Raw genomic sequence first — 288,358 nt, forward strand, 5'->3', positions numbered from 1 at the left:
ATCCACAATGTTGTATGCTTTTTGTATATCTATTTTCATAAACGTTCCTGCTCTTTTGTTCCTAAGTGTTGAATGAATTGTCTCTTGGATGGTTAGAATATCATTAAGGATAGATCTTCTTAGAACAAAACCAATTTTTTCTTTAGAGATAATCTTCGAAAGAAGGGGTTTAAGTCTATTTGCTAAAATTTTAGCTAATATTTTATAAATGGTATTACATAAAGCAATAGGCCTAAAATCCCTAGGGTTGATAGGGTCCTCTTTCTTGGGAATCAAAGTAAGGAAGATGTGATTGATTTATGACAATAATGATCCATCATTTCTTGAGGCTTCGATAGCTTTCCATAGGTCCACACCCATTATGTCCCAACATTTTTGATAGAAGAAAGATTGAAAACCATCTGGGCCTAGATACTTATTAGGGTGCGGATTAAAAATTGCCCATCTGACTTCTTCGAGTGAGATAGGTTTGTTTAGTTGTTTTTTGTCATCTTCAGTGACTAATCTGGGAATGACATCCAACATTCTTGATTGGGCTAACTTATTAGAGGAATCATAATTATTGAACATACTGTAGACGTGGTTAACTAAAATTTTAGAGATTTTCATCCCCTTTTTAATGATTTCTAGATTGAGTTCCTTCAGTCTCTCCTCGACTTCTAGCCTTTCTTTGAAAATGTTATTAAACTGTTCTTTATTCCATTTTAGAATGTTTTCTTTTAGCATCTTCATTTTTTGAGAGAAAGATGTACATTTTAGACCCTTTGAAGGTGTCTTGCTTCCACCACTCTTTTATTTGTTCTAGGAAATTTGAGTTTAGAAACCACTTTTTTTTGTATTTGAATGGATTTCTCATTGGTTTGGATGGCTCGGATAAAACCATTCTGACTGGATAATGATCAGATTTGGCAATAGGCATAATGGAAGAATGAAAGTTGGTGTTGCTTGCACTTAAATCACCTCTTAATAAGAATCTATCCAGTTTCTCTGCTATATAACATAAATCTTTTCTTTTATTGTTCCATGTGAGTTCCCATTATTAATTGGGATGTCGATCAAGTTATTAATGTCATACCATTGTTTGAAGACTTTTGATGCTTGGGAGATACGGTGAGTGCCTCCTATTTTTTCCTTAATGTGTAGGATGGTATTAAAGTCGCCTCCCAAAAGGATTAAATCATCCTTGTGACTCTTTAAAAAGGATTTGAGGTCATCACACAAACTTTTCTTATCTGTATTGTGTGTTGGACCATAAATATTTATCAAAATAGACTGAAGATTGGATTTAATGCTTTTGAATCTATAGCTTACCCAGTTATTATTGGATATTAAGAGTTCTAGACTAACTTTCCTGGGGTTCCAAATGATACCCAATGCTCCAGATGCCCCTCTAGATTCCTATAGTGTTATATTCCAGCTACCTATTCTATTTACTAAATTAATTCCTTCTTCCTTGTTTAACTTAGTTTCTTGTATTAATATGATTTCAGATTCAAATGATTTTAGGTTTTGTTTTAGTAGTCTTTTTTTGTTAGGGATATTTAAGCCCCTAGCATTCCATGTGGTGATCTTCATTTTCCTTGCAAAGGACCTTCCCCTTCCCTATGTTGAAGAGTTAACTAATTTTTTGCTATTCTTAGGCTAACCCATCTACTTCTCTAAGTTCCCTGAGGGATTTTCTTCCTCTTTTAGATTTCACCTTACCATAATTAGGGGATTTGATTCATTCCTGATTCATTATTATGCCCAATTGATTTAGGTTTTCTTGTGCACCTATTGCAATCTTGGTTAGCTTATTTTCCTCACCATCCTTTTCTTCACCTTCTACCTCTTGTAGTATATACTCTACTAATCTATACTGCTCCTTAGTGGCTCTGACCTCTTCCTCAAGTAACCTCGTGTCCTCTGAAAATTTGTTTGACTCGTTTCCCTCTTCAAAAGATAAAATATCTCTTTTAAGATCTTTATAAGTGTAATTTTATCCTCCTAACTATAATACTTGTTGCATGAGTTCTTTCTTCGAATTACTACTCTTGCCTATATTTTTGAAGTCAAGGACTCTAATTAATTCCTCTGATAACATATCTAGATTTTCCTTTTCATCTTCATTCAATACCTCTACCTCTATGTCTTCTTTCTCCTCCATATCCCTATTCAAAAAATCTCAAAAAACCTATATTGGGATATCTCTTGTCTTGATATCTTCAATGAAGCTCTCATTTGGTCTATGTTCTGGAGATTTTTTCCTAGTGGCTGCCAGAACTTGGTGAAAAGGCTCGGAGTCTTTTGGTCAGGCATTTTTTTGACCATTGTTGGTTCTTCAAACTACTACTTCGGTGCCATCATTTTGACTTATGTGTGATTAACCTTCTCCATTTCTTCTATCTTACTGAGCAGATTAACAGTAACCCTAGTTTCCTTAGAACTAATTTTAGATTTTGTTGTGTTATGTGCTTCGATTAACTCTGTTGTTCCCTTGCCCTTCTTAAATTTATTTTCTTTCCTCTTGGATTTTTTTCTGCAAACTATAATTCTCTACCTTCTGGTGTTGACCTCATCCTATAAATGTTCATTTATTACTTTGTTGGGGGTTGTGTTGGTCTACATATTTGGTTTGGGGGGTTTCTCCGCTCTAGGATTATTGTCTTCACTTTCCATCAAATCTATTATTCTTATTAAGTTTTTTATCTTGCTTGTAGAAGGGGCTTTATCCATACTTGTAACTAGGAGATTTCCTTTACTATTCTCCTGTGCTGATTTTTTCCTTCTAAACCTCATTGCTTGAGGCTAGTAGGCTATTGTTTATGGTTGAGTTAGACTTTTTTGCTTTTTCTGTTGTACAAAAATTGATGCTTTTTCCTTAGAACTATTCTTGAGGACCATTAAGCCATTTTCCTCAAATGTACATTCCTTTTGTTTCAATCTTTGATTCTGAATTTTGATCATAAGGAAGGATGCATTAAGATCTATTGTATCTTGCAAAATTTTGAAAGAGATTTTTCATTCATCATCTAACCTAACAATTTTTGAAATTATGCCTTCGCACCTCTGGAAGATTAATTTGTAGATCAATTTGTTTGTAATAAATTTGAGAGGTTTAAGATTCATATTATTTTCCTTACATTTAATTAGGAGCTTAATATTATCACAACATTCAAAAGATGCATCTATTCCAATCAGATCCCCCATTGAGCATCCTATCTTCTTTAAGATGCCTATCTGATTTAGTTCTGGAGGTATAGGGTTAATGGAGAACCAGGTTGGAAAGGAAATTTAAATTTTATTCCTTGCAATATGGTGACCATTCAAAAAACTCAATTGCATAACCTTTAAAAAAAAATAGTCAAGAGCAAATAAAAAATCTCTTTTCATAGACTCTTTACTGCAATGAATATAAAGTAATTATTCATATGGTGAGAAATACTTAGCTATGAACCACAAAAATATTTGAGCCAATTAATAAGGTAATGCAATTCAGCTATTGGCCCATTCCAAAAATAAAATATACCAACTTTTAGACATTCTTTCCAGCAACTTTCACTATCTTGGTTGCTAATAATGAGGACTTTGTCTTCAGATTTAGATGCGGAATGGCTGAGAGATGGGGTGGGCAGGGCTACAAAAGAGGGAGAGATAGGGTACGAAGATCTATGATGGGGGGAATATAGGATCTTAGAGAAGATGGAGCTAGGGTAGAACTATAAATGAAGACATTCTTAAATTGCCTATGTTGTGAGTTGGAAGGGGTTATAGAGGGTTCAAAAGCAAAATTTGTCTGATGGACAAAAAAAGGGTTGTGATTGGATCCTACATATTTGGTTAGGTTGAAGAAAAAAAATTATTATCTAAGCTAATGATGGAGTGAATAAGAGGGTGCGCTCTACCAAATTGTTGTTGAGCTAGAAAATTAGAACAACCACTATGGATGTTAGCTAGAGCTAAAGTCTTGAATCTTCCCATGCTATTGCTTAGATTTATTTTCACATCATCCCCCTTTTTTGAGAATACTTCTCGAGTGTCGTGTACCTCTGGATCTTGCCAACCATCTAGAATGGAAAATGAGTTTAAAGTATTGATTGCGAAATTTGGAAGCTTATCGACATGATGTCCTGAGGTAGGCTTGCTATTGTGGCTAGAGATTTTGGTTGATCTAGTTACTAGTAGGGAGCCTATATTGACCATTGAGTTCCTTAATTTCTTAGAGTAAGTTTTCTTGGGGATTTGCTAAAGATTTGAATTTGTATTAAATTTCTTCACATACTTTGCTTTTTTGCTTGTCCTTCTACTCACCATTTTTTAATGTAAAATCTAATATTATATAACACCACATCTTGTTGAGAGCGTTATTGTTAGATATCAAATGTTTTGCTCTCTTTTTTTCCATTTTTTCCCTTCCATGGATAGCCTAGTAGCCTTTTCAATGACTTCCTCATTTATCTCGAAGCTAATACCCTACATTGTAACCCTTCTCTCAGCCCATGAAGAAACAAATTATTTGGAGACAATTTCATCATGTCCACAAATCATATAGTCCATGAAGGGAAGGATTCCTCCTGCCTTACAAACAAAGATCACCTTTGAACTATTCCTAAAGGTGTCATCAATTTTCTTAGGCTCAACACACAACATGGTTTGACCCATGGTAGAAAAATGAAGAAACAATTGAATGTTTCTATAGATGAAAATGGAAGGTTCAAAATTTTAAAAGCTCAAAATTGCCTTTTGATGGTTATCGTAATCTCCAATTTTTTTGTAATAATGAACGTTGGGAAAATACCACCTCATAATGTGCCCCATCTATTTGTACACATATCAAATTTAAAAATTAAGCTCATTTTTGGTATGAGCCCCATTTTCTTTACTAATTCTTACCTTTGGAATGATGACATAATTATTACTTTCATAATTCCAACAATGCTCATGCCTTGTCATAATTGATCCAATATAAAATCAATAGAAGCTCATTGCAATTAACTCTCTAGGTCATCATTAAATCAACCTATGTGACACCATAAATTGTAGTCATAATTAAAATGATAGGGAAATTATTGCCATAGTTATCATTACTGTTACTCAAGCTCTCATTAAACATATCATTGGCGTCCTACATGGTTAAAAATTTTGGCATTGTATTCTTCCTATAAAAATTCTTTGAGCCTTGGTTGTAAGCACTATAGGCAAGAAGCTCTGCTATTTCACCAAGGGTCAAAGTAAATAATTCTCAATTAAGAACCATGATAGAGAGTCACCATGTGGGCAATTGAACTTTGGTTGTAGGCACTATAGGAAAGAAGCCCCACCATTTCACCAAAGGGACAAGCCCATCTTCGTCTTTGTTCTATAAGTAGCACCATTTGAGATACAGAGCTTTCATGATCCCTTGCCTAGGAATTATGTTACCAATTTCATGATCCCTTGCATAGTGGAGTAGACCATTTAGGTTCCACATGGTCAAGTGGTAGTGGTCCTATTACCATTGAGATTCTTATTGACTTATATCAATGTTGATGTTATTTTAATAGTTGTAATCCTTGTTGATTATTCTAGTTGGAGATTTGTGCTTATCTTTAGGTTTTTTTTCTTTTATCATGTATCCTATATCATTTGAGTTCCTTATGGGGCATGATATTGTATTTGTACTTAGTTATTACTACATAGCCTACAAATTATACAATGGATGTTATGTCATTGATATTTCTCTATGTAATCAGTTGTATTTATGTAATTAATTTATGAGGTGATGTACCAATGTTAATTCATGGTTCAGAGAGATTGTAGTTATGATTAATGTAATAAATAAAATTAGCACATGTGATTTATGTTAAGGAACCCTTGAGAAATGTGATCAATGTTGTATTTCAATTATGCGTATGTGATGTGTTTTCAATTGTATATGTTCCACATTATTTTTTATTGATGTTTTTATTAGGAAAACATGTTTTGAAGGGACGTTGAAACCCAGATACAAAAAAAAATGCAAAGCTAGGTAGCCTTCAAAAAAAATTGAATGATATGCAATAAGTTCTACAAAAAAAAAGAACATGACATAGACACAACAAGATACATAAAAAAGGGGGATCCTGATATCTCATCACACACACCCCCCCCCCCCCAACACACACACACACACACACACACACACACACATAGGCTGGTGGTCAAAAGGAATAATCTCTTGATAACCTAACCACCCAAAAAAGATAGAAAGAAAATAGAATTAAGATTTCCCCTTAGCCCTTGGCTTGTGGGAAAAATGAGAAGATTTGGATGGATACTTCTTTGAATGTTTTCCTTTTACCATAATCCAACCTTCCTCAATCGTGATAGCCACATAATTCTAGACCAATGAATTAGTAGAGTTGATAACATCAACAAACCCAACACCATTAACGACATGGCCAATAGTTTCATAATCAAATACACTAGATCTAGGATAAGTCCATCAGCTTTAGATCTTCCCTTAGAAGCCACCAAACTGTTACACTATGATTTTCCAGCAATAAAAGACTCTCCACGCACACATTGGGCAGAGGCATCAACATTGATCCAATCAACATCAACCACTATAGTAATTCCAAGGTCTACACAACCATCCATAGGAAGGACAACAACTCCAACATCCTTCTAAGACTAGCTACCCTCCCATGATTAGGAGAAGGGAAAACCTCTCCTTCCTAACAATTAGTAATAGCCTCAATGAGAACTTCCACCATAGAATACTACCCCTTAGACACCAAATAATGTTACAAAAAAACACCCTTCCACCATGAGGAGGGTTTCTTAGATTTAACCTTGTTTGCTTCACACTTTGTCACAACATACCCATTTTCGAAGAAAATCTTACATCTGAATAGAAGACCTTCATAATCTAAAGACTGAATCCAATATCTAATAGAACTATGTAGTTTGATCTATGTCGAAAGGCCTTTGGACAACATCAATATCCACAAGAATCCGAGCATTGGTAGAATGCAAAGTATCAAATGATTCTGAGTCCACGATTAAAAAATCACCTAAACCCTCACCTACTTCCTCAAGAATAGAAGTATGCCAGAGATGAAAAGGGAGGTTAGGAAGTACCTATAAAAGCATTTTGTAGAGAGATTCAACATTGAGATTGAATTTTTTATGCCAAGGTTTGATCATCAGAGGATAGTGATTTTTCCATGTGAAAAAATGGTCACATAGAAAGGTTTTCTTATCCTCTACTGCATCAAAGCTAGCAACAAAGAAACCTTTCACCATAGGAAATATATGAACAACATTTGTTAGATATGGCTCCTAGTGCTTGATAATCCAAGCACAAAGCTCCTTAAGAAAGGCCACAAGCCCATGAAATGATAGATAATAACATCCTCCTTAAGGGCCACAACCCTTTGCTCAATCTTTGAAACTGTATCTTCATTTAAACTAATTGCAATAGATTGATAGTTCAAGAAGGCATTAGAGACAAGCTTTTTGCTAGCCCTTAAACCCCCACATTTGGAAAACTAGACATAAGAGGGCCCATTCAAAACCCTCAAACCCCACACCACATCCTATTTCCACACCACAACTTCTTTTAGAATTGCTTCATCAACAACATGACAAGATAATGGAGATCTGATGTGAATCCCTCCCGATTGAATTACTTTAGACCTAATAACCTAAGGAGAAAACCCCCTTCCATAGTAAAAGGAGATACCAAATCCTTGGAACTCATAGATAGAGGCTCAACCCCACCATATCAACCTGTAACAACAATCACACATCCAGAAACCTCCATTGTTGACATAGGAAACAATAAGGTTGAGGGTTGAGAATGCGTATGCCAATGATTTCAAATTCACCATTAGTGGTTGTCACTTTTGTTGCATAAGAAAAGGGTAGTGCAATTAGAATTGATTTCTCCTATTTTGCATTGATATTGTATAAATTTTAAGAAAAAAAGTTATTTAGTAAACATTATAATATATTAGGTTGATTTATCTTAGGTTCCCTAGTGGAGCATTGCACAACATGACTCCACAACAATTTTTCCCTCTTTTTTTACAATTTTTATTTGTATTATTTTTGTGTGCAAATTATTATTAAATTAATCAAAATTCCAAGTTTTCTATTAAAAAATAAGGAATAAAATACATATTCATGGAGCCATAAGCTCTGCCAATATCTCCTAAAATTGTTGATTAGTCATTGCTAGCCAAAGTAAGCTAAGCAATGAAACGAGAATGTGTCCTAAGTCTTATACAAAATATTCTATAATTTCAAACATCACACAATTTAATTGAAACTTCTTTACACCACATTGCACAATTAGTTTTTCCCACCTCTACTACTCTTCCTAGTGATTTACATGTTTCTATTTTTAGTTAATTCATTTTTCCTTTCTTTGCATCAAATAAAGGTTTTGGTACTTGCATTTTTAGTATTCTACAATTGTTAATGTCTCCCTAGTGGATGCCTCTAATGTATGCAATGAAGAAATAAAGGAGGCTCATGTTTATTGTAAGTGCCAAACAAAATCTTAAAAATAGGGTAACACTTACTTTTTCTTTTCCTTTTAAGTAAGAAAGTTCTATATATAACGCCCACTTTTTATTTGTGCTAACATTCATTATAATTTAAAATTGAATTATATTGAACAAAATATATTTTGAGTTTGTATATACTAACTTTTTTTTTGAAATAAAGGGGTAAAAACTTTATTAAATATCAAAAAGCACTAATATAAAGAGATCAAGGACCTAAGGTCCCGAGAAGAAACAAAAGCACAACCCCATATAGAGATAAACCAGCCAACACCATCATTTGACATCATTCTCAACCCTATCCTCATCAAGAATGCTCCTTAAGCCAAAACAAAGCTATTGAGGAACCAACTCCCATTCCTCAATTCTCCATCCCTCAGCATGCTCAGAAGCCCATTTTGCCAAACAATTAGCTGCCCTATTCCACTCCCTTGGAATACGGGCAAAAGTCACCATTTCCATCAAAGAACTAATTTGTAAAATTTGTTGCACAATCCTAGCCAATTGCCAATTAACATCAACCACTTTCTTTTCAATAAGTAGGTTGATCAAAACTTTGGAATCAGATTCACAAACTATTTTTCTCTATCCTAAGCATGGGCTTTCTTAAGAGCAACATTAATAGCCAACCCTTCCACCAAGTTAATGGTTTGAATCCCATCATAGATTGAAAAGATAAAAATCACTGAGCCCATAGCATCTCTACCAATCCTGCCAATACCAGCTGGACCCGCATTGCCCCATGAAGATCCATCAGTATTGATCTTCAAGACCCAAGAGGGAAGCTGCCATTTACCAACCTTGTCAATTTTTTGCTTCTCACAATGCCTTCTCTTAGCCCTAGTTAAGGCCAAAGAAGACCCCAAAGTCTCCAATCTCTCCACCAACTCTGCATCTCTTTTTCCCAAAGGTAATTCTACTTCACACTTAGCCTGCATTGTCTCTTGAATCATGCCCAATAACCTTTGCCAAATTTTTTGCACTAGCCTCTGCTCTCCATGAAAAATCCTTTGATTGTGCTCCATCCATATCTGCCATAATAAGAAGATAGGCCCCACAAACCACACCTCCTGTAGAAAAGCGGCCATATAAGGGGGTTGACCCATCCCCTACCAAAACTCAATCAAGGAGGAAGCATGGACACAAGGAGCTATCCAAACTCCCCACCAAAAATGCCAAAGTTGTAGGGCGAAAGAGCAATGAAAGAACAAATAGGAAGATTCTTCCTCATTAGCCCCACACATAACACAAATAGAAGGGCCGTGGAATCCTCTCTTCTAAATATTATCCCAAGTCAAACACTTATTCCAAGCCAACATCCAAATAAAATAGTTACATTTTGGCCAAGATGGCTTGTTCCAAACTTCTTCCACCATTGCACTTCAGGCAAAGCCATCTTATGAGACATCAATTTGTTGTACCCAAAGGCAACCATGTAAGTCCACTTAGAATTGGGAGAGCAGGAAAGTACATTGTCCTCCCGAAGAGTACAACACCTTCTATTGGAGAGGATATTTTGTAGCACAACACACTCCTCCTATAAATCAACAACCAACCATTCATATGGGGACTTCCATTTAGCCATTTCCATTTGACCACAGGGAAAAAGGATTTAAAATCACTCACCCATGACCAACCAGCTTCCATAAACCACTATCAAAGAAGCACTAGGTTAGGAAACTGAGAAATGATTGCGAGATATCCATCCCAAGAGTCCGACCAAAATTGGGCCTCTGCCCCACTCTTGCAAATCCAAAATAATCCATCCTTAATAAACTTAGCCCTCTTCTTTAGAGTATCCCAAATCACAGATCCCTTCCCCCCAAGTTGATACCTGGAAATATCGAGATGAGGAATCCTCAAGAGATACTTCTAAGAAAGAACCATCGCCTAGCTCTTATCCTACTCATTACACCACCGCCAGTAAAGTTTAGCAACCAATACCTCTCCTATCAAAGCCGACTACCTCAAGCCTAGTCCCTCGTAGTGTTTTAGACCGCATAGCACTTCTCATCTAACCAAAATCCATTTGGAGGTCTGCAAGCAACCCACCCATAAAAATTGGCATATCATAGAATCTAGATCCTTAAGAAAGCCCATAGGAGCAACTTAGAGCATGCATCTATAAATGGGCAAAGCCTGCACAACTGACTTAATCACCTAGACACGACCAAAAAAGGATAACTAATGGTGAGTCTAATGATTAACTTTCACTGGAAATTTGTCCAAAATAACCTGCCAAGACTCTCGAGGAAGCCTACTCATCAAGATGGGAATGCCAAGATACTTCAATGGAAGATTCCCAATCTGAAATCTCAAAGTGTGAGAAATCCTTTGTTGAATATAGCTTGGAGTATTGAAGAAGTAGATGGAAGATTTTCCCTCATTAATCTGTTGTCCTGAGGTAGCCAGGTACACATCCAAGACCCTATGAAGATTAGATGCCTCCCTCATTGTAGCCATCCCCATTAAAGTAGTATCATTTACAAATTGCAAGTGAATCTGCAGGGGTAAGGCTCCACCCCACCTCCAGCCTTGAATAAAACTAGACTCCACATTCTGTTTAATCCATCTCCCCAAGCCTTCTACCAAAAGAATAAGCAAATAAGAGGAGAGAGGATCTGCCTGATGAAGCCCCCTTGAAGCCCCAAAAAGCTCAGAATGGCTCCCATTAATAAGCACCAAGAAAGAGACTAAAGTAACACAACTCCAAACCCATTGAATCCAATCTTTCGCAAAGCCAAAGGTACTAAGAACCCACCGCAGGAAAGACCACCTTACTTTGTCATATGCCTTGACCTTATCCAATTTGATAAACATCGCTTTTTCTTTTGATCTGGCTATAGAATGGATGACCTCAGTTGCAATAACAATCCCATCCAAAATTTGCCTACCCACAACAAAACCACTTTGCTCCTTGGATATCAAATCAGCAAGCCCCTTCTTCAACCTGTTTACAATAAGTTTGGAAATAATTTTTTATATAACATTGCATAAAGAGATGGGCCAAAATTGGCTCAACCTATCAGCCCCCTCATTCTTGGGGATAAGAGCAAGAAAAGTAGCATTTAGAGCCCTTAACATCTGCTATTGTGTTGAGACTCATGAACCATAGCTAGGAGATCAAATTTAATGATATCCCAAAACTCTTGAAAAAAATCAATTGGGAAACCATCAAGACCTGGTGCCTTCCCTTTCTTCATATTAAAAACAATCCCTTCAAGCCCCTCAAGTGAGATATCCCTCATGAGCCACTGATTCATATCTTTGGTCATAAGAGAGGGGATACATGAAAGAACTTGTGCTTCCTCAAGAGACCCCCTTTGTGAGTCCTCTCTAAAGAGAGATTCAAAGTATTGTACTACCTCCCTAAACATTCTTGGAAAGGAAGAAAGATGTTCTCCCTTATCATTCACAAACCTTGAGATAGAGTTACCATGTCTCCTGGCTTTCACATAGTTGAAGAAAAAAGCTATATTTTTGTCCCCTTCCTGAAGCCACTCAATTTTTTCCTTCTATTTCCAAAACATTTCCTCTCATATTTCCCATTCTTCAAGCAATTTCATAGCTCGAGCCTTCTCCTAAAGAAATTTATCTATTACCCCCTCCTCTCTTATCCTTCTTGTGATATCATCCAAATCTGCCTGGGCCCCTGCCTTTTCAAGGAAAACATTCTCATAGTGCAAACAATTCCATCATTTGAGCTCAAATTTAACATATTGAAGAAGCTTAGCAAAAATATGCATTGAAGTGTCATAGGCTGGTCTACCTTTCTTCCACCAATCGGAGACCAAATCATTCAAAGATGAGTCCCGAAGCCACATAAGTTGGAACCTAAAGGAAGGCTTCCAAAGCACCCAAGTTGACTCTGTAGAAAGTTTAATATGACAATGGTCTGATCCTCTCCAATCCAAGATCTTAGAGCAAGATGACCACATCCCTCCAATCCAATAATAAGAAATCAAGAACCGATCTAACCTTTCTGCAATACAAAACTCTCCACTCTGACGATTGTTCCAGGTGAACTATCCATTGCTAGGTTTAATATCCACAAGGTTCAAGGTATTGATATTGTCTTGAAGCAATAATGCAAAAGTCTCCAATCTTCTAGTAACACCTCGCTTCTCAGCCAGCTTACAAATAGCATTAAAATCTCTAGCCAAGATCCAAGGATGAAAGGGCAACATGCTACAAATCATTCTGATGTGGGACCACAAAACTTGTTTACCCTAGAAATTAGTAGGAGCATAAATATTGGAAAATAATATGATGTCCCTTGTCTCTAGGCTAGTAGCAATCATGGACAGAGAGGATTTAGAGGAAATCCACTAAAGAGGCTGGATTTTTTGTGTTGTAATATTCAAATAGGAAGAATGCTTTTGAGGGGGGGGTGAATCAAAAGTATTGCACTTTAACCATTAAAACTTTTAACTGAAAGCAAATTGCATGCATGTAAACATATCAAACAACCATTAAAAACAAACATGTACTACCACATAACACTTGAGATTTTGGTAACCTAGAAACCCTTCAGGAATAAGAAGGTAAAACTGGGGTGGGGATGATACCCACAAAATTACTGCAGCAATAATGTTTGACCACTGCTGCTGGTCTGCCCTGTTAAAGGCTTGACACTATGTCAATAGTGACCTGGTTAAAGGATTTAAAAATACTTTACATGAAGTGTTACCCTGTTAAAGGATTTAATCACCTGTTTAAAGGATCTACAAAATAGTTGTTAAGCTAACCTATCAACATAGGATTTCCTTTCTAATACAATTGCTAGAGAGTATTAGGTATAATAAACTTGATAGCTTACAATCCTTGATTGCTGAATTTAGGCACTTGATCTGCTTTCTTTGATCTTGATTCTATGAAATCTAATATCTGTCTGTATTCCTTGCTGAGTTCTGATCCACTGAATATCTATTTGCTGCTCTTTTCCTCTAAGTCTTTTTACTCTGAACTCTGAACTCCACTATAGTTTTTCCTTACACTTCTCCATCCATCTCTCATACAATGAGATTTCATCTTCCTTATAAAGACATTCGAAGACTTAGGGTTAGATATGGATCTACGATCCATATTGAATCTTTGTTTCCCACTCATTTTTTGCACTTTTATTATTGGTTACATGCCTTCTCCATTTTTCTTATTGTCTGCATGTAGATTGCATAGGAAATAAAAAAGATTTGATCTTATCTATTTGATCCTTTGAGATTCATCATATGTCAGCCATAAAAATGATCTACCTATGAGTTTGTGCCTTTTCAAACTCATATACGCATTCTTTGTTACTCAGCACTTATTGATTCTTGATGCTCGGCACATATAAGAAATTGGCTTACTCACACTAGTTCATTTGAGGTCATTTTTCGACCAAAAATTTTGACCATCAATTAATAACGTTTTGATTGGTCGGATTGTAGAAGGAAAATTTTCAATTTTAAAAAATCTACACCCGTGTTGGTCAAAATTTTGACCAACACGGGCTTAACTTTAACATGCAAATTTGTTTTCAATTTCATTGACGTTGAGCGCGCGAAGTAGGGTCGACCCATGCCAGTGTTGCTTGCTTTCCCCCTGCTTGCTCGTCATCTAGAACACTAGACTCCATCTCTCACATCCGCTCTGAATCTAGCACTTTCTACACTTAAACTGGTATTTATCTCATACATTTTTTATGTTTTCATATGTTTGGTTGATTATTTTGATTCTTCCAGTGGTTTGAGTTGTCTCACGTTTAGGCGTTTACACTAAATATGGCATGCTCTTCTTTCATGAGGTTTATTGAAAACCTAAAGCCTTCCATCGACAATTCCATTGGTGTAATGTCATTAGACTGAATTACATTGCACATTTTACTGCCACAAAATGCCATTTGCGTCCCCTACTTTTGTCAATCTCGCACCATACTACCCATTTATAGAGGGTCATTTAAAGGAGACGCTTCACATTTTTCTTTCAACACACAAACCCCTTGAAGATTGCTCCACAGATGTCCAATGCTTGTAGAACTACATTGGACATAACACCTTTTTTACAAGGCAAAAATGTCCTCCCATTTCCTCACTCATAGGCAATTTTCCTTTGGTGTGTATCCTAGTCATAGGTTGTTGAGTGTTCTACCTTGCCTAAATTTGGTCCTTTTTTGGGGCTTCTTCCTCTTGGATCTAAGACACCTTTGGGGCATATCTTTGAAAGGGTTTTTGAAAGGTTAGCAATTTTTGTGTTAGAAATGTGTAGAAGGAAGTTCCCTTGGAGCTTATCTTTTGATGCCCTAATTTGGCTTTTCATGATCCTTGCCTTGGTGTTTGAAGTACTCCCCCCCTAAGTGCATTGTCCAAAATTGTAGTTGAAAAGAGGGTTTCCCTTGAAACCCTCTTTAACATTGGCCCAATAACAGGTCGCACATTAGAAGTACCCTTGTTAGTTTCGATTTGACACCCTTTATTCAAAACTAGACATTAGATCATTAGGTTCTAGGATCTCATTCTACCACTTACTCTTTTTCTCACAGTTGGTATTAAAGAAATGATTTTTGCATACCCAAGCCATTATTATAATGTTTATCAAGTGATTATCTTTTGGGGGAATATTTTCCTCTTTAATCCTACTCCAACATGAATTACCTGACAACATATTATGGATTTCAATATCAAAGCTTCAAGTTTCCTTAATCCTCATTAAGTAACTTGTGAATGAGTAATTAGAACCTCAAGGCTTGGACACAAGTAATAATTCAATTTGGGTTTTACTGAGATTGTGTTGGCTTTGTATACTAATAAAATATTATCTTGTAGGAAAAGATAGAGTCGAGAGGATAGCTTCCTCATCATCCACACCAACAGAAACCTGACACAAGTATCATCAAACCCATGGGAAAGAAGAGAAAATTTGATCAAAGAGTTTGAAAAGGTAGTGCTAACAATGAAATATATGAAGGATGATGTGCTCCAAGTGTTGAAGATAGAGAACTTGGTTTGGTTTCTAATGGACATAGACACCAAAGAATGCAACTTAAGAGGAAATCAAGGAAGATGTACATAGAGGAAATGTTTCTCAATAGGAATACTATACCAACCTTCTTAGTCTAGGATAGTTTAGAAATGCTTCTTTCCTACATCCATTCACTGTCCAAAAATCAGCAACACCTTGGACAATAATTACTCACTAGCTACATGATTTTGTTCCCTACCAGACAATACTATCATTGTTGCCTTTGATTCTATCAACACAACCATAGTCTTCTGGACTCCTAGAAGAAAGTACATGACTTTGAACAATAAGGTCTTTACCCTTAGGGAGTATCAATCCATGGAGCATGAATGAAAGCGATAAGTGAACACATAGTGGATAATCCTCCTCACCCACTATCTCTAGGAAAAAAAGTCATATTACCCATCCAAGGGATCATCATTATTTTATGTCGCATATTTATGGAATTAAATGTGAAAGAATATTCCCCAAGGATGTATTATCTAATCTCAACATTATTGAACCTACTACCTTTTTTGACTAGGCACAAATGATCTTTGAAAATATTGGTTGACAACTAAAAGAGTTGTAGCAGACTCACAATTTTTATATGACATCTTAAGTAGTTTGGATGATAGATTTGTGTTGACAATATGAAGCATTGGAGACTAAAGACCACATGAGGGCTCCATTTTGAAATATGTTTTGCAATATTTTGCAAGGCTAATGGTACATTCCTATATAACACAATAATATTCCTACAAGGGGACCCCATATTTTGATTATCCAAGAAGGAGAAAACCTTTATCAAGCCATGGGGGATGTGGTTCATAAAGAGTTGGTGACACACCTATATCCATGTGTATGGGTTCTAATGACATCCCTATCTACTACCTCAACATTATAGTGATCAAATCATCATGCTCGAGTTCTACAAGTAAATCCTGGATGTACATAATGTATTTTCCATAGAAAAGGTAAAAGTTGTGGGGTTCTCATTATCATGTAGAGGATACAAGTGCACTTTGGCAACTGCTAAAGATGCAAGTGCCAAATTGGAAATCCTTAAACTAATAAAGTTCTACTTGTTGATGCCCAATTTTGACACCAAGAGGTAAGTTAAACAAGACATTTACCACTAGCTATGGTGGTCACCTCCCTTGCCTTGAGGATTTATAAGCAAATTTTCAAGATGACTTTGATGCATTCTTATGGAGGCATTGCCAAATTAGAACAGAAAACATGAAGTTGTTTAGGTTGAGGACTTTCTCAAAGAAATGCATCGATGACACACTGATCTTGGGTTCACACTTCAATAAAAATAAAATGGGAAGTATTCTTCTAAAGCCTTTTGATTGGAACACCCCAAACTTTTATGACATTAAAGTGATCAACAAGCCAATGATTGATAATAGCTTATAATGCTCAACTAGTGGCAACACCATTCAGCATGTCAACAGATTTAAACTTTGGCAACTATTTCTTATTTCTTATTTCTCCTTATTTTAGAAAGTGGTGATCTGCACATATAGCAAGATATGTAATCAGTAGCTTCAACACTGACTTGAAACAATGGTTTCCTTTGACTGAGCAACTTTTAGATTGCTTGATGGTTGCCTCCTTTCAACACCATCCTTAACAGAGTATCCATAACTGTAAGCAATTTTAGACAAAGTGACATCCACCAATATCACCAAAACCATCAGCTCTGATACCATGCTGGAAAGCAAGGCACAAAGGAGAAACTTTGTAAAAGAGCTATGAGATTGCATTACTAATTCATCCAATATATAGAAATATATAATAAATGTGAAGTGTAATATTGGTCAAAGTTTGATGCAGCATTCATGGTGGATGGTAAAGTGAATGGCTGTGTAGTTGACTAAATTGGGTGTTGAGGGACTATTTACCGACCATTTTGTTAGTATCAAATGATTAAGTTACATTGTCTAACATGGAGGATATGATAGTTAGGAAAGTCTTATTGTGCTTCATAGTATTCAAGCACTAGTATTGTTTTGTTTTTACCTTGTTTGCATGTCACCTTCTAGTATTGAAAACTAGGAGCTACAAGGTGGCTAGTTTTACCGTGTTGACAACATTTTCAATAGTGTGGAAGATACATGGTTCAGTATTGCAGGAAAGTTCTATATTGTTTGAATGGTGGATATGATATAATTTCTTACCAAATCATCAAAGGTCAAAGTGTAAAGTTTATATAGAGGTAGAGGAGTCATGACATTGCCAGAAGAGACACTAGTCAAAGAAGTAAGAAATTTAGATAATTACTATTTATTAGTTCTTGAGAACTATTGCCAAGGCTATATGGTTAAACAGTTATTAATCTTTTTCCTTTTAGCCAATAGAATTGTTCTTTTTTCATGGATAAATTTTGTTTGCTATGTTCATTATGGAAAACTTACATATTTCTTACCTCAACCATGGACAAATTTATTTTTTCCCTCTTTGATTAGTGTTGCAGAGGGTTGGTAGATGTGTTTTCAAAATACCAATACAAGAGAAGGTATGTTTCTTGAGGGGCTATCCTTAAACATCACACACTAAGGGAAGAATTAAGTTTGTCAAAAAAAAGTACCTTTGACTATTTAACACTTCTGGTCTACGAATTAGGCTTAGTATGTGATGTTTAAGTTATTCCTTCTTAAAATACTTGTCAGTATTTTGCAGGAGTTGTGGTGCAGAATGGAAAAAAAAATTAAAAGTAAAGTAGATGGCAGACTACAGGCTGGACAAAGCTATATTGAGATGATCTCTACATTCTCTAATTTAGAATATTTAAAGATAGGTGTTTTGCTGGTGAAGAGCATGTGGGAGTGTATAACAGAAACAATAGTCCATAGTAGTATGAGGTGTATAAGAAATTTAAGAAATTTAGGTCTCAACTGCTGTAGATTGAGCATTTGGAGCTGAAATTTTTTGACTATTGTGAGACAAGGAACTGGATAAAACTAGACGAATTTTGTGCAAGGATTTTCCTGAATGTCTTCATATTATTCTTCATTTTCAAGTCTACCTCGTAGCAGTAAAGAGCGGCTTAGCTTTCAGAAAGTTTGGCTTGGAAGGGGGATTGTGAATCGTAAGTCTTTAAAATTTTGCAAGAAACTCATATTCAGCACAACCTTATTCTAAGAGACCAAAAAAATTTGATGCTTTCTGAGAGACTGTTAAAATGAATTGTCGATACATCCACATTTGGATGAAAATCTGTGAGAGAAGGCACAACCACAGTTATTGGGAAAAAAAAATTCTATCAGTTACTTTGGTCTATGTCCATACCTTCTGTCTACACACCTCTATATCCATATTAGAGTTCTTTAAAATGGTTGTGTCGGTATCTAACATTGTACCCGTAGGACTATATCCATGTCAATGCAAAATTGGTGTTTTCTCTTTCCTTTCATTAGTGTTTTCTTTTATAGATGAAATTATACTATATAAATAATATTAATAACTAATAGATCTTTATTCTTGAACTAGATTTCTCTAGGGCAACTCTTCAGTTAAACAAAATTACAGTAATGACAATGCTTATAATTAATGCTATAGATAATATAGTAGATTATAATTTATTGGTCTTGGAGGGATTTCATTTGCTTCTACTAAATATAGAATGGAATGATTGCATTGATGAAAATCATTTTGAGTAGATTCATATTAGTTGTTATGATTCTGTAAGTTTGATAGTTTATGCAAAAGAAATCAGTTTATTGAATTAAATTTAAGATTTTCAATTTTTTAAATTAAAAAAATTGTGTTATTTTAAATTTTCAGTTGAAACATTGGGATTTACATTTTTCGCACTTGCCTATCTCAGTCCTCGGGCGTCTATTAAAAAATAATCAATGGCATGAACTTTTCTTTAGGAGATTCTGGCATATATGATTACTATTGCAATCTTGTACTTTAATGTGGCTCATACTGTTTATAGGCAGAACAATTTTAATTGTTTTTTGGTAATTCTATTTGTTGTTTTGCAGAATTCTATATACTTAACACAATAGTTGTATTTTTTCAATCAATCTCAATCAAAACTAACATGCATAGTAGTTTTTCCATCAATAACAATCCAAAGTAGCAAGCACAGTGGGATAGAAAAATGCTTCATCTACTGTGTCCCAGGCTTTGCAAATCCTCAATTCTGGTGCCATTGATTTCGAAAAAAACTATTACATTAGTTCTTTTCTCCTCAAGAATTTCATTGTTTCATAGTACATAGCCACTCTTATACTACCAATGGTCTCAAGATTTATTCAGGGATGTCTTCTTTCTTCTTCCAAATTTCCATTTTCTCTTTAGACTTTATCTTTTTAGTCCAGTAAATGACCCCATTCTGAGGTTTGTCCATATGTCTATAAGCATATTAAATTTTGCAGAGGCCATAATATGTTACAATTGGCATTGTAGATGGCAGACAAAGGTATCATCGATACTGATGCAAGAATGTACATAAAAACTTAGTTTATGTTAGTAAATTGTGCACCAATAAAATAATAGACTTTTGAGCACCAGATGATATATTTTAACAGTCCACATGCCTTGCTATGTTTTCAAAATTTTCATGCCTTGAAGATGTGGACAATGCTTAGAAAATAGGGAATTTAGTGATCTCTTCATGTCTCTTGCAGTTGTTTTCATATCCTATGTTCTCATTGTTCCATCAAAAAAGGATAATAAATATTTGCACTATGTAAGTGCCATGAGAGGAGAGAAAAAAAAAAGTCTTTCATGCATAGGATTTTTCATAATTTATGTGGTTGTCAATTTTGAGTTCTTTGTATTTCTGGGATATCTCTTCACATTTTTTTTTAATTAGTCAAAATAATATTTTCCATTATTGATTGTAGGGGATGAATTGAATAAGGTAGACAAAGTGATCACTTATTTGGGCCTGGTAATTGTCCACCTCTACTACCCACCTTGTTCTGATTTTCTTCTAACATACTATGCACGCATCAAATATTGTTCATTTTTTCATATATTTTCTACATTAGTCTACACTGTTTTACTAGAGCTAAATGAAGCTAAGCTATAGATCTTAGATGTTAAAAATATTATTAAAAGAAAGCTCCTTGATGTTGGATCCCCTTTTCAACCATTAGTTAAGGAATATGATCTACCAATCCCCTTTTCCTTGAAAACTTGACAGCCACAGTGCTAAAGAAAAATTGTACTTGAAACTTTTGTATCAAATATCAATTTCTGAACAACAATTTAAAATTATGAATAACTGATACACTATTAGACATTTATATATGTATGCATTTTCAAGGTGCAAAATAATATTGCACCACAAGTTATTTGAGTTAGTGTTGTTTAAAAGGCTATCATGATTAATCATATTGTTCCTTCTAGTCTCACATATCCTAATGGCTATATTAGGTTTCTCTCATGATTAATATAATTATAATTCCTAGTCTAATCTATTATTTCCACTATATCAATCTTCCAATGCAATTTTCCTCGGCAGGAACTGTGATGGCACTAGTACATTAGGCCCCCATTTTTGAACTATATCTAAAAGTGTACAAAAAATTCTCGAGCAATCTAGGAAAACAATATCAGCTTTAAAGGAAGATTACAAATAGGAAAAATTTGCAATTAAAGAAAGAGAATACATAATATCAAACCATAAGAAAGCAGGTTTGTATGCATCTAGTGTTATTTAGTAGATGTAGTTTACAGGATATTCTTAGATGAGACTTACATTTGGGATGTTGTATGGTGAGCAAAAACACTCTGACTGAGTAGGCCTGCACACCTCTCTCTGATTTGGAGAGATTTGTTAAAGACATTGAAGGGTTATTTGCTAAAATAGGTATGTTGACCCAGGCCTTTTGAAAGATTCAAAATATTTTATGACATTGCAATGCATAGATTGTTAGCTGGACATTTTTGTTCTGATTGTGTCAATTTATAGAAATGGAAATCAATATAGGGAATGGATTTGAAATTCTATACCCTATAAAGTAGTAGTTCAGTGTGTAAGTAATAGTTAATAGAATAGTTTTATAAAAGATAAATAAAATTTGTAGTGTGTGCTTGATATTATCGCATGTCTGTAACTCAAATTGTTGTCAATATAAGAGGGAGAATTCCTTTCAAAATTTGTAAGAGTTCAAAATGCATCCAACTTAGTATTAGTAACAATCTTGACTTATGTCCTGTCACATACGTTTCTACTACTCAGTCCCTTGTTCCAACCCTAAAAGTTTAGATGGATAGTTGTACTGATGATGAACATTTATTGCCCCTAATTTTATTTTATAAGAAAAATTGGGTAGCAAATGGTAGTTAAGTTAGTCATGATGATCACAATGCATGAATATGGAGTTGATTATTTAAGTCACATGGGTGTGAGTTCTTAGTGTCTTCATGGGAACTCAGCTCACCAGTTGTGAGGCTCCGTTGTTATCTTTATTGTGTAATCATTACAAAACCTTCTGATAGAGACAATAAATGTATCTTTAGTTCACTTTTATAACTCTTTTTGATAACCCTACAAATGGAGCAATTTACTCACCTATAACCAGTTTGGACCAAAGAGTAACTTAGAATGAATACAAAAATAAGGACATTGGTCAAAGATGCCTTGATTGGTAGTTAAGTTGTGCATATGTAACTCAGTTGTCATGGTATCTTTCTGCCCATTATATTATGTAGGTGTAGATGGAGCCTTGGAAAATTCTCTTTTTAGTATTTCCCCATTTCGCCTTAAGGGTAGTATTACTTGATCTTTCATCAACATTATCTTTCTTTCCTCCATCTATATCATATTGAATTTTCCCTCATCTGGTAGATAGAGATTAGAGAGAAAATAAGACCTAAATCTATTTCTCTCCTACATAAGTTACCAAGCATTAATGGTCTTAATCAAAGAACAATGAAAGCAAACAAACTCTTCATCAATATATCTCTTACTTTCAAATACTTCCAAATGGTTAAGGACGTAAGGAAGATCAATTTTACTCCATGAAACCCACATTTGCAATGAGAATTATTGTAGGCTAAACATAAACAATTAATCTCAGGTTTTACCAGTACCTGACATTTCATATTTAGGCAATGCTTAATTTTAAGCCAAACTATCGATAGCCAAAGGATTTAATATGATCTGGGATATACTACATTGTAATTGTCACATGGATTTCCAATGAGACAAAATGTTGTTTTGAGGCTTGATCTTGGGCCGTATGAGAGGCCAATGATGCAGCCTTGGAGATTGTTTTTTCGCGCAACAAGAGACAGGGACAATGAAACACAACTTGTAGAGATCCAAAACTTCCCAATATCTCTTGGAAAAACTCTTATTTGTCATGGACTGTTCATGGATTAGGCTCTTGCTACCTTAGTTTATGTTGATAAAAACTAAAGAGAGGCTATCAAAGTGAAGTATAAATGTTAACATCTTGAGCATGAATTCTTATATTGCAGACCCCTTAATATTTTGCAGACTTGGCAATTTGAGAGCCCTATGTCAATAATGTAACACCTTTCAATAAGCATGCTTGAATTGGGTAATCCAAAATTTAACATCTTGATCATGAATTCTTATGTTGCAGACTCCTATATATTTTTGTAGACTTGGCAATTTGAGAGCCCTATGTCGATAATATAATGCCTTTCAATAAGCGTGCTTGAATTGGGCAACCCAAAATTTAATGGTAGATATTGGGTATTTTATGGTGAGCTGAATCAATTCTTGAAGTTTCAAAAATGGGTCCTCTCCAAATTTGCCACTTTTCATACAGAGCAGTTTCTGTAACAATGCTTGGATTGGGAAAATGAAGGCATTACTTATCCATCCAGTCTTTATCAATGCCCCCCACTTCTTAACAATATCTTTATCTTTTTACACACATACACATCTCCGTGCATAAGAATTTAGAAGGAATCCCTCAGAAGGAACTGAACTTATGATACAACTTTGAAGAACTTTGATTGTGTACTTGAAGGTGAATGCATTAAAATCTTAGAAACAACTGAGTTTTAGCAATGAAAAGATAACAAAATCCATGAATGGTGAAGCTTGGGAATCTTATACAAGCAGAAAACTCCACAAATATCCTACACCACTCTAAGAGTGCGACATTTTTTTGGATGGGTGTTGTATCTCAGTCTAATAAAAGGTTCGGCTATCTCTACACACCCTTCTCCCATCTATCCTTACTGACATGTATCTTAGCAATGTTATGCTATTGTCTTCTATGTTTTAGGGCTTGATATGATTGCCAGCATATATGCTCCCTAGAAGATGAGAATGTTGTTGATTTTAGGGGATCAAGGGAGAATTTTGAGATGCCAGACCAAACAATTCTTTACTCTATATTTGAGAAGCTTATTTATTAAATATGTATCTTTTTGAACCATTCAAAACTTCAAAGCCACATCATATATGTGGATTGAGATGATTATAGGGATTTGTATCCCTCAATTGCCCTAGAAAATATCTAACATCAATCTTTTGACTGGATTTCAAAAAGGTTTCAATTTCTAGTTCACTGAATGACCTCTGACCATTTTCCAACAAATCCTTTTGCATAAGAAGCTTGAAAATAAAATTGTAATGGGGTATAATAGTTGCAAATCTTAATAAAAAACTAGAGCCATATTATTTAACTACAATTCACATTACATTTTATTCTATTGAAGTTTCATATACCCATTTGATGAGGATTTTTGTGGATATAGTTTTAAAAATATTTTCTATTTGTTTGTTAGTAGGGTGTCAAATGAAAAATGGAAATAGAATACCTTTGACTCAGTATCTTAGCAGAAAATCAATGAATAGATGGTTGTTTCCCAAGGATCAAGGTTTTATGTCTAATATAATTGAATACTTCTTAGATAATTATTATTTAATCTGTGTCAGTGAATTATAAAACTACTATTTTATTTGCCATGCTTAGGAATTGATCGGCTTCTCTATGTTCCATCAAAGTGCTTGGAATATCAAATGTACTTGATAGTTGTAAGATTATGCTCCTTGCTGAAATTAGTTTTGTTGTCAGATGATGAGCGACTCCACATTCTTTCACCTGGAAGAACTACCAGTGAAACAGATGTTGCCAAAGCATTATTAAGAAAGATTGCTTCTGCAAAAGGAAGAGTTATTACTACATAATTTGCCTCAAATATTCATCGTCTTGGTAGTGTGAAAGCAGTAGCTAAGCTCACTCACAAGAAACTGGTAGGAATATAATTTTTAGTCTCTATTTTATCATGTGCCACCACACATGACTTTGTATAAATACATCAGGTGGCATCAGAGCATCAGAAAGGTCTGATTGGGAGTTGATAAGTTGCACATTTCACCATCTAGGAATTTTTGTTTAGGTTTCAACTTTTATTTTTAATGTTATCTGCATATAAGTTTTTGGCATTCATGCAAGGCATATGACTGTAACTTCAAAACTCATTTTACTTCGACACTGGTACACTGGTTCCTTCATTATATTTATGACTACAACTCAGTTATCTTTCAACATATTGATATCTTCAATTTTCTAGATTATATTTTGAGTTGTTGGAGATTTCTATAACTCAATGGTTAGATCTTCTAGTTAAGGAGAATTGTAACCAACAATCGCTTTGAATGGAGTCATCTAAATTGATTAATGGTGTATTGTTTTAAAATTATTAATCATCACTCTGGGATTTGTCCACATTTTTTGTTCATCTTCTGATTATATTCCTCAATAGGCTTTCAAGCCTCTATCCACTACTTCCAAGCCTCTATTCACGACTTTGTTTTTTTTCCCACATCCCATGGTGTTTCTAATATTGGAATGGCAGGAAATGTGGGAACGTATCCTTGGTGACCGTAGAGGGCAAGAGGCCTTTTTTGTGTGGAACAACAGGGAAAAAAATTTGATATCTTACTATTCCCATTACACTATGCATTTCAAGTGCCAAGCTTTGTCTTTACTAAGGCCATTGAACGGTTAACAATCTCTTTGATGTTTCTTGCATTTTCTTTGTACATTCGTGCACTATCTCCATGATTCCATGTTTGGTCCTTAGCCTCTTTGCAATAACCACATGATCGATGATTGCCAAATAGTGCCAACATACTATGTGGAAAGGCCCTTTCTAGATCATATTTCAATGCAACAATTTATCAAAAGATGGCACTTTAATCTTAGGCTCACGAATTTTTGAGATTTACCCATCTTTTGAGCTCACATGTTCTTGATTGAAGATTGCATTAATATGTATCAATCTTTTAGTCATCTTCATTAGTTGATGCATTAATCAGATTAGTCATTGCTATCAGGATTAGTCATGGCATGCTGTTGTTAGCACCTAAGTAACTTTCAGCTTGTGACATCTCTTTGAGGCATTTTGCAAATAACTAAGATACATTGTCTATAAATCCACATTTTGCAAACATCTAGGCCTTCTAGAAATTATAGGATCATTTTAGTTACATTTGAAAACATTAATCAACAATTTCCATATGTGCAGATATAAACATTAACTACAACATGTCCAATTTATTTGCAACTATATTTTCATGTGAAGAAAGACCACGCCTGACAATATGAACCCAGAACAAAATAATGAGACAATGGCTGCATTGTGCGCTCAGTTTCGAAGAAAACCTACTAAATGTTATTGTCCTTGCAAAAAGTGTAAGGGCTTAAAGAATCGAAGAATTCTAATCACAATAGCCCAGAGTCATTATAGGCAATATGGTCATGTTGAAGGGGGCCACGATTTTTGTCCATTGTTGAATGTGGATTTCCTACTAGAGGAACATGGAGGTGTGAATATCCAAGCTGAGGATAACACTCCCATGGAAGAAGATGATAATGTGCTAGAGGACATGATTGAAGAAGATGGTATTGGGGTAGGTGATGAAGAGGCTCACAATGATGGTACTGGCGAATCTGATAATAATGATGAAGATGGTCTTGATATACCTTTACTTGAGAAGGCACACGAGCCCTTATATGAAGGCTCCCAAAAAACTCTATTGTCTACTATAGTGTTGTTGGTGAACTTAAAGGTTATGAATAGTATATCCAATGTAGCAATGTCATGTATGCTAATGTATGTCATTTTTGTCATCTTCAATGTTAGCATACAATTACTATTCATTATATTAACAATGCATATTTGTTGTTGTGGACATTTCTTGCTAGTATCCCATTTGATCTTTATCCATTGCAAACGTCTTTGCTAACAATAAACTATTCTTCAGCTCATGATGAAGTGCGGAATCCTCCTTCAGTTGGCAGTCCACTATTGTCTGCTACATTTTCGACAACAAGGACCATGCAAACATCATCGTCTATGCCCAGTAGAATTGGTAAAACCTTGTTTTTCTATATATTGTAATGTCTTTCTACAAGTTGATGAACAACGAAGTAGCATATCAGTGCTTAAATGATGTCTACAGAAGCCTACATACACACAAACACATGCATACACACACCACACATACATACATACATACATACATACATACATACATACATACATACATACATACATACATACATACATACATACATACATATATATATATATATATATATATATACCCACACATAGAGAGACATGGACATAGGCAGGAGGGTAGACCAACAGAGAGCAGTACCAAAATTGTCATTTAATTGTTATGATGTTTCAATTGATAGACCAACAGAGAGCAATATTATTGAAGTTGATCCATTTCCTGGAGCAGTTCATGTCATTAGTACTGGTTCGTATGAAGGGATATTGTTGTTGAATAAGAAAACTATGTTTCCATTAAAAGAATGAAAGCTTCCAAGTGCTTTAAAATTGATATTATTTAAAGTGTAAATTTAGTTTACTTTTACATTACTCATTTTGGACTGATAAATCCTTTATGTTTTTGTAGGTAATAATGCTTTCTTTGAACATCTTTTTCATATAACATTGAGACTATTTGGACCCACCATACGTAAAAGGTACGTAGTTTCATATCATTGCTACATAAATTTTCTTTTCTTCTATTTATTGTAATATATTAAAGTTATTGATCTAACAATCTATTCATTTTTAAAAAGGTGGAATTTACAAGCTGTGGAATTAAAAAATCAGCTGATTGTATCTATTGAGGAGAAATTTGGGAAAAACATTTTTGACACTGGCCCACTTCTAAAAATAGCAGCAAAGCATATAAAGACTATGAGGATCAATATAGAGGGGCTCTTAAGGATAACCCAAAGTACGATCATCCTCCTATTATTCCACCGATGGAGTGGAATGAAATAATAGAAGATGCAAAGGAGAAAAGGCTATGTGAAGATAGAGATAATGAAGCAACATAGGGCAAAAAGAGGTATGTCATTATAGTATTAAGTACATTTTAATCATGCACTAATTATTGATATTTGTAAATATATAATCTAAGATGTTTGAAATTGTTCATAGATTGCAGGACACATCCGTGGCTACAAAAGCGAGAGTAGAAAAGGTTGGCCAACACAAACTTGGCTCTGGTGGCTATATGAATCTACAGTCTCGACTTGTAAGTAGAGCAATGAATTTTATTTTATTTTAAATATAATGTTGCAAACAGTTTTGTTTAATGAAACCATACATGGAAAATTGACGTTATCAAGCAAAAAACACGTGGCACAGATTTCAATGTGGAGGTCACAGATGAAACTAGAAAAATTGCCTTGAAGGAAGGCTATAAAGTTGTGGTTGCACACCTACATGAAGAATTTGTAAGCCTTGCCCAAGAATCTAGTGCACCAAATGATATCTCACAGGTAAATTGGTCAGATGAAAAGTAAATGAAATTAAATAGTTGAGAAGATTCTTTTTTGGTATTAGTTTTAAACGTAAATTGACTACATAACAATGTGCATAACATTTTATTGCAACCTTCATATCCTACCACAGAACCTGCTCGTGACGAAGGCCATGATGTGCATTATAGTGGTGGAGGTATTAATTTTCTATTAGAAATTAATTATGCAATTATGAATACAATTTAACATCTTCAATTGGAATTTGACGTGTATCCTTTTTTTGAATATTTTAGAGCATGTTGAACATTATGCTGTAGGAGTGGACCATGTTCCAAGTGTTCAACATGTTGACACGGTGGCAAATCAAAATGTTGATGTACATGATGTGGCATTGTCAGGTAAGAAAAATGCATTTTATGTCGTACTTGTACTTAATTACAAACTTGTAACAATTAGAAAAAGAAAAAGAGTATGCCAATTTATCCCATTCACTTGTTCTTGCAACAGAGCCCCCTTTGGTGCAGCAACCTCTTGCTCCTCCAAAGAGAAGGAGTCATCGTAATTTGACATTACACATGCCAGAAGAGGAGAATGAAGCAAATATGGATGCTCCTATGAGCGCTTTTCTTAAGAGAGCTCAGAAAAACAAAAAAAAGAAATGATGTTTTTAAAATCTTCTTTGATAAACCTTGTTGGATAATGAAAGAACTTTGTTTTAAGTAATTATGTATGAATGATGCGTATTAATACAAATTTTTATTTTATGTTAATGAATATTGTTATGTGTTAATGAAGTTTTGATTAGTATTGTGTATTAATGAATTTTATATCATATTAATGAATGTTATGTGATTGTATTGATTGAATGTTATAGTTCATAAATGGATGAATGAATGAATGAAGTATGTAATTAGATGATAATGGGTACTTTAGATTGATGTTAGGGGGAGGGGGGTAAGGCCAGATGAGCTTCCACCTTCACGTGGTTGGCCTTGTTAAGTAGAGAATATTATAGTATTCTTGAAACCAAGTGAAGCTCAAACTAACATAAAATGGACAATTTGCATGTCGTAGGTCTAAAATGACACAGCCAATTTTCTTGTTCATTGTGGTGTTAACAAAAATAGTGAGAAGTGATTACAAGGGTTTGTTCAGAATTTATTGTGATGGGAAGAGTAATGGGTTGATTCTATTTTTGTCCACACGATCATTACATCCTAATTTGCTCTATGCATTGGCATTTTCTTTTCTAGTCTTCTTCATCACATTAAATCTTTAGTTATATTTGTTTTCAAGTGAGATTCTATACTCATTTATTATTCTCTTTCAATTCCTAACCTTATCCCATTTTTATTCACTTTCAATTCTAAATAGGTTCAATAAGCCTCCTAAAGTGGTTATGGGTTGTTAAAACTTCTAAATAGACCATCCTTTGTTTTGGCATTGTTTTATCTCTTTTCTGATGCCTATTCATTTAGTTTCAGTGAAAATGGTTGAGCCAATACTGATAATGATTTGAGCCAAGAGCAAATTCTCCGTGTTTTTCTTTTGTAAAAATAAAGATAGTGCAACATAATCTAAAGTCATTATGCCCTAAATATTACAGAGCGCTGAAGCATTTGCATGAGCACTACGATCCATCTAACATTCACTGTGATTTGAAATCATCAAATGTTCTCCTTGATGCAAACTACAATGCCAAAGTAAGTAAATTTGATTGTAAGGGAATGCTCATCAGGGCAGAGTCCAAACTAAAAAACCTTGTACTTGATTGTTGAATATGTTAAAGAAGAAACAAATGCTAGGTAATTTATAGACTAGAACTGACCTAAATTGTTTGATGTATTTTTTAAATGTTGAGATGCATATACTAATGAATTTTTTGTTGTTGCAGGCCAAGCCACAGCTGACAGACAGGTCAAAGCTTCCAACTATTGTGGATCCTGTGATTAAAGAGTTGTTGAACTTGAAACATCTTCAGCAAGTAAGTTGCATGCAAAATATTTCTTTTGAAGGGAATTGACATTATTTTAAAAAATACATTCAGTTTATACAATTTTACTCGTGTTTTGGTGGATAAAAATTTAACGTTCTTCCACATTTCTTGCCCATTTTATTGCATATCTGAAATAAGACATAATCTTGCCATTTTCCAATAGCTAAACGTCTTTATCTATGATTGGAATTTGGCATAAAATGTATTTTTAAGGTTAGATTGTCAGCTAGTTCTGGTTGATTACCATTTGAAAATTAGAGGTGCTAATCCTTTCATTGAAGAGAAAATTTATAGTGCACTACATATCATCACACTTACCCAAAAAAGTTGAGCCAAACTCTGAAAGTCCCATTGAATCTATAGAAGGAAGAGAATAAATTGATTATCTAGATTGAAAGTCATTGTCCAGTTCATAATCTTAGCAAGAAGAACATCATAAGCGCTTGTGAACCAAGTATTTATGATGAAGCAAGAAGGAAAGAAAAATGAAAAAATGTGTTGAGTCGAGAGATAGACATTGGAAAGAAAGCCATTGATTATAAAAAGTATTAAGATCAAGTTTAAAAATAATGTTTTAATTGACAAGCACAAAGCAAGATTAGTAGCTAAAGAGCAACAAATTGAAGATTGAGGAATCTTTGCTCTAGTTGCAAAGATAATTATGATTAGAATGTTGACAGCGCTTGTTTCCAATCATAGTTGGAATATCCACCAAATAGATATGAAGTACATTCCTAAATGAAGATCTAAAAACCCAATTTTGTTAGAAAAGAAAAGGAACACATGTTATGTCACTTGAAAAGACACTATATGATTTGAAACGAACTCCGCGACATTAGTATTCAAAACCAAATAAGTACTTTCCCCAAAAGGAAATTGATTTTTTTAAGACCCAATTTATACATCAAGAAGTCTAATTGCGTGTTATTGTTCCTTCAAAATATTGGTCGTAGGGTATTGGTTTATTAACCATTGTAATTGCTTTTAAACTAATAAAATATGTTGTTTCTGGGCCTTTTTGACTTTTTTTGTACTGTACAGGCTCCTGAAGGTTGTACAATGGTTGTTTTGCATTGAAAAGTTGGAGGTTGAATTTTATGAAGTTTTGGCATTGGTTTCAAGGAGAGATCTGATTTCATTTGCAAGTTATATATTTTTCTTCCTTGCTGCCTGTGAAACCCTCAAAATAAGGGTTTTGGCCAAAGGAATGGCCCTAGTTTGAATACCCACCATTGGATTTTTCTCCAATTTGGTATGGAGAAAACTAGGGCATTGTATTATCAAATGTCAAAAGCTTGGAGGCAGGAGATTGCAGCAAGCATTTTTAAGAGCAAGCCCTAGGTCTAATAAGACCCATGTATTAGACCTTTTTTTTGCAATTTGATTAGTTAGAGTGATAAAAGGAACTTGGGACTTGGTGTGAAGGCAAGGCATCTTAAATTTGACCAAGAGGACACACTGAAGTTGAATAATTGATCCATGCACCCATATTTTTAACCTTTTCATTGTAGACCAAGCCTAAAGTTGCTAATTAGGCATGTGTGCAAGATTAAGGTTAGGGTATCCTAGAGTGGAGTTAGGTTTTGAAACTTTGGAGTCTTTTGGCACTTTGAAAAGGGTGTTTGAATTTGTCTTTTTTTTTCCTGGTCCTTTGTAAATATTTTGAGTTATTGGTGGAAAACAGTGCTAAGAAACCTAAGTGCTTGTTTGGTTGGTTGCAGCAGTTTGCTTGGTAAGTGGTTGGCAGGGTTTCCAACCTTTATTACACCTTGTTTTGGTCATATAGGAGTTGTTCCAAACTATCCTTGGTGCTTGGGAGTCCTAGAGGATCCAATTGCATTCTTTTTTGTGTGTATGGTATAAGAGTCAAGTGCTGCAATTTACCTTATGACTGCTAACAACAGGTCTGCCATATACCTGATTTGTTTTGGGTGTGTTGATGTTTGTTTGGGTTCCCTTGGATATTAGGAAGGTTGGGGTTGCTTGATCACCTTCTGCCAAGGTTGGTGCATGATGCTTGGGTTGTATAAGTGAGAAGAAGAAGAGTTGCAACATTTGATGAAGTGACCACTAGTCTTTCGTTTGCTAAAACTATCAATTGCAACATTGCTTAGGTTCAATAGGGGAGACATTATGGGGGGTTGTAGGGGGTTTGGAGTAGAAGGTATTCAACATGGGCTAGTGAGCGAAGGGGGATTAATAGAAGGGTTTAGGGAAGGGTCCCTCATGGGGCTTTGGTTTTCCTTATAGGAAGAGTCATCTGATTCACTCTTAACAAAATTTTTGCTTTCACTTTCCACAATGTCTCCTCTTTTTTAGCCAAGTCTTCGATATCTTTTTTACCCCTTTCCTTAGCCAACCTACTCAAGCAACATGTTTGTTTTTGTTGAGTGTCCTCATCACTATCATAGTCAAGGTCAAGGACCATTTTCTTGGCTTTCTTGTCCAAGCATGTTTCTTGGGCTTACAAGGCCTCACTTCAATTTTTAGCGCTTGAGGTATCCAGGATATAGCAGTCACTAGAAGAAACACAACTCACATTGGGAGTAGCTATAGAGTTTTAAATTTTAGACTCTAAAGGGCAATACATTGAGGGAGAAAGTTTAGGTTTTTGGTCGGTGATGGAGAGAGCATTGATGGTTAGAGGGGGACATAGGGCACAATAAAGCTCATAAAGTTTGAACATAGGCTCTTGATGGAGGATAACTAGTTTTTTCCTTGGACCTTGGCTTCAACAACATCAGACACAATGCTCTCAAAGAATAGAGAATAGGGAATTGGTTAGGAAGGACTCGTTCAAATTTTTAGTGCGCCACGTGAGCGAAAGAGCCAAATAGCCAATGCTAATATAATATGAGCTCAGTAATTTTGTAGTTTATCATTATGTTACTATAAACATCTTCTTCTAGAATTATGGGTTTGTTGAGTCTACAAATAATGGAGAAGGCTCATCAAACCATTGGTATAGAGTATCTAGCACAAATGGTAAGGAGATGAACATAGAAATCATCTTTGAAGATCGATTTAACAATCTAATACAGTCATTAATTAATCTTCCAAATCAGTGTTAACACTATCATCAGCTACAACATAGTAAAACATTGTCCATTCAGTAGGAATTTAAGGCAGAATACTACAGAGATATCAAAACCATACATTCTATAGGGGCCAAAGAATATAGAATGACAGTCATGGGGCATTTATTTACATCAGATATTAATATTAGAATAGAGAGTTGAGTATTATGAACTCTAAGCATTATTTATAGATAACAAACAGTTACAAGAAGAATCATTATATCATTCTTTAACAAAGAAAACCTATACTTGAAAAAAAAAAAGGTAATAATATCTACTCACATTGGAAACACCAATTGTGGATTACCTATATTTTAGAAAAAGTGATTTAATCAAACAAGATGATTTAAAGAGGATAAATATAAGGATATTAATTATATCAAGAGAAGCATATAGAGAAGTGAATCCCAAATAGCATATAACTAGGATAAGGAACATTATAGGATTATATCTACCATGTACACCTGCAAACCATATGTTGAATATAGAATTATAATGTCAAGTCAAGGAAGTGAACGTAAGGAGTTTAAGACCATATTGTATCTTACAATTGAGAAATCTGTCAATGTCATCTTGTATACTCAATATCAAGAATCAAATTTCATAGCAAGAATAGTGAAGTCTTTGAACAATAACATTGTTGGTTAATAATTAAGGTTAAAGGTTGAGTTATACAAATACTTAAAAGATATTATTTTGTAAGTGAAGTCATTGACTAGAAAGGAGTATTTTATAATTAATCTTAAGGAGCATTTTATTGCAATTCCACCTCATCTGCATAGTATAAAGATTAAAATTCAGAGCTAAAAGATTACTCACAATAAAAAGCTATATAGTAGTCCCACCCAAATCTATTGTAGAGCACCAATTAAAAAGGTGAGGTCACATGCATATGGTGAAACCATCATGAGTAGTACATAGAACAAGGTTATGAGTGTAAGTCCAACTCTACCAACCCATGGAAACACAATCCTAATCAACATCCATCTTGAATGAGTAATCCATGATAACATTTATATTAAAAAATATGACTTCAAGGAGGCAAGGCCCCATCATGTTAGGTTTAAGATATCCTTATCTATAAAGTTTAAATATCACAATCACCAATATTGGCAACACCCTGCTCCTACCTTATGAGGTTTTTGGTAGTCTTGGGAACAAGATTGATTGCCCTCCAACAATTCAAGCTGATAGACAATAGACCAACAACAACCATAGAATCTACCAGTGAATTCCCCTTCTTATAGGCATTTTTTTACTTTCTCCGTATCAAAATTATAATGAAGGTTAAGGATGTCATTGAGGATAGCATTCACATTTCACCCTACCCTAGAACAACCTTTAACCACATCAATAATGATTTTAGAGTCCTCCTCAATTTCCAATTTTGTGGATCCCAACTCAAGGGAAAATTTCAACCCCCACAAGAGGGCCATACCCTCCACTTTGTTGACAGTATGGTCCTTGAAAGGACCGACATACACATCTGTAAGGCAACTCCTGCCATTGTAGATTAAGCCTCCTACAACCTCTTTACCAATACTCACCTCACCTTCAAAGTTAAGTTTGTCCCACAAGAGGTTCATGGGATCCATTTAGTTGCCTTTCTAGTGAGGATTTTAGAATTATCATGTCTTCTAAACCCTTTATCAATTTTCCAAATCTTAGTAATGTGAAGGTTAGCAACCTCAAGGGGGTACTTGGGGGTTGGGGCTCTTCCAATGGGAAATGAAAGGGTTCTCGATTACGAACATGGTTCCAAGGAAAAATAAAATAAGAGGAGATAGTTTAGTATACCTAAATATCCTATTATTATGCTCCTTCTAGATGTTCCAACATAAATTGGGGGTAGGGGGGTGTTGTTGTCAAAGAAGTTGGAGAAAAGGGTGCTAGGAGGGGAAATATTAGCCATTAGTAAATTGTTGTATTTTCTCACTGAACAACCTAGGGAGGTTGAGATTGTTGAGGATGAGTTATTAAATAAAAATGGAGCATTCACAGTGCAAAAAGAGGTAGTTGATCCTTTTCTCTTCCTTCAAACAAAGGTTGCAACTATTGGTTAGACTAACCAAACATTTGGCAAGGTTGCCTAGCGTAAGATATTTACCATGCAACACAATCCACTAGAATAAATTCACTTTGTGGATGGGTTAGATTTCCCACACTTTTTTCCTATAGGTAGTGTCTGTAGCAACCTTAAGAAAAGAATTGTAAGTCAAATCGATAGTGAACTCATCATTCTGCATGAGGAACCATAGGATTCTATTAATTGGGTTTGTGACTTAAAGCAGCAGCATCAAACCTCAGTAAGGTCCTTCTTGTAAGGTGAGTCAAGCCTTGTATAACCTTGTGGAGGTTGTAGAAGATTGGGCCGTGATTTTAGTTGCTTTGTTGTTCCAAGGTGCAGAAGTTTGTTGGGTTAATGGTTAATTGCAGATTTTATTTTGGTCGTAGGGTATTGGTCAGAGTATTCACAACTTCCCATATGGCTAGGTGAAGAAGAAACAATAAGAAAATTGATAAATCATCAAAAGTTTTCTATTGACAAATCAAAATGTACCGATCCACATGTAAAGGCAAATGCATTGTTGTAAGCTCACTTTTCAAGGCATGTCATAGCTGGCAACCTAACACTAGATCAGTGAGCTTCTTTTTGCTAACCAGCTTCTTCAAGCTATGGTGGATGTTATTTCTAGTAATGGTTGGTTCAATCCAGCTCTTGTAGCAATAGAATTGAGCCAAATGGTTACACAAGGTCTTTGGGACCGTGATTTTTTTCTGTTACAACTTCCACATTTCACTAAGGAACTTGCTAAGAAGTGCCATGAAAATCCAGGGAAAAACATTGAAACTATTTTTGATTTAGTTGAGATGGAGGATGATGAAAGGTGTGAATTGTTACAAATGATAGATTCACAACTGTTAGACATTGCTTGTTTTTGTAATCACTTCCCAAACATTGATTTGGCATATGACATAGTTGACAGTGATGATGTGAGGGCTAGAGAGAATGTAATAGTGTAGGTCACTCTAGAAAGAGATCTTGAAGGTAGACATGAGTTGGGTCCAATTGATGCACCAAGGTATCCCAAAGCAAAGGAAGAAGTATGGTTGCTAGTAATTGGGGATTTAGAAAGCAATCAACTATTGGCCATTAAGAGGGTATTGCTCCAAAGGAAGACTAAAGTCAAGCTTGGGTTTACTACACCTTCAGAGCTTGGAGAGAAGACATATACACTATATTTCATGTGTGATTGATAGCTTGGGTGTGATCAAGAGTACACTTTCACAGTCAATGTGAATAAAGCAGAAGATGAAGAAAATGCAAAGGAATGAATGTTATTTACCGAGTACCACAGTTGTATAAATTTTTCATGAAGTTGATATGGTCAATATATGATGATGGAGAAAGATTGTGTGGCAAAACTCTGCAACTCAAATATACGGGCTCACAGAATAAGTTTCATCTAGTAACTTGAATGCTTTTACCATGGGTTTTAGTGATACATGATTTCAGTTAAAAATTCGTTAATAAACAGCTCTTGCCATTGGCTTCACCAATCTATGATTTCAATACAAAAAATCATTACTAATGCTAATATTAAGATCAATTGCGACATGCTTGCATTTAATGCAACCCATTAATTGGGAATCAAGACTTTAGCAAACTAGCTAAGTGTGCTTGTGGTTACTATGTTGAGCTTGTAATAACTTAAATAGTTAATACTGTTTTCACAACGTAGAAGTATCTGGAACCCCCCCCTCAATGACTAATTTTTTTTCATGTTCCTCTTTGTGAAAATACTTGAACCTAGAAAGGACCTTGTCCAAATTTACTAAGTCCCTTATAGAAGGATAGACATTGAAAATTGAAAGAAAACCTTTAAATTCTATTGGAAAATTCTCCTAATAATCATCATATGGGACGGATGGAATGCAAGAAACTCAGTAATGGAATGAAAGAATATTAGTAATATCAAGACAATTTGATATTTAATTAGTTAGTTTAATTAATTTCTTAGGCAAAATATATGAGGAACAAAGACATTGCATTAGTGTAGACTATAGTAAATGACTTGGACACTTAGATATCGGGAAATTTGTACTTGTTTCAAATTGAAACATTTAAGTCCCATTGAATTCTCAAGCATTACTGGAAGAAGTAAAGTAGAAAAAGATTAAGATATTTGAAGCTTGATAAGTAGGAGATATTTTACACAAGAAGTCAAATTGTGATCTTACTATTAGGATTCAGTTGTGTGTTTTTGAGGTAAACAAGCATATTATGATTTAGTAGGCAGGTTTATATTAGAATTACAGTTTATAAAATATCTTAATATCATATGTTTGTACTCCAAAGTTGAGTCCCAAACATCTTTGTTGGTATTTGTGCTTTTGAAGTTTTCTTTTGTCTACATTTTGCGTCGTATTAGTTGGTTTTCTAAATAAAGATTGGTTCCCATATTTAACTTTATTCTCACCTGAGAACTCACTAGTGTTATTCCAAGGAGTTTCAGGTAGGAATTGTAACAAAGCAAGCATGTGTTGAATCAATTTTATCAGTTTCTATGGAGTTTTATACTGATATGAATTATAACGTTCATGAGAATCCAAAATGTTTGTAGTTTTTTAAACTAAATTTCTGTAAAATGTGCTCCAAAAAAGTACTTTCGAGGATGAAAGTGATGATGATATAGATTTGGATGAACAATTTGGTACTTCAAGCGCTACACCAAAAGTGCCAGAAGAAAATGTCAGTGATGATGAGATTGTTGAATCAGACATTGAACTTGACAATGAAGGAGTTTTTGAACCAGACAATGACCCCCCACAGAAAGTAAGGCTTCGATTGATAATATTTTCTATTGAAAACTAAAATATGTATGTCATAGTACATTCTGAGTCTGAGTTAGTATTGGTTTTGGAGCTTCTACATGATTGATTTTGTTAACATCAACTCCTTAATTAACATATTTAGTTACTGATAGATGGGAAATCCCTCTTTTGAAGTAATTGAAGAGCAATGAGATTCTACCCAAGCAGCCAAGGGCAAAGCAATGGAGGCAATGTCGAAAGGTATAACTCTTTGCTAATAGAATCCGTAGAGTGGCTGTCATATATTATTTCTGGAAGGGTATCACATAGATTGCCTTTTGCATTTGTTCTAATCTCAGAGTTTCTCAAGTGATTTGGAAGAGGCTATAAACCATCTTACAGATCATTGGTGATTGTGTCACTTCTTATAGGATCATTGATTGCCAAGGAGGTCTCCCCAACACAAAATCCTCAACTGACTTTGCACTTGGCCCTGACTGCAACATTCTTTGCTGGGATTTTTCAAGCAAGCATGGGCATTTTCAGGTTGATGATTTACATGTCTAATAATGCAATATTGTCACTATGCAAGCCTCTCAATATCTATCCTTCATAGGATTCTTCTTTTATAGAGAGGATACATGTGACTGCACATAATTAAGTGGGAGGCTTGCACTAAAAACTCGTGTAATTCAATGGTTTTAACAAGTCCCATATTTCTATTTTTAGTTATGTAATTATGCTTATAATTTGGGATGGCATGAGAAACTCATACTAATTTATATAACTATTTAAAGTTCATGGACAACACCAGCATCTTTTTCAGTGGAGCCAAACAGCTGGGTTTTGGTCACTAATAGTATGTGTCACATCATTTATGATTCTACTATAGGTTGGGATTCATTATAGACTTTCTATCACATGCAACTATTGTGGATTTCATGTCTGGAGCAGCCACTGTTGTTTCTCTCCAATAGCTAAAAGGCATTCTTGGTCTTCAACATTTTACTACAGAGATAGACATAGCGTCTACCATGAGATCAGTATGGGGACAAACTCACAAGGTATGTTTATATGCAATGAATTAGCAACCTTGTGATTTGAATACATCTGGAGTAAAGAATTCGTTCTTGAATAAAGTATATTGCCAACTTATTGTTATTGTCTTCTTGTAATTGTATCAATGTGCAGTGGAGGTGGGAGACCATAGTGCTTGGAATATGCTTTCTCTCTTTTCTACTCATCACTCGTCAAATTGTCAGTATTATAAAATAACATAACTGGCATGTTGCTAAGAGCCTGCCCAAAATTACAAATGCAAAGTGAATTGGTTTTTTATTGCCTCTTTTATTAGAGTAGATTTAGCAGTGGGGTGTAGAGCACATGGAGAGCTTGCCTACTTATTTAGAGTTTTGTTTCTCATCCTTTCTTGAATATCATATCAAAGAAAATACAAAGAGCTCGCACAAGTTTGTATGATTCTCTTTGTAATTTTGGCAGATAGAAAACTATTATGGCTTGAGACTATGTTCAACATAATTTACAACCTCAATAAGAGTTGGAATCCCAATTTTATACATATGTGGCATTGGTTGTAGTAACAATAATGTCACTACATCATCTAGATATATTCAACAAATCAATATGCATATCCTACAATATTGGCTTGCCATTAGACGACATTTCATGGAGGCAATCAATAAAATAGTTCAAACGCCTTACCTATGATTCCACATTTTGCATGCATGTCTACTAGGGCACTTGCAACTTAAAAAAATATATTCTCTCAATTTATCTATTTTGTGCATATCCAGCAACCATGACTTTTGATGACCACATTACGTTTAGGCATCCTGTCAAACAGTTCACATGACTTATCTATGCTTCCATTTTGCAAGCATGTCTCCCAAGGAAAATGCTACTACTTCATCTACACCATCTGACAAAATCCTTTATGCTTTAATGGATGCCTATAGCTTATCCCAAAACTCTCATTCAACAATTATGAGATGATCAATCAAGAGGAAACAATTGAGAGCTTAGAGTGACACAATTTTTAGATGATCATATGAAATGAAATGGGATGCGAGTAGAAAGAAACTAGAAAGACATTGTGTATAGTTGAAGGCATGAAATGGATGGTTTTGGAGCATTCAACACAGATACTCAGCATTCAGTACATATCATCATTCAAGATCAAATGGGTGTGTGGGATTATACGCGCAGTGAATAATAAAGGAGGGAATTGAACCCTCCCTGAGGCTCATACTTGTTGAGGTCCACTTCAACAATGGCCCTTCTTGTCAAATTGTTGTCTAAAACTTTTCTAATGAGATAATGTGTTATGAGCTCTTCATCAGTGCGATGGAACGTGAATCCAGGATATCATGACTGTAAGTAAAGTTAAGAGCCTCTATTATTGAACTCTCTTCCCTATTACCCATATGAATATGGGTAATAGGGAAGAGAGTTCAATAATAGAGGCTCTTAACTTTACTGTAATATGGGTAATAGGTAAGAGAGTTCAATAATAGAGGCTCTTAACTTTACTTACAGTCATGATATGGGTGATGCACAACTGCCTCCTGGATTCACGTTCCATCCCACTGATGAAGAGCTCATAACACATTAATATGGGTAATAGGGAAGAGAGTTCAATAATAGAGGCTCTTAACTTTACTTACAGTCATGATATGGGTGATGCACAACTACCTCCTGGATTCACGTTCCATCCCATTGATGAAGAGCTCATAAAACATTATCTCATTAGAAAGGTTTTAGACAACAATTTGACAAGAAGGGCCATTGTTGAAGTGGACCTCAACAAGTGTAGGCCTAACTATTTTTGATCAATCATTGGTCAAAATTTCGACCAATGCTTGGCAATTTTCTACCAAGCATTGGTCGACATTTCAACCAATGCCTGGCTGTTTTTGACAATCATTGGTCAAAATTTTGACCAATGCTTGACAATTTTCTACCAAGCATTGGTTGACATTTCGACCAATGCTTGCCTATTTTTGACCAATCATTGGTTGAACTTTCGACCAATACTTAGCAGTTTTCGACCAAGAATTGGTTGAAATTTTGACCAATGATTGGTAGAATTTTTGCCGGCATGGTTCAAAGGTTTCGACCAACCAATAGGTTGGTCAAAATTTTGACCAAAAAATTACCGACCGATGGGTTGGTCGAACTTGGTCGAGATTTGGTCAAAAATTGGGTCAAAATTTTGACCATTAATGGTAAAAAAAAGACCTATAATGTACTAGTGTCGGCTGCTATAGTGATTCTATCCTGCTCAACATCATCTATGACTCGGCACCTAAATATTATTCGGCACTTGTATCATGCTCGGCACCTGAAGTCACTCGGCACTTGATCTTCACTCAGCACCTGAAGGCTGCTTGGTACTTGAAGATCACTTGACATCTGTTGGATTTTTTGACTCGGCATACATAGTGTACTCGGCTTCAATGTAGACAATGGTTAAATGTGTTGGCACTCAAATGTCAAAACCATTCTGAGACTAACATTTTTGAGGATTCCATAAACAAGCCAAACCCCCAAAAGCAACATGAGCTCCAATGCATTGACATTCCCCACTTCTCCACAACCTAGGCTTCAGACCTTGCATACTCTCCACAAATAACTTAGTTTCCTGCAAAAAGAGAACATTAGGACCTTGTCTTTTGACTAACTCATGAACCACTTTTTGTCTAGGGCTGCTCTTCAAGCCCTGCATATTCCATGACAGAACAATCATTTCAAGGGAAATGAAAAAATAGAATCCAGAGGCTTAACTACCCTCAACTCCACCAAATTTTCACTAGCTAATTTAATCTTTTCCACATCCTTTTTTCGGCCAGATTGAACAAGTTTCTATGCTCCACCCTTCTTGATATCTTTTTGCAGAATGCCTAATTTGAGAGGAGGCTTAATCTTCACTGCAAAACTTGAACCAATGTGTTGCCCAGTAGCTGGAGAATCCATACCTGCTGTTGTAACAATGGCCAAGGGTTCCTGCACCTTTGAAGACCCCTTTTGCTGATCAACATCCAATTGCTGACACTCATCCCCTAGGGGATCCATAGTAGAATCAATGACAGGATCCTCTTGAGCTAAGTCCACAAGCCCATAATCCAAATTGATCAAACTTGGGTTCACCTCCTGTTGGCTAAGCTCATCCAAAACCTCAAACTTGTTAAAGGTATCATCCTGCCTTTCTTTAAAAGACCTCTTTTGACCCCTGTTTTGATTTCGAGCCTTGACTAGAACAAAACCCTCAGAAGCACTTGCCTCATTGGGAGATATGCTCTTCCCTTTATTTGTCTTAGGAGGATTACTCACAGATTATGATAGATAGGATTCCTGAGGTTTATTCCTTGGGCATCTTTGCTGTAAATGATTATATTCTCGACAAAGGCGACAATGAAAAGGAAAGAGTTTCATAGTCCAATTGTTGAACCCAAGAATAAGAACCTACACACATCTCTATTACATCTGGTAAAGGTCTACTTAGATCAATTTCAACACAAATGCGAGCAAAAGTCATTACCTTTTTTCCCAAGGTCTACGATGAAGTCTCTACAAGATTTCCAAGCATTGAGGCCAAAAGATGCAACACATCCTCTCAACAATATTCCACTGGGAACCTCAGTAAACGAACCCATACTGGGACACGACTAGGTAGCTCCTCTACGGGGTTGAAGCTAACATGCCATGGCTTGATAAACAACCCAACCTTATTGTGGAAATAAGGACCTCCCTCAAACACCCTATTACGATTAGCAATACAACTAAAAGTAACCACGAAATAACTGTTTGCCAACAACATTATCTCCATTTCCCCTTCTGGCTCTCAAGTCCTCCGAGCCCAAACCTCCAAGAGTTGCAAGGAAACCCTCATCCCTAAAAACTTATAGTATAGGGAATGATGCAAATAATATTCAACGTCATCTGTAATCATTTCATCTAGGACCACCAATTTTGGTCTCTCCTTGCACCTCTCGAGACATCCATTGGTCTTTGTAATCCTTGAGCCATTAGATAACCCCAAATCGATAGTCTTAGAGTTTAGAGCAAACAAATTGTTGTCAAAAGTCTTCATCCCTTGATTTGAAAACTTAGGGCCTAAAACTGCTTGAAAATCCATGTGAGGGCTCCTCATAGCTATCTCCCCCTTAGCATCAACCATTTGCAAGAACCATAGAATGGGAAAGGGAGACCCCCCCACCCCCACCCTTAATCCAATCCCTTCCAACTTCAAACCTACACCTTCACTCCCCCGTCCTCCATAACAGAGAACAAACTAGGGTTGTGGGTTATCAAATCCCCAACAACACCATCCACTACCCACGCACAACATAGGTCAGCAAGTATGCACAAAGTGTTCTCCACACACAACAAAAAAACTCCTCCTTCGGAGCATGACCCAGTCCATGACTTGGCAGGAAGAGCCTCCCCAATCTGCAACCCTTCAAACACTAATCTCCCACCGTTGCAGCAATCAAAAGAAGCAAAAACAGAGCTAGGGCACAGGTGCTCTATCTCCTGATGCAAGCCAAACGCCTGAGAGCCCCAATCGCAGCCAAAATCCCCACTAACATTTTCAATCTCTTTGTATATACTAACTCAAGTTTAAATTGTTTTTGTTATTGTTTAAATAATAATTGAATAATAAAAATAAATGTTGAATTAGAAAATATAATATATCAAATAAAAATGAAATATAAAACCATAATTAATTACAAGTTCGTTATATTTTATTTTATGTTAAGTATAATATTTAATAATCATAATTATTGATTATAATCTTCTTGGATATTTATATTTATGTTATAATAACTTAAAATTTTAAAATAATAATTAATAATTTGACATTTATTATCTATATAAACAATATTACATACGATATTAATTGAAATTCCTATTTTCAATTATAATAGGATTATAATTACAATTATAATTACACTCCATAAATATCCTCTTTTTGTTATCTCGCTAGAACTGCTACTTAATGTGTTAGTTGGCTATTTCTAGCTGATTGTTGGACTTTGATCTAGGTGGTTGAGGCTTGCCTCCTCCCCTCTTTTGATACTGTAGCTCTTTTTTGTTCTCTCGATTATTTAATTAAAAAAAAATTAAACCTTACTATTTAATTGTATAAATTAATGAAGATTTAAAATTTCATAGTTAATTTTTTTTGTCAAAAAAACTATTGCTATAATAATTGTCATTATTATAATAACTTTTTTTTTTTCTATTACATTGATTGCTCTCTTTCACTCTAATGATGGATCATGGAGTGTGAGTCGAAAATGTTGATGCTAAAAATAAACACACAATCAAATCCAATTTTTTTTTATGGTATTTGTGTTAAGTTTGTATTTATTGTAATTATATTTATTTTTTAATTTTAATTTATCTAAGAAAAAAAATTTCAACTTCAACCTAAATTAAAAATTTGAGATATAGAAAGGGACTTACTCTTCATCACTCATTTCAAACTGATAATTAAATGGTAACTGTGTTAACTTTACTTAAGTATTTATGCTTATGGTAACATCTCTCACCCCCTCTCTCTATCTATCAACATATCACTTCCTACTCATTGTTTTCCTTTTTCCATCTCTATTGACCCTCCTCTCTCTCCTATCTCTCCTCTCTCAACCCTCTATATTTCATAAGTTATTTCTATTTTCTTCTGCCTCTCTCCCTCCTCCCCATCACTCTCTCTCTCTCCCCCTCTCTCCATATTTCTTCTTCAGTCAACCTATCTTTCTCTATCTAGTTATCTCTAAACATCACTCTTTACAACTATAGCTCTTTCTATTTATTTTTCTAATCAATCTCTATGTACTCTTCTATCCTCTCTTTATCTCTCTCCTCCTCTCTATCTTTATCTTTGCTTAACCCATATCTACATCCATCTCTATTTATTTCTCTTTCACCATCTCTACCCTCTTTCTTTTGTCCATCCCTTCTCTTTCTATCTTTATCTTTACTTCCTTCTTTACACCTTCAAAAATATAATATATATACATTGATAATAGATCTTTATTATCTTCATGATATGATTAAATTTTCATAATTGAATTTACATTTGATTTGAAATTATTTATATTTTACATAAAAAATAATTCTGAATGACTTATTAATTGATGTTATATATTACACAAATTTATGTAAAACATAGACTAATTTTTTTCCTCGTTAGCCTCCATTTTGCTAATTATTATAGACATAAAAGAACCGACATTGGCATAGAAAAAAACAAATCCTCCGGCTCTCGGCACTTCTAGGACCAAACAGAAGTCGCTGCTGACTAATTGATAACTTGAGCGGCCACCTAATTAATTAAAAAATCAGAAGCTTACTTTAGACCGTTTCTTATGAGATTCCGAGCCGATTATGTTTTGGAGGGCATGCCAAACTCATGGGGTCGACGATTCCGAAGGTGAAATCAAAGGTAACTCGGGGTTTATTGTCTCAAAAAGCATCATTCCATTCAAATGCTTCACATACGTGGTATGTATGCGGCAGAACTCAGAACACAACAGCGTCTCGAATGGAAACTGTTCAGTTTAAAGGACAGATTGATTGCTTCGGAGACGACTGCATGTCAAAAACATGATTTTGAATCTCGAGTTTTGACTTGCAAGCTTCCATGGAATATTTAATTTGAAAATATCAATGTTGACCTTGAATTGGTTTAGTGAAAATCTGCATTGCGCAGGCTTGATCGAATTGTGCGTATTACATTTGCATTCCAAAAACGATGGAATGACCGAGGAGCTCCACAAATTAGAAGGTCGTACTCTCGATTTTGTATCGGTGCATTGGGTATTGAAGAATGATCATTCATGTGTATTGCATATGCATTGAAACGTAAGAAGGAATGGCGGAAAATGCTGAGAAGTCGCAGAGCATCCCTTGAATTGTATATGATGTGGGTGTTAAATAGTGATTAATTTCATTGTAATTCATTTATTTTGAATTGGTCTACTATGGATTGGCGGAAGGAGTTAAAAAAGTAGACGCGCATACCCCGAATTTTGTATCGTTTTCGTCTGTTGGAAGGGTGATCAACTTGCGTTTATTGCATTTGCGTTGAATCGGAATGCAATATGCAGTTGATGGAATTGGAATACAGAAAGCAGTTGAGAAATTAGAAGGGCCGCCCTGAATTGTGGTGACATGGCGTGGGGATTGGGGAGCTGGAAAAGGCCAGCTGATAGCTTTAGGCTGACACTGGGATATGGATATGCGGATGAAAAATCCTATCTTTCGGCCTTGTCATCATCAGATCCAACAAGTGAATGCAAATTCAAGATAGAGCTGGACTGGTCCGCTGCAGATGAGGAAGAGCAGGTGGCACTGAAGCTGCAGTCTCAGCTGATGGTTACCCTTCCCCCTCCGCAGGATCAAGTGCAGGTGGAAATGAGCGAGGACAACGAGAATTTGAAAGTGGCATTGAAAGTGGTGAAGAAAAGGGAGGTACTGAGAGTGGCCAGCCTGTCCAAAACTTTGGGATCAGGGCAGCAGAGTGACGGGGTTGGGGTCATCATAAGGATGCTCCGCTCCGCCGCTTCCATGGCAGAGGAGCTCTTAGGTTACACCAACCACTGGAAGACAATCACATTGCTCAATTTGTCTGCCTGTGCTTTGACGGTCAGTCACTTCCTTCTACCTTATTCACTTTTGCGCTAAAATGTTAGGCGCTAGTGCCCGCATTCAATTTTTACAGTAACACTTAAATAATTGTAAAGTTAAACTGAATGTGATAGTCCAAGGGACATCATATCCAGTCTTTGTAGCTTTCTGCATTGGTCAGCTTTCGCTATTTATTTTGATGATGAACTCATGAGTTTTCTCAACCTTCTCCTCATTGAATGAATCTTTTGATGAAGAATTTGCTGTTAACTACCTACATAACTTGCCTAAATGTTATTGCAAGTTTCATGCTCTAAAACAAAGTATTTCTTTGACTCAACTATTCAGCTATGAAAAACATACGCACCCTTTCTTCCATTTCTCATTTGGCTTTGTCCATCTAATTTTTCACACAAAGATGATATGAGCTAGTTTTCAATTAGGCTATGAACATCTTTCCTCTTCAATTCATATCTGCCTCAATGTAGACCTTTAGTGATGATCATATGCGGAGCTGAATTTTTTAAGTTAATGTTCCCTCTTTTTCCTTAAAACCTTTTCCCACATAGATTTGTGAAATTTACTCATAGATCTGTCTTTATTTCTTTGGTAGTATTTGGACATACATGCAAGTTGATGCTTCATTTATTCATCTGTTTGACGTTTTGTTTCTTCTAAATTATTTTTCTTTCATTCAAAACTTCTTCAGTTATAATCTTAGGATATTTATCTGCCTCCATTTATTCAATGTTTATCAAATATCCTAAAAAACTAGCCATGGGAATTTCCACAATAGGGAAGGTAACTGTTTCTACTAGAAGAACCTCATAAGGAACTGTGTAATAACCCCAACAGGTTATAACTTTTTCAAACACCAAAAATCTTTATACTTCAGTTGTTTGACATTTCGTCAAACACTTTGCAAGCAAGCTCTGATACCACTGTAATAACCCTCCTCAAATCTGCTCTCAAAGATGCTGATTGAAGGCTCAAAGAATTTTGTCAAACAATTCACATGTAAGAGACATATGACTGATATAGTATTTCAGCTTGCTTTAAATGACTTTTTTCCAATTTCTATCAATGAGAATCTAGTGATAGAAGATTACAATGAACTACACAATGACCTAACATGAGTGTGCTCCTAATTTTGACAATATTCAGTGCATATATTATGATCTAAGCATGAGAAAAGAACACCTACAGCCAACTGGCATTTTTGCAAACAGTTGGTATGCAAACTATCTAGCTGATAAATAATGAGATTGAATTGCTTAAATGACACCAGCAACTATTATCTTTTTGATTGCAATCAAATTTCTAATACAATGCTCATGAAATATGGCCAAGACTTTGGCATTTACATGGATTACCAAAATGACAATGCTGGTATAATGCACACTTACAGCTGAAACTTATAATACCTTAAAAAAAACAATACTAACAAGGGAACCTGGTTGTAGATGGCTGTAATAATTTTTCTTCAATGCTGCCCCTTCTGCTTTACTTTTTCAAACTGCTTTTTCGGCCTGCTTTTTCGGTTCCGCTTTTTCCGCTTGCTTTTTCGATTCCACTTTTTCCGCTTGCTTTTTCAGTTCCGCTTTTTCCGCTTGCTTTTTCGATTCCGCTTTTTCTGCCTGCTTTTTCGGTTCCGCTTTTTCAGACTGCTTTTTCGGATTGCTACCTTGTTGAATCTCAAGACCATATCTTTCAATGACATCAAGATTTTCAGCTTAAAGGGATTTCGTCCTTCAAACTATTGAGACATAACCTCTAGAAAATTATCCAATTTCTTTGATATTTCCAACCATACTTAAAAGAAGCTCTTCCATTTATTTTATGGTGTTCTCACAAGAGCTCCATCCTTCGTTTTCTCAATATGGGATAAAACATAACTCCTTTTATGTAACTTATGTCTCCAATGTGTTATAAAATAAAGGGGACTCTTTTAATTTAAATATTTCCCACAAGCTATAGTCTATGCATTAATAAAGTTAAATATTTAAATTTAACTTTATAAAATAACTTTATCAATGCATAACAAATCTTATCAATGATAAACAAGTCTTCTTGTCAATTTTAAACAATTACCATCGACATACCGTTGCCACTGGATGTCCGCCCATGTCCAAGATGACTTACTATAAATAGTAAGTACGCCCAAAATTGCCTGAAAACCCCTCAGAAGGACCTGCAACTGAAACTATATAGGCCAAATGGCCTCTAAGCCCCTTTAATGTCCTGGTTAGCCTATGGGACTGTGGGGAAATAGGCTAACGACAACATCATGCTATGAATGCTAAAAAAGGGGACATTACAGTCTGCCCTTCCCAAAATTGCTTGTCCCCAAGCAATGGCTGAACAACAACCCAATCAATCCACCTGGATCCCAAATGTAGTCATGAACTATATTGCTATCAGTCAACATAGGCTCCTGCAACAACCTCTGAAAATTAACCAAGAGGAATCCATAATCAAACTGGTGAATACAACTCACCCAAACTCCAAAGTTAGGAACCCATGAGAAACAAGCTCTTGAAATATCAGAACCCAAGTAGAGTAGATAACCCAAACTACCAACATAGTAAATACCATCAACGCATCCCACTGGCCTATGCGGAATGTACAATACAACTCTGCAACAACGGTGAATACTTCCGCATGAAACTGCACCAAATATAGAGAATCCACACACTGCACACCTACTGCAATCAACACAACTTTATAAATCACCGGCCACTGTCTCATAACTATAACTCCCATGCATCGCTGATGGCAAATAGTCATCACATGATAAATAGCAAGAACTAGAACCCAAACCAAATCTGATGGCCATCAAGTCCTTAACACCTGGATCCAATGCAAACTGATGAACATACCTTGTAGTATAATGCTGGTAAAAAGAACAAATCCCAGTCAAGGACTCATCCTGCAGTCGTGATACGACCAACTGTGACTGATCATCAGCTAAGTTAGAGGATGATATAGCCAAGGGCACATAATCAACAACAACATCACTAGTCTCTGTGCCCCCCAAGTCGAACATACCACAATGCTCAGCTGCAACGCCCAACTCAGCTGAACCTACCTCCAGTGGAAACAAACCAAATATGCCAATACTAGTGTCATGGACAGATATATCCTCATCTCCACTACCTCTATCAACCTCGATCATGGACATCCTCAGATCACCAGACACCACGGTCTGTGATTGTACAAAATCTGGTAAAGATTGAAGTCGTTCTAACTCCATGGTCACCTCAGCTAAATGAAATTGTGACTCCTTGAAAGCCAACTGTGTACTCTTAAGAAACTTAGAAGTCACCTCGAGCTGCTGAGTAAGCTCACTCACCTCATCTTCCTTGACCAATAATGCGTCACATGCTGTACTGCCCCACTCCATAAGATAATCTCTATCGGCTGCCAACTGCATATAATTCTGTCTCAAAATCCGAATAGCCTCCCATAAGGAGTGGATCTTTGTCAAGGAAAGATAACTGCCTCCTTGCTCATCACTAGTAGGAGAATCCCATCCATAAATTGCTAACAATTGACAAGCAGCATCGAAATGCTCGCAAGCGATAGAAATGTCTCGCTTGCCAACTCTCAGCTGACTAGACACATGATTATGCTGACTGGTCGAAATCCTATACTCTATCCCTGGTACACTGTCCAAAGGAGTAACCTCAGAATAGCTATCATCTGTAATACTTAGATCCTGGGACTCTTCTATAAACTCTGTCATATCTGAGAGATCATCAACCCATTCCAACAAGAATGGTCGACTGGATATATGAACAATGCCCAACACAGGTGTGAAAAAACTAATTCCAACATCAAACAAGCTGCTGGCATGGATGAGAACTACATCTGGCAAACTACTAATCAAGTCCATGATGGTGCAACAGATACTACTACCAAGGAATGATAGATATCTCCGGTCAAAATGATCCCAAGTACTAAGATAAGGATCCCAACATCTAATCCATGAACGGAAACCAGCTGGCAATTCAAGTAAACTTCTCACGTGAGTAATGTGAACAATACCAACTGACTTCACGCACTTGTCTACAATCTTTGAATCTGGAGTGTGAATGCTAGACATACTCATATCATCATCAACATGAGACCCGACTATAAAAGAAAACTGAGTCTCTACTATACGCGCTAACTCCCGAACTGAACTCACCTCAAGACAAATTCCGTCCACGTGTCTCTCAGAATCCTGGAGAGCCAACTGAGTACACACCAAGGAATTCCGTGTATCCTCCAGCTCATGAAAAAACCGGTCAACCTCCTTCTCCTCCTTCTTCACTGCATCTAAATAGATCCTTGCAAGATTAAGGATATGATTGCGATCTGAAAGTAGGTGTATGTAACTTAACTTCATTGCCTCCATGTCTTCCTTGATTTGTTGTAAGTCGTCACAAGAAGAACTTATTGTGACTCCTTTCTGTCTCTCCTGCAATTGAATCATCCAAATGTGATTCTCAATCAATCCATGTATCCTGTCATGATGAGATAAAGTCGTGACAATATTCTTGTCCCTTGTCTTCAGTTGGCTTGCCAAACCAAGTAAAGAGCTACTAGCCTCTATCTCATGTGAAGAAGCATCCAACTGTGCCTGATACTCATTTTCTGCAAAGTCCTGAATGCTCACTTTGTGATCAACAGTACTATCCTAAAAAATGACAGTATCCTCAACTGCTGTAACTTCATCCAGCCCAACCGTACTGGAATCACTATCTGTGTCAATTGCACAATCCGATGTGCCTGTGATATCACCTTCTGGCTCAACCTGCACAACGTCTGTAACCCCTTCTACTTGTGAAGATGATGCAGATAAATCATTACCTGAAGATGTGCTAATGTCTCCTTGTATTGAATCAGCATGTCTGTTAAACTCCTTATACAAGTTTCTGGCTAATGTCTCCCTGTATTGAATCAGCATGTCTGTTAAACTCCTTATACAAGTTTCTGCCTGTCATAGGGAAGGTACGATCCTTAGGCCTATCAAAACGTTCAATCAGTCTCTCCTTAAACTCCACATATGAGGTAATGTGTGCATGACCCATAGTGACCATACCATGATGCCACCACTCGTGTGCTAACCCATCCAGGTGAATTGCTGCATACTTAATAGCTTCTTCCTCAGGCATAGGGTTCGTTTGAAAGTATGTGTCAAGCCTTTGAACCCAAGCTCTTGCTGTAGACTTCCCCGAGCCATCATAATATGGTAACTGAAGTTTCCCTACTTTCTTCCGTAGCTCATAGCTCTGGTTCCTGTCATGTCCACGTGGCATATGCTTCATCCGCACATCTATATACTCCCTAAAGGTAATTGCAGCAGTAAAGTCTGGACCTCTGGCTTCCCAATCTCTCCTCAGTTGGTCCTGTATATCAGTGATCTGGGGCTCTGGTACGGGCTGCTTTGGAGCTCTAGGAGGAAATGTGAGAATAATGGGCGTCGAACTCACTGTCCTAGTTTGCTGGGGTGCATGACCGAAATTGTTCCCAACTTGTTCGCTTCCATTATGTGTCCCATCCTGATTATTACCACTCTAGTTATTACCATTCTGATTATTTTCTCCACCCACATTAGCATTCAACCCCAGTCAACAGCTCACCATGAACAAGTGATACAACCCACTGTAATAACCCCAACAGGGTATAACTTCTTCAAACACCAAAAATCTTTATACTTCAGTTGTTTGACATTTCGTCAAACACTTTGCAAGCAAGCACTGATACCACTGTAATAACCCTCCTCAAATCTGCTCTCAAAGATGCTGATTGAAGGCTCAAAGAATTTTGTCAAACAATTCACATGCAAGAGACATATGACTGATATAGTATTTCAGCTTGCTTTAAATGACTTTTTTCCAATTTCTATCAATGAGAATCTAGTGATAGAAGATTACAGTGAACTACACAATGACCTAACATGAGTGTGCTCCTAATTTTGACAATATTCAGTGCATATATTATAATCTAAGCATGAGAAAAGAACACCTACAGCCAACTGGCATTTTTGCAAACAGTTGGTATGCAAACTATCTAGCTGATAAATAATGAGATTGAATTGCTTAAATGACACCAGCAGCTATTATCTTTTTGATTGCAATCAAATTTCTAATACAATGCTCATGAAATATGGCCAAAACTTTGGCATTTACATGGATTACCAAAATGACAATGCTGGTATAATGCACACTTACAGCTGAAACTTATAATACACTAAAAAAAACAATACTAACAAGGGAACCTGGTTGTAGATGGCTGTAATAATTTTTCTTCAATGCTGCCCCTTCTGCTTTACTTTTTCGAACTGCTTTTTTGGTTCCGCTTTTTACGCTTGCTTTTTCGATTCCGTTTTTTCCGCCTGCTTTTTCAGTTTCGCTTGCTTTTTCGGTTCCGCTTTTTCGTACTGCTTTTTCGTTTCTGCTTTTTCGGATTGCTATCTTGTTGAATCTCAAGACCATATCTTTCAATGGTGTCAAAATTTTCAGCTTGAAGGGATTTCGTCCTTCAAACTATTGAGACATAACCTCCAGAAAATTCTCCAATTTCTTTGATATTTCCAACCATACTTAAAAGAAGCTCTTTCATTTCTTTTATGGTGTTCTCACAAGAGCTCCATCCTTCGTTTTCTCAATGTGGGATAAAACATAACTCCCTTTATGTAACTTATGTCTCCAATGTGTTATAAAATAAAGGGGACTCTTTTAATTTAAATATTTTCCACAAGCTATAGTCTATGCATTAATAAAGTTAAATATTTAAATTTAACTTTATAAAATAGCTTTATCATGCATAACAAATCTTATCAACGATAAACAAGTGCTGCTAGCTCACAACTCACACCCATAAAGAACTATTAGAATTACTAATGGCCTGAATAGAATCTGATTAGTTTTGAATCCCATAGCTGAGCTCATCTTCTGTATTCTAATGGAAAAAGTGCTTTTCAACCTCCCCAAGTTTCTTCCTTTGGCAAGATTCCCAACTAAGTTTTCTGTTGAAATACATTTCAAGCTATTTTGATTTTGTTACTTTGTTAAGATAATTATCGTCTCTTTGCAGAAGCGCACTAAGACATTTAAGTACTCTTGCAAGACTCGAGTACCTTGAAACCAAAATGAGATTATCAATGTACAGAATAAGTCTCACAAAATACTCTCCCAAAATAACATATAACTGTTCTTCTAGTTTGCTGGTATATAAGCTAATTTGGGTAGGGGATAGTGGGCATGTGTGTCACTCCAATGTCATTCCTTAAGCTTTTTGAAAGGCTTGCTTGAGTTTTTTTTTTTTCTGATCCACCTCACAAAATCTATATATATTGTTACTCTATATTGCTTTGATATGCTAAGCCACTTCATTTGTGCTCCATAACTTATTCCTAAGAACCATGTTAAAAGCTTTCTTGAATTCCACAAAATAACAAGAAGCCACGTCTTTGTCATAACTTACTTTTTCAATGGTATGCCTCAAAGTAATGCCATGATCTATTGTTGAGTGTTTTGATTTGAAACTTATTTGTCATGTTGACTTATCTTTTTCTTCTATCCACTTATTGATTCTATGCTCAACCATACTTCCAAATAGCTTTGAGGGATTGATCATGATGGTCCAACACTTAGAAGGATTGTTTACTTCTCCATTTTTAAAGAGAAACACTACAAGACTAGTTCTCCAATCTTTTGGAAGCTTAAGTTGAATGAAATTGTGGAGTATTTTCTTAATGCAAGGAGCAAGGTTTTTTATTCCCCTTTCCGAGTATTTAGCCCATCTATGTCTAAACCCTTGCCTATGCCCACTTGCTTATCACCTTCCTTAACCTTTTGCAAAGTGAATAATTTTGTTGTGTTAATTGTGGGAGGCAGCTCTTCCTCTGACTCCTATTCATACAGTTGCTTTGCATGTTCTACCCAATGGGTAACTATGGTATTCTTTCTTTGCTTTATCCTTTGTTGAAGCACCTTTCAAAATAATCTTCCCTAGATATTTTAATTCCAGTCTCCTTCTGTTCATGAACTCTCCTTTGTTTCCCATTTACTATCAGCTTATACAATTTTTTGATTATCTCTTCTTTGCCTAGCTCCTTTAGAGATCTTCTTGCAGCCTTGCACTCTTCATCATATCAACCATTGTTGGAAAACCACTTGCTCTCTTCTTCCCATTTTTTGCTTGTTTACATCTTTCAATGTTTCCTCGATTATGTTTTTTACCCATGGCTTTTGAAACTTTGTTTTTTTGTTCCTTTTTTCTTGTGGATTTTCTTTGCTTTAATGCTTCCTTAAACATACAGCAATTCTCTTGTTTATCAAAGTTTACTTTCTTGCCCACTAATATTTTATATTATCATTACTTAGATATTGATAGAAGTTTAACAATTGTCTTGAAGATTAATTGAATGATTGATTTATGTTGATAAGATATGTACTCTGTAATGCTCAATGTTAAACATTTTGTTGATCATTGAATAGAATTGGGTTTTTCTATTTCATTGATGAATTCATACATTTTTTGGTTTGACACATTTATATTTCTATAATGGACTTTCTTGGTGATCATGCTGATTTTTCTTCTTGTAGTGTTTTTTGATCTTTATAGTGTGGTTTAGCATTGAATGGGTTTAGGAGGATACACAATGAGGATATTTGTTGTCACCTCATGTGTTTGCTTCCCATCATCTTTCTATGGGGATGTGTCCTACCCGTGAAATTCTAGCGTTTTGGGCACAGGGATGTCTCCAAGATGTGGGTGCGTGGGAGGACATCTTGCCACCATTTCTCCACCTTTGCCAAAGCCTTGGGGACACCATTGAGACGATGGGACATGCTAGATGTCTCTGAGACGTCTTGGGGAAGTTTGGATGCCCTTTGACCATCTTAGGGAAGCCCAAAAGAACCCTAGTCATGCAAATAGTTGATAAAATCATGAATTGCTTCTGATAACATAGCCTAGTGCTGAATCCTAGTTGCAAGTGGGCCCTAGTAATGCCTATTAAACTCTATTGAATACTTCAAATCATAGAAGTGAAAATTGTTTTGGGAAAAAATTGGCAAATCAAAAGAGTAAGATTTTTTGAAAAAATTGGGAAAAGATCTCGTGCAGTGAAATCAGATGTTAAATGCCCAAAAATGATAATTTTTGATACCAGTTTGCATTTGTAGCATTGTTTCAGCATCTAAAAAAGCAATAACAAAGTCATTTTTGAAGCTCATTTCTTATTTGGGGGAGGATTTGGTCATCTTTCTAGGTCAGGGGTAGGAGGATTTATAGAAATATAACATTTCAGCATAAGTTACTTATACTTTAAGTTATATTTTTATAAATACTGCCAAGATGTTTGAGATAAGTTTCAGCTTCGTAAGAGTTAAAATGCAGATTCCAAATTTTGGGGGTTTTCAAAAAATTCTAGGCTTAACCAAATTTCAGGATTCAACATGCCTTTAGCAATGTTATTCCATCTATCTTGGCTATTTGAGATCAAATCAAATTTGGAACAAGAATTTCTAATGATTTTTAACTCATTTTCTCACAAATCACTTGGTTTCAATTTTATATTCTCAAGTCCTAATAGACTTAGCTCAACAATCTACTCACACCCAAGACAAGCATTACTTTCCAATAGGCCAAAATTGCTCAAACTCACTCTCGGACTATTTTTCTATGATGTATTTACTTTTAGTTTTATAGAAGCTATTTACTACGATGTATTTACTTCTAGTTTTATAGAAACTAACTACAATGCTGTATTTATTTCTAGTTTTATAGAAACTGTTTACTATTTGGCTTCCTGCTATCATCATTCCGCTTGAGAATGCAATTTTGTACCCACCTTCCACTTATATATATATATATATATATATAAAATCTGCTTGTTTCTTTTGTGTTCTCATTAATTAACTCATTAGATGCATCCTCTCGTTGAATTTTGCAAAAATATGTATTTTTAATTAAATTTAAGGCATTCTTAAGGTTCGCGAGTTTTTCCCTAATTTTATTAAAAACTGGCCGAATTTTTCCCTAGTTTTTTTTGGGCTTGGCGAGTTTTTGCCGAGTTAGAGTTTTCCATCTATGCTAAGTACAAAGTTCCCAAAAATCAAAAGTAGGCAATGGCATGCTAGGGGGTAGGAGGCTCGCTGATGCTTCTCCTCGAGAAGTCCCCGACTTAAGCCCTTCAACAAATGCCTCTTCCAAGAGTTGAAGATATACACACTTGACAACAACACCATCATCATCATCAACATATTCAAAAACATCATCATCACTTTGAGGCGTAGTGATCCACTTAGACTCTAGTCATCCTCAATACTTGTTATTTTCCATGTAGAAATTATTCTTTGCCTATAAATTCAAAGCATAATGAAAACATGTTATATTGAATGCAAGATAGTAAAACTCCTACCATGAACTTTCAACTTCAGTTTTAGGTTGTGGTGGACAAACACCAAGTCATTCATCGGTTTTTGTGTTAGATGGTTGCGTTTCTTGGAATGTATGTGTTCAAAGAAACTCCAATTACACTCATAGGTAGATGAGCTGCATGGATGGGTCAAAATGCGTATTGTCATCCACTGAAGATTTTTGAATTCGTGACCAAAACATTCCCACCATTGTGCTGAAAAATAGATCACGGGGAGATGATACCATGTAAGAATATCTTCAAATTTTAACAAATTTGTTAATCAGGTCAACCAAAAGAAATGGACTATCAAAAGTTCATACATAGGGGTTTACCTGGTTGGAAGGACGTTTTGCCTTCCTTGGCGGCCCTAGAAGAGAGAAACCCATTTCCCCTTTTATACATTTGCAGCTTTGACATATTGTCTTTCAATTTCTATGTGTTTTGAAACATTTTTTCCATGCACATGAACAAGCCTTGTGTGATCTCAGCATCAATATTTGTGAACTTTGTGTTGTAGAACAATGAGGGATTCAAAAAGTATCCTCCAACATGTAGAGGAGAGTGCATCTGTCTATCCCATCTCCCGTCAATTATGCCCCATAATGGTTGATAGCTCGTCCTATCATTTTCCAACCTAGACTTCATCACCTCCTTGGCCCTATCCATGGCCTTATATGAATATCCCAATTGGGGATCTATCCCCATCCACATATCCTAAGACTTTATAAGAGGCTTTGAGAATTCTACCACCTACTCAATTGCGTCCCAAAAGTAGGGAGTATTGTACTTTGTCACTCTTGTGCCATTTGTTCTATTTGAGAAGTCTAATTCCATCCACTCAGCTGAAATGAACATGTGTCTCAAGATCATTTTTGTTAAACTAGAGTTAGTAGTGCAAGGAAGTGTGTTGCATACCTTGTCAACCTTGGTCGAACCAACTCCTTGCCACTTGTGAATTGGCACATCAAACTCAAAATCCTCATGCGATTGTAGATAAATTTGGTAACTATGCGAGTCTTTTGAAATGCCTCCTTAACCCATGCAATTTTTCTAATGTCCTCAAGGGTTAGATAAAGGCAATGTGCTGCATATGGGGTAAAAAGACATAGAGGGGTATTTGTCTGTTAGAAGTTTCCCAACAACAACACAAGTAGCAACAATGTCTATAATAAATTGAACCACATTCTCTAGCCCTACATCTATGACTGTTGAGTCATACATCTCGAACAACTTCAGCTGCAATTTTCATTGCATGTGATGCATCCACAACTTTTATAAATATAGTGCCTTTATTAGAATGAATGAGGAAGTTGGTAAGGGATTGAGTCCTCTTGTCTTTCCATCCATCTGACATAATGGTGCACACTATACTAGCCCACTTTAACCAATGCTCGTCAAAACATGTTGAACATCTTTTATTGCATCATTGAACATGCCAACCCTCATCATATCATAAGATGGGGCCTTAAACCAATGCCCTGCTATTGCAATAACATCCATCATAGCTTGCCAAATGGAGATCTACAAGCACAAAATGCCAAGGTAGAGGAGAAATAAAAATTTGAAATCCCCTTCAGTGCCTATTCATAAATAACTTTCTTCCATCTTGTACTCTCCAAAGTGGTTTGTGATCCTGGCATAGTACAAGGTGCGAAGAAATCATTGATGTTCCCTCCACTTGTGCTTGGGCCACTTGCCATAGTAGATGTTCTCTCACTAATCTCAAATTCCTTGAAACCCTTTTCCTTGTCATCTTTTTCATTCAATTGATTCCTCCTAATGCCTGTTGAACAAGAACCTAATTCAATCCTGGTTCTTGCTTTTTTTGCCTTGTTCTTAGCAATCCCATCAAGAGACCTTTTGGCCTGGTATCTAACATCTACAAAGCAATCCTTGCATATTGTAGTGTTATTTCCCTTTTCTTACGATAAATGCCATTTGAAGCGGTAAAGTCCACCACTGACAATATTCAAACACCAATTGCATTTAACCTTTGTTGTGTTATCAACGATCAATATACAATGTGTTCGTGCATTTAATCAAAAAACTAGAAGAACAAAACAACCATCTAATCACACAACCATGACATAACTATCTAGTTCTTTACTCAATCATCATCACATAACTGCAAATAATAGGTATACACTAATTTTGAAAAGAATTTTTTTTTTCTCGTCTGACTGGTTTTAACTCTTAAGCCATTTGAGGATTAACCAAATCTGAGCAAATATTAGGATGAACCAAATCTGAGCAAGAAAGCGTACTAGTATCTAAAATTTTTGAACTTAAATGGTGCTGGTCACATCAATTCCAGCTAGCAACAGGTAAGCATAATCATGCTTGTTTACAAGCCATTTTGACATAAATTGCATTTTTTATAACAGAGAGACAACCAAAATGCATAAATATGGGATAATCTATCATGCAATATGACATTTTACAGTCATATGCTACACATTAAAAAAACATAGTTTATGTCATTTGTGACAACTCTGTAAAAGCACATTTTATGCGATAAACAAATGCTTAGAGTCTTAGACGAATCTTCTGACAAATGGTCGACGCTTAGGCAAATGCTTGGAGTTTGAGACAAATTCTTTAAATGCTTAGACGATTGACGAAATGGTTAAATGCGTGGTGCTAAATAGGAAAAACAAACAATTATTTTCCCGCTGTTTAGGTTTTTTTGGCCCCAATGATAAGACACGAGGAATTGCTGAGTAATCTTGATTTTTATACATTTTTTTCGATTATAAGGTTAGATAAATCATTGACTTATGTTAACCGATTTTAGCTGATTAATTGGGGAAAATTTTGGCAAACACTTGGACTCCCGATTAATCTTGATTATTCCTGAATAATCACAGATTTTCGCTCCAGTGCTTCAAATCCCTCATTTGTACTCATTTCAATAGCTAGGTTGAAGTGAAACAAAAGAGTGAGTGAAAGAGTGAAAGGTTGTCTTGAAGTGCTGTAAATGCAAGAGGGGTGAGGAGCAAGAAGAAGAGGAAAGACAAGCATTGCACACCAAGGTGGAAGGATTTTCCAAGCACAAGCTAAAATTCTATGAAATCATTTTGATTTTTTTATTAATTTTGTTTCCAAAATTTAAGTGTATTCATAATTTCATAGACAAGAATGCAAGTGCATATTTAATGATACATTAGAGTGTTCAATATTCGATATTGGTAGTGTCATGCTCCCATTTTAGGATAGAATTTTAATAATAGTTAAATAAGATAATACTATGAAATAAATAATGATAATAAAATCATATATTACAAATTATTTTAATATATCAAAAATAAGAAATAGTAATCAAATATTGTTACAATATATAAAAATAAATAATAATATAATCTTTAATCAATAAATTCAGATTTTAAAAATAAACATAATTAAATAATAATAAAAATGACGATGGATGAATAAATAAATAAAATTGACCACAAGAGATAATTTTGTAGAAAGTAAATAAATAATATAATATAAAATCATACAAGTTTGTTAATCTAATGAAAATTAAAGAGATGTAAAAAAAGATGTGACTCCTTCAAAATAAGATATAAAAGAGGAGGAATAGATAGGAGTAAAAGAAGGAAGAAGAGTAAAAGAGAGGAGTCAAAGAAGGATTAATAGAAGAAAGGAATGCGAAGAAAATAAGGAAGTGAATTTTTCAAAAGGAAACAATGATGAAAGGATGTGATTTTTTAAAGGGTTCTGACTTTTCACATGGAATGTAATTATGAAAGGCCGTGACTTTTTGAATGGATTATGACTATGAAGGAGAATATAATGGGTTACCTTAAAAAGTAAGGGAAGGAATAAATAAAAAATCTTATACGATTCTAATATGTATTATATTTATATGATATACATATGAATATTGACCATATATTGATAGAATAATTGTTGTTGTAGTAATATCATTTACAATAATGAGATGGTAATATCAACTATAGTAGAAAAATTAGAAATATGTATCTACATTTCAATCCTCCTACTATTTGGCTAAGAAGGGAAGACTAAATTGTAGCCAAGGAGGGGCTTGTGTAAATTGCAAGCAATGGATCTTTGTCCCAAGATAAGGTAGGCCCAACCTTTTGTAGGCCTTTTCGATACAAACTTGGACCTGTGAACTTTGAGGGAATCCATTGACAGTGGTTTCCAGACAACTTGGTTAACACCCACTACTTTCGTCATGAGCTAGTAAGGTTGGACATAAGAATTAAATATAACTTTAGAAGTATGGTGTTACGAAGGAGGGGCTACTATAGATCTAGTCTAATGGATCATATCTCAATAGAGGGTAGAGGTTAGCGATCTGTAAGCCTTCAGGATGTAGACTTGGACCTGCAAACTTTGAGGGAGTCCATAGCTAGTGTCTAGGCAACTTGGATAGCGTCTATACCATCCATCCATAAACTAAATAATAATTTTATCGGGTAATTGGAATTTTATTATGGACATATTCTTAAGACTTATATACATTATGATTAACTAAATAATCATCAATCATGACCGACCCAAAAAGGGGACATAACATATTGTCATCAAGATTCAAAATTGAATCAAGTTTGTCAAACTACATTGCAACTTTTGTGTATGCTTTGCTTTTGTGCTTCATGCCACTTGAAGTAATAAGAACTCTAGTGAAATTCTTGTGTGGACAAAGTTTAAATACAATGCTTTTTCTGTATCCTTTGCTTCTATGTTTCATATGACTTCAATTTGTTAAGTAACATGGATCATGTCTGCAAATGTAATCATATTGCCATTGTTATTGATATATTTCAAATGTAGACTTGGATCTCATATAAGTAAAAGAGAAGGAGACATGTCTCTTGAAGATACATGTCTCCAAGGTTTAAACATCATTAGTTAGTATAAAATAATATAACCATATGTATAATATATAATAATGTAATATATATTATATATATATATTATCATCAATAATGAAACTCATGATCATATCAATCTGACTGTAACTACAAACTTAACACTCCCTCTTAGGAAGGATTGATACAGAACATATTATGTTCTTGAGTATATGAAGAGATATCATCTCAGTATAATTTTCCTAGAATGGCATATATAAGGATGTCAACATAAGTGCATCAACACAGACACATATTATATATGGAATTTGCTACGATTCATAATGAGACTAAATTTATCAACACTTTTTCTTTTAGCAAGGAGGGAAATTAAGCAATTACTATAACTTTAATATAAGTTTAAGTACCACCTTAAGTGTGGTCTATACTAGATTTAAGTTATGGTGTCCGACAAAATCTGGCCCGAAGAACCATGATAAGTTGGTTGTCAAGGTGTTCGGCAAAATCCGGCCCGAAGAACCAAGATAACACTTGCTCCAACACATTAAGTGTGAGGAGATAGGTCTATTATTGATAAGATCATCACCTTGCAATAGTGACCTTATGTTTGTTATCATAGCTTCTGGCACACTGGGACAACAACTTAATTTAGTTTGTTATGATAATAGGTCCAATTATTGATAAGATTGTCACCTTTCAATAACTTTCCTCTAAATGTATACATCAGTTAAAGATTGTCATCTTTCATGACATAATTATAACAGCATCATGTAGAGTAACTCGCATGATATGCATCATGAACCAAGTTAGAGGGTGGAACAAAGGGTTTTCACCTCATACTTCTCTCTCATAGAGAAGAGTGCATTAGAAAGGATTTCTCTTATAAATTCTCCTCAGAGAGAAAAATATCAGCCACAAAGGATTGCATCTCAAAATTTCTCCCTCTGAACATCGATCCTAGGAAGTTAGGTCCTCTAGTTACTTCCTCAAAAACTCTCTTCACCCAAGGATGCCTATCAAACTCACTCTGAATATGATATCAATTTTTAGATTTTCTAGTGATAAGTTCCCCATAATATACATAGGAGTAGGCCCATCAAAATCATGTAGTCACACACATGTATTTCTAGACTCCCTCTGAGTATCAATCTTCTAAGCTCCTGCATTTCTTTAGAAGAAGTGTCATGCTCCCTCTTAATGTAGAATAATCTCATAATCTCAACTATCAAAGATGTTTGCTTCAAGACCCTCTTTTTATCCATCTTGATCATCAAGGTCTCTGGAGCTACTATCATTAGATTGAGTCTACACAATATTAGGTAGCATATGTAAAGTACCAACTTCCTTTTCTTGTAAGAACATCTTCAAACATAAAGGAAAAGATCAAGGCAAATAACCTTTATAGTATGTATAGAAATTACAAATAAGAGAGAGATAAATGTCAAAAATAAGAATACTTATCTGCACATGAAGATTCAAAAATTGTCTTTTTAAATTGTTTGAGAATGGAACATCTCCCCTCTAAATAAGGTTCAAGTAGGAATGGAACGTTGACTATTATTCCACCCACAATGTAAAATTTCCACTCATTCTTATATTGTTGAACAATTTTGTTTCAAATATGACAACTCCTTGCTACGTTCCAACTTGCTCTTTTCGTCCATTTTAGCTTAATAGTATAAGCGGACACAAACTCGTCCACAATACGCCAATATCTTGATTGAATATGATTGTGCCACGCGAATGACTCTACAACTCATATGTCAAGTTTCATTTATCATTTATCGTAGATGGTGCAATCCGTCACCACTTTCTTATGATGTACACAAGGGGTAGGCCCATTAAAATCACATAGTTGCATGGATTACAATCCTCTTGATAGTTACAATTTATTGATCACTAAAAATTCCATCACAACATCGTTTACTCCCTTTGAATCAATATGATCGAGATAACGGAAGGTTGATGAAACCATATCCTCTATCTGCTCCCTCTCTTTTAAGATTGCAGCTAATGAAATGTAAAATGTTCAACTCCCTCTTAATCTCAATCTCCCTCTTCCTGTAATAACATTCTTGGAGGAAAAGATCAAGGCACGTAGTTCTTATAGTATGTATTGGAAAAATAAGAGAGACTTAGATTATATTCAATATAAGATATTTCCAACAAAATGTAGATAATTAGAAACTAATGTGATACTTTATTACTTTTAGAATGATCCCTACTATTCCAATATAGTAAATATCTAATTAATTTTATACATGCATATATTACATCTTCTATATGCATAACATAATCTATATTTCCATCATATTATTTTCTTATATGATCAATATCTCTATTTATAGTCCATTAATTTTTATAAGAGATTATTTAGAAAATGTATATACTTTATAATCACCATATATATATATATATATATATATATATATATATATATAATCCTTTTAAAATTATGTATGAACCTTTACATCTCTATATATAAATGAACATAAGTTCATAAAACTGAAATAGCTTTTGAATTATTAATAAAGTGAAGAAAGGTTCTATCTGTATAAATTACCTTTTAGCTATGTGTGGTGTCTAATAATCTTCCACCCTTATCACATGTCCCAAAGGCTGATTGTATGAAGAGATGACTCAGTCTCATCTTCGCGAATGTTTCCTTGTCATTAGTGGAATACACTACTAATTGTTTGTCCCTTATAGAGAATAAATTCATTTGGAGTGGTTGAGATGCCACACAGGTGGGAGACAGTTGTGCTAGGGTTTATAAAATTTGATTGCGTATAGCCTCATAGAACTGGTGATAACCCATCATGTAGACCATTTCCATGGAAGTTATAACACCTCCCGCTACAAGATTTATCATTTCCAGCACACTGAATACTGTGGACCCTGCGTGATACTCATTCATTGGTGCCAAAAGCTAATCACCCATTTAATTTCAGAAGCCACAGTCTCTATTTGAACCATGTTAAATTTTACGATGGCTGCAACTGCTTTCCACAGTACTAGTATGTCTTTACACCTTGTACCTTCAATACTAATGGGTCGAGAACTTGAACGATATATCTTTGAGCAACATTGTATTGTTGCCTTGCTTTATCTCATGGCAGGCCATCCGTAGGGCTTCTAAGTCCACACTTTCATTTCTACATCTGTATGCTATTAACATCAACCTCATCATCTTTCTTATCTAAAAAATCTCAAAGTTTGTAGGAGCTAGACATTTTATCACGACTGAACCTGTGTCTCACATCTGCTATGTATTTCCATAGATATGCAATGAGCACACTTGTGGTTAATACAACCTGTGTTACTGACCACGATAATTTTTATCAACAATTGTTCTGATAGGCCACAATGATATTATCATCACCAAGTCAAGAGTAAGTTGTGATCTCTGATAAGTCTCTGATATTTGTGACTAGCATGTGATTTCCTATAGGACCCCACAATCTTAAAATTAAGAAAAAATCTATACAAATATGCTCATGATGTATCAATGTTGCCTCACACTTGGTTAAATGATTATGTCAAATGGTGATCACTGAGAATCATGATGCCTTAGGGTTGCATATCACAAATGGTGCCACTGTATGCCTTAGAGGTTGATTAGAAGTTCACTGAATGCATAACAAATTCTTGGCTCTGTGAGGAAACGAAATAGAATCTGAAGCAATTCCCCTCATTCTACCTCCATATTGGTCCATTATTGCATTTCCCAAGGACAGATCTTGAAATATCTTAAATATTCTGGTGAGGCTTTAGACAAAATGGGGTTCTCACATAGTTGGACTTTGCATAGAAGCATATGTTATTCAAATCATATGATGCCTTACGCTCCTTGTCGCAGCACTCATATCCAGATGTTGAGTTGTCAAGTCAACACTGACTGTAAAAGATTTGTATCTCCTTAATATTATCTGTAATGCTAGCTTTGGGATGATATTCAACTCAATGTTTTATATGTTTTCGAGACATTGACCATGGTTTTGTGATGAATATATATTTCTTTTTCTGCAAAGCATTTGTAAATACTGATCACTTAGTATTTTGGCACTATCTGCAAATATTATTACAGAATCTTAAATCACAGCTCTAATCCCAACCAACATAATCTATGCGAATGACCTTCTTTCCTTGAGGCTATGGTTGCAAAGATCGCATTAAAATTAAGATTAAAGCAGGGATAGAGATGAAGACCAAATAGTAGATAGACACCATTCAGGATCGCCCTTCAACATCTTTATTAAAATCTACTTCCCAAACTTTGCTCTGATATAGTTTAACAGACCTGTCAATCACTTGGATTTTCTTTATCCTCCTCCTTCTGCCACACACTTCATGCATATATGAAGCCTTCTTTTCCATCATCTAATCTTCCTTCCAAATTATTAGTCTCTAATTTTCTTACATTTGCAACCAGGCTCAGGAACCATGTTAAGTAACATGGATTGTGTCTGCAAATGTAATTATATTGCCATTGTTATTGATATGTTTTAAATGCAGATTTGGATCTCATATAAGTAAGAGAGGAGACATGTCTCTTTAAGATACATGTCTCCAAGGTTTAAACATCATTAGTTAGTATAAAATAATATAATTAACCATATATATATATTATCATCAATAATGAAACTCATGATCATATCAATCTGACTGTAACTACAAACTTAACAAAATTAAGAAAATTTAAAAAGAAAGTCTTTGTGTCTTAATACTTCGCATTATGTTGCAACTTGGATGCATAGTTTAAATTTTAATTTTAGAATTATAAACTTATGAATTTATATTGTTTATTGTAGTGTCTTAATGAGTTCTAATGACATGTGCGAAGATGAGATTGAGAACAGTGTGTAAAGTGCCAATTTTTGTGCCCTTGAATTTTTCGGTAGCATGACTAGTAGTAATGCTCTTTTCCTTCATATATGAGGAAAAGGTGTGTAAGCATGCACATTTCTGGGAGACCAAAAATCCTGAAATACAAGGTTGAGATATATAAGCTATGGGGTGTTGATGAAGCCAACACTACTGCACTTATATTTGCCTCGTCTCACAAGCCATAGGGTCATTAGGGTCAGCAATGCTGTTCTTCTTCTACTTTATAGAGGCAAGCTGCACATATGCCATGTTCTTCTTTAGGGGCACATGCATTAGAGGCTAGGGGATACTCAAGTTGACAAGTTCATATTGCTAGCCCAATAGCTTAATTATTCTATGTGCAATTAAAGGATGATATAAATGATGTCATTGACAAATTCTTCTTTGGCAATGACATTCCATTCCATGTGGCTTAATCTCTTTATTATAAGGAGATGAGGGCAATGGTAGCAAAGGGAGGACCATCATAAGGGGAGACAAAATTGAGGACCAAAATCTTGGATACAAACTCGTCCAAGATAAATCTGTTAATGGAGAAAATGAAGGAATGTTGGGTGCAAAGCATATGCAATGTAGTCATGGTGGGTGGACAAACATTAGGTTCATATTGCTAGCCCAATAGCTTAATGATTCTTAGCAAGGGGAGGACCATCATACGTGCCACTAGGGGAGACAAAATTGAGGATCAAAATCTTGGATAAGAACTTGTTCAAGATAAATGTGTTAATATAGAAAATGAAGGAATGTTGGGTGCAAACTGGATGCAATATAGTCATGTTGAGTGGACAAACATTACACACTGTTCACTCCTCAATATCATGGTTACATGCACAAAGTGCCAATAGTTTCTTGACCAATTTGATTGTCTGAGGCATTATTCACTCACCTATATCATGCTTACATGTACAAAGGGCCGAGATTTTCTTAAGGCATTTGATTGTTCAAGGCATAGAAAAGATGCTATTTTTTTCAGTTTAAGATCTTCTGTGATGTTATTGAGGAGTTTTTGCCACAAGCTGTGGTCCAAGTTATGACAAATGCAATCCATGTGTGTAAAGATGCAAGGAAATTGATTAAGGCAACTCATAGACATATTTGGTAGACTCGTTGTTTTGTGCATGCCATAAAGAATGAACAAGGACATGGGAAAGTTTGATTGGATCAAAGCAATGGTCAATGGCACTTGAGATGTGAAATTGTTCATCTATAACCACCACACTTCACACACCCTTTAGGAGCTTCTGTAAGGAGTTCTTGAAATCGTTCATCTATAACCACCACATTTCATTCTTTTGGAGAGACATTGCAATTAATGGTTACGTCAACATAATATAATTGGTTGTTCGAGTCTAGGACAATGAAGGTGAAGAGGGTGAAAGATGTAGTGAAGAGTCATTGTTTTTGGGGAGATGCAAAATATAATTTTCATCATTCCTCTAGTTTTCAAGTTCATTAGATATGGATGGAGATGTGATGCACCCAACCTCGAGGAGGTGTACAAGTGCATTGATAATATGCTTGAACAAATGAGGGTGTTAGACGACCTCGCATTAGCATTCTACCATGAACACATTCAACTAATTATTTATTGAAGATTGGAGAAGCCGAACACTCCCTTGCACTTAGCTTACATATGCAATGATCCCCAATTGGTACAAGAAAAGGCTTGGTTTAGTTACACCCTTTTAGGATGCTGAGGGAGGTAGAGGCCATCATCATTTGTATTGAATTGATAAAATTTACCACTCCTAGGGGCTATTCTAAGGGGACCAAGATGGATATGACAGCTATGGCATGAGAAGACCCGACTTTTTGGTGGAATTTCCATGGACTGATTTCTTTGATTACTACTCTAGCCATTTGATTGCTATCTCAGGTTTCTAGTCCTTTAGCTTCTAAGAGGAAGTGTTCTATTTATATCTTCTTCCACTCTCTTAAGAGGAAAAAGCTTACCTCTAGGAGGGTAGAGAAGCTAGTGGTTGTACATAGTGCTTTGCATTTTGTTGTCCTCAAGAAACATGTACAAAGAGAGTCCAACAACATGGTCGGATGTAAAGTTAGAGTAGCCAACATGAAGTGATGATGGTGCCATAGCTACATAGGCAAGACTGGTTGGTATTTGTTTGGTGGAGCTTGACCATGTGTCCACTTCCAACAGTTCTAGTGGTGAGGAGTTCAGGGATGATTAGAGACATCACTTGGCTGCATTTTAGTTTTGATTAAGGGTCAAACATGTTTTGAAGGGGCACTCAAAATGGTTTTGTTATTTACTATTTAGACTTCACTCAATTTTGTTATTTTGACACCAATGTACTCATTTTAATCATCATTATGAAATATGAATGTAACTTTTGATTTCAACATCTTCATCGTTCAAACTTCAAAGTTAATGGTTAAGTAATATAGTATAAGACTTAAGTAGTATATTAGTATTTAAGCATTTTAGTTTTTACTATTTTTGACCAAGTTTCATTTGTAAATTCAACATTATAATGTTTTTACATCTTTTTATTACCATTTTTGCAAGTACTATATATAAGTGCCGCCCCCCCCCATTTTTTCAACTCTGTGGAATTATGCTTCCCATTTATCTTGTTTTTTGACTTTCTGGGATTTTTTTCAGAGGATTGAGGAAAGTTTGGGAACGATAACACTTGCCATCATCCCATTTACTTTCTTTGCAAAATCTTAAAATTGAAGTTTGAATGTTTAAAAGAAAAATCTTAAAGTTGTTTCTGGAGCATAAAGAAGACTTCACAAGTTCACACACAATGAAACTAGCAATATACATAGCAGAATCTCAAGCAAAAACAAGGAAACTTGGAATCAAAGTCATGAAAATTTAAGTTATTTGCTCAAACTGTGTAATGGACTTAAGTTTTAGAAGCTGGGTCTGCTAGTGAAAATGACACCTAGTTGCATAAATACGTATTTCTTAACTAAGAGAAATAGAGACATTCATCCTTTTCTAGAGAATGCCATTCACAAAAGTTAAGATTAATAAAATTTCATTACAGTTCTCTATGCGTTTTGATAATGAATGAATTAATGTTGCAGTTTAGGTTTGAGCAATTTAGATTATTGTTCCCAGTCACTCTTGGGATCTGGAATGGGAACAAAGTAAAGGATTCAGCAAAAGATTTATTGCACATTTGAACACTCTTCTTTGGAATGTAGAAAGAACTCATTTTTATTTATTAACATTTGGAATATTAAACGATTCCGAGAATATAATGTTATATGTCTATTTCCTTCTGAGATAATATTCCTTTTGTCACCCAAAGGCTGCCAATGTACTGCATACTTTGATTATGTGATGGGCCTGATGGTTGATTCACATGATTTTCACAAGTTCACACACAATGAAACTAGCAATATACATAGCAGAATCTCAAGCAAAAACAAGGAAACTTGGAATCAAAGTCATGAAAATGTAAGTTATTTGCTCAAACTGTGTAATGGACTTAAGTTTTAGAAGCTGGGTCTGCTAGTGAAAATGACACCTAGTTGCATAAATACGTATTTCTTAACTAAGAGAAATAGAGACATTCATCCTTTTCTAGAGAATGCCATTCACAAAAGTTAAGATTAATAAAATTTCATTACAGTTCTCTATGCGTTTTGATAATGAATGAATTAATGTTGCAGTTTAAGTTTGAGCAATTTAGATTATTGTTCCCAGTCACTCTTGGGATCTGGAATGGGAACAAAGTAAAGGATTCAGCAAAAGATTTATTGCACATTTGAACACCCTTCTTTGGAATGTAGAAAGAACTCATTGTTATTTACTAACATTTGGAATATTAAACGATTCCGAGAATATAATGTTATATGTCTATTTCCTTCTGAGATAATATTCCTTTTGTCACCCAAAGGCTGCCGATGTACTGCATACTTTGATTATGTGATGGGCCTGATGGTTGATTCACATGATTTGGCTCATAAGTTGTGCATCAGTTCTACAAAAGATGTGTATATCAAGGCTACTACATTGACAAGATAATTAAAGGACTTCGGCTTATATTTACAATACATTTCCTTGGATTTTAAAATACAAATCTCTTTCAAAATTCATAATAGCAGGTGCTTTCTACAGAGCTAAATCTCATCACTTTTTCCTCTGGTCTAATCAGTGGCGAGGGTGACAGAAACTTTTGTGCTTTTAAATTTTACAAAATGTGAGTAACTACGCTTGAAATCTACTTGTCCTTATTTATATTTTTATACCAGTCTGGTCCTTGATTAAAATATAATACATAATAAAGTGATCAGTGTAAAAGGCCTTTATTGTGTTTTCTACACACAACTTGTGGTCTTTGAATATGAAAAGCTTATAAATCTTTGTGTATCCATGAATACAATATACACCCATTATTTTCCATTTGTGGTTCCATAAAGCCTATTATCTCTTTGTAGGAGCTTTACTAGGCAACCTTGTATAAAACCAATAAGCATGATTTCTCTCTTAGGTTAATGTCAATGTTATTTGTTTGGTATCTCAAATGCCTTTTTGCTTTGTAATGCTGAAGCAGTCCCGATCACCATAATTGTGCTTATATATCATTATCCTGTCCTGTGGTTGTATCCTTGAAAATTCATGCTGTATTTGCTTGTAATGTCCCCTTTTTAATTCCTTTGGTTTCAAGCACACTTAACATAAACTTGCAGAATTGATTATTTATTGGAATCTCAGATTTTTAACTTATTGATTCAATAATTATTGTCAAAACTAAATTTATTGAATTGCTTTGGATATCAGAAATTGGCCTCGATTTATATCATCTGTTGTTTTCTATAGTATTATCAAGTTTCTTCAAGTCTACAGGAGTTTTAATGCCTTCGGTAAATACTTTCTTAATCTGCCCAAGTCAGGTTTCGTCCACAAATTCAGCACAGAAAATAAAAGGGTTTTTTGTCCTTAAATTACTGTCATGAGGAGTTTCGTCCTCAAGCTAAATGAAGTGCAGTTCCATGCTCAAAAGGAGTAATAATCAGATGATAAAAGATGTATTTATATCCTTCCCCCTTATTGTTTGGTGCCTCTCATATATCTTTTTTCTTTCAATAGTCATGATTCATGATTGTTCATGTGCCCCTTGACCTTTAATAAAATTAGAATTCGATTTTATATTTTGATAATCTAATTTATTATTATTACAGTCCCATTTCAAAAAGGGGACGCTACATTGTTTCATACAACAGTGTCAACAGTTTTATCTGAAGGGGTTTTCTTTAAAGCTAAAATGAATGGCTCTTCTTGCAATAGCAGAAATAAATATATTGTTGTTTATGTTGTCTAGGTTCAATTGAAGATGTATTATTTCTGTTTCAGTTTGTCTTTAAATAAATTGTGTTTAGTCTGTACAGTCCATTGACCAAGTTGGTATTGAGATAGTTTTTGAACCACTTATTGGAAAAATGTAAAACCCAACATACATACAGAATGAGAAGTATTGCCTCTGGAACTGTAACTGCAAGCCAAGGTTATCACATCTTGCTTGAATACATCCTTTATAGAATCAGTTAACTTTAGCTCTTTTATTGAATCAATTACAGGTTCTGCCAGTGGAGCTGATACGGTTACCATATCTTGAGAGGCTACATCTAGACAACAACAAATTATCACTTTTGCCCCCAGAACTTGGAGAGCTTAAATGTCTGAAAGTGCTTAGAGTGGATCATAATATGCTAGTCTCTGTTCCTGGTATGTAGTCTTGCATCATGTACTATTACTAAAGAAATCTTATTTGTTGTAATTATTCTATTGATGAGACTGTAGACTTAATTCACTAGTGTGACCTAAACCAGAGTAGTTTATAATGCATGGAAGCAAAAATCCTCTTGGAAAAAAATTGGCAAAGCACAGATACAAGATGAATATGTAAATTGGGGGAGGATAATTCTCACCCTTCACATCATGAAAATATTCAACACCATCTAGCATGTCTTCCCAAGAGATTGGGTTACTATCTTAACAATATCTCTCTTAAAAAATGGGGTTGTTAATAATTCTTCCAGTTATTAGACTATCGTAATCAATTCTTTGCTTGCAAAGTTGTTTGGCAGTGTGGTTGATCACACAATTAGAAATTGGTTGAGGAAAAGGAAAGGATAGCAATTGGGCAAGCAGACTTTAGACCATGCATTCAATGATTGATCACAAAATTATTTTGTGGTATATCATTGAAAATGTTTGGAATGTGAAAGAGGAACCTTTTTGCTATTTCATTAATATCAAGAAGGCTTTTAACATAGTCCCTAGACATAAGCTATTGTGTAGAATGAAAGATCTTGGTATCCTATTACATTTTAGAGTGGTGGTTGTAATGTTCCCTTTTGAGAAGTAGCTGGTAATGACCCATATTGCTTATTTAATTCTCGTAGGCTAATTTTGGGTAGTAGATAAATTAATTAACTAAATAAACTTGTCTTAATGTTGGGGTTTGCTGGAGACATGTGAACAACTCCTCAAATAGCAATAGTGTGAATAGAAGATTCACCCAACAAAAAGTGAACAACAGACTTGCCTAGGGTTTTGGTAAGCTGATTTTGCCTTGTGAGCTGTCCATGCAACTAGTTTTCTCTACTTGCAATGAGTAATGCCTCTTGGACAGATTGAGATCCTGCTTGCTACAGATGGTAGAATCCTTCTTGTTTATTGTTGATTGTGTTGCTTTATGGCTTGAGGGAATCTGGTATTCTTGTGCTTTCCAAAGAATGGCAGCCAACCTGATAAATTGAAACCCTTTCTAAATTAGTAATAATAGAACTCAAATAGCAAAATGCAATTAAGAAGGAAAACCTACTGCAGTTTTTGTCCCAGTTAGCACACTCAGAAATTTCTTCCCAAAATCTCATTAATTTCTCTTTATAATTTCGCCCAGACAGCTGAACCATGAATATACCTATTTGATTTGATCTCGGCGATCAAAAAGAAAATCCAAGTTGACTCTAATGAAATATCATAATTATTAATTTAATATTAGATTAATTTGGCCCCCAAAAGTGAGTCTAGGTTGGCCAAAATTTAAAAAAATATTATATTTATATTTATATTTGTTAGTGCTTAAAAGCATTTTTTGAGATTGCTTAGCTGACCTAGCTAGGGCAAGGACATGACAATCCCTGTCTTCATTTTGATTGTCCTCAAGCAGTAATAAGTCCAAAATGACGGACCAGTTCATGCCAAAGATGCTCATTGATCCTGAGTGTTGCCTTCGTGATTTCATGAATAAACTATCCTCTTTAGCAGTAGTACTTACCAACCCTAGCTTCCTTTTGGTTCTTGCTACCCTAATTACCACATCATCATATGCATAAAAGCTTCAGTATCATGGACCAATACTCCTCTCATGTCTTTGATTTGAAGCTCACTTGAGAGTTTACAATTGTTGATCATGATACTCTATGCTGTGCCATTCTGAAAGTGGTGTAAAACTGACTGTATGAGTGCAGATAGGTGATTTCCTCACTCACAGTTAACTCTAATATTAACCTTTGACATCCTTACTAATGATGGGACATACATACTCCACGTTCTCTTCATGTGGCAGCTCCAACTTATCTTGCTAGATCAGTTTTTCTCGTTTGCACGTCAACTGCTTGGGGTCAATACCATCAACTGAAGTATTTAGTCAGCTCTCATTTGACTTTACATAATGTTAAAAAATAATAATATCTTGACTTACAATCTTCTTGTATTATTCCCATATACCTCCTCACAGGTGGAATGTAGAAGATGTGACTTCAACTTCTTTATGGCTGTTCCAAGGGGCTGGAAAGATGAAAAAATAGGTAGCAGTAGTATTAAGATGGAAGACAACACTCTTTAAGCTCCCTAACTTACAGTTTTTATCTTCAAAATTTCAAATACCTGTGGTAGGATGACAATACCTTCCTAAGTAATTGCTTTTGTCTAATACCCCATAGGATTGGCCGTCTTTGGTGTGCTACCACAAACATATTCAATATGGTCCCAATTTGGTACAGAAAACTGTAAAGTTTCTGCAAAAATATCCATGGACTGAATATAGACTGGAATCTGCCTTCTTTATCTCCTTATATTTTGCTGAGAATAACTTCAGATGATGGCCTTTAATTGAATTAGAGATATAACTCAGAATTCTGTCTTCTATTTTTGCAATTTGAATGAGGGCAGTAATGACTAATGAGCAGACTTGTAATTTATCTTGTGTGCTCTTAGACTTCATGCTTACCCTCTATAAGTATAGGAGTCAAGGGACATGTCCTTATAAAGGACATGTCTCTTCAACAAATATCTTGCCTAACCTCTAGAAGTTGGCGACTTTCTAAGGTTAATTAATATTAATTAAAACACAAACAAATGTGGTTAGATTAATACTAAACAACCTCTCAAATATAGATGCTGATCTAGAAGGAGGAATAATGCAAAGACTTGTTCCTCTACTTATTATGCTATATCAGATCTGATCAATCTGTTATCAGATCAGAATGATTAACAAGTTAGAGATTTAACACTCCCTCTTAACTTGATAATCATATTGAGAGATATCATATCCAGCAACATCAATAAAGATGAACAAGCAAGAATTGATACTCTATACCTATCTGAATCTCCTTAGCATGTGGTATCATAGAACACATGATACAATGTCATATTACTAAACTTGTAGTATGACAAATCACTGCTACTAGTGATAATAGTATTGCAAGGAATACAATATATAGGATAAATCTGAAGAGTAATATAATTTCTTCATTTATCCAAGTTGTGACTCATAGATACTGGTATTTCTATATCATGACATGATTTTGAGTTTAAGACCTACCTAAATACAAGATAAACTTAGAGGATAATAAAATTCTTTCTTTATTCAAATTGTGACTCATTGACATAGCAATGTCAACATCACAATATGATCTTAAACGCATTTAAATCCTACAGTGGAACTCTACTATTTGTAATCACCTAAAAATGGTCATCTAGACTATTAGCCCCCTTTTCAACATTTTGGCTAAATTAATTTAATCATTTATCTAGACCAAATTGCTAATAATCAATTTATTTGATTATAACCTATAGTTTGACTATGCTATCCTAAGTTCATTATTTGATTAAAAGAACATGTCCCCTTTTAATTAAATAAAAGACCCCATTCTTCTAACCCACTTAAAGTGCACACATAAAATCCTTTTTCTATTTTGCAATTAAAAGAAAAGGCTTTGTGACTTTTGTCTTATATGACAAGTCAACTTATATTCTATTGGTTGACTTGTGTGTGCACATGGATCACTTCTATTTTCGAATTCAACCGTTGATCATCCACCATCTTCATCTTGATCTCCACCGTCCGTACATCTTTAAAAGGGAGAGAGCTTTCCCCCTCAAAGTATCAATCCATCTTTTGAACATTGTTATGCTGCAGGTTTTCTAACAGGTTTCTTTGGAGCTTTGTGGAGAACTTCTATTTCTTGTCTACATTCTCTCATACCATAGCATCTTAGCTTAGCTTTCATTTTTACATGTAGCTTAATCTCACATAGCTTAATAATGGTATTGTAACACTCTTATCCATGCTTAGAATAGCTGCACTTTGCATTTCATTCTAGCTTAATCTTCATTTGCATTGCATTCTTGAGGAACTCCTTGGGACATTTGCATTCTTGCATCTTGTCTTTGGAACCTCCCATTGCATGGTTTACTAGCAAGAAGAGTATCTCTAAGGCTCATCTGAGAGCCTTCTTATTCTTGAAATATACTCTCTTGCACTCCATGGATAGGGAGCTCTAAGCCGGCATCCAAGCATTCCAAACTCATGGAATCGTTTGGATAGAAGGGTTTAGAGTGGGACACTTTCGAGTGTACATTTTTGGCGCCCACCGTGGGGCTTGAATCAAATTTTCAGCTCCATTTGCTTTCATTTCTTATCTCTGGTTTTTTACAGCAGCATATTGGGTCTAATCAAATGCTTTTGTAGAATTTTCACTTTGGTTTTAAGGCCAAGCCATAAGTAAATTGGTTTGAAGGCCAAAAACTTAGTTGGTTTAAAGATTTGATCATATCTTTTAAACCACTTAGAATTTGGTTCTGAAATTTTGTTTGCAGGTTGGGTATATGCTCAAAATGTCTCAGTCCAATTTTCAGAGCATTTTGACATGATTTTCGGAAGTTATGATATTTTCTTTATTTTTCATAAAAAGCCGTTTTTGATCGCAAATCAGCGCATTTTTTGGAAAAACTTACATTTTCAGAAAGCTTTTTGAATTCTAATGGGGGTTCTTTCTTTGTGTTTTGAATTTTTGCACTCCATGGATAGGGAGCTCTAAGCCGGCATCCAAGCATTCCAAACTCATGGAATCGTTTGGATAGAAGGGTTTAGAGTGGGACACTTTCGAGTGTACATTTTTGGCGCCCACCGTGGGGCTTGAATCAAATTTTCAGCTCCATTTGCTTTCATTTCTTATCTCTGGTTTTTTATAGCAGCATATTGGGTCTAATCAAATGCTTTTGTAGAATTTTCACTTTGGTTTTAAGGCCAAGCCATAAGTAAATTGGTTTGAAGGCCAAAAACTTAGTTGGTTTAAAGATTTGATCATATCTTTTAAACCACATAGAATTTGGTTCTGAAATTTTGTTTGCAGGTTGGGTATATGCTCAAAATGTCTCAGTCCAATTTTCAGAGCATTTTGACATGATTTTCGGAAGTTATGATATTTTCTTTATTTTTCATAAAAAGCCGTTTTTGATCGCAAATCAGCGCATTTTTTGGAAAAACTTACATTTTCAGAAAGCTTTTTGAATTCTAATGGGGGTTCTTTCTTTGTGTTTTGAATTTTGAGATCGTATTAAGGATAAAAAATTCGATTTGATAAATTTGGCTTGTTTTGACAAAATCAATCTCTAGGGAGCAAATGAAGAGATTTTTTAAAATTTCTTGCATTTTTGGAAAGCTATCTGATTTTTAACAGGGGTCTCTTTTTTTCATTTTCATTTTTGGATACGAAATCATAGCAAAAAAGTCCAATCTTGTTGACTAGGTCAAAACCAAAGAGTAAAAATGAAAGCATTTGTGATTAACTTGCACTTTCTTTGCATGTACTTGGTTGGAGGATAAATTAGATTTTTGAAGTAACTCACCACTTTTTATTGCAGATTTTTATGTTATTTCACACTAACTTTTGTTGCTAACAAGTTGTGATTTCAGGTTGCCATCCTTGTGAAAAAAATTGAAACATTGCATAAAAAGAACGCATGTTAAAGCTTCAAATGCACAAGGGCTACTAACGATTTTTTGCAGGGCTGCCCAATGCATAAAAACCCAATTTTTCTTGTTTTTTACTTTTACATGTGTGACACATACTAGTTGTTTATTTTAAAGCACATTAAAATTTACAATTGGAATCTTTTGGTGATAGGAGAGTATGCTCTTCACCCTTGTGGTGAATCAGAAATCTTGACTTACCATTTGGTTTCAAGAGTAAGAGGCAATTGAATCTTCTTGGCGTGTTTGGGAGAAAACAATTGGAATAGGAGAGTATGCTCTTCACCCTTGTGGTGAATCAGAAATCTTGACTTTCGAAAGTTGATCCACTCTTTGTGTAGTTAGAATCCTTTAGAGGGCCTGCTCTCGGACAACCTGAGAGGAACGACCCAAGTGGGGACAAGCAGATTACCCGGCTCTTCCAACCCACTATAAACTCAAGGCTACCAAGGACACAAAACTTTGGTAGACATAGTGTTTGTCTTCGCCTAGTGTGATTGCTTATGGGATTTCGACCATAGGGAGATCACTAGGCAAGAATGCTTAAGGTACTCTTGTGATCGCGAGATCGGTTACTCATCGCAAGGTGAGGTGTCCCGTAATTGGGAGCAAGAGGAACACTATGAATGGAAGCCCTATCTAAAAACCCTAAGTTAGTAACTACCTTTTTTAGCCGCTCAACTTCTTGGTGCAAGGATTGATCCTAGTGGACTACCCGAATCACCCCAAGATTTACACTCACCATATGTGTTCCCTTGGTTATGCTTATGGCATTTCCATGACAAAGCCAATATCTCTTGTGGGAAACCACTTGGTGTGAGGCAAAGGAGCATCAAGCGTGGGCCAAGTTGTTGAGTAATGAACCATGACTTCTAGGTAGATATTGCTTGATGTGTTCTCGAATGTGGTATACTTGTGAAAATCTTTTGAACATACACATGACGATAATTCTAGGGAATTCTTTTGAGACGTCACATATGCTTGTATCATGCAAGGTTGCTTTGTCCCTTGCTTGATTGTTTGAAGACTACTCCATGTGTCACTATCTTGCTTGGAAAGAAATTGCTTTTGAACATCAAACTTGCTATGCTATCAACTATTGTCAAACTTTATCAACCAAGTCAAAACATCAAATGAAAACATTTTCTTGTCTTGCTTGCTAAGAGGAGTCTCATCATTTGACTTTTCTTTTATATGTCTCTAGTGCTTGAACATGCTTAAAGTGACTCTTTGGTCTTGGTTCTCTTGGTCTTTCTATCTTCATGGTCTATGTTTGCTTGCTAGTTATCCTTTTGCTGAAATGGTTTCCTTGATACCTCCACTTCTTCCAACACTCGTGCATCTCCCAACACTTCAATTCTTTCCAACATGCCTCCATCAAATAAAGAACCTAATGCTTTCCACATAGACTATGTGTATCCTCAAGGGCTACCTCTAAAAGAAACTCAAGCTAACCTTCACTTGGTTGCAAACCTTTTCCATGCTACTAATCCTAAACATCCTCAACCTTCATGCACTGCTATGCCTAATCCAAGCACTACTCCATTCACTCTTCATTCTCCCTTGTCCTTAGAAGTGGCTCCATGTCAAGAGGACTCTCAAAAAGAAAAAGCTATAAATGTCAAGAAAGATCAAGATCAAGCACCCTTTCATCTCTTTCAAGATTTTTCCCCTCCATATTCTATATCTTGTCCACCTCCTAAGTATGATGAAGATACCACTTCCATCATCTCCCTTGAGCTTACTGAAAATTATGAGAAAAGTTCTCTTCATATGCTATCCAAAGCTACTTGTCAAGATCAAAGCATCCCCTCATGTTCTACTTCTCCACATCCACTTCAAAATTATGCTCAAGCTTCAAGTGCTTCTATTAAAAATGTTGTTCCTATCAAAGGTACTTATGAGTCTATTGATGGCTTTGACCATGTTGCTCATTCTAAAGATGTTGATATCCCTTCCCACTATCCCTTTGCATCTTCTAAATCTATCCTTGGTCCTTATCCATCTAAGCTAAAGCATTCAAACCTTCCATCCATATTGGGGCCTTATGTTCCTCCATCTCCTACATCCACTCCTAGCTCTCTCGTCATACCTCAAGATCAACAAAGACACTCATCCTTGATGACTTTTCACCCATCTATCCACCTAAACCAGTCATATCATCCTTATTCATCCACAAATCCCAAGTCCTTTGGAAGTGAGAATAAACATAAGAATCCATTGAAAAAGAAAGATCACTATGTCCCATCTAATCGACATGTGAATGCTAAGGAGGAGAATGCACAAAAGAGACCGCAAAGGTCCACTACTCAAAGAGCTAAACCAAAGAAAATATGGGTTCCTAAATCCATCATTATACAAATGCACTCTCAAGCACCCAAAGAACAAGGAAAATCTAAAGCTATGTGGATTCCCAAGTCTCTTTTAAAAGACTTGAATATTGAAAATACTTCAAAGTTGACATTCAAGCTTCCAAAGGCTTCCATTCCATCTTCTTCCAAAAATCTTTCTAAAAATATTCCAAAGCCTTCCACTCCACTTTTTTCCAAATCTCTTCTACCACCTCATACATCTAAACCTCAAGCTACTTCATCCATGATTCCTCCATCGTTCCAATACCCTTCAAGGTGTGTGTCAATGTTGATCTTGTCCAACATTTCAACTACCCTCATGAAATCCTCTAAAGCTGACACTAACTTTCTATACATGAACTATTATCTTCCATATACTCTTCCTACTACCATTTCTCTTTCATCACCCTATCAACATCTTTGAGCATACCTTTCTATGGTCTTGTCTTATCATGGCTTATCTTTCCTATAAGAGCACTATCTAAATTGACAAAGCTTGAGCTCTTTCTAAAAATTCAAAAAAGAAAAAAAAAAATGAAAATGTGCCTTGGTGAAAACCACATCTTGTGGCACCTTGGTAGCAAAAGTAAAGAGAAATAAATTTATCCTATGGTGAAAACTACTTCTTGTGGCACCTTGGATAAGTACCATGATGAAAACCTGGCAAACAGGCATCATGCGTAATTCTTCCATCATCCATCTACCCCCTCTTCTCTCTTTGATCTTGACAATGTTGAGCTATCTTTGCATATTGGCTATCCTATCCACCAAATTTTCTATTGTGCTCTCCCATTCACTCATAGCCTCTATCTTGAGCTTTGTTCTTATTGCTCTATCCCATTGCTATACTATCTAGTTGACCCCTTGGTCTTGATCATAATAAATGAAACATGGTTCTCATAGGTCTCTTGACATGGCTACTCTTTTGGACTATACACTTCATGCTATCTCACTTGTTGGCTTCATTGCTTATCCTACATGTTATCATTCTCATTACTTCCATTGCTTATCCAAAATATGCTTCATATGACTATTTCACCTCTTTCCCTAGCTTGGGTACTCTTGAGGAGTCAGTCCTTGAGGATCACTTTCACTTGCTTCATACTCTTTTTTCATCCATCTCTGCTTATCCACTAGCTTGTTTCTCCATCGTGTCCTATACCTTGCTAGACATTGGGAGAAAATGATGTGATCTTGCTTGAGAACTAGTGATCTCTAAATTATTCTAAAAAATCCAAAAAATCATATATGATGCTGAAAAAATTCTAAAAATCAGAAAATGTCCTGAAAAAATGATCATCTTAGTGAAAACCTCACTTTGATGTATCACCAAAAAAAAAAAAAAAAAAAAAAAAAAAAAAATCTGTCAAAGTGGTGAAAACCTGGAAACAGGCGCTACTTGAAACCCTTGCACCTATGTCTATCAATCTCAATCATCCACTTTGCTACACATTTCCTAGCTTGGAATTGTTTCTTGTCCTCATCTTGGGGGCATAGCTACTTAGCCTATTGAGGTATTCTTGTGGATTAGGGTTTCTTTGACAACTCACAAAATAGTGTTTCTCAACACTTCCCCCAATTTGACATCTAGTGTTTTTCAACACTTTTCAGATAGTTTACCTACGGTCTCCGATGTCGTGATATTTCTCACTATCAGAATCAAGTCTTGAAGAAACGGCCAAGTGACTTGCACACACACACACACCTTAACACTTAAACAACTGAGCTATGTTGATCTTTATCTACTTTGTGTGTTGTCTATGATGATTTCTTTGCCATGTGTTCCCTCCCTAATAGTCTTTCAAGGATGTCATTGACTAGAAGACTGGGGGCATGGGACATATTTTCTTGATTTCTGTTTGTGGGTATACTTTTGTTTTTCTATAGTGTTGTAAGCATTTATGCTGGTCCTATTCAACACGTTGACTTACAAATGTATCATCCTTGACTATTTTGCAAGACCGCACTTAGGGTTTATCCTAGCGCTTATGCCTTGATACAGGTGTTATCTTGCTAAATTAAACTTAGGGAATCTAATCATGTAGTTATCTTGACTTACATGTCTCTGATGCTTAGATTGGATTTCCACATACCTATCTAATATCGATCATATTCATATCCTCATAGTTATACTAGTGATGGTTGTATGATCTCATGATGTCCGTAATAAATGCTCAATGATGAAATTAAGAGTCTAAATGTTATGCACTTCTTGCTGGTAAACCACTTTGCATGTTAGCTTGCATTTTAGGTTCATTTTCTAGCTTAGTCTTGCATTCTTGCATATGGGGAGAGCTCTCTCTTCATCTTTTTGTGGACATATCAGCTAACTCCTTTCATATATTTCTTTACTTTCTTCTTGTTCATGTCTTTTCACCTTCTTAATCTTTCGCTTCATCTCTTTTCTATCTTATCATCACATTATATAAAGTTTTGACCTCTTAAATAATTTCAACATCCTGGATTCATTTTCGGGATCGAAATCCAAATTCGAGTTCATCTTGATGGTCAAAATTGTCTTTTAAAATTCTACTTTCTTCTAAGCAGTTAGCTGACCTTTTGAGGTCTAATCTCCGAATCATCACTGGGGCATCTTCATTTATTCATGTCTTTATCATTTCCATACTTCATATCTACTTCAATTCACTGTTTCACATCTAAATCATCTTTCTACTAGATTTGACCTAATTTTATGCTATATCCTTCAAGGTCAACTCTAGTCAAACTGGGGCATTTTATCAGTTTCTTATAGTCATTCTTGGGTTCTAATCATCTATCTGTCATCTTGGACATTGCTATATTCTAATTTTCTCATTTCTAGCCAATTTTTGCATCCCCTTACCTCATTTCAATTTCGATCCCGAGGGGGCAGAAATACTCTATCACTGCTTAGGAGCATTTGTTTGATCTTCTCACTTGCTCTCACTCTATCTGCTTTTCTAAGTGTTAGTATTCTTCTTGAATTCTAACATCATCTCTTCCTAGTGTTCAGTACTACTGCTATCAGGCTGTGCATTCAGGACTTGCTATCTATTTCTGCATTTCACTCTTCGGAATTAGACATCTATATCTATCATCGCCTACTTGGCTTCGATTTTCTTTGACATAATGTGTTCCCAGATCGATCACGCATTAGTCAAAGAGGGGCAAATGTAATCACCTAAAAATGGTCATCTAGACTATTAGCCCCCTTCTCAGCATTTTGGCTAAATTAATTTAATCATTTATCTAGACCAAATTGCTAATAATCAATTTATTTGATTATAACCTATAGTTTGACTATGCTATCCTAAGTTCATTATTTGATTAAAAGAACATGTCCCCTTTTAATTAAATAAAAGACCCCATTCTTATAACCCACTTAAAGTGCACACATAAAGTCCTTTTTCTATTTTGCAATTAAAAGAAAAGGCTTTGTGACTTTTGTCTTATATGACAAGTCAACTTATATTCTATTGGTTGATTTGTGTGTGCACATGGATCACTCCTATTTTCGAATTCCACCGTTGATCATCCACCATCTTCATCTTGATCTCCACCGTCCATACATCTTTAAAAGGGAGAGAGCTTTCCCCCTCAATGGATCCATCTTTTGAATATTGTTATGCTGCAGGTTTTCTAACAGGTTTCTTTGGAGCTTTGTGGAGAACTTCTATTTCTTGTCTACATTCTCTCATACCATAGCATCTTAGCTTAGCTTTCATTTTTACATGTAGCTTAATCTCACATAGCTTAATAATGGTATTGTAACACTCTCATACATGTTTTAGCATAGCGGCATTTGACATTCTCATTCTAGCTTAATCTTCATTTGCATTGCATCCTTGAGGAACTCCTTGGGACATTTGCATTCTTGCATCTTGTCTTTGGAACCTCCCATTGCATGGTTTACTAGCAAGAAGAGTATCTCTAAGGCTCATCTGAGAGTCTTCTTACTCTTGAAATATACTCTCTTGCACTCCGTGGATAGGGAGCTCTAAGCCGGCATCCAAGCATTCCGAACTCATGGAATCGTTTGGATAGAAGGGTTTAGAGTGGGACACTTTCGAGTGTACATTCTTGGGTTCTAATCATTTATCTGTTATCTTGGACATTGCTTTATTCTATTTTTCTCATGTCTAGCAAGTTTTTGCATCCCCTTACCTCATTTCAATTTCGATCCCGAGGGGGCAGAAATACTCTATTGCTGATTGTTACAGCTATCTATTTCTTAGGAGCATTTGTTTGACCTTATCACTTGCTCTCAATCTATTCACTTTGCTAGGTGTTAAAATTCTTTTTGGATCCTAACATCATCTTCCTAATGTTCAGTACTACTGCTATCAGGCTGTGCATTTAGGACTTGCTATCTATTTCTGCATTTCATTCTTTGGAATCAGACGTCTATATCTATCACCGCCTACTTGGCTTTCTATTTTCTTTGACATAATGTGTTCCCAGATCGATCACGCATTAGTCAAAGAGGGGCAAATGTAATCACCTAAAAATGGTCATCTAGACTATTAGCCCCCTTTTCAACATTTTGGCTAAATTAATTTAATCATTTATCTAGACCAAATTGCTAATAATCAATTTATTTGATTATAACCTATAGTTTGACTATGCTATCCTAAGTTCATTATTTGATTAAAAGAACATGTCCCCTTTTAATTAAATAAAAGACCCCATTCTTCTAACCCACTTAAAGTGCACACATAAAATCCTTTTTCTATTTTGCAATTAAAAGAAAAGGCTTTGTGACTTTTGTCTTATATGACAAGTCAACTTATATTCTATTGGTTGACTTGTGTGTGCACATGGATCACTTCTATTTTCGAATTCAACCGTTGATCATCCACCATCTTCATCTTGATCTTCACCGTCCGTACATCTTTAAAAGGGAGAGAGCTTTCCCCCTCAAAGTATCAATCCATCTTTTGAACATTGTTATGCTGCAGGTTTTCTAACAGGTTTCTTTGGAGCTTTGTGGAGAACTTCTATTTCTTGTCTACATTCTCTCATACCATAGCATCTTAGCTTAGCTTTCATTTTTACATGTAGCTTAATCTCACATAGCTTAATAATGGTATTGTAACACTCTTATCCATGCTTAGAATAGCTGCACTTTGCATTTCATTCTAGCTTAATCTTCATTTGCATTGCATTCTTGAGGAACTCCTTGGGACATTTGCATTCTTGCATCTTGTCTTTGGAGCCTCCCATTGCATGGTTTACTAGCAAGAAGAGTATCTCTAAGGCTCATCTGAGAGCCTTCTTATTCTTGAAATATACTCTCTTGCACTCCATGGATAGGGAGCTCTAAGCCGGCATCCAAGCATTCCAAACTCATGGAATCGTTTGGATAGAAGGGTTTAGAGTGGGACACTTTCAAGTGTACACTATTTAGCACATTATCTAAGAGATCGTCATCTCTCATAATGTCTTTTATGCAAGTGTTCATTATCTTAGAGATCGTCACCTCTTAAATAATGAATACAAATAGTGGAGCCCAAACAGTCAATAGCCTGACAAAATAAAATAATTTTTTTAATAATTTAAAGAGTACAAATGGATTACAACTCAACCATACCAAGTCTCCTTTCTGAAGTGTTCTATCTATCTTCACTCTAGATAGAGGTTTGGTAAGCATGTTTGCTGTTTGATCTGCAGTGCAATTGTATTCTAATTTTACAGAATTCCTGTCTACCATATCTCTTACATAATTGTAAGGAATTTCAATATGCTTGGACCTGTCATGAAAAAATGGATTCACTGAAAGTTTGATGGAACTTTGATTATCACAATGAATAATCGTAGGATTCATGGCTTGCCCAAATAATCTCACAAGTAACTTCCTTAGCCAGACTGCTTCTCGAGAGGCCATCGCTGCTGCAACGTATTCGGCTTTCATGGAGCTCTGAGCTACTGAAGATTGCTTTCTGCATATCCAAGATATCATTGCTGATCCTAAACTGAAACAACATCCTGAAGTACTTTTTCTGTCTTTAACACTTCCACCCCAATCTGAGTTGGTAAATCCATGCAAATCTAGATCAACTTTCTCATAGTTGAGTCCAAAATTAAGAGTGGAGTTAGTAAATCCATGCAAATCTAGATCAACTTTCTCATATTTGAGTCCAAAATTAAGAGTGCCTTGTACTTATCTCATAATGTGTTTAACTGCAACTAGGTGAATCTCCTTTGGCCCACACATAAACTGGCTTAAGGCATTAACATCATAGCAAATATCCGGTCTTGTAGTTACTAAGTGTATAAGGGACCTAATCATCTGTCTGTAGAGAGTAGAATCTATGGAAGATGATTCTATTGCTGCTTCTTTATGTAGATTAGTCTCCATTGGAGAAGACATAGGCTTGCAATTCCACATTCCAAATCTTTTCAAAATGTTTGATGTATACTTCCGTTGATTAAGTATGATACTATTAGAATTCTGCTGTACTTCCAATCCTAGGAAGTAATGAAGGAGTCCCAAATCTTTCATCTCAAATTCTCTAGTTAGATCTTTCTTGCATTGATTTATAAGAGGATCATCACCTGTTATTAGTAAATCATCAACATATAGTATCAGAATTACCATATCATCTTTATCTCTTTTATAATATAAATTTGGATCAGCTTCATTCTTGGAAAATCCTAAGCCGTTGAGATACTTATCAATTCTTTCATACCAGGCCCTGGGAGCTTGTTTAAGCCCATAGAGAGCTTTTTTGAGCCTCTAAACAAAAGCGTTAGGATCATGAGTTTCAAATCCTTTAGGTTGCTCCAGATATACTTGTTTTGTAATCTTTCCATTTAGGAATGCTGTTTTTACATCCATTTGATGTACTTTCGATCCCTTCGATGCTGCAATTGCTAAGACTGTTCTTGCGGAGGTATATCTGGCAACAGGAGCAAAGGTGTCGTCGGTAGAAATTGTGTATCGGCCGACGGGTCCCTTCGGGAAGGAAATTGTGTATCAGCCGACGGGTCCCTTCGGGTAGGAAATTGTGTATCAGCCGACGGGTCCCTTCGGGAAGGAAATTGTGTATCAGCCGACGGGTCCCTTCAGGAAGGAAATTGTGTATCAGCCGACGGATCCCTTTGGAAACGTTTTTATGTAACGACATGTATGTGGCCGATGGACTCCTTCGGGAAAGTTCTTCGGAAAGTATTTATAACCCCTTCGGGAAGCATTGTATTCATCCTATCAGGAGATCATATCATATCATAAGCATAATGTACTGTTGATATATGCGAATAATAATAAGAGTTCTGCTATTTGCTGTTCGGTGTTCGTGTCTGTTTCCTGTGTGCATTGCTTAATTAATCCATACGGGTAACATTTGGCGCCATTGCCCGATGGACCTGGTACGCAAGCAGGCAGATATGAATTAAATGCCGAATCAGTTGAATAAAGATAAGAGTAAGCTGAAGAAAAAAGATGACATACGCATTGCGCAGGAAAATTTAATTTTGGCTCAGTAGATAGAGCGTCAAAGGAGATTTCAGAAGATTCCCGACGGAAACAAGAGCGCGGAAGGATTGTTGAAGGAGACTCGACAACGGCTTGATTTGGTAGAAGAAGCGAGGGAGGAGTTTTTGAACCTGCATACGCCACGGGAAGAGAATCCTGACGGAAGGAGATCGACTCGCACGGCTTGGAGTGCCGAAGGAGCACGAGCGTGGAGTGACCTCTTCGTCCGAGATATACTTCCGGGACGAATAGCTTCGGTTGACGAACCCTCTTCTTCACCAAACAGCGCGGTTGTAGAAAACAGCGCGGGTGTCCAGAACAATGCGGGTGTGCAGAACAACGCGGGTGTCCAGAACAGCGCGAGTGTGCAGAATAGCGCGGGTGTTCAAAACAGCGTGGGAGCTCAGAACAGCGTGGGTGCTCGAAACAGCGCGGGAGTGCAAAACAGCGCAGGTACACAACAAAACCCCCAACATAGAGTGATAATGGCAAGTCCGAAGGAAAAATTGCCTAAATTTGATGGTGATGAAGCAGCTGATCCCATTTGACATTGTAAAACATGTGAAACGATCTGGAGGGCAAATGGTATAACAGATACAAATGAATGGATCCGACAATTTCCTGCTACCCTACGGGGTGTTGCCATTGATTGGTTTACTGATGTCGATCCATAGAAATTAAATAGTTGGGATAACATTAAGAAGGAGTTCATCGCAGAATTTCAACTTTTGTGTGATGATAATGAAATTGTCGCGAGATATTCAATACCAAGCAAAAGAAGAATGAAATTGTATGGGTCTTTGCTAGGAGGTTGAAGGACTTAATCAGTAAAATGGAGAATAAACCGGCAGATGGGCTCCAGAAAAGATGGTTCATTGAAGGCCTTCACCTGAAGCTGCGGAGGAAGATGAAGATTGTGCCACCATCGACATACATTGAAGCGTACAATCGGGCAATGAACCTCGAAAGTGACCAGAAGACAAAGAAAAAGAAGAAGACCAGCTCATCGGATTCAGATGACGATGAGCCTTCAGGAGAAGATAGTAGCGACGATGACGAGGGAAGCAGCAAGAAAGTCCGTGCTCTCCAGAAGGACATGATGTGGATGATGAAGGAATTCAAAAACATGAACAAGGAGACTAAGGGTAATGATCTATGGTGCACGGAGTGTAAGAAAGAAGGCCATATGAAGGGATCCTGCCCGAAAGAGCAATTTTGTGAAATCTGCCAGATCCTCGAACACTCAGTAAAGGAATGCCCTTTCAATTTAAAAACAAGGACACCGTAGCAAGTGTTCCTGTCACAGGAGGCATCCCCGTCAAGAGGGAACGAGAACACCAGTACGGACGGTGCCACATCAGGTGGATACAAAAACAATCGGCGCGGTCCAAGCAACAACAGCAATAACAACAATGCTGGCAACAACAACAATGGAGGAAGGAGTCGAATCCAGTACAATGCGAATGGTCGGCCAATTGTTCAATGCCGCGCATGCAATCTGTGGGGTCACTTCGCTCGAGAGTTTACAACAGCGAACACATCGAAGTTGTTATGCAGATGTTGTGGACCTGGTGATCATGAAGATGCTAGGTTTCCGAAGTCAGGAGTAAACTTGATCACCGTCGGGACGGACGAAGAAGAGGTTTTGGCCATCACATGGCAGCAAGTGAAAGTGTACCCCGACCCGGCGGAAGAAAAGAAGAGACTGGAGGAAGCACGGGTAGAGATCCAGAAAGCAACACAGGCAGAAATGACACGACTGAAGGACACGGCGAGTACTTCCGTACGGAATTGCGCAGAACAAAACATTGTACGGCAAATTTCGCAAGCCGAGATACCCGTCAGGATAAGTGATCTGTTGCTCATTATGCCTTAGCTCCGATCGGCACTCACAAACATCGTTCCCGCTGCTCAACTACCAGGAGAACATGGAAGGAAGCAGGAAAGTGGAGCAAGTGCAGCGGACAAAAAGGAGAAGGAAAGTGGTGCAAGTGTAGAAGATCCGATGCTGTTAGCTCTTTCATCCGGACGCTATCTGGCAGTCGTTGAAATGGGCATTCTCGGGACTGTATTGACGGAAACAATTGTGAACGGAGGGTCCGGTGTCAATGTGTTGCCTGAAGACACTTGGAAAAAGTTGGGACAGCCGACATTGTGGCCACCTACCTTCCAATTGTTAACAGCCGATCAACATGGAATCAAGCCATTGGGAGTACTCACAGCGCAACCAGTGACGATTGGAACACAATCGTTCCTGTTGGACTTTGTCGTGATCCCACTGAAGCGAAGAGGATACGATGCTATTTTGGGTCGGGTGGTTGATACAAGCAAAGTCGAAGCACGATTGGAAGAAAAATACTTTATCACTCGAAAGCAAAGGCCACAAGTATGTCATCGATCTACACACTCAGATGGTTGGAGAAGAAGCTTTGTCGTCGGATTTTGAAGGAGAAGACGATAAGAGGAGGCAGAGTATGGAACCCGATCAGGAGGGAGTCCTATGATTGGAAGGAGATGATGATTTAGATTCAATAAATGGTCTTTACCACTGGCAGATAGAGGATTACAAGCTCTTTCCGAGTTGTAATATGCTAAGGATCGACGAAGGTAAGAAAGAACAAGGATATGAATGTCTGAAGGAACACAGAGAAGCCGAAGGAGGAAATGAATGTCCGAAGGAACACAGAGAAGCCGACGGAGGAAATGAATGTCTGAAGGAACATGGAGAAGCCGAAGGAGGAAATGAATGTTCGAAGCAACATAGAGAAGCCGAAGAAGGAAACGTGGGCATGACTGAAGCTGAAGGATAGAACATACAGTACGAACCCAAAAGAAGTAAAGATTTTACTGTACGATTGCGCCAGAAGAAAGTATTACGTCAAACCAAATATAGGAGAAAGGTACCGGTAGCAAGGAAGACATACGATACCGTCTGCATAGGCAACAAAGAGGAAGGGCTCAATAAAAGTTGTAGCAGTACAGAGTGAAAGTGTTATTGACAGACAAAAGGGGCAGTTGACGGAGTCCATGGTATGGAGCTTCGGGAACAAACTGGGCGATATGGAGATGACACATAACAGGCGTAGCAGGTTTCAACTCGGACAATGGGTGTTGAAGTACGACGATCGGAATGAGATCAAACCAGGCAAGTTCAAAATTAAATGGGTCGGGCCGTACCAGATGCGGGAAGTAAGCAATAACGGAGCAATAAAACAATGGATGCAGACCGAAAGGAAGTATTCGATGTAGTGAAGAGGTCGAAGTTGAATGTCTGCAATGAAAGAAGTAACGCACCCCCGTGGACGAATAACTGAGCGAAGACTGTAAGTATTGTATATATGTAAATATTGTACATAATTGTTCCAGAAGTGAGATTTTCAAAAAAAAAAGAAAAAAGAAAAAATAAAGTAAAGCACCGTACGGTTTTTGGAAAGCACCGTATGGTTTCTGGAAAGCACTGTACGGTTTTTGGGAAGTATCGTATGGTACTGTACGGTTCCATATTTGCAGGAGACAGCACCATACGGATTTAACCTGCTCATCGTACGAAATTTTGAGGAAGAGTATGGTTTTGCAGATTGTAAAGTCTGAGAGGTACGGCTTTCTAGCAAGTGTATGGTTTTTCCCTTGGAAAGTACAGATTTTATGTAGTTTGGAATTCATCATTTTGCATCCGTACGGTGTATGGTTTTTGAAAGGAGCTAAAGTGAAGACAATGTACGGATTTTTGAGCTTTGAACAATACGAGTTTTAATGTATGATGTACGGATTTTATAACAATGATGCACTGTACGGATTTCCATCATTCTTGCCATACGAATTCAGGGAGGGAAATTTTTGTACGGATTTGTGGTCTTCTGGTGCAGGCAGGCTATATACGGATTTTATGTAGTCACCGTATGGACTTTTCAGATGCAGTGTGGCCGTACAAATTTATCAGATGCAATCAGATAGGCACTATACGGATTTCTTAGTGAATGGAAGAATACCATACGGCTTCCTTATGTACCGTACAGTTTTCAGGGAAAAGTGTACGGTTTTTAAAGACAATGTACAGATTTCATGTTTACAGTACGATTGATGTGAGATTGCCATGAACCCAAGATGCTTGTGCATTAGATACTCGAGGTTATTTGAAAAGTAAGTCTCTCACTTTGTTGTTAAAGGAAAACCAAGATAGACCACCTTTGCTGGAGAGTTCCATGAAAGATCATCAATTGGTCTGTGCTTTTGCTTCACAAGAAATTCAAAGCACTGTCTACTCCTTGTGCTTCTACCAACTCTGTGATCCAAGATTTCGTCAATGTCATCCATTTGCTTCTTAGGAAACAATTTTTCCAACTTTCATCCACTATCATCATTGAATTCTATATCATGATACTCATACAAATATACAATATTGATTATAGGTGATATATCTATATTCATTGGTAACTCCACTACATGTGCATTGCCTAAATCAAATTTCCGCAAGACCTTAGAATACCCAGACTTCCTCATCTTCAACTTCAAATTACTGTATATTCCAATTGGAAATCTTCCTTTCCTCAGATATACCATCTCTTCATCTTTGTTGGGTGGATATTTTGCAACTAACAATTTTGGGTAAAAATCTAATCGCAAAATAGGATGACTAGCTACAACGTGTGAGATAGAGTCTCTCTTACCTTAAAGGGAAGGCTCCCCCTTCTCACCGTTCCTTGGATCAACTCAAAGTAAGCAAGAAGTCGAGAGATTTTATAAAATGGGTGTTACTAATATCCTTTCTTCTTAACTTTCAAGAAAGAATCCACTTACTCGTGGAGCGAGTAATGGGCAAGGTGAATCTTTAACTACACTTCTATCAAGAGCTAGAAATAGTAATACCGATAAACTTTCACTAACTCAAAGGCTAGCTGAAAATGTACCGGTTTGGCTCTAAGTCGGTCATACTTCTATATGAAAAGCTTTACAATTAGGGCACAAAGACTCTTAAAAGTAAGAATACTTAACTATTTTAAGAATGAAGTATAAGCTACAAACAAAGCTTCTAGCTATATATTTTCACAACCACTCCTAGTCAAAGCTTCGGCTCCGATTGCTTCTTAAATCACTCTACTATTTTATTGAACAAACAATAATAACATGAATCAAGAAAATAGGCACAAATTATAGTCAAAGCTTCTAATTTGCTCTATCATAATTGCTTCCAGTCAAAGTTTCGAATCCAATTGCTTCTTTTATTCACTTTTCTCCCAACTTTGTACTACACAATCAAAGTTATGCTTGCACAAATGTGGTAGAGCTTTCTTGCATACAACAAAAGATGATTTTTACAATGAGGGGGCACTCCTTTGTATAGGCACAAGAGTTGAAAAAAAGGTGGAGGAGAAAGTGGGGGCAACTCGACCAACTTTGACTTAGTCCAACTAAAAGAGAAAATATAGGGTTACATGCAATTGCACTTGCAACTCGCATTACATCTTTTACGTATACATGTAAATCGCATTACATGTAATTACACATCTTCATGTAATACATCCTCTCCAATTACAAACTTGAAAGAAGAAGAAGAAGAAAGACAAAAGAGAATTTTTTGAAGGGCCTTGTACTTGGTGATGCAATTCCAGATGATCACAAGATCAGAAGTTCCTGTACTTTGTACCACTGTATTCACTTTGATAACCATAGTGTTGTGTCTTTTGATAACATCTGATTGTGATGAATTGTCTATTGCCATGTGGAAACTTGATGTGATCCAGCTTTTCTCACTCAAGTTGTCATGAATTCTCCTTTGTAGATGAGCATAAACTGGAGTCTTTGACACTTTGAAAACCTTCTCGATGGTGTCCAGATTTAAACTCGGAATAACTTTCCATCAACACCTTTACCTTTTTTTTTTTGAAGTGCTTGGCGCATGGGAATGTGTGCAAATGGAGATTGCTGATTTCCAAAATGTGACTTGGGCTTTCAAGATGTCATTGCACAGAAAATGGGTGGATTACATGTAAATGCAACATGCAACAAGGGATGAAGGATGAGATGGAAAGCGAAGGCGAATGGTGGACGAGCTTTTACATGTAAGTGCAAATGGAAGAAATGCAAAGCATGTAATGACATGGCAAGTGGAAAAATATGTATTTGTTTATGGAGGCGCTAATGCATATGGAGAGGCGAGAATGAAAATGGAAGCAAAAAATGAGATTACATGCATGTGTGGATTGTGAATGAGATGGAAAACATGTAATTGCATTTGTTGGATGAGATGTGAAGTGTTGTGACATGGAAGATGAGAGTGGAACGTGATGATGCTTTCGCATGAAGTGAAACAAGAACAAGTTCTTGGGAAAGAACTTGTAATTTTTGCAAAGTGGAGAAAATCGGCAAGCAAGCACAAAGCACAAAAACAAGCACAAAAAAAACACATGCCTTTGGCAAAAGACTTAAATATGTCAACAAGCAAGCCACTTCAACATGCAAATTCGAATTTGGAATTTGGGGAAATTCCAAAATTGTGAAAACGAGAGTTTCCATCATTTTTAAAGACAAAATGCACTTTTTATGACATAGATATGGACAAATGTGCAATTTCAAGCTAAAATATGCATGGAAATAGCAAGATAAGCATGAATTGATGAGCAAGTTTAAAAATGTATACTTACTTGGAGGTTAAAGAGCCAAAATGGCAAATTTTATAGACTTGAAGACCAATTCTTCCTCAAATTCGAATTTTCAAACTATTTTTTGACTTTTTTTGCACTTGCATTTAACAAAAATTAATGAGCAATGAAGGGTCAAATTTGACATAAAAGTGCCAAATACATGGTCTCCAAAGACAATATCATGCATTTAGAACTAAAAAAAAATCCCTCTTAATCAAAGGTATGGGCTGGAAATGCATTTTTTTTTGAGTTTTTTGAACATAAAATGACTTTTTAATGCCAAAATCTGGGCCGTTTTTGCAAAAACGTGGCCAAAAAATGCATGTTTTTGAGTCATTTTTGACTTGGGAATGCAAAAACAACTTCCCTAAATGCATATACATTGATCAAAATGCAAAAACGTGATTACAAAATGCAGAAAAGTGGATAAAAACCCCAATTTTCTGGGCGTTTTTAGCAAAAATGTGATTCATAACAGGCATGAAATGAATTTGTTTTTGGCTTTAAGTGCAAAAATGTGAGCCAAGATTTATTGCAAATGATTAAAGATGCCAAAACTCCTATTTTCCTTGCAAAAACATGATTTAAATCACTCAAAATAGATTTATTTGAAGATTTTTCCAAAAAAAAGCCCTTCGAAGGAGTTTGAAAAATATTTTTTTAGCAAGATAAATTCTTTTGTGATGTTAGAAAATCCATTGCCAAGCAAAAATAACCCCAACGGAAAAGATTTCATGCAAAACGATCAAGTAAATCTCTTACAATCTTCAAAATCAGGTTCTTGGAAGGCAAAAACATGTTCTTCAAAAACAGACTTTTTGAGTGTCATTGCATATAGTAAAACACTATGTTCCCCCAAGTATCCGGTACAGGGACGGCGGGACGGGTTTCTGGGACGACAAATTTTTTTTGGCGATTTTGGAGGCCGGGGGGGGGGACGGCAAACGGGGACGGCTATATATATATATATAGGGAAATTTTAAAATATACATTGAAATTTGTAAACATACATGTCATTCATATGAAACTAAGCACAAAGCATGTCATTTAAACATGATAGAACCATAACATACAAAATTTGAATGCCATCTACGAAATAATATCCGATTTTACTATTTAAGTACCCAATTGTCAAAATGCATATTAATACAATATTAGAGAACATTGAACAATGAACATTAAGTTATTAACAATTGTCAATATCATAAAACTCATAATGATAAGCATGATAAATCTGAAAACCAAAATCAAAATATGCCCAAAGCTATAGGCCCAAAGGGTAGAGGGCTGCCATAAAGTAATAAGTATCATATTATCAATGTATCATAATCATGTTCATGTTCAACACAAAAAGAAAAACATAGAAAATGAAGCAGACTGCTGCTCCTATTCTGCCTCTACTGCCATGGCATCAAAATCAGAGTCCTCCTCACTGTCATCCTCCACAGGAAGTGTAGTCTCATCTAATGGAACCCCAACCAGTCCTGGTGTTGTGTCATCCTCATCTATCTGGGCCACATCCTCAGGCTCAACATCCCATCGCAAAGCTGGTGTCTGCCTATACTCTGGAGTCTGATGATCGGCAAGTCAAAGAGCATGATGCATTGTCACTAGCTTTTCCGCTCTTTTAGAGGTAAGTCTATTCCTCTTGATAGAGTGGATATATGAATATGTGGACCAATTCCTCTCTGCAGCTGAGGAACTAGCAACCTGTGAAAGGAGGCGACTGGCAAGTATCTTTAACTCAGGTGTATCTCTCCCATGCCAGGTCCACCATCCAATAGGATCCCTTTGTGCCAAAACAACTCTATCCAACCTTGCTTGTGGCTTACCCAAGTTTGGGCCACGAAGGTTGGTGAAGTCAAGGAACTGTGCATGAAGAGTAGAGGCATCTTGAGCTGAATACATCTTATCAATTGCTCTTGTGAAGCCATCCAAAACTTCAGGATCATCACATGGGAGGCCCCTTCCACCCAACTGTGCATACCATTTGGGATTTAGAGCAAAGGTTGCCATATAAAGCGGGGTATTCATTATGTTCCACCTCCGCGTCACAATAGGCCTAATATGCTCCTCATAAAAGCCCAATGTAAGATCCTTTGCCACAACAATTCTCTTCATCTGACCCAACATGCTGTCAATAGTCTCATAGATCTCTCCCAAACTAGGAGCATCAGTATCAACATATCTAATGACATCAACAATAGGTGCTATGACAGAGCAAATATATCTGCAAGATCAAGATGCCAACAAAAATAAAAATCAGAATTAGAATTTTAAGAGTTTTAAGATTATTAGTAGGAAAGTTAGAAAGCAAAAGACTAATAGTAAATTTAAAAATCAACAACTTACTTCATTGTTGACCACCAACTCTCATCAAGGATTCTTTGCCTCACCGCTTTTCCTTCAGAGGACTTAGAATAAGACCATTGTCCCCACTCTGGATTCACCACCATCAATTGAAAGGCCTCATACACCTCAATCATCCTCTCCATCAAGATGAAATATGTGTAATACCTATAGCAACAATTAAAAATTAAAAATTTAAACTTAAACATTAATGATTAAAATTTAAAACAAAATACATCACATGTAGGTAAACTTATAAATAATTTTTTTAAATAACTTAAAGTTAAAACAAACTAAAAGTAAACTATAATTATAATTGACATACCTTGTCTCGGTTGGTTTGAGGAACTCTTTCTTAGAGAAGGACTTGAATAGAGCAAGTGAAGTGTGGTGGTTGCAAATAAACATTTGCACTTCTCTAGCTTCTAGCACTGCTTGTTTCACCCATTTAATCTTCCCTATGTCCTTCAATGCATTGTTCAAGGAATGAACACAACAAGGGGTCCAAAATATGTGCTTATAAGCACCCTCTATCATCAAACCCGCTGATTTGTACACAGGTGCAGAATCTGTGATAACCTGTACAACATTAGAGGGCACAATCTCCTCTACGGCATCTCGTAAAATGGTGAACTGGAAATCTGCATCCTTCTTTCCTGAGCAATCTATGGCTCTCAAAAAATAAGAGCCAGGAGGGGATGTGACAATGATATTGATGAGTGGCCGATGTGTAACATCGGTCCACCCATCCATCACAACAGAGCAGCTTGTCCTAACTCAAGTGCGTCTCATATCCTCAAATAACAAAGCAACCTTTGAGTACTCTTCATCTAGGATAGTGGTTCGTAGCTTATGCTCACCGGGAGGTACAAATGAGGAATTCATGCTCAAAATATCTTTCACCATTTGTTTATAATAAGTGGAACGGGCTGCATTACATGGGATACCATTAGCAACAAAGAATCTACCAATGGATGCCTCACACTTCTCCTTTGCCTGTGCATTAAACATACTTTCCACCAAGCCCTTTTCACCACTACTTATCTTTCTCTTCCCTCTAGACCCACTAGGGCTGCCACTAGTACCGATGGCGGATGAAATATGACTAGATGATTTTGAGGGAATGGATGGTGATGTCACTGTCAAATTTTGCCCCTCCATTTCAGCCTCTAAGTGCAATCTTTGGCATTCTAATTTTTGTTCATTGGTTAGGTTAGGATAAGCTTTGACTCCTTCGCATGAAACACCTAAAAAATGTGACTTCACTCTTTTATAGCTGCCCCTAAAATCATCAAGACAAACATGACAATCCCACACCCTAGTCCCTCCCGAATTCTTAATATCTTTTGGCCGAGGTGTGACATATTGGAGAAGAGGTTTTTTCCTATTGAAAGGACCCTTTGCAAAATTCTTCATAATGGCGGAAGGGCATTTAAACAAATTAGCTTTAGGATTGGGTTTTTACCTAGTGTCACTATTAGCAACATCAACCTTTACATTTTCTTCTTCACTACTACTACTTGTACTCCCACTGCTGCTCATTGTGTTTAAATATGCAATTGAATAGATATATGAGTTGAAACAATGAAAAAATTAAAAAAAATCGGACTTTGCAAACTGCAACTTTATTAAAAAAATGATAGATGAAAGCATAAAGAGTTTTATACTTACTTGGTGGACAAAATAGAAGATCAAACCCTTGGTCAAGCTCTTGGAAGCAAAAATATTACCTCCTCTACTTGCAAAATGAAAACTTTAGCCGACTGCAACATAAAATGAAAACCAAACAATTGTTAAAACAACTTAAATGTGTGGAGTTATATACATTTTAGAGTTTTTGGAGGAGTGGGGCCCACTAGCCGACCAAGAAGGAGGCATTAAATATTTTTTTAATATTTAAAAAAAAAAGTTTTGAGCATACAAAAAAGGGGGACGGTTGGCCATACCCGGTATGGTCAGGGGAGGTCTAGACATCCCCTTTTCGTACTGGGTACGACTGGCCGTCCCTCTTTTGTCCCCCAGTTTTCGAAACGTCCCCTAAAAAAAGAGGACATTTGGGGACGGTTGGGGGACGTCCCATACCCGTCCCCCCGTCCCTGGGACATCCCCGTCCTCGAAACGTCGAGTTTTAGGCCGGGTACGCGTCCCCGGGGAACATAGGTAAAACATGTTTTTTGATAAAAAATGGACTTTTTGGAGTCACTTACACCTTTTAAAACATGCATCTCTCCAAAATCACTCTTTTTGGGTGCCATTACGTATTTTAATATGTGCTCATAGGCAAAAATAGACCTTTTGGGGGAGGAAGCATATTTTAAAATGCAACTCATCTTTTAGATGTCTTAAGCATGGAAACTTAACTTTTGATACAATAGCATCAAAAAGGTCCACTTATGATGAAATTTTGATGTAATGATATCAAAAAGGTCCACCAAAGTAAATTTTATATTGAGTGACATGTAAAATGTTCACTGTTGATGGATTTACATGTTATTGCATATAAAATGTCCACTTTTGAAGATGTTAAGTCTTTTAATTCACTTAAAATTATAAAAATATTACAAAATGGGTCATAAACAATATTATTTATCATATTTTGAAATATAACATATAAACATCATTTAAAAGTAACATTTAAATAAACATTTGATTTTAAAAACAAAAAATTAAACTGAAACTATATAGTTATATAGTTACTTTAAGTGAAAAATTAAAAAGTAACTCAATTTAAAATTATAACATAAAGTGCACTATAATCACTTTAAGTAAAAAATTTAAAGTTAAAGTAACTTAAAAACATAACAAAAAGTGAATAAAAGTTATATTTTTCAAAAAGTGAAAGTCAAATTGAAAATATAACATCATATTTTAAATTTGTGTTGTTGCACCCAAAAGGTCCACTTTTGAAGTACTAAAATGGACATAACTCTTGACTGACAACTCCAATTGACCTCTAGGTTAGACCAAATCGAAGGTAAAAACGAAAGGCATGACATGAGCAAAACCGAAGGACTAAAAACGAACAAATGCAAACTCAAAAAAAAAGAAAATGATGATGAAGGCTTCAAAAATCAAGCAAAGGCTCAACAAAAACAAAAACAAAAAAGACTTGACGAAGACTTTCAATAAAAAGATTCATTATATCAATTGGTACCAATTGGTTGATCAATACTAACTAATTAAATAATGAACTAAACTTAGAGAAATGCGAAACTAATTTGAAAAAATTTCGTACTGTTACCTACATTTTGTGGTGACAAAATGCAGGACAACAATCTTTAACTTGAAATTCGTAATGTCTCTTCTCATTTGCCTTTACCTTACTTGTGGTTCATATCCTCCAAATGTTGCTACACTTGATCATGCAATGACTTAATGTTTTTCTGCAATGACTCCTTTTATCTTCACGAGAGCATCTCCCAATTTTGATATACTCCCTTAGGACTCATCCCTATCACAATCTCAATTGTATCTTCCATGTACTCCTATTCATTGAATTGTTATATGAAAACTTTGCTTCAGCAAGAACTAAATCCCAATTTCAGGCATTCTCTCCAACCAAACATCTCATTGTGGATGAAGTGTAGAACTAAACTTCAAATCAAGCTTCATTTTCTTCTATAGTGTTTTCCAAAAGTAATGTACAAACTTACTGCCTCTGTTTGAAACTACGCTCTTAGGTAATCCATGTAACCTCACAATCTCCTTGAAAAATAAGTCTTCTATATGTACTGCATCTGATGTCTTCTTGCAAGGTATGTGATTTGCCATCTTTGAAAAAACATCCAAAACCACAAATATAGAATCATTACCTCTTTGTGGCCTAGGCAATCCCAGTATGAAATCCATGCTAATGTCCTCCCAAGGTCTACTTGGTACCTGTCAAAGGTTTATACAATTCCACATTCTGACTACTTGCTTTTGCAACATGACAATCTCCACAATTCTGAACAACTTTTCTAACATCCTTATGAAATTGAGGCCAAAAGTAATTCTCACTTCCCAAAGCCATTGTCTCGTGAATACCTTAGTGCTAATCCTCTACAACGCTTATCCTTAATCAGATTGTCTCTCATTGAACTCGTAGGTATACAAAACTAAGTTCCCTTGGATGACATCCCATCTTGAATGAAATAGCCCAACAACTTGCTTCGGTCCACTACAACAAGTTCTTGACAAGCTTTCCAAGATTCAGCAAAATCACCATCATCCTCATATATGGTCTTCAATTTATCTGATCCTAATACCTCAATTCACATCTTTGCCAGCAATTTCCTTCTACTCAAAGCATTAGCAACCTCATTTGACTTACCACTTCTATGCTTAAGAACAAAGGTATAACTCTACAAGAATTCAACCCATGTCATGTATCTTGATTTAGCTTACCTTGACTATTCAAATATCCCAATGCTTGATGATTTGTATACAATATAAACTCCTTAGGCAACAAGTAATGTCTCCACTTCTTCAAGGCTGGAACTATGGCATAGAACTCATTGATCATACACTAATTATCTTCTCTTTGCATCATTGAACTTCTCACTAAAATGAGCAATAGGTGTTCTTTCTTGAGTCAATACTGCTTCAATTACATTCCCACTAGCATCATAACTCAACTTGAAATACCTTACAAAAATCAGGCAATGCTAATGCTGGTTGCTTAGTCACCTTTTGTTTCAACAATTCAAGGCTTCTTTTTTCTCCATATATCCACTTGAAATCTTTCTTATCTCTTCTCATTGTTGTAGCCATAGGCCTACAAACTAAACTGAAATTCCTAATGAACTTTTGGTAGAAACTAGCCGATCCATGAATTGATCATACCTCCTGAACACTTTCAAGTGTCGACCACTCCATAATTGCTCTAACCTTCTTTGGACCCATTTGTAGACATCACAAATCTCAAGTATACTATTTCTTCCTTCATGAAACTACATTTCTTGATGTTTACCAATAACTTCACTTCTCTCAACCTTTGCAACACTTATTTCAAATTATCCGAATGATCTTCTTTCACCTTTTTGAAAATCAGAATGTCATCCAAATATACAATAAAATTCTTTATCCAAGAGTTTCTTCAATATCTCATTCATTAACCTCATGAAAGTACTTGGTGCATTAATTACTCCAATAGGCATCACCAACCATTCATACAATCCTTTATTTGTCTTGAATGCAATCTTCCATTCATCACCTTCTTTATTTTTAATACAATGATAGTCACTCTTCAAGTCTATCTTTGTAAAATACCTTGCTCCCCTCAAATATTCCATAATGTCATCCATCCTCGGTAAAGAAAAACTTATACTTCGCTGTGATTTTGTTAATTGTACTACACATTCTCCACTCTCCATCCTTCTTAGGTGCTAATACTTCCAGTATTGCATGAGCACTCAAGCTTTTTCCGATGAAACCCTTCCTTAATAATTCTTGCAGTTGCCCATTCGACTCCTCATTCTCTACAGATGTCATTCAATGTGCTACCTCATTTGGCAAACTAGCTCCTAGAATTAGGTTCATGCAATGACTGAGACTCCTCACAAGTGGTAATTCATCATGTACATTATCTAAGATTATATTTGAATACTTCAACAACTCTTTTACTTCCTTAGATTGCCATTCCTTTGATCCTAAATCAGAGTTCTTACGTGTTAAAGCATAGCATACATTTTCATTTCTCAAGCCATCCAAGAATTTTCTATTGTCAACCAAGAAAACTAGAACACTAGTACAAATCCCACTCCTAGGAGTCTCATCAAAGTTAACAACACTTATTTCATCCTGTTTGCAATAATAATATATCTGCTCTTTCTATCTGTTGGTTCCCAAAACTGCAGATTGGAATCCTACGAGCCTTACTTGCTCGATGCTAGGATATCCAATTGGTTAAGGCCAACTTGACGAGATTGATCGATGTGATCCAAATCCCCTACGCTTCTGGCTCTGCAAAACCGAGGCCGGTGTACCTGATCCTAGACGACAACCTTAAATCCAAGATGCTTATAGTAGATAAATTAGAATGTGAATGCAACAAGAGCTTTTCAAAACGACAAGAATTATAAAAAGCTTTTATCGTGCAAATTATGAACTGAGAATAAAAGTAAATGATTGTATAGATGTGATAATGTTTTAAATAAAGAATGAATGCAACAAATGACTATATTAATTCCTCAATGGGAAGAAATGAAACAATTCTAATATAGTCTAATATATTTAAACTATAAACAATTTTAATAATTCAGATGCGATGGATCAATTATAAAAACACAATTTTAAAATAGTCTAGGATGCACTTTAACTCATGCGGAGACAAACTAGACATAAATACTAAAACAATTAAATATTTCACAATATTTATGTTTATCAAATTTAAAATGCGATAATGACCTAGTCCACTTATCCGAATATTAAAATATTTATAGAAATTATTAAAAAACATTTATAAAGGACACAACTTAATAATAATTTAAAACTCTAATGCAAATAAATTAAAATAAATATTTCTTACTGATCCAGAAGTAAAATTGTACTGAAGACACTCACTACGGATGATCCATCCAATATAGTTTGACTCCAGAATCGCACAAGAATTTATTTGATAATCCACCATCCACAGGCTTAGTTCAAAAAATCATTTCTTTATCAATAAAAGAATAAAAATATATCATTGAGCATAGGATAGGTAAAAATTTAAAATATGAAAATGAATATCTTGTCTCTTGTTTTGATTTTTACATCTCATATTTATAAACTATCAAAGGGTGTCGGTTGCCTTTTCCAGGCATTGCCACTTTTCATAACAAATAACTAATATAAAACTTTGATATAATTTTATTTTGGTACAAGCGGCAGTTATATTATGTGCCTTATATTCTAGAACCTAAAGTGGTGGCCATAATATGATTCATGTGATGTGTGCATCTTACACTCCGTATCCGCACAAACACTTCCTCTTTCATATGCGTATAGACATAGGCTTTGCGTGAATTTACTTTGATCAACACAATCGTTAGACGCTTTGAGTGCTTTATCCATTGGTGACTTTAAAGCATTCTGGTTTAAATCGATTAATTATTTAGATTACTCATCCAGCCTTCCATGGAATTCTGTATATGTTCCACACTCTATTCTTTTATATTCACTGCAGGCTTTGTATGCTGTTATGCGTAGTATCTGATGTCGATCCCTTTGGTTTTTTAAACCTCTGTCGCTATCAGACATGTATAGATTCGTTCCTGATACAGGTTCCTCAATTTGTGAGAGAGCATTTGATATTGTTAATAATACTTTCTTCTGTCTCCAGCACATACTCCATCGTATGAGGCTTATTCACACCACTGATGGCTTCTATTGTATCATCTACTTGTCTTCATCATGGATTATGCAAGGGTGCCGCTGCTGGGTAAATCCATTAGCTTGATGATTTTGCTTTTTCAAAGTTATATACAGATAATGTGATATTTTTTATATGCTTCAGGAATGCCTCCAAATTATCTCCTCATCGTGAATATTCATAGATAGCTTCCCTTCTATGCACAAGTCCCTCCTTATCTACTTCAGTGCCTGCAAACAAAGACAAAAGAAAAGTTAGATGTTGATGAACAAAATCAAATGATTTGAACTCCTTGTATAAAATCTTCAATCGGGCATATGAATGCTTCAGGTGTGTCTTCTCCCACGGTGAGGATGCAAATGTCTGTAGGCTTGGATTTTGCTGTCCTCAAATTCTCCTTACACGACATCTGTTCAAGTCTTTTACTGCCTTTGTTTGTCCTGAATAAGGCTGAAGTGGACATTTCTTCTGATTAAGATCTCAAGTAAAGTTCACGGGAGTTCATGCCTTTCAGGAGATGGTGACTGAATTGCTTTCTCTATTGGCCACTCCTGGTCATCATTGGGATAGTTACACCAGTCTGTATCAAATTCTGGATGTTCTTCATCAGTGATACTCAAGAGATGACTATACTGCCATTGTAATCATTGCATCTGAATGAAATACTAATGATTTGTGTTCTGTCAGACCCAACAAGCATTTGTCTGAAATGCTTAGGACAAGATATCCCTGCAGAGAGTATATATTCCTCAGACTGGGTCAATCATGTCTTCAATATGTTGACTTCTATATGCTTATTGGCTGAATGAATCCATGCATCACTATTTCTGTATCATGCATGTTTCTGACATTTCAATATTCTACTTTGCTGTAATTATCCTAAGCATATCATAAAATAATACTCCATGCTGTAGATAAATCTGGATAGGTGTCTTCTACATCTGAATTCATTTTCCAAAACTCTGATTATGAAAACAAAACCATACATGAATACACCTTTTAACATCATATATCCTGTGAATAACCACTCACACTTTTTTATCCAATTTTATTTGGTGAATGACCAGGTAAAATATTGCAAATGGAAACCATAATCTGGAAAAAATTCAAGGTTCCATCACTACCATTATGCAATGCTTGTTTTTCACATTGACATGGTCTACCTAACAATATATGCATCCATATATTATGATAATAGATAAGATTTTATTATTAGTTAATGGTTATCTATTTGTAATCTATTGTAAATATTAGAATGTTTCTAATATTTAGTTAGTTTGTGGATAACTGTTAGTTTTTGTTTAGCTAGGATAGAAAGTTTCTATTCTTTATGATCATTTCCTAAGGAAACATCATTTCATTCTTTTGTATATATAGACCTCTCGGTCTCTGTTAATAACAAGCAAGTATTTTACCAATTACATCGTAATATGGTATCAGAGCCAACACATTAATTTTTTTTGAAAATTATAATTTCTTTTTCGAAATTATTAGATCCTTATTTTCGAAATTATTTTCATAATATGTTTTGCTTCAAAAATCCCTAGTTCGTGTAGGGTTTTTTTCGATCTGCAAGTCACATTTTTTTTGCTGGCCGTTGCTTCCAGTCTAATCCACGCGTTTGGCTTTGTTTGTGGGTTTTGCAACTCTATTTGTGGGTCGTTTTTTGCACTACAGGCGTGTGTAGTGATTAGGCATTCAAATTTGACCTATTACCAATGTTTTGCAGTGTCCACAGACTGGTTTTCGGGGTTTCTTGGCAGGACCCACATCGTTTTTTAAGAAGTTTTTTACAAATGTGTTTTTCTGTCATTTTTCTTCAAAAACGTGTTTGTAATACCATTTTATGGTGTCAAATTTTTCATCATCTATGACGTTTTGGAAGGAAACCCTTATTTGTAGAAGAAATCGGCCATTTCTCTGCTTGAAATTGTCTTTTTTCTGCAATTTTTTGCCTCCATTGCTGCCGACTAGGGTTGTTTTTTCAAAACCATATATTTTGAGCTCAATTTTTTTTTTGATTTTAAATTCTTGGTGGGTTTTTCGAGAGCTCAACTGGGTTGTCTTCATATTTTTCTGGGTGCTTCGATTTTTGTGCCTTGATTGTCAAGTCAGCAGATCGAAAAAACTGACAACATATTCTTTCTGAGTTTTTCGAGCTCTCTTCTGGGTCATCCTTCAAATTCTTTGGGTCTTCCATTTTTTGCCTTGAAGTATGTGCTTTCACAGATTTTCACACTTTTTCATTGAAAAATATGCTATGGCATCTCTGACAAATATTTTGCTCAAGAGCAACTCAAAATTCAATGTTCGGAATTATAGCACATGGAAATAGTGAATACTAGCAATCTTTGAATATCGGAAAACCGATCAAATTGTTTTAGGTGTTGCAAAGCATCCAATTGCAATTGGTACTAATCAGGATACATGGTATCTCAATAACCTGGAAGTGGTAATGCTTCTGAAATTATCCATCATTGATGATTAGCTCCCTCAGATTCCATCCGGCAAAACAATTGCTGAGATATGGGAGCATTTGAAGACATCAGACAAAAGTAGTGCCTTCTTTCTGAAGAACACTCTGTTTTCTATTATCATGGATGAGTGAACATCGCTCCAGGCTCACTTGAATAGGATTCAGGAAATCTGTGATCAGTTGCTTGCCATTGGTTGCAAGATGGAGGAAGAGGACATTGTGGTCATAACCCTCAAAAGTTTGCCCAAGTCTTACGAGCATTTTATCGAGACCCTCAACATCACTTCTACTAGTCTTGATATGAAGTTCACGGATCTTTGCACACTTCTGCTTGAACAAGATCGGTGAAAACAATAGTTCGGTAGCAGTTCCAGCAAATCTCTACAGAGAAAACCATTGTTGCTTAATCCTTTCAGAAGGATAAAGGCAAGTCTCAGCAGTCTTCTTAGCATAAGTTCTCTGCTCTAGCTTTAGAAGGTTTCCAGAAGAACATTCAATGCAACTATTGCCACAAGTTTGGTTACATGAAGGTTGAATGTTGAAAACGCTTAGCTGCCCAATCTAAGCAATCGGGATTGCAACCCAAAGCGAATAGTGTAGAGCACATTGAATAGATGAAATTTGCCTTTTACGCCTTCATGGCTAAAAGACTTGCAGATCATGTGAAGTAGTCTACCTGGTACATTGATTTAGGTGCCTCTCGTCACTTCACCCACTGTAGAGACTAGTTCACTGACTACCAACCCTACTCAGATTCTGTTATTTTTGGTGGCGGAGAAGAGTACATCGTTGTTGGTAAAGGCAACATTCAGATTCAATTTGTTGGGAGGAATCTCATTTTCCTTGATGTGTACTATGTTCCAGGGATGGAACTCAATCTACTCTCCGTTAGTAAGTTACTGCAACATTCTCCATAGTTGGATGTCACTGCTTAGGCAACTCAGTCAATTGTTGCAGTAGTTCTTGAGGATCATGATCTTTTCCGACTTACCAATTCTGACGATTCTCGCAACTTAGCTATGGCTTCTAAACAGTCTTTTGTTAGTACACTTTGGCATCAACGGTATGGGCACTTAAATGTGCATTATCTCTCTCAACTTGCTCAAGAAGAGCTTGTCCTTGGTTTCTTAGAGATTCAAACTCAACAGCTTGGAGTTTGTGGTGCATGCCAAGCTAGGAAGCAACATCGCACACCATCACCAATGGCAATTCATGGCGAGCTTCTCAAGTACTTCAGCTTGTTCATGCCAATATTTGTGGCCCAATGGCCACTCTTGTTCTTGGGTCTAGGTAGTTTTTGTTGTTTGTTGATGATTTTAGTAGAAAATTGTGAGTATAGTTTCTTAAAAAGAAATCAAATGCATTTCCTGTATTTTAGAAGTTTAAACCTTTAGTTAAAAGAGTTTTGGGAAATCTATTATCACTCTTAGATTAGACAATGGGGGTGAAAATTTTGTTCTAGTAAATTCTCTAGCTTCTTGGATACTCATGACATCAAACGCCAGCTAACCACACCTAAGATAGCACAACAGAACAATGTAGTTGAATGTCAGAATAAAAGAATCACCGAGATGGCTTGATCTATGCTCGAACACAAATATGTTTCGAAGAAGTTCGCGGTAGAAGCAGTCAATACTGTAGTTTATCTTTTGAACCGATCACCCATAGTGGTGGTCAACGGTAAGACTTCGGAAGAGGCCTGGTCAGGTTGCAAGCCTAGAATCAATTACTTGAAGGTTTTTGGCTCCCTTGCTTTTGTTTGGATACTTGATGCATCATACACCAAGTTGGATGCCAAGAGTCAAAAACTTATGCTTGCTTGATACAAAAGTCTTCGCAAAGCCTATCGCTTGATTGACACTAAGACATCTTGTCTCTTGTACAGTCGTGATGTAGTCTTTGATGAGTAGCGAGGACCATTCATACCTATTTCTCTTGTTCCTAATCCAACAGACCAACCTATGAGGGCTCATGATTTGGGAGTTAGGCTTCCATTAGGTCCACCTGATGGGAGGGCTCCAATATCTCTTGCAGTTCCAGTTATACCAGTGATCCCTATACAAACACCTCTAGCTTCTCCTATAGGATCACCTCGATTTGTAGATGCTTGGCCTGAGTTTGATCTAGATTCTTTTGATGAGGAATCGGATCACCGAGCATCTTCTAATACTAATGTTGGTCATTCTCCTCTCTGGCCTAAGTGGTGAGCTAAGACACCTACTGATCTTCGTGATGATGAGCTCATTGATGGGAGAACTAATCAAAAAAAGAGCAAACCTATAGAATCTGTTAACTTTGCTCTCATGGCCAACGTTCACAGTGTGTTTGAACCTCAAACATATTCGGAGGCTAAAGGAATTCCAAAGTGGGAACAGGCCATGACATTTGAACATCAAAGCCTACTTAAGAATAACACCTGGGTCCTTTCTCCTATTGCAAAGATGAGGAAAATCAGATTAGTCCTAGCCATGGTGGCACAGTATGGCTAGAAGGTCCATCAGATGGACGTCAAGAGTGCTTTCCTGAATGGTGATCTCCACGAAGAGGTATACATGATGTTGCCTCCTGGTTTCAAGGTTGCTGGTAAAGACCATTAGGTTCTCAGATTGGTGAAAGCTCTCTATGGCTTGAAGCAGGGCTCTAGGGCATGGTAGATGAAAATTGATAAGTACCTCAGTGATCAAGGCTTCCTGAGTTCTTCAGACTCAAGTTTGCACATTAAGATTACTGACAGTGACATCATCCTTTTGGTTATTTATGTGGATGATTTGATCATCACTGGTAGTTCGACATCTTTGATTTAGGGAACCAAACAAAATTTATGCCAATCTTTTGATATGACTGAACTTGGGCTCATGCATTATTGCCTAGGTGTTGAGGTTTGGCAACAGTCTTCTGGTATATTCATCTCTCAGTCGAAATATGCCAGGGCTCTGTTAGACAAATTCCGCATGGGGGATTGCAAGCTTGCATCTACACCCATGGAGAAAGGTCTTAAGTTATCAGCCAAGTTTGATTCTCCTCCCATTGATGATATTATGTACTTGCAACTAATAGGCGGCCTCATCTATCTCTCTGCTACTAGGCTTGATATCAACTTCGTAGCAGCTATATCTCATGCTTTATGATAGCTCCCAAGGCTGATCATTGGATGGCAACAAAGCGTGTGCTCTGTTATGTGAAGGGCACTTCAGATTTTGGATTTCTTTACTCTTGAAGTTCTAACCCTAGACTCAATGGGTTCACATATTCAGGTTGGGCAAGCTCTATTGACGATAAAAAGTCAACTTTTTGGTTGTGTTCAGTTTGGGATCCAGTGTTGTCACATGGACCAATAAGAATTAGTAGGCAATTTCTCTCTCGTTTACTGAGGCTGAATATGGAGGAACAGTTAAGGCAGGTTGTGACGTTGTTTGGCTTCGTCGGATGCATTTGGATATGCAGATGTCACTTGTAGGACCGATCACTTTGTTTGTTGATAATGAAGGTGTTATCAAGTTAGCACATAATCCGGTCTTCTATGAACGAACCAAGCATGTGGATGTTCACTGTCACTACATTCAATAGCTAGTTGAAGATGAGACAATAGACTTGCAATATGTTCCTACCACGGATTAGATTGAGAACATTTTCACCAAGCCTCTTGGTCTAGATAAGTTTGTCAAATTCAGAGGACAGCTTGGTGTTGTGGATAGATTAACCATTAAGGGAGGGTATTACGATAATAGATAAGCTTCTATTATTAATTAATGGTTATCTATTGTAAACATTAGAATGTTTCTAATATTTAGTTAGTTTGTAGATAACTGTTAATTTTCGTTTAGCTAGAATAGAAAGCTTCTATTTTTTACAATCATTTTCTAAGAAAACATTGTTTCATTCTTTTGTATATATAGACCTTTCAGTCTCTGTTAATAACACACAAGGATTTTACCAATTGCATCATAATACCATAGAAATAAATCACATGATATCACATAGAATTCCATAATAATAATATCCAATCTTAAATTTCACTTAACATTGTTCCACTTTCCAGTACTTTATGATCATCTTGAATCCATGCTATTTGATAGGATATAGGGTGCTTTAATCTTTGCAACTTCAGCTTGTTCATTAATTCTTCCAAAACTAGGTTATTTGAACTACTACTGGCAATAATCACTTAGCAACATTTACCTTGAATCTTGCACCTTTCTTGAACAAACTCCTTCTCTACAATGGTTCTTGATCCAACTCATTCTAACATAGGGCTCTCCTTAAAGCTTCTCCATCTTCATGTTGGTTTAGAGATTCAGTGTGCTCCTCTTCAGCAAATGCATTCCTTCCCTTGTTATCTATCCTCTTGTTTGTATTCCCTTGGGTACATTCAAATGCTAGGTGTCCTTCTCCACACTTCAAGTTCCTTTAAACACCATTCTATCATATTTCCTATAGCCATTTTTCTCTCCATTCCTTGGGAAATTTCTATCATCCCTTAGGTATGAACTTTCCTTGCTTTTGCCTTGCCTTTGTTCTGATCTGCATAAGATCTTCCTCCTCCAATGAAGGATCTTCTTCTTTAAAATCTTCCACCTCTTCCTTGTTGTCTTTTTTCATGCCTCTTGTTCAACTTCTCATCTTTTAGGGCATATCGATAAACCTCTTCCACACTTCGCCACTTGATCAAATTGATCACATCATGTATGGATATTGTCAAATCATTGAGCTACCTTGCAACTCAGCCAACAAATCTGATGTCTAACTTGTAGAATTACTTTGTATACCCCTTCAGACTCGATTCTTTCTGCTTTAGGTTTTTCAATTTCCTTAAAAAACTTACATGGTAATTAGTGGGTAAGAACTTTGCCTTTAACTTATTTACCATCCTATCCCTTGTTTTGATTTTCCTATTGCCTCTTCTTTGCCTATCTGTCTGCAAATTGTTCCCACTGTAACAATGCATGTCGTGTCAACATGATGCAAACATACTTCACCTTGTCTTCATGTGTACCTCCAAAGTCAAAATACGTTTCCATTTATGTCATCCAGTCAAATAATTCATTTGAATCCAACTTGCTATCAGAATTAGGTGGACTGAAACATGGCTTGGTATTTACCCTACTTAGGGCTCTCAAGAGTCTAACATCTTCTTGATCTAATTTTGTTTCTTCTTCCTCTTCAATTTTTTCATCGCTCACATCATCAACATGTTGACCTCTTCTTTGGGCTGTTTCAATAGCTTTCAATCTGGATGCATTTGGTCTCAACATGTCCAACACAAGTGCATCTCTCCTCCGTCCACAACCTTTAGCATTTCCTCTCCGAGCCATCTTTGTGCAAGTTCTCTGCAATTGTGGGTGAGAGCCACACTCTGCCACTGCACAATAAATAGATTTAGAGCTTTGCATGCTCAAGAACAAGGATTTGCCAACACTAGAATGAAAACTTGCTTTGATACCACTTTGTGCAATCACGATAGGAGGGACCTCTATGAGATCTGTCCAAGCCGTATAGCAAGAGTCACATAATTGAAACAATCAACAGTAGAATAACTAGGAACTTAGAGAATGCAAGATCAGATGTTCACTTCATTCTAGATTCAAGAAATCATATGCAATTGACCAGCAACATACAAGCTTACATTCTAGGTATACAGGCTTGATTATAGACTGAAATCCTTATGATCCACTTAGCTTCGGGCTTCCAAAAAGCAAGCTTCTCTAAGCTCCCTATCTAAGGAACAATTACATGAATTTATACAACTTTGTAAGTATCAAGTTGGCCTAGGATTACATTTTCCAATGTGAAGAAAATGCATTGCAAAATATAGATTAGGACCCAAATCATAAAGATCTCTCTTAATAAGATGTGAAATTAAGTGTGATCCCACAAATAGGTCAACCACAAGTGTAGTACCATCGAGAAATGAGCCACAAAGCTTCACTTATTGGGAAATTGGTTCACGAGATTGGAAAACTCCAATTGGTTGTGAAACATGAAGAACAAGTAGGACCTGCCAAGAATCCATGAGATCTCGACCAAGAAGTAAAGGATCAAGGTGCGAACCTAGACAAAGATTCATCACGATATTGATAACGTGCCATGCTGTTCTTAACGGCCAACAAACCAACTCGAAGGAACTTCACTGCAAACAAAGAAACTGCTAAACATAAACAAACAAGATCAGAATTGAAAAGGAAATATTTTTGGTTGATGCAGGTTGCAATGAACCCAAGATGCTCTTGCATCACCCCTTGAGTGAATTGCCAAGTCTAACAAAGACCACTAAAAGCCTCCTCTCCAACAAATCTGGAGCCATCACTGAAAGCCTATAAAACTCTACTACATAATGCTCAACCAATCTTCTATGTTTTAATTGGATTACCTCTCTACAGTAATCTCTAGATCTTTCATGTCGAAAATCCCTATCAATATTTTGCTGAACTCCTCGAAGTTGGTAGCGTAAACATGTTGTTGTGTTACCTTGCCATCGTACCACCACTTGAGCTACACCTTTGTGATGCAAAATGACAATGTCGAAGGCTTCTTCTTCAAACATGTGATTCAAAGAGAAGTATGTATCCAATTTTGGCAACCATAGTCAAGCTGAACAACTTCCCGATTCAGCAAAAGTTGGTATCTTTCCCAAATGATGTTGTATGTCTCTACGGGGCTGCTCTTCATACCTTTCTCTCCTATGTCCATTTCTTGTTGTCATGTCATAATACTGTGTGCATTTCTGTAGTGCACCAATATTACAGTCAAAGGAACCAGCAAATATAAATATATTTTTCTTTTTCAATGAAAGCATTTTTATTTTATTTTATTTGTTATATTTATTTTCCTTGATCTACAATATTGATGTACATTCCTACAATACATTTAACTAACTTCACTAACCACTTTAGTTCCTTCCAACCAGAACATTATTTGAAATTCTAACAAAATGTCTTTATAACCAAATGTATCAATTTCAAATGGAGACACATTTTCTCTTAGAATCATTTTAGAAACAAAAACATAACAACTTTACTCATTTCTATGTACTATAGGATAGTGCATGATATATAAATTTCTTTAATCACTGAATGTAGCAACATATCAACAAGTACAGTCCACTTATACAGTCCACTTATACAATTTTCTAGCTTACAAGCTGTCATAAAACACAAGATTGGGAGTTACCCAAGGGTGACTCTCGCTAATACAATAAGAATTCACTTGGAAGTATGTTTTTGTTGCACATGAAAATAAGACAACATCCTTCTTCTCTTCAAGTCTTCAATCCATAGATCACAACCTGCAGTACAACACACACAAACAAGCCCATGGTACTCTCCTCCCAACCTTAGGCCTTTTAAAGGCCACCCCCGAGCAGGGAGAACCTTGACTAGGTGGACATACATTACTAACAACCATTTACAACACAATGCTCACATTAGAAAACTGTTCACACATTTTACAGTTGACAAATAAAACCACAAAAATTCCCAACTAAGGTAGACCACTTAGGATCACATGTAGATCCATCTCAAGGGGTAAGGGTGGAAAATGAATGTTGAGGAGACTCCACCTGCAACTATGCCTTCATTAAGCTATACACTTTATACACATGCCTTCACAAGGCAACCCAACACCACATACATGCCCTCACATGGCATCTTTACAATACTTATAACTCCAGCAAGGTGGCATATGGGGCCCATAACACCCATATGGCATCCCTCTCCTACTCTAGGAGAGACTCTCACCCAACACATTCCCTATGCACCCCTTACCCTCACAAGGCTCTCTTTCCCTCCCAAGAGATGAGACTCACCTTGTCACACCCAAAACAGAAAACTGCAACAAGAACATATGAATTCACAACACAAAGTAAATCACAATACACACATACACCAAAACTGAAACATGATCCCTCAACCTTACACAACACAACATTACAACACACCATATTACAACTACATTACAGAAAACTCACATGCATAACACAATAAAAATAATCTACTTAACAACAAACTTTCATAGCAAGGGTACATAAGGTTACCAACTTGGTTTCCAAGCAAATTTGAGCTCCCTCTCTTTTTTACCAGCAATCCTCCTCCTAAGCTATCTTCTTTTCCTTGTTTTTTTTTTCTTTTCCAAAATTTACCCCACTTAGATTCTTTTTCCAGATCTATCCAAAAATTCTCCCCCCAAGAACTCTCCAACCAACTCTCTCTAAAGAATGTTTTCTTTTGATGCTTAAGTTTCCAAATTCGGCCAACTTGGGAATCCACAATTTTTGGGTGCTCTTTTCAATGCCTAGGGAAGCTTATAATACTTAAAAATGCCCCTACCCCTTAGGTATATCATATGGGCTTTAAAATAAGACCTCAAACTACCCCTAGGGATGGTGTAAACCTCCTAGAAATTCACAAAAGGTGTGCATTCGACCTAGCATGGAAAGAATCCCTCTTGGACCCATAAATACACCTAGGGAAAAGAAATCCTACCAAACCACTCCTTGGTTCACTCAACCACCTACCATCCCACTAAGCATGCTACAAAGGAGAACATGTGTCAAGTGACACCACAATACACACAACACACTTGGCAAGCCATCAAGAAAAACAAATTTACTTTTATAGAATCACAATAATACACACAAATTGGTTTTACAAATAAAATACAAGGGTAAAAAGGTTATACCGTCCTTAGGGTTAACCTTGGTTTTTCCAAACACCTAGCAAGGTTCTCCATAAATCCATGGGCTTCTTTCTTGCACACTTATTGCAAATATCAGTAGTCCAAGAATAAGGTGATAAAATGATAATGTAAATATAAATCACATAGATTCTATCATCAATGAATAACATAACTAATATGAAATATGTATTTCCATTCATATCACATTACACACTTCACATTTGTAGCAATCCTCTAATCTAGATAGTAAAACATTATGATTATTTATTCTTACAGAAAATTATGGAATTAATCTACCTTAAGCAATGCATCAAATATAATATAAGTATACAATTCTAGTTTATTCAAATGATACATGAATTCTTAATGTTACTCTAAATATGCTAAGACATGATAATCTAGCACCATATGGAGACCACAATTCAAAAATCAAACATTCACTTGAGTATAACATAAGCTTTAATCATGACATATGGATCATCAAGAAGGTAAGTAAGCATATCTGAATAACATCATAAAAACTACTTAGAATATTAGTGTCCTAGTAACATCATAAGGAATCATCATATAGCCTAATGATATAGGTATCAATGTCCCAATAACATAACATGAAATCAAATAGTCTAAGGATCAAAATATCAATGTCCATAGGGGGTAATAATGTGTCATCTAGAGTCTAACTATCAAAGTCCAAAAGAAACAAAATGTCAATAGTGCTATGATGGTCGGGGCGGGACATGACAATTTCATGCCATAGCAGATGGCTGGACATCGAGCACTACAATCAGCATGATATTTTTCTATCTGATCATTGGAATTAGGTGGTGCTTCATGCTCTTATTCAAGTGTGTATTCTCCTGTTTGCAAGAATCTAGCTTTTATTGTCTTCATATGAGGATTAACTAAATTTCCATTATAGGCAGAGTGACTTCCTTCAGCATCATTGGAATTAGACCTTCCAACACTCTATTGCTGGATCATTTTCCTCAAAGTTATTACTATCTCTGTCATAGAGTCTCTAATGGAGAACTGTAGTTATCTAACCAGATCTTTTATTTCCATTTCCATTGGCCTCTTGGAGGTTGACTTCTTCAGTCCTCTGAATCATTGCTTCTTCCTTTCTCCTTTTCCTTTATTGTTACCTGATTTCATGGTCACTCTTCTGCATTAATCTGCATCACACACACCACAAGCTGGAAGAAACAAGGGCTTTGATACCATAGTATTAACCCTAGGGGTTTTTAACTGACTTCTATAATACCAAGTTAGGGTTAGGGTTTCACAAGATCTCAGATTTGTAACGCAACAAATTCAAATGATTAACAATGAGCAGGATGAGATTCAAACAGTAAATTGCCCTCCATCATGAGAACAATGAACAATAAATTTCTGAATCTTTATTTACTGTCATAGATTAGCACCTGTTGTGTTGAATTTGAGTATACAAAAGTTCATGCCTCATAATACCTTGTGTAGACTGTCACAGCAGTAGATATACAAATGTTTGACAAAATCATACACATCATCAGGCTATCCTGGATCCTCAGGAACACTTAGGAATTGAGGTTACCAGCAGAATCGTGCTCAATGCACCTATTCTTATAGTTAATGGATCCCTGATAGTGACAACATCTGGTTTGGGTTGCTGTCTCTACTTAGCAGGTGCATTGGGTTGATAACTTGATTCAAAGGATATCTGGACTAAATCTAGACCTGTAGCTCCCTATGATTCTTAGGCACAATGTTGGGTTTCCTGGGGAAATGTGAATAACAACATACCCCACAATAAGGTGAACAACAGATTCGGCCAACAAATAATGAACACACCTAGGGTTTTCACCTACTTGCATCGAGTAATGTCTCTCAGACTTGGATGGACTGAGATCTTGGTTCGTCCAGATGGCAAAATCTCCCCTGTTATGGTCAATTGGATGGCCTTGTGGCTTGAGGCAATTTGGTATTCTTGTGTTCTCCAAAGAATCTCAGCCAACCTAATAAATTCACACCCTTGCTAGGTGAATAAGTGGAGAACTCAAACCAGAAAATTTATTTGAGAAGGAAAAGATGATCAGATTTAGGGTTTTCGGCCTAACCCACTAGGGTACTGGGGTATTGTCCCAGTTAGTTCACTCAGGAATTTCCTCCCAAAGTCTAATCTAGACATTGACTCCACATTTCTGTTTAGGGGTGTAGTCAAAAGTAGTTCTCACATGTGATTGTAAAGTTCAGTATGTTCATAATTTTTCTTGGGAGTTAGTGGAGCCAAACGTAGATCTCAGACATCATCATTCAGATTGGTTTTGCTTTGTTGGCTAGCATACTGGCAGTTTTGTTCTATTGATGTGGTTGGTACTCTATTCTGTGTCTTAAAAAGTTAAAAGTGAGCAAGTAGATTTTTAACTGTTGGAGATTAGTCATCTTCTAGTTGACCATGTAATGGGGACCCTGCAGTTATAACTTTGTGAAAGACTTTACACTTTGCAAGTAAGCTCTGATACCACTGTAATGGGGACCCTGCGGTTATAACTTCGTGAAAGACTTTACACTTTGCAAGTAAGCTTTGATACCATCGTAATGGGCACCGTGGAAATGCCCAAAAAACTGAATCAACTGCTGGAATAGATTTTTTATGCAAACTGAAGATTAAACCGATGCTGAAATTATATTAATTCTCAAAATGATAAAATCAAGTACAAAGCAATGTATTCCAAAGGCCAAACCCCAAGGGAATGACATCTAGAATGTTACAAGAGAGGATGAACGTCCTCTATTGCCAAGGAAGATATTTGACTCACACATCCAAACTCTTATCAAATGTCATTCACAAAAATCCTATGCTAAACAATGAAGCTTCCACCTCTATTTATACTTTCCCTACACCCTTCTAGAAGGAAATCAAATATTAATTAATTGCAAGTACTAGAAGCTTCCCCCTTCCAATAATTAATGCACTCTTCTAGAAACTCCTCCCTTGCAATACAATAATTAATTGTGCTTCTAGAAATTAAATTACTAGAGGCTTCCCATTTTCCAATAATTAATACACTCTAGAAGCTTCTCCCTTGTAATGTAATAATTAAATTAATTAAATATAAAGTCACCTTTTAATTTTTAATTTATTTAATGACTTTATAAGAAATTAATTTAATTTCCTCTTATGCTCCACTTAGCCTTTGGAGAACACAAAGGCTGAGGACTCCACTTAATTGCTAAAAAGATGGGGACATTACAATCTGCCCTCCTTGAAATTGCTTGTCCTCAAGCAATTCAGCAACACAATGAACTCCAACTTCCACCTGGATCCCAAAATGAAGTAGTATGTGACATCCTTGTGGACATTAAAACAATTGCAAATCAGCACCATCAAGACCAACCACATGTCCTGCAGCCTCGCACCCAAAACTCGTGCTAATGATGTAGAAGTCAGAATGTCACTAGAAGGAAACTCTGTAGAAGATCTATGAAATCTCTTCTTCCTTGTATCCACCCACATAATATATATTGGATTGGAATCTTCATCATCACCAACATGCTTTGAAAAAGATGTAGCTACAGGTGAACCATATGCACTCATGCTAACTGTATCAACAATAGGTGTAGCCGCATTGAAATATATGGACATAGGAACAACACTAACTGCTGCAACAGAAAACTGAATCAAGTCTATGGTTCATGAAAACTCATAATCAACATGTGTGCCATCATTAGAACCCACATCGACCATTGCATGCATACTGCTCAACTCCTCATTGGATGGTTCAATTGACACAGAAGTGGCTGTTAATATGACAGTTCCTTGCATTCTCCTAATCCAACTATTGTTGCATTGCCATCCCCTGACAAAGCCTCATATGTGGACTGCTGACTTTGCACACATGACTCAACGCCAGATTGTGCATTAATAATACAAACCCACATCTACTGACTCTGTTGAAACACCCACATCACCAACATCATAGTTGGGTGGCTCTATACATGTCTCGATCCCTTCTGAGGAATCAACTACCTTCTACACTAGAGCAACACCATGAGATGTCACATACGAATCATCAATAGTGATGCCCATCTATCTTGCCATAAGCTGCAACATTATATCCATTCACCTATTCTGCTCCTGTTGCATATGCTGTCCCTCCTCTAATGTACCCAGTAACCGTCTGAACATCACATTTTGAACTGGATCCATATACATTTTGTCAAACACTTTTCCCTCTATCTGGCTATCCCAAATTCCTTATAAGACCTCCACAAGATGGCAAGACTTATAACTCTGATACCATTGTAATGGGCACCCTGGAAATGCCCAAAAAACTAAATCAACTGCTGGAATAATATTAGTTCTCAAAATGATAAAATCAAATACATAGTAATGGGGACCCTGCGGTTATAACTTTGTGAGAGACTTTACACTTTGCAAGTAAGCTCTAATACCATTGTAATGGGCACCTTGGAAATGCCCAAAAAACTGAACCAATTGCTGGAATAAGCTCAATCTTCAGTTTGCATAAAAAATCTATTCCAGGAGTTGGTTCAGTTTTTTGGGCTTTTCCAGGGTGCCCATAACAATGGTATCAGAGCTATAAGTCCTGCTATTCTGTGGAGGTCTTATAGGGAATTTGGAATAGCCAGATAGAGGGAAAAGTGTTTGACAAACTTTATATTGATCCAGATTAGAATGTGATGTTCAGACGGTTACTGGGTACATTAGAGCAGGGACAACATATGCAATAGGAGCAGAATAGGTGAATGGATATGATGCAACAGGAGCAGAATGGGCAAATGGATATAATGTTGTAGCTTATGGCTAGATAGATGGGCATCACTATTGAAGATTTCTATGTGAGTTCTCATGGTGTTGCTCTAGTGCAGAAGGTAGTTGATTCCTTAGGTGGGATCGAGACACATATAGAGCCAGTTGATACAGTATGATTGCAGGGTTGGGCATCTTGGGTAGAAGCGAACGATGGCACCACTCGAGAGAGGATTTTCCTGGATTTTTTGTTTATGCTTGTCAGCAAATTTCTTCATTCTATCGGAAGCTTGGGTTAAATGATACCGTGCCAAGTCGACCCTTTCGTTCCAACTCGAAAGGAGTTCAGTCGCTTCCTTATCAGGACCTTGATAACCAGGCAAGATAGTTTGAGGTGTGATCAGTTGCTGACCTGTGGCAAGCTCGAACGGGCTGTATTGAGAAGACTCACTCCTCTGAAGATTATAGGAAAACTGGGTTGCGTCCAATAGTCTGGGCCAATTCCTTTGATCGGATGCCACATAATGTCTCAAGTAATCTTTGAGAATCCCATTTATCCTCTCCATTTGTCCATCAGTTTGGGGATGGAAGCTCGAGCTCATCAACAATCGAGTACCCACAATCTTAAATAACTCTTGCCAAAATGTTGAAGTAAACCTGGATCTCTGTCGCTCACTATGCTTAGAGGAATACCCCAGTATTTTACCACATGTTTAAAGAATAGGTCGGCCATATCCTCGATTGAGTAGGGAGTCTTGCATGGAACAAATGTAGCATACTTGCTGAATCTGTCCACTACGACCATAATGCTCGAATAATCCTCAACAAGGGGCAGTTGTGTAATGAAGTCCATGCTTACACTTGCCCAGGGACAAATAGGTATTAGTAGTGGTTGAAGTAGCCCTGCTGGTTCTCTCCTAACCGCTTTGTCTTGCTGACAAAAAGACAGGTCCGAACATACTTCTCAACATCTTCTTGTATGCAAGGCTAGTAAAATCCTCTCTCGAGTAGTGCCATTTTTGCTTCTGCCTAGGATGCCCGACTCATATTGAATCATGACATTCCTTATAGTTGATTCCTCAGGTGGGAATACATTACTATGTATTTGATTTTATCAATTGGGAACTAATATTATTTCAGCAGCGGTTCAATCTTAAATTTGCATAAATTCCTTCTTACTCATGTTATGTGGATTGAAGCCTATGCAAAGACATTAAAATCGTTTTCAACTGTTGGTTCAATTTTTTGGGCATTTCTAGGGTGCCTAATTACAGTGATATCAAAGCCAATTTTAGTGGTATCAGAGCTGCCCATTATGTGTTGAAAGTGATTTTTTATGCAAACTGAAGATTGAACGGATGCTGAAATTATATTAGTTCTCAAAATGATAAAATCAGGTACAAAGCAATGTATTCCAAAGGCCAAACCCCAAGGGAATGATGTCTAGAATGTTACAAGAGAGGATGAATGCCCTCTATTGCCAAGAAAGATATGTGACTCACACATCCAAACTCTTATCAAATGTCATTCACAAAAATCCGATGCTAAACAATGAGACTCTTACCCCTATTTATCCTTTTCCTTCACCCTTCTAGAAGGAACTAAAACATTAATTAATTGCAAGTACTAGAAGCTTCCCCCTTCCAATAATTAATGCACTCTTCTAGAAATTCGTCCCTTGCAATACAGTAATCAATTGTGCTTCTAGAAAATTAAATTAGTAGAGGCTTCCCGTTTTCCAATAATGAATACACTCTAGAAGCTTCTCCCTTGTAATACAATAATTAATTAAATTAATTAAATATAAAGTCACCTTTTAATTTTTTAATTTTAATTTATTTAATGACTTTATAAGAAATTAATTTAATTTCCTCTTATGCTCCAATTAGATTTTGGAGAACGTGAAGGCTAAAAGATGGGGTAATTACAAACCAAGTCTTAAAAGTGTGTGCGATTTTGATTGGGAATATTCCTTCCAATATTTTGGATTTTATTGATTATTATTTTTCATAGTAACACGGGGACGCGTCCCCCCACTTTTTTCCCCATGTCCTGGAGACTTGGACGCACTGGAGACTTGGGTATTACAATAATAGATAAGTTGTCTATTATTAGTTAATGGTTATCTATTGTAAATATCTAATTAGCTTTAGTTTGCTTTCATTTTTTGCTTTCTCTAGAATAGAATGTTTCTATTCTTTACGATCATTTCTTAAAGAAACATTGTTTCATTCTTTTGTATAAATTGGCTGTCTAGTCTCTGTTAATAACAAGCAAGTATTTACCAATTACTTTTGTAATATGGTATCAGAGCTAATACTTAAATTTTTTTCGGAAAAATTTATAATTTGTTCTTGAAATTATTTTGTTAAATTTTTTTTCAGTCAATTTCTCTAAAACTCGCCTAGGGTTTTCTGCCACGAGAAATTTGAAATCTCGAGCTTTGGTTTTGTTCTCTCCAAATCGCGATTTTGCAACTCACTCCTGGACAACCATCTGCAATTCGTGACTGGAAATCACGACATCTATTTGCAAATAATGATTTACTGGTATTTTTTGAGTACCAAATCACGATTCCTCAGGCTCCTTTTTTTACAACAAATTGCAAGTTGTCTTGTATACAAATTGTTAATGTATAGATTAGTTAGAGAGTTATTCTTAACTCTTATAATTATTCTTATGTCATCTGATATATATGTCTATATATATATATATATATATATTATATATACTATTATATTAAACTAAAGACATATATTATGATTATATCTATTCACATTAATGTGGAGGCTCATCGGTATTATAAACCTGTCTTATCATAATCAGGCTTCGGTTTATATTAAACTCGATATAGTTATCGAGCGCTTGAAATTGTTCTATTATATGATTGTCGGGCATGTATATTACTAACTACGTTTAGTTCTGAATAGTCACAACTAATAAGACGTGACTCAAATATCTATTAGTCGTGACCCCCTCTATATACTGCTGCATATAAATAACAATCGATCTCCTCTGTTTTTTATACACAACGAACACATAAATTTACATAAGTCTTCCAGTATATATTATAGAGCATCAGATCTTCTCTAGTAAATTGTAGAATAACAGACACATCATTCCATCTCAGTTAACTTAATCCTCTTCAGTATCATATTATATCTTTGCCTTAAGTAATATAAGTTTTCAGTCTGATACTTTAACACAAATATCGCTACAGCTCTAGTCTTTTTCCAACTTGCGACTGGAACAAACATCGCGGCTTCAACCTACACCTGCACAATTTTCTTTCGACTCACGGCTCTATGTTTTACAAAAAACACCCGCTCTTGCCATATCTGCCATTATTTGGAGGCCATCCACTATTTTTTTAGGCATCGTCTTAGTCTATAATTGTGCTCTGGGAAGCAGATTAGTCATTTTTTTCCAGCAAACTCCCATTCTTTCTGCAAATCTGACCTTCTAAGCTGTCGACTAGGGTTTTTGCACGAAACCCTATATTTTAAGCTTGGAAATTATTTTTGCTTGGAGATTCTTGGTGGGTTTTTCGAGAGCTCAAGTGAGTTGTCGTCCATTTTTTTGGATGCCTTGATTTTCGAGCCAACGGGATCCGGAAAATGACAACATATTCCTTCTGGATTTTTCGAGCTCTCTTTCTGGGTCCCTCTAATTTTTTTGTTTTGTGTTTCGTTTTTTTGCCTAGAAGACCATGCCTTCATAGATTTTGACAATATTTCATTGAGAAACGTGCCATGGCATCTCTAACAAACATTTTGCTCGAGCATAACTCCAAATTCAATGGTTGAAAGTATGGCACCTGGAAACAATGGATCATCGCAATTTTTGAATATCGGAACATCGATCAACTTGTTCTAGGTGTTACGAAGCGTAGACTTCTCCGGGTTCTGATCAAGATACATGGGATCTGAACAATTGAGAGGCAGTGATGCTTCTCAAATTATCCGTAGCTGATGACTAGCTTTCTCAGATTCCATCCGGCAAGACAATTGTTGTGATCTGGACACATCTCAAAGGTCTTCATGAGACTTCTGACAAAAGCAGAGCCTTCTTTTTGAAAAACATTCTGTTTTTTATTGTCAAGGATGAGTGCACCTTGCTCGAGGCACACCTGAATTGGATTCAGGAAATCCGTGATCAGTTACTTGCGATGGGTCGCAAGATGGAGGAAGAGGATATTGTGGTTATCACTCTTTGGAGTTTACCAAAATCCTATGAGCATTTTATCGAGACTCTCAACATCACATCTTTTGGTGTTGATTTGAAGTTCACTGATCTCTGCACATTGCTGCTTCAGCAAGATCGGTGGAAACAACAGTTCCGTAGCAGCTCCAGTTCCACCTCCACAGAGCAAGCCTTTGCTGCAAAATCCTTTCAGAAGGATAAAGGCAAGTTTCAACAGCCATCTTTGTAGAAGTCTTCTGCCCCAACATTAGATGGTTCTTGAAAGAAGAACATTCAATGCAACTACTGCCACAAGTTTGGACACATGAAGGTTGAATGTCGGACACGCGTAGCTGTACAGTTTAAGCAATCAGATTCGTAGCCCACAGAGAACAGTGCAGAGCACACTGAGCAGACAAAATCTACCTTTTATGCCTTCATGGCTAAAAGACCTACAAATCATGTGAAGTCGTTTGCCTGGTACATTGATTCAGGTGCCTCTCGTCATTTCACTCACCGCAGAGACTGGTTTACTGACTACTGGCTTTGTTTAGACTTTGTTATTTTTGGTGGCAGAGAAGAGTACACAATTGTCACTAAAGGCAACATTCAAATTCAATTTGTTGGGAGGAATCTCATATTCCTTGATGTGTACTACGTTCCAGGGAGGGAACTAAATCTACTCTCAGTCAGTCAGTTGCTGCGACATTCTCCACACTTGGTAGTCACCTTCAGTTCACATCAGTGCACCATCACTGATCGGGCGACTCAGTCTATTGTTGCAGTGGGTCTTGAGGATCATGGTATTTTTAGACTTACTGATTCTGGTGATTCTCAAGACTTAGCTATGGCTGCTTGACGGTCTTCTGTTAGCACACTTTGGCATCAACGATATGGGCACTTAAATGTGCATTATCTCTCACAACTTGCTCGGGATGAGCTTGTTCTTAGATTGCTAGAGATTTAGAGTCAACAACTTGGAGTTTGTGACACACGCTAGACTGGGAAGCAACATTGCACACCTTTTAGTAGTGGCGACTCATGGCAAGCTTCTCAGGTACTTTAGCTTGTACATAATCTGCGGCCCTATGGCCACTCCTTCTGTTCTTGGGTCCAGGTATTTTCTGTTGTTTGTTGATGATTTCAATAGAAAAATGTTGGTATATTTTCTTAAAAAGAAATCAGATGCATTTCCTTTATTTCAGAAGTTTAAACCTTTAGTTGAAAGAGTTTGGGAAATCAATTATTATAGTTGGATCAGACAATGGGGGGGGGGGAGGGAATTTTGTTCTAATGTTTTCTCCAGCCTCTTGGATACACATGGCATCAAACACCAATTAACCACACCCCACACGCCACAACAGAGCAGTGTAATTGAACGTCGGAACAAGACAATCACCAAGATGGCTTGATGCATGCTCGAACACAAACATGTTCCGAAGCAGTTTTGGGTATATCTCTGGAAGAGGCCGGGTCAGGTCGCAAGCCCAGAATCAATCCCCTGAAGGTTTTTGGCTCCCTTTCTTTTGTTTGGATCCCTGATGCATCATGCATCAAGTTGGATGCCAAGAGTCAGAAATTGATGCTTGCTAGATATAGAAATCTTCACAAAGTCTACTGCCTGATCGATGTTGAGACATCTTGTCTCATCTACAGTCGAGATGTAGTCTTTGATGAGCAACGAGGACCTTTCATGTTGGTTTCCCCGGTTCCTGATCCAGTAGACCAACATGATTTGGGAATTCGGCTTCCATTAGGTCCACTTGATTGGAGGGCTTCAGTAGCTCCTGCAGGTCCAGTTATACCAGTGATACCTGTACAGACACCTTCGGCTTCTCCTATAGGATCACCTCGCTTTGCAGATGCTTCACTTGAGTTTGATCTAGATTCTTCTGATGAGGATCCTACTGATCAAGCATCTCCTGGTACTAATGTTGGTCATTCTCCTATCTGGCCTAAGTGGTAGGCTAAGATAGTTGCTGATCTTCATGATGATGATCTCATTGATGGGAGAACTGCTCGGAAAAAGAGCAAAACTATAGATTCTGTTAACTTTTCTCTCATGGCCAACATTCACAGTGTGTTTGAACCTCAAACATATTTTGAGGCTAAAGGAATTCCAGAGTGGAAACAAGCCATGAAATCTGTACACTAGAACCTGCTGAAGAAAAACACCTAGGTGCTTTCTGATCTTCCACTAGGGAAGAAACCCATTGGTTACAAATGGGTCTACAAAATCAAATACAAATTGGATGGTACTTTGGATAAGTACAAAGCTCGTTTAATGGCAAAGGGCTTTTCTCAGTGTTAGGGCATTGATTATGAGGAGACCTTTGCTCCTACTGCGAAGATGAGCACCATCAAATTAGTCCTAGCCTTGGCAACACAGTTTGGTTGGAAGGTCCATCAGATGGATGTCAAGAGTGCTTTCCTGAATGGTGATCTCCATGAAGAGGTCTACATGATGCAGCCTTCTGGTTTCAAGTTTGTTGGTAAAGACCATCAGGTTTTCTGATTGGTAAAAGCTCTCTATGGCTTGAAGCAGGCCCCTTGGACATGGTACATAAAAATTGATAAGTACCTCAGTGAGCAAGGCTTCACGAGGAGTTCTTCAGACACAAATTGGTACATCAAGACTACTGACAGTGACATCATCCTTTTGGTTATTTATGTGGATGATCTGATCATCACTGGTAGTTTGGCATTTTTGATTCATGGAATCAAACAGAATTTATGCTAGTTTTTTGATATAACTTACCTTGGGCTCATGCATTATTGCCTAGGTTTTGAAGTTTGGCAACAATCTTCTAGTATATTCATCTCTTAGTCCAAATAAGCCAGGGCCCTGTTAGACAAATTCCGTATGCAGGATTGCAAACCTGCATCTACACCTATGGAGAAAGGTCTCAAGTTATCAGCAAAGTTTGATTATCCTTCCGTTGATGATACTACTAGGCAGCCTCATCTACCTCTCTGCTACTAGGCCTGATATCAGCTTCATAGTCAGCTATATTTCACGCTTTATGACAGCTCCTAAGGCTAATCATTGGATGGAAGCAAAGCATGTGCTTTGTTATGTGAAGGGCACTTCAGATTATGGACTTTTGTACTCTCGAAGTTCTAATCCTAAATTCAGTGTGTTTACAGATTTAGATTGGGTAGGCTTTGTTGATCCAATGCAGTCACATGGACCAGTAAGAAGTAGTAGGCAGTTTCTCTCTCCTCTACAGAGGTCGAATACAGAGGGATTGTTAAGGCAGGATGTGAAGCTGTTTGGCTTCGTCGAATGCTTGGGAATATGCAAATTTCACCAACAGGACTAACTACTCTATTTGTTGATAACGAAGGCGTTATCAAGTTAGCACGAAATCCAGTCTTCCATAAACAAACCAAGCATGTGGATGTTCACTGTCATTACAGCTGGGTGAAGACAAAACTATAGATTTGCAGTATGTTCCTACCACAGATCAGACTGCAAACATTCTCACGAAGCCTCTTGGTCCTGATAAGTTTGTCAAATTCAGAGGATAGGTTGGTGCGTTAAATAGATTAACCATTAAGGTAGGGTATTACAATAATAGATAAGTCCTCTATTATTAGTTAATGGTTATCTATTGTAAATATTTAATTAGCTTTAGTTTGCTTTCATTTTTTGCTTTCTCTAGAATAGAATGTTTCTATTCTTTATGATCTTTTCCTAAGGAAACATTGTTTCGTCCTTTTGTATAAATTGACCGTCTGGTTTCTATTAATAACAAGCAAGTATTTACCAATTACTGCTGTAATATTGCGGACTCTGTTCTCCTGTCCCCAGTGGCGCCACCAGATTCTGCCACCTTCGCCAAGGATGGAGGGACGTCCCAGTGTTGACTATTTGCTGAATTGACTATTTATGTTCAATGTTTGATCTTCCAATTCGATGCAATGTTCAAACTCTTACATTGTAATACATAATTTCATAATTAGCATTTTAAGTACCATATGTATAGTATATACAAGCCCTTATGTCGCACACCACTGCCGTCCCCGCCATCCCCCTTACGTTCCCAAATTAAAACCCCTCTGTCCCCTCATCCCGAAAACTTTTCCCTCCCGTTCTACTGTCCCCTGGTCCTCCAAGGCGGTGTTACTTTGTTATTTTTGAATCTCTATGGTTTTGATAATTAAACTCTATACACTATCTAAGTTGTAGATTTTGATTACTATCACGTGGTCCAATCATTTTTAACACTAGCTAAGTCTTGTACAAGAGGGTCATGTTGTTCGATAGGGTCATGTTGTCTTTTGTAATCCTAAATAATTCCTCTTGCATTAGCAATGTGAGGATTTTCTTTGGTAGCAGTGTTGAAATTCAATTTGATACAGTTTAGGTGTAATGGTAAATCATTGTGTTGTTAAATAGAGGAGATGAAAGCTCCTTATATAGATTTACAAATACTACGATTCTAAAAGAGACACTCGAGAACTAAATACAAAAATAGAAACTACCTAATAAACTAAAGACTAACTAAGATGACCATTAAAGAAACATTATAATATTTGTATACCCTCTCTTGGTTGTCATTGTCTAATTGTTGCCTTCTGGTCACAAATTCTTCAAAATATTCTGTTGCTGTTGAAACCCTCCCTGGATCTGCAAAATGTTAATGACCAAGGAGCCATCAAGAAAAAACAAATTGAGAAGGGTGCTTCCTTCTTCAAAATGCTTTGCAAGAAGAGACAAGAGCCTACCACTGACTTTTCCAATGAGATGAGTTTGCTACTAACCCTCTTGGAAATCAACAAATCTTTTGACCCTAATTCGTCGCAAAAATCCAACTTGATGTCGGATAACAGAGCTTCCTTTCCTTGTACCAAAGACCTATTGAGAACAATTGCCTTGAGGAAGAATTGACAAATCCTCCAAACTTTGTTGATGAGAAGGATGCCACAAAACAAACTACAAGATATGATTTTGAAGTTTACAAAGCATTATTTTTGAGGAGAAAAATCAACAAAAACCCAACACAATTTTTGAGGTGAAAAACTAATCAAAACTCAATGTGATTTTTGAGGTAAAAAATGGTAAAGCCCCTTAGATAATTTTTGAGGAAAAAATTATAAAAACCCATTAGAAATTATTTAAGGGAAAAAATTATGAAAACCTATTAGATAATTTTGGAAAAAAAATTATAAACCCACTTGATAGTTTTTGAGGAAAAAATTATAAACCCACCGGATAAACCTTCATGTGATAAAACACGAGACTTCTCATGGTAAAACATGTGACACACAAAAAGCACATGCAAGCAACATTCAACCTTTGAAACTAATGACTCTTGCTGAAAATAGAAAATTGCACAATCAAAACTCTAGACTAGGCTTGCGATTTTTAGCAAGAATCTTGAAGACGAACCAAATTTTTTTCATAAAATATCTCCAATGATTTGTATTTCAAAAAACCGCAAAACAAATTTTGGAAAACTCTCCTAATCAAAAGAAGCTTAATTTTTCTTAAAAAAATTGTCAAATTTTATGAAATCCCATCAACCTTCTCTGATGCAATGTTATGATAAATCGATGTTGTTGTCAAACAAAGCAGATAAAACTCTTTATAGAGATTTTCAAAGATGATGTTTCTAAAAGAAACAATCCTGAACTAAAGATAAAAATAGAAACTACCTAATTAACTAAATACTAGCTAAGATGACTATTAAACAAACATTATAATATTCTAATATTAAAAAAAATGATGTTTTATTACATTTTGGCTTCCAATTTGTTTAGTCTGCTGTGATATCTATGATAGTTGTAATATTTGTGAAAAGTCGATCAAAACCATAAAACAAAATTTGAGATAGAGAATAGAGAATACAAAACTTATTTTTGAGGAAAACATATCAAAACCCAACAAATAATTTTTGAAGAAAAGAATTATTAAAATCCATTATTATTTTTTGAAGGGAAAATTTGAGAAAACCCATCAGAATGTTTTGAAGGGAGAAATTTATGAAAACCCAAGAGAAAGTTTTAAAGGGAAATTATTATGAAAACCCATTAGAATATTCTTAAGGGAAAAAATTGTGAAAACACATCAAAAATTTCCTAAGGGAGAAAATTATGAAAACCCACCATAAGTTTTTCAAGGGAAAGAATAATGAAAATCCACCAAAGAAACCTTCATGTGGCAAAACAGGAAAGTTTGCATGGTAAGACAACAAATGCAAGTACATGCAACTTGCAAAATGCACATGCAACTCACATGCAACTCACATGCATCAAACATACAACCTTTGAAAATCAGAGGCTTTTGCTCAAACTAGGAAATTGCATGATCAAAGCCCTTGACCAGTTTCGCAATTTTTAGCAAAAATCTTCAAAGACAAACCACAAAATTTTCGTAAAATACCTCCAATAGTTTCTATTAAAATAAACAAAAAAACAATTTTTTGGAAAAAAGTTCAGAATAGAAGAGACTCGGGAATCTTTTTAAAATTCTGCCAAATTTATGAAATCCTTTTGACTCGTGTTGACACCATGTTCTGCTAAACCAAAGCTGTATTTTTGTATCATTGAGGAGATTTAAGCTCTTTATAGATTTATAAAGACAATGTTTCTAAAAGAAACAATCGTCAACTAAAGACAAAAATAGAAACCGTCTAATAAATTAAGGACTAACTAAGATGACCATTAAAGAAACATTACAATATTCTAAATATCTTATATATGTGTTCCAATATTTCATCGTGCAATGCTATATTATGATGATGGAATTAATTCTACCTTGTTGGCTTGAGATTTAAGCCAATGCAGTGAGGTAGATGTTCGCATTATTCAATCCAATGATTTGAGCTGGAATTTGCAATTGATTTTCAAAGATGCTTCTATCGTATTCAATGCATATCATATATGCCAAAGAATGTTGGAGGAGGTTGTGCTTTATGTCAAGAGATCTGGGCTTCTTGATCTACTTTCTACCATATTTAGACAGACTTCCTTCGTTGAAATGATTGATATGCTCTTTAGTCCCGAGAATCCGGCTTAAGTTGTTCCAAAAAACAGTTGTGCAGGAACTAGAGAAAGGGGTGATCAATGGTACTTGTTTTTTGGCAATTTGGGCAAACTGTAGGGCCCATTACACTTGCTGCTGTGCATTAGGATTATCTTGTCATAATTTTTCTGCAACTTAGAAGCTATTGAAGGTTTTTTATTTTGGGCCAGCTTTTGGATTGCCATGGTATATTCCTTTTGTTTGTGTTGTTGATTTGATTGTACATTTCTGAGTCGCTCTCTTTCTTTTGACTACCTATATGAGTTGTAGACCTTGAACAGTGTTAGTTTTATAGGATCTCTAATAGAAGAATATCGGATTATATCAGACTTTACTTCTTATTGTATGTGTGTAGCAGGAGTGTACCTTTAGAATGCTCCAATGTGCTTTATTTGGAATACTGATGCCGACAAGAATGTATTTGATAATCTGCAATATTACTTTGTCGATACTGGGACTGCAAGTATGTTATGTATTGATATTGCCTTGTCCATCGATGAGAGAAAATACTTATACAAGGTGAAGGGGCATGACTCTACGTGGCCAAAGGCCATGTAGGGTCATGACCCTACCTGGTCACAACTGTTAGTTAATATAATCAACCGGCGATCAAGAATTAATCACGCCCGATAAAGCATGTTCTATTTATTCAAAACAATACTTAATATGTATATCGATGGCAATATAGTTTGAAGCCCGATCCTTGATTAGAGATAACAATGTTATAATATCAATAATGAAAGTAACCCGATATGAATTGGCAACAACAGTAAGAGAGGCCCAATTTGAATCATGACTTTTAACTTGTATACATACATATCTGTACATAATACATATATACGTATACATATAATATGTGTATTTATATATGTATATATATACCAGAGCATAATAGATTTAGATACTTAGTATTACTTTGACTAATGCAAAACTTCAACACTCCCTCTTTAGCAAGGGAGAAGGAATGAAGAATCCAAATATTAGAATATCTACACATGATACATTATTTGACACTACCACTCTAAGAAATAGAGAGTCATCAAATAACATAAATCACCATGCTATGAACACTATCATAACATAAATTATGATCTCTAATTGTCTGAAACAATATCTAGAGTAATCATAATGCATTTGTTATTCACGACTTCCGGAATGTCCGGACCAACAGTCATAATAATAGGCCTATCATTTGTAAGATCATCACCTTACAAAGATTACCTTTTGAATATATATGTCTATGAAAGATCGTCACCTTTCATTACATATTTGAAACAACAATCATAGAAGCATAAACACATATGAATTGAAATTAAATTCAATATTCAAAATCACAATTTAATCATACCAAGTTTTTCTGAAGTATACCAACTTCACTCTAGCAAGAGGCTTGATAAAAATATCAGCTGTTTGTTCATTAGTACTAATGTACTCTAGTTTGATGATATCTTGATCTACCATATCTGTGATGTAGTGATAGGGAATTTTAATATGCTTGGACCGATTGTGAAAAACTGGATTAGCTGAAAGTTTGATACAACTTTGGTTATCACAATGAATATAGTAGGCTTCAAAGGCTTCTTAAACAAATCAAATAAAAGTTTTTGTAGCCATACAACTTCTTTGGCTCCTAAGGAAGAGGCTATGTATTTTGCTTCAATTGAGCTCAATGTGTAATAATCTTTCTTAAATTGGGTCAGAAAATTAGCACTAGTGCGGATAGTATTTTTGTCAAACAATTGGTGAATGGTTTTCTGTATTAACTAGGAAGCCATTTAAATATACCACTTCTCATAAATGCATGCCAAAGTTGAAGACAGTTGAATGAGATGGAACTCAAATACAAATCAAAATTGAGAACAACAATATCATATAGGCATACTATACGCAAATCTATTTGAATGTATGAAAGAGATAATAAACTCGGTTCAATCTTTATATTTGTAAAGGTGATTACTGTTTCACTTAATACAAAACGAGAAATGAAGAACTTGGAGTTAGTTGCTGGTAATGATCTGCCTCTGTGATTTGATGTAGGGGAGCTACTACGGCCTGTGTTCACAATGTTTAAATCATTATTTGGAACCACCTTCCCTCGACATTGAACAACAGATATTGTTGCTTCCAACTACCTAGATTTGTGTTCTCTTGTTGCTAACGATGGAATCCTCCTGCTCAACAAGTCTTCAACTGCAAACCTGATACCGCTAGTTTCTGAGAGTTTCATCTGCTTTCAGTTGATCTTGCGAAAGCTCATGACTGTTTGTAAGATACTCTTCGAAGTCTTAGGTGACTGGCAACCAACACTGCTACCCGAATACTGTTCCAACTAACACCTGCATACATGTCACCGCTGGAGAAGTTTATTCACGTATTTCCTGTGAGGTGATTCTTGAATACTGCTTGTCTTATTCCCTTATACACGGGTTCCACTATTATAGATGTGATATTGGGAGAGGTGCTGAAATGTTCAACAGTTCTAACCCACAAAATGTACTAGCACTGAGACAGTCTTTCTACTGTAGGGAAAATGTTCATCTATTCTGTGCTCCATCCAAGGAATAATCAAATCAATGGCATTTAGTGCTTACAATTCTCAAATATTGACCTGTGTGTCCCTTGCCTTCTAGAGAACTCCACTTATTGCCAACTTCTAAGATATTCAATTGAAATCTAATACTGATATGAAAATGTGAGTGCTAGGTTTGCATCCAGCATCACTATTCTTTTCCTCAAGGGTTTTCGTCCTTAGGACTCTTAGGAAATATCCAGTCACATCTAAGTAACCTTTTTGGATTTGTTTTATAACATATATTTGTTGTGTTCTTTCCCAAGATGAAGTCTCTTATTTATAACCTTGAAGTTAGGGAAAAGTGTTGGAATAAGAGATGTCGGATAAAACACCATTTTTGTCTTCTAGACACTTAAGTCACTTTATGAAGTGAATGACTTTTTAAAACATAAAGTAACTTTATTAAAGTACTTTAATACATTAAATGATGAACTTAAGACAAATCTTCCCTTGTGACTGGCACACATCCTTACTGGTAATGTCGTTAATCTATCCCAATGTGGAGATAGATTAACCAAGCGCCAAAAGAACTAGCACGAAAGAGGGGACATGACACAATGCAACTGAGGACTATTTCTTGCTGAACCAAGAAATCATCCCAGATCCAAGATTGAGGCAACATCTTGAAGTACTCTTATGCTTAGTAGAACTGCTTGCCCAATCTGAATCTGAAAAACCATGAAGATTTATCTCAACTTGATCATATCTGATTCCCATGCCAATAATTCCTCTTAGATATCTTAGGATATGTTTATCTGTCATAAGGTGAATCTTCTCTGGGGTAACCATGAACTGACTTAAGGTCTTAGTAGCATTACATATGTTAGGATGAGTATTCACTAAATACATCAATGAACCAATGATCTGTCTGTAGAGAGTAGGATCAATAGGTTCAGATTTATCCATGTCATCCTTTAGTTTATGTAGATTAAGTTCCATAGGAGTAGAAGTTAGTTTGCAGTCCATCATTCCAAACTTTGTTAGAATATCAATAGTATATTTTCCTTGGTTTAGAAAGATGTACACATTCCTAGAAAGTAGTAAAGAATACCTAAGTCTTTCATGTCAAATGCAGTTGTCAATTCTTGTTTGCATTTGCTTATTAGATGTTCTTCACACGAGTATTCTTGTTGTGAGTAATAAACCCTTCTGGTTGCTCAATGTACACTTCTTCAATTTCACCATTTAGAAAAGCTGTCTTAACATCTATTTGATGGACTTTCCGTCTTTTAAATGTTGCAATGGCCAAGATGGTTTTGACTGATGTATACCTAGCAATTGGAGCAAAGGTTTCCTCATAATTGATACCTTCTCTGTGAAAAACCTCATGCTACAAATCTTGCTTTGTATTTCTCAATGTTGCCATCAGGTGCATGCATGATTTTGTATAGCCATTTGGAAGAAACTACTGATTTGTTTTTAGGTCTGGGTACAACATCCCATACATCATTTTTTAATATTGAATTGTATTCTTCAATCATAGTTTCTTTCCAAGGTTGACTTGATAAGGCTTCATTAGTGTTAGAAAGTTCTGATTTGATAAGTTCTGTTACTAATGCAACATAACAAGGCTGAGTTCTTGTTTTCTTGCTTTCTTTTAATACTTCATCAGGTTCAACATGATTTTCTTCTATGAATTTTCTGTTCCAAAGTGGTCTCTTTTTATTGTTGTTATTTTCAACATCATCCGAAGCAGGTATAGGAGATGAAGTATCATTCTCCCTCTCATTCTCTACAGGGTGATCTTCATTTGTTTCGATGGTAGGTTCTATGAATGGCTCATCATTATTTTTAGAAAGGTTGAAGGCAATGTCTTCTTCAAATTTAATATCCCTGCTGATTTCAATTGTTTTTTGACCTGGAATATAGGCCCTGTAGCCTTTGGAATTTTCACTATACCCGATGAGAATTCCTTTCTTCCTAGATGGTTCTAGCTTTATTCTCCTTTCGTTAGGAATGTGAACATAGATTGGACACCCAAATATCCTTAGGTGACTTAGATCTAGTTTGATGCCTGTAAATACTTCTTCTGGAGTGGTATTTTCCAACACTGAGTACGAACATCGATTTTGAATGTAAATTGCAGTGTTAGATGCTTCAGCCTAGAATGAAGTATGAAGGTTTTGATCATGCATCATAGCTTTGGCAATTGATCTATTCTTACGTTTTGCAACTCCATTTTGTTGAGGATTATAAGGTACAAAAAAGTCTCTCTTAATCCCAATAGTAATGCAAAAATCTTTAAAAATTTCAGAGATGTACTCTCCTCCATTATTTGATCTTAAAATTTTAATTTTCTTTCCTGACTGATTTTCTTCTAGGGCTTTGAATTCGTTGAATTTTGAGAGTACTTCATTAGATTCCTTTTGTTTCAGGAAATAGATCCAAGTTCTCCTAGAATAATCATCAATAAAGATTACATAATAGAGGCACCCATTTAGATAGGGTACAGACATAGGACCACATAGGTCAGAGTGAATGAGTTCAAGTATTGCTTTTGATTTATGAACACTTTTGGGAAAGGATTGCTTGACATTTTTACCTAGGGCACAACCTTTGCAATCACCTAAGTGATATGATTTTAGATTAGGTAACCCTTTGACAATTTTCCCTATAGATGATAATGCTTAGTGTTAGTTTTTAGAGATCTCTGATAGACAAAACTATTACAATAGATATGAATAGTAGTAAATATTCTTACTTGAATAACTGTAGAACATAATTGTTCTTTAATGGTGAATGTTCTCGAATTGCTGAGATGCAGAATATCTTCCAATGAATATTGTTGATAACAAGTATTACAAAAGGAAATAAGCTGATTGTCCTTCAATGAAGATCGCAGAGGAGAATGCTGAGAATTTATCCTATAATTATAATGCAGATTGCTGGGACTTATAATGCCATCTATTGATTGTTGTCCTCAACGATCTGCATATACACTTATATGTTTGTGAAGAGCCATGACCCCCGTAGAGACATGACTCTAAGGAGGCATAACTAACAACCTGTTTGTTAGAGTAAATTAAAATATCCACAATGTTTTAGTATAAGCAATTGGCGCCATAATACAAGACCATCGATAACATGAATAATATAAAGTCTGCCAATAGTAATTTTGAATGATGATAAACCAAATGTGTGTGTGTGTGTGTGTCTATATATATATATATATATATATATATATAAGTGTACGTTTGAATCCATCATATCATAATTTACAAACTTTATAATTACTTCTTTGATGCTATACATCAACACTTAGAAATGTAGGTAACCTAATCTCCTATGCTAGATTTCTGTGGACTTTGAGATTTCATGACTTAGTGCAAAATTTTGTTGATTACAAAGTTTATATAAACTCCCATCTCTAACTCCAATAGTGATAGCTTTCTTGATGTTAGCATTTTTAGGCCAAGACAAAACTCTTTCTTGAAAAGCGATTCTGTATCCTTGATCAGAAAGGCCAGATATAGAGACTAGATTTCTTTTAATTCCAAGTACATATAAAACATTGTTAAGTTGAAGAGTAATACCTAAATTTAGTTTAATGGAGCAAGACCCAATACCTTTAATTGGATGAGTGGAGTCATCCTCAATGGTTACCTCTTCTGAGTTGTATTTTGAGAAGCTTTCGAATTTGTCTCTAAAACTTGTTATATGTCGAGATGCTCCATTATCTATGATCCAAGTGTTTTTGTTTGAGTTGAACTCACTGGAGAGTGCTAGATTTTCTTCTACTTCCTCCTTTTCTTCTTTTATTTCTGCTAGAGCAGCTTGATTTTTTTGTTTTTTTGGGTTCAGGACAAACATTATGAGAGTGACCAATTTTGTTACATTTGAAACATCTCACTTTTGACCAATCTCTTTTCTTATAAAGGTTTGTTGGATTCTCTCCTATTTCGATTGAATTTTCCTTTCTTGTTGGAGCTTACTTGAAGTGCATGAATGTCTCTCTCTTGATTTAAGCTTGTCCCCCTTAAGACTAATCTTGATTCCTCTTGAGTTCATTTATTCTAGTGTAATTCAAATTTAGGAAGCTTAGGTTGAGAGCTTAGTCCTCGAATAAAAGTTTCCCAAGATAGAGGAAGTCCCCTTAGGGCAATCATTGTAAGTTCTTTATCATCAACTTGACTTCCCATTGTACCAAGTTGATCTTAGTTTAGAGATTCTTAGAAAATAGGAAGTGACAGTCTCCCCATTGTTCATTTTTATGTATAATAAATCATGCTTTAAGGTCAGCGTCCTACTAGTATTATTGATTTCAAAGGTGTTCTTGATAGTGGAGAACATTTCAAATGCTGTTGAAAGGTTAGAAATAGACGCGAGAATATGATCCTTCACAAAGTCTATAATTATTTCCATTGCTTTATTGTTGTGCCTTTTCCACGTTGTTTTGTCTGGATCATTTTCCGGAATAGTTTTATTTGATTCTACATACTCTTCTAATTCCATTTCTCTTAGGATTACCATGATACAAATTTTCCATGAAGAAAAGTTCGATGCCCCCTCCAATCTATCCTCTAACCTTACATAGTTAACCATTTTGATTTTGAAAAAATAAAAAATTCAAAAATTGGAAAGTCTGAAATTTTATGTATAAGAGTTCTGAATAAAATGTCTTATCAGAATGGCTCTGATACCATGTTAGTTTTATAAGATCTCTGATAGAAAGAATATCAGATTATATCAGACTTTACTTACTTCTTATTGTTTGTGTGTAGCAGGAGTGTACCTTCAGAATGCTCCAATGTGCTTTGTCTGTAATACTGAATGCTAACAATAATGTATTTGATAATCTCCATTATTACTCTGCAGATACTGGGACTGTAAGTATGTTATGTATTGATATTTCCTTGTCCACCGATGAGAGCAAATACTTATACAAGGTGAAGGGTCATATCCCTGTAGGGGCATAACTCTACGTGGCCACGTAAGGCCACGTAGGGTCATGACCCTACGTGGTCACAACTGTTAGTTAATATAATCAACCAGCGATCAAGAATTAATCACGCTCGATAAAGCATGTTCGATTTATTCTGAACAATACTTAATATGTATATCAATGGCAATATAGTGTGGAGCCCAATCCTTGATCAGAGATAACAATGTTATAATATCAATAATGAAAGTAACCCAATATGAATCGGCAACAACAGTAAGAGAGGCTTGATCTGAATCATGACTGTGTAACTTGTATACATACATATTTGTACATATATACACATGCATATAATCATATGTGTACGTACACACACACACACACACCAGAGCATAATAGATTCAGATACTTAGTATTACTTTGACTGATGCTAAACTTCAACAAATAGAAGGAAGTAGTTTGGTCTATTTGTTTCTAAATAATACATACCTTCGAGGTTAGTGATCCCAGGATTCCTTTTGGTGGCCATACCAAAGTTCAATTTAATCCTGCTTGGGCAAGGTGGGTTACATTGTAATTTGGTTTTGATTTGGGTTTATATTATGCAATATCTTCTATGTAATTTCCAATATTTCATCATGTGATGTAATCATGATGATGGAATTAAGCCAAGTTACCCTGGTGGCCCCTAGACCCTGCTGGACCAGCCTAGGTATGAACTGGTACTTGGTCCTGGTCCAGTTCGCCTACTGGTTTGGGCAGGCCCCAGTCCAAACTGGCAGGCTAGAAAATGGAAACTGGGCGAACAAGGCCCAAACAAATTGAACCCGGGTGAACTTGGTTCGGACTTTGAGGAAATGGGCCCCATGGACATCAATAAATTGACTTTTTTTGCCAAATTTAATGAAGTTTGGACATCCTTAACCCTTAAAGGCGGAAATAAAAGGCTTATGTTGGCTTGCAATTGCAGATTTTGATGCCAACACTATTATTGCTGCTGCTGATCCTACTGGCATTAGCTCTATTGCCGAGTCATGCCAAAGAAGAAGAAGAAGAATATTAATCAATTTTTAATCCATTAGTTGAACTTGAAACAATGATACTTGAACTTTTTGTTATGATTTAATTTTAATGTTTTGAATCTTCGATGTTGAACTTGAAATAAATGGTAGTATGATCACAATTCATGATGCTATGATTACTAGTGATTTTAAGATACTGCGTGACATTCTAATTTTAATGCATGCTTCTAGGCTTCATAAATACAAATATATCTAATTTTTATGTGTTTTTGTACTAATGAACCCAATTAGACCCAAAACACTTTCTAAAATTTTGCCATACCAGCGAACCAGTTCTTCGAACTCGAACTTAGAACCAAAGTTAGAAATTGTAACTTAGAAATTAAGTTTGCCATGTTGGCTGAAGGTCAAACTCCAGGTAGTTGAGCATATGTTTGTATTCACTCCAAGGAGTTGACCTTGAATTAGTACTTGGTTATTGAAGATTCTTCTATTGCATTGATTGCAATATGTCGAAGAATGTGTGCTTGAGCAGCTTGTGCTATGTGTTGGAGATTGGGGCTTATTGATCCACTCTATGCATATATTTACATGCTTTATTGACATGTTTGATTAGCTTTTATTTCTAAGTATGTGGCCCATTTGTTCTGATAAAAAATTGCCTGAGAACTAGACAAAAAGGTTGGTCCATGGTTTCTGATATTTTTTGCTATCAGGACAGATTGTGGGGCCCATTACACTTGCTTCTGCATGCGATCTGGTGTTAGAGTTTTTCTGTAAATGAAAATCTATAAGCAGGTTTTGAATTAAGGCCAGGTTTTGAAATGCTCCCATTCAGTTCCTCTTGTAGATATTATGGTTCAATCTGGGATTAGCATTCTGGTGTTAAGCTGATGCAAATCCTAGCCTGGTTCATGATTCTGGAACATTTTTGTCAAATTCGATGCAGCAATGTATGCCCCAATAGCAGATCCTACTTTTTCTAGGAAATTTTAAAACCATTATTTACTTGGGAGGTGTTGGAGCATTAAATTAGTACCACAATTGTGATATTGCTATCAGGATTCAACAGTGGAGTTTTCGAGTCAAACTCATTGACCCATGTTAAACCTTTACTGGTATCGTGCAGTGGCTCAATTGTTTAATGAAAAAGCCAGATTCATTCATGAACCAAGGTCCTTCCTGAGAGATGAGACCATATGGTGGAAAGAGGCAATATCCTTATTGAGAGAGGAAGGGCATATCAGTCTCAACTCTCAAGTCAAGGAAGGAGCTAAACTTTAGCAGGTTAGGAAAAAGAGAAGTGGCAGAGCAATTGTAGCCATGTGAGCCAAGCGTGTCCTACTTTTTCATTGAGTTCTATCTCTAACTTTGAAGAAAGATCTTACTTCTATTTAGTTAAATACATCGGAGTTATTTGCATTATTTTAGTTGACAGAGTTAGTGGAATTATTTTGCTACCTCTCATTACAGTTAAATAACAGTATTTGTTGTATACAAATTTGTGTCCAGTGGCTTAATAATCCGTTTTTCTGGTCCTATCCAAGCAGTTGAACTGAGGCAATGTGTTGGTCTCATTGAATTATCTCTTGAGCATAACAAGCTGGTGCGCCCTCTTCTCGATTTCAGGTTGTGTATTCCTCTTTTTTCTTCTTGCAGAAATGGGGTATTGAATTTGTGAAGGGATAGAAGTAATTTTTACAGGAATAAAATATGTGATGTCTTGTATGAAACATGCTTTGATGCTTTGATATTGAGTACCTTGCAAAATCAGTTTTGATTATAATTCTTTTCTTGGACATGATTTCAGGGCCATGTCGGAATTGCGTGTATTGCGTCTGTTTGGGAATCCTCTCGAGTTTTTACCTGAGATTTTGCCATTATCCAATCTTCGTCATTTGTCACTAGCGAATGTTCGAATAGAGGGTAATCAAAATTTATCTGCAGTACATGTTGATATAGAGGTAAAGTCACGGGAACAAAGAATTCTTACGCTGAAAAGGTTCTTGTTTGGTGTCACTTAAGACATTAAGTAACTTATTTGATTGTAGTTGCAGACAGAGAACAGCTCCTACTTTGTTGCTTCAAGACACAAACTAAGTGCCTTCTTCTCCCTTGTTTTTCGATTCTCATCATGTCAACATCCTCTTCTTGCCTCGGCATTGGCCAAAATTACTGAAGATAACAACAACCGCAATGCGATTGGCAGAGATGAAAATGCTGTGCGACAACTAATAAGCATGTTGAATAGTGACAATCGCCATGTGGTATGTGGACAAGCTTGACAGTGTTCCCAAAGATGTAACACCATTTGTTCCAAGATGGATATTTTGAGTAATGAATGAAGTAAAATATGCAATGAATAATAATTGACTGTTTTCTATTATAAAGGTAAAATATATAATGAATTCCAATCTGTTTATAGATAAGATGTTTTGCTTTTGATTCTGAACCAAATTATATGCAAAGATAGGCAACTGTTTAATATTTATAATTGCTATGATAGGAATGAAGTCACCCAATGTATTTAATTTGAGATAAATTCATCTATGTAGGTAGAGCAGGCTTGCTCAGCTCTCTCATCATTGGCATCGGATACTTCTTTGGCAGTGTTATTGATGAAAGCTGATATAATGCAGCCTATTGAATCAGTTTTGAAATCAGTTGTTTTGGAAGAGCTCATTTCAGTGTTACATGTTGTGGTGAATATGGCATTTGCTTCTGATGTTGTGGCTTCTAAAATGCTCACTAAGGATCTTGTAAAATCCTTGAAGCTGTTATGTGCACATGAAAGTATTGAGGCAAGATTCAAAAAAAATGCTTGTTACTTTTAGCAAGTTGTTGAATACTGCCTTTAATTTCAACTTCCCGTGTTTTATAGGAATTCAACGTGCTTTTTGTAAATGCCAAACTGTAACCAGGTGCAGCAATTGGCACTATTGGCTGTTGGCAATTTAGCATTTTGCTGGGAGAATCGCCGGACTTTAATTGCATCAGAAAGCTTGCGTGAACTTCTCCTTCGCTTGACAGTTGGACCTGCATCTTGTGTATCCAAAGCTGCTGCACGTGCACTAGCTATCCTGGGTGTGTATAGAGATTTTCATATAACATCTTTTGGTATTAATTGAGAGCTATAGATTAGAATCTGAGAAACATTGGCTGATTCTAATATGTTCTTAGGAGAGAATGAGCATCTGCGACGGGCAATAAGAGCGCGACCTGTAGGAAAACAGGGCTTACGTGTACTATCAATGGATGGAGGTGGAATGCGAGGTCTTGCTACTGTGCAGATGCTTCGGAGGATAGAACAAGGAACTGGGAAGCGTATTCATGAAATTTTTGACCTTATATGTGGTACTTCCACAGGAGGAATGCTAGCAATTGCTCTTGGAATCAAAGGCTTGAGTTTGGATCAGTGTGAAGAAATTTATAAAAATCTTGGTCTGTGTTAGCTTTACCAAATTCTATGGAATTTTTAAAGGCATTTTTAAAAATGAGAAAATATGTATTATAGTATCATAGAATTGAATACTTATTTACCTTTCAGGAAAGCTGGTATTTGCGGAGCCTGTAACAAAGGATAATGAAGCCGCAACCTGGAGAGAGAAGTTAGATCAATTGTATAAAAGTTCATCACAGAATTTTCGTGTGGTGGTGCATGGATCTAAGGTAGTACTCCTTTCTACTGCTTCCATCTCATCGTCCTGGTTTTAGTACTGTTGGAAGAGGAAATTTGTATTCTCACTGCAAATTTTGTTTGCAGCACAATGCAGATCAGTTTGAGAGATTACTGAAAGAGATGTGTGCAGATGAAGATGGAGATCTTTTGATTGATTCAGCTGTAAGGAATATTCCTAAGGTTTTTGTTGTTTCAACACTTGTCAGTGTAATCCCAGCACAACCTTTCGTATTTAGAAACTACCAGGTAACGAATTCCAAGCCACATGCCAATGCTCTTCATTCATAGTTGTCCATTAAGGATTACAATTTCTGGATAATAAATGATAACAGACAATGTGTGAGACTATTGTTTTTAATATTTTTGGAAAGAGAAATCATGTAAAGAAAGCATTTTAGTCCTGAAGCATAGAACTGAAGCAAGGTCTTGAAATTACAAAGGCTATTTATCTGGTAAAGTATTAAACAAAAACTGCAAACAGTACCAAGAATGACATCATTTGATATGTAAATGTAGTGATCATTCAACAGGGAAAGTTGTCTCAGTTCTCCTGCTTCATTGTTGTCTTTCACTATGCATTCTCATATTAATCGACAAACAAGCTCAACTCTTGGATTTTGGTTATTGCCAATGTATGCATGCGTGCATCTAAGGGGCTGGTGGTTATCCACTCCAGAAAATGGCATTTTGAACTTGAAGTGACATGTTAAGAACTACGTACTGTATATTTATCAGATTAAATCTTGAACAGGATGTTTATTTAGTCTAGAAGATTCAATATTAACTCTAATTCAAAAAATCAAATTAATTTTATTTTTCACTGTAATTTATGGAATATGCAAGAGTTGAGGTATTTGACATAACCTGCTTTGCTGAACCTCCTTTGTGATGTTGCTTTGGTGTCATTTTGTAATTTAAATTTGCAGTACCCTCCTGGTACACCAGAGACAACATCATGGACGACAGAAGGACCAACTGCAAGTGTGTCAGGGACGCCTGCAACAGCTACTCCTTTGGCTACTCAAATAGGGCAGAGACGTAGTGCTTTTATTGGAAGCTGTAAGCACCACGTATGGGAAGCTATCAGAGCCTCCTCTGCAGCTCCATATTATCTGGATGACTTTGCTGAGGGTAAGAGATAGGTGTGAACACAGTCGACTGGTTATATATTTCATATTTAACAGGTGTTGGTGCTTTCATATTCCTTGCTTTTCTGCATTTTTTTACCCTTGGGAACAAATAATTTCCCAAGTTCATGGATTATCTTTTATTTTTTTATGTTTATGATAGCTGTGGATCTTGGAACATTATATTATAAGATTCCTCTTTAAGAATCTGCTAAATCCAGCAGAGCTTAGTACCCTTAGGCTAAGAATGTGCTGAATGCATTTTCTTTTGATGGAGGAGGTCATGGCTTCCTCCATAGACCTTGTATCCAATCCTTTGAAAATTTAAGAGTCCTAGATTGAGCAAAACGTAGCATTGATAAACTCAGAGGATTCATGCAATATGAAGCAAAAAGGATGATCAGCTAACACAATTGTCAAACCTAGAAGGAGAATGGCTGCAACTTAAAGATAGTAAATCCCCCCCAAAACCTGTTTCAATCTTTTGTGGAAATGGAGAGAAGGTTATGGATGCTGAAGGAAATTGGCCCAATCTGTCACATTAGAGATGTCTTTCCTGGACCTAGAACACTAAATTCTTTGAGCCATGAAATTTAGAAACCTATGGATACAGTAAAGACTTTCACGATACTAAGGTATACTTCATGGTTGTCTTCATCTCGAAGAAAGTAATAACATGTTCTAAAGAGGCCTGTGATTCTACAGAAAATCAGGGTTCATGAAATATTGGGCCCTTATTTTCAACCCATCTGAAGGCACTCCAAGCACTGATGCTTTTCGGGGTTGGGTACTGCCGCTGACTGATTATTGGTAAGATGAAGCATTAGAAAGAACAGAAGCAGCCATAGATAGTATGCTCTTTTTCAATTCTGATCTTAATATGCTCCCTCTGATAGCATTATCTTGGATTTGGATGGAATGCATTAGAACACTCCCACAATATTCCTTTTCCCTGTAGACCACTCCATGAACATGACAGTTTGGTGAGAATGAGTTGCTGGCAATATAATAGCGAAAGTCAAATTGGGAGAATAATTTGCAAATCCTACTACCTGCAAAACAACCTTATACTCAACAACAGATATTGGAAATAAGTTTAGGAAAGCAGGTTGTAGGAAAGGAAAAGTGCCAAAGATTCCAATCAATCAGGTCTCAATAGTAAATTCCTTTTCTGCTTTGAACATTGTGGAAGACATATTGAGGTAATACTTCATAGGAAACCATAACAAAAAGGGAGGTATCTGACTGAGAAAAGAAATAAGTCTAACTCTCAGGACCTTCACAATCAGATTTCTTTAAGAGGAATAACTAAATCACAAAGGACTACAAACAAGAGAAAAAGGATTGCAAATAAGTAACAATGCTGAAGACTTATCCCAAATAACAGCCAAGGCTGGGACAGCAAATGTTAGGCTGTTAAGGAGAAAGCTCAATTATGATCTGATTTAACAGAATACCACTATAAAGGGATCCAGCTAGACAAAGACCATAAAGATTTGGACTCCAAAGAGAAATAATAGTTACAAGGATGTGGATCTGAAAATTTTGAAGACTACTCAATAATATATATTTTAGTGTTGGGTAAAAGGGTAATAGGCATCCCAGATAAGCAGTACATTCTACAGGTATAATCAAGAAGGCAAAGTTGATATTGTTCTCTTATATGAAACAACCGAACCTGGGTGAACAAATTAGACAAGTCTTGGGGGACTATAGAGAAGGATACAAATGCATTACTGTGCATAGAACAAGTTGACAATTCTATGGAACCCACAATGATACATTCCAAATTCACATATCTGTCTCTCATGGTGGGTTGTTAGGATATTTACATCTTTAGAAGAAAATATGCATTTCTTTTATAATGAATATATACATTCTAACAACAGGGAATCAAAGAAGGTGACCCCTAGACCAACTAAAGAGGAGCTGTGATGAATGCTACCCACCCCTCATTCTTATGGGGAATCTAAAAACAAAAGAAATGAAAAGACCGTTCAAGATCTACCAGTGGGAATAACTGACATATATTTCAGCAAGATCTATACAGTAGGACAAGAGAAATAGACAGAGCCACAGTATAGAGAAGCTAGACAAAATTCTCATATCATGACTCTCCACATGGTCAACAATGCTGTTCAAGGAACCAAGCCCTTTGATCTTGGTTCAATCACATTAAGTGTCAAACCAGTAATAAGGAATCCAAGGATTTCTTTCAGATTTGAAACTATATAGCTTACAGATCTTATAATATTTCCCTCAAAGATTTGAGCCAAACTTTCACCTTTCCACTCTTGTAATTGTATCAAACAGCTTGCTTGCTTGGGGTCTGAGAAAGTTTTAGTTGTTCACTGCACATTGCTTGCTCAGAAGGAATACTACAATTGAGCATTAAAGTCTTGTGTTTGAATTCACATGAATAAGAGAAAAACTTATTATTTTGAGAATTTCAATGAGTACAACGGAAAAGTACCTTATGGCAGGTTCAGAAATTTCCAGACCTGAATCACTTGATATCAAAATTAATCCAGAAACGAAATAAGTTTCCTTTGCTTGAAAACTTCTCCTCTAAGGTGATTGACAGGGCCACAGACACTTTTGGAATCAATAATCAGCTCTGACCGATCTCCAGATTAATCAAGGGCTAAGATAACTCTTTAGCAAACACCAAATAAACATGACATCAAACAGAAAACTCCACCGTAGGTAAGTCACCAATCCAAATCTGGATGCACTACTCTAGTAATACCGAGTTCACCAATCCTCAACCACACACAATAGCAAATTGAAATCTTGATACTCCTGAAGTCTTCACCCACTTCTTGCTGCAACTGGTTCCATGATATGCTTTTCTTTTAGACTCACATGCAAGTTTGAAAGAGATATGAATATATTCTCTTATTTGCACCTTGGTAATTCCTACACCCAGGAATAATGTACAGCAGTCTATGATATTATTTTGTGCACAACACAGATGAGCAGAAGTCCTTTATTATGCCCAGACCACAGCTTATGTTTGAAAGTGGTTACAAGAGTGAAATGGTAGCGTTGGACATCGCAGGGCATATATATGCTTCAGTATGTAAGAATGATTCTACCAAAAATTCCCTAATCTAGTAGATATGCAATATTGACCCCGAACTAGTTGTGTCAGTACCCTGCTTCAAGCAAATATAATCTTTGGCAGACTACTAATTTCCAAGGCAAAGATTTCATGCAGCCAACTTTAGAAACAATGAAACCTGTTATTTTTCTGAGGATTGCTGCAAAGGTAATAGCACTGCCTTAACATTTTGGTACATTTTTTCCAAATGGCAGCGACCTCTTATTTAAATTGAGAATAAGCAATGAAGAGACATGTCCCTTCATGTCCCATCACGAGACATGTATATTCATTAATTAGATAATTAATATAATAAAAACTTAATCTCATATGTATTATATTATTTTAATTTCTCTCATTTAAACTTATATCTTATACATGATGAATACATATATATAAATTATATCTCATATATAATTATATATATGTTTATTTGACTGAATCAACATTTCCTCTTAGCAAGGGAGGATAGACAAAAGACAGTAATTACACCATTGGTAGTATTAGGCATGACAAATTTTAAGGATATCTTTGATCAGAAGATATCCACCATTTTGATATCACATTTGATATCAAGAGTATCGGTCTTTCAGAATATTGGCGCATGATATTCACCAATACTCTAAGTGACATTTTGATATTACATATGATATCATGACTATTGGTCTTCCAGAATATCAACACATGATATTCACCAAGTGCTCAAATATGGGTTGATATCATATCTAATATCATGAGTATTGGCCTCCTAGAATATCAATGCATGATATTCACCAACTACTCAAATGAGGTTTGATATCACATCTGATATCATGAGTATTGATCTTCCAGAATACATGATATTCACCAATTACTCAATAAGGCTTGATATCACATCTGATAATCTTCAAGAATATCAATGATATTCACCAAATACTTTTTGAGTAATGACCTCCCAGAACGTCAAGTCACATGACATTCACCATGTACTCAAAAAAATATTTATAAGGTATTTGCACACGCATTCTCATAATGCTTACGATTTAAACATCCACCATACAAAGTATAATCTATCATGATTTGCATAGACACCATAAGATATCCATCATAATAGAAAATTAAATTTTTGTAAGATTGTCACCTTTCAATAACTTTTACAAACACAAGTGACATCATTTGGAAGTCGTCACTTCCTCATTATGTACACATGGGGTAGGCCCATTAAAATCACATTATCACGAGGTATATTCATGAATCACAGTCCTCTTGATTGCTACAAATAATTGATCATCGGAGAATGCTTTCAACATGGTTTACTCCCTTTGAATCAATATGACTAAGATCGCTGAAGGTTGACTGAATCATATCCTCTATTTGCTCCCGCTCTTTCAAGGTTGCCGCTTATGAATCTCAATCTCCCTCTTCCTGCAATAACTATCTTGGAGGAAAAGATCAATGCAAATAGCTCTCATAGTATTTATTGAAATAAAAATAAGAGAGACTAATATAATGCTCAAGCATAATAATTTTGCATAATAAGATAATTATAATAAAATATAGATCTAACTTACATCTATATTCTCAACATACTGTTTTCTTATTAATGACATATAATAATTCATGGTGACAAATTTCACTTATATTCATAACAAATTATTTAGAAAATATATTTAACTTCATGAATAATCACTATATATATATATATAATAGTGTAGAGGAAACTTTAGTACACATTACCCTCTCTTATATAGAAGAGGCCAATGTCAATTCACTTCACTTGGTCAATGTGATGTTCGCAGCTAAGAACTCCCCTCCTATGTTCTCACTAAGTTGATAGTGCCCCACCTTGTTTCCTGTCTTTCTTTCCCTATGGATATACATTGATATCCACAATGGCAGTATCTCAAATATTTGTGCTTATCTTTGGTATACCCTCTTTGACTCTTACCAGACTCCACATGGAGAGTCTTGGCTCTTTCTAAACAACTATATCAATTAACATGGAGGCGATCCAAGTGGCCTAATCACATTAGAAGTGGAGTCCACATCATTATTGGATGATGCCCAAATCCAAGTCATTCCCATTGTCTGCCAAGATGAGCTCAACCCATCTCTGCTTCTGAGATTGACCCCTACACCAGCGACATGCCTCAAGTTCCAACATGACAACTCCAAGCACATGGTAACTATACGTGCACAACCCTTGCGATTGCTAATAGCTTGCTCCAACATGTGCGAGTCAACACACAAAGGGCCATTGATCAACTTGTTGTAGTCACACAATGGAACAACGGTTAGCATAGCTCCCGTAACACACAACAGGACACACAAGACATTGACGAGATTTGATTCAAGTAGCTCACTGTGATCCACACATGCCCTGATCTTTGAAGAAAACATATCCTTGTCCATCAAATAGGGTTTGTGACAATGTAATCTATGTTGGTGGTGTTCATGTTCCATGCTTATTCGCTTGTCCTTGGAAATGTTTTTTCTTTTCATCTATTCTATATGTTGGGCGATGATAGACGAGAGAGAAAATACAAAAAGCACAAATAGTGTTCTAATGTCTGATAGCACAAATAATACCATACCAAACCCCATCAACATACATATAATTCCATGCCTACTGTTAATCTCAACATTAATATCCATCGCGTGTCGATAATCATTTCTGGTGTAAGTAGATAAAGGGAAAAAATAAAAATAGAGGGTTTTAGAAAGAAAAATGTAAATGCACATGCACATAATTATTGCACTTAGGCAATACATCAAATACCAATATGCTATCGAATTTGTGAAACTGAATTCAATGGGTGCGCAATGCACTAGAGCAAAACCACACAATCAATATTATGTCTTTTGGCATGAAAAAACACGATTACAATGCCCTATTTTCTTCCCTAGACTTCAAATACAGCTTATGCCCATATCTCATCTCAAACTTGGCTCATCATTTCCAAAAAATAATAATTCTCACTCACTCCATAGTAAAGTTTATTTTGTTGATTTACACAAGCCGATTATGAGATAGACCTGTGCGTAAAGACTCATGATAGTAGGGCAAAAGGAATAAGAGTAGATAGTAGAAGACTGCTAGATAACAATACAAAATATGATATACAGATCGATGAAGGTAAGATTCAAGAACAAGTACTAGCAACTATAAAGACAAACATCAAATTAACTCAGATAGAATATTGTCTACAACAATATCGGCTAATATTGACCCTTTGATCATCAACTATAAGGGTAAGGAAAAATATGATTTCTAAGGAATAGATCGACAAAGTTGTGAGGACATATTTAGTATTAACGGTATCAGTGGCTTAAGAATAAGTCTTGTCAAGACATTTATAATATTAAATTAAATTAATATCCTTTACCAATAGTCCTACACAAATAATTTTCTAGAAGAACGAATTGATTGGAAGTAAAGATAGATATTTAAGTGATGTCAAAAATGGAGAGAAGCTAATAACAAATAAAGATATAATTAGATGAATAAAGTCAAAGCCAATAAATAACATCAATAATATCAATAAAAAATATATTATATCATAATGCATAGTTATAAGCTGATTGTTTAAGAGATGCATATATTGTGAATAGGTACCATTTTGGAAATGACGTATCTTATGGATACTCAAAAGAGACCACTGAGTTTGTAAGATATAATTAACATCCAACTCATTATCAGATTGGGGAGGAGTTTAATAATCTATTCAGAAAATTGATAATCCATTCAGTGATCAAACCCTAACTCAGTGATTGTGGAATTTAGATTATAGAACTCAAAGGAAGTTATAATAAAAAAGGAGTAACTGAATTTCAGTCTTTACCATTCGATGATTGTTTAAAAAATTCTTCCACCTCTAGTGGAGGTCATCAAATAACCAATAAGAGAATCATCAGTGCAACAGCTATAAGTGTTTGGAAGGAGGTTTTTGACACAGTTCCCATTGTATACCAGAAAATAGCAGAGTTAACTCTAAATGGAGAACCAACTTTAAAGGATATCAAATTGCAGATCTGGATATGAAAGATCTACATAATTCTTGAATAACATATAGTGATTTAATTATCAAACCCCATTCATGGACAAGTGGTATATCATATAAAAGATCACAATTATCTATTCGTAAGAAGTATTGATCATATTAATCATTTAAAAAAGAGGCATCAAGAGGCTGCTATTAGTTTCTTGGTAGTTGAGAGGTTTAAAAGGAGATGAGGATTGAGGAAATAGCTGCAAGGGTGAAAACGATAGACAAAAGCACTCTAGATAGTATGAAAGATATCAATCATACCATTTATACAAGCAACTACTGTGTCTAATAGGGCAAAAAGTAGGGCAATCCCCAAGAGGGGACATTACATATTCTAAGTTGCCTACTCTTTTTGATTGCAACTTATTGTGCTTTATTGAATGGATGAAAGAATATGTGCTTCAATTTCTTTTTCATGTAGATGAACTAGCAACCTATGAAGACAAGACAAAGTAAACAATAAAGTAAAAATCATGAAACTTATAAAATCGCTAATAACCTGTGAAGCAAAGTTAATTAAAATTGTAATTAAATTTTAAAACTTTCTTGTGATATAATTCTGATTGCAAGGGGCTCCAACAATTGGAATTGTTGGTTATGGAGGCACCACCAACTATGATCATCCTTCCTAAACTGAAGACGGAGAGCATCATTACTTAGCAGTCTTGCATTCACAAACTTTATGAACTCATCTATAATCAAATTTCATTTATCATCATTGGGAAAGAGTCTTTGGAATATTGCCTTGTACCCATTAGACACTTCTAGATCTCTATATGGTAGCAACCTTCCCAGCATACTAAGATATTACGTGCCATAATATTTTGGTGTAATGCATAGTTAAGTTACTGATTTAGCCTCCTGGAGGCCGGATGCAAAAGCGGATATGGACGGGTGCTGGAGACGGATGGGTGCACTATGGGTGCCATCCGGATGCCACTCACAGGCACCCAGATGCGTCTAGATGCCTGTAATAGAAATTAGAGCAAAAAAATACGATTTAATAGAGACAGACTTTAAATAAGATTACAACATTACAAAATCAAATTATGAAAATCAGAAAATGAAAAATACTAATTTTATTTATTTTAAATTAAATTATTACCTCAAGTTCAAGTTCACCTACCATCAATAGCTCCAAACTTGAGAATAATTTGAAAATTCTATGAGTGATGTGGTTTGTGGCAAACATCTACATACCTTCAACCTTTGTACACACCTCTTTGATCCACCCACTTTTGTTCTCAATATTTTGTAGCATAAGATTGGGTTGGTGGACCATACAAGGTGTACAAAAAATATGTTAATATCACTCTTCAACCAACAAACCAGATGCTCTACAATTCTTTGCATTGCTTGTTCTTATTACGATAATAGATAATTGTCTATTATTAGTTAATGGCAATCTATTGTAAATATCTAGTTAACTTTAAGTTAGCTTTCGATTTTTAGCTTTCTCTATTAGAATAGAATGTTTCTATTCTTTACGATTGTTTCCTAAGGAAACATCACTTTATTCTTTTGTATATATAGACCTATTTGTCTCTATTAATAATAAACAAATATTTTCCAATTACTTTGTAATATGGTATTAGAGCCGACACTCTAAATTTTTTTGAAAATAATTATAATTTCTTGGTTGAAATCATCCGCCTTTTATTTTCGAAATTATTTACATGCATATTTGCTTCCAACTCTCTCTCTATAATTTGACTAGGGTTTCCGTTCTGAGAGAGTTGAATTCGCTAACTTCTGCTTCGGTTGCGCAACCCTTTTTTGTCCAGACCCGTCTATTTTTTCTGCACATTTCTGCCTTTTTTTTGTGGTTTTTTGGAGCAGGGCCATTTTTCTTCAAAACCCTAATTTTTGGGTTCAAAATTTTTTTTTGATTCCAAATTCTTGGGTTTTCCGAGAGCTCAACTGGGTTGTCATCCGATTTTTCTAGTTGCCTCATTTTTCGTGCCTCGTTTTACAAGTCAATAGATCCAAAAAATGACAACATTTTCCTTTTGGATTTTTTGAGCTCTCTTTTGGGTCACTCTGAATTTTCTAGGTCTTCTGTTTTTTTGCCTCGAAAAAATGTGCCTTCATAGATTTTCACATTTTTTCATTGAAAACCTTGCCATGACATCTCTGGCAAACATTTTGCTCAAGCACAACTCCAAATTCACTGGTCGAAATTATGGCACTTGGAAGCAACAAATCATCACAATTTTTGAATATCGGAACACCGATCAACTTGTTCTAGGTTTTATGAAGTGTCTGACTTCTCTTGGTCCTAATAAAGATACATGAGATCTGAATAATCGACAGGTAGTGATGCTTCTCAAATTATCCATGACTGATGATTAGCTTTCTCAGATTTCATCTAGTAAGACAATTGCTGAGATCTAGACACATCTCAAAGGGCTTCATGAGACTTCTGACAAAAGCAGAGCTTTCTTTTTGAAAAATACTTTGTTTTCCATTGTCATGGATGAGCACACCTCGCTCCAGGCACACTTGAATTCGATTCAGGAAATCCGTGATCAGTTACTTGCCATCGGTCACAAGATGGAGGAAGAGGATATTGTGGTTATCACTCTTTGGAGTTTACCAAAATCCTATGAGCATTTTATTAAGACTCTCAACATCACATCTTCTGGTGTTGATTTGAAGTTCACTGATCTCTGCACCCTGCTGCTTTAACAAGATCGGTGGAAACAAAAGTTCGGTAGTAGCTCTAGTTCCACCTCCACAGAGCAAGCCTTTGCTGCAAAATCCTTTCAGAAGGATAAAGGTAAGTTTCAACAGCCATCTCGACAAACATCTTTTGCTCTAGCATCAGATGGTTCTCGAAAGAACATTCAATGCAACTACTACCACAAGTTTGGACACATGAAGGTTGAATGTCGGAAATGCTTAGCTGCACAATCTAAGCAATCAGATTCGTAGCCCAAAGTGAACAGTGTAGAGCACACTCCGTTTGCCTTTTTACGCCTTCATGGCTAAAAGACCTGCAGATCATGTGAAGTTGTCTGCCTGGTACATTGATTCAGGTGCCTCTCATCATTTCACTCACCACAGAGACTAGTTTACTGATTACTGGTCTTATTTAGACTCTGTTATTTTTTGGTGGCGAAGAAGAGTACATGGTTGTCGACAAAGGAAACATTCAGATTCAGTCTGTTGGGAGGAATCTTATATTCCTTGATGTGTGCTACGTTTCGGTGATGGAACTAAACCTACTCTCAATCAATCAGTTGTTGCGACATTCTCCACACTTTGATGTGACCTTTAGTTCACTTTAGTGCACCATCACTGATCAACCGACTTGGTCTACTGTTGCAGTGGGTCTTGAGGATCATAGTCTTTTCAGACTTACTATTTCTGGTGATTCTCGGGACTTAGCTATGGCTGCTCGACAATCTTCTATCAACAGACTTTGGCATCAACGATTTGGGCACTTAAATGTACATTATCTCTCATAGCTTGCTCGGGATGAGCTTGTTCTTGGATTGCCAGAGATACATACCCAACAGCTTGGAGTTTGTGATGCATGCCACGCTGGAAGGCAACATCGCTTACCTTTCACCAATGGTGATTCATGGCACGCTTCTTAGGTACTTCAACTTGTTCATGCCGATATTTGTGGCCCTATGACCACTCCTATTCTTGGGTCCATGTATTTTCTATTGTTTGTTGATGATTGCAATATAAAACTGTGGTTGTATTTCCTTAAAAAGAAATCAGATGCATTTATTGTATTTCAGTTGTTTAAGCCTTTAGTTGAAAAAGACTCTTGGAAATCTATTATTACCCTTAGGTCAGACAATTGGGGGGGATTTTGTTCTAGTATTTTCTCCAGCTTCTTGGATGCACATGGCATCAATGCCAGTTAACCACACCCCCCATGCTACAATAGAATAGTGTAGTTGATCGTCGGAACAGGACAATTACCGAGATGGCCCGATCCATGTTCGAACACAAACATGTCCTAAAGAAGTTTTGGGCAGAAGCAGTTAACACTGCAGTTTATCTGTTGAATTGGTCACCCATAGTGGCGGTTAAAGGTAAACTTTGGAAGAGGCCTGGTCAGGTCACAAACTCAAAATCAGTCACCTGAAGGTTTTTGGCTCCCTTGCTTTTGTTTGGATCCTTGATGCGTCATGCACCAAGTTGGATGCCAAGAGTTAGAAACTAATGCTTGTTGGGTACAATCGTCTTTATAAAGCCTATCACCTGATCGATGTTGAGAAATCTTGTCTCATCTACAGTCGTGATGTAGTCTTTGATGAGAAGTGAGGACCTTTAATGCCGACTCCTATTCCTGATCCAACAGACTAGCCTATGAAGGCTCGTGATGTGGGAGTTCGGCTTTCATTAGGTCCACCTAATGGGAGGGCTCCAGTAGCTCCTGCAGCTCTAGTTATACCAGTGATTCTTGTATAAACACCTCCACCTTCTCCTGTAGGATCACTTTGCTTTGTAGATGCTTCACCTGAGTTTGATCCAGATTCTTCTAATGAGGAACCTGATCATCACACATCTCCTAATACTAATTTTGGTCATTCTCCTATTCGACCTAAGTGGTGGGCTAAGACACTTGCTGATCTTCATGATGATGAGCTTATTGATGGGAGAACTGCTCGGAAAAGGAGCAAAACTATAGAGTTTGTTAACTTTTCTCTCATGGCCATCATTCATAATGTGTTTGAACCTCCAATATATTCCGAGGCTAAAGGAATTCTAGAGTGGGAACAAGCCATGCAATCTGAACACTAGAGTTTGTTGAAGAACAACACTTGGGTCGTTTTTGATCTTCCACCAGGGAAGAAACCGATTGGTTGCAAATGGGTTTATAAAATCAAATACAAATCGGATGGTACTTTGTACAAGTACAAAGCTCGTTTAGTGGCAAAGGGTTTTTCTCAGCGTTAGGGGATTGATTATGAGGAGACCTTTGCTCCTACTGCAAAGATGAGCATCATTAGATTAGTCCTAGCCACGGAAACACAGTTTGGTTGGAAGGTCCATCAGATGAACGTCAAGAGTGCTTTCCTGAATGGTGATCTCCATGAAGAGGTCTACATGACATAGCCTCCTAGTTTCAAGGTTGTTGGTAAAGACCATCAAGTTCTTAGATTGGTAAAAGCCCTCTATGGGTTGAAGCAAGCCCCTCAGGCATGGTACATAAAAATTGATAAGTACCTCAGTGATCAAGGCTTCAAGAGGAGTTCTTCAGACTCAAATCTATACATCAAGATTACTGATAGTGGCATCATCCTTCTGGTTATTAATGTGGATGATTTGATCATTATTGACAGTTTGACATCTTTGATTCAGGGAAATAAACAGAATTTATGTCAGTCTTTTGATATGACTCACCTTGGGCTCATGCATCATTGCCTAGGTGTTGAGGTTTGGCAACAGTCTTCTGGTATATTCCTCTCTCAGTCCAAATATGCCAGGGCCCTATTAGACAAATTCCGTATACAAGATTGCATGCCTGCATCTACACCTATGGAGAAAGGTCTCAAGTTATCCGCAAAGTTTGATTCTCCTTCCGTTGATGATACTACATTTAGGCAACTAGTAGGCAGTCTCATCTACCTCTCTGCTACTAGACCTAACATCAACATCGCATTATGCTATATTTCTTGCTTTATGATAGCTCCTAAGGCTGATCATTGGATGACAACAAAGCGTGTGCTTCGTTATGTGAAGGGCACTTCAGTTTATGGGCTTTTGTAATCTCGAAGTTCTTATCCTAAACTCAGTGGGTTCATAGATTCAGATTGGGTAGGCTCTGTTGATAATAAATAGTCAACTTCTGGATGTGTTCAGTTTGGAATCCTGTGCAGTCACATGGACTAGTAAGAAGCAGTAGGCAGTTTCTCTCTCCTCTATAGAGGCCGAATACAAAGGGATTGTTAAGGTAGGATGTGAAGCTGTTTGGCTTCATCGAATGCTTGAGGATATGCAGATGTCACCAGTAGGACCGACTACTCTGTTTGTTGATAACGAAGGTGTTATCAAGTTAGCACGAAATCCAGTCTGCCATGAATGAACCAAGCATGTGGATGTTCATGTTCATTACATACGACAACTGGTTGAAGACGGGACTATTGATTTGCAGTATGTTCCTACCACAGATCAGATTGCAAACATTCTCAGCAAGCCTCTCGGTCTTGATAAGTTTGTCAAATTCAGAGGATAGCTTGGTGTTCTAGATAGATTAACCATTAAGGGAGGGTATTACAATAATAGATAATCGTCTATTACTAGATAATAGTAATCTATTGTAAATATTTAGTTAGCTTTCATTTTTTTAGCTTTTTCTGTTAGAATCAAAGTAACAAGAATCGGAATCGGATCGGAATCGGCAAGGCCGAACCGAATCGTGAATCGGCAATGAATTGGCGATGAATCGGCAAATTTGAAAAAACCCTTTAAATTTAAAGATTTTAACAATTTAAAACTTATTTCACGCACCCTTCATTGAATATAACTTAAACACACTATAACATCATCAAATAGAAGTTAAAACTTAACATACATAAACATGGAACATAAAATCCATCACATATGTAACTTTGTTATCTAAAATGTAAATTGTAGGCTAGCTGAAGTAAATAGAAATCAAATGATCATAATGATTTAAATCATAGAATGTATGTAAGATGATCCATAAGACATCAAATCATAAATGTATGTAAGAATCTAAGATGAAGATCCATGAAAGTTTGAAACATATGTCTATCAATAATTCAGTATCAATATCTGTAAACAAAATATAAAAACAAGGCTCCAGCTCAAGCCTCAGATTCATAGTCATCATCATCATCCTCAACATCATCCTGAAGCTCGGCTGCAGCCTCAGCCTCAGCCTTAGAGTATCCAGTCTGCCTAGTAGCAAGGCATCTAATGTAGGTCCTAGAGGACTGCCGAGCCATATCTCCCGCATGTAAGATGGGCTCATGAACGTCGCTAGGGCCTGTACCTGTGCGTGCACGTGTGCGTCTACCAATGCCTGAAGAACGTGCTCTAGCTGCCTCAGCCTCTATATCCACCTGGTCAACCCACACACGGTCTTCCTCAGTGAAGACTGGATCCACAACCTCTGTGAGCCACTCTGATTCTGGATCAATCTCCTCCAGAATGATCGGAGAGGAGTCAGTGCCTAAAATTTGTCTGATCCTAAGACGAAGGTTGTAATGAACAAAGACAATATCATTCAACTTCCGCACTATCAACCTGTTTCTCCTCTTCGAATGGATGTGCTCGAACATGGACCAACTGCGCTCACATCCAGAAGCGCTGCTTGGCTGACTCAGAATACGAATGGCAATTTTTTGAAGTTTTGGGGTTGTGGCCCCAAACATTTGCCACCATCTATCTGCAATAAGGGAAAAATTGAAAATAGAAACAATTAGTCTCATTTACAAATTACAAGTTAACTCTAAAATTACATAATCAACTTTAAGATTAGAATCTAGATTCATGAACATTGAATATTCAATATATTATTTAATTTTTACCTGGCTGTAGTGTTGTCTGAGCATTTATGGCCATCCTGCCAGAGAAAAGTGGCCCCTCTTTATTGTTGAACTGGTCTAGCTCAACAATCGCAGCAGCGCTATCTTCATCACTACTCAACCTCTGAATCACTGTGTATAAGCCAGTGAGAACCTCCGCATTCGCCTTGAACTCAGGACAGAAATGATATGCCGGATTCAGAAAGTAAGCTGCTGCATGGATGAGTCGATGGAGCTGATTCTGCCATCTCCTATCGATGATGTCCCAAATAGGGCCATACCTCTCCTGCACTCCTGCATATTGAGCTCTGATGGCCTCCTTGGCCCTATCCATGCCCTCATAAATGTAGCCCATAGAGGGCTTCTCCCCATCAGCAGTTCGTAGCAAAGCTACAAGGGGCTCAGTGACCTACATATAAAATAAAACAAAAAATTTGAGTCAAAACTTAAATATAAAATAATATAACTTAAAGTAAAAGTAAAATACTAAATGTTAAATTGCAATAAATTTACCTGCAGGATTTCTCTAGCGGGTTTCCAAAAACCATCCTCATCAAATATGCAATCCGCCACATCTATCCCTACAGTGGTTGTAGCATAGGAAGAGGAAATCCACTCCCGCCCAACAAACATGCTCCTCAATTCATCCCTTGATGTCAACAAGGACTGCAAGGTGATGAAATTCGAGGCAAACCTCGTGATACCTGGGCGAGCTAACTCCTTGCCTTCTGTATACTTCCTCATTGTGCTAAGAACAAATGAATGATTATAAATGAATTTGCATATGTTTTTTGCTCTTTCCACACATGACTTGACAAACTCAAGTTTGCCAATTTCCTCCAACATGAGGTCAATGCAATGTGCCGCACAAGTGGACCAAAATATGGTGGGGTGCCTCTCCACCAAAAGTTTACCTACAACAATTTTAAGTCAATTAGAAATTCAAATTTCAAAATTCAAATAAATTTATTTTCAAAACTTGAAAAGTTAAAAGTTTACCTGCAGCAACATAACTTGCTGCATTATCCGTCACCACCTGGATCACATTTTGTTTTCCCACCTCTGCTATGACTTCCTCAATAGCCTCACATAAGTATGTGGCATTTTTTACATGTGCAGAAGCATCAATGGATTTGATGAACATGGTATATCCTACAAGTAACAAAACAACGAATTAGAATATTAAAATTAAATGGATCATCAACAAATTAGAATTCAACAAATCAAAATTTACAATTATTTATGTAGGAAAGTAGAATGATCAATTACCTCCACAGGATACAAGAAAATTGAGGAGTGTTCTATTCCTCCTATCTGTCCAACCATCAGTCATGATGGTGCAACCCTTTGCAATCCACTCCTTTCGGTTCTCCTCGAGCTCAACCCTCATGTCCTCTACCATCTCATCCAAGAGGTATCCGCTCAACTCAGCCTCAGTTGGGGCTTTAAACTCCGGACCACAAATAGCAACTGCATCTATCATGTTCTACCAATAAGGAGTCCTGTCACAAATAAAAATTTAGATGTCAAAGACTCAAATTATAAAACAAGTAAATATAATTAAAGTTTTACTTTTACTCTTAATTTTAACTTTAAAGAAAACAATGAAAAAAGAATCAATTACCTGGCTGCAATAAATGGAATGTTGCAAAAGTACCAAAATTTTCATATCTCCTTTCTGGCAGCATCATGAATCTCCTTGTTCAAACCCATGCCCTCAAGCGTGGGTTGGGAACCAGGAGTAGTGCGGGGCACAAAGTAACTATCCATTCTGTTTTTCCGCACTCTAGGCTGCAATAGGTTGGTGTGAGACTCTGTCTCAGTATGTGACCGACTAGCACTAGCACGAGCAGAAGAACTAGGATAAAAAGGAGGCCTAGAAGAACCCTCTCCAACACAACCTACAGATGCAGAAGCTGATGCAGATGCAGATGTGGATGCGACTGCGGATGCGGATGCGGGAACATGGGAGCCAATACCCCTTAACCCTTCAAGTTGCATTTTCCTATTGGCTTTGTCTTTTTCAATTTTTTCTAATGCCATTAAGCAAGTGCGTTTTGCCTCAGGAGTTTGGTGAGTGCAAATTGTAACATCGTGTCCAGGTATAGCAGCAATGTGGTATTTCAATCTATAAATACCCCCAGAAGTTATTTTTTCTTTACAAAAAATACATTTTGTTTGATATTTGGTTCTTCCAGGAAACTCTTCGTTATATTTCCAACATTCATCTTTTCTACCCATTGTGAATTTGCGAAAAATGAAAGCAAAGGCTGCTGCAATAAAAATTTATATGTAAAATATCAAAGTTTGAAGCTAATAAAAGCTACAAAACAACAAACCCTAGTTTGCAACTTAGTAAAAATAAAGAACATTCAAGATCTAAACTAAAAATCTTGAAAACTATAAAAATTTAACAAAAAATGCATAATACACTAACATGCAAAAAAAAAAAGAGCACTTACCTCTTGCAAATGAGTTGAGGAGTGTTGAGATTGGCTCCTTAATGCTCCCAATGCAATTGATGGCCTCCCCAAATGGATTGCTGATCTCTTTTGTGCTCTTTCTTCTTGCCGGTTAGAAACCTATGGCTTTTCTTTTCTCTTCTTCTCTCTCACTTTTCCTCTCTTCTACTCATGGTAAACAAATAGAAGGCGCTTTAGGGTTATAACAAAGAGAATAGGTCAAAAACAAAGTAAAAAAAAAAGCAATTTTTTAAAATTTTACAAGTCTATACTTTATTGGCTGCGAGCGATTCATGCTGGTTTTTTAAGGCGATTCATGCGATTTTTTGGATGAATCGCCTGAATCGCCGATTCAGGCGATTCACCTGATGAAATTGGCAATGGCGATTTCCGACTCCAAAAAAATCGCCATTGCTGAATCTAATCCCTGAATCGCCGATTCAGGCGATTTTATGGCGATTCTCGTTACTCTGGTTAGAATAGAATGTTTCTATTCTTTATGATTGTTTCCTAAGGAAAAATCGCTTTATTCTTTTGCATATATAGACTTCTCGGTCTTTGTTAATAATAAGCAAATATTTTCCAATTACTTCGTAATATTTCTGACATGGACAACATTTCTAGGTTCCAATGACTCAACGACAGAGGTGAGAACATTAACAATAAATTTCCTATGTTTTACTAGCCTTTGACAATCTATAGATATGAAAATTTTTAGGGACACTACTATGACATTGATCAAGGGACACAATTCCTTGCATCTTTCCACTCATCTGAAACAATCGATAACCCTTTCAAAATCCATGTAATGACCCCTTATGTAAACTCTTGGAATATGAGGTTCTTTAGAATAATTCAATTTCAAGAAACTCCTCTCTAATTAAGGACTGCACTCATAAAGAGAATACAACATCTTGATACATACATTGTCTATCACTATCTTGATACCATTAGCCACTTTCGTCTTCATCATCAACTCATCCAATATGTTACATAAGGGTGGAACATTTTTTACTTCATTGGAGGCATCAATAGACTTTAAAAAGACCCATATCCGTCTGAAGGCATTAGAAAGTTGATGAGTGTCCTATTCTTGGGATTTGCCCACTCATTAGATGAAATTCTGCAGTCATTGCTTTTGCAAATTTGTTTTTGTTCCTCTACGAGCTTAATTTCCAATTGTGATGATATTGCATGCTGGGGTACTAAAGTTGCTGCAATTATGAAGCTGAAAACAATCATTCACTTATTAGCCATATTTGTTAGTGGAACCATCCAATACTGCTCTTGCATTTGACTAAGAGCTAGTGGTGTGCTACTGAATAAATATAATAGAAGGGAAGAGAGAGTTGTTGGAAGTAGGGAAGTGGATAAGGTAAAAATGAACATTGCTGATACCTTACAAGTTATGATATGTCTCCAAGAAGATCAACTAGTGAAAGCACAGTCTTTTTTCACTCTTGACTCTATTCCCACTCACTAGAAGTACAATCTTTCACTCGAACCTTCTGAATCTTGATTCATTTTAGTAAAATCTTTATTCACTTTTGGTTCTATTCCCACTCACTAGAAGTACAATTTTGATGGCTTTCTACACTGAGAACTTCATGGTTATCCAGGGTGGGATTATTGTGCACCCTTGGTACCTCATTTGCCGTTGGACAAATGTCCTCCGTATCTCTTTAGGTTCTTTTGGAATGGGCTATCATCGACTACGTATCCAAAAAGATCATCACATTGATAGAGAGGAGAGATCTGCCATCTCTGTCAGCTTGGGGAGGCAGAAACTAAGACCCACTTTATTTTCCGCTTCCCCATCTTCTATGAGATTAGAGGGAGGTTCCATTGTTTTTTCAGAGAGTTCATATCCTTCTCGTCTTTCTTTAGTGCATATCAAGCTCATCACCTCATTCTTCACTCCTAGATCCCTAGCTAGGGTGTCGAAGTGGCCCCTTTCTACTCTTTGGATCACACCAAGTCCGCGAGGCCTCGGAAAGGGTACACTCGGCAGCTTCACTCTACTTCTGGCAGTTCTTTGAGATGGGCTGGGGCTCTCCCTTGCCCGAGGAAGTATCCCTCGGTTCTTGACTACCACTCGCCTGTGAGGAGTAGTTAGTGGGTTTGTCTTTCTTTGGTTCTTGCTCTCTTGCTTTCTTGTCTTGTTCCTTTTGCAAACACCAGTTGGTGCTCTCGCTACTGGCAGTTTTCTTTTTGTATGCTTTTCAGTCGCTTAGACCTTTGTGGCCTCTTGCTGGACATTAATAAATTTATCTTATCTTATCTAGCACCCCACCTCCAGCGGTTCTTCAAGCTGGCCCGAGGCTCACTCTCTCCCCATATGTTATCATTCATGCTGGACTTCTTGTCTGAGAAGTGTTGTCAGTCCTCTCTTTTTGGTTCTTTTGCTTTCTTATTTGTTCTTTCCCTAGGTACTGTTTCATGCTCCTACTGTTGGCTGTTGCCTTGTTGAATGCTTTGAGTCCCTTAGACCCTTTTTGTGGTCTCTTGTTGGACATCAATAAATTTATCTTATCTGGAAACCAACATGCTTCTTTTCCATTATGACACTAGAGCTAGGGCAGAGCTCCTCGATCCATATTGGACAATGGAACAAAGCTCAAAGGACAAAGACACCCTTGGAAAGAATCTTCACTCAAATGAAACCTTTGCCCACATAGCCTTAGTTTGATATTAATGATTTTCTCATCTTACAAGTTCATGGAATCCAGAAAAGTTTATTCTGAATTCCAGTAATTTATCAATCAGTTTCTCAGCAATGTGCAAAGAATTAGGGAGAATCAAATCACAATAATTATCTGTCTAAACAAGCTGGTGGAAAACCTTATGATTTTCAGTCATTACCATCAAATTGTCCTTAACAGGACTAAATTAATGGAACAGATACTTGGCAATTTAAGGCTAATAAAATGGTTTACAGTGGCTGTACAAAAGTAGCACTGTACAGCCACTAAGAGAGCTTTCAGCTTCAAGAATTCTGAATTTCAATTTGTCCAAGTCCTCCTAACTAATTCTGTAATCTAAGGTGGTCAAATGCAAGGAGCTGTTATGGGATGCACTTGGATTGCTGAAGGAAGACACATGCTTTACTATCACACGAGGAAACATCATTGTGCTCTCATGATATGAGAATGCAGCCCAACATGGCGTAAAAAAAAGGGAATTTTTATTGGATGGACCTGGAATTTTGAAGGATTCCTTGCATTTCAATGTCACATTGACAAACGTCATTGTTCCATCAAACTGACTGAACTTTTCAAGATATGCAGTACTTGAAATGCCTGATAATGGCTTATATCTAATTGCCCTATATATTTTTGGGTCATAATTCTGATTTAGTTTGTAAAATTGTATCTGATCCCTCTTTGACTGGAATCTCTTGTAAAGTTTCTAGGTTCATTATTATCCCTAGGGATACTTGTTAACCCACATTTGATCTTAGTTATCTGGATCTAGGGTGTTTGTACTGGAATACTTATCTTTATAAAAAGATTTGTTGTCTGAACTTTGTCCTGGTTCATTGCAGACGTAAATCGGTGGCAGGATGGAGCAATTGTAGCAAATAATCCCACTCTTATTGCTATTCGTGAAGCGCAGCTATTGTGGCCAGATACTCGAATTGGGTGCCTTATTTCCTTAGGGTGTGGAAATCTACCAACTAAGGTCTGTGCATGAGTAGAAGTATATTTGCGTACTCTATCTAGATTTTGACTGGTTAGCATGTTTTAGGATTTGATTCTTTGTTCAGTCTGCAATTGTGCCCTGATTTTTGAGGTTGTATAATCTGTTGTATAGGAAGTTTACTAAATTTTAATGATCAATGCAGCCTCGAGGGAAAGGAGGATGGCGGTATTTGGATACAGGCCAAGTACTGATTGAGAGTGCATGCTCGGTTGAGCGTGTTGAGGAAACATTGGACACTTTGTTGCCTATGCTTCCAGATATACAGTACTTCCGCTTTAATCCAGGTATTCTGTGATTTCTTTCTTTTTAATTGCACAACCGGACACTTAAAATTTCACGGGTTGTATACAAGTTTCCATTTCTTTTATAGTAAATGAATGCATGGTGTTTGGAAATAGATTGTTTTTTCTAGTTGCACTTTAATCCATGCAGTTTTTGTTAGTACTTACATTCGAAATTTCAATTTTGTTATCACGAGGACAGCGAGCACAGTATTTTTTTATTTTCTGATTTTATTCCACTAGTCTCTGGTGGCTTCTTTGCGAGAGACTGGTCATGGGCTTTCCCTTGGATTATTTAGTTGCTTAAATGAGTTTTCTTTTAAACTACAAAGAGTCAAAGACTTTTGAATTTTTATATGGTCATTGGGCTTTCCTTGTTCTACTGTGTGCTGTTTTTCATTTTGTTATGTAATTTTTTTTCATATTTGTTATTGATTCTATGAGGGAGTTCCTCAAACTACCCTGTACATACATTTTTGTAGTTGATGAGAGATGTGGGATGGAGCTAGATGAAACTGATCCTGCAGTCTGGGTTAAATTAGAAGCTGCAACTCAAGAGTATGTTGAAGCTAATAATATAGCCTTTCAGGCTGCTTGTGAACGACTGTTACCTCCCCATCATGATGAAGAGGCCTGGTCAGATATAACAAAACCTTATCATTTCCTGTCAAAGACCAAGACACTTGGTGCAGGTCAATTTTTTTAACCTGATATTTCTTATGTTAAAAATATATATAACGTATCATGTATTTTCCATTTTGTTTTTCACAATGGTTAAATTTAGATTATTGAAAGATTGTGGATATTTGCAGTTCATGATGATATTGGACCATGCTTGGGCTGGAGGCGTAGAATATTGTTAGCAGAATCTTCTCAGAGTCTTGATTTACCGAGTTCCATTAACCATGTACGTTCTTTGCAAACTTATTGTTCCCAGCATGGAATTAAATTAGAGTTATTGAATAGGCTATCAGGAACTTCCAGATCAGCTGCACCAGCTTCTACTCCTTATACATCACCCATGTTTACTGGAAGCTTTCCAACAAGTCCACTTTTATACAGTCCCGAAGTTGGCCTTCAGCAACTAAATCATCTTGATTTAGTTCCACCTTTAAGCTTGGATGGAGGACAAAACCAGGTTTTGTCTGGCAAGGTATCTTTTTCACCACCAAGATCACCACCGTTAGGGCCTAGACAGCTTTCAGGACCTGTTCAAGCACTACAGGAAAAGTTACAAAGTTCTCCTCAAGTTGGCATTGTTCATTTTGCTCTTCAGTGCGATTCATTGGGTTTAATTCTTTGGTAGGACTTGTAATCTGTAAACTATTTCTCACTTTATTGTTGGATATGTAAAACTAGCAATAAGTATCTATAATGAAAACCATTACTCATAATGAAAGTCTTCCACAGCTGGAGAAATGATGTATTTGTAGTAGCAGAACCTGGAGGATTAGCAGACACATTTTTACAAGGTGTTAGGGCAAGCCTCTTCCATGGCTTTGGTCAGAAATTGAAGAAGTGTTCTACTATGCCAAAGATTTCAACCATTTCTGGCTTGGTAGCTCGGTATCCTCGTTTTCAGCTCGGTGGTGTTCTACACAGATTCATGGGACGACAGACCCAGGTACTCTTGTAATTTTTAGGTTACTTAAATATTGTTTCTTGCTTGTTGTTTCTCAATGGAAAGTTGTCTTGTAGTTTGATGCAGTAACTTATGTTGTTTTTCTTGCAGGTCATGGCTGATGACCAAGAAATTGCAGCTTACATGTTCCAGAGAATGCTTCCTGCCATACACTTGACATCTGAGGATGTCCGATGGATGGTGAGGGATTCCCTTAGCTGTTGCAAGCAAAACTGTTTTTTGTCGAGCTGGCCTACTTTTTACATGTCTGCTTTGCATTATTTAAAAATTCACTGTTATTTTTTCATGCTATCTGTAATTGCTTTTAAAATTAGTCGCTGGAAATACTGTCTCTTATGGCTGGACTTAGAGGATTTCTTGGTGAAAGTATTCGAAGATATATTTATTGAGCAGAAGATTTCTATTGCATATCTAGTCACAAAACATATCAATGCCATCCAAATCTATAAGCTCTTGTGGCCTATCCTGCCAATTTCTTTTTTGAAGTTGAAATTTGTATCCCACAAGAACTAGGTCATTGAGGTGTTGTTGACTTAAATTAAAATTATTGCACTTCTTTGTTTGGATGGCTTCAAATAAACTCTAGTTGTGCTCACATCTAGAAGCACTAAGAGGTTCAGATAAATTCTGGAGGGCTAGCTTTTGAATAGTTGTGGCCTTCTGTCCCAATTTTTCCACTGAGAACTTGCAAATAAGAAATTCAAAAGTTTGTTAGCAAGCCATAGTAATAATTTTAATTTGACAGTTGTAAGAGTAAAGACCCCATTTTTTGTTACTATTGACTAGGTGGATCTCTTTGGACTTAGTTACCAATTCAGGTGTGGATCTGGATGGGGATGCAAGGCTCGGGGTGTGGATGTGTGATTTTTTTGGGGATGCAGATGCATTTGGATGTGTGTATGTATATAATTTATATGCAAAGAAATGAAAGAAATATACAAATTAAAACATTTGATAGTATATTACTTTAATAATACGTATTCAAATTGAAATTCAGAAATTCAATAAGATTATAAACCATATGATATACATCTTTGTTCACAACTTCAATGCAAATCATAAAATCTTCACAATTGCAAAATTAAAATATAGTTCACGATTCAATGTTCACGAATCCGATTCAGAATCATATGGTTTCACAAACAAAATCCTCATCATCATCAACTCCTCCAAATGCTGCAAGTTCAAGATCATTTGAACTGAGAATGGTTCCACTTGTGCTAGATGCACCATGTGTCATGATGTTATTAGATTCATCCTCTGTGATTTTGTTAAGATCTTGAATTGTTGCATCCAAGTTTGCACACTCAGGTTCTATATCCCAAAGCTTGGCTACCCCTTGTATTGTTCCTCCTTACATGAGAAAAGATGCAAGTTGGTATGAATGTAAACCAAGTCTTCAACTTTTTTAGAGTCTAACTGGTTATGCTTCACTGAGTGGACAAAGAAGTATGCACTCCAATTCCATTCAACAACAGAAGAACATGCAACTTGGATAATGTTCACAGTTAAAAAATTAAAGTATAACATAAAAATGAAAAGCAATATAAAGAATATTAGATTACAAGTGATAAACAAAAAAAAAATTAAAACTTGTAAGAGGATTTTGATTGCAAGAGGTTGTAGATGCTTGAATGGTTGACCATAGAGGTACCACAATGTGATAGCTCCCATGTCACATTGGTCCTTTATTGCAATAGGACTAAGTTTCTCTCATGAAGCAAATAAGCAAAATTTTGTCCTAACTATTTTGTGAATGTTATCGTCTAGGAAGGGTCTTGCAAAAGATTTATAGCACCCATTAGCAATTCCATCTGTACGTGGTGCTACTCTATCTGGCATAGAAAGTACTTCTTCACCATACTACCTTGGAGATAAGGCATATGCAAGGAGGTGCAATGGGGTAGTTATCTTTTCCCAACAATGATGAATGATTGTTTCTGGTTAATTGCACAAGGCTTCACATTGTATGGGGTCATTCTCATGTGTATGTATAGAAAGTTTTACCTTCTCTACCATTGCATTCATGCTCTCATAGACATCCCCCAAAGAAGGCTGATCTGTATCAACAAAGCATCGCATATTCATGATAGGGTCCGTGAAATCTAATGCAAATTGCACATGAGCCCACCAACTATCATCCAGGATCAATGCCTTGATCTTTCATGCCCTCTCTAAATTCAAAACCTTCCATATACCCCATTGGCTAGAAATAACCATTTGGCTTAGTGCCCCTTGCACCTTGACAAGTTGCCTCATAAAATAGTGTGAGATACAAATAGAGTTTCAGCCACCTAAGTAAGTTAATAATAATAATATGTCGATAAATTAAAGCAAAGTTATATACAATTTGATAGTTAAACATGACATAAAATTTATTCAATTTAAATAAATGAATTAAATTTAATAATTACAATTTACCTTCATCACATGGAATGATTCATCACAAACATTTGTATCGCCTCCCCTCTTGTTAAATTTCCTTCACCCAATCTACTTGAGTGCCAATTTGTTGCATGACCAAATTTAGGGAGTGTACAGTGCATGGTGTCCAAAAAATATGGTCATACCAATTGTAAACCGAAGCATTAGTTATGGTCGGTTTTTCATTTCTTTTCAGCCATCAAAAACAATAGTAACACCCAAAGTTTTCCATGAATTTCTAATTGGCTGAACAGCTTTCTCAGTTTCTCTACATAAGTTTTCTCTTTTTGCAATAGAGTGGTACACACCTTTTCATACCTGATACTTGTGTAATCAGTTGGTGCTTTATTTTTGGCTGTCACCATTTCCTTCCAATATGGTGATGCCACCAAGTTGAAAGGAAGACCATTGACATACATGTAATGTGCAATGGACATCTTTTGCAGACAATAGGTTCTATTTCTTCCTCTTCCACTCCCTATATAGGTAGTTGCAAGAATGGGTTTTTGGAGGATACAATTGGTTCAATGGTAATTGCATTGTTTTCTTTGAGGATAGAGGTGATAAAAACTTTTTTTTGATCTTATTACCAAATTATCAGCAACTTCTTGTTCTTTTGCAAATGAAGCTATTTTTGCATTAGACGACCCCTTCCAATTTACGCTTTTGCACATTTCAAATCCTTTACTAGTAGGGCCCATAAAATGAAGTTTGACTTGGGATTATGATCTATTGAATGCATTGCATTAGTTACTTTGATGATAATTACACTATTAAAGATAAGATCCACCTCTTGCAACTTGTGATACTCTTGTGGAATGTCTCCATAAAGGAGATCCTACATCAATATTGAAACTATCGGCTCCTTGCCTTCGCATTGAATTTTGACTTTGGTGGCAGCCATTCTTTTTCTATTAATTATAATGAAGAGAGCTAGTCCATTACATTACTGCATAGAGTTGTACCACTGTCAGTTATAATGATATCATCAAAGTACAAATTGATCTGTAGTTCAGTCAGATCTACATTAACAACCCATACAAAGAGCCAATTTAAAAAACGTACAAAACAACAATTCAGAGTTATCCATCTATTTTGAACCAAGCGGTCCATGATAGGAGACCATCTGCCCATTTAAGCTTGAGAGTATCTTTTTGAATGATGTTGCATGGGGTTGAGAACCATGCTTCTCATGGAAGAGTAGGAGGTGGGGGACCTGCTACTAGACATGGTTGAGTAACTTGCTGCAGTTGATGAATTGTGGTGTGGATCAGATTCTAGCAGGTTGATGGTAGAAGTTCCCTGCATTTTCTTATTCTTAATTTGCTCTAGAAACTGCTTCAAGGTACAGCTTAAGTGAAACTCAACCTTGTCCTTGGCTTTAAACTCATAAGGAATACCTTCCTTCCTAAATATGTTGGCACATTCATTAATGACTTTGAGCAGCTTATGTTCTTTAACCTGCATGGTCATAGTCACCTATGAGGAAATGTTAAGATAAATGGGTCTCTGTAGAGACTCAGTAAGAATTCTATGACTACCCTTGAAAATATCCTCATGCCTAATTTTCCAAATGCGCCAAAGCATAAGAGGAGCAAAAATAGACCAAAATGAAATATAATTTCTCTCAATTTCAACAATAAAACCAGATATGACATGAAACACTGAAATCTCACTACCATCAGAGATACCAAAGATCTTCCAAACTCTCTTGGCAAAGGGGCAATTAAAAAATCATGTAACATAGATTTTGGAAGTTGGCAGACTGAGTAGATATTGGGCTCAAATCGGGCTTAGAGAAGGGGAGTTTGTGCGGAAGTAGGTGCCAAATGAAGCATTGAATTTCAGGGTCGATGGGAAAATACCAGAGATTCCCTAGAGTTTTAATCTAGATTGGGTGGTCGAGGTTGGTGTTCTATTTAAGGTTGAGATGACCAAGGATAGTAGAGGTGTTAGAGAGTAGGTTATACACAAACTTGCCCTTGGTGGAGTATAAGGGGGAATCATTTGGCCACCTCAGCAGTGAGAGCCAATCAGTAGCCTCACTACAGGCTCTAGGGAGATTGAGAACAACATAAGCCTCCTTCAATACGGAAAAGGTCCTTTTATGAGAGTGAGGAATATTATATTTATTGACCACCTCTTGCCAGTCTATAAGCTTTCCCTCAAAGATAATGGCACTGAACTTGTTGATACCACTATTGGACCATTCCCTTGTAGAGTAACTTTGAAGGAGGAAAAGCGGTTTATCATTTCTTTTGAGATTCCACCATACTGATTTCTCTCCACAGATCTTAAGCTTTTGATCCACTAGTCCATTCTCTGAAACTGCCTAATCTATTCCCATCTTTTTCAGATAGCTTGAAAAACAGCGAGCCCTTTCCATTTGCCTGAGAGGTCTTTAATGTGTAGCCCTTTCCAAAATCTTGTAGTAGAAGGTACGCCCCTAGGTATGTTGTTTCTGATTAGTATCTTCCATGACTCATTCCCTTGAGTGTTTCATTCTTTCACAATGCAATCTAAATTCTTGCTATAATATGAAATTAAATAAATTTAAATATTAAATAAACTATGAACATTAAGCATACAAGTGCAAAAATATTGATACAAAACTTCTAAAATAGATAACTAAAAATGTTTCTTTATTTCTTTAAAAAAATGAAAAAAAAACTTGAAAAATTTCTTCACAAGCTTGAAAAAATTCATCAAAATCTCAAAAAAATTCATTCAAAGACTCAATAGTGGGATTAATGCCTACCTTAGATGCCTAAAAATCCTTTGTTAAAGCTTTGTCTTACTCCACGAACGATCCTCTTGAAAAATAATCACCTTGCCTTCAAAATGGTGAAATGGAGACTAAATGAGAAGAGAGACTAGCTGCAAACAAAATGACATGAACAATGGTTGAATGTTCTCTTTTAGGGCCGTTTTAGGGTTTAGGAGCAAAGAAGAGAATTTAAAAATCCTATTTGCACATGTCTAATTCAATTTTAAGTGGGAGAAAGTAACTTTTTTGGCATTTTTTTTTCTTTTGGGCATATAGAGGCTTCCAGAAGTCCTTAGATGCGTTGTGGGTGCCATTTGGATGTGGCCTCCAAGCATCTAGAGGTATAGGGATGTCTGTGGAGGCCACATACGGATGATACCCATTGGGCTTCTGCCTCCAGATTCGCATCCATATGCATTTGCTTCTGCTTCTGAGGTGTTGGGTGGGTATTTCACAACCAACATGTTGGATACAATTGATTAATTGTGTATTGTCTTTGATGTTATACAAATGTCATATCATTATCAAGTGCACTTGAGCTCACTCAGGCATTGGAGACAGTTTTCTGTGGCTATTGAGCAATCAAGAGTTTGTCTAATTCAGAAGGAAGTGTCTACCGAGTTCACTTGGGTGCCAAAGGAAAGTCTGCGAAAATGAGTGTTAACCGAGCTCACTTGGTTAATGAAGGAATGTTGGATGGAACCAATGCTAACTGAGTTCACTCGGTTACCAAAGGAACTTTGCGAGTATGCAGTGTTAACTGAGTTCACTTGGTTAACATAGGAAAATCATTTCTAGTTAGTGTCTACCGAGTAGGGTCGGCTAATGAACAATTTTCTTATTTTGGCATATTAAGTTCAATGGATTTATCTGATGGTTCTCGCTGAACAAGAAGATGAATATTAATTATTCTAAGTTGTATTTGAGCCGACTTGACAAAATGAAAGATATAAATAAAAGTCAAGTTGTGGGCTAGAATGTGAGAAGAGTGTGCAAATGCATGAAAGTTTTGAAGATCTAATGATGCAAAGAGGAAGTGAATTAGAAGGATAAACAAAATATCCTTGTGAAGCTGAAAGGATACATTCGATCAAAAAAGATCAAGTACAAGCCAGAGATTTGTAATCAACAATTCAGTTGCATTCAAATCAGATCATGCCATTGTTACTCTAACCATTGTAGCAGTGATCTAAATCTCCTAATAGAGTTGGCTTAACAATTGTTTGTAAATCCTCTAACAAGGTGGCTTATCTATTGAATTGTCAAAAGACTTCTAACAAGGCCACTCCTAATAGGGTGATTAAATCCTCTATCAGGGTCATAACTAATAGTGTGTTTTGTAACGTTTAAAAGGGTTGGCTCTTAATAGGGCTCACTTCAGAAGAGTGAACACAGTAACTAGTTGCAATTGGTGGTTTTTCCCAAATTGGGTTTCCACATTAAATTTTGATGTCAAATGTGTTCATGCTATTTCCTTTCCGTGTTTGCAACTAAGTTAAAGCAATGATAATAAGAGATAACATCTTAAGATTTGCATGTTTAATGTTTATCGAGCAATTACAGTGTTTATCGAGTTGCAACATTTCTTTGATTACTAAGTATCTGTAGAATTAAGTTTTCACAGAGCTATTTTGTACTGACATCTAAGGGATCTGGATTTATTTTTGTAGTAACTGATTTACCCCTCCCCTCTCAATTACTCCTCTTATATTTCCAACAATTGGTATCAGAGCATTTGGTGCTTCTAGAAAAAGTTTCAAGGACCTAAGCTAAAGATCAGGATGTCTTACAGAAGAGAGATTCCCAAGTTGAACCGAGACAATTTTGCAGTATGGCAAGGACTTATGAGATTACATTTGGCGACTATCAGTGATTCAGGTTGTAAATATTTTGATACTGAATACAAGACTCCTACTGGAACATTATCAGTGGAAGACATTGCTAAAAGGAAGAATCATAACATTATGATGATTGATATTGCATTTGCTCTTAGTTATGCTGAATTTGATGAGTAAAAGACTGCAAAACAGCTCATGCAATGTGGATTAAACTAGAAGACATCTATGAGGAGATGACAATGTAAGAAGAGCCAAAGCAGATGAAAACATTGCTAAATATGTGGAAATAATTAAAGCCAGTGTGAGTGCAATCAAAGCATCTGGAGGAGACATTGATGACACAACAATTGTAAGCAAGGTACTCAGAACTCTTCTTCCTATTTATGCAATTAGAGTGTCAGCTATTGAAGAAAAGAGATGTGATCCAAATAACAAAATAATTTTGGATGCTCTAGTTGGAAGATTGACAACTTTTGAGTTGGATAACTATGTTCCTAGTTCTGAAAATATTAAGTTTGCATTTGAAGCCAAACTCTCACTAAAAGAAAAGAGCAAGAAATCAAAGGCCAATCAATCAGGAAGTGGAGAGACTAAAGAAATTTTTGACAGTGATCTTGAAATTGTTGAAGCCCTACTTGCAAAGAAATACTCCAAAGGCAGACGAAAGTACAAAGGCAAGATTCCTCTAATTTGTTTTTCTTGTGAAGAAACCGGTCACATTGCTGCTAGGTGTCCAAACAGAGAAAACAAGGATTAGAAGAAAAAAAAACAAGTGCAAAAGCAAGAAGGAATTCAAGAGCTACAAGGATAAAGGTAAGAAATCTTGTTTTATGGCTAAAGATTCTGAGAACAGTGAAGATGAAATGGTATATATTGTTGTAAAAGATGAATCTGATGATGAAGGAGATAAGATAGCACTTATCTCTCATGTTAGCAAAAATGATACATGGATTTTTGACAACGGCTGCTCACATCATATGATTGAAGACAAGACAAAATTTGAGCACATGGAATATTATGATGGTTGTAGTGTGAGATTTGGAAATAATGAACTTTGTAACATAAAAGGAAGAGGTTGTATCTCTTTGACCAATGAACTTGTATGTGGTAATGCTTATTGGGTTGAAGGACTAAAGCATAATCTACTGAGTGTGGCATAGGTGAATAACATTGGATACAAGGTAGAATTCATGGATGGAATGGTCAAATTGCTATATGGTAAAAGAAATCTGGTTGGATCTAGCAAGCAAACAAAAAATAATCTATTTTATCTTGATCTCAATGAAAGTTCATGTATTATTGCTCAAATAGAAGAAAATTGGCTATGGCACAAAAGATTATGTCATGTAAATTTTGATAATTTGGTTAAGATAAGCAAAATCAAAAGGGTAAGAGGTATTCCTAGCTTGAGGAAACCTGATATGAGTCTATGCAAGAATTGCCAAATTGGCAAGATGGGAAAAACTAGATTCAAAAGCAAAAACTATCATTCAGAAGAATTCTTAGAGCTTGTGCATACAAACTTATGTGGACCTATTGGAATAGAAAGTTATAGTGGAGAAAAGTTTTTAATTCTCTTGATGATTACTGTAATGTATCTAAAAGAAAAATCAGAAGCTTTTCAAAAATTCAAGTGGTATCTGACAATAGTAGAAAAAGAAACTGGAAATAAGTTAAAATGCTTGAGATCAGACAGAGGTGGTGAATTCATCTCCAATGAATTCAATGAATTCTGCATTGAAAAAGGAATTAAAAGACAAGTATCAACCCTTGGTACACCAGAACAAAATGGTATAGCTGAAAGAAGAAATAGATCCATCATGGATTGTGCAAGAACATCGATGATAGAAAAGAATTTTGCAATCAAATACTAGAAGGAAGCTATCAACACTGCAGTTTATACCTTGAACAGAGTACAGTTGAAGAAAGACTCAAATCAAACTCCTTATGAACTATGGTATGGCTACAAAGCTAATGTAAGTTACTTTAATGTATTTGGTAGCAAATGTTATATTTTAGAAGAATCTAGAAAAGGAAAATTTGATGTCAAAGGTGATGAAGTCATATTTCTAGGATACTCCTGCAGAAGTAAAGCATACAAATGTTTGAATTTGTGTACTCATAAAATCATAGAAAGTGCACATGTGAGAATTGATGAGTTTGCAGAAAAGAGTGAAAAAGAAAGCAGCAAAGAACCTAGGGATTACAAAAGATTTGTTTACTATGAACCTGATACTTCGCCAAATCTATTTGGTAGACAGGAGGACTCACCTCTTGAATCCCCAAAATCTCCAACAACTACCGAGTTGCAGATAGTGAAACCCGAGTCACAGTCGAAAGGACCTGAGTCACAGTCAGAGGCTATTGAGCTAGACCAAACTGAGTTTGATGGACCCGAGTCACAGACAGTGGGACCTGAGCTTATTATTGAAGTTCATGATGAAATCAATGAAACTCATTCCAAAACCAAAGAACTTGTGTTAGCAAGATATGTCAGAAGACATCATGGACCTGATTAGAGACAAATTAGATGGAACAATGATAAGAAACAAATTGAAAGGTATATGTTTACTTGCTAAATTTGAACCTAGAAATGTTAAAGATGCATTGGATAATGAAAGTTGGATTGAAGTAGTGAATGAAGAAATATAACAGATAGAGAAGAACAAAACTTGGACTCTTGTTTCTAGACCCAAGGATAAAAATGTAATTAACACAAAGTGGGTATTCAGAAATAAGCTAGATGAACATGGAAAAGTTTCCAAAAACAAAGCGAGGTTGGTATGTAAAGGCTATTCTCAATTAGAAGGTATTGATTATGGTGAAACTTTTTCTCTTGTTGCAAGATTAGAAGGTGTTAGAACTTTAGTAGCTTATGCAACTCACAGAGGATTTAAAGTTTATCAAATGGATGTGAAATCTACATTCTTGAATGAAATTCTGAATGAGGAAGTCTACAGTGAACAACTTAAAGATTTTGTAGATCCGAGCAAAAAGGACATGGTCGACAAGTTATACAAAGTATTATATGGTCTCAAGTAAGCTCCCAGAGCTTGGTATGAAAGACTTTATAACTACTTGATACAAATTGGTTTTCAAAGATCAAATGATAATAGTAGTCTGTATATCAAAGATCGTGTTGGGAGAAATATTTGTTGTTGATACTTTATTCACAGGAAATTATAACTTATGTAAGGCATTTTTAGAAGAAATGAGTAAAGTATTTGAGATGTTTATGTTTGGAGAGATAAAATTCTTTTTTGGATTGCAGATTCAACAGAAGAAAGATGGTATCTACATTACTCAATCTAAATATATTAAGGAAATACTAAAATTTTTTGGAATGGAAGATATAAAACCAATTGGAACCCCTATATCTACTGTACATAAGCTTTCCAAAAATGATGACTCCAAGGAGGTAGATCAGACCACATATAGATCAATGATTGGAAAATTGCAGTATGTAGTGCATACAAGTCCTGATATTGCATTAGCAGTCGGTATGGTGGCAAGATTCTTAGCAAATCCCAAAGAAAATCACATGATGGCAATCAAAAGAATCATGAGATATCTGAAAGGTATTGAAGAATATGGTTTATGGTACAAAATAGGAGGCGATTTGGATTTAAAAGTATTCATTAGATGCTGATTGGGCAGGAAGTATTGATGAAAAAAAACACCAGTGGTGGAGCATTCTTTCTTGGTAAAAGACTAGTGTCTCGGACAACTAAAAAAAAAATTGTATCTTTCAATCCACGACAGAGGCAGAATATGTGGGAGCAACAATCAATTGTTCTAATATTGTTTGGCTTAAACAATTGCTGGCAGGTATGGAGATAGAGATCAAGGATCCAATGGTTATATATTGTGATAACACCAGTGCAATCAATATATCAAAGAATCCAATGATGCATACCAAAACAAAACACATTGCTATAAAATATCATTTCTTGAGAGAATTGGTAGAGAATTGGTACAAGATAAAGAAGTCAGATTGGAATATGTAAATACAAAAGAACAAATTACAGACATATTCACCAAGCCATTACCTAAGGATGCATTTTTGTATCTAAGAGGTAAGGTAGGGGTCATTCTCCTATTTGAAGCTCACTAAATGAAGTCTAGTGATGCATCAACCACAACATTGTTGAAGATCATTTAGTTGGTGCAATATTGACAAGGGCATATTGCAAATGAATCGGTACTTAAGTACATTGATATTCACTATTCATTGTTTTTGGCATGAGATGTCAAAGAGGGAGAAGTTTTCTGTCATATAGAAATTTTGTAAAGAGAAAGAGATGTCAAAGAGGGAGAATGAACTTGGTCTGGTATCAAAGGCAGAGTTTTCTATCAGAAGAAGTTGTAGTAAACAAAAGTTTTCTGACAAAAGGAGAAACTGGAGGCAGAAAGAATTCACACTGATAGAGGGAGTTCTCATGGATGAGAATTAGAATGAAACTAAGGATATGTTCCTTACTTTGTTCCTTACTCTAAAAATGTCATTATGTTATGACATGTATTGCCATCAATGCCAAAGAGGGAGATTGTTGGAACAATTGATCAATTGTGTATTGTCTTTGATGTTACACAAAATGTCATATCACTACCAGTCAGTGTACACCGAGCTTACTCAGGAATTGAAGACAGTTTTTTGTGTCTACCAAGCATTCCAAAATTTGCTTAGTTCAGAAGGCAGTGTTTATCGAGTTCACTTGAGCGTCAAAGGAAAGTTTGTGGAAGTTGGGTGTTAACTGAGCTCACTCAGTTAATGAAGGAAATGTTGGATGAAACCAATGTTAACCGAGCTCACTCGGTTACCAAAAGAACTTTGCGAATATGCAGTGTTGACCAAGTTCACTTGGTTAACGCAAGAAAATTGTTTCTGAGTTAGTGTCTACGGAGTAGAGTTGGCTAACAAAGGATTTTCTTGTTTTCGCATATTAAGTTCAATTGAATTGTCTTTTGGTTCTAGCCGACTGGGGAGATGAAAATTATATTAAGTTATATTCTAGCCAACTTGACAATATGAAAGATATTAATATAAGGTCAAGTTGAGATTTAGAAAGTGAATGCATGGAAGATAATTGAAGATTTAATGATGCAAAGAGGAAGCAAATCAAGAAGGATAAGAAGAATATCTTTGAGAAGTTGAAAAGATATATTCGATCAAGAAGGATCAAGTATACAAGTTAGAATTGAGACCTGTAATTAGCAATTCAGTTGCATCAGAAATCAGGTCATCTCATTGTTACTCTCTAACCATTGTAGCAGTGATCTAAATCTCTTAGCAGACTTGGCTTAACAACTATTTGTAAATCCTCTAACAAGGTGGCATTTCTATTGAAGTGTCTAAATACCTCTAACAAGGCCATTCCTAATAGAGTGATTAAATCCTCTAATAGGGTCACACCTAACAGTATGTTTTGTAACCTTTAATAGCTTTGGCTCCTAACAGAGCTCACTTCAGAAGAGTGAAAATTAATAACTAGTTGCAATTGGTGGTTTTTCCCAAATTAGGTTTCCACATTAAATCTTGATGTCAAATGTGTTCATGCTATTTCTCGTATATGTTTGCTCCTATATTAAATTAATAGTAATCACACATAATATGTTAAGATTTGCATGTTAAGTATTTGCTGAGCATTTATCAGTGTTTATTGAGTTACAACATTTTTTTGTGTTTGCCGAGCATCAACAAAGTTCAGTTTTCAGAGTTTATTTTGTACTGATATCTAAGGGATCTGAGATTTATTTTTGTGGTAACTGATTCACCCCTCTCCTCTCAGTTACTCCTTTCATATTTTCAACAATTATGAACTTTGATCGAAGTCAAAGTAATGGGGCATGTTGAGTGGTAGACTCAAGTGTCATTTATGTAGGAGGCTATGCAAAATTGAATTGTTGGAGGAAACTCTTTTTTAGTCTACGGTTTATTATAGATTTTGAGTCGATGAGCATTGACCAGAAGTTTGAATAGAATAGGATCTATTATTGACAATTGCATTGTACCATGATCATACATTGCTTCTGATCATACATTGCTTCTATTTCATATGGTCCTAACCATCTAGTTTGGAATTTTCTCGCATTATATTAATGTTTGGAATCATAAAGTAGTGCCCAATCACTCACACTAAATTTTTCTATCCTTAATAAATCTTTTATGCCATTTCTTGCACTCTTTTTGAATTAACTTGGTACTATGCAAGATAGATTTTTGAAACTCATCAAGTCTATTCAGTTGCATGATGTATTCTTAGTGAGCATCATGGAGATCAATGTTAAGTTCCAATGTAGCGTGATTTTTTTTGTGTTCAAACTCAATTGGCATCATAGTTTTTTCCCATAGACTAATTCAAAAGGAGTAAATTCTGTTGTTGTCTTCCATGTTATCCTATATGCCCATAATGCCTCTAGAAGCTTGGATGCCAAACCTTTCTTATGTATTCGAATAGTCTTTGTCGAAATGGCTTTTAGATCTCTATTTGTTATCCTAGCCTGTCCATTAGCTTGAGGATAGTAAGGATAAGATTTATCATGCTGAATTTTATATTCATTCAAGAGGGCAGTAATGAGATTTGATTTGAATTGGGCACCTTGATCAGTCACTAATTCTCTAGAGACACCAAATCTTGTAAAAAGACTTCATATAAGAATTCTACAACATTATTATCCGTATCATGTTTCATAGGTCTTTCTTTAGCCCATTTAGTGATCACATAATCAGTATAGAGCAAAATGTAAGATTTACCTTTTGATGGAGGGTCTATTGGTCCAACAAAACCAATTCCTCATTTGTTAGATGGTGTAACAACTACTTGTGGCTACATTGGAACTTTGAAAGAATCTAGGAAAGGTAAATTTGATGTCAAAGGTGATGAAGGTATATTTCTAGGATACTCTGCATAAGTAAAGCATACAAGTGTTTGAATTTGTCTACTCATAAAATCATAGAAAGTGCACATGTGAGAATTGATGAGTTTGCAAAAGAGTGAAGAAGAAAGTAGTAAAGAGCTTGAGGAGTACAAAAGATTTGTTTACTATGAACTTGATACTTTGCCAAATCTATTTGAAAGAGAGGAAGCTTCACCTCCCGAGTCCCCAAAATCTCCAACAGCTATCGAGTTGGAGACAGTGCAACCATAGTTGCAGTCAGAAGGACCTGAGTTGCAGTCAGAAGCTACAGAGCTACTCCAAGAGCAAACCGAGTCTAATGGACCGGAGTCACAGACAATGGGGACCTAAGCTTGACCCTTAAGTTCATAACGAAATCAGTAAATCCAAAGAACCTGAGTTAGCAAGATATGTCAGAAGGCATCATACACTTGATCAAATCATTGGAGACAAATCAGATAGAACAATGACTAGAAGCAAATTGAAAGGTACATGTTTACTTGTCGAATTTGAACATAGAAATGTTAAAGAAGCTTTGGATAATGAAAGCTGGATTGAAGCAATGAATGAAGAAATAGAACAGATACAGAAGAACAAAACTTGGACTCTTGTAACTAAACCCAAGGATAAAGATATAATTGACACAAAGTGGGTGTTCAAAAACAAGCTAAATGAAGATGGAAAAATATCTAGAAACAAAGCAAGGTTGGTATGCAAAGGCTATTCTCAAGAAGAAGGTATTGATTATGGTGAAACTTTTGCTCCTATTGCAAGATTAGAAGGTGTTAGAACTTTACTAGCATATGCAGCTAATATAGGATTTAAAATTTTTTACCAAATGGATGTAAAATTTGTATTCTTGAATGGAATTCTTGATGAGGAAGTCTACATTGAACAACCAGAAGGTTTTGTAAATCTCAGCAAAAGAGACATGGTCTGCAAATTACACAAGGCATTATATGGTCTTAAGCAAGCTCTCAGAGCTCGGTATGAAAGACTTCATAACTACTTGATACAGATTTGTTTTCAAAAAACAAATGATAACAATAGTCTATATATCAAAGAAGGGCTAGATAAGAGGATTGTGTTGGTAGAAATATTTGTTGATGACACATTATTCAAAGGAAATGATGACTTGTGCAAGGCATTTTCAGAAGAAATGAATAAGGAATTTGAGATGTCTATGTTTGGAGAGATAAAATTCTTTGTTGAATTGCAGATTCAACAAAAGAAAGATGGTATTTACATTAGTCAATCTAAATATATTAAGGAGATACTGAAGAAATTTGGAATAGAAGATTCAAGACCGGTTGGAACCCTATGTCTACTGGACATAAGCTTTCCAAAAATGATGATTCCAAAGAGGTAGATCAGACCACATATAGATCAATGATTGAAAAATTGCATTATGTAGGATATACAAGGCCTGATATTGCATTAGTAGTCGGTATGGTGGCAAGATTCTCAACAAATCCCAAATAAAATCATTTGATGACAGTCAAAAAAATCATGAGATATCTGAAAGGTACTGAAGAATATGGTTAATGGTACAAAATAGGAGGCAATTTGGATTTAAAAGTATTTACAGATGCTGATTAGGCAGGAAGTATTGATGATAGAAAAAGCACTAGTGGTAGAGCATTCTTTCTTGGCAAAAGACTAGTGTCTTGGACAAGCAAGAAACAAAATTGTATCTCTCAGTCCACAGCAGAGGTAGAATATGTGGCAACAGTAGCTAATTGTTCTAACATTGTTTGGTACAAATAACTAATGACAGGTATGAAGGTAGAGATCAAGGATCCAATAGTCATTTACTGTGATAACACCAGTGCAATCAATATATCGAAGACTCCAATGATGCATACCAAAACAAAGCACATTGCTATAAAATATCATTTCCTAAGAGAGTTGGTTCAAGATAAAGAAGTCAGATTGGAATATGTAAATACAAAAGAATAAATTGCAAACATATTCACTAAGCCATTACCTAAGGATGCATTTCTATATCTAAGTGGTAAGCTAGGGATCATTTGCCTATCTGAAGATCACTAAATTAAATTTAGTGATTCATCAACCCAAGCATGTTGAAGATCAATCAATTGATGCAGAATTGGCAAGGGCATATTGCAAATGGAACTAGTGCTAACCGAGCTCACTTGGTTACCAAAGGAACTTTGTGAGTATGCAGTGTTAACTGAGTTCACTTAGTTAATACGAAAAATCATTTTTGGTTAGTGTCTACCAAGCAGGGTCCGCTAACAAAGGATTTTCTTATTTTGACATATTAAGTTCAATGGATTTATTCGATGGTTCTAGCCGATTGAGAAGATTATTAATTATTCTAAGTTGTACTTAAGCCAACTTGACAAAATGAAAGATATAAATAAAAGGTCAAGTTATGGGCTAGAATGTGAGAAGAGTGTGTGAATGCATGGAAGTTTTGAAGATCTAATGATGCAAAGAGGAAGCGAATTAGAAGGATAAGCAGAATATCCTTGTGAAGCTGAAAGGATGCATTCGATCAGGAAGGATTAAATACAAGCTAGAGTTGAGATTTGTAATCAGCAATTCAGTTGCATTCAAATCAAGTCATGTCATTGTTACTCTCTAACCATTGTAGCAGTGATCTAAATCTCCTAACAGTCTAGTTGGCTTAACAACTATTTGTAAATCCTCTAACAAGGTGGCAGTTCTATTAAATTGTCAAAAGACCTCTAACAAGGCCACTCCTAATAGGGCAATTAAATCTTCTAGCAAGGTCACACCTAACAGTGTGTTTTGTAACTTTTAACTGGGTTGGTTCCTAATAGGGCTCACTTCAGAAGAGTGAAAACAATAACTAGTTAGAATTGGTGGTTTTTCCCAAATTGGGTTTCCACGTTAAATCTTGGTGTCAAATGTGTTCATTCTATTTCTTTTGTGTTTACAACTAAGTTAAAGTAATGATAATCATAGACAACATCATAAGATTTGCATGTTTAATGTTTATCGAGCAATTATAGTGTTTACTGAGTTACAACATTTCTTTGATTACCAAGCATCTGCAGATTTAAGTTTTCACAAAACTATTTTGTACTGACATCTAAGGGATCTGGATTTATTTTTGTAGTAACTGATTCACCCCTCCCCTCGTTGCTACTCTTATATTTCCAACACAATAGTTTTGGGTAAAAATCTAGTCGAAAAATAGGACGACCAGCCACAACGTGTGAGATAGTCTCTCCTACCTTTAAGGAAAGGCTCCCCCTTCTCACCATTCCTTGAATCAACTCAATGTAAGCAAGAAGTCGAGAGATTTTATAGAATTGGTGTTACCAATATCCTTTCTTCGTATCCTTTAAGAAAGAATCCACTTACTTCTGGAGCGAGTAATTGGCAGGATGAATCTCTAACTACACTTCTATCAAGAGCTAGAAACAATGATACCGATAAAACCAACACTAACTCAAAGGCTAGTTGAAAGCATATGAGTTTGGCTCTAAGTCCTGTTTAACCTATTCTATAAGAATAACCTCTACTACTGGGGCACAAAGACTTCCAAAAGTAGATAATTCTAACTATTTTTCATGAATTTGAGATGGTAATACAAGCTATAGTCAAAGCTCCTAATCTATGTATTGCCACAACCGCTTCCAGTGCAAACTTTGGCTCTGATTGCTTCTTAAATCATTATGCTCTATTATTGAACACACAATAATAACATTAATCAAAGACAATAGGCACAAATTATAGTCAAAGCATCTAATTTGCTTTATCACAATTGCTTCTAGTCAAAGCTTCGAATCCAGTTGCTTCTTTTATTTACTTTTCTCTCAAATTCGTACTACACAATCAAAGTTATGCTTGCACAAATGTGGTAGAGTTTTCTTGCATACAACAAAGGATGATTTTTACAATGAGGGGGCACTCCTTTATATAGGCATAGGAGTTGAAAAAAAGATGGAGGAAAAAGTGGGAGCAACTCAACCAACTTTGACTTAGTCTAACTAGAAGAGAAATTATAGGGTTACATGCAACTGCACATGCAACTTGCATCACATCATTTTATGTACATGCAACTCGCATTACATGTAATTACATTTTTTCATGCCATGCATCCTCTCCAACTACAAATATGAAAGAAGAAGAAAGAAGGCGGAAGACAAAGAAACAATCCTAAGGATTGTTCTAAAGGGCCTTGTACTTGACGATGCAATCTCGGATGATCAGACATTTGGAAGTTCTTGTACTTTGCACCGCTGCATTCACCTTGATAACCATGGTGTTGCATCTTTTGATAACTTCTGACTTTGATGAATTGTCAATTGTCATTTGAAAACTTGATGTGATCCAACTTTTTTTGCTCAAGTTGTCGTGAATTCTCCTTTGTAGATTAGCACAAATTGGAGTTTCTAACACTTTGAAAACCTTTTTGACGATGTTCGGATGTAAACTCAGAATAACTTTTCATCAACACCTTTAACTTTTTTTTTGCAGTAAAGTGCTTGGCGCATGGGAATGTGTGCAAATGGAGATTGCTGATTTTCAAAATGTGACTTAGGGTTTTCAAGACATTATTGCATGAAAAATGATTACATGTAAATGCAACATATAACAAGGGATGAAGGATGAGATGGAATGCGAAGGTGGATGGTGGACGAGCTTTTACATGTAAGCGTGAATGGAAGATGAGGTGCAAAGCATGAAAAGATGCGAAAAATGGAAAAGCATGTATTTGCTCATGGAGGCGCGAATGCATATGGAGAGATGGAAATGGAAAATGGGAGAGGGACAATGAATTTTATGTTTATCTTTGGTGAAAAGGTGAAGTCAAAGTACATAGAAGATGAAAATGACATCTTTTTGACTTTTCAAAAAGTGATTTTAAGTCAAAATCGGGGTTTTGAGATGCTATTACACTAAGGCTTTTCGTGTAATTGTGTCGTGCGAGTGGATGCAGAAATTCACATGAGTGAAAATGGAAGTGGAAAATGATATTACATGCATGTGCGAATGGTGAATGAGATGGAAAACATGTAATCGCATTTGTTGAATGAGATGTGAAGTGTTGTGACATGAAAAATGAAAGTGAAACGTGATGATGCTTTTGCATAAAGTGAAACAATAACTTCTTCAAAGTGGAGAAAACCGGAAAGCAAGCAGAAAACACGAAAATTCAAAAGAAAAAAACATTACCTTTGGAAAGTGACTCAAACATGTCAATATGCAAAGCACTTCAACACACAATTTCGAATTTGGAGTTTGGGGAAAAACTAAAAACATGAAAATGAACAATTTCTTCATTTTTAAAAGAAAAATGCATTTTCTATAGTATCAATTTCAACAAGTGGCAATCACAAGCAATAATATGCATGGAAATAGTAAGATAACCATGAATTGATGAGCAAGTTTGAAAATTTTTAAATTTCCACTTACTTGGAGGTTAAAGAGCCAAAATAACAAGTTTTATAGACTTGAAGACCAATTCTCCCTCAAATCCGAATTTTCAAACAACTTTTTGAATTTTTCCGTACTTGCATGTAATGGACATTCAATGGTCAAATTTGACATGAGAAGGCCAAAAACATGGTCTCCAAAGACAAGTGCATTAGAACTCAAAAGTGATCCCTCTTGATCCAAATGTATGGGCTAAAATGCCATTTTTTGAATTTTTTTGAATAAAAACATGACTTTTTAATGCAAAAATCTGGGCTGTTTCTACAAAAACGTGACCAAAAAATGCATGACTTTGAGTCATTTTTGACTTGTGAATGCAAAAATGACTTCCCCAAATGCTAATGAAAATGCAAAAAGTGACTTAAAAACGCAAAAGTGAATAAAAACCCCAATTTTCTGGGTGTTTTTAGCAAAAACATGATTCATAAAAGGTATAATATGAGTCATTTTTCACTTCCAAATGCAAAACGTGACCCTTGATGTATTGCCAATGATTGAATATGCCAAAACGCTTCTTTTCCTTGCAAAAACATGATTTAAATTGCTCTAAAATGTATTTATTTGAAGATTTTTCCAAAAATATGCCTTTGGAAGGAGTTTGAAAAAATGTTTTTTAGTGAGATAAATCTAATTTTGATGTTAGAAAATATATTGTCAAGCAAAAACGACCCTATTGGAGAAGATCTCATGCAAAACCGTCAAGTAAATCTCTCACAATGAGCAAAATCAGATTCTTGGAGAGCAAGTGTATATGTTCTTCCAAAATCAGACCTTTTGGAGGGCACAACATGTCTTAAAATATGCTTTTGGACAAAATCGGACCTTTTGGGATGACATGCATATTTTAAAAACTCTCAACAAAGAAAAACGGACCTTTTGGAGTGCATAACACATTTTAAAACATGTATATGGTCAAAATTGCACCTTTTGGAGTGCAATGCATATTTTAAGTTGTATCTCACATTTTGGATGCAATGACAAAAAAAAATCCTTTTGATGTAATGACATCAAAAAGTCCATGTATGTTTTCAAGTTGAACTTTATATGCAATGACATGTAAAAAGCCCACTTTTGATAGATTTTATATATAATTGCATATAAAAGATCCACTTTTGATAACTTAAAGTCATTTAAACAATTTAATTTCATAAAGATGTTACTTAATGGGACATAAACAATATTTATATATTATATTAAAAATATAACACATAACTATCATTTAAAAAATAACATTTAAATGAGCATTTGATTTAAAAATTAAAAATTAAATTGAAACTATATAGTTTACATAGTGACTTTTAAGTGAAAAATAAAAAAGTAACTCAACTTAAAATTATAACATAAAGAGCACTATAGTTACTTTAAGTGAAAATTTAAATGATAAAGTAACTTAAAAACATAACATAAAGTGAATTTAAGTTATATTTTTAAAAAAGTGATTGTCAAATTAAAAATATAACATGATATTTTTAATCGTGCTGTTGCATCAAAAAGGTCCACTTTTGAGACACTAAAACGACCATAACTCTTGAGTGAGAACTCCGATTATGCTCTAGGTTAGACCAAATCGAAGGGGAAACTGAAAGTCATGACATAAGCAAGACCAAAGGACTAAAAACCGACAAACACAATCTCAAAGACAAAGAAAAGGACGATGAAGGCCTCAAAAATCAAGCAAAGGCTTGACAGAAAGCAAATCGAAAAATACTTAATGAAAGCCTTCAGTAAAATGATTTGATATACAAATTGAAATTGATCGATCGATCAACATTAAGTAATTGAATATCAAATTCAACTTAAAGTGACATGAAACTAGTTTGAAAAAGTTTCGTACTAGCACAAAATGCAGGACAACTAGAGGCAAGATGCTTGCATTGACTATTGAGCTTTTGGATAGCTGGTGTAAATAAAAAAGAGTCCCTCCCTAATTTTCTTGTAGTTTTACAAATTTGAAATAATAAGATTACTCACCTCAACCCTGGGTGTCATGCACTCAATACATTTTGAAAAGCCTAATAATCTTTCCATTAATATATATTCTAAGTTACAGTTTCAAATGTGGATTCCGAAGTGGATACGGAATGTGGGATTTTTTTTGGGGGGAGGATGCGTATGCGTATGCGTATATATATATATATATATATATATATAGACGCACATACATACATTTTGTATATATGCAAAGAAATGAGATAAGTAATTTCAGTCTTATATTCTTATGATCAAAAGATGATCTACATTGTTTCTTTCAAGTATTTTGTTCAGATGCAAAAACACTAGAAAGTTATTTGTACAAGGTACATAATCTACAATTTGTTTGCTTGTTTCAAATTTTAGGCATAGATTAATTAAAAAAAAATCCTGCCCTATAATTTAAAGAGAATTTCTTCTCACTGTTTGTCACAAAAATGGCAAACTCAAAATGCTCTTAAGCCTCAAAAGGTTTGCAAAATGCATTTCCATATAAGCTCAACTAGATAGCAGCCCTAAAGAAACCCTTGCAAGGAAACCTAATGCAATTCAAAAGGAGCCATGGAATTAGTTTTGTAAGCCATTTTAAAGCACTTAGCATATAGTATTATTTGGTTGAAGTTTTCACCCTCAAAGAGCTTCATTGAAGCATCAATGTCTCATTGCTATTCAAATCTATCATATCGCTCTTATCTTTTATTACATTTGTTTAATTATTTCACTCATTTTACTCATGATTTAAGCCTAATAGAACCACTCCACATGTTAAAAAAATATTAAAAAATGTTTCTCTTTCTTTTCTAGGTGAGGAAGTCTGTGGATGCTCTCAAGTGCCCTATGGGTGCCATCCGTATGTCACTCATAGGCATCTGGATGCTTGAAACAGGCATAAATCCACATTTGAGTGCTTGTGAGTGGCATCCGAGTGGCACCCACAGCGCATCCATCAGCCTCCAACACCCGTCCATATCCAGTTCCACATCCAGCCTATAGGAGGCCGAGTCAGTAACTTAGTCTATATTGCAATTAGAGGAGACAAAATTGTGGTTAAGGAAATGCACTATGTATGAACGTGTTGGTGATGTTGATTGTTTTACCTTCAAACAATAATCTTCATGTTGAGATGTAATCTATCTATTGTGTTCTTGGAATACTTTTGGATGGCTTTTTGGGCCCTATTGATTGTTATGCCCTTGTGTAAACAGTACAATCTTAAAACACCAGGTCACAAGCAATTATATAAATAATTAAACTTGAGCAATAAAATTTAATGAATGATAAAGCTGACTGAGGTTTAAAGGAAAGTGACTAAATAAAGAAGCTGACCTAAATTAAAATACCAACAATTTATTTAAGAGGTCAATCTGAATTAAAAAGAACTAAAATGATAGCCATTTGTTTAAGAGGTTGACTGAGTATACAAATTGAATAAAAAAGGCAAAACCTGATAGGTGCAACTCTTTGAACACAATGGGTCTTATGAAGAGGTGTAATCCCCCACCACTGAAGATAAAAAGGGGAGATCAACTCATTTGGGGAGGACGAAACTCAAAATAGGAAATCTGAACAGAAAGGCAGAAATTCATTAATAAATAGAAATGGAATGTCAAAAGCAGACTAGGGAAAAAACATTTTAGCAAAGAAGAGGGAAACAAATCCTAGAGACTGTAAGAATTAGAGCAGCCTCAGAGTATTTAGACATTGAGCAAGGAAATTTATGGAAGAGAAAGCCCTAAATCTAGGGCAGCAAATCAGGAATACAAACAGCTGTAAATATATTGAATTTAGGCAGGAACTTATCAAAAGCTTTTAAGTCACAGTTACATACAGAATTTGTCTAACAGAGCCTTGGCATATTTGGAGTAAGAGATGAATATACCAGAAGATTGTTGCCAAACCTCAAAACCTAGGTAATAATTTATTAGCCCAAGGTTAGTCATATCAAAAGATTGGCATAAATTCTGTTTGATTCCTTGAATCAAAGATACTGAACTGCTAGTGATGATCAAATCATCCATGTCACTGTTGGTAGTCTTGATGTACGAATTTGAGTTTGAAGAACTCCTTTGGAAGCCTTGATCACTGAGGTACTTATCAAATTTTTTGTACCATGCCCGAGGGTCCTGCTTCAAGCCATAGAGAGTTTTGACCAATCTGAGAACTTGATGGTCTTTACCAACAACCTTGAAACCCAAAAGCTGCGTCATGTAGACCTCTTCATGGAGATCACCATTTAGGAAAGCACTCTTGATGTCCATCTGATGGACCTTCTAGCCAAACTGTGCTTCCATGGATAGGACTAATTTGATAATGCTCATCTTTGCAGTAGGAGTAAAGGTCTCATAACCAATGCCCTGACACTGAGAAAAAACCTTCGCAAATAAACGAGTTTTGTACTTGTCCAAAGTACCATTTGACTTGTATTTGATTTTGTAAACCCATTTGCAGCCAATGGGTTTCTTCCTTGGTGGAAGATTAGAAAGGACCCAGGTGTTATTTTTTAGCAGGCTTTGGTGTTTAGATGTCATGGCCTGTTCCCACTCTAGAATTCCTTTAGCCTCGGAGTATGTTTGAGGTTCAAACACATTGTGAATGTTGGCTATGCGAGCAAAGTTAACAGGCTCTGTTCTTTTTCCAAGCAATTCTCCCATCAATGAGTTCATCATCACGAAGATCAACAAGTGTCTTAACCCACCACATAGCTGGAGAGGAGAACGACCAACATTAGTATTAGGAGATGCTTGGTGATCAGGTTCCTCATCAGAAGAATTAGGATCAAACTCAGGTGAAGTATCTACTGTAATCACCTAAAAATGGTTATCTAGACTATTAGCCCCCTTCTCAGCATTTTGGCTAAATTAATTTAATCACTTACCTAAGCCAAATTGTTAATAATCAATTTATTTGATTATAACCTATAGTTTGACTATGCTATCCTAAGTTCATTATTTGATTAAAAGAACATGTCCCCTTTTAATTAAATAAAACACCCAATTCTTCTAACCCACTTAAAGTGCACACATAAAGTCCTTTTTCTATTTTACAATTAAAAGAAAAGGCTTGTGAGACTTTTGTCTTATGTGACAAGTCAACTTATATTCTATTGGTTGACTTGTGTGTGCACATGGATCACTCCTATTTTCGAATTCCACCGTTGATCATCCACCATCTTCATCTTGATCTCTACCGTCCATACATCTTTAAAAGGGAGAGAGCTTTCCCCCTCAATCCATCCTCATTTTGAATATTGTTATGCTGTAGGTTTTCTAACAAGTTTCTTTGGAGCTTTGTGGAGAACTTTTATTTCTTGTCTACATTCTCTCATACCATAGCATTTTAGCTTACATTCATGTTGCATGTTAGTTTAGCTTCTATTTTGCAATAATCTATCTCACATAGCCTAATATTTGGATTGTAACACTCTCATCCATGCTTACAATAGCTGCACTTTTCATATTCATTCTAGTTTAATCTTTAGTTGCATTGCATTCTTGAGGAACTCCTTGGGACATTTGCATTCTTGCATCTTGTCTTTGGAACCTCCCATTGCATGGTTTACTAGCAAGAAGAGTATCTCTAAGGCTCATCTGAGAGCCTTCTTATTCTTGAAATACACTCTCTTGCACTCCGTGGATAGGGAGCTCTAAGCCGGCATCCAAGCATTCCAACTCATGGAATCATTTGGATAGAATGGTTTAGAGTGTGCACCTTTCGAGTGTACATCTACAAACCGAGGTGATCCTGCAGTAGAAACTACAGGTGTCTGTACAAGGATCACTGGTATAACTGGAGTTGCAAGAGCTACTAGAGCCCTCCCATCGGATGGACCTAATGGAAGCCTAACTCCCAAATCATGAGCCTTTATAGGTTGGTCAATTGGATTAGTAACAGGAGAAACAAACATGAAAGGTCATTGTTGCTCATCAAAGACTACATCACGACTGTGGATGAGATGAGATGTGTCAACATCAATCAGGCAGTAGGCTTTTTGAAGAGTACTATATCCAACAAGGATGAGTTTTTGACTCTTGACATCCAACTTGGTGCATGACGCATTAGGGATCCAAACAAAAAGCAAGGGAGCAAAAAACCTTCAGGTGATCAATTCTGTGCTTGCGACTTGACCAAGCCTCTTCTGGAGTTTTACTTTTGACTACCACTATGGGTGACCCGTTCAACAGATAAATTGCAGTGTTAACTGCTTCTGCTCAGAAGTTTTTGAGAACATGTCTGTGTTTGAGCATGGATCGAGCCATCTCAATGATTGTCCTATTTTGACGTTCAACTACACTATTCTGTTGTGGTGTGGTTAATTGGCATTTGATGCCATGAGTATCCAAGAATCTAGGGAAATCATTAGAACAAAATTCCCCCCCTCTTCCCCCTTTATCTGATCTAAGAGTAATAATAGATTTCCCATACTTTTTTTCAACTAAAGGTTTAAACTTTTGAAATATAAGAAATGCATTTGATTTCTTTTTAAGAAAACACACCCACATTTTTCTACTGAAATCATTAACAAATAACAAAAAATACATGGACCCAAAAAAAAGAGGAGTGGCCATAGGGCCACAGATATTGACGTGAACGAGCTAAAGTAACTGAGAAGCTTGCCATGAATCACCACTGGTGAAAGGTGTGTGCAATGTTGCTTCCCAGCCTGACATGCATCACAAACTCCAAGCTGCTGAGTTTGAATCTCTTGCAATCCAAGGACAAACTTTTCTCGAGTAAATTGTGAGAGATAATGCACATTTAAGTGCCCATATCACTAATGCCAAAGTGTGCTAACAAAAGACCGCCAAGCAGCCATAACTGTCCCGAGAATCACCAGAATCAGTAATTCGGAAAAGTCTATGATCCATAAGATCTACTGTAACAATAGACCGAGTTGACCTATCAATGATGGTACATTGATGTGAACTGAAAGTGACATTCAACTATGGAGAATCTCACAGCAATTGACTGATTGAGAGTAGATTGAGTTCCATCCCTGGAACGTAGTACATATCGAGGAAAATGAGACTGAATCTAAATGTTGCCTTTGCTGACAACAGTGTACTCTACTCCACCAAAAATAACAGAGTTTGAATAAGGCCGGTAGTCACCAGTCTCTGTGGTGAGTGAAATGATGAGATGCACCTGAATTAATGTACAAAGCATACGACTTCACATGATCTGCATGTTTTTTAGCCATAAAGGCGTAAAAAGTAGATTCTGTCTGCTCAGTGGCTCTGCATTGTTTGCTTTGGGTTGGTAGCTTGATTGCTTAGATTGTGTAGCTAAGTGTTTCTGATATTCAACCTTTATGTGCCCAAACTTGTGGCAGTAGTTGCATTGAATGTTCTTCTAGGAGCCATCTGATGCAGGAGTAGAAGACTTCTGCTAAGATGACTGCTGAAACTTGACATTATACTTCTAAAAGGATTTAACAAAAAAGGCTTGCTCTGTGGAGGTGGAACTGCTATCGTACTGTTGTTTCCATCGATCTTGTTGAAGCAGAAGTGTGTAGAGATTGTTGAACTTCAAATCAACACTAGAAGATGTGATGTTGAGAGTCTCGATAAAATGCTCATAGGACTTTGGTAAACTCTGAAGAGTGATAACCACAATATCCTTTTCCTCTATCTTGTCCTCGAACTGATCACAGATTTCCTAAATCCTATTCAGGTGTGCCTAGAGCAAGGTTTGCTTATCCATGATAATAGAAAACAAAGTGTTGTTTAAAAAGAAAGCTCTACTTTTGTCAGAAGACTTATGAAGACCTTTAATGTATCCATATCTCGGTAGTTGTCTTGCCGGATGGAATCTAAGACAACTGACCATCAACCACGGATAATTTGAGAAGCATCACTGCCTCTCAATTATTCAGATCCCAAGTTTCTTGATTAGCACTAAGAGTTGTTAGACGCTTCGTAACACCTAGAACAAGTTGATCGGTATTTCGATAGTCAAAAATTGCGATGATCCGCTGCTTCCATGTGCCATAATTTCAACCTTTGAATTTTGAGTTGTGCTCGAGTAGAATGTTTGTCAGAGATGTCATGGCACGTTTTTTTCAAAAAATGTGAAATTTAGAGAAGGCACGTTCTTCAAGGCAAACAAATGGAAGACCCAGAAAATTTGGAGAGACATAAAAGAAAGCTCAAAAAACCTAGAAGGAATATGTTGTCAGTTTTTGGATACACTCGCTTGAAAATTGAGGCACAAAAATCAAGACACCTAGAAAAATCAGACAACCCAGTTGAGGTCTCGAAAAACCCATCAAGAATCTAAAATTAAAAAAATTTCGGAGTTGAAAAATTAGGGTTTCAATGAAAACCCTAGTTGTAAGCCATTGAATTTCGAATTTGAAGAGAATAATGGAGGTTGCAGACCAAAACAGGTGGTTTTTGTAGTAGTTCGAAGCTTCGATGAAGTAAAAAACGACTCAATATGAAAAAGCGACTCCAAATAATGAAGTAGACAGCGGCCAAAAAACCAGTAGTTTGTGTGTAGCTTCACGTGCGTGGAGGAATTAGTGACCAACAACCAGTATGCAAAAAAAACGTAACCAGAGAACACCATTCAATGCCACTATAAACTAGACACTTCCAGTTCGTGAGGTAGCAGAAGATTTGACAGAAGAAAAAACACGATTCGCAGAGACATAAAACCAAATAAAAAACGAGCCTTGCGATTTTTTGCATGTGCACGAGTTACCTCAAAGAAATCGCAATTTGCAGACAAAACAACCCTTGGAGCTCGCAATTTTCAAATGATTTTCTTGGTTTGCAGATGAAAATGACTAGAGAAGTTAGGAAGTCACGATTTTCAGTTGCAAATGGACGAAAAACCCTACATGAACTAGGGTTGTTTGAAGCAAAAAAATAATTTCGAAAATAAAGACCTGATAATTTCAACAAAAGAAATTATGACTTCTGAAAAAATTTAAAATATTGGCTCTGATACCATATTACGAAGTAATTTGGTGAAATACTTGCATGTTATTAACAAAGACCGAGAGGTTATTATATACAAAAGAATGGAACGATATTTCCTTAGGAAACAATCGTAAAAAATAGAAACATTCTATTCTAGTTGAAAGAAAGCTAAAAATGTTACAGCTAACTAGAACTAACTAAATATTTACAATAGATTACCATTAACTAATAATAGATGATTATGTATTATCGTAATAATCTTAACAACTGCTCTTGTGGTATATATTTAGCTTATGCATTGTTTGTTAATAATTATCTATTATATTATGTATATTCATATAACTGAATGTAAAATGTATATGTATGATAATGAAATTGTTTGAAACCCCCATCATGTATGAATGGTAGGAGGTGTAAGAGGGAACTTATAAGATTTCTATCTAAGTAGGCCACCCTTGGATGTCCATGTTGACTGCTTCTAGGGCCAAGAGGGAAAATATTTCTTGATCTTAGATAGGACAATCGAGAAAGCTCCCTTACAACCTCCTTGTCGACTCTACAATGATGACTATCAACCTGAGGGGGAATGAGGCAAAGATAGGGAAAGCAGGTACAAGCATCCCACTAAGTAGGCCTCCTCGGTGGCTGCCCATGTTGCCTGCCCTCATTAGGACCAATAGGGTTAGTGTGCACTCTTGTACTTGATGTGGAGATTGCTATAGGTGGACCTATCACGCATCATCCTCCAAACCCTAATGTGTTTGAATAACAACATAGATATTTTACTTGCTAGAAATGTAATTGTAACCTTGTTGGAATTGTGATTCTAGGGCAAATTTGGATGGTGATGTTGAATATGTCATCATTGATGTTAAAAACTGACGGTCAAGGTCATATAAATTTCAAAGAATTGGATTGAGGTGCTTGAGCTGGTTGCTTGTCCATTCTTTTTGCCAAATTAGTCTTAATGCCATGTTAGATTGTATGTCGTATCAACGTTTGAATTTTCAAAGGATTGATTTCTATGTTCTAAATGTGGAGCTAAGTTTTTTTTATGCTTTGAATATTGGTTTAATAGTTTTAAAGATTCCATTGTAACATTTGAAGAGCATTGAATATATGTGTCGTGCATGGTTTTGGAAGCCAAGGTCATCTTCTCTTTTTGGCATGGGCATATTTTACTAATGATGACATTTTTTATTTGAAACAAATTAGTTTATTCTCCTATCCTATTTTGGAGTGGGGTGGCTGTATTGGAAACGTGTTATTGGTAGCTATGTAAAAAGTTGCAATAGAATTGTGTGTTCATAAATAGTCTAGGTAGTGAAATATTTATTGCTGGTAAAATAGGTTTCAACTTTTTTTGAATAAATGGAGATAGAGATTCGAGGAAAGAAAGGAAATGAGATGTAGTGAGTATGTGATTTCAAAATAGGTGATTTTTTGTATTGTGAAACATACATGTTACAAATTGTGGTGTTAATTTATTATTTGTTTTGAGAAATTGTAGAAGCTTTGGTGTATATTTGACTTCAATTTGGAGTGCAAGTATAACTTGACCAATTGTTTTGTATATCTTTGAAAAAGCATGATATTTAATTGTTTTTGAATGGATTGAGCAATGGTGTGCATTACTGTTTCAATATTGTGAGGAACAATTGTTGGTATGTAATGACCCCAATTAGGTTGACCTTAATTTTCTCTAAACCTCCAATCGGAACCTTCATTAGATCTTGTACTTTAATTGGAACCTCCATTTGCAATATCTGCCCTAGTATGTTATTCTTAGCCTCTGTTTGTCAAGAGGTACTTGTAGCCATAGGTGTATCCCCCTTTGCTTTCATTGCCTTCTCTATTGCTTCTTTCGCCTCCCGTACTTGCTGTGTCTCTTTACGGGGATTAGGGTACATGGCTTGTTTCGTTTGGTTACAAGTGACTACCAATACTTCTTCCTCAATGTTGAGTAAGTTTAATTGAGACTTCGGGCAATTGGCTTCTTCGTGATCTCCAGGACCACACCATCGACACAACTTCTGCGGTGTGTTGCTCTTGTTGCAGTCTCAGGTGAAGTGGCCCCATTGGCTGCATGCTCGAAACAAAATCATCGACCGACCCTTCAAATCATATTGTATTTGGCTTCTATTTTTCGTTACCTCTTCCTCCTAGCTAGTTATTTTGGAACCCGCCTAATGATGCCTTGTTTGTTTATCGGTTGGCGGCCCCAAAGATAGATGGTTCTTGAGTGAAAAGGACTTGTGGCCCCATTGTCTTTAAGTTATATGGGCATTCCTTTGTGGAATGGCCCATCACCTGGTAGATGTCACATAGTGACTTTTTGGGACACACTCCTTTTGTGTGTCCGCTTTCTTTGAATTTCATGCACCACATTTCTCCTTTGTCATTCTGTCTTGCACCTCCTTTCATTGTTTTAAATTCCCAAATCATGTGTTCCAAATCCTTCTTCAACTCTTGTACCTTTTTATTAGATTCATCCGCACTGCTACTATCCATGTCTGATGATTCGTCGCTCTTTGAGGATGACTTGTTTTTCTTTTTCCTCTTTAAGGTTTTGTTCTCACTTTCGAAATTCCTCCCTCTGTCGTACACATCACTGTACGATGTTGGCGCTACAATCCTATTTTTTCTTTTGAGAGATGTGTTTAATCCGTCTACGAACCATGTCTTCTTTAACTCATCTACCGGTTGGGTTTCCATCTTCCCGAGCAATCCCTTCAATCTTCTATTGCATTCTTGGATTGTTTGTTTCTTTCCTTGCTTAGCACTGTAGATCTCTATGACAATCTCATTGTTATCCTGAAACAGTTTAAATTCTGCTTGGAATTCCTTGTTGAGATCGTCCCATGAACCTATTTTCACTTTGTTCATGTCCGAATACTAGTTGATAGCAACACCTCATAGTGTTGTAGGAAATTGTCAGGCCCATTCATCTTTGTTGGTAATAGCATGTCGCTGAGCTAGTTTCACACATATGACAATGTCTGATAGGATCTTCCTTCCCGTCACCAACAAAACTTGGGTAATTTCTGTTTTGGTCTTGCCATAACGACAACCGTTGTGGTGCTATAGGTGGTTGTTGTGTCTGTAACAATTGCTTTTGTTGTGCATGCACTATGGTGTGATAACTTTTGCAAAGAGGCGTGGTCTACTATCGAACTATACTCGCTCAAACAGTGTATCAGGGACAAAATAATCACCTTGTGCTCATGCTCCTTTAGCACCTTGAGCCATGCTGGTTCCCTCTTTACTTTTGTCTGGGTTCTCCACCTATGGTGTATGTAAGTTAATAAACTCCTCCCTCGTCTCCTCAACCAAATCCAATCTTTGCTGTGTCTCTTCGAGTAAGTCCTCAGTACTTCTCGGTTGCAGATGGTTAGGTGACCCTTCTCTCTGTTTAGGGCACCTCCTGTGGCACCGAAGTCACCTTCCATGAGCCCATCGTTGTACCCATCAACGAGTTGCCTGAGCCTTTGCTGTCACTTGACTTGTTGTGCGAGGATCAAAGCTCTTTGTGCCGCATGAATATCATCATTATTTTGTTCATTTCTATTTCTATATTTGTTCAACTGATTTGGTAGTAATCCTCAAAAAACATCATAGTTTAACAAGAACACTTTTATTTATGTAAGTCTTCGTACATCATTATGGTCGTCTGTGCGACCATTATAGAGTTTAGTGCTCTTTTCACTCACAGTCTACTCACATTCCCATGGCCTAGGGCTCATGGGTGGGACCTTCAGCTGTTTTCATCACACTCTTCTATTTCTCGATGGTTGTGTTCCCGGAAGTTTTGAAGGGTTTTCTGCCTTTGTTCCTCTCGCTCAATCTTCTCACATTATCATCTGTGCTAGATTGGCTTGTGCAAATAGTCTGGGAAATTGATGTAACAGTCGGTTGGCGGTGGGGCTCATGTTCAGTGGGGTCCTAGACAGTATCCTCTGGAACTTCTTCCCATATTGCTTCTCTTCGAATGAAAGTTTCAATACTCAAGTAGAACAAAATGTGGAAGTTCTCCATTAGTTCGTGCTCCCCTTCGAACAGTTCGGGATTCCGTTTTCGTTCACTCTCACATTCTCCTTCAGAGGTATTCCCATTTACTGTATTTGTGGTATGCCATAGACAATGGCGCCAAATGTTTACCCTCGTGGGATAACAGAGACTAATTGTGTATAGAAAGTAAAGTACTCAACATGAAATGTAAAGAGAGATAATATATTCATTCATTGATCACCGTACACAAATGTACTCCATACCAACATGTCTCAAATAAGGAAATGATGCATACATATAGTGTACGGGGAGTTGTGAAGCGAACCGTTGCGACTTTGTAACCTTGGATGGGCTAACCCTCTAACTACCCAATAACCCGACAACATCTTCCATTTCAAGTATGCATCTTGGTTGCTTGGTTGGTGAAAGGGAATTGGTCAAAGGTTCTAAGTTCCAATCTAGTTTTATCCTTGAAACATTCAAGATCATTTCCTTAGTGGAGTCCCTAGATGTTATGACCTTTTCACACCATCACCTCTTTGCAAATGGGGGACCTCTCTTTTTGCTTGGCACTAGAGTAGTTGTCTTGGTTGGCCTTAGTTTGGTGGCAATTTTGAAATCTCCAAACCAGTAGGCTAAGTTTAGGCAAATCTGGGTACAAGCCTGGTCTAATAGAGATTTGCACCATAGAGGGAGCAAATTTGCTAGCAAGGCATCCAACACTTAGAGTTTCAAGGATGAAATCTGATTTGGAGTCCATGTTAAAATCTGATGAGAAAAGGGAAAGCTATAAACCAAGGATTGAGAATGTGGTGAAAGTTAATATGAGAATCAAGATGACAAAATGGACAAAATTTGAGCATGGAACATGAAAAATGAGATTTTAACATTTAAATCTGAGACAAGCTTTACTGAAATCTGTAAACAAGATGATAAACGGAAGTTCTACACAAAGATGGTAATTCATGTTTCAAAAGGAAGAGGTCCCAACGGTTAGAAGTTTTCAGGAACCTTGGGAAATTGCAAGAGGTTGGAAATATGAATGCAATTCCAATGCATGGAGATTTTTGCCCAAGTCTAGGGGCTATCCAAACAGGTCCGACCTTTCACGGGAGATGAATTTCAATTGCAAGGATGATAAGAAACCAAAATCAAGTTCGGGGGAGGGCAAATCAACTTAGTCTTTGGTAGTGACATCAAATTTCAAATTAAAGAGGAATCAAGATCAGACCTTTGCAAATTAAATCAGCATTTAACTGAGATCAGATCAAGAGGAAAATTAAATTTGAGATCAAGGAAAGAAAAATCATGGCTTTGTAAGGCAAGCAAGAGCTATTATTGACAAACTTAATGTCAAAATGCATAAAAGCAATGTAACACCAGTATTGGGGTGTGTCGGGACGAGGGGAAATGGGTCTCATTTTTGGGACGATGGGGGACAGCCAAGGGATGGTGACAAGTGGAGGATGAGGCAAGGAGGGGTGATGTTTAGTAGAGCATACCAAATCAAAATACTTGAACATAGCGAAATTGCAACATGAACTATAACCATTGAACATTCAACATAGTAACATACTGCATAACCAATAGTAACATTCAAAATACAAAATTCAAATAGAAATCGAACTTCCCATTCCAGTGGCAGCATGGTTGTGGAATGGCAGAGGTGGGGGTACTTGGGTATGCAAGTATCCTGTGCAGGGATGTCTCGGGGATAGGTACTCTGAGGTTTGGGAGGGGGTGCGAGTCCCTATGTAACAGGAAAAGTTGGAACTAATATTTTATGTAATGTCCTTGATATTATTAAATAATTTAATTTAATAATTTTATGTGTGTGGCCCTGAATTTAAAATTATTATCTCTTGGGTCAATTTTATTTTATTGTCGGTAACGTTTTGGTTGGATCAACACTTTTTGTAATTCTTTGGGAAGTTTCCCTTAAGCCATATATAAGGTTGGGATAGTTGTTGTAGGTATGCAAATTTGGTATTTTCTTTGTGTACGAATTCTGGTTGGAGATCACTTGTTTGCCATTTTGGAGGTGAAAGATCCTAGTTGGCATTTGTAGTTTTGGTGCAAGTAACTCCTCACCCTAATCAACTTTTCTGTTAGTTCGAGATCATTGAACTGCTAACACTATTAATACAAATTTCCTCTTGCATCAACGAAATATTGATAATATTTAGAATCACATTGGCATTCAAATTTGCATGTCTGGTTATTGTTTAATAATTGGCAAACTTAGAAGTATCATCCATATGAACTTGGATGGTTTCAGCAGATTAACATATAACTGTATGACTTAGGATTTTGCAGTACGAACTACACATTTTTCTGTATGGACTACACACTACTATACAGACTACATACTTTGTTGTGTGATTTGTATTATTTATTGTACAAACCCTCAAACAATATCATCGTATGAACAAATCCTGGGTCATTTGACGTATGCTCCCTGTTAACCTTATAGACACTAAGTTAGGGGGTTGCTGAAGACATTGCCGTACACCATACGGCATAGACTCTGGTAATGCAGACCAGAGCTATACACCATCTGACCTACATTTTAATATACATCATACAACACTCTTACCCAACCCATATTTGTACAAGAAGATTGTGAGTTGGCTAGTTGTATAGGTTGGGAACATTACAACGGTATTGGAGTTGGTGATTTTGCCAGCCTGTTAGGTAGTGGATGCAGGTGTATACTAGAAAATGTACAGTTTTATTGACAGAATGGAGGAACCTTTGTATCTTACAGAAAAAGTCATGAGACTATTAAGGGAGCTAACTAAAAGCAAACCGTAGCTCAACAACACCATGGTCATAGGGGAAGAATGATAGCGAGTCATGGAGGAAGCGGTGTGGAGGTTAGAGGAAGAGAAGATGAATGAGGAACAAAATGAGCACGATAGTAGTCCTGTTGCAAGGAGAGAAAACCCAAGCAATTATGAAGGCATGTGACATCCTCTTTGTCTTTCTCTAGGAGTTATTTGCACCCCAAGCCCCTCTTGCTCTGAAGAAGAAAGACAACAAACCCCATCTAAGAAATCATCATTGGATGAGCCTACCAAACAGGAGCTTAGGAGGAGGAAACTTTGTTTAATTTGTAGGGAGCCATGGGAACTAATGCATCGATGCTTAGGCAATGGAAATATCCATTACATTAAGGTGATGTTTGACAGAGAGGATCACGAGGAAACTGAATCTAAAGGAGATGTTTAGCAAGCTTCCAAGGAGGTCAACATAAACTGCATAGAGAGGATTGCCACGTTGGTATGATGAGGACGCGACATTTCAGCACTTGTCAGTACTCCAAGGTCCACTATATTCTGGTGTAGGGTACACACCAGAAGCAACGGATCATGGTCATGCTCTACAATGAGGCTACACTCAACTTCAACAACTCATTATTCATGAGCCGAAGGGGTTTGCATACGGAGGCACACGAAGGGTTCCAAATCAAGGTGATGAGAAGAAATCTCTTGTCAATTATGTTGTCCTACATTTTGTCACCACAAAATGTAGGTAACAGTATGAAACTTTTCAACTTAGTTTCATATTTCTCTGAGTTTAGTTCATTATTTAATTGGTCATTTTGCTGAAGGCTTTCGTTAAGTCTTTTTTAGTTTTTCTATTTGTTGAGCCTATGTTTGATTTTTTAAGCCTTAAGTGTCTTTTTTCTTGTTTTTGAGTGTGTGTTTGTAGGCTTTTGGTTCTTTGGTTTTGCTCATGTTATTGCTTCTGGTTTTCCCTTCAATTTGGTCTATCTTAGGGCTTAATCAGAGTTGGCAATTAAAATATGACTATTTTAGTGCCGCAAAAGTGGACTCTCCAAGTGCAACTGCAAGAATTAAAATATCATGTTATATTTTGAAGTTGACATTCACTTTTTGAATGCTTTTAAGCTACTTTATCATTTTAATTTTTCACTTAAAGTAACTATAGAGCACTTTATGTTATATTTTTAAGTTGAGTTGCTTTTTAATTTTTCACTTAAGTGATTATATTAACTATATAGTTTGATTTACTTTTTGAATTTTAATTCAAACATCTTAGTAGATATTACTTTTTGAATGATATTTGCACATTATATATTTATCTATATAGTTTAAATATTATATATGACCCATTGAAGTAATATTTCATTAAAAATTAAATTGACATGTGCTTAATTCATTACTTAAGTTGTGCATAGCATGTCTACAAGCACATTTATATGAAAATATGTAATTGCCTCTGGAAACCACGATTTTGAACAAAAAGGCAATTTGAAAACACATAAAACATGTAAATACATGTCTTTTAATATATGCAATGACTCTCCAAGTGTGAGACATGCTTATTTAATTGTTTTCAAAACATGCAGTGACCCCCAAAAGGTGCAATTTTGCACTTGGACTCTATTACATGTTTGTAAATCATGCATATGCACTCAAAAAGTGCAATTTCAATAAGGAGACTTTATTAGACGTTTATAAAACATGCAATCTCTTCCCAAAGGTGCGATTTGCCTTGAAATACATACATGTCTTCATAGAACCCGATTTTGAAGATTGAAGAGAAAACTTCATGCATTTGTTCCTCAAGAACATGGTTTTGCTTGAGATCTCCAAATCCATCCATTCCAAATCAAGGAAATCTTCTACCTAGGGTCGTTTTTGCATTTGAATGCATTCCCATTCATTTGGTGTCCAAATCCATGAAGAAATTGTTGCATATTATGAAGATTTGAAGCCATATTTTTACCTAAAAATGTCTATTTGAGGTAATTTTTTATCACGTTTTGGACCCAAGAAGAATCATTTGGGCCTTCGATCCATGTTGTTGCATGTTAAGATCACTTTTTTGCCCTCAAATGACAAAAACAACTCATACCTATCTATTCTAAGAACATGTTTTTACCTAAAAACGTCCAAGAATACATTTTGGGGCAAAAACGATTTGTTTTTTGATGGTCTTTGAGTATGTTTTTGGCTTCCATTTTCTTCATTGCTCATTTCAAATTCATCATTGCAAGGTTGAAAAGGTCAAAGTTCGTTTTGAGACATTTTCAAAGTAGGAGCTTCTTTCTCCTTCATTTTTGGCTCATTAATCTTCAAGTGGACATTTTCCATTTTGCTCATTAATTCATGCTTATCTTGCTATTTTGATGCATGTTTTAACTTGATGATGCACACTTGTTGATATAGATGCCATGAACAATGTAGTTTTTCTTTAAAAATGATGAGAATTCTCATTTTCATACTCTTGGTTTTTTCCCAATTTCCAAATTCGAGTTTGCATTTTGAAGTAACTTGCTTATTGACATGTTTGAGTCTAATGCCAAAGGTACATGTTTCTTTTGTGCTTGTTTTCATTGTTTGCTTGTTTGCTTTCTTGTTTTTCTTCATTTGGAAGAAATTGCAAGTTCTTTCCCATGAACTTGAGCACATTTCACTTTACTCCACCTTCCATCATCTCGTGCAAGTGCATCATTTCATTCCATGTTCACCATTACATGCCAAGGCACATAGCATCCATTCCTTTCATATGCAATTACACTTCAAGAGCAATTACATGTAATTCACTTTCCATGTCATGACACATTGCATCTCATTCTCTACAAGCAATGACATGTAATCTCACCCTCCATCCGCATTTACATGCAATCTCATCCTTTGTTCCCAATCGCATGTCACATAGACATGTAATTCACTTCTCGTGTAATGACATCTTGAGAACCCATTTTTGACTAATAGTTACTCTTTAAAGGTCAAAATTTTTCATTTACATGCATTTCCATGCATTCAACTTTCATGCCTTAAAGCATATCCATAGAAGGTCACTTCTACCTCATGTTTCCATCTTCTCAAGTCATATTTCAGCCTTTACATATGCATGCTAATCTCCTTTCAAGATCATTACACTAGGTTTTTGAAGTATCTAATTCATACTCTAAACATGTGTTGCTGATCAAGAGTTAACGTTTTTATGGAAGCGATGTCCTCTGATGATGTGTTCACATATTGGAATTTTCATGTTGCAACACATGCACAAGAAATGCCCTCATCCACAAAATCGGAAGGAAACTGAAATATCAATATGATAAAGAGTTGGCTCATACAACTCCATCTTAGGTCACGTCTATTCTTGATAGCGTATATAGAGATCGGGCATGTGGATATGATAGATTTCTTGCGAAGGATAGAAGCTCTTGCTAATCATGAGATGAAACGCATCAAAAGGAGTAATATTCATTTGGTGTCTTGATTTCCTATGGCTGCCTTGGAACGAAAATTTGTTCTAGGATGTGCAAAGTGTTTTAGTCCGAAGTCTAAAACAATCAAGGATGCAGATGGTAATGTCATTATTAGCCTTCACCCTAAGGTGACTGAACAAATCTTCAAAGTACCACAAAGTGCAGAATGTGTGGATTTGACAAAGGAAGCATTTTGGGAAATGTGGAATGAAAACAAGGGAAATTATTATAAATATGTTAATTTATATTGGCTGGGTTCCAAGAGAAGCAATTTCTCAAGATAGCCTAAAACCATTCATAGATCTAGTTTTAAGCCAAAATACAAAGACTTGAAAACCCTTCTCGGCAAAATATGTGGTGTTAAGGATTCAAATGATTTTGAACCATGGATGTACTAGTTCATTTTTCAAATCATTGATAATAAAGAACATATCTTTTGGGGAGAGCTTATCAGTATTGCACTTTGTGAGCAGCTGCTCAACATAAGGACTTCAACACCATTTTATATGAATTCATACCTTGTTTACATTGTTGCTTCTATTGGGTCTTTTTTAGGACTTTCAACCAAAAGAGATCGTCTTCAAGTTCCGGTTTGGAAGTATTATGATCAAACTACCTTGATAAATAGTGAATATCACTGCAAGAGAGTTCAAGATACATTCTTTGGACATTTCCAGTGCTTGTTTGATAAACAATTGTCTGTTTAAAAGAGTGTCTGGTGAGGCTTGGGATAAGGTTAATCAATATGGTTGCATCTTTATTCCATTTCCAACTTTTACTCATTTGAGAGTTGGGTACTCCAAAGGAGAACCATATACCTTATTTAGGTATGCTACTGACAAAATCATTATAGTGGAGTTGGCCAGACAACTCATGGAGGTTCAATCTAATCAACATATCATGCAAAGACCAAGTTTTGGTATTATCTTTTCCAAATCCTTAGCGATTGGTCATTACATGATCAATTCAGTACACAAAGCAAAGGTCATGGAAGCAAAAATTTAGTTGATTACACTGAAGAAGTTCAAAGTCTAATATGATTTTGATTATAGAGAGATGAATTCAAGAATTAAGAGAGCATTCACTCATGTCCATCATATGGAAGACATTTGGATTGATATGTGGACAGAGTGGGATATTATGAAAATTGATTACTACAGGTTAACATTGTAGTAGATTATTGATCTTAATATGCTTGAAATTCTATCTAATCTTCAAAGTGAAGATGATGGTAATATTCTTGATCCAGAATATCATTAGGATGGTTTTGATAAACGATGCTCTTTTTCCATTCAATGGAAAAAAAAGAAGGTACTTCTATCCTTGATCGATTTCAGTCCATCTTGGCTAACACAAATAAATGGTTGAAGATCAAAGGTCTAAAAAGGGTGAATCCTAAGATAGGGGTGGATTGTGAAAATTTTGGTCCATTTGGAAGGAAGTCACAATTAGAAATTATAGGCATAGATGGTCCATCTTCCTCTGATATAAGGAAATCTCTCAAATTCAAATTGAAAGGTGGGAAGGGATATAAATCATCTCAAACGCTTGAACAAGCTCAAAAGTCAGAAGGAGAATCTGATGAAGGACTTGATAAAGAAGATGAGGAGGAAGAAGGAGAAGTCATGATCATATCTCCTCGACAACCTACACAAACTCAGGGACCATCTATGCAAGAAACACCTTTCTTGGGTGTAATAGATGATGATGTGGATTCATTCTCCACTGTCCTCGCACCTTCTATCCCGACCTCAGAAGTAAATACATTGGCACTTCCTATATATTCAGCGGCTCCTCCATTTTAACAGTTGACTAATGTGAACACTTAGGGAATGTGTTTGAGGATTTTCCAAGCCTCACAGAAGGTCAAGTTTCTTAGCTTGATATATCCCTAATTGGTTTTGAGTTGTTCATGACAAAATCTTCCTACCATGCACCCATGAATTCATTTGTACAAACTAAGTCATTCTCAGTCACAACAGAGATACAATCAAGATCAATGCCTATGGTCTCCATTGCATCTATTTCTACAGATGAATGTTTTAGTCTGCCTGCATGGTTGAGCAAGATTACAATGAAGAGAAGAAAGGTTGTGTTACCCCCAGATAACCTTCCTATTAAGAAAACCAAGTCTCAATCTTTGAAAGATAAGATTGTTTCTAGGATCATAGTTGATTCCAAAAGGACTAAGTTTAGGTTGTTGAGCTATTGGTGGACAAGCCAATTGTAGAACTTAGCCGTTATGATTACAAGTTCACGAAAGTAGAAATTGGAAAGTAGTCATGATTAGGTTATTTGCAAGATGCTCAGGATGCACTTGCCAATGTATCAAAGAGTAATCATGAATTATAGGAGAAGAAAAATCAGCTCAAACAATAGGTTATTCGTTTAAATGAGGTCATTCGACAACAATCCTCACAACATGTAGTTGTTGCATCCTAGACACCTAAAGAAAAAAGGATAGTAGAAGCTGTAAAGTCTTGGATGGGAAAAGTCATTTTTGAAGGAGTGTAGGCCATTCCAGATACAACTTAAGTCCTTGAACATATCAAAGGTGTGGAAGAAATGGTACATGATTTGGTTGCATCTTTGACTCAAGAGGTTAACACTTTGAAAGAAATTCTGATTATGAGATCCCCAAATTTGATCTGGACGCCATGATCACATGTAACGTTCCATCTTGTGAAATGTTCTACAAATGTCATGGACTCATGGATTATAAAGAAGAGACAATAAGGAAGCTTGTAACAAAGTTGGATGGATTATAAAGAAGAGACACTAAGGAAGCTTGTAACAAAGTTGGAAGCTAACTTAGAAGATTGTCAGGCAATAGAAACTAGAATCATGTGCGATTTGGAACAAATGGGATGTCAAATTATTGATGAACATGATAACTTGATTGTAGTTGAAGGAATGAGTTCAGAATATACAATCAGGGTCAATGCTGATTTAGATTCTGAAGATTTTGGTTCCCATACAATGAACATGTTTTCTTTGTACAAATCCTTAGTAAAGCACTTACAACATTCTCTAGTAGCAAATTCCAAGATTTTGAAATCAGCATATGACAATGCAGTGAGGATAGAAGTCATTTCAAAGACAATGGAGATTTGAGATCTTCCTATAGTGTGTGATGTTATCATCAAATTCAAGGCACTAAAGAACAATCTTTAAGATTGTTATTTGTTTTTCATGTTTGCAGACTAAAGATGATGTATTGCATGAAATTGTGTAATTACATGTAATACGATTTGCATGTGTAGTGACATGTAATCCAATAATTTCTATTGTTAGTTAGACTGGGTCAAAGTTGGTTAAGTTGCTCCCACTTTTTCCTCCTTTTTCTCAACTCCTTTGGCTATATAAAGGTGTGCTCTCTCATTGTAAAGGTCATCTTTTAGTTTGTATGCAAGAGAGCTCTGGAGAAATTGTGCAAGCATAACTTTGATTGTGTGGCGCCATTTTAAAAGAAAAGTGAATACAAAGAATCAATTGAAAGTAAACTTTGGTTGAGTGCAATTGTTATTTCTGCAAGTTGGAAGCTTTGACTATGATTTGCATTTATATTTGATTCATGTGTTTTTAGCATTCTTGATAATTGAATATAAAAATAATTAGGAAGCAATCAGAGCCGAAGCGTTGATTGGGAGTGGTTGTAGAGATATATAGACTAGAAGCTTTGATTGTAGCTTATATCTCTTTCTTGATTCATAAACTAGTTAGAATCCTTTACTTTTGGAAGTCTTTGTGCCCCAATAGTAAAGATTATTCTTATAGTATAGATTAAAACCGAAGTTAGAGCCAAATTGGTACGCTTTCAACTAGCCTTTGAGTTAGTGTTAGTTTATCGGTATCACCCTTTACAACTCTTGATAGAAGTGTAGTTCAAGGTTTCATCTTGTCCATTACTCACTCCGTGAGTAAGTGGATTCTTTCCTAGAAGCTAAGAGGAAAGAATATTGGTAATACCCTTTCAAATTTCTCAACTTCTTTCTTACCTTGAGTTGATCCGAGGAATAGTTAGAAAGGGGAGTCTTCCCTTTAAGGTAGGAGGGACTCTGTCTCATACGTTGTGGCTGGTCTACCTAATTTGTGATTGGATTTTACCCAAAACTGCCAGTTGCAAAATATCCACCCAACAAATTACCTGTATAGTTCTACAACTGAGCATTACCCTGGGATCCAATGGATGGAGCCTCTTGACAAGTATGCACAAAGTTTTGAGAGGATGAAGTTCTCCTTCGAAGTGGATGTAAAAACGGTAGTGCTGAAAGGGATGTTGATTGGTAACCCGAAAGAAATATCAACACGACTGATGAAGGCAATCTTTAAACATGATGATGCAATTTGGGTGACACACTTCTAGTCACAACATAACCTATTCAAGGTCAACAAACTTACTATCAAGATGAGAAGTTTCAAGTGATGTTGTATATACATGGCATGGTCTTCTTTGACATCTCACCTAGCATACCTCTACATCGTGGCTTTGAGCACATCAGTTTGTTGGAGAAAGGAGCCAAGCCTGTCATCACCACACCCTATCGCTATTTTAAGAAGTTCAAAGATGAGATAGAGAAGAGAATCTAAGAATTCCTTGGCAAAGAATGGATCAAGCCTAACTCTAAACCCTTCACATCATCGGTAGTACTAGTAAAGAAGAAGGATGAGTCCCTCTAGATGTGTGTGGACTACCATGTGTTGAACAAAAAAATAGAAAAAATAGGCACCCTATCCCTAGGTTTGGTGGGTTGTTGTACAAATCACACGATGTGGTTTATTTTTCCAAAATAGACATCCATACCGGCTACCATTAGAATTGCACGAGGGAGTAAGATGCGGAGAAGACAGCTTTTTGTTACTGTTCCAGACACTATGTATTCGTGGTCATGTCATTTGGGTCAACCCGTGCTATAGGTTCCTTCTAGTCCTGCATGATTCACATCTTCAATAGGAAACTGCACAAGTTCTCATCGATGTTCATTGGTGACATGCTCATCTACTAGAAGACATGGGAGGAACATGTGAGGCATTTGGACGAAGTAGTGGGAATCATGGAATCACAATCATTGTTTACCAAGAGGTCAAAATGTGAGTTTGGAATGACAGATATTGTACTTGGGACACATCAACAATGCCTAAGGAGTTTAGGTACATCAGGAGGAGATTCAAGCTATTATGGACTAGCCACCTCAGTGCAACACTAACATATATGAAAAAGAAGGGTCTTTCCATTGGGATGAGCACGCGTATCACACCTTCAATAAGTTGAAGAAAGTCACGAGTTCCTGTCTGGTTTTGGTGCTACTAGACTTGCTTATCGTGGAGTGTGATGGATAGGGAGAGGGCATTGAGGTAGTGTTAATGCAGGATTGTAACCCATTGCATTTGAGAGTTGGAAGCTCAAGGGAGTGAAGCAACGATACTCCATTTACAATAAGGGGACGCTCACCATTATGTACATACTGACGAAGTTTGGTCAGTACCTTGTTAGAGCAAAATATTTTGTATAGATAGACCACAACAGCTTGAGCTATTTCTTGGAGTTGAAGGATTTGAACGAATGACAATAGAAGTGGGTGGATGAAATCCAAGCATTTGATTTTGACATTGAGTATGTGAAGGGCAAGAATAATGTGGTAGCCGATGTGTCGTCAAGAAGACTTGCCATATGTTCTCTATCTCAATTTTTGATTGATTGGAAGGTACATTTGTTGATTGAATACTCCAAGAATGCATTCACGTGTTAGCTGATGGATGGTCAAGTGCAGGATGATAGATACAAGTCAGTTGACACAACACCATACTACAATGGAAGAATCTATGGTACTCGAGTCCAAGATGAAGGAAAGAATTCTAAAAGAAATGCTTGGCTCACCTTTGGCTAGATACCCAATTTACCTCAAGACCTACAAACAAATTTGAGAAAGTTTCTCTTGGAAGGGCCTTAAGAATGATGTACTACAGTACATACGAGAATGCTCCACTCTCCAACAAGACAAATCCAAGCACACAGTACTTGCGGAATCACTTCAGCTGTTTCAAATCTTTGACTCGAAGTGGGATAGCATCTCAGTGGATTTCATTATAGGGCTTCCCAAAAGTGCTTCAAGGAATGGAAAGCTAGAGACATATGGCTGCAACTTTCAAACAATGGTTATATTTGTGATTTTGGGTTAGAAACTTCCCATTAAAAGTTCTAGAACCATAAAATACCTGAATCCACACTTTCAAATTCCCCTTTGTGCACAATATCGATTCCTAGGTATATTTGTGGGTTTTAGATGCAAGTTTTCAATTTACAAGTAACCATTTCATAAAACTTGCAATTGTCTTGCACTTAGAGTTCCTATGACGAAAATTGTTGTTTAGTAATTTCTGGTTTTAAAGGACTTTATTGCAAGTTTCTATTACAACATAAAATTAAAAGCATGATTTTCCCTAGATTGTAATATGCTTTCTAGGACCAAAATTGCTTGTCAAGTTTAGTTTGCATTAGTACGATATCACGTTCCTCCTTCCACTTGCAATAAACCTTCCAAAACCTGAATATAGCCCAAAATGCACTAAGAATCAGTTGATGTCAGGTTTTTGATACTCGATTACAAGTGCAAGTTGACCCATTTCTCATATATGTACGAAGTACAATAATATTTTTCCCATTTGCAAGTAATGCCCATGTTTTTCCCAACTTGTAATGCAGTCCTTGAAACCCTAAATTCACTTGTAACTTCACTTTTGCCTCTTGTTCAACTTGTCCTTTTCAGTCCTATTTGCACACAGGGCCTACCAAATCAACAATTCAAGGTAGACACCTTATTTTGCAAGCACACTCCAAGACTAGAGAATGACACAAAGCAAGAACATGGCAATTCCATACAAGGTGGTGAATAAGTGATGAGAATGTTTTATAAAGGACAACATGATGCTTTCAAGACTGAGGTATTCACAAAATCTCAAAAGGATGATTCTTGAATTGATGCAGGAGCATCTTGCATGGAAAAATTATTGGCAAAAACAAATTGAAAAAATAAAAAATAAAAATTTTCTGGAGGAGAGAGAAAAGTGATGAAAATTAGAGGAGAAATAATTGAAAATAGAAAATAAGAATAAAGGAAAAGAAGAATTTCTATTTTCGAGATGCATGGGTGGCATAAATAGGAAAATAGTTGTCATACCATTAATCGAGGTGTGTAGGTGGAAATTCTAGAAGGTTTTGGATAAATCATGTATTTAGTATTTGTTGGGTGCTTAGTTGTATTTGGGTGGGAATTTAATATTTATTTAAAGATAGTTGTATTTACCTTTTATCCCACATTGGTTGTGTTTGTAATGTCTTGGGTTGGAAGTGCCTATTTAAACAAGGCATACGAGCATTTCTAAATCAAGCTCAAGGGGGAAGCTTGAGGAGTAGAAGCTCGAGGAGTAGAAACTTGAGAAGTAGAAGTTGTGGAAGGAGAAGCTTGATATCATCTTGTGGGTGTTGTAAGGATCTTCAAGTATAATAAAATTTCTTGTGAAACATTTTTTTTGGTCTCCATATTGTTGCTTTCTTGATTGTGAGTAAGGGTGGTGTGGCCCTTTATCAGTGGTATCAGAGCAGGAGTTCCTGAGTGTACAAGCAGATCGCCGGAGTGTGAGGCAGTTTGTACCAGGACCTTGGTTGGGTGAAGTTTATTAGAGCTGGTGGATTACAAATCCGTTGTCCTAGACTTGTGATGTGGTTCCTGATTGTTCGTGCAAGGTGGCAGGTTGCGATCTGACTTGCAAAAAATTCAAGGTTGTCACAAGGAGCGCGGGAAGGATTTGTTGCAGAGGGTTTACGAAGATCTTGGGAGATGGCTCCAAGAGGATTGGACCCTAAGATGATTGCTAAAATCCATGATATAGTGGAGAGGAATTTTTCTAAGATGTTTGCTCGATTGGATGCTAAAGCTAAGAAGGTCAAGGTGGAAGAGGATGGTTTTGCTGATCAATTTGTGGAGTCTGATGCAGAACCTGCAGAGCAACTAGAGGTTGTTGCTGAAGATATTCCTAATGTTGTTGATGTTGGGACAGAGGTTGGTTTTCATGATCAGTTGGTTGAGTCTAACATGGAGACTGCAGAGCATTTGGTCATGGATGATCTGGTTGATGTTGGTGGTGACTTGTATGTTGTAGAACACTTGGTCGTGGATGATCCAGTTGTTGGAGGTGAGTTATGTATTGCAGAGCATCTTGTTGTGAGCAATGAGGTTGTTTGTTTTGAGAGTTTGGCATGTATTGATGGAGATCTACATGTTGGTGCTGATATGAAGTTTGTTGTTGCTGATGTGAATGAGGGTTTGTTGATGAAGAATTATGTTCAGTTTGTTCCTGGGAGTGAGCATGCTGATTGGATGGTTGAGATTTTGGTGTTTGATAGAGTGATGCATATGTGGAGGATTTGCATGGTGGTTTTGTTGTCCCTATTGAGGTGGAAGCCTTTGGTGAAGATGAAGATGGTGGTAGATCTTTCTTTTGGCGTCAAAGTGTGGGACACACTTTTGTATCTACCGGGGGAGTCTGATGCAGGAGCATCTTGCATGGAAAAATTATTGGCAAAAAAAAAATTGAAAAAAAAAAAAAAAAAAAATTTCTTGAGGAGAGAGAAAAGTGATGAAAATTAGAGGAGAAATAATTAAAAATAGAAAATAAGAATAAAGGAAAAGAAGAATTTCTATTTTCGAGATGCATGGGTGGCATAAATAGGAAAATAGTTGTCATACCATTAATCGAGGTGTGTAGGTGGAAATTCTAGAAGGTTTTGGATAAATCATGTATTTAGTATTTGTTGGGTGCTTTGTTGTATTTGGGTGGGAATTTAATATTTATTTAAAGATAGTTGTACTTACCTTTTATCCCACATTGGTTGTGTTTGTAATGTCTTGGGTTGGAAGTGCCTATTTAAACAAGGCATATGAGCATTTCTAAATCAAGCTCAAGGGGGAAGCTTGAGGAGTAGAAGCTTGAGGAGTAGAAACTTGAGAAGTAGAAGTTGTGGAAGGAGAAGCTCAAGGAGAAGCTTGATATCATCTTGTGGGTGTTGTAAGGATCTTCAAGTATAATAAAATTTCTTGTGAAGCATTTTTTTTGGTCTCCATATTGTTGCTTTCTTGATTGTGAGTGAGTAAGGGTGGTGTGGCCCTTTATCACGAATAAAGGCCATTGTGATGAAGAATGATCTAGAATGCAAGTTGTCTCAAGACAAATGCCTGTATTGAGCCCGAATTCTTTTAAGTGCCAATATATTGCAGCAGCATGAAGATCAAACAAAGGATGATGTAAATAGAGCTGTCTCTAGAGCTAGATTAATTTCAGTTATGCACTTGTAATTTCATTTTGACAAATTACATGTAATGTCAGAAATGTAATTGTAGGTGATCAAATCACCTACAAAGTTGTAACTTGTAATTACATGTAATCACATTGCAAGTTGAAATACAATAGAAATGAGGTTTTGAATAAGTCAACTACAATTAGTTGTGGAATAAGTCTTAGTTGAACTTCTCCAACTTTTTACTCTTAGCCACTCACCTAGATATGGGAGGGTGCTCATTGTAATTTTCATCTTTTGGCAATGCAACAAAATTCTTCTAGATTATATGTGCAGTCAAGTCTTTGAGCTTAGATGTAAATCAAATAGCTTTCAATAAAAGAATTAACTTGCATTTAGACTTTGTGTTGATTCAAGGTGTTATGTGACAACATTTTTTGGAGATTGATTGTGAGTTTTGTGACTTCATTCAAGAGGGATTTGAACTCAATCTTGCAGACATTGAGTTGCTTATCGAGTTTAGTGTTATAGTTTGGTTTCAAATTTGGTCTTGAAGACTTTGAGCTGCTTATCAAGTTTGAAGCTAGTGTAGAATGCTCAAGCAAGGAAGTACCTTGCAGACTTTGCAAACTTCAAGTTTTCATAAGCTTCTTGTTGTTAACTTTGTTGAATTGTACTTAAGCAATTGTTGGAAGATAGAAATGTGTCTTTTGAAATAGGAGAGTACAATGCAAGAACACCTACTTTGAAAGAAGAGAGTGTGGTGAATGTAATTTCCTATTAGTTACCTTAGGTTTTAGTTTAGTATTAGTTGTTTTCTATAAGAGTAGATAGGGGGGAGCCTACCCTTTCAACTAGGAGAGATTGTATCTCAGAAATTGTGGTTGGAATCTAAGTCACAAGATTTGCCAAACTTCAGCCATGAATTTCAAAATTCGGCGAACTTCAAAACCCTACTAAAGAATTCACCAAAATTTGGGCCATATTCGTATAGGTAAAAGGGCACATTCTTTTTTTATAAAAAATATTTAAAAAACACATTTTCTAAGGCTTTTCCGGGTCAAGCGTTGTACATGTTTTTAACAATGCTTTTTTCATCTATGAATGTTGATCTTTGGTAGTGTAGAGTGTTGGAGATAGTACTAGATTTAAATACAGCAAACCGCTCTCCCACATTGAATAATTGAGCCAGAGTTAAGTCTGTAAGAATATGTATCTAACGCAAACTAGGATAATCTTCTCAATGACGAATGGCATGAATGTGCCCGAGAGTAAAATAAATCACTCGATAAACATAATAGAGAATAAGCATATAAATTTTATGCTTTGTGATCAATAATGCTAGGCTACACTTTTAAGACTAAATATTGAGATTAATTTTAAATTTAAATATTTAGACTTGATAATAAAGTTTTCTTTTTCATTAAAAAAAACTTAAGAATTTTCATTTAAAACATCCAGATTTGTTATTTTATTTTATTGCTTATTAAAATTTAATATTTTAAATATTTAAGTTATAATTTAAAATATAATAAATTTCTCATCTTAAAATTGAAAAATTGATCTTTATATATTAGATTTGTATTTGATTCATGTTTTTTTAAATGTATTAAAGTTTAATTTTTTAATATTTAAATTATAATATATTTATTTCAATACATAAATGTTATATATGTATTATTATTTATATATTATTTATATGTTATAATTATTTTACTTAAGTTTTAGAATATTAAAATATAAATAATTTTTAAAATTTATGTATTTATATTGAAATTTAACGTATTATCAGTTCATTTTTAAAGATTTATTATTTATATCTCCAATTAGAAATAAAATAAATAATAAGACAAACTTAATGTCAAAATTTTTGGAACTTTTTATCTTAGTTGAACTTTGTCAGAATTTTGTTGTTGTTGAACTCGAACTCGAACCTTGTGACATAGGTTGGAACCAGTGTTTGAAAATTGATCCTTCAAACAGTCGATTGCAAAGTATCTACCCAACAATAGATGCCTCATCCGCTTGTGCCATAATTCACACAAGTTATCACTATTATGAACTAAAGTTGCAACTAGTTCACTTTGTAGTTGCCTTCTTTAACCCCTATAACTTTTGTTACAACTAGGCTAGATTACTTTGGCCTAATAAGAGCTTGTTGATCCTTGAATTCACCTTCAAAGCCCTTATCCATTATCCTTCATCATCGAAACAAAAACAATTTTTTTTGAAGATTAGGAACAAGCAAAACATCATTAAGCTCCAAAGAGTTGCCGGACTAAAACAAAAAAGGAATTGTGCCAACTTTTGTTTGCTATTAGATAAGTGAAATGATTACCATGCTCAAGTTGAAGTCTAGAGTTTTGTTCTACCAATATTTTAAAAACATTGTCGAGTTGATGGCATATGTCTAGATGCATCATTGTCCATAAACCAAGCATCCTTTGAAATTGTGCCGATAAAAAGACATAAAACCGTTGAGAAATCTTTCTCAAACTTGAAGAAAACTTGCTACTTTGATTTTCTATAGAGGCTTCTTTGAAGCATGATGATTGAACTTACAACAACTATTGCTCATGATTTTACTTGATTCCGTCCCTGACTGTGAAGATGAGTCCTTTCTTTTTCCTTTGTCATTTTCATTTCCTTTATTTCCCTTTTATTGTACAATGAGAGCTAAGTTCTCATCACCACCTTCCTTGTTGGCTTTTGACTCTCTTAAATTTCATCCAGAACAAAGTCATCATAGTCTCTGAAAAGAAGGAATCTTTTCTTTAGCACAGATGCCCTAAACAAAAGCATGGCATGAAGATGTGAAACCATTGAATGTCTATTTCACAAGTTTTGCTTCTTCAACCTTCTCCCCAATTGGTGTAAGTTGATCATGAAGTTGAATGACCTTCATTAGGTAATTACTAATAATATTCATACTAGACAACTCTACGGATTCAAGCAAATTTCATAAAATCATTTTCTTGTTAATGTTTTCACTTTAGAAAAGATCAACCAAAGGTCAAACACCTCCTTAGCTGTTTTCTTGTCTAACAATTGAGGAATCAAATGATCCTTCACCGCATCTAGGACCATCCTCTTGGTTTTAATTTCCTTTTTTATTCTTGACTACCAAATCCTACAACTCCATAAAGATGGAGAGACGTGATCCTTTAGGATTTCTTAGAGTTTATATTCCTCCAACAAGAAGGTTATTTTGACCTTTGAAGTCACGAAATTTCATGTTCTATCCAACCTATCCTCAAAATGAAGACTAGGTGATGCTACTAAAATATTTTCTTAAAACAAACTCTTCAAACCCAAAAGCAATAAAAATACCCAAAAGTTCAGAATTAGCATTTCCAAAATCTTATTGCAGCAATAAACCATAGCTCACATTTTTGCCCTAGCCACTACTACAAACCCAATTATAATTTTCAAAGCTTAGCCAGTTAATTGTTTTTGGATTGTTGTTGCACGAAACTAGTTGCTTGCTGAAACCCTCATGCAAACCCTAACCTTTTCTCTAGTCGTCAGTTTGCAGCTCACACACCCTATCTGCATACTTAAAATCTTGGTTTGCTTTTCGGAAACCCTAGTTGAATAGGTCGTGGTTTTTCCTCTTTTCTAGCCTAAAATTTCTCCTTTCTAGCTACAAAACCTCAAAATCACAGAAACTGGTAGCTATCACGGATTTCTTTTCTGCTTGGCCATGATTTTGCACAAAACCAGCAATGAATCATTAAGAAAAACCTGCAAAAAACTACGATTTCTTTTTATAGATCCCGGTGCATTTTTTTTACAATTTACAACCATGTTCTTCTAAAAGAAACAGGTTATTGTTGGATAAGAAACATGTACAGTTTTTTGGCAAAAACAAGGCACAATTTCCTTTGAGCCCAATGCGATTTCCTATACAATAGGTTATGAACAACAACAGAGTTCCAGCACAGTTTTACTCATTTAAATACCTGCATGATTTTTTCACACAAATTGACCTTTTAGTTTTACAAATCTTGGCTGCATTATTTTCATAATGAGAAAAACTCCTGCACAATTCCAATTGCAGTAACTAATTTTCTAATGTTTAAATAAACATCATATTAATGACAAATGGAAAATAAACACAACTACGCAACAACTTACACCTTGAATCTCCCTTGAAAAACATCATATTAATGACAAATGGAAAATAAACACAAGTATGCAACAACTTACACCTTGAATCTCCCTTGAAAGCTTACAAGGTAACCTCCACAACTGTCAACAACTGCTGTCCTGAATTATTACACTATGCTAAGTTATTGAACTGATATCTTGGAGCTCACTTTATATTATTCAACTAAAAAATCTAAATTTTACACAGAAGATGATTTGGAAGATAAGTCTAAATCATTTGTGATTGTCTACACTTTGTTAGGCTCAATTAGCTAGGTAAAAGACTTTCACTTAAATCACTAAAATAAGATACAAAATAGAAATAAATAGCTATTTGCACATTCATAGTAATCCATGTAGAATTTCTGAAGTCAGCTAAAAAATCAACGCTTTTCTCTATTCACTCTTATTTTTTGTGGTCTCCTCATATCCCAAATACCACCCTACACTATCCAATCTTATTTGTGGTGTATTTTTGGAACACCCTGTAGCTGGTCACTTGTTTGCTATTCTAAGCTATCTACTCAATCCTCGTCAAAAGACAAGGCAAACCAGCTCTCTCCTATTGAATGATTCAAAAATAAATTCTGATAAACCTAGAAACCATATATTCCATCAACACAAATTCCTAACTGTTGCACAAAATATGGAAGTTAAGTTACTTGAATCTGATTCACATTCAACTGAAAAACGAAATCATTAAAGCCCTGCAAGATTCTGTCCAAGCTTCAAAAGGCTGGTTTACTTGATCCACCTCAATCATCTTCCCAACAGGGTAGGAGCTACAGAAAAGTTGCCCATTTAGGAAAAAAATAAGACTCCTGGAAGTGAGGCATAACCTTGTCCAAATGGCTAAGTACCAAACTTTATTTGCCACTTTTTCAATTGAATATGCCTTTGCAGGGCACAACTCTGAACCTTATCATACATATGCTTTCCCTCCCAATTGAATTATGAAGCTTGATGAGACACTTAGCTAAAACAGTTTTAATGTTCACTAGAGTTACCACAGCTGGCAACAACCTCAATCTCTTCCTCAATGCCTCTGGATAGTCTAATGAGCAGCAAAAACCTAAATTACCAGCAGCTTTTTAGAGTTTAATCTGCTGCCTACACCTTATATTAATAGTCTTTTAGTGTATTGCTTACTACAATGTAATCGGTATAAACATCATAGTACATGCTCGTTTGGAAATCGGTATTCTATGCAAGCATTGATATTGAAAATTCAGTTTTTTGAATGTTTCTCTTTGTAATTCTATTATGTTTTCTGCAATTATAACAGCTATGTTCAAATGTTTCCTTTTGGACCTCGCTTATGTCTTTTTTTTCTCTACAAGAGAGTGAAATTTTGGTATTCTAGTGCAGTATATTTATTTTCTTTTTATCACAAAAAGGTGTTGTGTGCATTTAGGATTTCATAAGAGTGACAAGGTTTCTTTGGCTAGGGGTGTTTTAGGAAGATGTTGCATGCATTCTTAGTTGGAAACATATCCAGTGTGATATGGAGATTTGAATGACATATGGACAAAGTGGTGCTTCCTATTTTACTTTTGTAGCATTTTCACAATTGGAGATGCATTTCTAGTATCGTTTTTTTTGGACAAGAAAATACCCAATACCTGACATGCAGACTAAACCAAAACTAATAAGATGGTAAGATGTAAGTGCATGCTTACATACTTTGGATTCCCAAGGGTTTTCCTTTGGTTCTTACTGTAAGAAATGCTTGGTAAAAAACACACTAACCATTTTTTTTAATAAATAAAACACAAGAACAAATGTGAAATAAACCTGATCAAAACAATAAGAAGAAACAATCAAAATATTACAGATTTTTTTCCTTGTAAAACTCGTAACTATTTAGAACTTCATGTAGAGTTTGCAAATTAGGATCCAATAAGGTTAGGTAGATTGGCTTAATATTGATCCACACACCATAAAAATGTGCATTTGTAAAGGGTGAAACCATATTCTTTCCTGAGAGAATATTTTCTACCATGGTAAAAACAAGTTTTCTGTAGGTTGCACCACATTAGATGCTGAAGTTTTGAAAGACTGCAAAATAAGCTTCTTGATGTGTTATTAACTTGGTTGTATCAGATACACATGTATAATTATTTTTCCAGGTTGTAATAGGGCTGGAAAATAAATCATGAGGATGCTTATATTTTGAATCTTGATAGATTAACATAACAGTGCTAAAATTCTTGCTTTGTCAGGGTGGTGCATGGCGAGAACGGATCATAATATGCACAGGGAAGTATGGTCCAAGTGCAGCTTTAGTGAAAGCTTTCTTAGATTCGGGAGCAAAAGCAATCATTGCACCTTCTGTGGAACCTCCAGAATTACAGCAGAATATAAGTCACGATAGTCTAGCTGGCTCCAGAGATGGGAGCAAACCTGAGTCTGGACGGTTTGTGATTGGAGAAGATGACGAGGATGAAGGAGAACCAAGCGGGCCTAGCAGTGATTGGGAAGACAGTGACTTTGAAGAATGTGAAGACAAAATTGAGAAACAGCATGAGGAAAAGGATCTTTGTAGTTTTGTTTGTACACTTTATGATAATTTATTTCGTGAGGGTGTTAGAGCTGATATTGCTCTTCAAAATGCATTAGATGTGCATCCAAAGCAGCATTATAGATGTCATCATCCAAAGATTTGATGATTATGTCAGGATAATCAAATGTGGCATAACAAGATGCATGTATTTTCCATGTCAGGCAAAGTGCATGCAGGTGATAGTGGTCTTGCAGTGAAGATTGCAGAATCCAATCTTCTTATTTGACAGTAATTGCTCATTGGACATAATTCTTTCATATGCAGAGAAACCTTATTAAACATGCTGCAGACGCTCTCTTATTTATTTTCCACCATTGTAAAAGATTCCCGAACATAGCAGCATTACATTCGTTTTAATTCTTGGCTAAGCCATATTTACAGGATATATGTGTCAGGTTGGATGATTGAATGCACTGTAATGGGAATCAGAAACTTGGAAGTGAAGCTGTGCACAGATATAAAAGGGTTTGGCATGATCTTTTGCCAAGGTTCCAATAAGTTCATATTATTTTTTATCTATATTAATTTTTAATTTGTAAAGTTTATATTAATTTTTATCTATTGTCATTTGATAAGAATAAGAATATAAATAGGGAATAGATTGATGGTTTAGTAAAAAGTGTTTTTGGTTGGTAATTGAGATCACTAGAAAAGAACAATTCCCCACTTATAAAGTGATCACTTGAGACGTTGAATTTTTATGGTTGACCTTGTAAAAAACCAATTTAACACCATTTATCTTTATCACTTTTATGAATTTCTTGTTCTCAATTTTGTATTCCTAAAATTGGACAATCCTATGCAATTTTCTCATGAATTTATAGGCAATTTTTTTTGAAGTTTGGCATTCTTAAGATGTTTTCCAAAGGCAATCGATTGTACCTTGAATTGACCTAGATTTCTCATCGTACTTATGCTATTTTTGAAGGTTTCTATTGAGTCTTCCTTTGTTTTCTTGCGAAATTGGGGTTTTCTTCCTTGACTGTAGGTACTCTGTTTTTGGTAACCTTCAAGTTTTTTATTGTTTTTCCTTGAAAGTTAGGTTTGTTTTTGGTTTTGGTTTTGGTTTTGTCCTTGTCTTAGATTTGTTGTTTTTCAAAATCCACTTGTTCCAAATTATTTTAGGCATAAATTAGAGCTATATTTTAAGAGATCATAAGAAATTAAGAAACCTGTCGATGTTTTAAGCCCAATTGAAAGTCTTTATTCTTTGTTTAAAAGCCTACGATGTGAAATCAAAAGTCCACCAAAGCCTCTTATAGTCATGAAATAAATTTTTTATTGTCAATCATTGTATATCATTTTGGATGTCTTTTACTTGCATTGTGGAATCAAAACTCCACCATTACATATTTGCAAGGAAATGTGTCAATTGTGATGACATTTTAGTGCATTGGTGAGCTTTTCAAGCCTCATTACATGCATTCTATTTAAGATTGAAGTGCTTGTAAAGGTGCATGAGAAACTCATCCTTCCGAGAAATAGGCTTTTAATAAATTTATACTTTTCAAATGGGCTTTTAAAGCTTGCTTGCAAATGCTATTTTATTCTGAAAGAAAATGTTTTAAATTTGTAATGTGATTCAAAAAGCCCATCCTAGTAAACAAATGTATGTTTTTAATGTGAGAAACATTTTGCAATGGCAAATTAAAAGTTTGTCTCTATTATTTTAAAGGCCCTTTATGGTATTTTCATGTGTTGGGAGGCTTTAAAAACCCATTTTTAAAACTAGGCAATGAGCTTAGACATCAAATATTCATTTTAAAAAAAACACTTTGTTTAGATGTATTTTTCACTTGTACTTGGCATGTTAAAACTTATTATTTTTCACTTGCACTAGGCATATTAAAAATTAGTAAGACTCCTATAAAGCCTTTTAATACTTGCAAATGATGTCTAAAAACTTGTCGCTGCTTTCATTTAAGCTTTTTTGCATCTTGTAAAATGATTATAAAAGCCCATCTAGGCAGTTATAATCATTTTCTTATGAAGAAAAAAAGTTTTTGAAAAGAAATACCATTTAGAAAACTTGTCTCAATTTGAGGTAAAGGGATGAATATGTTATAAACTTGCAAAACTAGTTATAAATGTTGAAGATTGTAGCTACAATAGAGATATTTATCTGTGATGTTATGAAATAGAAATATGACCATTATGGTCATTTTTAGGTAAAAGAGTCATTTATGATATTATTTGGTAATATTATTGTAAAAAAAGATGTGTCATACGTAATGCAAATAAACGTGTATGGAAATATGAAGAGTTTTATATTTGGAAATTGAAGAGACCTTTAGTTGTGAAATGAAGAGTCTCGTCATTCTTTATATATATTGTATCAAGTGAAAAACATTGTACTTGAACCTGGGTGTGCTTAATGGTTTATCTTTCTATTTGTTGTAAAGGGTTTCGAGACCCCTTCAAAACCTGCTTTTACCTTAATCTAAAACATTGTACTCGAACATTATATTATCAATAAAAGTGACATTTTTCATGGTGTGGCTGAGTTTTTCCCTTCGAGTGGAAAGGTTTTCCCAAGATAATTTTTTGTATGTCTCATTAAATCTCTTATTTATATCGTCCACATTCGAAGGAAGAGATAATCATAAAGTTTTCTTATCTTAAGAGGTTTGAAATTTGTATGTTTGATAGAATTGAGAAGAATGTTTTATTTTTCAAATGTCAAGGTTACCTATATGCCATTGAGAGTTCTCTTTTGAAACAATATTGTGGATTTTTTTTTATTACACGCCTGCCATTGTTCTGGTCTCTTTTGGTACCGTTTATATATACTTGTGTCTTATAACTTTTGGTTGGTGTTTTTTCTTTTGTCAAGATTCGTCCTAGTATGTAGTCTCTTTTGGCAACTATTTTGTGGACATCATCCGTTTTCATTTTCATGTGTCGTTCTTGACTTCTTGGTTCTCAATATGTGTGAGAAACTAAAATTGGAAGGTGCTCCTCCAATATGAATTGTAGCAATGATGCTCAATTTTTGTACGCTTTCTTTATTGTGTATCTTTTGGTGTGTTAAATTGGTTTGTTTTCATCTTTGGTCTTTAGTAAGAGTTTATTTTTTCTCTATTTAAATATTGTGGAACTGAGAACATACATTTCTTTCTCACCTTTATTATATAAGCATCGCAATGGGGAATTTATGATTACATTAAATCCATTGGACTTTGGCATGATCGGGACATAATCCCCAATTTCGTCCATGTACTCCAAGGACAACTTGATTGTCACCATTTTTTAGGTCTTCCATCATAGATTCAAGGTTGACAAATTGAAAAATTGAATTTTTTTGAGTTTTCTTCTACCCATCCATGTCATGCCACCTTCTTCCTATTCATCATAATTGATTTTCTTTCTTTGTTATCTCCATTTGCTTCCTCTATTCTTTCAATAAGTCAACGACTTCTTTAGTATTTGACATTTTATTACTTTCCTGTAAATTGTATCACCACTTTTTCTATGTTTTGTGTACAAAAAGTTTCAAAGTAGAAATGATCATTTTTTTTTCTTTTCTTTTCTAAACTCTTTTCGAGTGGTGTGCATGATGTTGCTCCTATATCATTATGAAGCTCGATTTTATTGGTCTTAAAACTAAAGTTGTTAAAAGGCCAGTGTTGTTACCTATCAGGTGTGTATTATTCTACATATATGATCATTGTAGGAGACTTTCTATATACTTTGATTCTTGTCTCTTTTTAGATGGTTATGGGTTCTTATTGTGTTTCTAATGATTATCATATTCAAGTTCCTATTTTTTGTCATGGTATTGAGAATGAACCCAAGTCATATAATAACTTATGTGGTCTCTCGTTGGACATTAATAAATTTATCTTATCTGTGAAGTTAGATGGTTTAATTTTAGATAGACAAAGGTCCCTTCCTTGCTTTTATCTTTCATTATCAAAAGGGCAGTGTCCATGTATACCAATACCATATCATTTTGTTGGAATAATGCTTATTATCAACAATAGGTATGCATTTAATGCATGGTCCAAAACTTTCCACTAACCTCATGAAGCTTCTTTCTTTGTAGAATATGCAAATTAAAAATACAAAAAACTTTCTAGAATGCTTCCTTCTTCAGCTCTCAAGAAATCTTTAGAAATCTGTATAAACTCTATAAATAGAGCATTCCTCTCAACTGTAAACAATCAACAAAATTTATAGTGCTTTGTTAATAAAGTGTGCATCTTTGATATATTCAATCTTGTTTTTGTTGCTCTATTTTTACTATTATACTCTTCTCTAATTTATTCTTTTTTAACAGTCCATTATGGTATCGGACCACTTTTTAGATTTTTGGGGCTATGAAAATATGTTTTCTTTGCACGAATCTTTACTCTTGGAGGCTGTAATCTAGGAGTGAGCAACAATTTATTCTAGGGCAAAAGAAGACTTCTATAAAGAGAGTGTTTTTAAAAAAATTGGTGAGAAAATCTCAATCTTAATCTAGGTTTAAATTACCTTTTGAATTTTCTTTCAGTCTCATCCAAAAAGGAGAGAATTTGACAATGGAATCACTTGGTGTTACTTTGCTCACAATTAAAAATGAGAAAAATTATTATGATTGGGTATCTAATATCGAAATCAATCTAACTCTTCAAAATTGCTATGAAATTGTAACTGGTAGTGAACAAAAGGCTTGCAAATCCAAGAAAGGATCAAGACAATTGGAATAGAAGGGGCAAAAAGGCAACAACACTAATAAAGCTTACACTTTCAGAGGAGGCTTTCCAAAAGTTGTAATGAGAGAAGTGGAGTCAAAGTATGAGATCTTGAAGGATCTATATCAAAATTTGGTGATGTGTGGATTTAATCTCTCACTACTGGGTTATATAATATGAAATTATCAAGCTCACAAGAGATAGTCCCACATTTAAGTAAACTAAAGGAAAAGAAGAATGAACTTGCTTCCCTTGGAAAAGATAGAGATGATAGAGATTTTGTGCAAACTATATTACGAAGTCTTCCACAATCTTATCAATCGTTTATAAGGGGATTAGATACTACAGACAACTTACAAAGTATTAAATCTGAAGAATTATGTGCCAAGCTAGCTCAAGAAGAGGAAAGACAAAGTAAAGAAAAAATATCATTTGATGGTGAATCTCAAGCATTTGTAATGAAAATAAAATGATATTATAAAAAGTCACAAGATAATCAATCTAAACAGAGAAATTGGAAGTATGAAAATAAAAGTGCTTCATCTATAGATCCCAACAGAAGTAAATCGAAATGTAATTATTGTGTGAAAATGGATCACAAGGAAAATGAATGTTTCAAGAAAAAAAGAGATATAGAGAAGAAGATAAATAATTCTGCAAAATTTGGTGATTCTAAAAGAAATGCATTTTGTGTTGTACTTAAAGAAAAGAATACTTTCAAAGATGATTGGATTATTGATTTAGGTGCTACAAAACATATGTCACATAGTGAGAAACAATTTGAATCAATAAGTGAAACTAATACTAAGAAAATATATTTGGGAGACAATAGTGCTTTAGAAGTTAAAGGGACTGGAAATGTCGATATTGTTAATGTTGTGTTAAAAAATGTGAAGCTAGATCCTGAATTAAAAATAAATCTAATTTATGTATCTCAAATTGCAAGTCAAGGATATAAAATAGAATTCTACAATGATAAGTGCTTAATAAAAAATGTCAATGATAACTATATTGTTACTGCAATTGGTAAAATGAAGAATAGATTATATTAGTTTCAAGAATTTACTTCTAAATGTGAAGATAGGTTTTATTTCCCAATATGATGATATGAGCATGGTACGAGCATTTGGGGCATGTCAACTTTCAAAACCTTAAAGCTTATGGAGAGATTGCAAATGGTGCATGGGCTTCCAAAGATATCATCAAGTCCAAAGGTACGTGAGGGATGTGCAATGGGAAAACAAGACATGGAAAGTTTCCCATAAGGTAAATTACAGAGAGAGAAAACTCCTCTACATCTAGTTCATAGTGATGTAATGGGTCCTTTTAAAACACCTTCAATTGGAGGATCAAGGTATGCCTTCACCTTTATAGATGATAATAGTAGAAGAATTTGGGTGCATTTTTTACAAAATAAGAATGAACTATTTCATAAATTGAAGGAGGTTAAAGCTTTGACTAGAAAAAAAAGTGGGAAGTGTTTAAAGATAATAGGACTAAATACATAATAATGCCTTTTTAGATTTTTGTAAAGAACAGGGCATAAATAAACAATCAACTATCTCTTATTCACCTCAACAAATGGGGTTGGAGAAAGAAAAAATACAACTATAATAGAAATGACTAGGTGTATGCTTCATCTAGAAATCTAGAAGCTAAATTTTGGGTTGAAGTAGTTCATACTGCCATATATATCTTAAATAGAACACCTACTAAGGCAGTTTTGAACATAAGACCACAAGAGGTATGGAGTGGAACAAAGCGTACAATATCTTTTTAATTTTTTTTTGGTATAATGCATATGTTCACATCTCAGATGAGAGAAGAAGCAAACTTGAAAGGAAAAGTGAGAAGTGCATAATGGTTGGATACATTGAGGAATCAAAAGGATATAGGTTATACAATCCTAAAACAAATGAAATTTAAATAAAAAGAAATGCATGGTTTGATGAGGATATTATGAATGATAACTCCCCAACATTATCTTTCTTTCCAATTTTGATTGAAGAAGAAAAATCCACTTCTACCAAAAGTCAAAGTCAAGGTGTGCAATCTTCTACAGGAGAAGCGATACAAGTTGAAGAATCAAGTGAAAGTGATAATGAAAATCCTCCAAAATTTAGAAGCATTTAAGAAATTTATCAAGAAGGCTCTCATGAAGCCCAATTTTTTTGCCTCTAGTTGTGAAAATAATGTTGGAGATTCATGATGGAAATCTGAAAGATGCAAAAGACAAAGAGGGGTATTCATGATCATGATTAAATCATTGAGAGAAATAATGATATATGTCTTTAAAAAAATGAAGCCAAGATGGAGTTGATTCAATGCTCATCAATGTTTGGGGATAGGAGTTTTAGAAACGATTTCAAAATTTACTTCAAATACATTGAAGCAGCAACCAAAACTGGACAAATCAAGGAGGAGAGTGCAATCAGGAATCAAACTTCTATGATGCTGAAAAGATAAAGAATTTTAAAAAGCAAGACTTCCAGATGCATGATGCATATCCATTGATGAAAAAGCCTGAATGCTTCAACATGATAGAGCAAGATGTCATCAATCAACCTGCTGTTTCACATGCTGAAGATGTTTGAAAGGCTCTCACAGGAGTATGAATGCAGAATGTTAGTACACCAAGACTTAGCAATATATTTATCAATATGGACCGTCCACTACAACACACAATCATACAAAAATCTGCATCTTCAGTAATTGATGAATATGAAGCAAATTATAGGGATGATATTGATGGCGTATAAAACCTGAATAAATCCATTTCGTTAGTTCGTTTGATTGGAGAGAGGAACTAAAAAAATATGCAAGTGTTGATTATATTTGCTGTGGTCTGTTGGCAATAAGGAACAACGTATAAAGTAGGGTAATATCAGGAGTCTAAACAGAATAATATGTAGCATCTTCTTCAGTAGTTGACGTGTGGAGTATGTTCCAACGACATTCAAAACCAAGCAATTCGAACTCCTTATACATGTCAGCCGTGGAAGACAAAGCTCTATATTTTGGAGAAGCGATATTTTATACATATGCATTAAGACGCTGATAGAGATTTATGATCGATAAATATTACTGTCAAGGATAGCAAATATGAAGAGTGCAATATGCATAACGACTATAGTCTTATGGTCTTAAGCAAGCAAGAACCAAGGGCATGGTACTCCAAAATAAATAAGTACTTTCTAGAAGTTGGATTTTTAAAAAGTAAAGTTGATCTAGATGTGCATGTAGAATATAGTGATGATAGAGCTGTTATCATTGTATAGTGCGTGGATGACTTGATTATTACATGAGATCACACACATGATATTGATATAACTAAAGATTAATTCAAACAAGTTTTTGAAATAACTGATTTAGGGCTAATGCACTACTTTTTGGGCATACAAGTATGGTAAGGAGGAGGAAGGATCATGCTTTCTCAAACTAAATATGCTCTTTATGTATTAAAGAAACTTGATATGAGTGATTGTAAATTGTCTAATACACGATGTGAAGCAGGGTTAAAGTTAAGTGATAACTCTATTGAAAAGAAGATGGATGAAAAATTGGATAGGCAGCTTGTTGGAAATCTTTTGTATCTTACAATAACTAGACTAGATATTACATACATACTTGGCATTGTATTTGGGTACATGGAAGATCCACACATTGAACATTGGAAAACAACCAAAAGAATATTAAGATACATTAAGGGCACTTACAATCTTAGGATTGTATACAAATTCGAAGGAGAGCCTACTCTAGTTTGATATATAGTTTCTGATTATGCAGGTGACGTTGATGATAGAAAATCAACTTTAGGATATATCTTCCATCTTGGATCAAAAACACTTTCTTGGAGTAGCAAGAAGCAATCAACGATGTCACTTTCATTGACAGAAGTTGAATATATTGGTTCATCAAAGGCATCTCAAGAAGCATTGTGGCTTAGACAATTACTTGAAGAATTAAACCATCCACAAAACTCTCCAAATACAATATTTTGTGACAATCAAATACTATCAAATTAGCAAAAAATGTAGTATATTAGGCAAGGTCCAAATATATAGAAGTGCATCATCATTTTGTTCGATATCTAATTGAAAGACAAGAGGTGGAGCTACAATTTTGTGGAACAAAAGACCAAATTGCTGATGTATTTACAAAAACATTGTCTCATGTCAAATTTATTGAACTTAAAGATCTATTAAAACTTAAGGATGTTTCTATCCTCTCAAAATAATATTATGGGGAAGTGTTGGATTAATGTTTATTATTAGCAATAGGTATGCATTTAATGCATGCTCTAGAACTTTCCACTTACCTCATAAAGCTTCTTTCTTTATAGAACATACAAATTAAAAAATATAGAGAGCTCTCTACAATGCTTCCTTCTTTAGCTCTCAAGAAGTCTTTAGAAATTTGTATAAGCTCTATAAATAGAGAATTCCTCTCAGTTGTAAATGATCAACAAAAAGTATAGTATTTTCTTAATAAAGTGTGCATCTTTGATATATTCAATCGTATTTTTGTTGCTCTATTTTTATTGTTATACTCTTCTCCAATTTACTCTTTTTAAACAGTCAATTACTTTCTCAACAATGGTTGAAACATCAATGCTATGCACCATATATTGAAGGTTATAAGATGATTTAGCTTTGATTAAAAAATTCCTTGCAAGGAAGGAGCAAGCTTCAATCATTTCTTCTTCTCTTCAGCTTAAGATTGTTATGTTCTATTGTGTGTGATTAAAGTTTTTGGATCAGCTTCTATGAGTTGCAAAGGTTTTGAAAGGTATAAATTTTCATTCATCTTACTTCAAAGAGATAAGTATACTATGCTTATAGTGTATAACTAGAAATACAGTATACCTTTTTATTGATCTCTATGATAAGTTGATCTTATAAGTTATTATAAATCTCTCTTGGTTGTAGGATGCAATGGGATGATGAGAGACTATGCAAAATATATGAGAATATTTTTTACAATCATGGTATTAAATTGGTGACGTGTTATCTTCATTAAAAGAGGAAGATCATATCTAGAGGGAGACTATTTAACTTGAGAGGGCGGTTACATGACATAGGGAGATTTCCAACTCTTTGCAAGCTTATGCAATAGTAAAACAACAAGAATCAACTATCTTATTGTAGCAATCAAAGTTGTCCTTACTGAGATGGATTCTTTGTTGAGAATCTTATTCATTCTTATTTATGTTACTTCAATACATTCTTCTCTAGGAGAAATATGAGGTGAAAGCCCCCATTTCACCCTTTGTAAGTAGGTATGGTGGAAAGGAACTCTTCTCTAGGAGAAGTCTAAGGTGAAAGCCCTTATTCCACCCTCCGCGGGTAGGTATAGTGGACCACCCTCTGCAAGTAGGCATTGTGGAAACTCATTATTAAAGCCCATGTTCACCATCTGCGAGTAGGTATGGTGGACCACCCTCTACAAGTAGGCATGGTTGAAGTCTTGTGTGTAACTCCATGACTTTAAATTCTTATGAAGTAATTATGATGAATTATGCTATAGTGAGATAACATAATTTATGTGATGTAAAATTATCATTAACATCTTTGGTTGCATCTATGCGTGCCTACCTTACTAAAGATCTCTCTCTTGTTAAGAGGGAGTTTTGAAGATTGTACTTGCAATAGAGATCTTTATCTCTAATTTTATGAAATAGAAATATTTTTGTTATGACCGTTATAGTCATCTTTAGTTGAAGAGACATTTATGATAATATTTGAGATAATATTGCATAAATAGACATGTCATACATCATGCGAAGAGGCATGCGTATGAAAATATGAAGAGTTTTATATTTGAAAATTGAATAGACATTTATTTGTGAAATGAAGAGTCTCTTCAATATTTACATATACCATATCAGGAAAATTGTACTTGAACATTATATTCAATAAAAGTGATATTTTTTCATGGCATGGTTGGCTTTTTCCCTTTAAGTGAAAGGGTTTTCCTAGGATAATTTCTTTTGTCTTTTGTATAATTACTATTCTCTTATTGCTTCTTTATCTAATATTTTATTGGGAAAATTTTTAACAATAAGACCCATCTAAAGACATTATATGCTTAAATTTTTAATTAAAAAATACTTCTATAGCACTTGCATTTTGGTCTTTAAAGCTAGCTTAGGGCATTTGCAACTTGTTTTTACAAAGGAAATAGTGTATCATGTACATTGTCAGCTCTAAAAATTGTCCAAGGGAAAATAAAAATCATTTGAAATCTTGCATTCATTTTCCTAATCCATATGCTTCTCCTAAGGTACCTTTGTTTGTTTGTATTGCAAGTTGGCTTGTACTGGTGTACATAAACAATGTTTTGATGTTTGAAGGAGTCTTTGTAGCTATTATTCTCAAGCAATTTGTTTCTTATACACAACCATTTTTCAAGAGATTATCAAAGACTTCTATCTTTCCTTCTCATGTGGCTATATAGGTTGAGGATATCAAGAACACAAAACTTGGGCATCTAGACATGGGTGAGTTCCTTAAAAGAGTAGAAACCTCCACCAAGAAAGAGATGGATCTATTATTTAGAGTAATATTACTTGGTTTCCATAATTTTGATACCTTCTCTAGGACCAAAGTTCGTAATGGCATCTGCTCAACATTTTTATTCTAATTCCAAGAGCATTAACGATGGTGAAGGGAATACTATTCTCAATTTGGATCCTAAAAATATTAAAATAATTTTCAAGGTTACAAGATGCTTTCTTTGGGTATTCATGTGTTAGTTAAACTTTGGTGGAAAGTGAATGAGTATGGTTGCTTACTTCTTTAGTTCCCTAATTTTTTGAATTATGTTGGTGATGGACATCAACATTCTGTTGAACATATTGTTTTTTTACATCACATACAATGTTCATGGTCTTTAAAATGAAGATGTGTCTATGATGTTGTTTGTGGAAACTAACCAAGGTATTGTTGATCAATTTCACCATCTTGCAATACATACTATTACAAACTGGGCTACTTTCATAGTCAAGTTTGAAGAGAGGCTTGAGTCTCCTAAAGATACTCATTCTTTTCTAGCTCAACTTGCTCACTTGCAAAAGGTATGTCCCATCACCATACATGAATTTATTTCTCATTTCAACAAGATGACATGAACAATTACAATTGTTGCTCAAACTACAATTGCAAATTTGAAGTGCTTCTTTTTCAATGCTCAAATTTGTGAAGTCAATTTCCTAGTAAGGAGAGAAACTCCAACTACTCTCATATATAGGTGTGTAGACTTTGATAATGGAAATCAAGGATGCCCCCATTTTGGGGCATATAAGAATAGGAGTGAATTTGAGGAAATTTATTTTTTCTCTGAATTCATTTTCTTCTATCACAAGGTCAAATCATATAGTGCAAAGATTATAAAACAAGTTCCTTGTTGTAAGAAGAAAATCACTCAATGCATGTTCTCCACTCCAAGAAAGGATGCATAGAAGAAATCTCTTCCAAATGTTGCTCATAGTCCTACTAGTGGCAATAAATATGAGCTAGCTTTGTCTGCATAGAAAATTACTATTGAGGCACCATCAGTATAGGCAACAAAAAAGCATCTTGAATCTTAATCTAATAAAATTTCTATTCTCTTCTAGGAAAATGAACCATACTCTATCAACAACTCTCATTTCTCATTTTTTCATTCTTGGATTATTGTTGATGAAAAGAAAAAATATGAAAATCATTTTTCCTATTGTTCAAGAATAAAAGAGAATCATACCATTAGATGTGAAAAGATGAACATGCATCAATGTCCTAGTCAAGTTGAAAATAATCATCCTCATTTCTAGTTCATGAATTTGAATGAGTGTTGCATGAAAGAGCTACCCTAGAACTTGATTACTACCTTTTTGTGAACATCCTAGAGGATTTTTGTTCAAATATTGAAGAGAATTCTTCTATGTTTGAAATTTTTAAGCAAGATGATGCTGAAACAAGAAATAAGGTAACCCACTTTGACCAACAAGATGTCATGGTAGAGATTTCATGTGGTGAGAATAGATCAGTCTTTTTTCGATCAAGGGATGTCCAATCAAACATTTCATTTTTTTGATTTTAACAAAAAGATAGATATTCCACTTGTATGTGAGCATGGAGATACAATTGGGGAAGAGGCTCAACATAAATTTTCTAGTATAGAAGGAACAATTTGAATTCATGGATCTACTTTGGGGTAGCAGTACATATAATTTATCTCAAGAAGGTGAATTTGTTCATCTCTTCCAAGAGGTGTTACAACAAGCCTTGATGCCATTGCTCCATCTGTTATGATTCATCTATACAAAGGTTGTGAACATGTTAGGTACTTCAAGCTGTTGCAAAAAGAAACTATTTTCTTGAGGCTATCAATGTGTTAGTTTGAAAGGTTTCAATTTTTGGTTAGTTTTGTTTATGTTAGATGTTTGTTTATAATAAGCATATTTGCACAAGCTTGTGTTTTATTTTTAGTAGGTTTGCCTTGTGTTAGATGCATCATTCTTTTTGTTTTTTTGTGTCTATGATGCTTGGCTCTATAGCCCAATGGATAGTAAAACACTTAGAGATCTAGATTCTACATTCCTTGTTGTTTCCAAGGACAAGAAGTAATTCTCTAGTTAGTGCCAATTGTTGGCCTCAATTTTGTATTCACAAAATTGGATAACCCTACACAATTGTTTCATGAATTCACATGCATTTTCTCAAAGATTGGCATTCTTAAGATATTTTTCAAAGACAATAAATTGGAACTTGAATTGGCTTGGATTTCTCATCCTACAAATGCCATATTTGAAGGTTTATGTTGATTTTTCGTTTGTTTTTCTTGAAAAAAGCATTTCTTGATTGCAAGTACTTCATATTTGGCAATGTTTGTGTCATGCCCTAATATTTTTACAAGCAAAACACAACCATTTAAAAAAAATAAATTTAGGAGAGAAAATTGAAGTTAAGATATATAACCTATACTTAAACTTGGTGGTGATGAGGTATGATGATGGACGAAGCTTGTTTCACTCAAAATTTTGGATTTTCAAGTCCCCTATGAGGTGGTCACTAAATTTCTAGATATTGAATGTAAAATTAGGTTGAGGTGTTATGGTTATAAGCTCTTAATCTTCTGCACCCAAGTTGAGACACTCTGATGTGCAAGTGAGATTCAAGTTCATGTTATTGCAGTGGCAAAAGTTCTAGGATTGCAACATGAAGATGCTTTATTAAGTAATCATTTTATTTTGTCATGCCCAAAATTTACTATTAAAACACAACAATTTTTTTCTTCTTCTTTGTGATTTAAAATAAATAAATTATTAATTAAGATAAACAAATAATTATATATATTTATACTCCAAATAAATTTAACCTCGTATATATAAATCAATTCTCCTAGCCACCCTCTAAACCCTTAGTACATGATTACATATAGTTCAATAACCCGATGTAAGTTCCAACAATTAAAAATGTGAACTAATTATAAACTTTTTGTTGATTGTTCCACTCATCAAACTCATAATATGTCTTATTGAGAGTCGTATTGAGTTGTTAGATAAGGTGATCATAGAGTTTTCCATAGAGAATTACACTACTAGCGTCAACTATGACCAGGTACTCTCTTTTGGGAATTCAGGATTCATACCTTCTAATAAGAGGATAAAACATTATCTCTTCACTGATTCTTCATACAATCAAATGTTGGTTTGATGTAAAATAGTTAATCTAATCATGCTCATGTAATAATGGGATTATATATATATTAGAAATTTCAAAATTTCTTAAAGCATTTGCCAATATCTCCCTTTAATAGTGCTAGTTGTCAGTTTACCAATCTCCCAAGCGAATCCTTTCATTTGTTTGGGTTGTTTTCACTTGTCCTAAGATTGATTACAATTGTGTTATTTATCAACATTTGATTCTTATAGGTATAATTGATCCCTTAATGATCTTTAATTATTATAGTTATCATTTTATTGAAATTTATATCTTTTATTTATTTATTTATTATTATTTTATTAAATTTATGAATTTACCTATAAACAATGATGTATATTAATTTAACTTATGTCCTTAAATCTAGGCTACCCATCATACTAAGAGAAATTTAAATTCTAACATCTTTACTAATAATAAGCATCCTTTAATACTAATACTCTAAATTATATCTATAATTTACCCTTAACCACTTGTTATATACTCTAGCCTAAGATTCACACAATGGTCTAATCCAACCACAATACTTAGGATACAATTTTACCCTTCTTAATTAAGTTTTCAACCAATTTATATTAATGATATTCTACCCCCAGCTATTCTTATTTTAACTGTTGGCACATGCCACAAAACAAGCAACCTTGAATTCTTTAATAGAATAACCCAAAAGATTTATGTCAACACTTCCCACACATGTCACAATAGAGTAACCTACATACTTAATTAACCTACTAAATAAATTTTTAAAAAACAACCCTTTTCTCCAAATTCATCCCTTCCCCACCCTTCAAGCCTAGCGCATATTCTAACCGCTTCCCAATGTTCCTATCCTTCTTAAATGATGCCCTTCCCTGATTTCACAATTGAGGCGCCTATGAAAGGACATCTGACACCTAGGTCAGAGTGAGGGTAAGTCAACACATCATCACTGTGCATAGAGGTACATAGGATCTCAACATTAGTGGGCGCCTAGGGATGAGATGGTTTTGACATAACTTAGGACATGCTAGCTTTAAATTCTCCTTGCACTTCTCTAAAGTAGGCGTCATAATCCAAGGTGGGGTAGGCAATGTGCTTACCTTGTGATAAGATATTACCCTTTTTCCAAGGGAGGAGGTGGCCGCTTATGCTTGCTTGCGGTCAGAGCTGTGATTTCTCCCAAGTGTCATAAAATTTGTATGAGGAGTGGGCACCTTTGGAAGTGGGGACCACTGTCCCCTTCCTTCCTGCACTTTGATTATATATTTTAAATTTTATTCTATTTACTTTATTCTATGCAACTACTTAGTATTAACAAGTTCATATACGTCCTATTTATTTTGTTTTGTTATAGGTCTACTCCATCCTATCTTGATGCCCTACTCTAAAGGAGTAGTATTTTATTATTAATATTATCATTAGGAGGAATGTACATGATTTTGTTCTTAGGATATTTATTTATATTTATATTAGTTGGTACCTTGCCTACTTGCTAGGCATGATTATTTAATTGGTTTTTTTATGATGAAGATTCTTGGCATATTCTTACTGAATATTATAATGGTCTGTATTTGGGATGGAATTTAATTGTTCATCCCATACAAATTCCAGAGAATTAAAAGGTAGCTTCAGGTGGTCTTGACATTCTAAATTTGATATATTATCTCCCTCCTCATCCTATGAGATATTAAGACTTGAGATGAACTTATTTTGTATCATATACAAGGACTATCAAATTTTGATAACTTTCTTCCAATGCATGCATATGATTATACTATACAACCATCTATATTTTACAAGTGAACCAACTATGCAAATAAGGATCTTCTACATAGTAACCATGAAATATCTATACCACAGAATTATAGAACAATTTGAGAAGGAGTATCTGATTAATGTGATTTCTCCATATTACATCCAACCACATCGTGGTAAATTTACAATGAACATTTCCAATAATCAAAATTAAAGCTTTAAACTTGCAACCTTACTACATTCTAGTGCAAACCAATTAATGGAACAAATTTCATATAATGCCTTCAATATTCCATCATTACTGCCATGCAGCCATATAATAGAAAAAAAAAAAAGAATAAGGTGGAGAATCCTCCATCACAAGAATGATGCATATAGTCAAACTTTCTCTTTCAAGCAACAATCCGCAAGGTGAACTCTCTAAGTCTTTTTCCATACTTCCTTGAACTCAAATCTGCAAATGCAACACAACAAAACAACAAGGACCATGGGTGCTTTCCACCCAACCATAGGCCTCAAGAGACCACCCCCGCCTTAGGGGAACAAGGCTCAAACTGGGTTTCACACGTACATCACAAAATTTTGCATGAAGACACAACACAAAACACAATCAACACCCTTTCATGGCTTGCACAATGATTCACCATTGGAATCATAAAACGTTGGGTGAAGGTGGGCTCTTCAAGGAGGAGAAATTCTAACATCATAAGTATCATATTGCCAATGCATTTTTGCCTCTCAAGGCCACCAAAACATATTGCCACTGCATTGCCTCTCAAGGCCTTCAAAACAACCATCTTCTCCTCTTCCACCAAACCTCCTTGTACCTCCCAAACAACAAGATTCATGGCCATGACAGAGCCCATGCTCCATGATAATAACAAACTCATCATGAGGTAAAGACAAAATTTTCTTTCTCACCCGCAATGTCAAGCCCAACTTGTGCCCTTCACCCAAGGCTTCTCTTCCCTCCCAAGGGTGAGTGAAGCCTTCACACCCATAATCACAATCAACACTCACATTCAACAAGAACAACAGCAAAACAAATAAGAACCACAAAACAAAACCAAGAAAGGATCTCCAAAAGCACAAAACACATTCATTTTCCATTCCAACAAAAACAAAACCAAGAAGGTGAACCAATAAATTTAAAAGAACATCACACATTCTCACATTGTCACAATACATAATCAATGCTCATAATGCAACAAGAGCACCACACTTTCACACAATACCCAAAAATCCATATCACAAGATTTACAATGCAAATGCATACTCTATTAATGAACTCTCACACTTGCAGATTTGTTTAACCATGCTAAAACAAAGAAATGAAAAAGAAACAAGTTTTGAGACACCAACCTTGGTCCAAGCTATGGTAAGGATAGTTGTAGTAGAGCTCCCTTAATCTCCCTCCAAAACCTAACAATCTCTAAAATTAGAGAGTGGGTAGACACTCCACTAGTTTGGCCAAGACCCTCTAATAAAGCCTTCTCACTAACTTATTTTAGCAAAAACACTAAGCCACTACTTCTTACAAACTTGTCTCCTCCAACTTTTCTATTTTTGACTAAGTGGGAACATGGATATGACAACTCCAAATTCGAATTGATGGAAGAATGCATAGGTAAAGGGGCTCCCTAGGCTATCTAGGCACTCACATGATAAAAAATAGGTCCTTGACATGATGTACTATCATATGGGTAACTTATTTTCACCTAAAAGACACTTAGGGACCACCTAATGACCCCTAAAAACCCTAGCCAAGTCCAAATTCGAATTTCCTTTGATTGAGACTCCTCATGGCATTTTTCTATGTGAGGTTAACTTGGGTACTACATTGGGGTTAGGTTTAGGTTAGGTTACTTCTTGACAAACCCTGAATGACATGGCATCTCCACATGGACAACACAAGTGTCAAGTGACACACACAAAAATATCACATTACATTAAAAAGACTTGTTTACAATAATGCATGAACTAGGCTACTACATACACAATACAACTCACATATACGAAATAAAAGACATTACAATGAGGTTTGAATCTTTTCCACTAATTCAACCTTGGCTATGTCATGTTTGTAGTAGTTTGAGTCTTAATTCCCCTTTAAACCCATGGTCAAATTCCTGCACACTAAACTCGAGCGTCAGTAGTCCAAGAAAATCATATAAGCATATGTAAAATAAATCATTATCCCATTCAACATTAGGCTTGCATATATTTCATCATATCAAATTAACTTTCCCTTTCTTAATCATTTCAAATATAACCTTCAAAGTATTAAAATATCAAACTTACATATCACATTCGACATTTGAGTTCCATACTTCATTCTTTTTAATTAAATTACTTTTTCTAATAATTTCCATGTAAAATGCTCAAAATACTATAACATCAAACTTTACTTATCATAACATGGTCAATTTAATATTATGAATAGCTTCATAGTCTATTTTTATCATTGCGACAAGATGTTGAATCCACAACTATTGAATTCCTAGGTATGCGGGTTAGGTCTCAATGCATAACAAAATTTATTTATAAATTAACTCTAATTTCCACTTAAACATTACATTCTTACATTACAAGCATTTCTACCATTCAATTTCTATTAAAGAAATGCCAATAGCTTAAAACATGAATAGAATCATTAAATGCATCCATTAGGTCATAATATGTAGAAGTAATTGTGGATCATCAAAATGCAGATAACATAACCCTACAGTCTTAGAAGTGTATCAATACATAGGATTAAAAATCATCGTAATACAATTATCTCATTGGTACTATGACGGATTGGGTGAGGCCTCACATATTTCTCCTAATATTAAGATTTATTATAATCGTCCTTAACTAATTTGGTGTCCCTGACTAGGCCTTTCATACTATCAAAAAAATGTTTATGTCCCAAGTTCTTATTACATGTTACTCTCGAATAACCCTAATAATTTGTTCTATATGTACTAAAATTTCATTTTATAATATACATATCAAAACAATCTCCCACACATACCATCTTAACATAATATATATTTATTATTGTTATTATTTAATTGTTCTTATTATTATTACTAATAATCACCCGTGCCTAGTATTCTTACTATACATCTTTTACTCAATTTACTAACATTATTAATTAATTTTAAGTTATAATTACTATAATTGTTAGTAGTGTTAAATTGATTATAGAATAAAACTACCATCCAAATTCTATGCTACCTTTTCAATATAATATATATAACTATTTCACTCCCAAAATATCTAAAATCAATATATTGTATTTAAAATATCCTTAAAAATAAGATACATCTATTGCCTTTTAAATTATCAAAATAACTAAAATCAAAACATAATCAAAATAACTATAACCATATTTACACAAATCCCTAAAATCAAAATATAATCAAATAACTAAAATCGAATTATACTCAAGATAATACTAAACATAACATCCTGAATTATGTCTAATATAATACTAAACATCCTTTAATTATACTTCACCTCATAACCATAATACTACAAATGACTTTTTTTTAATTTGCTAACTTTATTATTAATATTATTATAATATCAAGGACTAATTTAACTTACTACAATTAAATTAATTCTAAATTCTATGTCATATATCACTAACTACTAATAGCTAACTTATAACATTATCTACTAACTAATAACACAAAATTATATCCTAACTTAAACTCTACTATTTCTAAACACTACCCATTACTCATGACCCCATTTCAATTTTAAACTTAACTCTTATACAAATCTACCAACACTTCCTTTTCTCCTCATCATAATTTTCTAAATCTACTTCTATCTATCTTTACCTCATAAAATAAACATCTAAACTATAATTACAATTCCTTCCTCTAAAATTTTCTAATCCCATCAACCCCATATTAACCATTTACCTAAATACTATGCTTCAAACATAAAAAGAATAAATTAATTTCCTAACCAATGCTTTATTTACACCTAAATAGACCCCCTTCCCTAGGTCTATCCACCAACCCTCCTCGCTTTAAGTGAACAAGGACAAGGAGGCATGGAGTGTGGGGTGGACTTGCTAGGCAAATTGTGCCATTAGAAGCATACATGAAAGGTTTAGGTGCCAAGGAGAGAGGAAGGGTGGAATAGTGGAGTGGTGGGGTCACCCTCCACTCTTTCCTAACTTGTTTTTAATTTTTAAACAAACACTATACTTCCCTTAGGTACGTGACCCAACATAGGTTTATCCCCACCTTTTAAACTCAGCCGATCATCACCATGTTCCCAAGGCATGAGGTGGAAGGAAGGCCTGACATAAAGTCAAACCAAGGGATAAATCAAATCCCATCAAATGTTTAGGGGAGTTTAAGGTGCCCAGAAAAGAGTCAATATCAGCATAGAAAATTGTGCCTAGCCACTCCCAAGAAAGATGGAATGGTGGGATGGGGACCACTGTCCTCCAAACAAATGCAAGCCCTTTTTTTCCTTTCTTAATCACTGGAAGATGGTCGCCTATAAAAAGGGAAGAGGTTCATAATTTATGTTAGCATTTAAGTTCCCAACTACCCCTTTTTGTTACATGCCCAAGGTGAGGACGCCTAGGGATGATTAAAGATTTAGTATTTTTTTTTCTTGTTTAATACCATAGGAAGATGGCACTTTAGCTATCACATGACTATTCAGGGTTAAGTGTAACATTTATATTATAATATTATTATGCATATATTTTGTTTCTTTATCCCATGGTGATTTGACATATATGTCTCATAGGCTTTTGCTTGTGTTTGAATTTGTTCCTAGCCTCATATGTAGGAGTGTTCGTTTAAATAGAGTCCTAGGTATGTCCTATTTAATAATATATTACTTTATAATTTAGGAGGAGGTATTTTCTTACTTTCCATACAAATTCCAAAGAGATAAAATGAGCACCTATAGCAAGTTATTTCTTATGCTCTATACATTCTATATCTTCTAATTGATTTTCTTCTTCTATAGTCTAGGGTATCCACAATAGATTATTACAATGATACATTAGGGGTTACTTGATATGTTATAATAGTCTAAATCAATGGACTTATTGATTCATTTCAACAATAAACTCAATACAAAAGCACATACAGAAAGCATGGTAGAAATCTTAAATGAAGAAAATGAACAAATTGATTAAATCTAATCTATGAGTAATGAAATTTGGTAAACCATTTGCTTAAGATCTAACATTGTATTCACATGCAAGGAACCAATTCAATGTTGCATAAACGAATATTATTCAAGAGAGTTGAAGTGATAATATCATTCCAATGCTAGTCCATGATCTAACCCTCCTAATATTACAATTCTTCCATGATAATTAGATTCATTGTTGCAATCTACATAGAAGTGAAGGAGCACAATAACTTAAAGAACCAAAGTAACTTATCTTCCTACAATCAATACATGCTTCCTCCAATAATTATTACATTACACAAAAAGGTGGTGAAATCTTCATTATATGTTAACACAATGGAAGTGCTATTCACTAAACATGGATGTTTCACAAAGTCTCCTTGTCAATAAGAAGCAAACACTACTCTTGCAATACATTTAAATGAACACAACAAGTTGGATTTTTCTCACAGCCTAAACTCAAATACAACAAAGAAAGGTCTTCATCTCCTCTACACATAGAAAGACAGTAAGAGCTCCAAGTTTTGAATATTGTCCAAAAAGATCCTACAAATGAGAGATAAAAATGGTGAACCATGGAGGCTCACCTCCCAACCTAGGCTTCTATGAAACCATCCACCGAGCAGGGGAAACAAGGCTCAATCGGGATACATTCAAACAACATCACAATAATGAGAACCAACATGAATACCATAGTTTAACAACACATTTACAATCCCCAACTAAGGCTTGCACAATGATTCATAGATAGAATCATAAACATTGGGTGAAGGTAGGCTCTTCAAGGAGGAGAATACCATAGCCTTGTGAGCAACAAATCTTGCAATTGCAATATTCCAATAAGGCTTCCAAGAAGCATTCTACAACAAGGCTATCAATAACACATACCTCAACAAGGCTATCAACACTTACTCCTCTTCTCATATCCTCACTTATACCTCCCATAGAACAATAGAAAGGGATATGGCTTCAACGGAGACCATACTCCATGAAAACTATCCCCTCTCCAAGAGAAAGATTTCTCAACTCCAATGTAAAAGCCCAACTAACCCTTTAAGCCCAAGGCTTCTCTTCCCTCCCAATGGTGAGTGAAGCCTTCATACCCAACACAACATTCAATCCACCACAAAAAATTCAAGAGACAAGATCAAATGCAAGTAAATACAACGTGCTCATTTACATACACAACAATTAATACACACACCACATGCAACATAAACCTTACAAAAACACCCTTGTAATCTCCATTAATCAACTTTCAAAAGATAAGAAAAATCACAGTATGAAGCACTAACCTCCTTCCATGCTAATGGCTATGAAGTGGTGATGAAGAGCTTCCCTCCCTTGACTTCCATGTTTCCTCCTCAAAACCCTATTTGTCTCTACAATTAGAGAGTGGGTGAACAACCAATAAGTTTGGCACAAGCTCCCTAAAAAGATCCCCACTTCCATCCTCACCTACCCCTCTTACACCCTTGTACCTTTCTACCAATAGGAGCTTAACCAAGTGGTGGGATGAGGGAAGAGGTCATGTGACACTCTGATTTTCGAATTGGCTGGAAAATGACTAGTTTAGAGGGTCTCCTAAGTCCCCTAGGCCAACTTATGGTTATATTTGGATCCCCAACCTATACTACTACCATGTGGGTGACTTATTTTCACCAAAATAACACTAGGGAACCACTTTTAGTCTCTCTAAATTTCCTATCAATAAAATTTGAATTCCAACATGAAAGTGACTCATCCTAACACTCTCCAAGGTGGGTTGACTTAATTTTGTAATGGGGATTAAATTTAGGTTAAGTGACTTCATGCCCCAAAAAAATCCTATATGACATGCCATTTACATATAGACAACACAAGTGTCAAATGACACACACGCACACACACACATAAAATACTTTACACATCACGATGAGATGTTGCTAAATAATCATGATCTTTAAACTTATAACACCCATGCACGATCACATAACAAAATAAACACAAGAAAATGATGTTTTGAATCTTCTAAAGATTCATCTTAGCTTTTCCGTGTTCACATAGATTGAACCTTGTTTCCTCGAATAATTTGCATGGTTCAACTTTCCTGCACACTCAACTTAATGCCAGTAGCCCAATGAAATAATATAGAAATACATGCAGATAAGTGCAAAATAATCCAATATCACTTAATTGCATTAACATATTTAGTTAGCTTCCATCTAATCATTTCCATAAAATATTCAAAACATTGAAATATCAAGATATGTATAACATTAATCTTTCTAATCATAACAAAATTACCATTCTAAATACCATCACAATCCTTGTCTATCATAACAATAAAACACCAAAATCATATCTGTTAAATCATTAAAACATGAGAAATGGATCCTAGTAAATATGTCATAAGTGAAAATCACTATTGTGCAAACTTGTTAACTAGTATCCTTTCAAATCAATTGACCAAAGTAATATTTCTAACAATGTCCATTTTATCTCGTTACGAGGTGTGTGTGCCCCTAGGGTTAATTTCTCATGCCATTGAATGTTTCCAAATTATGTCATCATATTTTAAAACCAATCTATGAGTGCAACCGGTTATGTTTTTGTTATCCTTTGATCTATATTTATTGTTATTTCTTATGAGAGTGAATGCTAATTCATCTCCCCTAATTGTCTAGTAAATCATACCTTGAATCTCATGACTAGGTTCTCAGCTTGTACATGCTGAGTCTCATTTTCATGTGGTCCTATCTTATTGACCTAATGTTATTGGATAGGGTATCAACCTTATAACAATCAAGACCTACATCAATCCCTAATAGGATCTCATAAATTATTGTTAAAAATGAAAAGGTCGATCATGAGCTAATTAATTCCTAATCATATACATTCCTTATGGTTTATAATAGGGTACAAGTGTGGGCCTTACATCCTCCCCCCTAGCTATCAAATTCCTCCTGAAAGTCTCCTGTGATCCAGAACACAATTCCCATATATAGGGTTTACCTTGATTTGGCATAAGAGTTCCATTTTGGGGCCTTGCCTTAAGATCACCTCTCATTCTTGACCATTAATAGCTATTCAAGATTTAACTATATAGACTACAAATATTGTCCCATAGCTCCTATAGGGATAATTTCTTTTTTTTTAAATAGGTTAACTCACCACTTGATTTAATTGGGTACCATTCCAAGTTAGTGTAACTATCAATACAAATGAATGCAATTGTGCATAACTTCTTCTTAGATAGGTAGGGTGACTATCCATTATATCTAAGATGTCTAGGCTCCTTGTGTCATTCCCAATCTCTTGATGGGTCAAGGATGGATTACCACGAATAGTGTGTTCAAATATCATATTGAAATTATACTTCTTTGGTTGTTAGGTTAGTTATTATCATTGTGTAGTCTCATTGCTTTTATCAACTTGTTTAATTGGTGCCAATTCCATTTATCGATTGGTATTACTTGTGCACCTATCTCCTCCTATGTTGTACCTTAATTGGCATACTTACTCGATTTCCTTCCTCTCTCTTGGTTACTCTTATTTTAGGGTTTTCTTTTATGTGTTGGTAGCTTGCCATCTTATATACTATGTCTCATTTGGGTAACTATCTATTTACCAATGTTGTCATATTCTTCATTAGTTCTTATTGACTATCTTACTCCTTGTTAGTTTTTTGAGTCACTCACTCATCTAGCACTGACAAGGTCTATAATGATAGTCTAAGATCAACTTATCGATGAAGGGTTGATATCTTTCGTAAAAACTCCAAGAATTAATTATTTTTAGTTTAATATCAAGATCTACTTACAAGTTCTCAATCATAGACATTCGGTGTTTTATGTGTTCCTATATGCTTATCACATTCTATACCTTTACCTAAAATCCTTCGGGTGGTGTGAAATTGGGGTATGTTCATTCAAGAGTCAAAGTATTTCCATGTTTATAGAGTTGAATGTAATCGTATCTTATGATCAAGGAAAGGGTGATATCCAAATTTCCTCATGATGGTTGCTGGGAATTCTCCTTGATATGTCTAACTTATAAATATAATGCAACAGACTCACAGAAAAATGCCTCATAAAATAACTTAAAACAAAATAAAATCATCAATTAAACATAAGTGTGGCCACAATGGTAAATCTTTTTTTAAAACAAGTCATGTCTTGAGGCAAAGGGAACCATACCAAGAAATCATCATAAATGAACGTTCCACAAAATTACCAAAATTTGCTATTAAAAAAAAGAAAAAAAGAAAAAACAACAACAGCAACAACAATTCATAACAATTCAAATTCTCCAAAGCATTGTGGTCATACCAGGGTCTTCCTGATGGAAAGAAGAGGAAGGGTTGTCCTAGAATTACATGGTAATCAATGGTATGCAAAAATGATTCCCTTGTATTTTTGGTCCTTCCTGAGAATAGGTCAAGAGAGTGATCCATACCCTTATTGCTTATTTTTTCTTACCTACCTACCCATTACTATCAAGAATTGTCAGTTGTAGACTAGGGCCAGGGTTTCCACCCAAATTACACTGGTGACCCTTTAGGTAAGAATAAGATTATGATTCATGTCACTTACCTTTAAAGATAATAAGTCACTATTAGAAAGATCACTGGGGAATCACTTGTACTCTTGTCACACCTTCCTTCAAGCATCATTCAGGTGTATTGATAACTTTTAAGAAGGATTCTACCATCCAACCTCATGATCAACTGGAATTCCTTAAGGTATTTATTGATGTAATGAGAATTATTTAGTCTTTTCTAAGCTTCCATTACTTCGAGCTATAGTGGAAACTGAGCAGGAAGTCGATGTCTGTGCGACAATTCATCACCAAGTTGCAAGATGTTGTTGAGTAACAAAAATGTTTGAGCAAAATTTGGCTTTGTAGGTTCCATTGTTTGACATTGAAAAACCTTAATGTTTCCATGGATTACCCTAGTTGATAAGTGTATATGGTCATATTGCCCATCCAAAATGATGGTGTCATAGATGGTGAAGGGTTCTCTTTTGCTGTGGAAGTATATACTATAATGAAATTGATGTAACATGTTATACCTAATGCTATCTTTCCCGATGTGTGTTGTTCCTTCTATTATTTGCATATTGTTCCTTATTGTCCCCCTACCTATTCAGTAGGAGACTTATCTTTATTAGGCATCATTTCCAATGGGATTCTCCATGTGTGGTTTCTATCACTTAAACTATAGGGTTTGTATCAAGATAATCAAAGTGTAAGATTTTACCTTATTGTATAACATATTAATCCTTGCACCATTATACTACATCATGGGGGGGTTTCCTATCACAATTCTATAAGTTGCCATTTTATCACTCTCATTTACTCTAATTAAGAGCATTTCCCTAAAGGACCAAAGTCCACATCTTATAAGGGTTTTTGAGTTCTTACCAATAACTAAACATCATCAAGATGAGCTACCACCCATTCAGTACTCAATGTTGGTATGGTTTTAAAAAGAAATATTTTCACGTGTGTCGAGGTCTAGAATTGTTAAGTTCTATAGTTGTCAAGAGTGGGTTACATAGAGATCCTTTTAAATTTGAACTTCCACAAGGTCGAGATAATATCCTATCATATCTTAATCCTTTGTAGTTTTAAATTGTTACCATGACTAATTAGTGTTATCTGTTTAGGGTGTTCAATTCCATTGCCAAATAGGTAATAATATTTATTATGAGTTAACATCCTAAGAGACCTGTCTCCTTTGCAATATGGTATTATGATGTTATGACAACTTACAATTGTACATTTTTTTGTGGGCTCATTAACACCCAGTGTTGTATAACTTAGGGCTCTGATACCAGAATGGCATGCCCTAATTTTTTTACAAGGAAAAACACAACTATTTTTTTTTCAGGAGAGAAAACTAAAGTTAAGATATATAACCTATACTTAAACTTGGTGGTGATGAGGTATGATGATGGACGAAGCTCATTTCACTCAAAATTCTAGATTTTCAAGTCCCCCATGAGGTGGTCACCAGATTTCTAGATACTGAATGTAAAATAAGGTTGAGGTGTCATGGTTATAAGCCCTTAATCTTTTATACCCAAGTTGAGACACTCTGATGTGCAAGTGAGATTCAAGTTCGTGTTATTGTAGTGGCAAAAGTTCTAGGATTGCAACACAAAGATGCTTTATTAAGTAATCATTTTATTTCTCCTAATATTAAGATTTATTATAATCGTCCTTAACCAATTTGGTATCCCTGACTAGGTCTTTCATACTATCAAATTTTTTTATATGTCCCAAGTACTCATTACATGTTACTCTTGGATAACCATGATAATTTATTTTACATGTACTAAAATTTCATTGTATAATATACATATCAAAACAATCTCCTACATGTCCCATCTTAACATAATATATATTTATTAATATATTTATTATTGTTGTTATTTAATTGTTCTTATTATTATTACTAATAATCACTTGTGCCTAGCATTCTTACTATACATCTTTTACTCTATTTACTAACATTATTAATTAATATTAAATTATAATTACTATAATTGTTAGTAATGTTATATCAATTATAGTATAATACTACCATCCAAATTCTATGCTAACTTTTCAATATAATATATATAATTATTACACTCCCAAAATATCTAAAATCAATATATTGTATTTAAAATATCTTTAAAAATAAGATACATCCATTGCCCTTTAAATTATCAAAATAACTAAAATCAAAATATAATCAAAATAACTATAATCATATTTACAAAAATCCCTAAAATCAAAATATAATCAAATAACTAAAATCAAATTATACTCAAGATAATACTAAACTTAACATCCCGAATTATGCCTAATATAATACTAAACATCCTTTAATTATGCTTCACCTCATAACCATAATACTACTAGCGGCTATTTTTTAAATTTTCTAACTTTATTATTAATATTATTATAATATCAAGAACTAATTTAACTTACTACAATTAAATTAATTCTAAATTCTATGGAGTATATCATTAACTACTAATAGCTAACTTATAACATTATCTACTAAATACCAACAAAAAATTATATCCTAACTTAAACTCTACTATTTCTAAACACTACCCATTACTCATGACCCCATTTCAATTTTAAACCTAACTCTTGTACAAATCTGCCAATCCTTCCTTTTATCCTTATCATAATTTTCTAAATCTACTTCTATCTATCTTTACCTCATAAAATAAACATCGAAACTATAATTACAATTCCTTTCTCTAAAATTTTCTAATCCCATCAACCCTATATTAACCCTTTACCTAAATACTATGCTTCAAACTTAAAAAGAATAAATTAATTTCCTAACCAATGCTTTATTTACACCTAAACAGACCCTCTTCCCTAGGTCTAGCCACTAGCCCTCCTTGCTTCATGTGAACAAGGACAAGGAGGCATGGAGTGTGGGGCAGCCTAGCTAGGAAAATCATGCCATTAGAAGCATACATGGAAGGTTTAGGCGCCAAGGAGAGAGGAAGGGTGGAATGGTGGAGTGGTGGGGTCACCCTCCACTCATTCCTAACTTGTTTTGTTTTTTTTTAAAACAAACACTATACTTCCCTTATGTGCGTGCCCCAACATAGGTTTATCCCCACGTTTTAAACTCAGCTGACCATCACCATGTTCCCAAGGCACGAGGTGGAAGGAAGGTCTGACATAAAGTCAAACCAAGGGATAACTCAAATCCCATCAAATGTTTAGGGGAGTTAATGTTTCAGGGAATTTTAAGGTGCCTAGGCATGAGTCAATATCAGCATAGAAAACTGTGCCTAGCCACTCCCAAGAAAGATGATATGATATGATATGATAGATTTTAATGACGTCCATGAGACTAAAGTAGTCTATGGGACCCATGTAATCGCCCTCCCGAGTCAGGAGCCAAACTAGTCAGTTGCAAAGTTTTGGTTAACTTGTCTCTTCTTCTCTGAATTTTGATAATCAAATTCGCTGTTCTCTTCACTTGATCTTCCTCAAATAAATAGTTGAAGTCCCTGTTCTACAGAATTTTTGTATAATCAGATCTGATGTCATTGTAAGCCAAGCATTCCATGACAAAGTGTTGCTCTGTCTCCACTGTTCCCATATTGTAGAATAAACATGTTTTGTCTGCCCACTCTTCCTTTGGAACTTGCCATCTACCAGTTTCACATCGCAGCTGATGTGAACTAGTTCTAATTTGTGCCATCAACATTTTTGCTTTCTAGTTAATAGGTGCCCTTATATAGGCCTTTTCATCATGACTAGAAGTGGGATTAAATTCTTTAATGTAATAAGATTTTTTATGCCCTATGTGTCTTGTCCACAAAATATTGCAAAATTTTTCATTGACAATTTTTTTTTATTTCTTTAATGTTATCCGGGCAAGTTTGGATGTTGATATCCCATTTTTGCATCCATTTGTCATTTTGTTTCATCCATGTGCTTTTCCTCCTCACAAGTTTTTCCTCTATTACCAACTTGGGCCAACGATGTGTTTCCAGACCTTGGGTTTTCTTTAAATAGCTTAGCATTCGGATCAATGCGATGACTTCTAATGGAAAGGAACCCACCTCCGCCAAAAGGATTTCATACGAAACTGTGGTCTTGACTTTAAGATTGCATGTAATAAAGTGTTTTTGAATTCTTTCTACTTGCTGCCATTTCTGTTTGGACATACTACCACCCCACACTTCACATCCGTATAGAATAACCAGAGTGACCAGCAAACCAAACAAAGTTTTCATGGTCATCCAATCCCATAATTCTGCATTCCTGCACTTGTTTTGTAAAGAGTATAATGCCTTCCAGCCCCCTTGGATCCTTTTCGATCTACAAGTATCCCAGTTGAGTTTGTTATGAAAATCGATGCCCAAGTATTTGTACTCTTCCACAATCTCAAGGGGGCTATTTTCAAACAGAAACTTGTCTTGTATGCCCCTATTCTTCTTTAGAGAGAAGATCATAATTTTGGTTTTGCTAGTGTTAACTTGCATTCCTACATCATGACAAAAAATTTCTAGTGCTTTCAAGTGCTCTTTCAGACCTTTAGCTATTCTAGCAAGAATTATGAGATCATTTGCATATAAGAGCAATCTTATCATGAAGTGGGCTAGCTGCACGCCCTCACCATTGGTCTTGTTTATCCACTCTTCTAACTTGTCAATGTAGAGCCCGAATAGTGTTGGAGAAAGTGGACACCCTTGCTTAACCCCGATGTTGCTGTCAAAATCTTCTGATATCCCTTCTGTCATTCTGATTTTAGCTTTGACCTGCTCATATAATCTGTAAACCGCTGACCTAAGTTCTTTAGGGACATCTAGCTCTACCATTCTATCCCATAGTTTATTACGTGGCATTGTGTCGAAAGCTTTTTTAAAGTCCACAAAACAACAAAAAGCCTCGTTCCCCGGAGTGTCCCAAACTTTCTCTATCAAATGCCTGAGAGTGATGCCGTGATCTATAGTAGAGTGTTTCGGTCTAAAGCCTGCTTGCCCTTTTGCACGTTTGCCTTCTGTTTCAGCCCAGTTGCTAATTTTTTGTTCTATCAAACTACCAAATAACTTGCCAAATATTGGATTGATCATGATGGTTCGGTAATTAGAAGGATTGTTTATATCTCCGCTTTTGTGGAGTAGGATCACCACACTTGTAGTCCATTTTACAGGAAAACCTTCTCTATTGATACTGTTGAAAATCTTAGTGATGTGAGGTGTGAGGATTTCAGCACCCCATTTTAAGTATTCCGCTTGTAGCCCATCTATATCTTGCGCTTTACCAGCAGCTAACTTCCTAATGCCTTGAATAATATCATTTTCGCTAAATAACTCCCCTGTAGTCTCTGTTTCCATGGTACTATGCTCTCTTAGATCACATTCGTAGAGAGTCTTGGCATATTCCAGCCATTTGTTTCCTGTTATGTTATTCACTATCTGAGTTTTTCTCTGCTGAAGCTCTTTCCAAAATTTTCTGGGGTTGTTTTTACCAAGATTAATCAACTCTATTCTTCTCTTGTTCACATACTCTTCTTTCTTCTTTTTAATCAGTTGATCATACTCTTTTCTACTTTCTTTGTTCATGTTCTTTTTCCAATTCCTTTTTGCCATTTTGCCATGGAATCGTGGGATGGGGACCACTGTCCTCCAAAAAAATGCAAGCCCTTTTTTTTTTCCTTTCTTAATCATTAGAAGATGGTCGCCTACAAAAAGGGAGGAGGTTCAAAATTTATGTTAGCATTTAAGTTCCCAAGTGCCCCTTTTTGTTACATGCCCAAGGTGAGGATGCCTAGGGATGATTAAAGATTTAGTTTTTTTTTTTTTGTTTGTTTAATACCATAGGAAGATGGCACTTTAGCTATCATAGGACTATTCAGGCTTAAGTGTAACATTTATATTATAATATTATTATGCATATAGTTTCTTTCTTTATCCCATGGTGATTTGACATATATGTCTCATAGGCATTTGGTTGTGTTTGAATTTGTTCTTGGCCTCATATGTAGGAGTTTTCGTTTAAATAGAGCCCTGGGTATGTCCTATTTAATAATATATTATTCTGTAATTTAGAGGGAGGTATTTTCTTTCTTTCCATACAAATTCCAAAGAGATAAAATGAGCACCCACAACAAGTTATTTCTTATGCTCTATACATTCTATATCTTCTAATTGATTTTCTTCTTCTATAGTCTAGGGTATCCACAATAGATTATTGCAATGATACATTAGGGGTTACTTGATATGTTATAATAGTCTAAATCAATGGACATATTGATTCATTTTGACAATAAAATCAATACAAAAGAACATAAAAAAAGCATGGAAAAAGTCTTAAATGAAAAAATTGATTAAATCTAATCTATGAGTAATGAAATTTGGTAAACCATTTTATCAAGATCTAACATTGTATTCACATGCAAGGAACCAATTCAATGTTGCATAAACAATTATTATTCAAGAGAATTAAAGTGATAATATCATTCCAATACTAGTCCATGATCTAACCCTCCTAATATTACAATTCTTCCATGATAATTAGATTCATTCTTGCAATCTTAATAGAAGTGAAGGAGCACAATAACTTAAAGAACCAAAGTAACTTATCTTCCTACACACAATACATGCTTCCTCCAATATTTCTTAAATTACACAAAAAGTGGTGAAATCTTCATTATATGTTAACACAATGGAAGTGATATTCACTAAACATGTATGTTTCACAAAGTCTCCTTATCAATAAGAAGCAAGTACTACTCTTGCAGTACATTTAAATGAACACAACAAGATGGATTTTTCTCATAGCCTAAACTCAAATACAACAAAGAAAGGTCTTCATCTCCTACGCACATGGAAAGACAGTAAGAGCTCCAAGTTTTGAAGATCATCCAAAAAGATCCTGCAAATGAGAGATAAAAATGGTGAACCATGGAGGCTCACCTCCCAACCTAGGCTTCTATGAAGCCACCCACTGAGCATGCAAAACAAGGCTCGACTAGGATACATTCAAACAACATCACAATAACGAGAACCAACATGGATACCACAGTTTAACAACACATTTACAATCCCCAACCAAGGCTTGCACAATGATTCATAGATGGAATCATAAACATTGGGTGAAGGTGGACTCTTCAAGGAGGAGAATACCATATCCTTGTGAACAACAAATCTTGCAATTGCAATATTCCAGTAAGGCTTCCAAGAAGCATGCCACAACAAGGCTCTCAATAACAGATACCTCAGCAAGGCTATCAACACTTACTCCTCTTCTCATATCCTCACTTATACCTTCCATAGAACAATAGAAAGGCATATGGCTTCAATGGAGCCCATACTCCATGAAAACTATCCCCTCTCAAAGAGAAGAATTTCTCAACTCCAATGTAAAGCCCAACTAACCCCTTAAGCCCAAGTCTTCTCTTCCCTCCCAAGGGTGAGTGAAGCCTTCACACCCAACACAACATTCAATCCGCCACAACAAATTCAAGAGACAAGATCAAATGCAAGAAAATCCAACATGTTCATTTACATACACAACAATTAATACACACACCACATGCAACACATAAACCTTACAAAAACTCCCTCTTAATCTCCATTAATCAACTTTCAAGAGATGAAAAAATTTACGATATGAAGCACTAACCTTCTTCCAAGCTAATGGCTATGAAGTGGTGATGAACAACTTCCCTCCCTTGACTTCCATGTTTCCTCCTCAAAACCCTATGTGTCTCTACAATTAGAGAGTGGGTGAACAACCACTAAGTTTGGCACAAGCTCCCTAAAAACACCTCCACTTCCATCCTCACCTACCCTTCTTACACCCTTGTACCTTTCTACCAATAGGAGCTTAACTAGGTGGTGGGATGAGGAAAGAGACCATGTGACACTCTAATTTTCGAATTGGCTTGAAAATGACTTGTTTATAGGGTCTCCTAAGTCCCCTAGGCCAACTTATGGTTATATTTAGACCCCCAACCTATACTACTACCGTGTGGGTGACTTATTTTTACCAAAATAACACTAGGGAACCACTTTTAGGCTCTCTTAAGTTCCTATCAATAAAATTTGAATTCCATCATGAAAGTGGCTCATCCTAACACTCTCCAAGGTGGGTTAACTTAATTTTGTAATGGGGATTAAATTTAGGTTAAGTGACTTCATGCCCAAACAAAATCCTATATGACATATCATTTACATATAGACAACACAAGTGTCAAATGACACAAACACACACATAAAATACTTTACACATCACGATGACATGCTGCTAAATAATCATGATCTTTAAACTTATAACACCCATGCACAATCACATTAGGAAATAAACATAATACAATGAGGTTTTGAATCTTCTAAAGATTCACCTTGGCCTTGCCATGTTCACATAGGTTGAACCTTGTTTCCCCAAATAATCTCCACGGTTCAACTTTCTTGCACACTCAACTTAATGCTAGTAGCCCAATGAAATAATATAGAAATACATGCCGATAAGTATAGAATAATCCAATATTGCTTAATTGCATTAACATATTCAGTTAGCTTCCATCTTATTATTTCCATAAAATATTCAAAACATTGAAATATCAAGATATGTATAACATTAATCTTCCTAATCATAAAAAAATTACTATTCTAAATACCATCACAATCCTTGTCTATCATAACAATTAAACACCAAAGTCATATCTATTAAATCATTAAAACATGAGAAATGGATCCTAGTAAATATGTCATAAATAAAAATCACTATTGTGCAAACTTGTTAACTAGTATCTATTCAAATCAACTGACCAAAGTAATATTTCTAACAATGTCCATTTTATCTCGTTATAAGGTGTGTGTGCCCCTAAGGTTAATTTCTCATGCCATTGAATGTTTCCAAATTATGTCATCATATTTTAAAACCAATCTACGAGTGCAACCGTTATGTTTTTGTTATCCTTTGATCTATATTCATTATTAGTTCTTATGAGAGTGAATGTTAATTCATCTCCCCTAATTGTCTAATCATACCTTGAATCTCGTGACTAGGTTCTCAACTTGTACATGTTGAGTCTCATTTTCATGTGGTCCTATCTTATCGACCTAATGTTATTGGATAGGGTATCAACCTTATAACAATCAAGACCCACATCAATCCCTAATAGGATCTCATAAATTATTGTTAATAACGAAAAGGTCAATCATGACCTAATTAATTCCTAATCATATACATTCCTTATGGTTTATAATAGGGTACGAGTGTGGGCCTTACAATTTGAATGTTTAATTGGCGTTTCTTGATAATTTGGTTTTTTTTTCTTTTGTTTTTATCCTATATTTGTTTCATTTCAAGCTATTTTAAGCCTAAATTATAGCTTTATTTTAGGAGATAATAAGGAATTAAGTAATTTGTACGCAGAATTTTTAAGCTTGACTGCAAGTTGTTATTCTATGAAAGTATGTGATGTAGAATCAAATGTCCACCAAGGCCTCTTCAAATCATGAAAATGGACTTATTTTCAATCATTAGATGTCCTTTTGGGTGTCTTTTAATTGCAATACGGGGTCAAAACTCCACTACATATTTGCAAGGAAATATGTGAGCTTTAATGAGATTTTAATGCATTGCTTGACTTTTTAAGCCTCATTACATGTCATATCTTTAAAGTTAAAATGCTTGTAAAGGTGGATGAGAAACTCATACATGGAATAAAAAAATATTTTTAATAAACTTATAATTGTCATGTGGGCTTTTTAGTCACACTTGCAAGTGTTACTTTTGTTTTAAAAGAAAACCTTTTAAATTTGAAATGATGATTCTAAACCCCATCATCATAAAAATAATATGATTTTAATGTGAGAAGCATGATGCAAAGAGAAATTAAAAGATCTTATCCATTAGTTTAAAGGCCTTTTATGGTCTTTTGATGAGTTGAGAGGCTTTAAAATCCCATTTTTAAAACAACAAAATATTTTTAGACATGTAACTCTCATTAAGTAATTGATATTTGACATATTTTTCACTTGCATTTGGCATGTCAAAAATTGTTATGATTATTATAAATCCTTTTTATAGTTGTAACTGATGACTAAAAACCCATTGTTTCTTTTATTTAAGCTTTTTGCATGTTTTAAAGTGATTATAAAAGTTTGTGGAGGAAAATATAATCACGTGTTTTATGAAGAAAATATTATATTTGAATTGCAATGCCATTTAGATATCCCATCTAGGGGGAAATTGATTTGATTTAAAGAGAAGACCATGTTTCAATGTTGATTATATGGCTTGTCTAAAGACATTATTTTCTGATAATTTTAATAAAAATACCCCCATTGCTTGTGTTTAGTTGGCATGAAATCACATGTTGAAACCATGTTTTTATGCTTGAAGGTTGAGTCTTTGCAACATCTATTGTCAAGCAATTTTGTAGTGCCTACCCCTAGTTTACATTTTTTCTATCATTGTAAAACTCTTTTAGGCCAGTTTTATGCTTGATTACTAGTAGGATTGTTTTGAGATTATTAGATATTGTTTTACATTCAGTTGATTATATGATGAGATTAATTGGTACTCTATATTTCATGTATGCATGATGATTATTACAGTGCTTTTAGTTATTGATGATGATTAGTTAGATGGTTTATTATCCTATGTGTTTTCTTATGGATACTTACCTCATATTGCATGTGTATGGTGTGCATATATTTTTTCTTTATGTATGGTATTTCTGATGTGGTTAAGGGAGTCATAGTCACATACTAGTCAGGATCTACACAATATTGGGTATTGTGTTTAGCTTAAAATATTGTGTTTGTACATGCATGGATTTTATGCAAGTTGTAGGTACCGAGTATCGACTTCCTTGAATTGCCAAGATGAATGTACCCTATTGCATTATCTCAATGGTAAGAGAGGGGAGATAAATTCGTAAGTCCAAATCTTGAACCTTTAAGCCATTTGTCCTAATTGAAAATTAGGACAAGTATCCGAGTTGAGTACCCTCTGAATGTGTCGAATGACGTTAATTCGTGATTATAACCCTTTAGTTTAATTTTGTATGTGTTTTTCTTTGATGGGTTTTCATATGTTATTTTATGATTCTTTGGTAAATTTTCTATTAATTAAGTCTAATTAAAAGATTAAATTAATGATTTAATTTAATGAAAAATTATTATGACATTTTAATATTTAATTATATTTAATTAATTGGGAAATTAATTAAATAAAAAGAATTAAATTTGAAGATAAAAATTATAAGAATAAATTTTAGAACATGATAATATTTATTTAATTTAATAATAATATATTTAGAGTTCATTTTTAAATAAATGCTAAATATTATTATTAGTTAAATTAATAAATATTTTATCAATTAAGTTTCAAAAATAAATTTAAAAGTGAAAATATATTAATTTATTAAAAATTTTAAGTTCACATGATGCATGCATGAGAGGAAAATATTAGAAATTAATTAAAAAGATAAAACAAGTATATTTAATAAAGATATTTTAATTTCATAAAGTGTGCATGGGATTAAATCTAATAAAATAATTAAAAGCGAAGTCAAGTGGAAATGAAATAAAGTGATTTTATAATTCATTTAATATGCATGGAAAAGATAAAGAAAGATTAAGAAAAGTTAATCAGGAGTTGAAGTCGGGTGAGTAGAGAGTTCTCTTGGGTGAACGCACTAGCCCTGATTCGAGCAGAAAACTCCTTATCACCAATTGAGGGTTCATTTTCGAGGGATGCAAATTTTGGAAGGAAAATTTTGGGGAAAAATTTAGAGAGAAGTTCTTAGATAGAAGTGAATTCTCTCACAGAATCTTCTAGGCGTTGCAATTTTAGCATCAGAATCTAAGTAGATTCTTATGTTTTGAATTGCACAGTTAATTATGTTTGTCTTCTCGATGTCTTTTGCGTGTGTTGGTTTCAAAATGTTTTAGGTTGAAAACCCTTGTATGCAAATATTTGTTCTTGATTGAGAAATGTCTATGCATGGATCTAGTTGGATACTTCGTTGAGTTTGCTTTAGAGAATTATATTTTATTAGGAATAAGATGGAATAAGAAATCAAGAAAATATGAGAATCTATTGGATATTGAAATTAGGTTTTAGGTAGAAAAGAAAACAAATTTTATTGTTTAGAATTTAACTGATTAATCTGGGTTTCCATTCTAAATCTGTATTGGAAATGTTTATTAAAAAAAAAGAGAGAAGAAATTTGTTAATATAAATTTTATATTGAAAAGAGATGATATTCTTTTAAAATAATTTAAAAAAAATATATATATATAATAAATTATTTTATTAAAAAAAATGTATTAAATGTTCTTATGGAGGGAAAAGGCTTGAATTGTTTTATTTAATAAACAAAAATATTTTAAAAAATATAAAATATTATTGGGGGGAGGTGGGGCCACCACCTCCCACCTTGCAACCCACTTACCTTTTTTTGTCTCGTCGTTGTGCTTGTACAAGTAGCAGTCCCTATTGCTGACGCAATAGGTACGACTACCGATGCAACATACTTTGCTGCAGCAGTAGCAGAGCTACTGTAATGCTGTGTGAGTGGACAGGCCGACGGGCCTTTATAAACATCGTAAGAATTTTTATTTTTATTTTTTTTATAATTAATTTAAATTTAGTTTATTTTAGTTTGTTAAGTATTAATAATTTTATTATTAATTAATTAATTAATTAATGATTAGCAGATATCATTAATTAAAAGAATTTTAATCATAGTTGTAATTATCAATTATTAGATTAATTAATGATTAACAAATACTATTTACCAAATAATTTTGTTAATAGATATTGATTATTAATTAATTAATTATTATTAAATAATTAATAATTAATTATTTAGTAAGGTAAATGGATATTGAGACTAATTCGAGTTAATGATAAATATCATTTAATAATGATAATTATATTTATTATTTAAAAATTTGATTATTAATGAAATTGGGATTATTTTTATTTAATAATCAATTATTATTATTGTAATAATTTAATAAATGATTATTAATACTTTTAAGTCATGATGTGATTTCTTTTTTTATAAGAATGAGAAAGTATTTAATTGAAAGGGTTAACTGAGGAACTTATAGTAAAACTAGAAACTTAAACTTTTTTGTTTAACCCAACTCTGTATTTTCAAATCAAACCAAACTGTGAGATTGGAAGTGGCTTGCAATGGGGGCCAAGGGCCCTAAGTGGTTTTGAGGGTAACCCATTGAAAGTTGTTTAATAAGTGATAACATTACACTAAACTGGGATTAAAATGAACCTAATAAGATTCTTTGTATGTTCTCACTCATGCCTCGAGTGCTGGTACAAACTAGGATGGGAGTAGAGAGAAATTTTGGTTGTGACCTTGCATTCTGTAGTATGCCTTATCAATACAAGAGGATACTAGTGGCAGCATAGGGATCACTAGGGACCCTAGGGTCCTAAAAGACTACTAGGGTAACTTCAACATGATTTGTACGATGACACTTGCTTGCTTACATAGTAGGTTTCCTACATGTCTTGTGTGCCTTCAGGAATTCGATGTCGATCTATCTTAGAACCTTTGAGTTAGATTTCTTTTAGGATTTCCTGAACTTATAGAGTATTTTGATATTTGGTTTGATATCATGTTTGAGAGTTGAGACTATCTCCTCAGTGTGGTGGGAGTGGGCCATTTAGGTTCCATGCAGTCGAGTGGTAGTGCTTTTTCACTCTTACCATTGAGATCCATCCGTAGTCACCATGGTTGGAGCTTCCTTGTCTACATATCCTTTCATTCTATCTTATATCATTTGATGGATGGTTATATCTTATGATGGATGTTTATATATTTCATGGTGGATGCTTTCATTTATTTTATTGTACTTTGTATCATGGATTCGAGGAGGATGATGTATCTTTATTTCTACATATGTATATTGTTTTAGTCTTTCATACCCTGTGACATGTGCAGTAGATGATTGAGCATTTCAAATTTAATTTGCCAAGAGGCATTCAGAACAAATGTTTATTAAATGGACATTGGACTTTATAATTATTCTTTCATATGGATGTGGTATTTGATAGACTTAGTATTAGATTAAGTTTGTATGTGATTCAATGTCTTGGGAGAAATGTAACCAGTTATGTATGTTGTAGTTGATTGTATGTTATTGCTTCTGTTACTATGTGTTTGATGTGTATGTTATTCTTTCTTGTTTCAAAAAAAAAATGTTTGGCAAACTTAGTAAAACTTTAGGTTAATTCTTTTGGATCCTTTGGTGAGGCATTACAAATTTGCTTGTAATTCACAACCATTTGTCAAGAGATCATCAAATACTTATAATTGCATTGATTTTTGAGAAGAGTTGGTCAAATCTTATTACCTATTTAACCAAGATTTAGAGATCATTCTCTAAATTCAGACCAACAATGATTTGAGGTTTTTTCTTCAAACTTCAATCATACTTTTCTTCACATTTTGGTTTTGCAAAAGAGATTCATGTAGTAATGTTTTCAAAAGAAATACATGCTCTTCCCCAAAAATAATGCAAGTTTACAATATGAGATTTTCTCCAAATGATGCTACTTGCAATGTAAAGACCTTCTCCCCAAGAAAGAACTTCAAGTGTACATATTTTCTCAACTTCCAAACAAAACCAAAAACTCAATTTGTAAGTTTTCCCTTTAAAAAAGAGCTAAGTGTTTCCCCTACTTGTAATTGAAATAAAAAATCCCACTTGCAAGTGTTTTTCAAACACATTTGTTGTCTCTTTCCAATCTATGAGAAAGCTTTAAAGGTCATTTTCAAGAAGAAATTCCTTCCAAATGACTTATAATTGAAATTAAAAACCATAATTTTAAGTAAGAAGTGCCCATACTTGTATGTATATGCACTTGCATCTCATTTCCATGTCAAATACTTACATTTCATTCACTTGCAGTGCTCTATAAAAACCCCATTTATCATCTTTTCTCATATTTAAAAGGTTGATTCCATCCACTTATTTCATCTTTCATTGCTCAAAATCCTTCTAGACATATCTAACATGCATAGCTCCAAGTTTTTTAAATTTCTTATTTGGAAGAAAGATCAGTGGTTTCTCTTGTTTTCTTGCATGATCTATCAAATGAAAAGATCATGACATTGGTTGTATTTTATAAGAAAACTTGAAGACTAAAGGACACAAAGATGAAATAAATCACATGATGGAATCTATAAGATGGTGAATAAGTATAAACAATCGAGAGAATATAAATCTTTCAAGGTCGATTTCAAGTAGGTGATAGAAAACCAATAAGAGGTATCATGAGTTTTTTTCTAGTCATTGGTTGGAGTGAAAATCAATGATTTGTTGATCAAATATAGAGGTCAAAGTGTAGATGTTCCCACTCATGTGAAGATTTTTGACATATGAAAATCTAGTGACATGAAGACCAAAAAAGGAAACAAGATGTGATTGGATGTGATAGTATCACTTGCAAAGATGCAACATGTAATCACATTGTAGGAGATTAGCAGTTCAAATGTTTAATAAGTTGAAGTAGGTTTTTGAATAAGTCAAAGTTGGTTAAATATTTCCTTTCCTTTCTCCATCATTTCCTCCATTCCTCACATGTATAAAGGAATTATTTCATTGTAAATAATCATCTTTGGGGTAATGCAAGAATACTCTAGTAGTTTGTATGTACAGGCTAAGAATTTATTCTTGGATATAGATCACATTTCTTTCAAACTTTGTGCCGATTCAAGGTATTATGTGAAAAAAAAATTAAATATTGATTGTGAATTTTATTCTTTGTTTGAGAGGGATATGAATTCAATCTTGAAGACTTTGAGTTTCATATTGTGTTTGGAGTTTAATACAATTTGAGTTCTGGAGACTTTTTGTTGTAGAAGGGAAGTTTGATATAGTTTATAGTGGCTTCAAATATTTAAGGCTGAAATAATTTCCACCTTACTGCTGGTTTAGATTATTGAATCCTCATTCAAGACGCATTTAGAAGACTTTGGATTTTTGCAAAAATTCCACCCATATAAAGTAGATCAGTGTCTTTGATGTTGTTCTTATTTCAACTCATGAGCCATCGACATGATCATAGCAATAGGGACTTTTGCTAACTTTTAGAGTTGTTCATAAGTTGTTTTCAAATTATTCCTAAACAAGAGGAATTGATTAAAGTGAACAACCCTTTTTTTTTCAAAGGTTTCTATTGGAGCCACTTATGGTAAGAACAAAGCCTCCTCTTTGTTGAGAGGAGATAGAAATCTCGTGAGGCATTGCATAAAGTCACAAATTTGCAAGTTGTGGTCACAATGACTTATAAAACTCTTAGCCAATAACATTAACCTATTCTATTTTAATTTCTCTCCTATGCATTCATATAAATTCTTGATGAAAAATATAGAATGATCCTATATGAACCTATTTTATTTTAATTTCTTGCTTATGTGTTCACCTACCTTCTTGGTAGAATATATAGAATGATCTTATATGACTAATTTGGAGCATCTCTAATGTTTTCATGGTCCCTATATTGTAGTCATTTATTATATACACAATTTAAATTTTTTTGGTTTTCTTTATTTTTTTCCCTCACATTTTATAATTTATTTTAGAAGTCAATTAACTTCACATACCTTTATAATTTTAATTAATTAATTTTGTTCCATCATCTAGCATTAGCTCTTTAACTTAGACATGTAATGGTAGTAACACTTGATATTGTGACCTCTTTTGCAACAAGGGTGTGTCTTGCAACTCTCAACACATGCTTCATTGAATTTAACCTAGAAAAACTTCTTTTTAAAATCATATTTATATTCTATAGCTATATTATCCCTACTTTCAATATCTAAATTCTTTGAAAATCCTAGCATATTTTGTGAGTTTTACCCCCCTCTAAAATCATTTTAAATGTACCAAAATTAAGGTTTTGAGATGCACCTTGCTTGCACTTCACTCTTGACCTATGTCCACAATATCTCCAATATAGGTAGGTAGAATTGTCATCTCTAAACATTTTGTTATTTTTTTATGAATATATCATATTTAAATTTTCATTAATTAATTCAAAGAATGGGAGGATGATAGAATGACACACTGATAAGAAGTAGCATAAGATTAGATTTTATAAAAATAGAACATAAAAAAGACCAAGATAAACATAAACTAAATAGCCAAAGAAATTCATGAAAAAGTGGGGTCACTATCATTTGGGTTCCCTCATACATCCTCAAGGGTTGATTCATCAACAAGCTCCATAATAGTTAGATCATTATATTTATCATTATCCTCTAGGGGAAATGGATTGTGGACAAGAGAGGAAGAAAATGAACATGGAAGAAAAAATCAAGGGTTGAAATGCTCTTCTATGAGCACCAAAGTCATTAGGATTTTGATAAGTCAAGACATGAGAGTGATTCATATGATCACTTTGATTTCCTTATCTAGAAGAGAAATTATGCAAATATTAATACCCATGAGAAGAAGTAGAGTTCCTAGGAACCTAATAAATAGTGTGTTCCCCCAATGGTCCAACAAGTCCTAGAGAAGAGGAGATTTAAATGAAACTTTACTAGGTTGTACTTGAATGTGCATAAGCATATTAGATCAAATCATAGCTATATGAAGGAAAAGATTGTGAATGTACTGTTAAATAAAGAAATATATTTATCATTATATATATTGGAAAATATTTCACCTTGAGTGAGATTGTGAGGAAAGAAAGAATAATCTATAAGTGTCATAGAAAGAGATTAGGAAAGGAGTGCCTAAAAAAATTTATGGATCTATCTTTGTTTTCCCAAGGAAAATACCCCTCCTTTCATACAATTAAGTTTTTACTAGTTATGGCAATAACCATGATATTTACCAAAATCTCTCATATCTTTGAATTTAACCCTTTTTAATTTTTATATTTCAAGCCATACAAAAAAATAATAATAATACTCCTTGTTTTAAAAATATATTATACATAACCAATTTGGTAGGTATAAAATGATAAAGGATTGATATTGTTTTTTTTCAACAAATTGTTATAATTAAGTGTGAGTTCAATTTAACACACTTAACAAAGTTTATTTAAATCTTTCCTTATTTATTATTATTTTAAAACAAACAAAACCTACTTTATATAGTTCAAGTATGGAGGATGGCTTGGGCCCCATACCCCATATACATATATATTTTATTTTCTTTATCTTCTATGAAAAATTATAAAAGAAGCATGTTTCCATATATATCAACAAATGCATAGATGGTGTAATGGTAGAGGAGGAAAATATGAAATGAAAGTTTGAGGGTTTGAAACCCACAACCACCAAATTTGTTGCCAAAGAAAAACCCAATTTTACATTTATTTTTGACACATGTTAACTTGTTATTGGTCCAACTCAATTGTAACTCTCCTCAATCTATTTTTACCATTTTTTTGGCCCCTCTTGTTTTCTTGTTGACCATAACTTTCACTGTGTGTAACTTATATGTACAAGCTCATTTTAACCCATTCAAGTTGCTTCAAGTTTAGAATTATGAGCCCTTCATAATGATGATGAATTTGAGAGATTACGAGACTATCAATTTATTGGCTTTTCTAGATCCACCTAGATTGAGTGAGGTCCTAGGTTGGGGCCTATATAATAGGGGAATGATATTATTATCCTTGTTAAAATGCATGAGAATGAGGGATGCATGGTCCTAGATTTTGACTCTGTTGCCCAACCTAGGAATCCTTGGAAATTAAGATAAATAATAACCTAACATTGTGTTTGTTAGAAAAATCATAAATACATACATTGATCCAATGAAAGAAAGAAAATGATTAAACCAACTTACCAAAGATCCACAAGAGATCCATTACTTAACAAGGGGGCATACATTTCCATATAGTTAATTAATTATGCATGCAAGGTAAAATCTATTATTCATATTACCCTTAATTAAAATGTTCATTTTAAATCCCAAATACAGATTCCTAAGTGATTAAACATTCAGGTTCATTTCTGGCTAAAACCTCTTAATAATGCAACAACCTTTCTAACCTACATAGAGTGTTCGATATTTTATTTTGGGATGAAGGAACAATGAGAAGGGAATCTAATAATTTAATTTGTGATCTCCATAAAGTTTTTGAAGTACTCACTATTTGAGGCACAATATTTCTCCTATAGTATTATATGATGAAAACTATGAAGTCATCCCATACAAGATTTTATCATATAATATTACACTAAATAATGATAAAAATAATGGCAATAAAGTTGTGCAATATAATGCATCTATATGTTGTAATACGAGGCTATAACTACATGAGGTATGATGTTGGAATTTTTTTATTGTGCAATATGATATGGTGCATCTATATGGTGTAATAGATGCTATAACTACACAAGGTACAATGTTGGAAGCTATTTTATTGCATGACACAATGCTCTAGAGGGGTGAGATACAATATCCTACTAAAAAATATCTTCATATCAAAAGATAAATTCAACTAGGAACCTCCACACGAGGGATTACTAGACACGTACAAATTAGGGAGATAAACACTTGATCGTAATATAATGATCAAAGCATCAAATTTAGCCACATTAGACAATCTATTTATAAGGTACAATAATATAAAAGTACAAGATCATTAAAACACAATTTTTAAGTACAAAATTAGATCAAGATGATAATAGAAGAATATACAAGTCAATAATATCTCACAATTGGAAGATAGTTGTCCCTATTCTCTAGCCCCCAATAGTAGTGTAGGTAGAAATGCCTCCCAATCACGTGGAATCTATAGGTCCACCCCATTGTTTTCATGGAGATAATGACCTAACCCTAGTCAAATTAGATAAAAACATAAAGGCTAACACTCATGCCAAATAGTGCATGACACACAAGTTCAATGATCATGAATGCAATGCAATACATTAGGTCACTAGTCATATACACTATAGGATAACTATTTAGGGATTCTAATGGAGTGTCATTACTTGTCTTGCATTTCTTGATAGCAAAAATCCTTCATCTTGAATCCATAGGAGGCCACACTTGAAATGTATCTTTGTTCTAACTCCCTCAGGAGGCCTAATATTGTATCTTCATTCAAACTCCCTTGGGAGGCTAGATACACACCTTTGTTCCAACTTCCTCCAGAGGCCAAGTGTTCAAGAATCTTATCTTTCATTAAATTTTATTGCCCACAAGTTTATTTGGTTATCACTTATTAAACCTCTCCATGTAACCTTTTTGACCACTTCTAGGATAGGATAACCATGAGAAGCCACTCCACACCTCTACCATATATACCCATGTTAATCATACGATGGGTTCCCGTAGGTAATGTAAATTCCCAACTCAACCCCCAAATAAATAATCACTTAATTAACTTCAATTTGGAGTTTAAGTCTCAAATTATATTTCCATATGCACATGCCTATTTTCATGGGTAGGAAAAACCAACTCCACAAAAATAATCATGATAATAACAATGCAAGGGTTGGACTCATGAAATGCAACACAATAATCAAGTACACATAATTCACTCAAGTAGGCATCTTATCGGTAGTATGGATTCAATTATGAATCCAAAAGTCCACAAAGTAAAATCATGAAAATATTGAAAACATGGAATACAATCCATTTTTATAACCTAAAGAGACACCACAAAATCCCAACAAAATCTAGGTGGCACACAAAATGAGGCAAAGAGAAAAATGCCCAAAATTCAAACATCTAAGATTTCAATGAAATAAAAAAAAAACATCTAAAATGTGGTTATCACTTTATTTAAGAGTGGGGACATCAATAACCCATATAATTATATCATAATTATAGCTAATCCTCTTTTTGTCAAACTCTTTGAGATCATGTTAGAGCATAAAATCAATAATTTATTAGCCCCAATTAATATTGTAATTGATGATGCTATGAATGTATGTAAAAGAGTCATATCAGTTGTTATATTATCTTTGACGTCAAAGTACTAATTGGCTAGACATTATGCTAACTAATGAAAGTACCATATCATTTAATTGATGAAGAGGATTTGAAGAAAGTATGATGAAGATATCGTTCATATGTAAGGAATTCAATGGGTACTTGAATGAGCTAGACCATGATCATGTAATATTTGTTTGATTGTTTTACAATCATGTATTGTTGAAATATGTTTAAGATCATAAGCTTAATTGAGTTACACGGTTAATGAAGGGATAATTTATTCATCGAGTGAGTACACTATTTCCTGAGAGATTGTACAGAAGAATGAAGAACACAGTGTTGCCCAAGCAAGTTAGTGTTAACTGAGTTATATGTTGCCTAGTAAATGTAATGTTTACCTAGTGACATCCAAATGAACAAGTTTGAGAAATTAGAATCTAAGGCTGACTTTTGATGGAAATTTAGAAAGTTTGAGAAGGTCTATTGTGAGATTAAGAGCTTGTTGCAAGATCAACGATCTGAGGAAGGAATTTGAAGAAGGATAAGGATGGGCACAAAGTTATATGTAAAGTTATATTTTATATGTGTCTAAATTGGTTGTATGAAGGAATTTAGTTGCAAACCTAAGATTGACAATTTTGATCAAGCAACAAAAGATGGAAGGATTTGGAAGTGTTGAGAAATCAATTTAAGGAGGAGAAAATGATAGTTTAGGTTGTTGATTTCATTATGTTGGGTTGATATTCTATTGATTTGGTCAAGAGTTGATTCCATATAATTTGGATATATAATTAGAGGTTGATGTGGAATGGGAAGTTGCTTGAAGGAGAAAAGAGCTAGGCAAGCCAAATTTGAGAAAAGAAGAGGAGAGAAAAGAATCTTGTGAAAGTCATAGTCATCCAAGTGAATAAAAGACAAAGGAAGAACAAGAATTGAGATATGATTAAGAAAGGTAGTTGCTACTCTTACAGATCATTTTATACTATTACTATTTGACCATTGTAGTAGAAAATCTTGGAAGTACCAAGTGGACCTAACAAGTTTATGAAATCCTATATGGTAACATTAATTAGTGGTGTTTGTAAGTCCTTTAAATTAGGCCCCTATTTTTGGTCCTATACAAGTAGTGATAAGGTCTAGATGATATTTTGGTGAAATCCTCTGACAAGGTCACTTTAACAAAGTGTATGTATCCTTTAACAAGGTAGTCTCCTAATATAGATCACTTCAGAAGAGTGCAATTTTTGGATCATCGGTCCTAGGTGATTTTTCCCTTAACATGGTTTCCATGTTAAATATTGGTGTTAAAATTGTGTGAATGTTATCTATGTTACAAGTTGATTCACATTTTTCTATAGTTTATTACAACTCGGTAATAACTAAATTATCATTAGGTAATAATTGGAAATTTACTAACAGATGGTAAAGAAAGGAACAATTTGATAACAATTCAAGAAGCGTAGTGCCTGCCCTCGTTCACATCTTTTCTAGACATTGTTGTTGTTATTATCAGACTATGCTAGACTAGCCTTATGTTGATGGATTAGTGGTATTGTTTTGAGACTATCAAACATTATGTTATGGATTCAGTTGGTATATGATGAGATCATTTAGACTTTACATTTCATGTATGCATGATGATCATTACATTGCTTTTAGTTATTGTTGATGATTAGTTAGATGGTTTATTATCTCATGTGTTTTATTATGGATACTTACCCCATACTTGCATGTGTATGGTGTGCGTGTTTTCTCATATTGTATGGCATTTCTAATATGGTTAAGGAAGGGAGTCATAGTCACCTGCTAGTCGGGATCTACACGATGCACCACTTCCTGCCATTGTTTGTTTAGCTTAGCATTATATATATTGTATGTACATGCATGGTTTTTTTGTAGGTTGCAAGTACCAAGTATCGACTTCCCTGAATTGCCAGGATGAGCGTACCCTATTATACTATCTCAATGATAAGAGAAGGGAGATAAATTCTCAAGTCCAAATCCCAAACCCTTAAACCATTTGTCCTAGCGAGGTAGGACAAGTATCTGGTTATTTTACCCACCAAATGTGTTGGATGACATATTTCGTGATTTTAACCCTTCAGACTGATTTTGTGTGAATTGCTCTATGATGGGTTTTCATATTTTGTCTTGGAGGTCTATGGTGAATTTTCTATTAATTAAGTCTTAATAAATAGATTTAATTAATAAATTAATCATTTGAGAAAATTAATATAAAATATCATGATCTTTGATATTTTGATTATAATTAAATTAAATGAGGATTAATTGAGAATTAAATAAAAGAAAATTAGAAATTAAAAATAATAATAATTATAAAATAATAATAAAGTAATAAATAAATAATAATAATAAAATTAATAAAAATTAAAAATAAAAGTTATAAAAATTTAAATAGAAATTATATAAAAAGTAAATTGGAGTTATAAGCTTGCATAGGAGTTAACGCACCTTTTCTATTTCTCTTATGTCAACAACACAAGAATTGGTGCATCAATTAAGCACATGGTGTCTACAACCTTATGACTCATCTAGAAGGTTGGAAAAGACACATGCTTAGTTGCTGACACCTTCTAGCTGTTTCTAGAGACATTCTAGGTGTTTCCTAAGAGCTCTTTATATTCAGGCATTCCTAGAAGCTTAGACATAGCGTTTGGAGAGCATTTGGAGCATTGGAGGACTCGGGAACTCTGAAGAAGGGAGGAGCTTGCTCTGCGGGTTTTCTGAGGAAGAGCGAATTAGCATCAGAATTTGAGTAGATTCTTGTGATTTTATTTATGTTATTTCTGCATCTTGCACTTTCTGTCTTCTTCGTGTCTTTCATATGTCTCCTGAGAATTTTTCTATTTAAATTGTATGCATTCTCAATATGGGTAGTTAAATTTTATTTGAGAATCTTATTTGCATAAATCTGAAAAGAGCACGGGGCTAGGGTTTAAATTGTAGCCAAAACTATTAGATGTATTATTGGATAAATTTGAGATCAAAAGTTTATAGGAAAATTCTGAAAATTGGAATTTTTAAATAAATTGTGTATATATATGTTTATATTTTTGAATCTGCATACATATATACATATATATATCTATATAATTATATATATGTATACATGTCTATATGCTGTGATATTCGATAAAACTCTGTATGTATATATATATATATATATGTAGATATATATATATATATGTAGATATATACATATATACCTTTATATATATATATACATACATATGTATATATACATATATATTTATTTAATTAAAAGTCAAATGAATTTTTGTAGTGTACTTGCGATCTGTAGGACGCATATATAATTATGATCGGCGGTTATTAAACTCGTCATGTGTAATGTGCAGTTGTCATATGTTTTGTTAATTCGATTATTTATATAATTCATTTTTATAAAATGATAATTATATATGTATATGTATTTATATATATGTATAAATGTGTGTGTGTATGTGTGTATATATATATATATATATGTATATACATTATTAATAATAAATAATTAATATATTGATAAATGGTTGGAATTTAAAGAGTAATTCTTTAATAACAAATTATTTTATAATGTTCAACAATATAGGTTCAATTTAATCTTTTTAATTTGGAAAGATGAATAAGAAAGAATTTCAATTATTATTTTGAAAATGATGGGGGTCATTATCATCAAAATGTGTATATAAAAGACATTTAGAAAATTATAAAATTGATTTAAAGAGTTACAGGGAAAAAACCATTATCAGTCAATACAATACATGGATTGGGAAAAAAACATACAAAATGTTTCTCCATTCATTATCCAACTTGGAAACGTAAACTGAGACCTCTACATTTAAATTCAAGTATGTAAATTTAGCAAAACCAAAACATGTGTTTGCATTGTGTATTCTTTATGCTATTGTTTTGAGTTTTGGGCTGACTAGTGTTGACCAGTTATAGGACATCTACCAGAGGCTTGGGGGTTATGTGATTGTGATGTCATGATGATGTTTTAATCTCAATCTTTATAAACCCAACCATGGTTATGCGATGGAATGCTCTATGTAATGTTTGTAATTACTGATTGTTATAGTTGAGATTCTTATGTATGAGATACTTGACTTAACCATTTTTGGTTCATCGATTAGTTATCCTTGGTTTATTTTCTAGTCACCTGGATGAGACTGAAATGTGGATTTATTCTTGATGATGTCATGTTGTGACATGTTTTGACTCAACCATTTTGGAGTCTTCGATTAGTATGATTGAGATATATTTTGGTTATTTAGAACCAATGGATACTTTTGATTATCAGTGATACTTCAGTTGCCAATAGAGAGCTATTGTGATCATGATTTTCTATGGATGCTTGCTCATGGAGATTTGATGCTTTTATGCATATTTGATGATTTTATTATGGATTATCTTTTGTGATTTTGAGATTTATGATTCCATGAGCTTAGGGTAGGATATCTGCATGTAGTGTTGGGAAGTGGCTTGCAATAGGGGCCGGGGCCCTAAGAGGCTGCCAGGGTAACTCATTGTAAGTTGGTTAATAAGTGAAAATATTCACACCTAATACTAACTTAATGAACCCAAAAAGATAATTTTTTTGTTCTCATCCATGCCTCAAGTGCTTGTACAAACTAGGATGGGAGTAGAGAGAACACATGGTTGCGACCTTGCATTCCATAGTATGCCTCATCTGTATGAGAGGATACTAGTAGCCGAATGAGGATTAGTATGGCCCCGTGGAGTTTAGCTAACTGCCAAGTTAACTTGTACATGATATATGCGATGACACTTTCCCGCTTGCATAGTAGGCTCCTACATGTCTTTGTGTGCCTCTGGGATTAGATGTCAATTTTGTGATTGGAACCTTTGAGTTAGTATACTTTTAGGATTCTTGGACTTATAGGGATTTATGCTATGTGATTTTGGATAGCATGTTTGAGACTTGAGATTATCTCCTTAGCACGATGGGAGTTGACCACTTAGGTACCACGCAGTCAGGTGGTAGTGTTTTTCCACTCTTATCATTTGAGATTCATTGAGACATTGTGGCTGATGCGTCCTTCATGATGGTGGATATGTATCCTTTCATTGATGATTAGCATATGTTAGATGATGTTATCTTATGCTTTTATTGGCATGTTAGATTACTTTCTACATATGATGTAGTATATGTTAGGAGTGACATTCCTACTATGTTAATACCGATGATCTCTTCAGTGATTTTGGAATGTTACGCATGGAGGGATGGCTAGGGCCCACGATGGTCTAATGATGCTATTAACAGTTGGGAGGAACCGTGCACTTAGTTTATTATGTTTGATCTTTATGATGGATGTATATATCTTCTATGATGATGTATCATGTATGACATGTGATTATCTTTGCTTTGATGTATCATGGATTAGAATAGGATGATGTACCTTATTTCACATATGTATATTCTTTTAAGCTTTTCATACCCTGTGACATGTACAGGGAATGATTGAGCATTTAGAAATGTAATGTATAAACATTGGACTTATCATTATTATTTCATGTGGTTGTTATATTAGTGGATTCAATAATGTTAGTTGACTTAGATGTAATTCAACGTTAAGGGATCCTTAAAGAATGTAATCTGTTAGGTTTACTTTTAGATGGACATTGCTATTGCTTCTGTTATGGTGCATAAGTTATATGTGGTATTTACTTTCATGTTTTAAAAAAAAAAATGCTACCAAACTTAGTGAAATTCTAGGTTAATTCTTTTTATCCCTTGGCGGGGCAATACAAGAAGAATTTGATGCATGAGTTAAGTTTTATGTTGAATATGTCTACCAAGTGATTGAATGTATTAAAAATATTATTGTTGATGTTTGTGTTTCTTTGATGGTGGTGAAATGTTTGAAGGGAATATGAGATAATTGGACATAATTGATTCAACCCCCCTCTCAGTTATCTAACAATTTGGTATCAGAGCATCAAGGGACTAAAGGAAGAAGTTTAAAGGAACTTAAGAAAAAGATCAAGATTCATAAGAGAGAGCCACCAAAACTGAACAAGGAGAAATTTTCTTCATGGAAAGACTGAATAAAGCTACATCTTTCAAGATTGGAGATGATGTCACACATTGGTTGGAAAATAAATATGTTACACCTTCTATTCCTTTGATTGTGGATCAAATGAATGAGAAGAGGAATCATAACAGTATGATAATTGATATTGTATCTTCCCTTATTGATGTTGAATTTATGTTAAGAATTTTACCATTGCAAAGAAAATGTGGTATAAATTGAAGCTAGTCTATGGAGAGGATGATAATGTAAGAAGAGCTTAAGTTGAAAGATTCAAAGATAGGTATGATGGCATGGAAATGAAAGAAAGTGAAAATATTGCACAATATATGAACTAGATCAAGGATGTTGTGGATGTAATAAGAGCTTCTAGAGGACAAATCTTGGAGTTTGAAATTGTAAGTAAAATCTTGAGAACTCTTTTACCTGTTCATGCTATCAAATTTTCTACTATTCAAGAAGTAAGAGATATACCTCACAATGATCTAACACTTGATGGTCTAGTTGGTCAATTGACTGCATTTGAGTTGAGGAATTATGATAATAGTATGGCTATAATTGGAAATTATTTTAAGTCTTTACTAACTATTAGAAATCCAAACAAAGAGAAGAAAGACAAAGAAGAAAGTGAATCTAAAATTGAAGATTATCTTGGTGAAATTTAAGAATCAAGAAGCCTATCAAGAGGTAAAGGTAAATACAAAGGTAAGCTACCCTTGATCTATTTCAAATTTAATGAGGTTGGTCACTTTGCTACTAAATTTCATAATCAAGGAAAATCTGATAGAAATAATAGAAATGACAAGAAAGATTACAAGTATAGGAAGAACAAAGATTAGAAAGAAAAAGACAAGAAGTCATGTTACATTGCTAAAGAAGAGCACACTGAGACAAATTCTGATGATGACAAAGTAGTTGAAATGGTCTATGTTGTAATCAAGGAAGAGCCAAATGTTGAAAGGTATGAGAATGAAAATACACTTCCTTCACATGTTACAAAGAATGATTCTTGGATTATTGATAGTGGTTGTTCATATGACTGGTGATTTAAGTAAGTTTGAAAATTTTAAAGAAATCAATGATGGTGGAACTGTTAAGTTTTGTAGTGATGTTCCATATTCAATGATAGGAAAGTGATCATTAATGTTGAATGATATAAATTATGATGATGCATATTGGGTTGAATGACTCAAATATAATCTATTGAGTGTCGCATAGTTGAATAACTTAGGTCACAAGCTTGAATTATAGAAAAGGAAGGTCAAAATTTTTGATGATGAAGGTAATTTAATTGGAACATGAGTGAAAATGAAAGGTTACTTATTTTACTTTGATCCTATGGTTCATACATGTTTATTTTCAAGAGTTGAGGATGTGTGCTTATGGAATACAAGGTTGTGTCATGTAAACTTTGAAAATAAGGTGACAATTGGTAGAAATAAAAGAGTAAAAGGCTTACCAAATTTGCAAAAACCTAATAATGATATGTGCTAAGAATGTTAACTCAGTAAGAAGGAAAAGTCTAGTTTTTCTAGCAAGTCACACACTTCAAATAATATTATGGAATTAGTTCATATTAATTTATGTGGTCCAATTGGAGGTTATACTTATTATGCCAATAGATACTTAATATTTTTTTTGGATGATTATTCAAGGATGATGATTGTAACATTCATGAAAGTGAATTCACATGCTTCTAATATGTTTAAATGGTACAAATAAAGGGTTGAAAAGGAAATTAAAAACTTTTTGAAATGTTTAAGATCTAATAGAGGTGGTAAATTTATGTATACTAAATTCACTAACTTTTGTGCTAAGAATGGTATCAAAAGATAGGTATCTACATCAATGACTCTCAAACAAAATGACATAATTGAAAGGAGAAATACATTTATCATAGATTGTGCAAGGACACTGATAATTAAGAAGGAGGTCTCTTAGATATTTTGGAGAGAAGAGATTAGTACTATTGTTTACACACTCAATTGAGTTCAATTAAAGAAATGAACAAACAAGATACCTTATGAGCTATGATATGGTCATACACCTAATGTTAATTATTTAAAAATATTTAGAAATAGATGTTATATCCACAAGGATGCTAGGAATGGTAAACTTGATGTTAAAGGAGATGAGGGTATATTCCTTATAGGATATTCATATAAGAGAAAAGCTTACAAATATTTGAACAAGGATACTAACAAGATTATTGAAAGTGCAAATGGATGATTTGATAAGTTTGTAGAGAAGAATGATGTGGAAAGCAAGAAGAAACCAAAAGATTATAACAAGTTTGTTTATCCCTATGATGATTCTCCAGATAATCTACCCAAGTTACAACACATTCCTACCAAGCATCAATAGTAGAACCTAAGTCAAAGAAAGTTGTACTTGAACATTAGATAGCTACACTTGAGCATTAGACAATGATTACTAAATTTCAAAAAGGTATACCCGAGCACTCAACAAGAAAATCGAGTAGGAAGCTAAACTCCCACTAATTAAAGGAAATGTTTAGAATCAGAGAACTAAACCAATATTAGCCAAAAAAATGAGAAATAACCACTCACCTAAACAAATAATTGGAGATAGAAGTGCATGAGTATAAAAAAGAAGAAAAATAAGAGAAGGTACATGTCTACTAGATAATTTTGAGCCTACATCAATTAAAGTTGCATTGAATGATGAATATTAGATTAATGCTATGAATGAGGAGATTGATCAAATTGAGAAGAACAACACATGGAATCTTGTGCTAAGACCTGCTAATAAGAATGTGATTGGAAGAAAATAGATATTAAAAAAAAATTGAATGAGAATGGAGAAGTGGTAAGAAACAAGGTTGGATTGGTTTGCAAAGGTTATGCTCCCAAGAAGAAGGAATTGACTATGGCAAGACCTTTTCACTTGTTGCGAGATTGGAAGAAGTGAGAAATATATTGTCCTATGCTACATACAAGAAATTCAAGCTGTATCAAATGGATGTTATATTTGAATTTTTTAATAGAATACTTGAAGAAGGTGGCTACATTGAATATCCATAAGGATTTTTTGAACCTAGAAAGAAGGACATGGTTTTTGAATTGAGCAAAGCACTGTATGGATTGAAACAAGCCCCAAGAGCATGGTATGAAAGGTTACACTCTTATCTAATTAAGATAGGATTTTTTAAAACAAGTGAAAATAGTAATCTTCATTTGACGAATGAAGCACGAGATATGGTGTTGATTGCTGAAATATTTGATGGTGACATAATATTTGGAGGAAAAGAAATGTTGAGTAAGTCATTTGTTGATCAAATGAGTACTAAAATTGGAATGTGAATGTTTGGAGATATTAAAGTTTTCATTGGCTTACACGTCTATCAAACACCAAAAGGAATCTATGTTACTCAATCTAATTATGTGAAGGAAATATTGAAAACATCTGGGATGGATGAGTCAAAACTAGTTGGTACACCTATGGTGACTGGAGTGAAATTGTCAAAGGAAGACACTATTGGTGAGGTTGATAAAAAACAATATAGATCTATGATGGTAAAGTCACCATATCTTGTACATAGTAGACTGCATATTATCCTATTCATTGAAATAGTAGCAATATTTTCATCTAATCCAAAGGAAACACATTTGACTATTGTGAAAAGCATATTCATATATCTTAAAGGAACTAAAAATGATGGCATGTGGTGCAAACAGGAAGATGAATTTAATCTTAAAGTCTACACAAATTGTAATTGGGATAGAGATGTTGATGACATAAAAAAAACAAGTGGAGGAGCATTTTTCATAGGATAAAATTCAATCACGTGGATAAGCATGAAATAAAGTTGTATCTCACAATATAATGTTGAAGTTGAATATGTTGCTACTACAATTAATTATTCAAATATTGTATGGATCAAATTAATGTTAGAAGGAATGCAAGAAGAAGTAACCAAGCCTATCACTAGTTACTATTATAACACAAGTGCTATAAATATATCAAATAATCTCATGATACATGCAAAGACAAAACATATATCTATCAAGTATCATTACTTGAGGGAGAAAGTTCAAGAAAAGAAAGTGAGGCTTGAGTATGTAAATTATAAGGAGAAAATTGATGATATATTTACCAAGCCATTTCCTAAAAATGCTTTGGAGTATCTAAGAGGTAAGCTGGGGGTCATGCCCCTATCCAAAATTCACTAGGAGAATTTTTATGATGCATCAATTTATGAATGAATTGAAATATCTTATGGAGATGACACAAAAGTGTCGATACTTTAGGAGTATTTTTGAATTTAGGAAGTCAACTATGATGAATTTGATATAATTTGTACATGCAAGGTACAAAGGTAATTACAAGGCTTTATAAGTTTGACATCAAAATTTATAATGACCTTTGGCATTTTTTTCAAAGGGAGAGAGAAACAATTAGGAGAATATAACAAAATGAGTAAAAAAAAGAGAAGATCATACCAAAAAAGGAGAGAATATATTGAAAGGGTGAAAATATGATTAACAAGAGAATAATTAGATGATGAAGAAAAAAGACTGAACTTGGACAAGAGATCAAGAGATCATAATCAAAGGAGGAGTAATGTTGCAGGAGTTAAAGTTTTGTTGCTATTGAAGATATAGATTGAGTATCAGTTTGAAGAACCAGAATTAAAAAGTTATGTTGTTGAAAATGCCTACATTTGATAATCTTATGTAATGTTTTGTAATATAAAATCTTATGTTATGTGTTTCCATCAATGCCAAAGGGGGAGATTGTTATCCCTAATTGATATTATAATTGATGATGTTATGAATGTAGGTAAAAGACTCATATCAGTTATTATATTGTCATTGATGCCAAAGTATTAATTGGATAGACATTATGCTAACTCATGAAAGTACCATATCCCTTGATTGATGAAGAGGATTTGAAGGAAGTATGATGATCAAGATAGAGTTGATATGTAAGGTATTCAATGGGTACTTGAATGAGTTGGACAATGATCAAGTAATATTGATTTGACCGTTTTACAATCATGTATTGTTGCAATATGTTAAAGATAAAAAAACTAACCAAGTCCTAAGGTTAATGAAGGGAGATTGTATTCATCAAGTGGCTACAATATTGACTAAGTGATTTCAAAGAAGAATGAATAACATAGTTTAGGCCGTTGATTTCATTATGTTGAGCTACTGATATATTAATTTGGTCAATATTTGATGTTAGACTTGGAGATATAAGTAAAGTGTTTTATGGAATATAAAGTTTCTTGAACAAGAAAAGAGCCATGTGATTCAAAGCCAAGTAGAGAAGAGAAGAGAAGATAAGTTTTTGAAAGTTAGAGTCAACCGAGTGAGTAAAAGATAGAGAGAGAACAAGAACCAATATCCAATCAAGAAAAGGTAGTTGTTACTCGTACATATCACTTTATATTGTTACTATGTAATCATTGTAGCCAAAAATGTTGAAAGATGCTGAGTGGATCTAACAAGTTTGTGAAATCCTCTATTGTTACATCGATTTATGGTGTTTATAAGTCCTTTAAATTAAGCCACTCATTTTTTTCCTAGATAGGGAGTTATAAGGTCTAGACGATCTTTTGGTGAAATCCTCTAACAAGGTAACTTTAACAAATTTTATGTAACCTTTCACAAGGTAGTCTTCCAATAGAGATCACATCAGAAGAGTGAAAATTTTGGGGTTTTGGTCCTGGGTGGTTTTTCCCTTAACATGGTTTCCAAGCTAAATATTGTTGTCAAAATTGTGTGAATTTCATTTGAGTTGCAATTTGATATACATGTTTTACAGTTTACTATTGTACACTAAGAAAATGTCACACTCTAAACCTTTCTATCCAAGTGATTCCATGAGTTCAGAATGCTTGGATGCCAACTTAGAACTCCCTATCCACAGAATGCAAAAAAGTATGCTTGAATGTGTGAGGGCTCTTAGTTGAGCCTTAGAAATACATTTATTTCTAGTAAACCATGCAACAAGAGGTTCTCTTAAAGATGAGATGCAAGAATAAAAATGCCCATAAAGAATGCAGTGCAAATGTAGACTAAACTAGTATGAATGTGTAAAATGCAACTATGTTAACAAGAATGAGAGTATTACAATCTAAACTAATTACTATGTGAGCTATACTATTGCAAAACGAAAGATAAGCTACATGAATATAAACTAGAAATGCCATGGATGATAAAATGAGATAAAGAAATATAAGTTTTCCACAAAAAGCTCTCAAGAACTTGAATGGTAAACTTGTAGCATAACAATACTCAAGAGTGTGGATCCTTTAAGGGGAAAAGATCTCTCTCTTATATGGACGGTGGAGATCAAGATCAAGATGATGGAAGATCAAGGGTGGAGTTTGAAAATGAGATTATCCATGTGCACACACAAGTCAACCAATAAACAAAGAGTTGACTTTGTAGATGAGACAGAAGGAGTCTTTTCTTTTAATTTGCAAAATAGAAAGAATGCTTTATGTGTGCACATTGAGTGGGTTAGAAGAAAGGGGGCTTTATTTAATTAAAATGGGACATGTTCTTTTAATCAAATAATGAACTTAGGATAGTATAGTCAAACTAGAGGTTATAATCAAATTAATTTATTTTTAGCAATTTGGTCTAGGTAAATGGTTAATTAATTTAGCCAAAATGCTAAGAAGGGGGCTAATGGTCTAACTGGCCAATTTTAGGTGATTACATTTTACCCATTTTGACTAATGTGTGATCGACCTAGGAACACATTACATCAAAAAAAAATAGAAGCCAAGAAAGAAGCAATAGAGATGTCTAATTCTGAAGAACGAAATGCAGAAAGAGATAGAAAATTCTAAGTGTACAACCTTGATAGCAATAGTACTAAACACTAGGAAAGAGATGATGTTAGAACTCAAGAAGGTTGCTAACACTAAGAAAAGAAGATAGACTGAGAGAAAATGAAAAGATCAAACATATGCTCCTAAGAAATAAATAGCTATTGTGAGCAATAATCAAGTATTTCTTCCCCCTAGGATCAAAATTGAAATGAGGTAAGGGAGATGCAAAAATGAGCTAGATATGAGTAAATTGAGGTATAGAAAAGTCCATGATGATAGACAGATGATTAGAACCAAAGAATGACCATAAGGAAATGATGGAGTGCCTAAATTTGACCAAAGTTGACCAAAAGGATAAAGCATGAAAGTTAGGTTAAATCGAGTAGAAAGGTGATTTTAGACATGAAAATATGAATTGGAGTAGATACGAAGTGTAGAAATGATGAAGATATGAAAAGATGAAGATGCCCCAATGAAGATTTGAAGATTAGACCTCAAGAGGTTAGCTAACTGCATAGAAGAAGGTAAAATTTTAAAATATGATTTTGACTATCAAGATGAACTCAATTTTTTATTTTGATCTCAAAAAATGGATTCAAGATGTCAAAATTTTCAAGAAGTCAAAAGATTATATACATGTGATGATATGATAACAAAGAGACAAAGTGAAAGATCAAGAAGATGAAAAGAAATACTTAAGAAGAAAGAAAAGAAGGTATGAAAGTAGTTATCAAACATGTCCAAAAAAGATTAATAAAGAGCTCTCACCATATGTAGGAATGCAAGACTAAGATAGAAAGTGAACCTAAAATGCAAACTAATATGCAAAGTGGTTTACCAACAAGAAATGCATAACTTTTAGACTCTAATTTCATCATTGAGCATTTATTAGGGACATCATGAGATCATACAACCATCACTAGTGTAACTATGAAGATATGAATATGATCGATATCAGAGAGAAATACAAAAATCTAATATAAGCATTAAAGACATGTAAGTCAAGATGACTATGCAATTAGATTTCCTAAGTTTAATATAGAAAGATTACACCTGTATCAAGGTATAAGTGCAAGGATATCCCCCAAGTGTGATCTTGCAAAAATAGTCAAGGGTGATATGTTTGTGAGTCAAAGTATCAAGTAGGACAAGCATGATTTCTCAAAACACTGTAGACGAACAAGGTATACCCACAAGCAGAAAGAAAGAAAAAATCTCCATGCCCCCAGTCTTCTAGTCCATGACATCCTTGAAAGACTATTAGGGAGGGAACATGTAGAAAATAAATCATCATAGACAACACACAAAGTAGATAAAATTCAACATAGCTCAGTCAATTAAATGTTTAAGAATGTGTGTGTAAGTCACTTTGTCATTTCTTCAAGACTTAATTACAGTAGCAAGAAATATTATGGCATCCAAGATTATAGGTAAACTATCTGAAAAAGTGTTGAGAAAGACATGATGTCAAAAGGGGGTAGTGTTGAAAAACACTATTTTGTGAGTTTCCAAACAAACCCTAATGCACAGGAGACCTCAATAGACTAATTAGCTATGCCCCTGAGATGAGGACAAGGAACATTTCCAAGCAAGGAAAATGCATTACAGAGTGAGTGATTGAGAGTGATAGACATAGGTGCAAGGGTCTCAAATAGTGCTTGTTTCAGGTTTTCACCACTTGGCAAAAAAATTTAGGACTTTTTTCAAATTTTTTTGTACTTTTCCAGCATCATATCTTTTTTTTTTTGTATTTTTTAGAATAATTTAGAGATTATGAGTTCTCAAGCAAGATCACATCATCTGTCCCAATGTCTAGCAAGGTGTAGATATGATGGAGTAGAAATATGGTGGATAAGCAAAGATGGATAGGCAAGGAATATGAAGTAAGTGAAAGTGATCCCCAAGGACAAACTCTTCAAGAGTACCCAAGCTAGGGAAAGATAGCCATATAAAGCAAGTTTTGGATAAGCCAAGAAATCCATGAAAGGAGATAGCATGTAGGATAAGAAGTTAAAGCTAACAAGCAAGATATCATATGGCATAAGTAGTGGAAGATAATAAATGAGATAGAATGACAGCATGTAATCCAAGAGAGTAGACATGCCAAGAGGCCTAATAAGCATATTTTTCTTTATTGTGATCAAGATCAAGGGGTCAACTAGATAGGATAGCGATAGGATAGACCAATAAGAATGAAGCTAGATATGAAGGCTATGATTGAATGAGAGAGCACAATAGAGAATCTTGTGGACAAGATAGCCAATACACAAGGATAGCTCAACATTCTCAAGATCAAAGAGGAAGAGGGAATAGATGGATGATGGAAGAATTATGCATGATGCCTGTTTGCCAAGTTTTCATTATGTTACTTATCCAAGGCACCACAAGAAGTGGTTTTCACTAAGGCACATTTTTTCCTTTTTCTTTTTTTCTTTTTTAGAAATAGGTCAAGCTTTTTTCAATTTAGATAGTGCTCATATAGGAAAGATAAGTCTTAATAAGCCAATACCATGGATAAGTATGCTCCAAGATGCTAATAGGGTAATGGGAGGGAGATGATAGTAGGATGATTAAATGAAGGATAAGAGTTCATGTATAGAAAGAACTAAATGAGAATGGCTAGAAAGTAAGTGTAAGTTTTAGAGGATTTCATGAGGGTAGGTGAAAAAGTGGACAAGATCAACACTGGCACACACCTTGAAGGGTGATGTAATAATGGAGGAATTGTGGATGAAATAACTTTAGGTTTAGATGTATGAATTATAGCAAAGTAATTTTGGAGGAAGATGGAATGGAAGGCTTCATAAGATTGTTATGAACATGTTTAGAAGAAGATGAAGTGGAAGATTTTGGAAGCTTGAATGTCAACTTTGAAGTATTTTCAATATTCAATTACTTTAAGAAAGACTTGGGAATCCTTATAGATTTAGAGTCTTTGTTGAATATTTTAGAGTGTATTTCTTTAATGATGGATTTAGGAACCCATATTTTCTTTGATTTAGCTTTTTTAATAGTGGACCTTTGTGGTCTCTTGAATGTTTTATCTTTCTTAGCATTCACATGTTGATTAGATAGGACATAGTGAATTGTTTATTGTCTTTGATGTTACACAAATGTCATATCATTATTAGTTAGTGTATGTCAAGCTCATTTGGGTAGAGAAGATAGTTTTCTATTTCTACCAAGTGTTCCTATGTTTTCCTAGTTCAGAAGGAAGTGTCTACAGAGTTCACTCAAGCACCGAAGGATGGTCTATAGAATATGAGTGTTAACCAAGCTCACTTGGTTAATGAACAAAAGTTGGATGGAACTAATGTTAACTGAGCTCATGTGGTTGCCAAAAGATCTTTGTGAGTTTGTAGTATTAACCAAGCTTTTGTTGGTTAACATAAGAAATTATTTCTAAGTTAGTGTCTATCGAGATGGGTCAGCTAATGAAGGATTTTCTTGTTTTGGTATATTAAGCTTAATTGATTTATCTATTAGTTCTAGTCGACTGAGGTGATGAATATTAGTTATTCTAAGTTGTATATGAGCCGACTTGCCAATATGAAATATATAAGTATAAGGTCAAGTTGTGGATTCAATGGAAGTAAGAAGTTATGAATGTATTGAAAATTTAATGATGAAGAGAGGAAGATAATTTGAAGGATAAATAGAATATCCTTGTGGAGTAGAAAAGATATATTCAATCAGGCAGGATCAAGTACAAGCCTAAACAAAGATCTGTAATTAACAATTTAGTTGCATTCAAATCAATTCATCTCGTTGTTACTCTCTAAACATTGTAGTTACTCTCTAACCATTGTAGTAGTGATCTAAATCTCTTTACAGAGTTGGCGTAACAGCTATTTGTAAATCCTCTAACAAGGTGGCCATTCTATTGAATTGTCTTAAGACCTCTATCAAGGCCACTCCTATTAGGGTGATTAAATCCTTTAATAGGGTCACACCTAATAGTGTGTTTTGAAACCTTTAATAGGGTTGGCTCTTAACAGGGCTCACTTTAGAAGAGTGAAAATAATAACTAGTTGTCATTGGTAGTTTTTTCCAAATTGGGTTTCCACATTAAATCCTACTGTCAAATATTTTCATGCTACTTTATTTTATGTGTTTGCAACTAAGTTAAAGTAAGGGTAATCATAGATAACATTTAAAGATTTGCATAATCAATACTTACTAAGTTACAACATTTTATGTGTGCTTACCAAGCATCATTAGTATACAGTTTTCATACTTTATTTTGTACCGACATCTAAGGGATATAGGATTTATTTTAGTAGTAACTGATTGACCCCTCCCCTCTTAGTTACTCCTCTTATATTTCCAACAATTGGTATTAGAGAATTTGGTGTTTGCAGAGAAGGTTTCAAGGACCTAAGCTAAAAATTAGGATGTCTTATAGAAGAGAGATTCCCAAGCTAAATGAAGACAATTTTGCAACATGGAAAGGACTTATGAGGTTACATTTGGCTACTATCAATGATTTAGGGTGCAAATATCTTGATGTTGGATACAAGAATCCCACTAGAACATTATCAGTTGAAGATATTGTTGAAAAGAAGAGTCATAACATCATGATGATTGATATTGCATTTGCTCTTACTTATGTTGAAATTGATGAAGTCAAAGACTGCAAAACAGCTCATGAGATGTGGACCAAACTAAAAGACATATATGGAGGAGATAACAATATAAGAAGAGCTAAGGTTGAAAGTCTTAGAGGTCATTTTTATTAGATGAAAATGATAGAAAATGAGAATATTACAACATATGTGAAAAAAATCAAAGTAAGTGTAAGTGCAATCAAAGCATCTAGAGGAGACATTGAAGAGAAAATAGTTATAAGCAAGGTACTTAGAACTCTTCTTCCTATTTATGCAATTAGAGTGTCTACTATTCAAGAGATGAGATGTGATCCAAATAATAAAATATCTTTGGATGCTCTAGTTGGAAGATGCTAGCTTTTGAGTTAGATAACTTTGATAACTATGTTCCTAGTTCAAAGGTTATTGAGTCTACTTTTAAAGCTAAAATCTCACTCAAAGAAAAGGGTAAGAAATGAAAGTCTAGTAAATTAGGAAGTAAAGAAGAAGAAAGAGAAGAAATTTTAGACAATGATTTTAAAGTTGTTGAAGCCCTACTTGCAAGAAAGTATTCCAAAGGCAGAGGAAAGTACAAAGGTGAAGTTCCTCTGATCTATTTTTCTTGTGAAGAAGTTGGTCGCATTGTTGCAAGGTGTCCAAATAAAGAAATCAAAGATGAAAAGAAAAGAAATAAGAAATAAGTCAAGAAGGATTCCAAGAACTACAAGAACTACAAGGACAAAGGTAACAAATTCTATTTTATAGCAAAAGATTCTGATAACAGTGAAGATGAAATGGTATATATTGTTGTAAAAGATGAATTTGATGATGAAGGAGATAAGATGGCACTTATCTCTCATGTTAGAAAAAATGATATATGGATTATTGATAGTTCTCATTCACATCATATGACTAAAGATAAAACAAAATTTGAGCACATGGAATATTATGATGGAGGTAGTGTGAGATTTGGAAACAATGAACCTTGTAACATAAAAGGAAAAGGATTTATTTCATTGACTAAAGAACTTGTATGTGGCAATTCTTATTGGCTTGAAGTACTAAAGCATAATCTACTGAGTGTGGGATAGTTGAATAACATTAGATTCAAGGAAGAATTCATGAATGGATAGGCAAAACTACTGAATGGAAATGGAAATCTAGTTGGATCTGGCAAGAAAACAAAAGGTAATCTATTTTATCTTGATCTCAGTGAATGTTCATGTTTTATTTCTCAAGTAGAAGAAAGTTGGTTATGGCACAAAATAATATGTCATGTAAACTTTGATAATCTAGTTAAGATAAGAAAACATAGAAAAGTAAGAGGTATTCCTAGTTTGAAGAAACTTGATATGGGTTTATGCAAGAATTGCCAAATTGGTAAGATGGAAAATACTAGTTTCAAAAGAAAAAACTATCAGTCAAAAGAAGTTTTAGAAATTGTTCATATAGACTTATGTGGACCTATTGAGTTATAGTGGAGAAAAGTTTTTCATTCTTTTTGTTGATGACTATTCTAGAATGATGAATGTAATGTATCTAAAAGAAAAATTAGAAGCCTTTCAAAAGTTCAAATGGTATCTAGCAAGAGTAGAAAAAGAAACTAGAAGGAGATCAAAATGATTAAGGTCAAATAGAGATCATGAATTCATCTCCAATAAATTCAATAATTTCTACACTAAAAGAGTAATTAAAAAACAAGTATCAAACCTTGGTACACCACAAAAAAATGGTATAGCTGAAAGAAGAAATAGATCTATCATGGATTGTGCAAGAACCCTCATGATTTAAAAAATAATGTTGCTATCAAAAATTAGAAGGAAGCTATCAACATTGTAGTTCACACTTTGAATAGAGTACAATTCAAGAAAGATTCAAACAAAACTCCTTATCAACTATGGTATGCCTACAAACCTAATGTAAGTTACTTGAAAGTATTTGCCAACAAATGTTATATCCTAAAAGAATCTAGAAAAGAAAAATTTGATGTAAAAGGTGATAAAGGCATATTTCTAGGATACTCCTGTAGAAGTAAAGCATACAAATGTTTGAATTTGTCTACTTATAAAATAATAGAAAGTGCACATGTTAGAATTGATGAGTATGCAAAAAAGAGTGAAGAAGAAAGCAACAAAGAGCTAGAGCATTACAAAATATTTGTTTACTATGAACCTGATACCCTACTAAACCTATCTAAAAGAAAGGAGGTTTCATCTCTTGAGTCCCCAAAATCTCCAACAGTACCAATTTGCAGATAGTGCGACTCTAG

General features: G+C 35.2%; 2 protein-coding genes across 4 annotated transcripts; one reads left to right on the forward strand and one right to left on the reverse strand.

Moving 5' to 3' along the window:
- Nucleotides 1-46,173: 46,173 nt before the first annotated feature.
- Nucleotides 46,174-222,486, forward strand: LOC149534928 (phospholipase A I-like protein). 3 transcript variants are annotated; one of them, XM_089803698.1, is made up of 18 exons: nucleotides 46,174-46,798; nucleotides 72,482-72,629; nucleotides 141,427-141,505; nucleotides 141,687-141,840; nucleotides 141,928-142,143; nucleotides 142,432-142,677; nucleotides 142,798-142,960; nucleotides 143,057-143,317; nucleotides 143,424-143,545; nucleotides 143,640-143,801; nucleotides 144,482-144,686; nucleotides 165,337-165,473; nucleotides 165,637-165,778; nucleotides 166,258-166,467; nucleotides 166,588-167,077; nucleotides 167,186-167,399; nucleotides 167,508-167,597; nucleotides 221,595-222,486. In XM_089803698.1, the coding sequence occupies exons 1-18, from the start codon at nucleotides 46,325-46,327 to the stop codon at nucleotides 222,036-222,038; spliced, it is 3,957 nt and encodes a 1,318-aa protein (XP_089659824.1). In that variant the 5' UTR covers nucleotides 46,174-46,324; the 3' UTR covers nucleotides 222,039-222,486. The 3 variants fall into 3 exon arrangements, with proteins under 3 accessions (XP_089659824.1, XP_089659826.1, XP_089659825.1); XM_089803700.1 differs by having other exon boundaries at nucleotides 142,804-142,960; XM_089803699.1 differs by having other exon boundaries at nucleotides 141,934-142,143.
- Nucleotides 145,606-160,828, reverse strand: LOC149534929 (uncharacterized). Its single transcript, XM_089803397.1, has 7 exons — nucleotides 160,600-160,828; nucleotides 160,330-160,482; nucleotides 159,844-160,124; nucleotides 159,334-159,739; nucleotides 159,050-159,191; nucleotides 146,014-146,095; nucleotides 145,606-145,734 (listed from the first exon to the last, which is right to left on the reverse strand). Exons 1-7 carry the CDS (start codon nucleotides 160,811-160,813, stop codon nucleotides 145,606-145,608), a joined length of 1,407 nt encoding a protein of 468 aa, XP_089659523.1. The 5' UTR covers nucleotides 160,814-160,828.
- Nucleotides 222,487-288,358: the final 65,872 nt, after the last annotated feature.

This window comes from Cupressus sempervirens, chromosome 10 (genome assembly GCF_028749045.1).
Source record: "Cupressus sempervirens isolate cs-2001-9-10 chromosome 10, ASM2874904v1, whole genome shotgun sequence".
Lineage (NCBI taxonomy): Eukaryota > Viridiplantae > Streptophyta > Pinopsida > Cupressales > Cupressaceae > Cupressus > Cupressus sempervirens.

What these genes read in the sequence shown, in the direction of transcription:
- LOC149534928 (XM_089803698.1), top strand. Translation starts at nt 46,325, where the DNA reads ATGGCGTGGGGATTGGGGAGCTGGAAAAGGCCAGCTGATAGCTTTAGG. An exon ending in TGTCTGCCTGTGCTTTGACG is followed by an intron (nt 46,799 to 72,481) that starts GTCAGTCACTTC and finishes AATCAATTACAG; the next exon opens with GTTCTGCCAGTGGAGCTGAT. An exon ending in GTGGAAATCTACCAACTAAG is followed by an intron (nt 165,474 to 165,636) that starts GTCTGTGCATGA and finishes TGATCAATGCAG; the next exon opens with CCTCGAGGGAAAGGAGGATG.
- LOC149534929 (XM_089803397.1), bottom strand. Translation starts at nt 160,813, where the DNA reads ATGATAGATGCAGTTGCTATTTGTGGTCCGGAGTTTAAAGCCCCAACT. An exon ending in TCAGACAACACTACAGCCAG is followed by an intron (nt 159,192 to 159,333) that starts GTAAAAATTAAA and finishes CCCTTATTGCAG; the next exon opens with ATAGATGGTGGCAAATGTTT. An exon ending in TTTGCAATCCTTTTTCTCTT is followed by an intron (nt 145,735 to 146,013) that starts GTTTGTAGTCCT and finishes GTTGTTTTGCAG; the next exon opens with GTAGTAGGATTTGCAAATTA.